At 39.4% G+C, this 261,570-nt stretch overlaps 11 protein-coding genes across 12 annotated transcripts; 3 read left to right on the top strand and 8 right to left on the bottom strand.

Annotated features, from left to right (window-relative positions):
- Positions 1–1,939: 1,939 nt before the first annotated feature.
- On the bottom strand, positions 1,940–10,844 carry LOC308691802 (gamma-crystallin M2-like; the record flags this gene model as incomplete). Its single annotated transcript, XM_081367363.1, has 5 exons — positions 1,940–2,212; positions 2,321–2,563; positions 9,567–9,755; positions 9,866–9,927; positions 10,622–10,844. 5 exons carry the CDS (start codon positions 10,842–10,844, stop codon positions 1,940–1,942), a joined length of 990 nt encoding a protein of 329 aa, XP_081223489.1.
- Positions 10,845–29,307: 18,463 nt separating this feature from the next.
- On the bottom strand, positions 29,308–30,059 carry LOC308692583 (gamma-crystallin M2-like; the record flags this gene model as incomplete). The annotated part of the gene is made up of 2 exons (XM_081368720.1): positions 29,817–30,059; positions 29,308–29,580 (listed from the first exon to the last, which is right to left on the bottom strand). Exons 1-2 carry the CDS (start codon positions 30,009–30,011, stop codon positions 29,308–29,310), a joined length of 468 nt encoding a protein of 155 aa, XP_081224846.1. The 5' UTR covers positions 30,012–30,059.
- Positions 30,060–49,615: 19,556 nt separating this feature from the next.
- Positions 49,616–50,367, bottom strand: LOC308692585 (gamma-crystallin M2-like; the record flags this gene model as incomplete). Its single annotated transcript, XM_081368722.1, has 2 exons — positions 50,125–50,367; positions 49,616–49,888 (listed from the first exon to the last, which is right to left on the bottom strand). Exons 1-2 carry the CDS (start codon positions 50,317–50,319, stop codon positions 49,616–49,618), a joined length of 468 nt encoding a protein of 155 aa, XP_081224848.1. The 5' UTR covers positions 50,320–50,367.
- A 9,198-nt stretch (positions 50,368–59,565) lies between these two features.
- LOC308692582 (gamma-crystallin M2-like) lies at positions 59,566–60,214 on the bottom strand (the record flags this gene model as incomplete). Its single annotated transcript, XM_081368719.1, has 2 exons — positions 59,972–60,214; positions 59,566–59,838 (listed from the first exon to the last, which is right to left on the bottom strand). Exons 1-2 carry the CDS (start codon positions 60,164–60,166, stop codon positions 59,566–59,568), a joined length of 468 nt encoding a protein of 155 aa, XP_081224845.1. The 5' UTR covers positions 60,167–60,214.
- A 3,378-nt stretch (positions 60,215–63,592) lies between these two features.
- Positions 63,593–64,455, bottom strand: LOC308692578 (gamma-crystallin M2-like; the record flags this gene model as incomplete). Its single annotated transcript, XM_081368715.1, has 3 exons — positions 63,593–63,865; positions 64,085–64,327; positions 64,444–64,455. 3 exons carry the CDS (start codon positions 64,453–64,455, stop codon positions 63,593–63,595), a joined length of 528 nt encoding a protein of 175 aa, XP_081224841.1.
- Positions 64,456–67,880: 3,425 nt separating this feature from the next.
- LOC308692581 (gamma-crystallin M2-like) lies at positions 67,881–68,472 on the bottom strand (the record flags this gene model as incomplete). The annotated part of the gene is made up of 2 exons (XM_081368718.1): positions 68,230–68,472; positions 67,881–68,153 (listed from the first exon to the last, which is right to left on the bottom strand). The coding sequence occupies exons 1-2, from the start codon at positions 68,422–68,424 to the stop codon at positions 67,881–67,883; spliced, it is 468 nt and encodes a 155-aa protein (XP_081224844.1). The 5' UTR covers positions 68,425–68,472.
- A 3,380-nt stretch (positions 68,473–71,852) lies between these two features.
- Positions 71,853–80,198, bottom strand: LOC308691801 (gamma-crystallin M2-like; the record flags this gene model as incomplete). Its single annotated transcript, XM_081367362.1, has 5 exons — positions 71,853–72,125; positions 72,285–72,527; positions 77,585–77,639; positions 80,020–80,114; positions 80,166–80,198. 5 exons carry the CDS (start codon positions 80,196–80,198, stop codon positions 71,853–71,855), a joined length of 699 nt encoding a protein of 232 aa, XP_081223488.1.
- Positions 80,199–89,682: 9,484 nt separating this feature from the next.
- On the bottom strand, positions 89,683–93,565 carry crygm5 (crystallin, gamma M5; the record flags this gene model as incomplete). The annotated part of the gene is made up of 4 exons (XM_081367360.1): positions 89,683–89,958; positions 90,050–90,298; positions 93,031–93,270; positions 93,557–93,565. 4 exons carry the CDS (start codon positions 93,563–93,565, stop codon positions 89,683–89,685), a joined length of 774 nt encoding a protein of 257 aa, XP_081223486.1.
- Positions 93,566–107,762: 14,197 nt separating this feature from the next.
- On the top strand, positions 107,763–108,481 carry LOC308692577 (gamma-crystallin S-1-like; the record flags this gene model as incomplete). Its single annotated transcript, XM_081368714.1, has 3 exons — positions 107,763–107,777; positions 107,868–108,110; positions 108,206–108,481. The coding sequence occupies 3 exons, from the start codon at positions 107,763–107,765 to the stop codon at positions 108,479–108,481; spliced, it is 534 nt and encodes a 177-aa protein (XP_081224840.1).
- A 1,417-nt stretch (positions 108,482–109,898) lies between these two features.
- On the top strand, positions 109,899–110,859 carry LOC308691798 (gamma-crystallin S-1-like; the record flags this gene model as incomplete). Its single annotated transcript, XM_081367359.1, has 3 exons — positions 109,899–109,916; positions 109,999–110,155; positions 110,579–110,859. The coding sequence occupies 3 exons, from the start codon at positions 109,899–109,901 to the stop codon at positions 110,857–110,859; spliced, it is 456 nt and encodes a 151-aa protein (XP_081223485.1).
- A 34,098-nt stretch (positions 110,860–144,957) lies between these two features.
- Positions 144,958–259,790, top strand: dgkg (diacylglycerol kinase, gamma). 2 transcript variants are annotated; one of them, XM_081369167.1, is made up of 25 exons: positions 144,958–145,277; positions 166,996–167,341; positions 175,266–175,342; positions 178,039–178,192; positions 187,855–188,115; positions 188,333–188,479; positions 190,604–190,653; positions 191,033–191,107; positions 191,202–191,321; positions 191,412–191,529; positions 191,910–191,998; positions 192,692–192,808; positions 193,442–193,540; positions 196,156–196,263; positions 196,364–196,437; positions 198,267–198,341; positions 202,226–202,311; positions 205,073–205,162; positions 208,626–208,786; positions 221,340–221,404; positions 235,703–235,793; positions 237,453–237,654; positions 251,961–252,081; positions 252,886–252,946; positions 254,797–259,790. In XM_081369167.1, the coding sequence occupies exons 2-25, from the start codon at positions 167,281–167,283 to the stop codon at positions 254,893–254,895; spliced, it is 2,601 nt and encodes an 866-aa protein (XP_081225293.1). In that variant the 5' UTR covers positions 144,958–145,277; positions 166,996–167,280; the 3' UTR covers positions 254,896–259,790. The 2 variants fall into 2 exon arrangements, with proteins under 2 accessions (XP_081225293.1, XP_081225294.1); XM_081369168.1 differs by having other exon boundaries at positions 144,980–145,270.
- Positions 259,791–261,570: the final 1,780 nt, after the last annotated feature.

The raw sequence follows: 261,570 nt of genomic DNA, 5'->3' as shown, positions 1-261,570 counted from the left end.
CAGGCATGTCCGAAAGTGAGTAACTTAACTTGTGGATCAGCGCTGACGCAAGACGCGAACTGTTTCGAACGATTCAGTCCGATTTAGTGTACTGGTTCGACCAGTTCACTAAAAAGAACCGGTTCAAAAGAACGATTCGTTCACGAACCGGCCATCACTAGTTGACATGTAGTTGAAAAATTACTTATAGTTAGTAGAATGTCTAAAGTGGACTATCGAAATAAAGTGTAAACCATTACTTTTTACAATTCCTAACCCTTTGACAAAAAGGATTTGAAAATCTGAAAATCTTATAAATTTAGTTTATATGTATAAAACAACTTCAGTCTTTTCAGCCATACAATATTTATAATATTTAGGCTATGTTACAAATGTTCAAATAATCACAGAAGTACTATAGGATAAAAAAATGTAGTTTGTATGAGAGAAAACACTGATGTGTAAAAATAATCTAAATCACCTATTTGAAAATAATTTGACGTTTCTAACCAAGGCTGCATTACTTCCACTCCTCCTAGAGACCTTCTACAAGTTTTTCAGAAATAAGGGTGGGAGAAAAAAAAATATTCTGAAAACTTCAGAATTGATTCTTTCTGAACAGTTTTTTTTTTCTGCATGCGTGATAGAACTTGTGTGTACTAGAGACAACCATATTCTTCTTGCTGCCAATAACATGCATACACACACAACCATCAGAACCATAGGCTACATAAATTTGCATAAGATTTCATGGTTGAAGTGAAAAGAAGGGCAACTGCTTCTTTGCACAGGGCATGCATGAGAATTGTGCACTTTGCTTGACAATGTGTAGTTTTGCTGGTATTTCAGTGTTTTCTCTTTCAAACAGTCTACAAAGGCATAATTTATACAGTTTGAAGAATAAATTTGATACCCAAAACTCACTTACTGACAGGCGTCTGCATTTAAATTTTCACATGCTCTTTGTACATTCGTTTTAATGTCTATGACTTGGTGTAAGTTGTTGTAAAATGTTAAATGCACTTGCATTTCCAAATGCTTTTATGATGCAAAACAGTATGTAAACAGTTATGTCTTATAGACAGGACATATTATATGTTCAAATAGATCTGTGCATTAGTGTGAATGCAGCGTATTGCTGTCTGTGATGTAATCATTAAAAATCAAAGTGCAATAATGCAGAAGAAAAGATAATTTAATCAATAAAAATAATAAGTAATTTAATAAAATTCAACACATATTTTTGATATTATTTGTCAGTTGTTTTAAAATTCGATTGTGATTCCCAGAATCAGATTCAGATCGTGAGGGTGCCTAAAGATAAGCAACTCATTTTCTTTCCCTCCAGGACAAAAAGTGGGTGAGCTAGTTGGCTAGAAATATATTTGCTCTGAAAGGCTTTCAAACACTGCATTTCAAAGTAAACAAACAGCTATGATAATATGATCATTATGAAAGTATTAACATCATACCTTTATTAAAATATATTTAAGGACCTGGATATAAGTTATTTCTTAATCTAGTGAAAATTGTAATAAATACAATAAAATTTTATAAAATTTATAATTTTATAAACAATTTAATTTTCTTGTTTATATATATTTTTCCACCACCAGTGGTCCCTAATTTGCAAATAGATTTGGGAAGATGTGAAGAAAATAATAAACATAAACGTAGGCCTACTAAACTGCAAACTTACATGCTGTCCCCCAACTCCTCTACTGTGAAGTGTTATGATATTCTTTAATATTGTGCAATATACGCACTGAAAACTCGGGTTGAGAGAATCAGTCAGAGTATTTTAAAGTTACAGTACATGTGAAATTCTTAATTTGTTTTATATTTTTATTGACAAACTTGTGAAGGGTTTTTGTTGAGTATTTAAGCAAATATCAGTGGCATTAATGATTTTCAAGACAATGTTTATTGTTGTAGAGAAATTATTTTATTTATAGAAACACTAGTACCAGGAATCCATGATACGCCTCATGCTCATGAATCTCATGCCACCCATATTGCTGAAGCTCCTGTACTCTCCAGGCCTGAAGTAGGACATCCTGCCTCTGTAGTGGGGCTGCTCATACATGAGCCAGTGGCCGTCCATCACATGACAGGACTGGCAGTGAGACATGCGGTAACGGTCCATAATGTTGTCACAGTCATCCATCATCTCGTACATTTGACCCATGAAGTTATCCCTCTCATAGATCCTCATTCTGTAGGATCCCCTGTACTGTAGTGGAAGAGAAATCCATTTAATTTAAGTTTATCAGCCAGATTAAAATGTTAACATGTAAACACAGATGTATCTTTATATTATATAAGCTTAAATTGAACTCACCATGGGGATCATACGGCAGGACCTGATGCAGTTGCTCATCCCGAACATAGACATGTAATCAGCGTACTCGCCCCTTCTAAAGAAATACTGATTTCCCATGTAGTTGGGATGATCATACATCATCCAGCATCCGCTCTCCACTCTGCAAGAGTGACAGCGATTCATGTAGGAGGAGAAGTCACCACTGTCACCCATACACTCATAAGAGCGACCCTGGAAGTTCCTGTCCTCGTAGAAGATGACCTGAAAGTTAATGTTTGCAGTTTTATTTTTATTTTCTACTTTTATTTTCATTTTAATTAATGTTTGAAATTGTAGCTGTAATGAAGTTTACCTTGCCCATCATGGTTGTGCTGTCTGATCCTCAGTAGTTCCACAAAGGAGAAGCTGAAGCTGATTCTGGTTGTTGACTGACTGCTGTCACCTGTACTTTTATACAAGACCAAGACTAAAGACTACACAGCACCTATTGTTAGTCAATTCCTGACTGTGCAAGTTGGCACAGAGGCTGCTAGTAAGCGTAGTATCTAGATCTTAGTCCTTAGTAATTTGTAATGATTTTCTTCTGAAGTTAAGATTTGTCCAAATTAAAGACTACTAGAGCCTCACGATTGTGGATAAATGTGGAAAAATTTTATGTCTTTTATTTATTTTTCTGGACAGCACTTTGGTCCACTTGGGTTGTTTTAAAGTGCTTTATAAATAAAGTTTGATTGATTGATTGATTGATTGATTGATTGATTGATTGATTGATTGATAAATTGAGAATATATTTTTTAATTAAAAACTATGAAACGAGTACAAAAGGAGTTTTTATCTTTCAACGTTTTAGTTTTCCATATTCCCACCTTTGACACATATATTTGGTTTGTTTTTATACATTTTGCAATGGTATACTTTCTAATTTCCCAAATGAAGCACTGCTACAAAAGACTATGGTAACACTTTAAAATACGGATCCTTCGTTAATGAATAATTACACAGGAACAAATGAGTAACACAATATTAACAATCTAGTAACTACAATTAACTAACAAGTAACTCTGATTAACGAATTAGTAAGTAATAGCACACAGATTTAAGTGGTAGTTCACTATTAACTAATCAATAACTACTATTTTTTAATACTTCACAGAGAACTACTGAATTTTTTTACAGATTTAAGTGGTAGTTCACTAATAACTAATCAATAACTACTATTTTCAATACTTCACAGAGAAATAATGAAAAAAATTCACAATTCATGCAAAACTAATTAATAACTAATGCAGGACAAATTACTAGCACTAGATTAACATTACTGCTAGATACTGTACACTAATTATAAATATGTAATACTAATAGCGTAGCAGACTTATGATTTGGGAAAGCTGTCAATAATTAGCCTATGCACTGCTGTCTTTTAGAGAACTATTCATAAACTAAATAATTTTTAAGAATTGCTTTTATAAATGCACTTGTCTGGAACACTTACCCTGTGGCCGATTTTCCGGCATTCCTCTGGACTGGCTTTGAATAACTAGACTCATCATGGTGAGTACTGGAACATACTGAGTCATCAGCCATCAAAATACCAGTTATTTTATTATAGCTTGAGTCATTTGAGACACTTGAGTCATTACTAGTTAGTTAACATGATCTTCACTTTAGAATACGGATCCAAATAATTAGTAGTTCCTATAGGGGTATGTAGTAACACTTGAGTCATTACTAGTTAGTTAACATGATCTTCACTTTAGAATACGGATCCAAATAATTAGTAGTTCCTATAGAGGTATGTAGTAACACTTGAGTCATTACTAGTTAGTTAACATGATCTTCACTTTAGAATACGGATCCAAATAATTTGTAAGTCCTATAAAAGTATGCATTAACACTTGAGTCATTACTAGTTATCATGATTCCATGCTGTAGTTACTAATGAAGAGCCAACCCGAAAGGGTAGAATCATCTAATCATTCACAGGATATATATACACACACATATTTATATATATATATATACATATGAACAAAGAGACATACATAAAATCAATTTTGAGAGGTAGGTTAAATAATAAATTAACTGGTATTTGGATGGCTGATGACTCAGTATGTTCCAGTACTCACCATGATGAGTCTAGTTATTCAAAGCCAGTCCAGAGGAATGCCGGAAAATCGGCCACAGGGTAAGTGTTCCAGACAAGTGCATTTATAAAAACAATTCTTAAAAATTATTTAGTTTATGAATAGTTCTCTAAATGACAGCAGTGCATAGGCTAATTATTGACAGCTTTCCCAAATCATAAGTCTGCTACGCTACTACATATTGATAATTAGTGTACATTATCTAGCAGTAATGTTAATCTAGTGCTAGTAATTTTTCCTGCATTAGTTATTAAGTTTTGCATGAATTGTGAATTTTTTTTATTATTTCTCTGGGAAGTATTAAAAAATTTTAGTTATTGATTAGTTATTAGTGAACTACCACTTAAATCTGTAAAATATTCAGTAGTTCTCTGGGAAGTATTAAAAAAATAGTAGTTATTGATTAGTTAATAGTGAACTACCACTTAAATCTGTGTGCTATTACTTACTAATTCGTTAATCAGAGTTACTTGTTAGTTAACTGTAGTTACTAGATTGTTAACATTGTGTTACTCATTTGTTCCTGTGTAGTTATTCATTAACGAAGGATCCGTATTTTAAAGTGTTACCAAGACTATTTCTTGTGAAGCTAAGGCTGTTTTTATGATTGGAAAATGTCTAGGTTACAACTGTAACCATGGTTCCCAGAGGGAACAACATGCTGCGTCAGCTGACGCTATGGGCACGCGTCCCGCAGAACCCTGTGTCTGAGGCACGTGTACCAACATGCCATTCATGGCCGACGCAGTGCAGTGCTCATGCAGTGAGTGCTCAGCGTGTAAGAAGGGCACCTGAAAACACGTCATCAGCTTAATATTTTCTGAGGGAATACACGCTGACCTGCCCAACTCAGGGAACCATGGTTACAGTCGTAACCTAAATGTTCCCTTTTGAGGGAACTCAATGCTGTATCAATACCAACTACGCCATGCTGACCATTGCCTGCTTGAGCTTAAAAGTAGTCTAAAACCCCAGGCACCAACAATCCACGGCTTCAGCCCAGAGCCAATTGTGTGTAGGTCAGCGAGCAGCACACACCATGTACAGTGTGTGCAGAATTATTAGGCACGTTGATTTTCTGATCATATTTTATTTCCAGGAACATTTTGCCAATTCCAAACCATATTAATCTTAATAACTACTATTAATTTTGTATTTAATCATGTATAAGTGATATATAATTGTTCATGAAGGCTGGAAATGAAAAATGTCTTATTTTCAGGTGTGCAGAATTATTAGGCAAGTTTTCTTTTACAGATAAAATAAGCCAAAAAATAGATTTAACAAAGACTGAAAAGTCAAAAATTATTAAATCCCTATGAGAAGAATGCAATACTAATGCAATACTAGAGATTGCAGTTAAGGCATGACCATTGGACAGTGAAATGCTCATTGGGTCAGCAGGGTCAGACAAAAACAGGTGGAGAAGAAAAAACACGTTAACTGCAAAAGAATGAAGAATTAAGGTGAAGAATTAAGTGTGAAACCATCAGGAACCCTTTAGTCTTCAGCGCCACCATTTTCCAGAACTGCAACCTACCTGGAGTCTATAGAAGAGCAAGGTGTCAGGGTCTCAGAGACTTGGGTTAGGCAAAGAATCCTAAAAAATGACCCCCTCTTAATAAGAATCACAAACTGAAGAGTAGTAAAATACATGAAGATTGTTTTTTTATAGGCTTTATAGACAGACAGATTGAGAGTGACTCTTGAAGGACCAGCACCACATCCTCTTCTACCACTGTTTGAAGAATTCATCTTCCAGAATACATTTTAATACGTTTTGGGAGTTCATTTTTAGTCCATCTCTGCAAAACGGACTTCAGGGTAGGAGATGGACTAAAAATAAACTCACAAAACGTATTAAAACGTATTCTGGAAGATGAATTCTTCAAACAGTGGTAGAAGAGGATGTGGCGCTGGTCCTTCAAGAGTCTTTCTCAATCTGTCTGTCTATAAAGCCTATTAAAAAACAGTCTTCATGTATTTAACAACACTTCAGCTTGTGACTCTTATTAAGAGGGAGTCATTTTTTAGGATTCTTTGCCTAACCCAAGTCTCTGAGACCCTGACACCTTGCTCTTCTGGAGACTCCAGGTAGGTTGCAGTTCTGGAAAATGGTGGCGCTGAAGACTAAAGGGTTCCTGATGGTTTCACACTTAATTCTTCACCTTAATTCTTCATTCTTTTGCAGTTAACGTGTTTTTTCTTCTCCACCTGTTTTTGTCTGACCCTGCTGACCCAATGAGCATTTCACTGTCCAATGGTCATGCTTTAACTGCAATCTCTAGTATTGCATTAGTATTGCATTCTTCTCATGGGGATTTAATATTTTTTGACTTTTCAGTCTTTGTTAAATCTCTTTTTTGGCTTATTTTATCTATAATAGAAAACTTGCCTAATAATTCTGCACACCTGAAAATAAGACATTTTTCATTTCCAGCCTTCATGAACAATTATATATCACTTATAAATGATTAAATACTAAATTAATAGTAGTTATTAAGATTAATATGGTTTGGAATTGGCAAAAAGTTCCTGGGAATAAAATATGATCAGAAAATCAACGTGCCTAATAATTCTGCACGGCCTGTACATAATTTCTCCCAGTAATCTAAATGATGTTATGAAAGGCCCTGAAGCTTCTATGCCCAATTTGGAGCCACACTCCAAGAGAGTCAAGACCCCTTAAAGCAGAGCTACCAGAAATTCAACACAGCTCACATCTAACCATTCTGCCATAATTGGGGCAATGGGAAGGAGCATAACCTTACTTAATACCCAGTTACCTGGAGAAGATGACAGAGAAGAGAGCATAACTATCGTAGATTAGTAATCTCAAACATCTGTCCAGCTCTACTTCTGAATATTATCAGAGCCAAACAACACTGTGTCTGCTTGACCTGACTGCCAGCCATCCCCTAGTTATTCTTCTTTAACAACAACCTTCTGTACCACAGCACCCTCTTTGGAGGGGGAGGGAGGAGATTTTATTATCTATACAATATAGTACTGCAATCTATCTAGTCACAATCCTCAGTCACCAGAGCAGTCACCTCAACACACTACATTTCCCATCATCTTCTCTGGCTAAAACCTGTTCACACTCAACAATCACCACAACTGTCTGCCATCAGCCTCATTAAAGTATTAAAATGGTTCGAGTCTTTCTTTTTTTTTTTTTTTTTTACAAACAGAAAATTCTCAGTTAAAATAGGAAACGTCACTTCTAATGTAGAAAATCTGGCTAGTGGAGTGTCACAGGATTCTGTCTTATCACCAGCTCTTTTTTCACTATATATGCTTCCCCTGGGTTCTATCTTTAGGAAACATGGGGTTTCTTTTCATTGCTACGCTGATGATATGCAAATTTACCTGCTCGTGGCTTGGAACAATCAAACTGCTTTAAAGTGTCATGAAACCCCCCTGTTTTAGCCTGGTCGTTCACACCTCAAAGTTAAAAAAAGTCTCAAGAAATGGGCGTGCAAAGCTGTTGAAAAGTGGAAGTGTAGAGGGTGTGAAGAGGGGAGACAACAACCAATAAAACACAGACCTGCAACACTCATTATACAGACACATGATGTTTTATTGACAAAGTTCTGGAGGAGCACATTCAGATAATTAACACAAGTGGAGAGCACTCAGCAATCAACGATAAGAGGTGTATATACTGTATATATATATATCCAGCATATACTTCCTCTGTCGGGCCAGGCTCTGTGAAGAAACGTTTAAATGGCCTTCCAAACCTGTGAGATGAACTGAGTACCTCTGTCTGATACAATGTTTTCGGGGATTCAATAGCACTGGAAAACATGGTTAAACAGGAGTTCAGCTGTGACCATGGCCATGGGCAAGCCCTTTAGTTTAGAGGAATCAGATGAAAAGACTTTGAGAAACGATTAACAATGACTAGGATACATGTGTTACCATCAGAGGGAAGCAGGTCAGTGGCGAAATCCACTCCTAGATGTGACCAGGGGCCGGTTTCACAAAGCTATTTTAGACCGGTCTATAGTGTTAGTCTAAAATTTGCTCATAGACTAGTCTAATGCAACTTAGACCGTTTCACAAAAATAAAGACTGACTTAATTTAGACCAAAAAAATTAGACACCTTACCCCCAGGCTAACTTAGGTCTAAGACTCTATGTTACCTTGGCAACCAACAGTAACAATCAGTTACATTACAAACTGCCAAAAGAAAAGGGGAAATGGCTCATAATTTAAACATTTCTTCTTGTTACTACATTCCCAAGTAAAATGTCCTTGTAACTGTTAGGGCCGTTACATAGTCAACGCGAGCAACGATCGACGTGCTCCCTTTCATACGCAAGCGTCACGGGCGATGCGTGAAATGCAATACACCGTGACTGCTCAAACAGGGGGTAGTAGAGTCATAGTGGAGTCATAGCTCTGAATGCCCGCCTATTTCGCTTCAAACGCTCGCTTTATACACGCGTCCTATTCGCCTTGAATTCACGAATGGATTCAAAATGTTCAAGAGTCGAACTAGACGCGATAGACGCGAACTTGACGCTCTATTCGCGTTTGGTGTGAACGCTGCATAATAACAGGCTGCGATGTCAAGATTGCAATGCTGGAATGTGTGTGTGAGTGTGTGTGTGTGTGTGTGTGTGTGTGTGTGTGTGTGTGTGTGTGTGTGTGTGTGTGTGTGTGTGTGTGTGTGTGTGTCAGAGAGAGAGAGAGAGAGAGAGGCACGGGCGCGATCGAACAGTGGAATCATAAAAACATACTCCTTCATTTATACTCCTCCAACAAACACATATTTTCCGCTGGGGTAAACTGCACTGAGCGGTTTAATGCGCTTACTCGATCCGCCATGTTTTTTGTTTTGAAAAGTGTCTTATTTTACCCAGAATGCATTGCAGTGTAGTCCTACTTAAGATAGTCAGAGTCTTAAGTGCTTTGTGCAACGGTCTGATTTAGATGTCTATCTTAAGTCTGACTATCTACTATACCTAAGCTATAGTCAAAGTCTATCTTTGTGAAACCGGCCCCAGGAGTGTTGTGGAAAAGGCAATGGGTGGAGTTTGCCAGATGGAAGATGGTGTGGACTTTTGGAGATGGCACAGTCCAAACATCCCTGAATAAACCTTCTCACATCCCTTGCCATGCTGGGCCACCAGAAGCGTTCTTGCAGCAGTGAGAGGTGGTCAGTGCCCACTGAAGAGTGTACAGAGTGGATTATGTTAGTGCGTTGTGTCCTGGGAACATAGGTGTGGCCTGGAGGACATTCCAGCAGAGTGGACTCAGAGGCATTGGAGGAAGTCAGTTGCTGGTCCAGATTCCACTAGATAGGACACATGAGTTGAAGAGGCAAGACGGATTCTGGTTCATCAGACTTCTCCTCAGGAGTATGGGTCAGAACACGTCACTGACGTCGGAGTAGCAGGCTCAAACATCCACTGATTGTAGTTCCACAGGGCTCTCAATAGACGTGAAGTTAACCAGAAATTGATGTACTGGTCGAGAAAGATGAGGGAAACATCCTGAGAAACAACTATCGCCCCACTTCAAGACATCTCCAGTGGTCCAGGATAAGTCGGGGTTGTCTTGCGCTAACCACGGGCATCAAATATAATACCAGTGGTGGAATTCTCCAGACACAGGAAAGGGGATTGACTCCAACTTGCAACTGTTGCAACTGTGGTTAAGACATGTCTTCCAGCACCACAGTACAAACAGAGACCCTGGGTCGGCCTCCTCTGCCGCACAGTAAATGTGAGAGAAAAGATCTGGCTGGCGATGGAAATTTGAAGATTGCTGGCCCTCGAGGTCATCTAAACAGGGCTGCATAAGACGGGCGACACTAATGGACAACTGGATGAATCTCTCGAGGCAGATGGTGTCATATGCAGCGAGATGAAGTCGCAGCCTGGAATTCAATTCCTGCCGATAAGTGATAAGTGGTGAAAGTGAAAGTGCCATGTGAAGGCCATGTATGTTAACCCCTACTCGGAATTTCTGAGTGGTGAAATTGTCCAGTGTTTGTGTGATGGGACCAACTTGGTTTTATATGGTTTGGGCCCATTGGAGCACTCACCCCGTCAGCAGGGATATAACAAAAGCAATCTTGGCTCGCTCAATGGAAAAGTGGTGCAACTGCATCTCCAGGGCCAGTGAACATTGTAGAAGAAATCCGTTGCAATCCTCTACCTAGCCTCCTGGGTTGGCCACGGAACTGGAGACTACTGGTGGTGAAGGAGTTGTGGTGATCGATAATGCGGAAGTGGTGCTTGTGAGTGCTCGCTTGAGTGCATCCAGGATATCCTGTAAAGGATCCGGGTTGCTCATCCTGAGCTTCTGCTTTTGGCTTAAGGACAATGGAGCTAGTGGGATAAGTGAGGGGAACTCCCCCACACTCCTTAAAGAGCTCCATCTGAGATCTCCTCGGCTGCAGCCTGCGTGCTGCCTCGGCAAGCACTGGACTTGAGCTGCAAGTCTAAGCGACTTGACTCTCTTCAGTCATGCACTGCGTCAGCCATGAATGGCATGTTGGTACATGTGCCTCAGACAAAGGGTTCCGATACCGTCAGCTGAAGTGGCATTGCGTTCCCTTCTCAGGGAACTGTGGGTCACTTTTGGGTTTGTATTTGTAACGAGGATAGATGTTGAGGGAAGAAGGAGGCGGGAACCGGCGAACGTAAGTTCTCATCCTGCTCGCCACAGTATTCTTACATTGTGTCTTAACCAGACATGGCAAGACGCCTCAACACACAGTAAAAGGTATCTTTTCTGTTAAGAACAGTTTGTGTAACAACAACCTGTAAACTATGACAATAATAATCTCAGGTACTGATTAGGTGCTTTATTTAATGTTATTTAATGTATTTTGGGACAAAGATTGATTCAGTCACTCAGTATGTATTTTAAATACTTGGCTCGGCTCATAAGGTACATTCAACAACAATCCAGCACATGACTGCAAACACAGGGAGAATAAATAGGGAGAGCAAACAAAGCAGGTAACGAGGGTGGACAGGTGGGGCAAATGAATCAATAATCAGATAACAAGGTGGGCGGGGTTTGACAGTCAACAAGAGAGCACATGGAAACACATGCCAAGCCATGTGCTCACACCAAACATGACAAAAAACACAAGCACATGGCCAGTAAAACAAATCACAAGCCAGGTGTTCACACAAAACGTGACAACAAGAAAGCACACAGCTAGTGAAAACACGAATCGCGTACTACACAGAACACAACAACACATGCAGACAGAAGAGCGTACGGTCCGACCGAACTTGAAACCGCACGCTCACGTGACAAGACAGAGCACACGAGAACGAGCGAAAGCTCATCCTGTGCACTCACAACAGAAAACAAACTCGCTGAGCATGGATGTCTGAATCCCGACACAGAACCGAAACCAAACTAGACCGACGTGTCGGGATCCAAACACAATGCCCCGCACATGTAACAAGGCCCATAGACAAGTGAGTGCACGGCTCGAGCACGCCCGAAACCGCACACTCAGACAAAGAATAGACAAAACCAGGAGTGTCAGAGATCTGTCACAAAACCAAGAAATTAACTGGACAGAAGTGACAGAACCCTGACACTGAGAGTCAGCTGATGCGAGCTTGACTAACGTGACCTGCCAGAACTGACGCTACTCTTAATTGATTGTACTACAGACTGATCATATTTCAAGCTGTTACTGTATACCAGCTACCCAATACCCAAATCTACCCAAATGTTTTGTAGACTACATTTATTGATTTGATAAAGTAATCACATCCGATCACTATATTCATTCACTAGTCAAGTACTTGATGCAGTGATCGACCATGTGTACAACTTTTTTCACTACACTGTAGATTATTGCACATCTACAAAAGAAAGAGTTAGAGTGGAATGACTTGCATCTTGGTATAACAGCCAAACTCAGTAGAGCCTGGTTGCACATATGCACTTGTAGTTTACTTGTACTCTTTGCTTTCTGTGATGTATTTTGCTCTCTGCACAATAACTGGAAATAAAAAATTTTTAAATAGATTTAATACTGGATAGTGGGGTGCACTATAGGAAGTTAAGGCAAGCCTCAAAAACTGCAATATCAGCATAGTGCATTCAATATATATATATATATATTTTAAATCAGTATGTAAAAGATATCCATCATCAGAACTGTACAATCTATTTTTTTCTGAGTTGTGCCTGTGAAATAATCTATATGGTATTGTATTAGCAACTATTCTAATCACAGAATATATGCACTTTGGTGTTTTATGTACAACCATTCTCAAAGACTGTGCAAACCACAAACTAAAACTGTATATGTGTGGAATAATGATAGTATTGAAACATTAAAAGGATGCTTCTCCTGCACCAACTGGAACCTCTTTCAAAGTTTGGACTTGGAGGACACTGTAGAGACTATTACAGATTACATACATTTCCGTAAAGATAATGTGTTAAGCCAAAAATTAATAAATTAATAACTATATACCCAAATAATTAATCTGATATCTCTAAGGAAATTAAAGAGTGCATAGTACAGACAAAAATGGCATTTAGGAGAGGGGACCTTGTAGCTATGAAAGATGCACATCTTTTTCAAGGAATTTAACTATAAACTAAGGGCAGCTCGGAGGAAGGAGAGGGAGACATTTGAAACTCATTGTTTGACTAACACTAAAAAATTATGGGATTCTATGAAATATATGACAAATATGGCTCCAGCCAAAAGATCTATCAATGTGATAGATGAGGGGCCAAAGGCAAATGAGTTGAACAATTTTTATTGTAAACTGCACTGGATGCTTTATCTGTATTGGATTACTCTAAAATAACTATTGACCAGCATATGGTGGAGAGACTGTTTTCACATGTCTGTCCCAGCAAGGCTTCTGGGCCAGATGACATCTCTGGGCGATTATTGAAATCATGCAGTAAGAGCATCAGAAGCCTGGTGCCCCATTTATTAGAAGTCTTTAGACATGCATACAGTTCCCTCAGTTTGGAAGAGTTCTATTATTATCCCTGTCCCAAAAAAGGTTAGCTGTAAGGAGAATGAGTATCATCCAGTGGCACCTACTTCAATAGTAATGAAGTGTTTTGAGAAAATTATGATTAATTTAGTAAAAACAGAGGTCAGCGGTCTATCAGACCCATTTCAATTTGCATATAGGAGCAATAGAAGTACAGATGATGCGGTTATAGTCATAGCACATTTCATAAAAAGGCATCTAGAGGATTCTAGCTCGTATGCACGTCTTTTATTTGTAGATTTTAGCTCAGCTTTTAATATGCTGCAGTCACATCTCTTAATTGCGAGGCTGAATGATTTTAAAGTTCATCCTTTTATTATAAAATGGTATTATTCTTTCTTAACCAATCACAGGCAGCAGGTCAGAGTTAATGGAACACTATCTGAATTTAGAACTTTAAGCACAGGAGCCCTTCAGGGCTGTATTATTTAGTTCACCAGTTTTGTTCACCTTGTACACGGATGATTGCAGAAGGTGTTATTCTAATAATTACATCATTATATTTTCAGATGATACTGCAATTTTAGGTTTATTGAAAAAGAAAGGGGACTTGTCTGAATATTTTTCAGAGTTTGGAAGGTTTATGAATTGGTGTGAAGACAACCACCTAGCTCTGAATGTCAATAAGACAAATGAGATGGTGTTTGACCCTAAAGGAGTTATTGATCACAGGCCTGTGATCATCCACAATCAAACCATCACACAGGTCCCTTCATATAAATATCTTGGTGTCTTTTTTGATAATTCACTGACATGGAATATCCATGTAAATAATCTGTATAGTAGGTTACAACAACGTGGGCAGGGGCAGGGATGGGGCAGAGCGTACGTGGAGGGGTAGACTGTTCCAGAGTGTGGGAGCATTGGCAGAGAAAGCCCTGTCCCCAAAAGTCCGCAACCATGTGTGGGGGGTGTCCAGCAGGTCCTTGTCAGGGGACCGCAGGGAATGTGACTGAGTGTAGGGGTGGAGGAGATCTGTGAGGTATTTTGGTGAGAGTCCATGGAGAGATTTGTAAGTGAGCAGGAAGATCTTGTAGGTGATGCGTGACTTGACTGGCAACCAGTGGAGCTGTTGGAGGATGGGTGTGATATGCTGCCAGGGATTTGTGTGGACATTCTGGAGTCTACTAAGGGCCTTGGTAGGCAGTCCAGACTAGAGTTCTCAACGGGTCGGGTCGGCCCGACAAACCCGACGGGACCCGCGGGTTCGGGCCGGGTTCGGGTCGAAAATATAATCAAATGACTCAGGTCGGGTCGGACCTCGGGCTTAATCTTTTCCGCTCAGTAAAAAAAAAAAAAAAAAAACATTTATTAATCATCGCTGCTGGTCATCGTAAAGAAAGTCTGGCTGCTGCGTGTAACGTGCATCATGGAGAGGGGCGGGGGCAGACCTGACGCCGCTGCGTGCACGCCTTTAGCCTGGAGAAGAAGATGGAGTTGGTGAGAAGTAAACTTGCCGCAGGTGAATTCACCGTCGCTACTACAGCCTATTTATATATTTAAAGTGTATTGTTTCAGTTGTTTGTATTGTTAAAAGGCGTGAACATTAAAGGTTGATTTGAATTCCCGTCTGCTGGTCATGATAATACGTGTTTGAGAGAAAAAAAAAAACTGACGCGGCGTCGGGCCGCGGGTCGGGTTCGGGCAGATAATTCATGTTTATGTGTCGGGTTACATCGGGTCTGGGCTTTAAAAGCCACGGGCCGGGTCGGGTCGGGTTGTAATTTTCAGGCCCGTTGAGAACTCTAGTCCAGACAGGACACCATTGCAGTAATCCAGATGGGAGGTGATGAAGGCATGAATGAGTGTCTCAGTTACTGAATGTGTGAGTGAAGACTGGAGTCGTGAGATGTTTCTGAGGTGGTAGAAGGCAGACTTGCTGATGTTGTTGATGTGGGACCGGAAGGAGAGAGTGGAGTCCGGGATGACTCCCAGGTTGCGCACCTCAGGAGATGGGGAAATGGAGCAGCCATCCACAACCAGGGCAAGGTCTCCAACTTTCCTGAGCAGTGGTGCAGGGGCCACCACCATGAGTTCTGTCTTATTACTGTTGAGTTTGAGTAGGTTTGTTGTCATCCATGATTTGAGTTCCTGCAGGCAGTTGACAAGTTGTGTGGGTGGGAGCTGGGAGGAGGGGTTTGTGCTGATATAAAGTTGAATGTCATCAGCGTAGCAGTGGAAGTTGAGTCCATGTTTACGGATAATATGACCTCGGGGTCGTATGTAAATGGTGAAAAGCAGAGGACCAAGCACAGAGCCCTCGGGCACACAATGGTTGGCGGGTGCTGGATCAGATTTGGAGCCATTTAGGGTGATGAATTGTTTCCGGTCTGTGAGGTAAGACCGGAACCAGGACAGTGCCACTGAAGCTGATGAGTTCAGAGAGGTGGTGGAGAAGGATGGTATGGGAAACTGTATCAAAAGCTGCAGAAAGGTCAAGGAGGATGAGGATGGTGATGAGGCCATTGTCAGCAGCAAGCAGGAGGTCATTAGTGATTTTGATAAGGGTGGTCTCAGTGCTATGGTGGGATCTGAAACCAGATTGGAGGGGTTCGAAGAACTCATGGTGGGACATGTGATGTTGAAGCTGGGCAGCCACTGCTCTTTCCAGGATTTTGCTGAGGAAAGGGAGGTTGGAGATTGGAAGGATATTAGTTGTTGGGGTCATCTGGGTCTGAGCCTGGCTTTTTGAGAGTGGGGATGACTGCCGCCATTTTAAAGCTGGATGGTACCACACCAGAGGCAAGAGATGCATTTATGATGTTTTCCATTGGGTGGATGAGAAGACAGGCCTTGTCCAGGGTGGTGGGCATTGGGTCAAGACTGCTGGTTGAAGTCTTGGCTGATGACCATTTTTGGTAGTTGGTCTGCACCACGTGGAGAGAAGGCAGATAGGCAGCACTGAGGTGAGCGGACAGCTGAGTGGTGAGAATCCTGTTGGGGCAGTGTGGGGAAGGGGGGGAGCCGGTGAATGGTGTCCACTTTCTGCTGTAAAAAATCCAGGAACCTGGAGCAGAGGTCAGCTGCATCTGAGGGTTTAGTGGCATCAGGGTGAAGAAGATGGTTAATGGTGGAGAAGAGCAATTTGGGGTGTTTTTGTTGGTTACTGATGAGTGTGGAGTGATACCTTGTTTTGCCTGAGAAAGAGCTTCTTTGTAGTTCGTGACGTGTTCTTTAAATGCTTCACGATGGACAGTGCTGCATCTTCTGTATTGTCTCTCGAGCCTACGTTCTATGGTCTTCGTCTTGCAGAGCTCAGGGGTAAACCAGGGGACAGGACGAGAGAAAGACACGTAACGCGTGGTGAGAGGAGCTACAAAGTCCAGGCTGATAGAGAGGGCACGTTTATAGTGTTCCATCATGCCATCAACTGTTTGGTAGGGGTGGTGGGTGGCGAGGTAGGTCGCTAGGGAGTCAGATAGCGTGGAAGTATTTGGTGCACAGCTTTGGAAGAGGTACAGGGACTAAGAATAGGATGGCATAGTGGTCAGAGACAGCCAGGTCAGTGCACTGCAGCTTGGAGGGGGTTATGCCAGCACAGCACACCAGGTCCAGGGTATGCTCTTTGTCATGTGTGGGGCCATGTATGTTTTGTGTAAAATTGATGCAGTCCAGCAGTGATAGAAAATCAGTAGAGCAAGAGAACAACTACTGGAATCCACATGAATGTTAAAATCACCCAGCAGGATGGTAGACGGGGATTTCGGGCAAACAGTGGCAAGCAGTTCAGTGAGCTCACTCAAAGGAGGTAGTATTCATTGGGATATCTTTGACCAGGATATCAGCACAATGGATAACAGCAAGTCCGCCACCACGGCCAAGGCTGCAAGGCTTCTGGATATAGCCATAACCTGGGGGAGTGGCATGGTTGAGAGTTATGAACTCTTGCTGGTTCTGCTATGTCTCAGCAAGACATAAAAAATCCAGTGATTTTTTCCAAAATGAGGTCATGGATAAGGAGGGCTTTGTTATTTAATGAACCAATGTTAAGCAGCATGAATCATGTCCTGGTTTACTGCATTGTCAGTGGTGACAGTGTTGTCCACACAGACCAAGGATCGCAGATTTGTGATGGGCGTGGTTTGCATCGATGACGTCGCCACTGTGAGGCATGGCACCAAACAGCTGGGACAGACAAAGTTTCGTGAGAGTAAACAAACTTATGACGGGCAGCCCTATGGACATAGGGGGAACGACGCAGGAGATGGAGAGATTTATCACCTCAAGGCAACTCGGAGATGTATTAGAGCTAAGACTCATGAGTTCCACTGTGGTATATTTGATGAAAGTCGTAGCCGAGGGTCAGCAAGCAGTTGCTAGCATCCTAGCTCGGTTTGCTCGGTGGCAGGAGGCCAGGAAGACCACAGCACAGCGAAGGAAAAACGTCTTTTGGATAGCAGTTTCAGGAACCAGCAGAAATGGACCTGTCGGGGGATCCACAGTAGGTCGCTGTAATTTAGTAGCAGGTGTTGTCTGATGGGTTGATGGTGTAGAAAAGTTTGCAGCGGTAAGCAGCGTTAGACAGCCTTGACAAATACAGCAGAACCGAGCAAAACAGCAATTATGATCTCGACACTGATGTCTGGGGTGACCAATGTGTTTAGGCTGGTTGTAGAGCATAAAATCCATAAAAATGTTGGTTAGATTGGAGATTAGAAGTGGCGACAAACACGCCAGCATCCTCTCAGCCCCCGGAAATGTCTTATGATAATCTTTTATCAGGCTATGAGAGCTTAAGTAGATACAGCATTACTGTCTGGTTTGGTAATCTGTCTGTGCAGCTGAGAAATGGAAGCGTCAGCGTAAGTTCTACCAGAAAGACTCTATTGCCACGTCACTAATATGTAATTTCGCACCACCAATAACAGTTCAACATCAGATATAAAAGACTGACCTTACCTTCCCCTTTCGTTGCTGTAGGTGTCGTAGAAAAGTTATCGCTTGTACACGCATCTTTCACGCAGCTCAATATGTCCCAAATTGCAATCGTGGATTTCGATTCCTCCGATTCAGACGACAATCTAATACCACCTTCTCCTCAGTCAGTGCGTAGGAGCAGCCGTATCCAAACCCGGGATTCCCCGTGGGCTCAACTGACCTCCAAGAGAATCGTTGCTCTCCTGGAAGAAAGCGGGTTGCCGGTCAGTAACGATCTTTCACGTAACGACCTAATACTCTTGGCTTCAAACACTCTGGGCACCACCGCTGCCCCACCCGACGAGGATACTCCAGCCATCGCGGCTCCAGCCCCTCAACCCAAACCAACAGGCAGAAAGCGCACTGCTAAGTCTTCTCCACCAGTCCAAGCCAAAAAGGCTAAGTCATTGTCACGGGACTGGACAATGAACCCAATAGCAGACGGTATGCAATCACAAAGTTTATTTACAACAGAAAACAGGGAAAACAAAGCCCACGAGGGGGTAAAACAGAGGTAAGGAATACTGACTAACAAGCAAGACAATAACTAAACTAAGAACTGGGATATACTACATATAACTCTTACTTGAGAAGAAACTCTTAACAATGGTACAAACGCAGGCAAGTCACACATAGAATGACAATGAACCGACACAGGACAGAAAACATGAGGGGATTAAATAGAAAGCCAATGAAGAGGGTAACAGGTGATAACAGTGAAACAATAATGATTAAATAAGGATAACAAGGGGGCGGGGTTAAGTAACGAGACACCACAAGCACATGGCCCAAACAAATGCCCATGTGCTTGTACACAAAACATTGGTCTGTCATAATCCTGCCTCAAGACTAAAGAAAGACAAAAACTAGATGGCAGGATCATGACAGAACCCCCTCCTTAAGGAGCGGCTTCTAGACGCTCCCAAAGGGGACACTAAGCACGGGACATAACTGACTGTGACAAAGACAGACACCAACAAAACATGACAAATAACAGCAACGGTAAACACAAATAGACAATCATAGGGTTGGGGTGAAACAATAGAAACAACAAACAAGGAAGAGGGGGTGGGGAAACCACAAAGTCCATCGGGGGTAGGGCATGGTGAATGGGAGGACTTGGGGTCTTGGTTCTTTGGGACGAAGGCTGAGGACGGGGAATCTGACGAAACTTGGATGGAGATACATGAGGAACCTTCTTGGGGAAAACAGTCCGGGTTGAAGTGGTGACAGGGGCGTCCGGGGAAACAAACAGGGGTACAGAGGGCGACGAAATGGGATCCCTGACCAGGGGATCAGCAGGTAATGGGACATGGCGCATGACAGGGGGAGTTGCAGGCGACTGTGGAACAGGCAGAGATGATGCTGCGGCTAGTTGCGGGGCTGGAACGGGATCAGAGTCGATGCTCCCCATCTCAGACTCAGAAACCACGTAGCCTGCAACCGACTCTGGAACAGCGTTGTCTGAGACCGACCTGGACCCAGCCTTCTCTGCAGCTGATACAGGAACAGCACTCTCAGCAGATGACTCGGGGACAGCGCTCTCAGCCGCTGACTCGGGGACAACACTCTTGGACGCGATGGGTACAGGACTTGAGGGTACAACGGGTTTGACAGGAACTTCTAGTAACTTGACAAGACTAGAAAGGTAATCGGACAGAGTCTTGGCCGCAATGACAACAGGCATTTCTTGGCGGGCCGATACAGATTGCAGGACAGCTTCAGCCGCCAAATCGACCGCAGCTCTCACATCAGCTGATTCACCAGCAGAGATCACTGCGGAATCCTCTGGAACAGCCTCTTCTGCAGCTGCCTCCGGAGCAGCTTTCTCCGCCACAAACTCAGAGACGCCTTTAACTGCAGTGGATTCAGGGGAAGACTGACACGAAGAACAGATGTTTCCCTTCCTCTTCTTTCCCCTGGGTCGCGGGGCAGAGGCCATAAGCGGTGTTGGAGAAACCACCGCAGACAAGGACAACTCAGTCGAGGAGGACTCTGATGCCAAATCACACGAAAAACGTCCTCCCCGTTTGCCGCGGAGACTTAGTGTGGACGATGCCTCGGGAGTAGAGGGGGAAGGAGCCTGGTCCCCCAGCGTAACCCTGGCTAAAATGTGACCCTCCGGGATCACAGACAGCTTGGCAGGAGGTGACGACATGGTGGGACCCTGTGGCTCCATTTGACACAAACAGTCCACCATGTCCCGGAACGGGCGGCGGACCAGCCTCTCCCGTTCAGACAGAGGAGGGACAACATTGAGACCTGCGATGAGGTAACGGTTGACGAGGATCTCAGGTAAGAAAATCCTCCTTGCTTCCACGGCCTGGGCATATCTTCTCAGGGACTGCTCTCCCTGGGAAGGGAAAGGAAGCTTGCCCAACCTGCTGTCGGCAATAGCCGACTGCCACCATAATTCCTGGTCTGTTGACTGTCGAATAGCAGGAATTGACATACAGTCTGCTGGGTTCTGGAATGGTCGGTTCATTCTGTCACGGGACTGGACAATGAACCCAATAGCAGACGGTATGCAATCACAAAGTTTATTTACAACAGAAAACAGGGAAAACAAAGCCCACGAGGGGGTAAAACAGAGGTAAGGAATACTGACTAACAAGCAAGACAATAACTAAACTAAGAACTGGGATATACTACATATAACTCTTACTTGAGAAGAAACTCTTAACAATGGTACAAACGCAGGCAAGTCACACATAGAATGACAATGAACCGACACAGGACAGAAAACATGAGGGGATTAAATAGAAAGCCAATGAAGAGGGTAACAGGTGATAACAGTGAAACAATAATGATTAAATAAGGATAACAAGGGGGCGGGGTTAAGTAACGAGACACCACAAGCACATGGCCCAAACAAATGCCCATGTGCTTGTACACAAAACATTGGTCTGTCATAATCCTGCCTCAAGACTAAAGAAAGACAAAAACTAGATGGCAGGATCATGACAGTCATCTGCACCAACGCCATTATCTTCACCTAAATCAGGATCAGAAGGTTTCAACACTCAGCTCTTAAAATCTATCCAAGGTCTTACGGAGACAGTCAAAGGATTTGAATCAAGGCTAGGAGTATTCGAAACTGCTTTTGCCTCGAAAAATACTGGTTCAACTATGCCATCAACATCTTCAGGATTATTTTCTGCTTACCCCACTTTTCCGGGTGTGGTAGATCAGCCTACGGGCCTCGCCACGTCAGCAGCTCTGGCCTCTTCCTCATCAAATCAACCGCCATTCCTGAACGCGGCCACGTCAGCATCTACACCGAGCTTCAGTCTTTCCACGGCTACTCCAGCTCAAAATTTCGGTAGGCGCTTCGTCCCTCCCGCTGCAGTCACCGTGTCTCCAAAAATGAGATCCGATATCATCTTAGGTAAGGATATTAATTTAGCTGCCTTACTGCTACCATCGCCTGCAGCTGATCGTCAAATGGTTGACTGCGGTGACGTGGCAGTCTTCCTGAAATCTTCTGATCCCAGACTGCAATGCAACCTATCATTTGGCGAATTCGTCATTGCGTTCGGCATTTTCAGAGATATCTTATGCCAAGCTTTCCCCGAACGCAGGGAAGAATTAGATCTTTACCTTGCCATGTTGGCCGATTTTAATCAAAGATACGGAGGCACGCTCTTTTACGAGTATCACAAATCCTTTTCCGCGAAATCAGCCTCTTTCACCACCCTGTTCAACACTAGACTGGACTGGTCTGTTGCCGACTCCGAACTTCTGGTTCGTCATTTCGCTGGTCAACGAGCTCTGGCTTGCGTTTTGTGCAGCTCGCACGGTCACTCGGCCGCCTTTTGCCCCAAAGGATTAGCAACAAAGGAGTCTGCCGCTGTCCATGGTGCTGATCCTGCACACGCGACTTTTGATTTTCTGCAGAGACCCACATCCAAAATCGGTCTGCCCACGACGCTTCAGACCAGCGGCCAGAGGAAGAGCGGCGGCTCAGAAAAAATTCTAAATGGTCACCCTTCTACACCTATCAACATCGCTTCACTCTCCAGCTACCTTTCTTCCCATCCCGATTACTCTTTCGTTGACTACTTAATTACTGGACTTTCTCAAGGATTTCGGGTCGGTGTTTGTTCTTCCCTCTCCACCTCCTACGTCGCAAAAAACCTTCAGTCTGCTTTAGCAGAACCTGAAACAGTTTCAAGCCTGCTAGACAAGGAGCTAAATAAAGGCTACTTAATCGGCCCTTTCAGTGCATCTCCTTTTTCCCTGTATCGTGTAAACTCTATAGGCATTGCGACACGCAAATACTCGGGGAAAAAGCGCCTGATATTCGACATGTCTTCTCCCCATTCTGATAGCCTCGCGAGCGTTAACGAATGCATTCCTTCAGAGCCTTTTTCTCTGTACTACGCTTCGATCGACGACGCTATCCATCTAATCAAAATAGCAGGGTATGGTGCTTGGCTAGCCAAAGCAGACATTACCGATGCTTTCAAGATCATGCCTATCCACCCGTCCGACTGGCATCTTTTCGGCGTCAAATGGGAATCTCTGTTCTATTTTGCTGTAAGACTCACGTTCGGCTGTAAAAGTAGTCCTAATATTTTTAATTTTTTTTTCCGAGGCTTTGTGTTGGATCCTGTTGAACGTTTGCAAACTTCCATTTGTATTACATTTACTCGACGATTTTTTACTAATAGATTTTCCCTCACCACACAGCTCAGCACTCGACTCGCTCAAATCATTATTCAGCGACGTAGGCGTGCCCCTTTCTATCGAGAAAACCATAGGTCCTGCTACTTCCCTCGAATTTCTGGGTATCGTTCTCGACTCAGTTCTGATGCAAGCCTCTCTTCCTAACGATAAACTTTCCAGAATAAGAGCGTTTCTGGAATCTTTTCTCGCAGCCAGCACGGTCTCTAAACGCGACATGCTCTCCCTACTCGGGCATCTCAATTTCGCCATGAGAATTATTCCCCAAGGTCGTTCCTTTATTTCTCGCCTCCTTACGCTCGCCCATTCCGTCGACCGCCTGCACGATGTAATCCTCCTAGATGACGGGTGCCGATCAGACCTTAGGTTTTGGTCTCACCTGCTTAACAATTGGAACGGCATCTCTTTTTTTTATAACGATCTTCCCGTATCATCCGTCGCACTCGAGCTATATACTGACGCAGCCCCTTCTAAAGGTTTTGGGGGATTTTTTCAAGGGCATTGGTTCTCAGAAAAATGGTCGGATGCTTTTCATTCATTTAGCGCGAATTCGTCCTCAATTGCTCTTCACGAATTATACCCCATCGTCGTAGCGTGCGTCCTCTGGGGCTCCGCTTGGTCCCGCAAACGTATAGAAATGAATTGCGACAACCAAGCCACAGTTGATATAATAAATAAAGGGCGTTCGAAATGCCCATCAATTATGTCTCTACTTCGACGCCTAACTTGGCAAGCCGTCACACACAACTTCATCCTTAAAGCCGTACATATACCAGGACAATCTAACATCATTGCTGATGCTCTCTCTCGCTCTCGTTTGCAGGCTTTCCGACGTCTCTGCCCAGCAGCAAACCAGAATCCTACACCATGTCCGGACCTAGCCGAGCTGATCCTAGACTAAACTCTCATTACGATAACCTATTAAATTCTGCCAGGTTCTATATCACCAAAGGAGTCTCATCATTAACACTTAAATCATATAATTCTACTTGGTCCCGGTTTATCATCTTTTGTTTTTCGTTCGGCATCCCTGTTCTGCCTATCTTAATTTCGACTATATGCGCGTTTCTAGTTCATTGCTCCGATTCTCGGCATCTAAAGATTGCCACAATTCGTAAATTGCTCGCCGGCATTCAGTTCCACGCACGATTTCATAATCCCAATTTCCCCAGTCTTTTTTCTACACCCACTATCCGGCTTTTACTGAAAGGCATAGAAAGATCTAATCAAAAGACTCCAGACAAACGCCTCCCCATTACTCTACCTCTTCTGCACAAGCTCGTCTCTTCATTACGCTATGGCCTATTTTGCGAATACATTAACATCCTTTTAGAAGCTGTGTTCTTAACCGCTTTTTACGGGTTTCTACGATCAGGGGAATTTGCGTCCGACTCAAATAATTTTAATTCTGCTCGTGGCTTGGCTATTTCCGATTTACGCTTTTATCCTACGTTTTTTAATCTATTTCTTAAGTTTTCGAAAACAGACTCTTCCGGATCGGGCGTTAGCATTTCTGTTTCTAAAATAAATAATTCATATTGTCCTTTTTCTTCTATGGTTAGATATATCAAAGCACGACCGCGCCTTCCACTAAATTCCCCTTTATTCATCTTACCTAACGGGCTTCCCATGTCAAAGCCCTGGTTCAGATCTCATCTAGCTTCTGTCCTAAAGCATTGCGGACTTCCTCCACGGCTATACACTGGGCACTCCTTTCGCATCGGAGCCGCAACAACGGCAGCTGAATGCGGAGTTCCCGACTCCACAATCCAAATGCTCGGCAGATGGTCTTCCACGGCTTACAAGACATATATCAGATCCGATGTAGACGTCCTTCTTAATGCTCAACAAGCCCTCTCAACCTACATTCAAGGTAATATTATTCGCTAGCTACTGGTGGTGGTTACTGCATTCGAACGTCTAGACCGAGTCCATTATAATGAACTGGACCTTTTATTAATAGCTCCTAAAAACAGTTAATCCTTGACGGAGACTCAAAGTTTATTCGTATCCACGACTGCTTGCGTTCATCGTGTCTCTCATAGCAACGCAATATTCTCTAGCCTCCGCGGCTTCTATTTCAATATCAATTAATTTAAGATATCGAAGCACTGATATTGCCCTCGATGAGCAAAATTGCCTATTGTGACCCTATCGAACGAATTAATCGAACTGCAAATTCGTCCCGGCAGCAGTAAACGCAAGGTTATCACGAACCTGTTTCATCACATTCACATTGGTTCACGGCTTATCGAAGCCTTTACAGTAATGCTATCGAGATTCTGTATTTCGTTCATACACGATTATTCGGCCTATCGAGGCATTAATATTAGCGAGCGTACACGTAGTTCTATTAAGTTATACTTCACGCCGATCACGGGCACCTGTCACAAAGCAATTCTAGCTTTAAGAAATATCAATATTTCATTCTCACATCTCTGCTTATCGAAGCGCCCGGGAACGTCACATTGATAGCAGATTAGTAACACTTAAACAGAAGGTTATCTCGGACCTACTTTTAACTTTCCCTTCTATGGTTTATATTTTTAATAGCCATACTAAGATATTAATACTCATGCTCGTTCACGGCCTATCGAGGCATCGCACACGCTTGTACTCGGCCTATCGAGGCATCGCACATGCTTGTTCTCAGCCTATCGATGCTTCGCCTATGCTCGTTCTCGGCCAATCGAGGCATCGCACATGCTTGTCCTCGGCCTATCGAGGCATCGCAATCTATCGAGATTTACGATTAAGCTTAAAGTTCTGAGGCCAACCGTGGCCGCCGACGTTAAAGCATAGGCCTATCAAAGATTCATTTCTGCCTTTATTTTATTTTATTTATTTATTTATTTATTTTTTATATTTTCTTTTAATGCGCAGCTCCTCTATTTAAGCCTATCGAGGCTCAGATTAGAATCTTCACTTTCTTTTGCCAAAGTTGCTCCGTTTAGGAGTTGTAACATACCGAAGCACAGTGTGCTATTAACTGCATCTTTCACTCTCCCTATTTATTTTAAGGCTACATCATCGTTATAATCAAACGTTAGTTTCATATTAAGCCTTATCTAGATGACGTTTATCAGCTTTTCTCATGTTGTCTAATGACCCTGCATACTTTCCAGAGTCATCTTAGGTACGTAAGGAATCCATCATATATTCCTTATTTTGGGGGTTTAGGCTCCGCCCCTGTCCAGACCATCAGGCAGGACCTACCGGCTAACTCACCGACCCAGACGGAGGACAGAGCCCCCGCCAAAGAACCGAGACGGAGCTTGTCGAGCATCAATTTTATTCCGTCTGTAATCTTACACAAATAAATATATTGCATTCAATAATTCTCTCCTGAGTCTTTTTGGTAGAAATGGAAGCGTCAGCGTAAGTTCTACCAGAAAGACTCTATTGCCACGTCACTAATATGTAATTTCGCACCACCAATCACAGTTCAACATCAGATATAAAAGACTGACCTTACCTTCCCCTTTCGTTGCTGTAGGTGTCGTAGAAAAGTTATCCCCCATCCTCCCCACCACCACCAGGTATAGGCTCCTGTCCAACCGTCAGGGGGGTTTAGGCTCCGCCCCTGTCCAGACCATCAGGCAGGACCTACCGGCTAACTCACCGACCCAGACGGAGGACAGAGCCCCCGCCAAAGAACCGAGACGGAGCTTGTCGAGCATCAATTTTATTCCGTCTGTAATCTTACACAAATAAATATATTGCATTCAATAATTCTCTCCTGAGTCTTTTTGGTAGAACTAAACTGTTCCGGATGATTCACACTGCTTGGAAAAGTATTGGTATTAAAGAACAGACATCATTGCAGACTATTTATGAACAGACTACGTTAAGACAAGCTAATAAGATTGTCTGTGATCCATCCCATGTTTTGTATACAGAGTATGAGTTGCTGCCTTCTGGGAGGAGATTTAGAGATCCTTGTTACAGATGGAATAGATTTAAAAACTAATTTATTCCTGTGTCTATAAAACTGCTTTTTTTCATATTGCTGTGTTATTTTTGTTGTTATGGTTCGTTTTATTATTGTTTGAGTTTCTTGATTATTATGTGTTAATTGTGAGCTGACTGCAGCATGGGTGATGACCCAAGACAAATTTCCCAATGTGGGATAATAAAGTTTTACCTTACTTTACCTCACCTTACCTTACCTTACCTTACCTTACCTGTTGCATCATTGTTTACTTGATCTTTTGTTCACTCACATCTATAATTGTGGGAACAGATTTCAGATATAATCTGACACAAAGTTGTATAACTCAACTAGTTTTACTAGAACTTAGTGCTGAATTTGACACTGTAGATCAGGGGTCGGCAAGTAACTTTGGCCGCGGGCCAATATTTTTTTTAGCCAGTAGATGGCGGGCCAGCTACACAGAGTAGGCCTATGGATACAAATTAAATACTCTTATATAGGCCTATAATCGCGGAATATGATGGGTCCGTCACCGTTCGTGGATCATTCGTTCAATCGTTTTTTCAAATTAAAACCAAAGATAAAAAGATGAAAAGCGACTTGTTTTTCCATTATTTCCTGAACTAAAAAAAAAAAAAAAAAAAAAAAACGATTAATAATGGGTTTTCTGATTTTCTGATTGTGCTCAGATCAAAAATAGAAAAAATTAATTACTGGATTAGACAAATTTTGATTTTGATTTTTAATTTTTAATTTAACACCTTGTACTGTATCAAGGAAATCATTTTAAACAGATCAAGTAGCCTACTATTGTGGTAACAGATTACAGCCATTTTAATAAAGGTATGAATAGCTATCATACCTCATTCGCTTACAGTCCGACTTTTGAACTTTATTATTCCTTTTTTTATTATTATTATTTATTCGGGACACACACATACACACCTAAGGTTTAAGGAGGTCTGCGCGGGATTGTTTTGTTTTCGTCCCGCTCCCACAAGGTTCTATTCAGCAACCGCTTAAAATACACTCGGTGTTCACCCGCTTTATTTCCCAAACTGACGGGTCCGCAAAATTTAGATCTCATTTCATAATCTCACATTCAAATGTCTCTTAACGGAAAGAATGAGATTAAGTAGCCTATAATAAATGCTATACAAAAAATGTGTTGTGTCAATATAAATATTAGGCTATTGTAACATTGTACTGTCAGCAGAGAAAAAAAATGCCACAGAAAAAAATTATGAAATATAAATAGCCTAACATAAATTAAATAGGACAAAGCCTATCACTCAAATTTCTAAGCAACATAAACAAAAATCATATTGCCCTACTGACAAATGAAGTAGGCTATTTTCTGCCGAACTATTTCAAACATCCTTGCAAAAAAAGAATGTTGTTGACTGACAATGGTTTCAGTAGCCTACCAAACAGCTCCTCAGAGGTGGTCAGGTGGTCAGAATTAAGTGCAGATACGCTGTCAAAAGATGTCGGGAGTGGGCTATTGTCAGTCAGACCGCCCGCTCCGTCCAAAGTACACCAGAGTTCTGACCGCTACCATCTTTTGATGCGCGAATGGACACAAAGTGGTCAAGCGTATAACTAGACGCGGCAGGCGCAAATTTGACGCGCTATTCGCGTCCGGTGTGAACGCACAGTTATACTTTAAAATGCAATCCCGCGCCGCATGATTCCACCTATAGGCGTTTCACACAGTATGCGGCGGTGAAATCGCCGCGCGACTACGGCTTTTCTCAAGTAGTGGAAAAGTTTTGTGCAGCATTTAGAACTTCCAAAATAATCCGGCGGGCCAGAAAATATTGCTGGCGGGCCAGTTTTGGCCCGCGGGCCGCCAGTTGTCGTTCCCTGCTGTAGATCATGCAATTTCTTTGGACAAGCTTGACAATCTTGTGGACATTTGTGAATCATATCTGTCAGATCACCACCACATTGTATTTAAATGAGCTATTTGACTTAACACATGAAAAATGTATGGTGTGCCTCATACAGTAGATCAATCTTTGGCCTTTGGGTGTTCCTTGAACACATTCTTTTTTAGGTGATTTTTAGAAAACAAGGTGTTACCTTTTTTTGTTGGTGAGGATCTGCTCTGTATTCCAAAACCAAATGAAACCATTGATTATTCTTTTTTCTTTTCTTAATTTGTTTTGCATCATGAGAACTTTGTTTGTTTGTCCTTTACTCATGCAGATATTTATTTTATGCATAATGCATAAAGCATAATGATTTTCAAGACACAATGTTTAGTGTTCTCGTGAAATAGTTTTATTATTAGACACACTGGAATGCTAGTACCAAGAGTCCATGATACGCCTCATGCTCATGAATCTCATGCCACCCATATTGCTGAAGCTCCTGTACTCTCCAGGCCTGAAGTAGGACATCCTGCCTCTGTAGTGGGGCTGCTCATACATGAGCCAGTGGCCGTCCATCACATGACAGGACTGGCAGTGAGACATGCGGTAACGGTCCATGATGTTGTCACAGTCATCCATCATCTCGTACATCTGACCCATGAAGTTCTCCCTCTCGTAGATCCTCATTCTGTAGGATCCCCTGTGCTGCAGTGGAAGAGAAGTGCATTATTTTCAAGTTTGTCAGGCAGAATTAACATAAAATGTAAATATCTATCAAGAATTAGGTCTGTCTCAAATCACCATTCTTATAGGATCCTCGGTTCTTTTCAAACATTTTTCTCTAACCCCCAAAAACTACAATTAGTTCTCTGAGTTATGCTTCTAAATAAATATGAATTAAAATATTTCATTTATTACAAATACTTCAATGTGGAGCTCACCATGGGGATCATACGGCAGGACCTGATGCAGTTGCTCATTCCAAACATAGACATGTAGTCAGCATACTCGCCCCTTTTAAAGAAATACTGATTTCCCATGTAGTTGGGATGATCATACATCATCCAGCATCCGCTCTCCACTCTGCAAGAGTGACAGCGACTCATGTAGGAGTGCATGTCAGCACAGTCGCCCATACAGTCGTAAGAGCGACCCTGGAAGTTCCTGTCCTCAAAAAAGGTGACCTGAAAAATAAAAGTTTTAGTGATTTAAAGTGAAATATACCAAATAAAACGCATACGAAGTTAAAATATGTGTAAATGGCAGCTGGAACAAGGTTTACCTTCATGGTTGTGCTGTCTGATCCTCAATAGGAAAGGAGAAGCTGATTCTGGTTGTTGACTGACTGCTGTCACCTGTGCTTTTATAGTAGACCAAGACTAAAGACTACACAGCACCTATTGTTAGTCAATTCCTGACTGTGCAAGTTGGAATAGAGGCCATTCTAGCTAAATCTTGGTATGTAGATCATAATGTTCACATTTTGTTAGGACAAATGATCATAATTTTCTAACATTTACATTAGTCAAAAAGAATGTGAATCTGTAAAACACTTAAGTTAATCTAGGTTAATGTTAATCTCTGCATATATTAATATTTTATTTAAATTGAATAAATTAAGTTATATAAATTTATGTTAAGGGATTATTAACAAACATTAACAATAGTTTATTTAATGAACAATAGTATGGTGTATTCATAAATTAGCAGTAATATAGTGAATGCTAAAAATATATTTTGTGATAACACATATTTCTCTTAACAAATCGAATATAATTGTAATGTTACTATCATTCTTAAAATAAACGTAAAGTTTAACTGATATATTTAGTAGACAGAATGTGACACAATCATTGGATCTGAGATATGTATAAATGTATGTTAGCGACCAAATATTTTAACTTTTGATTTAAATTCTAGCAAAAAAATAAATAAAAAATTGTATTGAAGAAATTAAATATTCTCTAAGTTATCTCCAAAGCTCTCTCTGTTGTAGTTTATTAGACTATTATGCTGCCTCAGAAGCCTGTATGAAATCAGTTTTAGCTGTTTGTGCAAACGCAGCATGTGAAGTTATTGCCTGATTGGGAAACTAGGCAGTAAAGATGAACATCACCAGAGGCTCTATAGTATCACAGTTCTTAAGCCACAATAAGATATTATTGCGATTTTTAAATGTTTTGCGATATGCTGAGTATTGCAATATAATATATTGTGGTATATTGCAACTCCACATATGTATTTAAGATACAGTTCTCAGTCTGTTAATTTAACATCTTATCCATCTCCTTTATCCTTTACTTGTCCACTGAGTTCCTTCCTGGTATTTTACATATTTTTTAATATAATTAAATTTTCAGCCCCACTTCATATCAAGTTTCTTTGACTATGGACTAACATTTAAATTAATCATTTGATACAGTGCACTTCTTGTGTACTTGCAATTTTATATATTTATATATTTATATATTTAATTATATATATATATATTTATAAACATGTATGTAACTACACTTGTAATTAATTTATGTAATTAGATCTAATTAACTGTTGACTCTTCCCTTGTCAAAAGGTTCCACGTAACTGGGTTACATTGCATTTACGTAACATTATTTATTTCAATAAACTTAAGTTAATTACATAAGGTTAATCTAATGCCATTTAGTTGAATAAGTTTAACAGTCTTAATTATGTCCAAAACAATAAAGTTGAACATGTACATGAACATGCACAAAATATTTAATCTGTAAAGATTGCCTTCACTTTTCAAGAAAAAAATGTTGTTAATTAAATAATAAATAAAAATAGCAAAAAATTAAAAGCATGTTGCCTTTAAGTGAAAGGTATCTATCAAATACTTATAAATGTGTTCTGCAAAAAAGGCAGAAAACAATTTATCAGTTGTTAAAAACAAGACTATTATTTAAAGGAATGTAACATGGTTGATATTGAAACAAATACTGTAACAGCCAACAGTGCAGCGTTATGGAAAAAGCAGAAATGGTCCTGACCTCAGATTACAGGAGTTTATTTTTCAGGCATAAATATAAGACCAAGCATCAAAGAACACACATTTGCACATTGTTCAGATTTTCCTGTATTTAGATGCCTTAAATCATGATGATGATCTTTGTAAGGATCTGTAGCCTATGCCCCTTCATGTCTGACCACATAGATTACTTGAGTGGTCTTGCATATCAAGGTTAGGGCTTCATCATGTTCAACATCCTAAAAAAAAGTCAAATACAAAAAGAAACAATTAACAACAGATCAGGGGTGAAAGGGGGAGTTGGTTTTAGAGAAACATACAGTAATTTTTATTGTAAATAATAATGTAAATAATTTTCCATGCACTCCTTCACAAGGTTTGAGGGGCCCTTGTCCAGGTACGGCAAGTGCTTTCAGGATGCATTCACGTCCTTTTTCCAGTGGTGTCGTTCTGAACAATGAGACAATTGTCACAGGTCGGGGTGGACTTCCCTCCCCTTCACAACGTACCACCTCGAGGAGTTACCCAGAGACACAACAGACCAGACAAGATATTGATCAAAAACGTATATTTTATTTAGTTAAAAACAAGTCCAATCTCCACTTAAATCCAGCAGGTCGCGTGGGTAGTTCACCCAACAGTTCCTCTCGACCAGAGGTAAACAATGGAGCAAGCACTGATGGGGTTTCGCACAGTGGTTCCTCTTCAGCCGGACGTAAGTAATGGAGCGGGTACTGGTAGGGGTTTCGCACAGCAACTCCTCTTCGGCTGGAGGTAAGTAATGGCTCAGGCGCTGGCAGGGGTTTGTACAGCAACTCCTCTTCAGCTGGAGGTAAGTAATGGCTCAGGCACTGGCAAGGGTTTACACAGCAACTCCTCTTCGGCTGGAGGCAAGTAATGGCTCAGACACTGGCAGGGATTTGCACAGCAACTCCTCTTCGGCTGGAGGTAAGTAATGGCTCAGGCACTGGCAGGGGTTTGCACAGCAACTCCTCTCCGGCTGGAGGTAAGTAATGGCTCAGGCACTGGCAGGGATTTGTACAGCAACTCCTCTTCGGCTGGGGGTAAGTAATGGCTCAGGCACTGGCAGGGATTTGCACAGCAACTCCTCTTCGGCTGGAGGTAAGTAATGGCTCAGGCACTGGCAGGGGTTTGCACAGCAACTCCTCTCCGGCTGGAGGTAAGTAATGGCTCAGGCACTGGCAGGGATTTGCACAGCAACTCCTCTTCGGCTGGGGGTAAGTAATGGCTCAGGCACTGGCAGGGATTTGCACAGCAACTCCTCTTCGGCTGGAGGTAAGTAATGGCTCAGGCACTGGCAGGGATTTGCACAGCAACCCCTCTTCGGCTGGAGGTAAGTAATGGCTCAGGCACTAGCAGGGATTTGCACAGCAACTCCTCTTCGGCTGGAGGTAAGTAATGGCTCAGGCACTGGCAGGGATTTGCACAGCAACTCCTCTTCGGCTGGAGGTAAGTAATGGCTCAGGCACTGGCAGGGATTTGCACAGCAGCTCCTCTTCGGCTGGAGGTAAGTAATGGCTCAGGCACTGGCAGGGGTTTGCACAGCAACTCCTCTTCGGCTGGAGGTAAGTAATGGCTCAGGCACTGGCAGGGATTTGCACAGCAACCCCTCTTCGGCTGGAGGTAAGTAATGGCTCAGGCACTAGCAGGGATTTGCACAGCAACTCCTCTTCGGCTGGAGGTAAGTAATGGCTCAGGCACTGGCAGGGATTTGCCCAGCAACTCCTCTTCGGCTGGAGGTAAGTAATGGCTCAGGCACTGGCAGGGATTTGCACAGCAGCTCCTCTTCGGCTGGAGGTAAGTAATGGCTCAGGCACTGGCAGGGGTTTGCATAGCAACTCCTCTTCGGCTGGAGGTAAGTAATGGCTCAGGCACTGGCAGGGATTTGCACAGCAACTCCTCTTCGGCTGGAGGTAAGTAATGGCTCAGGCACTGGCAGGGGTTTACACCGCGACTCCTCTTGGGCTGGAGGTAAGTACTGGAGCACGTGCTAGTGGGAAATTGACAGCAAAGGAAGGGGATTACTCATCTCACAGGACACCATCAATTATTTGAGTGTCGCCTCTCTTTGGGATAGAGGGGAGGATCGGGCAGGGGAAGCGTCAGCCGCGCTCCAGCACTTCGTCGCAGATGACCACCGAGGAACTCTCTCGTTCCCTCCACGGGACACACTCACTAGCTGGGGGCAGCTCCCCCTCCACAACCGTCGAGTCGCAACAACAGTCGCTCTCTTCCCCACAGAACGGTGTTGGCCACTTCCACTAACAGGGCAATCCTCAGAGCAGCGATGGCAGTATTCGATAGCAGGGGGGCGGTTTCTCTGTGTTCACAGAACAATCATGGCAAATAGAAAGCTTGGCATTCAACAACAGAATCTTCTTACCCCAGAGCAGCGATGGCAGTATTCAATAGCAGAGGGCAGTTTCTTTATGTTCACAGAACCACAGAGGTGAATACAGGTTTCAATCGTCAACAGCATTCATAGATCTCTCATAAATCCTCTTCCACTCAGATGAGTTCGAGCTGCATTCCTGCACAGCATATGCTCAACACACAGCAGTTAGTTAATTTCAGTTTGGCCTTCAGAACCCACGAGTAGACGACTGGAGAACAGGCAGACATAAACTTCAGTTTCCACACCAGTGCACAATTCAGTCACTTCAAACGATCACACGTGTTCACTTCACATTAGGCACTGCAACTCACATCAACTCACAGTGAATAGGGTCTCTTGTCGTGGTCCCAACCGACTCTCTCCGCTCCACTGGCAAACTGTACATCCAAGCTGTGTAGACGGTTGACTATGGAAACACAACTGGCATTGAAAAGTTTCAGAATACAACTCACCAGACGCCGGGGCAGTTTCACCACATACTAGCAGGTGGCGAGCGCTACAGGCATAACTTCCTATTAGGACTGGCAGATAACACTTGTCTGTTCGTTGAATTCGCACAGTTCAATCATATCGCTGCGTTCCAGCTCTTCCTTCTTTACTCACAGTCCTCTCCGTTCTTTATCGTTCTGCCCTCTCGTGTACTGCCCGATGTGATCAGTGAATCGACAACAACAGATTTCCTCCAGTCTGTGTCCGCCCAAAAGACTTCTTACCCCAAAACTCCAGCACAAAACTTAGACTTCGCTGCCAAACTGCACAAAAGAACTTTTCAAAAGGACTACCCTTCCTGCCCATCAACCGGATCCTTTTATAATCCCCCTCGTGGCTCAATCTCTGCTCATCGCCCAGCTGTCACTCGTTTTCCTAATCAGCGAGCTCCGTCAGACTGTTTACACAGGAAGACCCGGAACCGTTCCGGTGTAACATAGAACTTGCTCCCCCTGGAAACGAGTATAGAGCGGGGCAGTTCCACTTAATCGTCACCCCGTGACATCCTCCCCCACCAATCCGTTCTAGTCCCTAGAACGAGGGTCAGAGACCCAGTCTCCATACCTTGCAGGGGGTCGTCCTCTGTTGTCCCGTTGGGAACGTCTTGGCGGCGAGGCGGGGTCCTCCCCTCTTGGCTCGACATTTAGGCCCCTTGGAACCACTGCCCAACCTACTAAGGGCGGCCTAGGTGCCACTGGGACAGTGGAAGCTTCTACCACAGGTTTTGGATAATTCGGACAGGGGCGGATTAAATTCCGATGTATCACCCGTTCTGGGCCTGACTTTCCCTCAGGGCGGATGGTATAAACCGGCTGGTAGGGACGTTGCTGGCTTTGTACTACATAAGGCAGGGCCTCCCACCGATCACTCAGTTTGCCCTTACCTTGGCGTCGATTGTCCCGTACCAAAACTCTCTCCCCGGGCAGTAACGGAGCCTCTCTGGCCGTCCGATCGTACAGCCGCTTGTTCTTGGTCGAGGCTATGTTAATTCGATCAGTGACCCGTTCGTACGCCGAGTGGAGTCGCTGATGATGCCTGCCCACCCAATCCGTCAGACTCACATCCTCTCCAACTCCAGCCGTTCCAAGTAGTAGATCTGTGGGAAGACGCACATGCCTCCCAAACATCAAGTACGTTGGAGCATACCCAGTGGTGCTGTGCACACTATTGTTGTAGGCCTGTACCAGCGCGGGGAGACTATCCACCCTATTACTCTGATGCTCCGTGTCCAGCGTCCCAAATAGCCCCAGCAACGTCTGATTGAACCGCTCACACCCTCCGTTTCCCTGGGGGTGATATGGCGTGGTATGCGTCTTCTTACACCCATAGAGCTGACATAGCTCCTGTACCACCTTAGATTCGAAGTTTGGCCCTTGATCTGAGTGAAGAGTCTCTGGGCACCCAAACGGCTGGAATACAAACTTCCACAAAGCATTTGCAGTAGTGGTGGCAGTCTGGTCTAAGGTAGGAATGGCCCAAGCATATTTTGTGAATAGGTCAGTTACCACTAGAATGTTCTGGAAGCGATCCGTCGGTCGACCCAACGTCAAGTAGTCCATGGCCACAATGTGCAAAGGGGCCCTAGCTCGTATAGGGACCAACGGGGCTCTCACCTCTTTCCTTGACTTGAAGAGTGTGCAACGTGGGCATTTCTGGATGAACAAGTTCACTGAAGCCTCCATCCCTGGCCAATGGAAATTTCTCCGCAACAGAGACACCGTCCTCTCTTTCCCTTGGTGTCCTAACTGAGTATGGTAGGCCTGCAAAAGGGCTTGGATCTGACCTTCAGGTACCACCACCTGGCACACAGCTTCGCCCAGCACTGGATCTCGGATGGATCGGCAAACTACCCCCTCTCGTAGATAGAGTCTCTCCCACTGTCCAAGAAGTTTCTTCACTACCCATGTCTGGGCCCGACGCTCCGCCGCCTCCGGCCACGACCCCTGCATCAACCAAGCCCGTATCTTCATCTATTCAACATCTCCCTCCTGCCTTTCCTTCCACCGCTGTGGATCCCAGCCCCAACTAGCGGGAACTGCCTCTTGCTGGCACCCAGGTGCTTCCACACGTCCCACCATAAGCCCTTCTTCACTCTCTTCCAAAGGCCCCAACGGACAACCTTCAGCCTCGGGGAGTCTGGACAACACATCGGCATTAATGTGCTCCCGGCCTGGACGATACTGGAGTTGGTAATCATAATTAGCCAGTTGCGCTACCCACCGTTGTTCAACTGCTCCCAGCTTGGCTGTTCGTAAGTGGACCAGAGGATTGTTATCAGTTATTACAAGTACCTTGGCTCCCCATAGGTAGTCCTTAAATTTCTCACTCATGGCCCACTTCATGGCCAGCAATTCAAGTTTGAATGAGCTGTAGTTAGAATCATTTCGTTCAGCGGGGTGAAGGCTTCGGCTTGCATAGGCGATGACCCGCTCCACTCCCTGTTGCCGCTGGGCCAATACTGCTCCCAGGCCAAGGTTACTAGCATCAGTATACAGAACAAAGGGCTGGGTAAAGTCTGCATAGGCCAGAATCGGGGCTTGTATTAGCTCTTGTTTGAGCCTCTGAAAGGCCACGTCACATGTGAAATCCCAAGCAACCGAAGGGGACCCATGACCGCGGGAACGGCCCGCACCCGCCAGAAGCTGATTTAATGGTTTGGCGATCTTCGAGAAGTCTTTAATAAACCGCCGATAATACCCTACAAAGCCCAGGAAAGATCTCACTTGCCGCACGGTCTTGGGCGCCCTCTATCCTTGGACAGCTGACACTTTTTCAGAGTCCACAGAGACTCCGGTGGCACTCACGCAGTGGCCCAGGAATTTCACTTCCTTGCGGAACAGTTGGCACTTATCTGGCTGCAGTTTCAATCCATACTTCTCCATCGCCCGAAACACCTGCTCCAAATATTGGAGATGGGATTCAAAGTCTGGTGAGTAGACAATAACATCGTCTAGGTATACTAACGTAGTATCCACCAACTGGCCACCCAGGCACCGCAGCATCAGTCGTTGGAAAGTGGCTGGGGCGTTGCAAAGGCCAAAGGGCATCCGGTCCCATTCAAAGAGCCCAAAAGGGGTCGTGAACGCGGCCTTTTCCCTATCCTCCTCTTCCACCTGCACCTGCCAATACCCGCTGGCCAGATCTAGAGTGGAGTACCAAGCGGCTTGAGTCAGGCTGGTGAGGGAATCCTCGATCCGCGGCAGCGGGAAGGCATCCTTCTTGGTCACTTGATTCAGCCTACGATAGTCTACACAGAACCTCCAAGCTCCGGTCTTCTTTCGTACCAGGACGATAGGGGCCACCCAGGGGCTGCTACTCTCACGAATGATCCCCTTCTCCAGCATCCCCTGTAACAGGGTACGAACCTCGGAGTAAAGGGTTGGTGGCACCGGACGATATCTTTCTCTGCTTGGTGCAGCATCACCGGTAGGAATACGATGTTTCACAGCATCAGTACAGCCATAGTCTTCATCATGTACGGAGAATAGGTGCTGCCACTTCGCCAAGAATGCCTGGAGCTGTTGTGTCTGACTCTCCTCTAGCTCCTCCCCCCGCAGGGATTCCCCCAAAAGATGGGCCAGCATACCCTCCCTCGAGGAACCCATGGGCTGCTCCACCCGCGTCAGGGCCACCTCAACCACTGTAGAGCTCACTTGACAGAAATTAACTCCTTTACCATCCCTCACTTGTTGGAGGCCCACCGAGGTAACTCGGGCCAATCGTTGATGGCGGTACAAGTTGACTGGATAAGGATGTACGTTCCGTACTCTTACGACGACTCGGCCACGCCGAACAGCGGCCAAACCTCGAGCCACCTCCACCCCTTGACAATCCAAATGGGGCTCCACGAGCACCCAATCTTCTGGTCCAAACATCCGAACGGGCAACTGAGCCCAAATCACAGCCTCGCTCCGGGCCGGTACAGAAAGAGCATATCGACAAGTGACCCGGCCTGTGCCTTCACGATCTTCTTGGGAGCTGGCCGTATGAACCCGGCGACAATCCGCAATAATGCGTTCCCACTCACGTTTCTCGGCTGGCGGGGCAGTTCGAATAGGCCCAGTTTGGAACAGTTCCTCCCAACACTCTGAAATGACATTCATGCCCAAAAGAGCTCGATGCGTCCCCAGACAAGGGTCCCGGACAACCACAATTCCTTTCTGTGGTACTGTAACTCCATGAATCTCCAAGTCCGTGACCAAGTATCCAACATAAGGAATGTCTAGACCGTTTGCTCTTCGCAAGGTGAGCCAAGGGGCCTCCGCCTCCTGTAAGCATTGGGCATTGAACAGTTCTTTGGACAAACTCTCGGAGAATAAGGTAACTTGGGACCCGGTATCCACTAGACATCGGACCTTGGCACCGTTCACCTGAATTTCCACGGTGGGGCAGCGTCCAACTAAGTGGTCTCTGGGGGCAGCAGGAAAAGAAGGGTCCATCAAAGGGGTCCCGACCACTTGACCCACAGTGGCCGGTAACTCTAAAAAAACCCCTGTGAACCCCGGCGTGAGCCGCACTGGCGACTATGGTGTCCCGGCTCTCCACAGCCATTACAAATCGGACGTCCCATTGGAATCTGGGGCCAGCCGCCCGTATTGGACGCCTCCCCGGGTCTCGACTCCCATCCGAGTAAGAACGCTCTCGAAGCAAGGGCAGCGGATGTGGCCGCTCCCGGCGAACCTCCTCCAGAAAGGTCTTAGACAGCTCGGTCATTTGTTCTCGCACCTCCTTCATGAGTTCTGCGCGTAGGGTCTGCTTCCAATCGGACGGCCCAGGGAGAGTGGAATCGATCGTTCGGCTGGTGGCCATACAAACGGAGGGGTCCGCTGTTTCCACATGATCCGTCTCCAGAGCTAAAGCCTCCCTTCGCAAATCCTCGAACGTCAACTCAGGATCTCGGCGGAGTTGTACACGCAAGCTCTGACGGACAGGACCTTCCCGGAGTCCCAGGAGAAACTGATCTCGTAACAAGGTCTCCTCGCCGCCCAGGCCATGGTCACGCCTCCCCTTCAGCCTCATAAACTGCTCCCGTAGTCGTAGAGCAAAGGCCCGTAAGGTTTGCTTGGGTCCTTGTTTGCAATTGAAGAACTGCGTCCGTAGGACCGCCACTGGGGTGGCATCACCATACTGCCCGATCAAGAAGTCAAACACAGCTTGTGTCGTAGCTCGAGTTGCTTCTGGTGCGGCCTGCACCTCTCTCCTGGCTTCTCCTTCAAGCGAATTCAAGACAAACTGTAACCTCTGTGGGGCACTCAATCCCTGGAGTCCTGCCAGGTACTCAACCTGAGCCCTCCACTCCGTTAGGCTCAATTCCGACCCGGGTCCTCCATATCGTTGGGCCCAAGGGGCTCCCATAAAAATGGGCATAACTTGGGGCCGGGCCACAGGCAATTCTTCGTCTGCCATAAGGGGTCTCTGGTCGCTCAACTCGAGGTGGAATCCTGCCGACTACGCCAAATCTGTCACAGGTCGGGGTGGACTTCCCTCCCCTTCACAACGTACCACCTCGAGGAGTTACCCAGAGACACGACAGACCAGACAAGATATTGATCAAAAACGTATATTTTATTTAGTTAAAAACAAGTCCTATCTCCACTTAAATCCAGCAGGTCGCGTGGGTAGTTCACCCAACAGTTCCTCTCGACCAGAGGTAAACGATGGAGCAAGCACTGATGGGGTTTCGCACAGTGGTTCCTCTTCAGCCGGACGTAAGTAATGGAGCGGGTACTGGTAGGGGTTTCGCACAGCAACTCTTCTTTGGCTGGAGGTAAGTAATGGCTCAGGCGCTGGCAGGGGTTTGTACAGCAACTCCTCTTCGGCTGGAGGTAAGTAATGGCTCAGGCACTGGCAGGGGTTTGCACAGCAACTCCTCTCCGGCTGGAGGTAAGTAATGGCTCAGGCACTGGCAGGGATTTGCACAGCAACTCCTCTTCGGCTGGAGGTAAGTAATGGCTCAGGCACTGGCAGGGATTTGCACAGCAACTCCTCTTCGGCTGGGGGTAAGTAATGGCTCAGGCACTGGCAAGGATTTGCACAGCAACTCCTCTTCGGCTGGAGGTAAGTAATGGCTCAGGCACTGGCAGGGGTTTGCACAGCAACTCCTCTCCGGCTGGAGGTAAGTAATGGCTCAGGCACTGGCAGGGATTTGCACAGCAACTCCTCTTCGGCTGGGGGTAAGTAATGGCTCAGGCACTGGCAGGGATTTGCACAGCAACCCCTCTTCGGCTGGAGCTAAGTAATGGCTCAGGCCCTGGCAGGGATTTGCACAGCAACTCCTCTTCGGCTGGAGGTAAGTAATGGCTCAGGCACTGGAAGGGATTTGCCCAGCAACTCCTCTTCGGCTGGAGGTAAGTAATGGCTCAGGCACTGGCAGGGATTTGCACAGCAACTCCTCTTCGGCTGGAGGTAAGTAATGGCTCAGGCACTGGCAGGGGTTTGCACAGCAACTCCTCTTCGGCTGGAGGTAAGTAATGGCTCAGGCACTGGCAGGGATTTGCACAGCAACTCCTCTTCGGCTGGAGGTAAGTAATGGCTCAGGCACTGGCAGGGGTTTACATCGCGACTCCTCTTGGGCTGGAGGTAAGTACTGGAGCACGTGCTAGTGGGAAATTGACAGCAAAGGAAGGGGATTACTCGTCTCACAGGACAGCATCAATTATTTGAGTGTCGCCTCTCTTTGGGATAGAGGGGAGGATCGGGCAGGGGAAGCGTCAGCCGCGCTCCAGCACTTCGTCGCAGATGACCACCGAGGAACTCTCTCGTTCCCTCCACGGGACACACGCACTAGCCGGGGGCAGCTCCCCCTCCACAACCGTCGAGTCGCAACAACAGTCGCTCTCTTCCCCCCAGAACGGTGTTGGCCACTTCCACTAACAGGGCAATCCTCAGAGCAGCGATGGCAGTATTCGATAGCAGGGGGGCGGTTTCTCTGTGTTCACAGAACAATCATGGCAAATAGAAAGCTTGGCATTCAACAACAGAATCTTCTTACCCCAGAGCAGCGATGGCAGTATTCAATAGCAGAGGGCAGTTTCTTTATGTTCACAGAACCACAGAGGTGAATACAGGTTTCAATCGTCAACAGCATTCATAGATCTCTCATAAATCCTCTTCCACTCAGATGAGTTCGAGCTGCATTCCTGCACAGCATATGCTCAACACACAGCAGTTAGTTAATTTCAGTTTGGCCTTCAGAACCCACGAGTAGACGACTGGAGAACAGGCAGACATAAACTTCAGTTTCCACACCAGTGCACAATTCAGTCACTTCAAACGATCACACGTGTTCACTTCACATTAGGCACTGCAACTCACATCAACTCACAGTGAATAGGGTCTCTTGTCGTGGTCCCAGCCGACTCTCTCCGCTCCACTGGCAAACTGTACATACAAGCTGTGTAGACGGTTGACTATGGAAACACAACTGGCATTGAAAAGTTTCAGAATAGAACTCACCAGACGCCGGGGCAGTTTCACCACATACTAGCAGGTGGCGAGCGCTACAGGCATAACTTCCTATTAGGACTGGCAGATAACACTTGTCTGTTCGTTGAATTCGCACAGTTCAATCATATCGCTGCGTTCCAGCTCTTCCTTCTTTACTCACAGTCCTCTCCGTTCTTTATCATTCTGCCCTCTCGTGTACTGCCCGATGTGATCAGTGAATCGACAACAACAGATTTCCTCCAGTCTGTGTCCGCCCAAAAGACTTCTTACCCCAAAACTCCAGCACAAAACTTAGACTTCGCTGCCAAACTGCACAAAAGAAGTTTTAAAAGGACTACCCTTCCTGCCTGATCCTTTTATAATCCCCCTCGTGGCTCAATCTCTGCTCATCGCCCAGCTGTCACTCGTTTTCCTAATCAGCGAGCTCCGTCAGACTGTTTACACAGGAAGACCCGGAACCGTTCCGGTGTTACATCGAACTTGCTCCCCCTGGAAACAAGTATAGAGCGGGGCAGTTCCACTTAATCGTCACCCCGTGACACAATTAAGCAGTGTTCAGAAGAATTAACACAAATTATCCCAGTGTTATTTCAACAAGAGCCAAAAAAAGAATTATCTGCATCTGTGAAGGCCTCAAAATTCAGAGAACCATTACAAGTAAAGTTTGGTTTGGTTCTAAACCAAAAGCTTTGCTACATAATTTTTTTTTTTAAATAATCTTGGATGTCAGAGCTGCTCCAATTGTAGGTGCATAAATCACAAATCTCAAAGTCAAAGTCAGCTTTATTGTCGATTCTTCACATGTTCCAGACATACAAAGCAATCGAAATTATGTTTCCCTCCATCCCACGGTGAAGACAAAAACATGTAGTTAAAACTAGACTAGAGTTAAAAAACTAGACATAGCTAAAAACTATATAACTATCACTATATATAGGCATCAATAAAATAGACATTTAAATTAAGTCTGCAAGTGACATGATAGTGCAAAGACAGTTTCGGTCATAGCAAACATCAGAAGTGTGCAAATGGCATGGTAGTGCAAAGACAGTTTGTCAAAAACAGCATCTGAAGTGTGCAAATGGCATTGTAGTGCAAAGACAGTTCAGTCATAGCAGCATCAAAAGTGATGGCAAATGGCATGATGGCATGATAGTGCAAGGACATCATTGGGGGGAGGGGGGGTCATCTTCTTGACGGCCTGGTGACTGAGGGGAGAGAGTTCAGCATCCTAACAGCCTGATGGATGAAGCTGTTGTTGAGTCTGGTAGTGCGGGAGTAGGGGCTCCTGTACCTCTTCCCAGATGGCAGGAGGCTGAACAGATTGTGAGCTGGATGACTTTCATCGCTCACAATTGTGGTCGCTTTGCGGATGAGGCGGGTGGAGTATATGTCTTTCAGGGAGGGGAGTGGCGCACCAATGATCTTTTCGGCTGTGTTAACTATGCGCTGAAGAGCTTTCCTGTTGTATTCAGTGCAGCTCCCGCCCCACACAGTGATGCAGCTGGAAAGGATGCTCTCAATGGTGCCTCTGTAGAAAGTGCTCATGATGGGTGGTGGAGCACTTGCCCGTCTGAGTCTGCGCAGGAAGTAGAGACGCTGCCGAGCCTTCTTCACCAGAGATGCAGTGATGGTAGTCCAGGAGAGATATTTACTAATGTGCACCCCTAAGAATTTGGTGCTGCTCACTCTCTCCACATCGGCACCATCGATGGACAGTGGCAGGTGTTTGGTGTGACCTCTTCTGACGTTCAGCAGGAGGTTGTTGTTTCTGCACCACGTGGTCAGAAGGTCTACCTCCTTCCTGTAGTGAGTCTCGTCTCCCTTGGTGATGAGACCCACCAGAGTTGTGTCGTCCGCAAACTTAATAATGTGATTAGTGTTATGAGTTGTTGTGCAGTCGTGTGTCAGCAGCGTGAAGAGCAGTGGACTGAGCACGCAGCCTTGAGGGGCCCCTGTGCTCAGTGTGATGCTGCTTGAGGTGTTGTTGCCAACACGCACTACTTGAGTCCTCTGACTGAGGAAGTCCAATAGGCAGTTGCAGAGTGAAGTACTTAGTCCTAGTTTTTCAAGTTTGCAGATGAGTTGTTGCGGAATTAATGTGTTAAATGCTGAACTGAAGTCTATGAATAACATTCTCACATATGTGTCTTTTTTGTCCAGATGGGTAAGGGCTGGATGAAGGGCAGAGCAGATTGCATCCTCTGTAGATCGTTTTGCTCGGTATGCAAACTGGTGAGGGTCCAAGGTGGGGGGGAGGATGGATTTGAGGATGGATTCCCGACTCTGCTGTACAATGTTGTTGTACCATGTTGTTAGCATGCACTAACAACAGCAGCGATAGGAATGAGGCCCTAAATGAACTGTACCAGGCTATCAGCGAACAACAGACATTGAAATTGCCAAAACTGCATAACGCCACTTTAAGAGCTAAAAAACAAGGTCAGAACCACTTGAGGAATACAGCAACTTCAATAAAATACCAATAAAAACATAAGATTATCCGCGATTGACAATTCTAATCTACTGACAGCCTTAAAGAAGTAAAATAACTCACCTGTTTGTCCAGATTAAAACAAAATGTTGATTGCATCCTCCGTTTGAGCATGATTTGGATTCTCACAAAATGGAGAAAGAGTGCTAAAGGATGAGCGTTGAACCGATGTACTTTCAAATATTTGCGCATGTGCACCAAAGTGCGGTGCTGCAGAAGTAACAACTGCATTTCATTCATTTAACTTAAAGGGATACTTCAGGATTTAGCATTAAGCTTTGTATTCGTAGAAAACCTGTAGTATTTTCGAATTACCGTGCTTTCCACCCTCATATCCCCCTGAGAGGAGAGATTTATGTATTTTTTGTCTGGAAAAAATCCTCCGATGATGCAAAAATCGTCATTTTGCGTCATCGGAGGATTTTCTGGCCAGAGGCTAAAGACTACAGCCAGTAGTAGGGGCTGTTCCGCATGTGTTCAGCCCGCCCATAGAGGGTGGGATCTCACTCACATAATGTACACACAGTCAGTCTTTCTTTGGAAGCTAAGCTTGCAGGCTCTTGTTCTGTGAAGAAAGCTGAGAAGTAGGAGAAAGCTGAGTAGTAGGGGTTACCATCCTCCTTTTCCCGGACTTGTCCGGCGGGCGAGATCGTTGCACACCTATTGTTTCAATCTACGTTAACTGAATTCATTCCGATTGGTGAATCTGAATGTAGTGTTTACATGAACGCTAAACAAGTGATCGGTTGATGTGCGTTTTAACATTGCTAAGAAAATTCCCGCACCTCCGTGAGAGATACGAGACCGGCGCGTCTCAGTAATGACGCCACCGGCCTCGCGCCGTTCTCCCGCGGCCCTCAGCCTCGTCCTGCTCGCCACAGTAAACATGATGAATGGCGACTGTAGAACGCAGAAGCCGAATCCCGGACATTTTGGGCTGTCTCGAAATCCCAGGCAGACTCGTCACGGAGACTCACTGGTAGCCTAACCTTGTTGTTTTCAACTGCGCTCTCTTACCGGTCGGCGTGGCCTCCTAGGGCAGCGAAGCAAGTGCATTCTGGGAGTTGTTGTCTTTCATCCACATAAGCCAAAAATACATTTTCTGGCTTTTCTGAGTCTATAAAGTTCCAAATTAAAAAATTTCTTCACATTTCTTCTACATAAATGACCTATTTTAAATACACATTCATCTTTCCAGAGGTGAAGTATCCCTTTAAGTGAGTTGTGTAAATTTGAGAAATTACTTTTTCTAATTCTGTCAACACAGCTGTTTTAGTTTTAATGGACAAACATAAGAGCATTATTTAATTTGAACATAGTTATATTATTTGGACCAACAACAGCCATATTTCATTTTTTTGAGTGCACCCTTAAACCTAACCATACCACAAAACCTGTCCCTAACCTTTCATCCCACCGCAATAGGAGCAAAATTGTTTTGCAATACAACATGAACACAGTAAGTACATTGTAACTAACAATTTAAAAAAAAAAAAAAAATTGATGAAAGTACATAGTACAGTAGTTAAAGATACCTAATATAAAGTGTGACCCAGTTGTCAAATAAAAATGTTTGCACATTTCAATGTTTAACTCTCAATTCAGTGTATTTCTTTTTACATTACGTATTGTTTTAAGCAGTTTTGCAAAGAACAACAAACTTACTAGTACCCTAATGAACAAGTTAAAGGTTACACTATACTTTATACTTTTCAGTTATGAAATATAATGATGTGTTGAATCCTATTTTAATTGTTGTTTTAGGAAGATACATGGTTGCCATTAACCATGTATCCATGTGGGGTGTTTTTGTTTGTTACTGATGAGTGTGGAGTAATACCTTGTTTTTGCCTGAGAAAGAACTTCTTTGTAGTTCGTGACATGTTCTTTAAATGCTTCACGATGCACATTGAGACCAGATCTTCTGTATTGTCTCTTGAGCCTACGTTCTATGGTTTTCGTCCTGCGGAGCTCAGGGGTGAACCAGGGGCAGGGATGGGCAGTATTTCAGATACATGTATTTAAAATACGTATTTGAAATACAAAATACTATTGTGTATTTTGTATTTTAAAGCCTTTGGAAAAAATCAAATGTAATTTGTATTTAAATACATTTAAGATGAGCATTTTTGTATTTTCAAAAAACATAAAATACTTTTTGCCAGTCAACCTCTTTATCAGGGTATTGATTTTGTGCATCAACTAGTTCAGACATTCACTAGCTCAGCAATGGATCAGCGACTTTTTCTTTTCTTTTCTTTTCTTTTCTTTTCTTTTCTTTTCTTTTCTTTTCTTTTCTTTTCTTTTCTTTTCTTTTCTTTTATTTATAAGGCGAGAATGTCATGATCAATTCTACTTGTTGATTAAAGTTAAAATAGAGCATTATTCACTTCAGTTAACATGAAAGAATAAAAGAGCACAGAAAAGTGGGAAAATAGCGTAAGCCAATCAGTCTTGACCGGTTGTTGATTTTTATCAAATAGCTTGTCAAATGTGTTTAAAGCATTACTGCATGTTAGGACTGGAATATATGACACTACATATCATAGCGATGATATAAAGTTTGAATTGATGGAACTTTTTCTAAATCGTTTACATAGATGGGCCTATTTGTAGGGTAAGCAAATAGTGGGCAGGAATTATTGGAACGTTGGAGTGGAAAAAGAAGCACTGATGAATGATACACCACAAAAATCTTCAGCTTTTAGTTTTATTGTACATAAAAAATAATAATCAAAAAGGGGTAAATAGTGTCAAATGAATCTAAATTAATTCTAATTTTATATTTTAGATACACTTTCTAATTTTAATAAATTTAGAGAAAAAAATTAACTTTACATAAAATAAACATAAAATTACTTCAAAAGCATTGGACTACCTGCAGAAAAAAAAACCACCTCAAAAGAGTTTGAATTGAATCGTTAGATTAGGACAACCTGTAGCTGCGTGGACCCAGTCAACATGAAGTGAACACACTCAAAGGAGGTAGTATTCACTGGGATCGCTTTGACCAGGATGTCAGCATGATGGATAACAGCAAGTCCGCCACCACGGCCAAGGCTGCAAGGCTTCTGGATATAGCCATAACCTGGCGGAGTGGCATGGTTGAGAGTTATGAACTCTTGCTGGTTCTGCCATGTCTCAGCAAGACATCAAAAATCCAGTGATTTTTCCAAGATGAGGTCATGGATAAGGAGGGCTATGTTATTTGAACGAATGTTAAGCAGCATGAATGATGTCCTGGTTAGTGCATTGTCAGGGATGACAGTGTTGTCCACACAGACCAAGGATCGCAGATTTGCATGTGATGGTCGGTAGGTCGCTGTACTTCAGTAGCAGGTGTCGTCTGATGGGTTGATGGTGTAGAAAAGTTTGCAGCGGTAAGCAGCGTTAGACAGCCTTGACAAATACAGCAAAACCGAGCAAAACAGCAATTATGATCTCGACACTGATGTCTGGGGTGACCAATGTGTTTAGGCTGGTTGTAGAGCATAAAATCCATAAAAATGTCGGTTAGATCGGAGATGAGAAGCGGCGACAAACACGCCAGCGTCCTCTCAGCCCCCGGAAATGTCTTATGATAATCTTTTATCAGGCTATGAGAGCTTAAGTAGATACACCATTACTGTCTGGTTTGGTAATCTGTCTGTGCAGCTGAGAACTAAACTGTTCCGGATGATTCACACTGCTTGGAAAAGTATTGGTGTTAAAGAACAGACATCATTGCAGACTATTTATGAACTACTTTAAGAGAAGCTTATAAGATTGTCTGATCCATCCCATGTTTTGTATACAGAGTATGAGTTGCTGCCTTCTGGGAGGAGATTTAGAGATCCTTGTTACAGATGGAATAGATTTAAAAACTAATTTATTCCTGTGTCTATAAAACTGCTTTTTTTCATATTGCTGTGTTATTTCTGTTGTTATGGTTCGTTTTATTATTGTTTGAGTTTCTTGATTATTATGTGTTAATTGTGAGCTGACTGCAGCATGGGTGATGACCCAAGACAAATTTCCCCATGTGGGATAATAAAGTTTTACCTTACCTTACCTTACCTCACCTTACCTCACCTTACCTTACCTTACCTTACCTTACCTTACCTTACCTTACCTTACCTTACCTTACCTTACCTTACCTTACCTTACCTGTTGCATCGTTGTTTACTTGATCTTTTGTTCTCTCAGATCTATAATTGTGGGAACAGATTTCAGATATAATCTGACACAAAGTTGTATAACTCAACTAGTTTTACTAGAACTTAGTGCTGAATTTGACACTGTAGATCATACAATTTCTTTGGACAAGGTTGACAATCTTGTCGACGTTTATGAATCATATATGTCAGATCACCACCACATTAAATGAGCTATTTGACTTAACACATGAAAAATGTATGGTGTGCCTCTTACAGTAGGGCACACCATCAATCTTTGGCCTTTGGGTGTCCTTGAACACGTTCTTTTTTAGATGATTTTTAGGAAACAAGGTATAAGCTTTTTTGTTGGTGAGGATCTGCTCTGTATTCAAAACCACATGAAATTTCAGTTTTTTATGTCGGTGGACTACATTCACTTCTAACAAAGGGTACTACTAGTCATTTGACCAGGAGCTTTGATAAGTGTGCTATCCAAGTAAAGTATCTGTATCTATATGGTTCCACTGTTAAGACATGTTATTCTGCGAAAGAGCTGAGTAGCTTTTCATTTGAAATCCTAATATTAGCACAGGATGTATAAAAAAAAATACAGTAATTGATTATTCTTTTTCTTCTCTTAATTTGTTTTGCATCATGAGAACTTTGTTTGTTTGTCCATTACTCATGCAGATATTTATGGTATAATGATTTTCAAGACACAATGTTTAGTGTTCTCGTGAAATAGTTTTATTATTAGACACACTGGAATGCTAGTACCAAGAGTCCATGATACGCCTCATGCTCATGAATCTCATGCCACCCATATTGCTGAAGCTCCTGTACTCTCCAGGCCTGAAGTAGGACATCCTGCCTCTGTAGTGGGGCTGCTCATACATGAGCCAGTGGCCGTCCATCACATGACAGGACTGGCAGTGAGACATGCGGTAACGGTCCATGATGTTGTCACAGTCATCCATCATCTCGTACATCTGACCCATGAAGTTCTCCCTCTCGTAGATCCTCATTCTGTAGGATCCCCTGTGCTGTAGTGGAAGAGAAGTCCATTATTTTCAAGTTTGTCAGGCAGAATTAACATAAAATGTAAATATCTATCAAGAATTAGGTCTGTCTCAAATCACCATTCTTATAGGATCCTCGGTTCCTTTCAAACATTTTTCTCTAACCCCCAAAAACTACAATTAGTTCTCTGATTTATGCTTCTAAATAAATATGAATTAAAATATTTCATTTATTACAAATATTTCAATGTGGAGCTCACCATGGGGATCATACGGCAGGACCTGATGCAGTTGCTCATTCCAAACATAGACATGTAGTCAGCATACTCGCCCCTTTTAAAGAAATACTGATTTCCCATGTAGTTGGGATGATCATACATCATCCAGCATCCGCTCTCCACTCTGCAAGAGTGACAGCGACTCATGTAGGAGTGCATGTCAGCACAGTCGCCCATACAGTCGTAAGAGCGACCCTGGAAGTTCCTGTCCTCAAAAAAGGTGACCTGAAAAATAAAAGTTTTAGTGATTTAAAGTGAAATATACCAAATAAAACGCATACGAAGTTAAAATATGTGTAAATGGCAGCTGGAACAAGGTTTACCTTCATGGTTGTGCTGTCTGATCCTCAGTAGGAAAGGAGAAGCTGAAGCTGATTCTGGTTGTTGACTGACTGCTGTCACCTGTGCTTTTATAGTAGACCAAGACTAAAGACTACACAGCACCTATTGTTAGTCAATTCCTGACTGTGCAAGTTGGAATAGCGGCCATTCTAGCTAAATCTTGGTATGTAGATCATAGTGTTCACATTCTGTTAGGACAAAAGATCATAATTTTCTAACATTTACATTAGTCAAAAAGAATGTGAATCTGTAAAACACTTAAGTTAATCTAGGTTTATGTTAATCTTTGCATATATTAATATTTTAATTAAATTGAATAAATTAAGTTATATAAATTTATGTTAAGGGGTTATCAACAAACATTAACAATAGTTTATTTAATGAACAATTGTATGGTGTATTCATAAATTAGCAGTAATGTAGTAATGCTGAAAAAAAAGAAAAAAGCAGTAATGTAGTAATGCTGTTTCCCGAATAACAACATAACTCGCTGCTTAACTATCATAGTATGATGCATCGTTAATGAAATCAACTAGTCACGACTGTTTCCCGAAACCGTATTGTCGCAAAGTGGTTGTTCAAACACATTGGTTTATGACGTCACGCACGTGGTGGAGTAGCCTAATAACTTCTTTTAATGAATCTGTTTGAGATCGAATTAATGCTAGATGGTTTGCTATAAATTACAGACATGGCATCTGAGGACTATTTCTCATTTTTCTCAGTTATTTTGCTTTATTTCCAGATTCAGTCATAGGCTCGTTCTTACCTAGTAGAGCACGTTCGTACATGCGCACTCTTCAAAACGGTGCTTTAAATCTCTTGACAAACTAAAAGACGTAAATTACATTTGTATATATTCTAAATAAAAGACACAGATTGTACTGAATGTTAGCTTGCTTATTTTGTTTAAGATAAGGATTTATTAAGTCCACGTCATGCAAACTAGAAACTATGCTTCTAACCACAGGTCGAGAGCTGTCGTTCCAACTACACAACTTTGCGATGTTGTTTGCGAATGTTCGTTAGAACAATGGTTTCGGGAAACCACTGACTCGTTGAACTATGCTGATAACGACGGAACTTGCGAACATAGTTGGCTAGCGATGCTTTTGGGAAACGCACCCTAGATTCGGCAACTAGGCAGGCCCCACAATAAGATACTGTCACAGTTCTTAAGCCACAATAAGATATTATTGCGATTTTTAAATGTTTTGCGATATGCTGAGTATGTAAGGGATAATGTAGAGCGAGGCGGTTGTTATAGCGAATACAACCTGACAGGCTGATCAGGATTGTCAGGGTTGTATTCGCTATAACAACCGCCTCGCTCTACATTATCCAGCTTATTACATGGCTACCTACCAAATAAATCAATAATTTGACACAAAATATTGATTTAAAAAGGAGTTTATTGGTTTAAAAACGATTGTATTGCTTCCGCTAAAGAAAATAGTCCGTTCCATCTCTACGGTTAGAATCCTGCGTCCAGAGCAACGCTCTGTTTTTCATGGCAACGATGTGTTATACTTAGCAGCGGTCTGTTACCAAGAAATAACAGACCGCATTCTACATTAGAATTCAACCAAGCCATATAATAATGCAATATAATATATTGTGGTATATTGCGACTCCACATATGTATTTAAGACACGGTTCTCAGTCTGTTCATTTAACATCTTAGTATCCATCTCCTTTATCCTTTACTTGTCCACTGAGTTCCTTCCTGGTATTTTACATATTTTTTAATAGAATTTAGTTTTCAGCCCCACTTCATATCAAGTTTCTTTGACTATTATGGACTAATATTTAAATTAATCATTTGATACAGTGCACTTCTTGTGTACTTTTTTAGATCGGTAAGATTTTTTATGTTTTTAAAAGAAGTCTCTTCTGCTCATCAAGGCTGCATTTATTTGATAAAAAACAATAAAACAAAACAGTATTGTTGTGAAATATTATGACAATTTAAAATGACTGTTTTCTATTTTAAAGGGGGGGTGAAATGCTCATTTTCACTCAATCTCCTGTTAATCTTGAGTACCTATAGAGTAGTATTGCATCCTTCATATCTCCAAAAAGTCTTTAGTTTTATTATATTTATAAAAGAAAGATAGGCTGTACCGAGTCTTTCCGGAAAAAAACGAGCGGCTGGAGGCGGGCCGTGTGGGCGAAGCTAAAGCTGTGCTAACGCGCCGAGCCAGTAACAACACAGAGACAATAGAAGCAGTTTTACTCACCGAACCTTTATCATTGTGACTGCTCGATCCTTAAGCATTAGACGATCTGCAAATCCGTCGATCTGGGCTTTGTTTATAAAACAATCATCGTCGAAATGCAGGGAACAAAGAGTCTACACCTCCTTTTATGCTCAGGAAAAACAAACTCCATCCACTGGTGCCTTAACGCCGGGTTCTTTGGGAATCTGTGCAGGGTTGTCTTGCCCTGGCAACCAAAAACACACTTCTTTGGTGACATTGGCTTCCCAAAAGCCGGGCAGGGCGCTTTGATGGCGAACTGCTTTCGCTCTCTTGCTCTGGTCTACGAGTGCGCGCGCGCCCGCGATCTTACCGGAGAAGTGCCCTTAGGACCCATATAAGGAAATTCCATTACATCTGACGTCACACATACCCATACTCGAAAAAAACTTTCCGAAACTTGTGACAAACCGGAAGGACAATTTTTGGCACAGAAATACTATGGTGTCGTTCACACCAGACGCGGAGCGCCGCGGCCGGCCCACGCCCGACCCGCGCCGTGAAGCGCCAGTTTCGGCGTCTGGTCTATTTTTTGCGCGAGCCGCGAATGATCCGCGTCAATTCCGGCAGGAAGTCACACCAAGAAACACGAGACAATCCGGTCAATTGTCAAAATATAAGCAATTTTCAAAAATTAAAATAGCGCGAGTGACAAATGCGATCATATTTGTGTATCTAAACAGACTAGAAAGATGAAAACAAACAAAGAAAAAACACAACAAAATAGATTTAATAAATTTGAAGAGAGGATGTATATTTCAACAGTATATCTACACTACTACTGTCTACCATATTCTCTCTCTGGCTGCGTGTGTGTCTCGACAACGGATTAATAAAAGAAGTGTACAAACTTTTTGGTTACAGAAAAATGGTGTATTCATTTTATTAGGTTATTTACTTACCTATGATGTAAAAAATAGCTCTGAATAAACAACAACTGAGCAGAAGCGCTTGTCGACCGCCGCGGAGAATACGCGTCTGGTGTGAACAGGCAGGCGCCGGACCGCGCGTGATTTTCCGTTCCGCGTCGCTTCGGCGTCCGGTGTGAACCAAGTGTAACACACCCTTAAACCCATACCACAAAACCTGTCCCTAATCTTTCATCCCACCGCAATAGGAGCAAAATTGTTTTGCAATACAAAATGAACACAGTAAGTAGATTGTAACTAACTTTTTTGTTTTTTTATTTTTTGATGAAAGTACATAGTACAGTAGTTAAAGATGCCTAATATATAGTGCTGAATCATATTTTATTTGTTGTTTTAGGAAGATACATGGTTGTCATTAACCATGTAAAAGCATACAACTTGGATGCTACTGTATATGGTTCCGTGGTGTTATTCTTGTTGTAACAGCCTACACAGTTACGCAAGACAGTTTGATTTTCTGATATAACCCACTGTATGTAACAATAATGAATCAAGTAATGATGATACAGGCTTTTTTTTTTAGTATCCTTCCTCACCCTCTCTTAGCATGAGACACATTTTACTGCTGCTGCCACCTTTCTTGTCAATAGTGTTGTATTATGAACGAGCACACTGGCAGTGTAGATATGGCATTATAGACAGTTTTTTTTTTTTATTCTAATCATGAACAAAAGATTTGTTTTATCGCTTCCTTTACACACAGCTCACTACGCATGTCCAAGAGAAAAAAAAAAGAGAGAGAGATTCAACAGTACTGATTTGCTCATGATGTTAGTTTATTTATTTTCACAAACAGCTTTGTGAAACAACTTTGTTTTCACAAACAGATTGTATAATATTTGTATCATAAGTTTGGAGTTTATGGTAATATTATGCACAACACTTGCAATAATGAGCATGAATTTAGGCCTTAAAAAGTGTGGTGCCCGATACGATGTCCCTATGCAAAATATTGCAATACTCGTTGTATCAAATTCCCTCTCCCAGCTGCCTAAGCTTTTAAACGAGGCCTAAGTTTCTATTTTTTTCATGTGTTTGTTGTTTAATATTCAAAACTCTTGACTAAATGGATTTTTATTTTTATTATTATTATTATTCTTATTATTCTTATTCTTATTATTATTTTTTTGGGCATGCATTTTGGGATCTTGCTTACACTGTAGATTTTTAACTTATGTCCTTAGCTCTTCTCTATCCACAGAAGGGGCCTTGATTTGTGATAAGAGTAAAAGGGCAAAACCAAGTGCACAGTCAATCTAGAACACTAGGACTGTGGTTCATAACCAATTCCTGATTCTTCCTACCCCATGTTTTCCTCAACAAGCTTGTCCTGTACATCATAAATTTGAAAGACAGTTATTGATGATAGAGATAGTCTGTCAATATGTTCTAAAAAGTAAGAAGAAAATAATGGCATTAATCCTATATTTTGATTTGCATTTGCTCAAGACATCTGTTGGTCTATGTCCTCAATGTGTGATGTGTTGATGTGTTAATGTGAAAGCTTGGAAGTTTTAGATTCTAAATAACTTAAATATAGAAAATTGACTGTAGCACGTTCAAACACATTTCATGAGTAACTGATGACTTTGTTCATTATAAAGAATTCACACAGCTTGAACAAGACAAGATATAAGAGATTTTAGTCTGTCTCCAAAAAATTAGATGTTCAAAGGCATGTGTAGTAGGGCTGTCGCGATAGGTCAAGTCAAGTGAAGTCAAGTTTATTTATATAGCGCTTTTCACAACACAGGTTGTATCAAAGCAGCTTCACAGTAATAAATTAGAACAATACATCAATGTTTGTTTCAAGTGGAACGTCTACGTTCGGTAATGCTGATCAATAGTATCGTTGATTGATTAATTAAATTAAATATCCCCAAATATCCCCAACTGAGCAAGCCAAAGGCAACAGTGGCAAGGAACCGAAAAACTCCATCAGGTGACCTAATGGAGAAAAAAAAAAAACCTTGGGAGAACCCGGGCTCAGTCGGGGGCTAGTTCTCCTCTGGCGTTTATGAACTAGACGTCGGATTTAACTGTAGGATTAAAAGTATTATATGAATGCCTGGCTGAAGAGATGCGTCTTTAATCTAGTTTTAAACTGGGAGAGCGAGTCTGAGCAACGAACAGTATCCGGAAGACTATTCCAGAGTTTTGGTGCTAAATGTGAAAATGCTCTCCCTCCTTTGGTGGACCTAGATATCCTAGGTATGACCAAAAGCCTCGAATTTAGTGACCTTAAAGAGCGCGATGGATTATAGGGCGATAGAAGATCCGTTAAATAGACTAGAGCTAAGCCGTTTAGGGCTTTATAAGTCAGTAGCAATACCTTGTAATTAATACGGGACTTTATAGGTAACCAATGTAGGGATGATAAAATCGGTGTTATATGATCATATTTTCTTGATCTAGTTAGAACTCTAGCGGCGGCATTTTGGACTAACTGTAGCTTGTTTATTGAGGATGCAGGACAACCGGCTAATAACGCATTACAGTAATCTAGTCTCGAGGTCATGAATGCATGAACTAACTTTTCTGCGTCAGAAACTGATTGCATATTACGTAGCTTAGCAATGTTTCTAAGGTGGAAAAAGGCTGTTCTTGTAACATATGAAATATGATTTTCAAAAGACAGGTTGCAGTCTAATATAACACCCAGGTCTTTTACTGTAGAGGATGAAGTAACAGGACATCCTACTATGTTAAAGTTGTATTGTGAGAGGTTTTGTGGGTGGTTTTTTGAACCGATAAGTAGTACCTCTGTCTTGTCTGGATTTAATAAAAGAAAATTATGCGACATCCAATCTTTTATATCTTTAACACACTCTGTCAATTTGGATAATTTAGCGTTTTCATCTGGCCGTGATGAAATATAGATTTGAGTGTCATCAGCATAACAATGGAAACTAATTCCATGTTTCCTTATAATATTTCCAAGTGGTAGCATATATATTGAGAATAATAGAGGGACTAACACAGATCCCTGCGGCACTCCATAGTTTACTGGAGTTATGATAGATTTTTCTCCATTTAAATAAACAAAATGGTAGCGGTCAGATAAATACGATCTAAACCAGCTTAATGCTTGTCCTTGAACACCAGTATAATTTTGTAGTCGATCTAAGAGTATTGTACGATCTATAGTATCGAACGCAGCACTAAGATCAAGTAAAACTAATATTGAGATACAGCCTTGGTCAGAAGCTAAAAGTAAATCATTTGTGATTTTAACGAGCGCAGTTTCAGTGCTATGATGCGGCCTGAATCCAGACTGAAACTTTTCATAGACGTCATTTTCTTGTAAGAAAGAGCCCAGTTGAGCGGACACAACTTTTTCTAGTATTTTAGACATAAAAGGTAGATTTGAAATGGGTCTATAATTTACTAGATTATTCGGATCTAATTGTGGTTTCTTAATGAGAGGTTTTATAACTGCCAGTTTAAATGTTTTTGGAACATAACCTAAAGATAAAGACGAGTTAATAATATTGAGGAGAGGCTCTTCCACTACAGGTAACACTTCTTTCAATAGTTTAGTTGGTATGGGATCTAATAAACATGTTGTTGTTTTAGATGAAGTAAAAAGTTTATTTAACTCTTTTTGTTCTATAGTTGTGAAGCACTGTAATTGTTCTTGCGGCGTGATAATTGAGGCTGAATTATAAGGCGCGATTGAGGATTGAACGTTTACAATTGTGGTTCTGATGTTTTCTATTTTCTCAGTGAAGAACTTCATGAAATCATTACTACTAAACTGTAATGGAATATTTTGTTCAGGAGACATCTGTTTATTTGTTAGTCTCGCCACGGTGTTAAATAAGAACTTAGGATTGTTATGGTTGTTTTCTATTAGTTTGCGTAGATGCTCAGCCCTGGCCGCTTTTAGGGCCTTTTTATAACGTGACATACTGTCTTTCCATGCGATTCTAAAGACCTCTAAGTTGGTTTGTTTCCATTTACGCTCTAAATTACGGGTTTCTCTCTTTAGAACACGCGTAGTATTGTTGTACCATGGTGCTTTACTTTTCTCTCTGACCTTTTTTAATCTAATGGGCGCAACAATATCCAATGATCCAGAGAGAATGGTGCTCATAGTGCTAGTTAATTCCTCAAGTTCATCTGTTTGTTTGGGTTCACTGAGCAGCTGAGACAGATCCGATAAGCTGTTTGAAAAATTATCTATGGTGGATGGAAGGATTGTTCTGCCTAATCGATAACGTGGCGCAGCATGATATATTACAGGAGTACGTAATATGCAAGTTACCATGTAATGGTCAGTGACATCGTCACTTTGTGGAATGATATCTATATCGGTTGGATCGGTTCCATGTGATATAATTAAATCGAGTGTATGATTAAATCGATGAGTCGGTCCGGTAATGTTTTGCTTGACCCCAAAGGAGTTTAATAAATCTGTAAACGCAGCCCCTAACGCATCATTTTGATTATCTACATGGATATTAAAGTCTCCAACAATTAATGCTTTATCGAAGTTAACTAATAGGTCTGAGAGAAAATCTGCAAACTCTTTTAGGAAATCAGCGTAAGGCCCAGGCGGTCTATATACGGTAGCCAAGGCTAGAGATAATAGGGATGTTTTTCGAACATCTAAGAGCGTAACATTTAGTACAAGTACTTCAAATGAAATAAACTTATAACCCGTTTTCTGAGTAACATTGAGATAACCGCAATATCGCAGTACCGCGCTACTGACAAGCCAACCGCAGAGGAATTCAAGTAACCGCAGCAACCGCGGTATTCACGTGTTTTCTTTTTTCATAAGGCTATACCCTTTTTGTTTTGAATTTCGTGCATGTGTATTGAATGTTAAATAAGTTAATAATGATAATAAGACGTGGTGATCATGGTTTTATCATAGTGATTTGTACAGAGGCTTCGTGAATGTGCACTTAAGCCTAACAGACAGTGAATGAGATAGATCGACTGAGCGCGTGCGATTACCTGCGTCTGTCTTTGAGGTCAAGTCATATTCGTGAAAAGGTTGCCGTGTCCAAGGAAAGTTGAATATTTGTCCTGTCATCCTTTTAACATTTAAAATAAAGGGTATTTACCATGAATGGCATCAGTGACAGCGCTGGTCAGCATCCACAGCGCAAGGAACTCGCGGTCGCGGGAAACAAAACTCAGTGAGTCACGCATTGAATCAATGCCGTTTATCTCTATTAAGTGAAGCTTCAGCGTACCCATGCGACGCATTGCTGGTCAGCTGAGCCTTGAAAAGTGGAGCTCAAAGTTAAAAATAATTAACCTTATTTCACTAACGCTACTATCTTTTAATGAATCAATCAGCGTTTTTGAACGTGTTGAATGAATGGTTTAATGACTCACTCAAAGACCGTCCGTTGCCGTAACAACTGCGCACTGAGTGACAGGCTTTCAATGCGCAGACAACCTGTTTAGTTTCGATTTATTGGTTACTGAAAATGTAGCCCATTCGTTTTTGTGCATGCTGACCACATCGTGACACTTATTTATATAGCAACAAATAAATCAAAATAAATTAATAAATGCGGTAAAACCGCATATCGTGCTATTGAGCCACTCAAAATTACCGCAAGGGAAAATCCTTCACCGCGACAGCCCTAATGTGTAGTCTTTAAACTGGTTGGACCTTACTGTATGCTTCAGCATGCAGAATGAACTTTCATTTAAAAGAGAGAAAGGGTTCACTTTTCTAGTCCCCAGTATGTCTTTATAGCAAGGGGCTTTTTTTAAGGGGGCAAGTGTGGCAGACTTGACAAAATGAAAAATTATTCACTTTTCTCTTAAGCTTGTTTTTTGTGGACTGCTCATGTAATAGTGGCATTCATTATTTTCAGAACACAATGTTTAGTGTTGTATAGAAACTATTTTATTGAAACATTTGAACACTAGTACCAAGAGTCCATGATACGCCTCATGCTCATGAATCTCATGCCACCCATATTGCTGAAGCTCCTGTACTCTCCAGGCCTGAAGTAGGACATCCTGCCTCTGTAGTGGGGCTGCTCATACATGAGCCAGTGGCCGTCCATCACATGACAGGACTGGCAGTGAGACATGCGGTAACGGTCCATGATGTTGTCACAGTCATCCATCATCTCGTACATCTGACCCATGAAGTTCTCCCTCTCATAGATCCTCATTCTGTAGGATCCCCTGTGCTGTTGTGGAAGATAAGTCAGTGTAATTTAAGTTTATCAGCCAGAAAATTAATTTTCTCACAAGATTTTTTTAGTCACAGCCAAAAAAATAAAAACATATATATATATATATGAACTTTAATTTTGAGCTCACCATGGGGATCATACGGCAGGACCTGATGCAGTTGCTCATTCCAAACATAGACATGTAATCAGCATACTCGCCCCTTTTAAAGAAATATCCATTTCCCATGTAGTTGGGATGATCATACATCATCCAGCATCCACTCTCCACTCTGCAAGAGTGACAGCGACTCAGGTAGGAGGAGAAGTCACCACTGTCGCCCATACAGTCGTAAGAGCGACCCTGGAAGTTCCTGTCCTCAAAAAAGGTGACCTGAAAAATAAAAGTTTTAGTGATTTAAAATGAAATATACCAAGTTAAAATATGTGTAAATGGCAGCTGGAACAAGGTTTACCTTCATGGTTGCGCTGTCTGATCCTCAGTAGTTCCACAAAGGAGAAGCTGAAGCTGATTCTGGTTGTTGACTGACTGCTGTCACCCGTACCTTTATACTAGACCAAGACTAAAGACTACACAGCACCTATTGTTAGCCAATTCCTGACTGTGCAAGTTGGAATAGAGGCCATTCTAGCTAAAGCTTGGTATGTAGATCTTAGTACTTTTAAAGTTTGTTTAAACATTTTTAGTACTCTGTACTGGTAACATAATTACAGCCAAGCACAACGTATAACCAAATATAGTGACCTATGGTGTAGTTTTATAAAATACAATACTTGTAAACAATAAAAATTATTGCCTTATAGTGTGTATTTATTGTCTTGTTGAATATTATAGACTTTAAACTTTAAATATTATGGCTATTCTTACTTTTTCACTTCCAAAAAGCATGCCTTTTACAGTGTTTTACAGTAATTATACGTTTCCTGGCAAATCCATTATTATTATTATTATTATTATTATTACTGTATTTTGAAAAGTCATATACAGTGAGTCTTTCCTAATTTCTGCCTTAAAGATGTTACTGAACAATCCTACCTTAACAACTTTGTCTGCCTATACCATTTCTTTGGCTATTCTAACGCAAGTCTAAAGAGGATATGTGTGTTTGTATAATTTTCATGAAATTGTGTACATAAAATTATCCTAAAACTAAAATAAAATGTTGTTGCCGAGTCATTCATATCAATTACACAAGGTACCCAAACAGAATATTTTTTTTTTTAAGTACATTCTAAGAAGTTCATGCTTTGTATTAAACTTTGTGTTAAACCTTATTGTCAATGCCAACTAAACATATTTCACATCAATATGAACACTTAAATTAGCTCTAATATAAATTACTGTTACTAACCTAACATTTCATTTATGTACTGATTCATTGTTTGTATTATGTACTGATTCACTGGCCATTATAGTGTCAGAAGTAGTAACTAAAGAGTTCTCAGTGCCGTAGTGAATATGTTGTAGAAACGTTAGGACAAGTTCTGTTTTACTTACACTATATTTCAGTTGTAATTGTTATGAAACAAGGCCTTTCTCTTTTAAGCTGACTGTGAGAAGCATTTATTTAATGTTTATTTGCAGTCTCTGTAGATTTAATCACATTACTGCAGCTAAACATGCTGTAATTGTAATTGTAATGGGGTAGAAGGTGTAGGACTACAAATTAGATGAACTACAGTACAAACCCCATGAGTCAAGACACTATAAAAAGAAATCAAACTTTGTGGGCGTCCTCTTTGTGATACCATGTGCTAAGCAGGAAAAGCTGTGTGGTGTTTTTCAAGGCAATAGCAGATGAAACGACCAGTTGATTAATCAGCAGCATATAACTGAATTGTGAAGTGTCCTTATGGGAATTGTGTTGATTGGAGCCTCAGAGAATTAAGCAAATATATTTAAAAATACAGATGATGTGTGATTGCCATTTACTTTTATTAAAAGCATTTGTGGCTTAATGGGTGTCTGAAGAGAGGACTTTAATGTTGAATTGGGTCTCTTGTGTTGAAGTGGCAAAGTGATTTAATTTGTGAGAATGTGTTTTGTTTTGTCTTGGACCTACACATGACAGTGAGGTTCCCATTTTCTTATGGTTTACTCTGTTATGGTGGGGGAACAATTTGTAGTGGTTTGATTTGAGCTTGGAGTGAAATTGTGTTTGTTTTATTTGTGATTGAGTGTGCTCTTATTTGCAGAGCAGATGCCATTGATACGATCGGGAACCCTGTTGTCTCTAACGGTTAAAATTTTGGTTTTGTTTTTTGTTTTGTTTCTTTACCATTTTTGATTACCCATTGTGCTACATTTGAATGTTGTAGAATAAACCGTTTTGCAAAGAAACACACTGTGGATGTTGCCCTCTTTTGAGATGATGGGGTTACATAATGTTAATAATTCCAGCCCTCATAAGAATATTTGAAGACCTACACGGAATCATGAAGCTCACATTTTTATTAGTCTTTGCTGTCTATCAGTATTATGCTTTGTTTATTTTGATAGCCTACAGGGATATGTCTTTGAACTACATATAGTGCAGGAGCAGTTCTAATAACAAAAGTGTGTGTGTGTACTGGTTTTACCACATTTACATTGAGGACTAAATGTCTTCTTTAGCTTAGTATAAAAATCATTGTGCATGTGGAAAGCCTTCATCTTCTATGAAAGTCTTCACCTACCAATGTGTGTGTTCTTGTATACATGGTTTGAGAACACAGATGTGTATCATGATATGGGTTCCTGTGTGACATGAACAAAGAATAAACAGCTGGAATTTTATTAGCTAACATTAATAAAGATTAACACATACTGCAACAAATGCATTGCTCATTGTTAACATGATTTATTTGACATTTAACATTCTCATTTGTTAACATGATTTAATGTATTCACTAACATGGACTATGTTAGTGAATACATTAAATCATGTTAACAATTGAGACTTTATTGTAAAGTGTTACCGTTTTCTGTGATGGGTAGGTTTAGGATTAGGATATTGAATATACAGTATGTACAGTATAAAATCATTAGGTCTATGGAATGTCCCCATAAAATATGAAAACCTTTTTTCAAACCTTTTTGCACAGGATTTTGTCACAAGTACATGTACCTGTATGTACACAAATACACTGTATATACAGTATGAAGGCATAATTGTTGTACAATTGATGAACTAGTTATTGAATTGAACTGACTTGAGCTCAATACTGGATTGAGCTGCTTTACAGTTGATATGGGTGACAGCTTATATGTATATTTAGTATATTGTTTAAAATAAGTAGAAATGCAAGGGTGAAAATTGTATTTGTTTCTCATTGAGTTTTGATTAATTTATGTATAAGTGTTTTCACACATGATTGTTGGGTGTAGGTAATGATTGTAGCATTGAAATGGCAGTGTTTTTTAAATGAAACTAGCTGCTAGTTTTGAGTGATTTGTCTAATGTCGAAAACTGTGTTTAAAAAAAAAAACTTAAATTTTTTTTTATAAAACAATCATATTTTAAAGGTAAAGATCCGTGATAGACTCATTCTCATAGATCTCATATCAGTCATTCTCATATACCTGAAACTCTTGTACTGCCTTGTATACTGCCCTTGTGATGCCTAATAATTATAAAATAAAGTATCCATGAAAAGTGTATTAGCATTCAACAAGTAAATAGATAATTTTTTTTTTTTTTTGTGATATACTCATTTTCATGACACAATGTTTACTTTTGTATAGAAAGTATTTTATTGAAACATTAAATCTCTAGTAATAGGAGTCCATGATGCGCCTCATGCTCATGAATCTCATGCCACCCATATTGCTGAAGCTCCTGTACTCTCCAGGCCTGAAGTAGGACATCCTGCCTCTGTAGTGGGGCTGCTCATACATGAGCCAGTGGCCGTCCATCACATGACAGGACTGGCAGTGAGACATGCGGTAACGGTCCATGATGTTGTCACAGTCATCCATCATCTCATACATCTGACCCATGAAGTTCTCCCTCTCGTAGATCCTCATTCTGTAGGAGCCTTTGTACTGTAGTGGAAGAGAAGTTATTTTTCTTTAATTTTTTGTTGGTCCCAATTTGAGATCAAATGTAACCAAATCTATGACAAGATTAGAAATAAATCAAAACCAACACCATGTTTCTGAATAAATCAATCATTAACTCTAAATTGAACATTCCTTTAAGACAATTGTCCAAAGTGAATTTTTCAAATTCCAAACACGTAAAACAATTTTCATGGAACTCACCATGGGGATCATACGGCAGGACCTGATGCAGTTGCTCATTCCAAACATAGGCATGTAATCAGCATACTCGCCCTTCTTGAAGAAATACTGATTTCCCATGTAGTTGGGATGATCATACATCATCCAGCATCCGCTCTCCACTCTGCAAGAGTGACAGCGGTTCATGTGGGAGGAGAAGTCACCACAGTCACCCATACACTCATAAGAGCGACCCTGGAAGTTCCTGTCCTCGTAGAAGATGACCTGAAAATTTCAAGTTATTCTTTTAGTGGTTTATAGCTGTATCTGTGAAATTAAAGTATTACTATTAATGTGAATTACATTAAATTTAAATTGTTGCTGGAATTAACTTCAATTACCTTGCCCATCATGGTTGCGCTGTCTGATCCTCAGTAGTTCCACAAAGGAGAAGCTGAAGCTGATTCTGGTTGTTGACTGACTGCTATCACCCGTGCTTTTATACTAGACCAAGGCTAAAGAGTACACCCTGTCTATTGTCTGTCAATTCCTGACTGTGCAAGTTCAAATAGACTCTATTATAACTAAAGCTTATTATGTAGATCTTAAAACTCTCATTTGTCAGGATTCTAGCATTTCTTTTTTTATATAAAAAGAAAGAATTTGAAACTTGTATTAGGCTAATGTCTTCATGTTCTACAGCGGAATCAAAAGTAGTATAATAATTAGTCAAATATCTAGTGACATTTTTGTTTGACAAAATGTTTATTCTTCTACATGGTTTTGCATTCAGTGAAGTCAAGCTCTTCCTTTTTGTTTAAATTTTACTGTGAGATATAAAAAAATATAAAATATTTTGTAGCCTACTACATTTAAAATAATTTCTAACTACTGCAACTCCCCTCAGGTCACAAGATAAACAATTTTGGTATTTCATTTGCTTTATACCGCAGAGAATTTGCTGTTAGTGTCTTGTATAGCCTTTTTAAAAATGTTTTTTTTTTTTTTTTTTTTTTTAATTTGAAATTATTTTGGTTGACAGTTGATAGCTTTGACTCAATGGGAGAAACTACAAATTTGGTTTTCACATAGTGGTGTGCCAGATTTTAATGAAGAAACTTATGAAATACTTTTTTTTTAATAGTATTTTATTTCTTGTTTTTCAGGTTCCCATTCATTTTCATGGTATGGAAAACAGCAACCAGGAGTTTTGGCACAAAACCTCCTTCTGTGTGCCACACAAGAAAGAAAAATGCATTATTTTGGAATAACATGAGCTTGAGTAAATAATGACAAAATTATATATTCTTTTATCTGTATAGGTTGCACAATTTACTCAAACAAGTTTCATATTTGGACTGTGATTTGATAGCAATGAGAGAGTAAAGAGAGCGTAAGCGGGAAATGTTGGACCTACAGTTTATTGACAGTCAATAAATGTAAATTAAATGAAGGATGTTTCTGTGTGCCAAATGAGAAAATTAAATATCTGGTGTTGCATAAAAATGAGCACATAACCATAAATCATGTAAGCCAACTGACTACATTATTTAAAAATCTATTTGTGACATGATTTACAAATAAAATTGGCACTACAATCTCTCTGCTCTCTGCTGTAATGTGAGATAATAAATGTCATGTTCAAGGTTGCAGTGCCCTGTTGGTTTTAAAATATATTTTTAAAAAGACATTCCTGATCACAGGGCTGTGGATTTAATGTTGCACAGCCAATATAGTGATTTTAAAACTGGATGATATTTAACATTTGAGAGTCTTTGAAGAACTTACCTATAAAATGTTGCTGGCTATCTAGTGGTCGACCAATACATCGCCAAGGCATATCAGCCAATATTTGGAGATTTTTAATTATCGCATTGGTCGATACTTTTTTCTGTTAGGTCAATTTGTCTGAAGCAGGGTTTTATATTGAAAGCGGTGAAAACGCCAGCGCTTTGGTGAATCCAGCTATAGCCTGCATATTTGATGCACACATGGTCAGTCGGTGCAAATTGGATGCAGGTGGGAGTTACTGGAGATGCACAATTGACAAACATTAAAAGTTTGATTTCAAACTTTGCTGCAATATATTCAGTTGGCCACTATGTCGTAGGCTATGTATGTCATATTCACTGTGTGCCGTATGTAAAATTAGTACCACCTTGTCTTTTGGAGAAAAAAAAAAAAATTATTCCCAGTGTGCACAGACTAACCATGACTGCACTAATTAATCGAATTTTTTTTCTGTCATCAATCGCGATTAATCACACCTAACATTAACGTTTTTTAAATATATTTTATTGTAATACTTTCACATTGAATCTCCAAAATAATGTAGAAACAACATAAAGACAGTATTTTTAAAATATTTGTTTAATGGCATCTTTTTAGTAAGCACTATGAATAAAGGCCTGTATCACTGATACCAATACTGACACTGATGTCTCTATTAAATAGATTTTTTTTTTTCACCATTTTAGCCATTAATTATAGCCATTCAACATTACAGTATAATTGAACGTTCTCATTTTTAACATTTAAAAGGCTTTAAAAAATATAACAACTTTTAATTCAAGGGATCTTAAAACAATCTGCACATAAACCCATTGTAATAAATGCCACATTTAGCTGTGCTTTTAATATATCAGGGCTTAACATTAAAGTTTTTTCTACTGGCCCAGTTAATAAAAACAATAAAGAAAAAATAACTCTATAAAGGTATTGTTTTCATTGTTTTTGACCCATATAACCTTATAAACAGTGGTATCCTGAGGGCTTGTTTCAGGTGTTTGTCCACAGAGAGCTGCTTCACAGGCCAGTACAGATTTTTTTTTTTTTTTTTTTTTTTTTGTGCTTATTGTGCTTGAATGGTTTAATAGTGCATAAATGAATGATAGCGTGATCCATACTGTAGCACAGTCGAAGGATGACAGAAAAAAAATGGATGCTGTGTTAATTGTTTTAAATTATTTTAGTTAAAGGAGAACTCGGCAACTCTAGCGAACTCTAGTCACTTCTTCGCTGATTTTCCCTTTTGTTGTGCATGTTTTCCCCACGAGCTCCCCCTACAGCTGTGGGGGGGGGGGCGTATATTTCACAAAACAGTCGTAAAAAAACTCACTTGCGGCGGCCTCCTCCCCCTCTCTACCGCTGCTCATGTGCGTTTGTTATGATCGGAGCAAGCCAACTGTATTGTGTGGAGCTATGTCTACCGAGGTGGGTAATCTGGTAATACATCATGCGTGTGTGTTTATATTGAATTGCCATAAAGCAATTCGTGTTTCGCGCTCGCTCTCGTTCTCGTTCTCGCCTCTCACGAGACTTCCAATTTCTATCTTACCGGGACGGTAGTACAGAAGTTGCAAGGTTGGTTTTCCGCCTGGGAACGCTGGGGGGAGCTGGAAAAGTCACCAATATCACCAGAACAGGTTGTTTAACCATCCAAATGATTTCTAGACAGTTTTATTAAGTTAAAAAAGTTGCCAAGTTCTCCTTTAAAATTATTCATTTTAAAATGTTTCATTATCAAATTATTTAATATTTATTAAATATTAGGTAAAATAAATATACTTTTAATTTCAGCAGTAGTTATCTTTAAATAATGTTATATCATATACTGTATATCAACTTTACGTCGGCCATCGGCCACCCTGAAGATATCCACATTGACCATCAAAAAAATGTATATGGCTATCATCTTAAACAGTCTTTATTTTTAATAATCAGTGATAATCAATAATTTCATTCTTTTGCTGTGTATTTATTTGTGTAGAATGGAAGTGGAATTAATTTTCAAAGCACAATGTTAAGTGACAAATTATTTTATTAAAACATTGGAACACTAATACATGGAATCCATGATACGCCTCATGCTCATGAATCTCATGCCACCCATATTGCTGAAGCTCCTGTACTCTCCAGGCCTGAAGTAGGACATCCTGCCTCTGTAGTGGGGCTGCTCATACATGAGCCAGTGGCCGTCCATCACATGACAGGACTGGCAGTGAGACATGCGGTAACGGTCCATGACGTTGTCACAGTCATCCATCATCTCGTACATCTGACCCATGAAGTTCTCCCTCTCGTAGATCCTCATTCTGTAGGATCCCCTGTACTGTTATGGAAGAGAAGTCAGTTTAATTTAAGTGTATTAATAAAAACATAGATACATAAGCTTTAATTGAGCTCACCATGGGAATCATACGGCAGGATCTGATGCAGTTGCTCATTCCAAACATAGACATGTAATCAGCGTACTCGCCCTTCCTGAAGAAATACTGATTTCCCATGTAGTTGGGATGATCATACATCATCCAGCATCCGCTCTCCACTCTGCAAGAGTGACAGCGACTCAGGTAGGAGGAGAAGTCACCACAGTCGCTCATGCACTCATAAGAGCGACCCTGGAAGTTCCTGTCCTCGTAGAAAGTGACCTGAAAAATCAGCGTTATTGTTTTAGTGGTTTAAAGTGAAATATACCAAATCAAATAATTTTACTTAAATTGTAATTTGACAATCTTTGCAGGAATGAAGTTTACCTTGCCCATCATGTTTGCGCTGGCTGATCCTCAGTAGTTCCACAAAGGAGAAGCTGAAGCTGATTCTGGTTGATGACTGACTGTAGCTGTCACCATACCTTTATACTAGACCAAGACTAAAGACTATACAGCACCTATTGTTAGTCAGTTCCTGACTGTGCAAGTTGGCATAGAGGCCATCATAGGACCAACATACATGCTTTTGTAATTTTCCTGTCAATTGTTCTTCAGAATACCTCTGACTGTGCCTCTGTGTGAATAATTTACTAGAATTTTTCTGTGTATGTCAAAAGTTTATTAAGCTTTTAACATCTTTTTAGAAGTAAGAATTTAATCTGATTAGCACATATATGTGTGTATGCAGGGTTCACTTGTGAAATAAAACCCACTTTTTTCCACTCGGCACTCCTCTTGTACTCTGATTTGGAGCAAAGAACAGACAAGCGGAGACAAGCGGAACTTAAAAATAAGTTTAAGTGCTGCAAGTTTGAGTTAAATATATGTGGTGTTATTACAAAAGAGTTTGTATAAACTAATTTGTCCCAACTCTCTATCCCTTTTACTATTCTGTACTAATAGCCAAATATATAGTGAGACAAAGCCAAATATAGTCTGTACCTATTTCTTATTTCATCATCATCATCAGGTCTTGTGCTGGGCGCATTTGGCAACAAGTGTCCTCCAATGTATTTGATCCATTGAACACTGATTTTCTTCAGATCTTCTTGGAAAGTCTTCCTCTATGTCTTCCTTGGTATTCCCTGCCTTCTGCGATCCACAGTGTGATCTTTTATAGCAATTCCTTATGAATGGAGTCAACGGTTTTATTGAAATCGATAAAGTATTGCTAATACTATTGGCTTCTGGAATTCAACACTCAGTTCCATTCCTGGTTCAAAATTGCGATTGTTAACTCATGATTTCTGTTCTGTCTGTGCGCACCAATCTTGCACTTCTATCTACTCCTCAACCAGACCACCTAGAGACTTCGGGTTTTCGGCATTATGTTAAGGAAGGTCTAATCTCGGGAACGCACAAAAAAAATCCAGGAAAAGATTTACTATCTCTTAGTGTTGTGATCCCATGACGTGAGAAAATTGCGCTAAAATACTCACTGAGTTTTTATTACTTGTTTTTCAGTGAGCGAATGGCCTTCTCAACTTCAGCTGTTGTATTTGGGCCTAGATCAGGAATGGGCAACTTCAGTCCTGAAGGGCCACTGTCCTGCTGAATTTTGCTCCAACCTTAATTAAACCCACCTGAACAAGCTTATCAATGTCTCCATGATTAATACAAAGCTACAGACAGCTGAGTTTTTATCAGGGTTGGAGCTTAACTCTGCAGGACAGAGCTCTCCAGGACCGAAGTTGCCCATCCCTGGCCTAGATTTACAGCCATGTCTGCAGGTGGTGGGGTGTTGAAGTCATGTAAAGATTTTGGAGTGAGCTGATTTAATGTTTCTTTTAAGTGCTCAGTCCACCGGGTGTCCTGTTCTTCCCTGGTCTGCAGCATTCTCCCATTCTTGTCTTTGACTGGGCCATTGGAGCTGCACCTTACCCACGTAATATATCTGATAATACAATAGAGCATCCTGGTCATCCTCACATTCCAGGTTTGATTCTCGTGGTCGACAGGCTCTCAAGGGTGATCGTTGCTTCAGGGGCCTAGCGATTTTGCCCTGTCACTGCCATGAATGATGACCCTCCATCACACCGTTTATACTTTTGTAGATTTTTTCTTGCTGTTTCTTTAGCAATAAGACATTTTTACATGATTGAGTTGCTAGCCCTATTCCCAACCCTCCTCCTTTATCCTTGCATGCAACATGCAATGCACAAAAGTATGTTGGAGTCCTTTTCTTATTTATTTATTTATATATATAAAATAATGTATGTACGTTCTACGGTGTTCTGTTCATAGAAAATATAAAATTTTATTTCACATTCCAGATGCTGCAATAGTGGCTCAAGTCCCCTCTGTAAAAGATGAGACATTGCCATTTTGGTGTCCGCATCAAAATAAATATACTAAAGTGATTTTGTATACATAAAAAATAAACATATTATATGCAAGTTAAGTGTCTACTTTCATTTTCACTTTCGTGGAAATAAAAGTGAAACCTTTTCATGGTGGGGTTGTCAGAGTTATGTTTAGTTTTATTGTGTTTTTGTTAATGTGTTTTTGTTTCCTGTATATCCTTTCAGAGTAGCATTCTCAGCACTAATTTGCTGGTTAGTATCCTTGGTTTCTCATGAGTTAATTATTACATTCACTTGTATGTGTGGAAAGTGTTTATGTTTCTCCTGAGATTTTCCAACGTATTTCTGTTGTTGGATTAAAAGATGATTTAGAATGAAATCATCGCCCGCCACGGGCGTGAAACTCCTCCAACCACGGAGTCAGTGCCAGTCAAAGAGTCCATCCCGGAGCCAGAGCCAATCGCCACATCTTTCTCGAGGCTGAAGCATATCGCCTGATCCAGCGAGGATGCAGTTTTGGTGCAAGAGTCCACCATTGAGCCAGCAGAGAAACAGCTTTGTTCACAGGGACCTGTTTCGGTGCATGTCTCTTTAAATGATAATGAGAAACTGCTCACCCCATTCCTCTCTTCCATGGGGGGGCAGAAATATGCTAATACGGGACAGTCCGTCAGTAGTCGTGGGCGGAGCATGAGCATTATGACATCATAGTGCTCAGAAAATCCAAACGGCCTGATTATTGAGAGTGTTAGTCTTTTTGAGGATAAAATTGATTTTTTTTCATTGTATGGTGATTGTGTCTACACACTGCAAATACACATTTATATGCAAACACCATATAAAAGTGAATTTTGTATCCGATGACCCCTTTAAACAATAAAGGACAAAGAACTGATAGAAACTGAGGGTTTAAGGGGCAAACAAATGAGCTAACGAGTTAATTAACGAGGGACAGGTGAATAGGATGAACCAATGAAACACATGGGAAAACTGGGTCAAAGGAAAACAGCCACGCATAAACTGAACACAATGAAAACAAAGACAAAACAGAACATAACCCTGACAAAAATGTTTGTGTAAACCATTTTAACTGTGTAATATTTTTATTATTTATTTATTCAGAATTCAAAGTTAAATAGACCCTAAACCTTTGAACTTTAGTGCACACTAATGTTCTAAAGTTTGGGGTCAGTAAGATTTTTTTTGGTAAATAAAAGAAAAAGAAAAATGTGTTGATTAAGATATGCAGTCAAGTCAAGAATTAATTTAGAATTTTTTTATTGAAACATTGGAACACTAGTTACAGGAGTCCATGATACGCCTCATGCTCATGAATCTCATGCCACCCATATTGCTGAAGCTCCTGTACTCTCCAGGCCTGAAGTAGGACATCCTGCCTCTGTAGTGGGGCTGCTCATACATGAGCCAGTGGCCGTCCATCACATGACAGGACTGGCAGTGAGACATGTGGTAGCGATCCATAATGCTGTCACAGTCATCCATCATCTCGTACATCTGACCCATGAAGTTCTCTCTCTCGTAGATCCTCATTCTGTAGGATCCCCTGTGCTGTTGTGGAAGAGAAGTCAGTGCTATTTAAGTTTTACATCATTTGAACACTTTTGAGATCAAATGTTATTAAATAGGCTCAAACATGTTCTCTCTCTCATAGACTACTAAAGTTATGAAAACATCTGTCAAATATATCCAGATATTCATGGAGCTCACCATGGGGATCATACGGCAGGACCTGATGCATTCATTCATTCCAAACATAGACATGTAATCAGCGTACTCGCCCCTCCTAAAGAAATACTGATTTCCCATGTAGTTGGGACGATCATACATCATGAAGCACCCACTCTCCACTCTGCAAGAGTGACAGCGACTCATGTAGGAGTGCATGTCAGCACAGTCTCCAGAACACTCATAAGAGCGACCCTGGAAGTTCTTGTCCTCGTAGAAGATGACCTGAAATCATAAAGTTGGTCTTTTATTCATTTAAACTGTTTTAAATATATAAAATAGTTGCATTTATGCCTCCTATATAATTTAATTAGATATGCATTACATATGACATTTATGCATTACATAATGTATCTCATATTATCTACACAGTTTGTGTATCGGGTTTTTTTTTTTTTTTAGTTTGTGAGTTGTTTAGACTAACTTTAGACTGCATAACTTACTCTGCCCATGGTTACAGTTTTCCAAGTTGTTCCTCAGGACTGAGTGGTTGTGCCAGCTACACTGTCTGTTTGAAGTGCTCACTTTTATACCAAAGAATATGTGCCCTGCATTGTGGGTAAGCTCCTGACCCAGCAAAAATACATAGAGGCCTACCATGCAAAATGAGATCCACAGGGATATTTGTCAGCATGAGTGGTACAGCAATGACTGTGCCACACAGTCTCTTTTTTTACATTGTGCAATGAATAGAAAAAAAGAAATTACTGTACATGCGAATTACAAATAGCATTTTTACTAAATATTGTTCAATGGTAAAGCAAGATATATGTTATGAATATCAGCTTGATGCTTTTATTCTCTTTTTTTCTATTCATTGCACAATGTAAAAAAAGAGACTGTGTGGCACAGTCATTGTTGTACCACTCATGCTGACAAATATCCCTGTGTGTATATATATATATACAGTATATGTATATGTATATATATATGAAGAGTTCAGATGCAAAAGCCTCTAAGTGCCATCTGAAATTTTCTTATAGAATGATAATTTTTATCAAGCTCGTATATTTAAGTTCAGTAATTTCACTTAAATGACAATTAATAGGTAATTTTCATTGCCATTTAAGTGAAATTACTGAACTTAAATATTCAAGCTTGATAAAAATGATCATTCTATAAGAAAATTTCAGATGGCACTTAGAGGCTTTTGCATCTGAACTCTTCATATATATATATATATATATATATATATATATATATATATATATATATATATATATATATATATATATATATACATATATATATATATATATACATATACATATATATATATACATATACATATATATACATATATATACATATATATACATATATATATATATATATACACATTTTATTTTCCGGTATAAAATTCTCCCAAACAAGTAATTATATTAGTTTTATATATAACTTTTTGTTATATTTCTAATAACGACCAATTGTCAAATTATGATATAGTACATTATATATATTAATAACTATAGTAAACTTAACATTTTAGTATAATATAGTCATCTTTCGGATCTTTCCTGTAGCTCAAACAGTAGAGTGTTGGCGCTTGCAACGCTAAGGTCATGGGTTTAATTCCCAGGGAAAGCAAGAATTGATAAAAATATAAATGTGTACCTTGCAATGTAAGTCGCTTTGGATAAAAGCATCTGCCAAATGCATAATGTAAAACATGCCAGAAGTTCCAGAAGCTTTAAATACAATTAGCAATAAGGTTAATCGTATCAGTATTGCTTTGTCCTGTTGTGGAACACTTCTTGAAGATTTTGTGCTTAATTTTCTCACAATGCAGAAGCAGTCGTATATATATAGTCCTTTAAGCTAGATTCTTGTGGGGTTCATCAGGCTTTGGACAGAAGATTTTTTATGTGAGTACATTTTTTCCCAGAGGGCCATTAACAGAACAAAACGTTTGAATGGAAGTGTGACAGGTGGCAGGTGCTTTTGGGTCTTCTGCTCAGAAATTCAGTTAAAGGAAAAAGCTCCAGGCTGTTGAAATGGATTGCTGGCTCTGAAGTCCAGTGTAGGGTGCATTGTGTTACAAGTAACACATTATATAATTAGATGCAGAATGCATCGCAGAAGTATCAAATGCATTACTAATCAGTTGAAGTTATCTGTTGCATTTGAACCCTCAGGCACTAGTGTGGATTTAATATCAGCTGAAAGAAGATGTAATGAGCAGTTGTAGTTTGTCAGCCTGTACATTAACATACCCATGTAAACTAATAGTTCACTGTTAGTTTGTCATAAGCAAAAGTTAGACACATGACAGCATTATCTACGATAAAACACACAGTATCATGATGTACCAGTCATGCTCATTGGTTTGAATTAACTGTTCAAAAAATCCAATGATAGACCAAGTTGTGCATTTTCACACATCTGCTTACACGGGTCTGTAAGGACTTTCCAAAGGGGTGTGGCCTCAGGTTAGTGAGTTGCATGATATAAAACACCAGTTTAAGGAGATACCCAGTACCTTAATGATCAGGTGCTCCAGGGACCATTACAGGTTGTGAATGTAGCATCTGGACCAATCAGACACACACAAATTATTCATTATATTTAATGAATAATCCAGCAAACTCACTCTCACAACAAAGGTCTATGAAACTTCCCCAAAAACTAACATCCCAAATGAAGCTAACACACTGGCAGAACCCGCTGTCCTGTTACAGGACACATTAAGACTGATACGATTTTTTACGACCCAAAAGGAATTTGCAGAGAGTTGTGACTCACTTAATTCTTGCTGAGAAGGAGAAATAAACCCTACACTGTTAGAAAAATCTGTAGAAATTACAGTATTACTGGCAGCTACTTGCCAGTAACTTACTGTAGATTTAAATTGATGTTATTTACTGGCAACAATTTGTTCAAAATTAAATGAACATTAAACATTAACAAGTCTTTATCTTTACAGAATAAAACTAAAATAACATCCTCATGCAAAGCATTCTGGGAACCAAAATCTGAAGGAAAAAAAACAGAAAAAGGTTGATGAAGATTTCTGGTTCCCAGAATGCTTTGCATTAGATTGTTATTTTATAATTTTATTCTTTAAAGACAAAGACTTGTTAATGTTTAATGTTCATTTAACTTTGAACAAACTGTTGCCAGTAAATAACATAAATTTAAATCTACAGTAAGTTACTGGCAAACAGCTGCAAAACTACAGCAAATTTTTTACAGTGTATATAAATATTCTATATATAACCACTTGAGAAATGTATAAACATGTATCTAATTTTCCCATGTCATGATTTTCCTCTTATGTGGTTTGGCCTATATATTCATTCAACTCTTTTGGATTAATGTTTCAGACTTGCATACTATGGTTAACCAAAATCGTGTGTAGCATGTTTAGTCTTTATAAACTCCAATCTTCATCCCCCATTTGTTAATTTTGCTAACTTTGTGACGCATTAGTATTATAAGAATCTTGAAGATTATTTTGTTAAACACCCAATCAAATTACATGTTCAAAGGCCTGCTTGAACAAAAGTTTGTAAAGAAATTCCATCCAAAGGGAACAGCTTGTTATTGGCTCACAACCCTCCAGAGGATGTGACATCTTCACGCTTTAAAAAATCACTGATCACAAGATCATGTCTCTTAGTCTCTTAGTTCCTTTCTGAAATCCTGATTTGAAGATGATGCTGAGCTAAAGGTTTTCTAAGGACCCCCAAGATTGTGCCAGGCTGCGGCCTTGTCTTTCCATTCACCAAAGATCCTCTGACTCCCACTGGTTCCCTCTCATCAAGACAACATCAGCAAATATCAACTGGAGCCTCAACAAACTGCATCAGGACAGTTTAATTCAAATGGGCAAGACATGCAAGTATCAAACTTAGTCTCATTATTTGATACATTAAGTATCCTTACCCCTTTTAAAGAAGGGCGTGTTAGAACTAAACTGATTGTTTGCTCAAGGCTGTTGATCTGCTGAATTTCAAACAATGCTATAACTTCTTGCTTTCCTGTATTCTGCTTCAGCTCTCTTTCCCTTGGTAAACTGTATGCATGTATGTACAGTTTGTGTATATTAGAGTAGTTTAAATGTTTAGTCTAGTTAATAAAATCGGTAACACTTTACTTGAAGGGGTGTGCATAAGACTGACATGACACCTTCATAATCATGACATGGCAGATGTCATAAATATGAAGGAGGTCTTATGCATGCTTATGACAACTGTCATTAAGTGTCATTCGCTCAGTTATGACATTTTTAATGCAAATATGACATTGTTTGAGATGTCTGTTATGACAACTTGACATAAACCAATACATCATAACCTGTCAGTGTCTTTGTCATGACAACTTGACATTACCAAGACAACCTAAATTGTCATAAACATGACATAGCAGATTACCTATCAAACTTAAGAAACCACTTAGCTTTATGGGTTAACATTTCATTAAACTGTCAGGTGATTGGTTTTGACATTGGCTGTCATGAGGCCATTATAACTGTGTCATGAATGTTTTTCTTGACCTCAACTACAGTGGTACAAATTTAATTTGTCATTAAAATGTTATAATGGCTTCATGATAGCCAATGTCAAAACCAACCACATGACAGTTTAATGAAATGTTAACCCATAAAGCTAAGTGGTTTCTTAAGTTTGATAATTAATCTGCTATGTCATGTTTATGACATATTTATGACAGGTTTTGTTGTCTTAGTAAAGTCAAGTTGCCATAACAAAGACATCTCACACAATGTCATATTTGCATTAAAAATGTCATAATTGAGCGAATGACACTTAATGACATTTGTCATAAACATGCATAAGACCTCCTTCATATTCATGACATGTGTCATGTCATGATTATGACGGTGTCATGTCAGTCTTATGCACACCCCTTCAAGTAAAGTTTTATGTTACCATAAAATCTTGTTCATGTCACACGTAAAGTTGTCCATGTTTCAAGCTCATTATATACTGGAGTCCCTAATCATGCAGATTTTGACTACTTGCTCTTAGTAGTACTGTAAAGTAAGAAAGACATTTCCCATACCCCGGAAATGTACATTTCTTAGAATTAATAAACAATTAACACTGAGTGTTCACGGGACAAACAGGTTAATTGATTGTAATATTAATTTACAACATTAAGTTAATTCTATTAACTGATCCAAATATTCATAATCAATTATAACAAGTTATGATTGATTATTAATATTTCTTTAGAGCTAATTTGCTACATTAATGTTGGGAAGTGTTTTCCTTCTCGCTGAGAATGGAACACTATGTGGAAAATACATCCTATGGACTCACCAGAGGGGAGTAGTGTGGTAGTGTGGTGGGCTCCACCTGACAAGGGGAAATGGATCTGTCCAGGGGAAGACACTGGGTGCACAGAGAAGGAAACTGAACAGTGGAATGGGGTCGCTGTTAAGGGAACCAATCCATACAGAGTGCTAGCCAGATTATAAGGGTTAACTTGAAAAGGGGCATACCATGAGTAATGGGCCTGGTAGTGAGTTACTCCGCCACACTCATTTACCACAATAGTGCTTAAGTGATGGAGAAGGGTGGCCCAAGGTTCACCAGTCAAGGGAAACTCTAACTGGACCTAAAAAGTACACGTTATCACCTCAAAAAAGGGAAAGCTGGTGCAAGCACTACAACCAACCAGTTTGTCCGAGTTTTACTTGTTATTACCTATTAGATCGCTCTGCTCCCGGGAGTTCTGGAGAGAGTCCATCAGTACGGGTTTGCTAGTAGCCCCGTCCTGGCCAGCCCGAATTTGGTTCTCGGATCTCATGTCAATCCTCGACGTCTCCACCTGTGAGATTCCTATCTCTGAAGAGAGTAGAAAAACTCTAGGCCCTTTCGGTTGCCCCATCGTGTTTTGAATTAGCAGGATGGTCCTCTCCACTCACATTTGTAAGGTTTTATGATGTGGACTTGGGCTCTGCACCAGGTCCTCAGGTGTTCATGTCTTAGTTGTGCTTGTGATTCACTCTAGACAGGTACTTTTTAGTACGGCAAAGTGGGTATTATCGATCCGAAAGCATTGCAACTATGACACAGCACAAGTTCCCTCGAAAAGAAACATATCAGGTTACGACTGTAACCATTGTTCCCAAAGAAGAGAACGAGACACTGCGTCGCCCTGCCATACTTCCCTGCATGTCTGTGATCGACTTGCTTTGGCCTACCAGAAGCCGACATTGTTTGAACTGAGTGCTCTTTATAGCTTCTTGGTCATGACGTCACCCCATCTGTGACATCCCGCCATTCCATTTGACTGATTTTACAAATGCTTCATGACATAAAAAGGCAGGAGCGTTCCCAAAGCATTACTACTATGACGCAGGATCTCGTTCCCTTCTCAGGGAACAATGGTTATAGTCGTAATCTGTGATGTTTTGCTCCTTTTCTGCTGATTATTAAGCCTGTTGTGTCTGTTACAGAGTGGACAAGTAAACTAAGGGAGAGACCGGTGCTGCACATTTATACTCAGAATTATTCCTCTGCATTTAACCCATCCAATTAGTGCACACACATTAGGAGTAGAGAGTAGTAAACACATTCACTGCAAACCATGTACGCACAGACCCCGAAGCAGTGGCCAAACATTTTGCTGTGGCGACCGGGGAAATAATAGTTATCCTTAAATAGTCGTCATCTATGGTATTGGTGTGTTAGCAAGCAAGAAATATAAAAAAATATTAGTGTTTATTTCAGTTAAATTCAACCAGAGGAGGATAGAGTAAACAAAAACTGTACTCAAGTAAAAATATTTACTCAAAGTAAAAGTAATAATCTGGTAACACTTTAGAATAACGGTCCATCATTAATAACTATATGCAGGAAATAATGCAGGACTAATGAGTAGTACTACTATTAACTAATATAGAAACAAGCTTAACTAATCAGTTAGTTTATATCAATAATTACTTAATGAGATTAGCCTCATTAATAACTATTAACTAACTGACAAATTAGGTATTGTGTATCTTCAGTATCTGAGATTTAATCAGTCATAATTTTTACTCTGAATATAGTCATAAAATGCATCACTAATTACTCAAGTGTTACTTAGTCACTATGCAAGAACTACTAGTGATCTGGACCATTATTTTAGATTTGCTTTTAATTGACTGTAGGTCAGTAGTGGTATTGTGGCAAACTAATCTGTTTAGTTGTAAAATGTATTACGTGAATGAATTGAAATCGAATATACATGGCCACTTCATCCAATGCTCACTTCATCTGACTGGTGAGAAACAGCTTTAGACGATTCAGTGCGTGCATGGAACTAAACAAATAATTAAAACTGATTTGCGAACCAGTTCAGACAGGTTTGGCAACTTGTTTGATCAACCCTGCGTCTCAATGTTCATACTATCCAACCGGTGGATTTTTGAAGTGTGGATCCGTGCACACTCTAAAGGCTAATATTGTCCACAACCCATTGCATTTTGGAGGAGGAACTACAAATACGAGTAAAAACTACAAAACATGGCATTGCATTATACTATATATATATTGCATTAAACTAAAGTAACAAGAGGAACGTCGCCCAGTGTAACTGTCACGGTTTTCAGATGCATTGTTTCCTTCTTGTCTCGTGCCTTTGTTATTTGTGTGTGTGTCTGTGTCGCGTGGGTTGGGCGTGGCCCAAACAATCCTGTTCATTCATTCAATCTCTAATCAGCTCGGCGCCAGCTGCAACTCATCTCCATAGCCTATTTTATACTCACCGGTTTCTTTTCTCCACTGTCAGATCGTTGTCGATGTCTAGATGTCTGGTGTTCCTCGTCTGTGATCGTGTGGTGTTGTTCGAGTTTCCTGTTACCTGTTCCAGTTCGTGTTCACGTCGGATTCATCATCATCATCATCACATCACCCTGCACCAGCTCTTCTCTCTGTGTTTGGCCATCGAGGTCCCTGCGCTGCCCACCCACCTGTGTTGTTTGTTGCCTCTGTTCAGCTTGTCTCTAATAAAGAGTTGACTGCACCTGCTTTTGCTTCCTCGTTTATCCAGTATGACAGAACGATCTGACCAGAGCATGGAAGCAGCGGGCGGAGCTCAGATCGCCATGGAGGCATTCATCAATCGCAGTATTCAACGCATGGATGCCCAGGAGGACGGGCTCAACAACACTGGTCGTGCGGTTCAAGCTCTGGTGGCGCAGGTGTCCGAGCTCACCCAGCAGGTCCAACAGCTGCGTGTTCCCACTGCGCCGCCCACACCGGCCGCTCCTCCTATACCATCTGATCCTCTCTCCCAGTCGGAACCTCGTCTGCCTGCACCCGAGAGGTATGCCGGAGAACCCAGTTTCTGTCGAGCGTTCCTGAATGCATGTTCTTTGCACTTTGCTTTACAGCCTAGAACCTTCAACAATGAGTGAGCCAAAGTCGCCTTTGTGCTGTCGCTACTGACTGGGAGAGCGGCACTTTGGGGGACGGCGGTGTGGGAGAACCAAGACCCTTGCTGCGCGTCGTTCCAGGCACTCTCCGCCGCCATGAAGCAAGTGTTCGACCGGGCGGTCACGGGAAGAGAGGCGGCAAGAGTACTCGCCGAGCTTCGTCAGGGTGATCGCTCGGTATCGGATTATTCGATCGAATTCCGGACCCTCGCGGCAGAGTGCCGATGGAACGACGAGGCGCAGTGGGACATGTTCCTGCATGGGCTGGCTGACCGCGTCCAGAAGGAAATCTACGCCCTGGACCTGCCCACTACGTTGAACGGACTTATTGACTTAGCACTACGAGTGGATGCTAGACTGTCGAGAGTCGAGCGACATGCCCTTTCCGGTCGTTCATTTGGAGCTACAGAGAGTCTGCGGTCCAGCGGCATGGACGCGGTCAGCCCTACCCACGATCCCGAGCCCATGCAGGTAGGGCGAGCTCGGCTTTCCCGGGAGGAGAAGGAAAGGCGGAGGTCCCGTGGCCTTTGCCTTTACTGCGGCGGAGCGGGACATTTTTCCATCACGTGTCCGGTAAAAGGCCACGCCCGATAGTAACAGTGAGGCTACTATCGGGTGGGATCTCCGCCGAGAAGACCTCATCGACATCTACTCTCCTCCCGGTAAGACTAAGATGGTCAACACTTCAACACGACTGTCATGCACTATTGGACTCCGGGGCGGAAGGTAATTTTATGGACTACACTCTTGCACATAACCTCCAGATCCCCCTTCAGTCACTTCCTCAAGACATTTCTGTTCACGCTCTAAATGGTCAAGAACTTCCTATGATTTCACTCTCCACTGGTCCCATCACCCTCATCACGTCTGGTAACCACTCAGAGACTCTGTCATTTTACATTATGGATTCACCTCTTGCACCCATAGTACTCGGACATCCCTGGTTAACAAGACATAATCCCAAGGTGGACTGGCTCCGTAAATCCATCACGGAGTGGAGCACTGAGTGTCATGAGTCCTGTCTTTTGTCTGCCTGTTCGTCTGTTCCTATGTCTGTGTTACAGGAGGAAGCAGTGGATTTGTCTAACGTGCCCGCGGAGTACCACGACCTGAGGGAAGTGTTCAGTAAGTCTCGAGCTGCTTCTCTACCTCCGCATCGTCCCTACGACTGTGCCATAGATTTATTACCAGGTAAATCTCCGCCTAAGGGCAAGTTATATTCACTTTCTGCTCCAGAAAGGGAGGCCATGGAGAAATATATTTCTGATTCTCTAGCAACGAAGTTCATTCGCCCTTCCTCTTCTCCGGCGGGGGCGGGATTCTTTTTCGTGGGGAAGAAGGATGGATCTCTGCGACCTTGTATTGACTACCGGGGGCTGAACAACATCACGGTAAAGAATACTTATCCTTTGCCGTTGATGTCTTCAGCTTTCGAGAGGTTGCAGGGAGCGTCACTTTTCACGAAATTGGATTTACTTAATGCTTATCATTTGGTCCGCATCAGGGAGGGGGATGAATGGAAGACTGCTTTTAACACCCCCAGGGGTCACTTTGAATACTTGGTCATGCCCTTCGGGTTGTCCAACTCCCCAGCAGTCTTCCAGGCTCTCGTCAATGACGTGCTGCAGATATGGTCGATCAGTTCATATATGTTTACCTGGATGACATATTGATTTTTTCTTCTTCTCTCCAGGAACATGTGCAGCACGTCCGACGAGTGCTTCAGAGGTTGCTAGAGAATGGGCTTTTTGTCAAGGCGGAGAAATGCGAGTTCCATGCACAGTCGGTTCCATTTCTTGGGTACATCATTTCGTCTGAGGGAGTACGTATGGACCCTGATAAGGTTAAGGCTGTGGTGGAGTGGCCAATCCCAGATTCCCGCAAGGCCCTGCAGAGGTTTCTGGGATTCGCCAACTTTTACCGACGTTTCATTCGTAATTTCAGCCAACTAGCCGCACCTCTGACTGCCTTGACCTCCCCCAGAACTACGTTCAGGTGGTCAGACGCGGCTGAGGCCGCGTTTGCCAAACTGAAGAGCCGCTTCGTTTCGGCTCCCATTCTGATAGCCCCTGATTCTTCACGTCAGTTCGTGGTGGAGGTCGATGCGTCAGAGGTGGGGGTAGGTGCGGTGTTGTCCCAACGTTCTTCCACAGACGAAAAGATGCATCCCTGCGCGTTTTTATCTCATCGTTTGTCCTCTGCCGAACGTAACTATGACATTGGTAATAGGGAGTTGTTGGCAGTCAAGTTGGCGTTGGAGGAATGGCGTCACTGGTTAGAAGGGTCGGGGGTACCTTTTATCGTCTGGACCGATCACAAGAATTTGGAATACATTTGATCTGCTAAAAGATTGAACTCCAGGCAGGCTCGGTGGGCACTTTTTTTCGGTCGTTTTGATTTTACTCTATCGTACCGCCCGGGTTCTAAAAACATCAAACCCGATTCCTTATCTTGCATTTTTGATCGCTCCGAACGCCTGGTTACTCCCGAGTGCATTTTACCCGAGACCCTATTTGTCTCCACACTCACATGGGAGGTCGAGTCGAAGGTCAAGAAGGCCTTAGAAGGGGTAACGCCCCCGGTCGGTTGCCCACCGAACCGTTTATTTGTGCCGGAGGGACTACGGTCAGACGTTATTCAGTGGGGACATTGTTCCAACGTAGCCTGTCATCCAGGAGTGACTCGTACTAGTTTTCTGGTTAAACAACGATTCTGGTGGCCTCTCATGGCCCGGGACATTCACAGTTTTGTTTTGGCTTGCTCGGTTTGTGCCATTGGTAAGTCTTCCAATCGACCCCCAGATGGGTTACTTCAACCGCTGCCTGTCCCTTCGAGACCCTGGTCCCACATCGCGCTAGATTTTGTTACCGCCCTCCCACCCTCCCAGGGCAACACGGTAGTTTTGACCGTGGTGGACCGGTTCTCGAAGGCGACTCACTTTATTCCCTTGCCCAAATTACCCTCAGCCAAGGAGACAGCGGTGGCTGTCGTGGATCACGTCTTTCGTTTACATGGCCTTCCGATTGACGTGGTTTCCTACAGGGGACCCCAATTTGTGTCCAAATTTTGGAGAGAGTTTTGTAAACTGCTGGGCGCGACTGTTAGTCTGTCCTCAGGGTTTCATCCCCAGAGCAATGGTCAAACCGAGAGAGCCAACCAGGATCTGGAGAGAATGTTGCGGTGTTTGGTATCCAAGAATCCTTCTTCCTGGAGTCAACAACTGTCTATGGTGGAGTACGCCCACAATACATTACCAGTGTCATCCACGGGTCTTTCTCCGTTTGAGTGTAGTGTAGGTTACCAGCCACCTATTTTCCCCAGTCTGGAGTCCGAAGTCGCGGTTCCCTCCGCACACGCCTTTGTCCAGAGGTGTCACCGCACCTGGACTAGAGCCCGTGAGACTCAACTCCAGGTGAGGTCGCGCACCAAGGCTAAAGCCGATCGCCACCGGTCGAAGCCTCCCGTATACGTCGTTGGTCAAAAAGTGTGGCTTTCTACTAAGAATATTCCTCTCCGTTCCGTATCGAATAAGCTCGCACCCAAATTTATTGGCCCGTTTTCGGTCACCAAGATCATTAGTCCGGTGGCAGTCCGCCTCAACCTTCCTCCCGCGTACAGGAGAATTCACCCCGCCTTCCATGTATCCAAGATTAAGCCTGTGTTTCGATCAGCGATTAACCCGCCAGTTCCGGTTCCTCCCCCGCCGCGTCTCGTAGATGGGGAACCTACTTATTCGGTAAATCGTATTCTGGACTCTAGGCGGAGGGGACGCCAGTCCAGTACTTGGTGGACTGGGAAGGTTACGGTGCGGAGGAGAGAAGTTGGGTTCCTACTAGAGACATTCTGGATCACTCCCTTATCGATGATTACAATCGACAGGTAAGGGAGTCTGGGGACGCCAGGAGGTGTTCCTAGGAGGGAGGGTACTGTCACGGTTTTCAGATGCATTGTTTCCTTCTTGTCTCGTGCCTTTGTTATTTGTGTGTGTGTCTGTGTCGCGTGGGTTGGGCGTGGCCCAAACAATCCTGTTCATTCATTCAATCTCTAATCAGCTCGGCGCCAGCTGCAACTCATCTCCATAGCCTATTTATACTCACCAGTTTCTTTTCTCCACTGTCAGATCGTTGTCGATGTCTAGATGTCTGGTGTTCCTCGTCTGTGATCGTGTGGTGTTGTTCGAGTTTCCTGTTACCTGTTCCAGTTCGTCTTCACGTCGGATTCATCATCATCATCATCATCACATCACCCTGCACCAGCTCTTCTCTCTGTGTTTGGCCATCGAGGTCCCTGCGCTGCCCACCCACCTGTGTTGTTTGTTGCCTCTGTTCAGCTTGTCTCTAATAAAGAGTTGACTGCACCTGCTTTTGCTTCCTCGTTTATCCAGTATGACAGTAACAAAGTGAAAGTGCAGTTTTTTCATTAGAAATGTAGGCCTACTCGAGTAAAAGTAAAAGTACCCGCATTTAAATCTACTGTTAAAAGTACAAATTTCCCCCCAACAAAATACTCAAGTTGATGTAACGAAGTAAATATACTTTGTTACTGCCCACTTCTAAATTCAACTCATATTTATTTGTATAGTGTTTTTCATATTACATATCATTTCAAAGCAGCTTTACAGAAAATGCATGTTTCTACGTTACAATTTAGAGTAATCTGTTATCAGAGGTGTCTGTGTAATGTGTCAGAAATGTACAGTTCTAAGATAATACAAATCATGCAGTTAGCTAACAACATGTATTCATTTTAGGCAGAAACAATGAGCTCATTGAGGCAATTATTACAAGTTGTCACCATAATTATTACAATACATGGACAATTTCAGAGTTGTGTAAGTTGATTCAGAGTTGGCATCATCTGAAGTCCTCGCAGTGGTTGGCGTCATCTCTTCACTGGTGTTGGGTCACCTGAAATCTTCATGTGGCAGTATGGATGTGTAGTTTCAGGCTACTTTTGGTTGGTTGGGGTCTATTTAGTAAGCCTATCACGACTAGAGGCAGGTGAATTACGTCACGGAGCTACTTCCTTTTCTGGTTCCGGTTTGTGCTACTTATGTCTACTTACTTGTTGTGGTGCCCATTGAGTCTCCCCCCTGCTGGCCACCCTCAGTCCTGTTGTCTGATTTATTTTTGTTATTTTTGAGTGCTACCCTTGTGATTATTTAAGCATATTTCTTTTGCATTAATATGTGAAGTTTGTGCTAGTCAGCGCTGTACTATTCTTTTAGTACATTGAACATATTTTTCTTGTAGTGTCTTTGTTTTGAATTATTTATTATATTTTGGTAATTTAATAAAAAGCAATATATTTATTCACCCACGTCTCTTGTCCTATTAAGGGAAAAATCTGTGCAGCCTATTTATTGGGTAGGTTCCTGGGTTGAGTTCCCAGGTGGCGTTGTCATTACACAGATTTTTTAGTAATTCCTCTTGTTGCCACATTCGTAAGAGGCTGGAACCAAACTGGAGCTTCCCGAGGTAGAAACAGAAAAAAAAAGGAAAATAATGAGCGTAGCTGCTGTTCATAACATTTCAAGCAATAGATAGTAGAGGTTGACTGATATTGCATTTTATCAATACCAATAACTAAGCTGGGCAGTACCTGCCAATAACCAATTGCTTGATTAATTTATTCTCATTTTGATCTGTGTCTAAGAGTGATGGACCAACACAAGCTCTTTAAGTGGTGATTTTTGTAGAGCAGCTCATGCTGAACTCAGCAGAAAACACGTTCAGACACAAACATGCACTAAACCCATTTCTCAACATGACCTTTTGCAATACAGACATTTATGAAGCACATTTACAATAACACATTACAGTGTACATGGTACTTACACTTCAATAATATTAACATAGTCCTCCCATTAAATGTTACAGTAAATACAATTGATAACTAAGGCGCTAGATCGTACCAATTGAGTTTGAATGAAACGAGAGAGTGTGTAATATGAGAGACATGGAAGAAGTTCCGGCCTCACATACCCGGGTGATTGGCCATTATGTGTTGGTATTGACAATGTCATTATCATAAAATAACTGACCTCGGAAAGTTGCGACTGACCAATTGGAATTAAGCATTTTTAGAGAGCTGTGTAATAAATCTATATACTAAGTATAATAAAATAATATATATATAATTTATAACTATATTCAGCACACAAAAAAAAAAACGAAACATACTTTCATTTTCAACTGATTTTATTTCCAGCAAAAAAAAAAAAAAAAAAAAATCACAGACATTTGACGATCAGAAATGGAATAATGAGTCCCTATACAAAGGAGGGTTGTCAGTATTAAAATTAACTGCTTTAAGTAATGCATCTCATCCTAATGGACTGCACCAGATTCCCAGTTCTTGTTGTGAGATATATCTTTTTTTGCTGAGTTTATTAGTTAGGATAAGTTAGTAGTCTTTCAATTACTTTGACTCCCTCAAGCAGCAAACTTTTTTAGAGAACAGTGTCACGTGTGTGCGTGCGTTTGTGCGTGGGTGTCTGTAGCTATGTCATGATGTATTGTGATTTGTTCAAGTTAGGTACCATATATTTGGAATTGGTTAGGGTGGTGGGGCCCCTCAAAATGTCAGTGCTCAGCCAGCTGTACCTTATTCATTTATAATTATTTCATTAGGCTACTATAATACAATTTAAAAGATATTTATAATTAATATTATTTCAAAATTTTTATTTCTAAATCTTTTATTTTTCAAACTAAGAACTTCTCTATCAGACTACACATAGTCTTACCGGCATAAATTTTCAGGAATTACAACCGAATTTAAATCTGGAAGAGAATAAAAAAAAAGTCTTGTTCTGTGTATGTATTGATTTACTAATTATAAAATAATTATTTCTGCCATAATTTTTAATAAGCGCCATTTTACATAAATGGTGTTGTTTACAGAATAATGTTAAAGTAATAAAATATAGGTAATTCTAGCATGGTAATTCAAATAGACCTATTCCAATGCATCCGATCCAACTCAAATCGGATCCGAAATTTCTGCATACGCATATAATCGGAACTCCATGCAGCTCCCGTACTACTCTCAATTGACCTATTGGTTAGCCCCGCCCCCCTTTGTTACTGTTGCTATCTTGGACAAACAAACGGAGTTGCTAACTGTCTTACAATGACAGCTGTCAGTGTGAAAACCTTGTCCCAAGATGTTTTTGATGAATTTTGGACACAGAAGGGCTACCTCTTGTTGAGGAGCATTCAAGTGGGAATTAAATATGCCATGGAGGGATATAAAAACATTTTTAAATAAATATGGTGGTTAGCAAGATTAATTTGGAAGCAAGAGTTTACAGATTACAATGCAAGTGGGAGAAGCCTCATGTTACGGTCGTCACAATCGCTGATGACAACATCCAGGATCAACAATGTTCATTTACCGCTGGTTGTGATTAAATTAATTTACGTTTAACCTGTTCTCATGACATGAGAACAGTTAACTAGGTTTGTACGTTAGCATGGGCTAAACGCTAATTGTACTTGTACGTTAATTGTAACTTATTGAGAGTAGGTCTGCTATGACAACCAGAAAATTAATGTTTTCATCTTCATTGGGGTTGGGGTTGAATCCATAGGGAATCAGGTTACTGCCCCCACATCATTGAAATTATAAATAAACCGGACTTCAGTATATTGCGCAGATAATTGGTCAGTTCACGCAAAACTTATCACACTTTTGAAACACGCTGGTGAATGCGCGCACAGTATGGTGATTCAAAACACCCATGCCCCTCCTTTCAGGATACCTGGATCAGTGTTAGGAGTACCCCAGGCACATTGTTTTGTCGTGTGCAGTGGAAAGGCGGCTTCACTCCCGAAACTGTGATGATTGACACAGTGGTAACCATAGCAACGTTTTACTGTAAGGCCGTGTGTCCACTAAAGTGTTTTTAGTTTAAAGTGTGTCACTAAAATGCTAGGCGCTTGAGAGCATTTTGGCAGCGCATTTTTTTTTCAGTTGAGACACTTTGCTTGTTATGATACGGAATTTCCGCGAAAGTGTTACTAGTATCTCATTTCACACATATTTTGTTTCTGTGTTGATTATATATTAAATGTCTATACAATGTAACATATTTTCTCTGGCTCTTGTTTTTAATGATTTTGCTCCAATATTATGCTTGTCATCTGTTGAAGCAGAATGTGGCGGTTGGTCGGTGTGGTATTAGTACCACCCCTCCTCCACTGTGATAGGAGGGTTGGGTAAAAAGTGACAGTGATGAGCGCTGCGTTTTACCCAAAGTTGAACATTCTGCAACTCTCGGCGACTTGTAAAAAACTCAGAGTGCTCAGCGCTTCAGCATGAAAAAAAACGCTAAAAGCCTCGTTACACTCATGGCATTTTAAGAACGCGGTGCTTCTTTAAAAAAAAATGTACTTCAAATTTTGTAATTGTGATTGTCACTACATGCTTTTTTCAGCAGTTAATTTGGTTGTGGAATGCAGTTGTCACTCCTGTAAATTACTGAACTGTGTGTATACAGAACAGGATTAGGCACTAAAAGGTGAATTGACAACCGAATTTAGCTGCAGTGTGTAGCCTAGCCATATGCTGTTAGTCAGTTTCAGTAGATAATGTGTTTTTATTTCAGCTTATTTTAAGACTTTTTACATTAGACAGATTTAAAGTCTCTATATTTTTAACCATTTATTTATATTTATTTTATTTTACTCTCTCCTGGCAGAGAGATCTGTGCCCAGGTATTGTTCAATAAGTAGCCAATAGTCATTGCTCTTTGTTCAGTTTTGGTACAGTGTGTAAATGTAGGTAGATGTACATTCCGCAAAAGCAATAAACCTCATCATCACATATTAGATAATTAACAAAATGTAATGTAATGATTTATATGCATGTAAATCAACATTTGACAGTACAGCTTTCACTTTTGAGTTTCAGTGTCACCGCATTTCTTGTTGGGAAACTATATGGAAATCATTTGTTGTCTTTCATCACCTGAAGCAAGTGTAATTTCCTTTAACAGGACTCCATGATGCGCCTGATGGAACCAATTTTCATTGTGCCTAGACCCATATTATTAAAGCTGTTGTACTCCCCTGGCCTGATGTATATCATTCTGCCTTCAAAATTGGGCTGTTCATACAGCAGCCAGTGGCCATGTGTGACATTGCAGGACTGGCAGTCAGACATGTGAAAGCGTTCCTGGATTGACTCACAGTCATCCATCAGCTCATACTTTTGTCCGACAAAGTTCTCCCTTTCAAAGATTCTCATTCTAAACGTTCCTTTATGCTGCAATGACAAAATTATTATTATGTCTTATTTAGTAATTCAAATAATAACATAAATAAAAAAAAAATAAAAAAATACTGTCTAGAATTACCATAGGGATCATTCTGCAAGATCTGATGCAGTCGCTCGTGCTCATACCCATGATCCTCTGGTTATCAGGATATTCTCCTCTTCTCACCAGCATTTGGTGGCTCATGAAGTTGGAGCGTTCATAGACCATGAAGCAGCCACTTTCCACCCTACAGGAGCAGCAGTGGCTCAGGTATGAAGTCACATCAGGGCAGTCACCACTGATCTCATGGTTACGACCATGGAAGTTTATGTCCTCATAGAATATTATCTGGAAAGCATAGCAACAAAAAAGCATGCTTACAATAGAATGTTACTCTTTGTTCTTTACTTTGTTTGTAAATCCATTTGAAAATACTATGTTCTTGTGTTCATCTATTAACAGCTGACTTTGTCAAATCAATGTAGATCTGATTTGGATCTTGGATCTGATCTGGTCTTTGTATTAAACCCATTCAAAACAATCAATAACATTTGTTTTCAACATAGAAAGCCCCTACCTTCCCCATGATTTTGCATTTGTTTCAATGGTGTCGCTCAAATGTGTTGCTTTTATACTCAACTTGATTGCTAAAAATCTATAGACCATTGTCTGAACTTCTTACTCAGCAATCCTATTTTTTTAAACAGTCTACAATTAGTTACCAGAACTGTTTGCTCCTGTACCAGCTGTGGCTTTTCTGGTTGTAGGTGGACAGCTGACCCTACTTGTGTCTCAGTCAAAGAGAAACTGCCAAAGAGTGGTTCATTGTTGCCTTTCCCTATACAGACCTTTAAAGCCAGGGAAGGGTAACACCCCTAACACCCTATTGACTACAAAGTTTTTTTGTTTGTTTTTTGTCAATCTGACATTGTCAAGCCATGAGTCTTGCCTTTAGGGAACACTGGAAACTCAAGAATTACTAGTGTCATAATGAATTAGTGTTTGAGAGTAAAACTAATTATTTTTTAATTTAAAAAAAAAAAAGATTGCAAAAAAAAGTCTTCTTAAGGCTCAAAAATAAAGAAGTTGATACAAGTATTTGCAGTACTTTGAAGAACATTACATGAAGAAACAGAAAAAACTGAGACAGACTAAATCCAGAAGAACTGTGGCAACGTCTCCAAGACACTTGAAGAAACCTGCCTGCAAAGCTACCAGAAAAACTATGTGCAAGTGTACCAAGGAAAAAAGGCTGCTTTAAACGCAAAGCGTGGTCACACCAAATATTGATTTGATTTAGTTAATAGTAGTTAAAGGAGAACTCCGGTCAATTTTAACATTGAGCTCATTTTTTTTTGTAAATTTGGAGTGCTGTCAGTACAGAGAACAACGACAAAAATCGGTGTTGCCTACACCGTGTTATCTTGTTTTTAAAATTTGCACCCTGTTGACTTCAATGGGGCAAGTTTTAAACCTGCTTTTAGCCTCTTAACATCCTTGATGTGTCATTTCAAGTGCCCAGGCATGTGAGTGATTCCTTCAGAGTGAACATGGGTGAATCTGACTGCAGTAGATGTGAAAGATATGAATAAAAATTATGTTATTTCAGCCAGCGCTCATACCTGTATTTACATCCTGTTTTCGGTCGAAGTCCAAAGTAATCGATTGTCGAGTTCACGCGCGTGATAAACCTATGCACGTTACTCGATAAATCGATTACTGAGTCATTATATATATATATATATATATATATATATATATATATATATATATATATATATATATATATATAAGCTTTTCAGCTTTATTGGACTGGGCAGTAGGACGAGAGGAGAGAGGGGAACAGAATCAGGAAAGGACCTCAATCCAAAACTCGATCTCAAGTCGCCTGAGGCACAACTGTGCCATATGTCGGAGTGCTGTCCACAAGGCTATTGCTCTGACACCCATGAGTATTTTAGCAATAGGAAACAATCAGAATGGCTGTAATGTTATGCAAGAACATCCAGCTGTCAGCATGACATCTAACTAGAATTATCAATGTATACATTTTTATAATGTATAATGATTGATTGATTCACAACAGACAACAATCTGCTAAAAAAATAAGTTTAAATGAAATGTAACCTTGTTTAGGACATACAGGCATGTTTTTGATATTGGTGGTATTTCTTCATTTGACATTGATATTATAAACTTAACTGATGCTATAAAATTAATTTGATATGTTGTATTTGCCACATTTTTTTATACTGGTGGTATATACTGGTAAAAAGGATAAGCTGTGTATATAGCCCAAAACAACAGACAACAACATAAATGCATTGTGAGAATTTTATTGTTTATACTTATATTATCATTTATGTTTTTAAACTGTGAATTTAACACAAGTCCATGATTCTTCTAACAGAGCTGAATCTGACGTTGCTGTATCCCATATCCCTGAAGCTCCTGTACTCTCCGGGCCTAAAGTAGATCATCCTTCCTCTGTAGTGGGGCTGCTCATACATGAGCCAGTGGCCGTCCATCACATGACAGGACTGGCAGTCAGACATGCGGAAACGGTCCAGGAAGGAATCGCAGTCATCAGTCAGCTCGTACATCTGACCTCCAAAGTTCTCCCTCTCATAGACCTTCATTCTATAGGATCCCCTGTACTGTAAATTGAAAATAAATGTTTTAATTCAGTCTGATTTAGTGCATGTATGATTCAGCACACTCTGATTCAAATGCACTGAGTCATATAACTTAATCCATGTGAAAAATTCAGCATTGCTGGTCACCAGCATAAGGTATGTTTGCATTTTGGTACTGGCATTGAATGCTGGTTAAGGCAAGCTCACAACTAAACGACTTTTGACTAGTCATTGACTGATCATTAAGTATGAGCAGTCAGCGATGTGATCTGACCCTGTCTCGAGCAATCACAGACGCTGCGATATTTCCAAACCTGTTTGATATTATCGCCACGTGATCTTGTAATACGTGCAATGCAACAAGGTGGAACTAATCCAGCCAATCACAGTGCAGAAAGTAAAAATGGAAAAATCTTGTAATCACTTTTTTTTAAAATGCGTTACCTGAGGAACCATGCGACAGGACCTGATGCCATCACTCATTCCCATGCGCATGTAATCAGCATACTCGCCCCTCCTCATAAAGAACTGGTTTCCCATGAAGTTAGGACGATCAAAAACCACAAAGCAACCGCTCTCCACTCTGCAGGAGTTGCAGCGGCTGAGGTAGGTAGACATGTCAGCGCAGTCACTGCTGCACTCATAGGAGCGGCCCTGGAAGTTCCTGTCCTCGTAGAAGATAATCTACCAAGAAAAGTTTGTATATTTAAATTTAAGTTGATGGACTCACTGTAACCTTTAATAATTTAAGTAACTGGATTTTTTTTTTTTTTTTTTTTTTTTTTGCTTGCATTACAGACTGGGTATGTTTATTTAGAGCTTGTGTAGCAAATGTTCAATAAAATTACCTACAACATATTTATGAATTTGACATTTTCCCACATAAAAAATAAATAAATAAATAAAATCTTTGAATTTAACCATATCATAGAAGTTTTTGCTGTTTTTGACAGCTATACCCAATACATACCTTGCCCATGTTTGCTATTCTTTGTGTGATTCTGTCCTGTTGCTGTCTGTCTAACTGGCTTTTATACTTTATAGGCTGATAATGGTTTTTGTCATTCAAATACCCTGGAACCTGATGATCAAGCAGGTCTGTGATTTCTGTTAATTTAAATTGTGCAATCACAGCCTACATGAAACAAACAGAATGAAAGACAGACAGAAAGAGAGAGCGAGAGAGAGACAGCAAATGAGCATGAAAGAGCAACAGAAATCGGGTCAGGCAAGAGTTACCAAGTTTGATGAATTTCTTAAAGTACCAAACATTTTTCAAGTACTTAAAAAATACTTATGTTTGTTAATGATTTTCAGATTTGCATTTCGTTACATTAGCGTGTGATATACTGAAACATCATTTATTTTGTTACCATGTATGGTTAAAACACAGGACTCTAGATGCTCACCCATTCATACACTGATCTTAAAATTCAGTCTTTGACCAAATGACCAAGGTTTAATCTAGAAATGTGTCTGCTATAAAACCTTATTATAGAATTGTTTAAAGGTGTTGGCAGTCATAATGAAAATGACTTGTCTGTTGTCAATAGTTTTTCTTTGAGAATTGTTTTTTAAGAGTTTTACATCATTCTGATCTTTGAAATTGTGGACAATATTTAAATTGTCACTAGAACCGATGTTAAATGTTTTTAATAAATAAATTACCTCTAACTCTGTCAAATGGACAGATTTATACATTATGTCATTTTGTATGAAGAGAGATGCAGCAGTAACCCTACTGTTCCGTCATTAATGAGTAGAGTTCCACTTTATTTCAATAGTCCACTTTAGACATTCTACTAACTATAAGAAACTACATGTCAACTAACTCTCATTAGAGTATTAGTAGAATGTCACTAGACTGTAGGCTATGGTTAGGTGTCAGGGTTCGGGTTAGTAGAATAAATTGGCTTGTAGTTGCCAAGTTACTTATAGTCAGTAGAATGTCTGTTGGGGGACCATCAAAATAAAGTGTTAGCAGATATTAAGTGGACAGTTTACTAATACTCTAATGACAGTTAGTTGAAATGTAGTTGCAAAGTTACTTATAGTTAGTTGAATGTCTAAAGTGGACTATCGAAATAAAGTGTTACCATGAGTACTACACAGGAACAAATGAGTAACTAGTAACTACTATGTTTTTTGTAAGGTTTTGTATAGTAACGACTCAAGTTTTCATACATCCTTTTTAAAAGAATAACTAATTATTCAGATAACTCAAAATCTTACAATGACTTCAGTCAATATTAGGGAGTTATCAGGCATTGAATAAAAAATATTTCATGTCAATATGCCAAAACATTGTAAATGTGATAAACGTCATGAAGTTAACCCTTTCACACGTAAGTTTAAAATATTCTGGCTGACCCCCCAGCGTGAGTTTTTCAAGGCGACCGTTATTTAGAATGTGTCACTTTATGGTTTCCATGGTGATGCGCGTCATTGCTTGTCACGTGACACACCGCAGCAACAACAGAGCTGAATGAATGATGATCTGCTTTTATGCCATTTTTCCTTTTTTATTCAAAATATTCACAAATTTGTTAGATATGGCATGAAATATCTGATATTCCGATTGTCAAATATATGCAAGTGGAAGTGTTTTGTAGTTTAAACACCTTTATAACGATCGCGTTAGTTGAGCTGTATGCGCGATGGGCGCCGCCATGTTAGTTTGTGCCGCAGATGCAGTTCAGAGAATCGGATCTGTTGGATTTTACAACACTTGAATTCATCCACTTCTCCCGAAATACATAAAAGTAAGTGGCTGGTGAACTGGGAGACGAATAGAGTAAACTTTAAAGTTACTTACACAATATGTATCTGATATGAATAAAACGTGTCTAATTATAATCGAAAGGATTATTATTGCCTCTTCCTTTGACATTAGTGTGTATTTTACAAACTCTAAATGTATTGTTTTTTTAGTGCTTATATGTCTGAAACCTAAAATAAACATTATGTGGTTGAAAACACTGAAAAGTTGTGATATATGACAGCTCTGAGCGCGCCTGTCTCTGGCTCAGCGCCAGCCAACGCGCGAAAGCATATTGACACATACTAAAACAGACAGGGTTATATACACAGGGAAATGACAATGCTAATGGGGAATTGGCTGAGTGCAATGATTAATGACAAGGGACAGCTGAGTGCAATGAAGAAACAAGGATCGTGGGGAATGTAGTTCAGAAAGTGACAGACACCGTGGGGAAGGAGGACATCTAGTGGTTACCCAGGGAACACAAACCAGACACTGTGACAGTAGAAGTCTGCTGCATTGTTCACTTCAGTGAGGGCTCAGAAAAAGTGCATAGTGATGCAGCATGTCAGACGCAAAGGGGTGCTCGCAAGCACACTTCTGAAACCTAAAATTACAAATGGGACATCCTACGATCTTGAGGACTTAACGGACACAAGCACGTGACGGTCATTGAAAGTATACAAGTGCACATGAAGTGTGCCATTTAGGACATGGCCTCTAAGTTTTATCTTTATACTCCAAAGAGTTCAAAATGGCTGACAAAATTTGGCCAAATTTATCAGTAGGTGGACGTAACCAGGATATAGCCTCACGACCTCCCGAGATGGAATTGGGTCTTAGTAGGCCAGAGGTTGAGCTGGGGTGACAAAGGGCGGGGATGGGGCCTGAGGGAAGGCGGAGCTAGACGAAGCTGAAGGGTTGAAGTGTTGGAAAGCAGCGACCAGCCAGAAAGTCTGTGGCGAAGGTGGTGAGATGTCCGACCCAGGTAAAGCCAACATGCTGAGGGAGTCCGGTGAGGCCAAATCGCCGATGGTCCACACTGAGGTCGAGGGTGGAAGGAGCAGAGGAGGTGGTACAGAGGGACTGAATGGAGACAGTGATGATTGGATGTCATGGATGGCTGAGGACTTGGGAAGAGACTGGAGACCCACACAGAAACCAATAAAAAAACAAAGCGTTCAAAATCTCTGTCTGGAGAGATAGTGGGAGAGGGGGGCTGGGTGGGGTCAGCGAGACAGGCATAAGACAGGCTGGTTCAGGCAAAAGTAATGAGGGCAGAATAACATCCTCTCCAAACTCAAAATTTAACAGTGCCTCAGCCAACAACTCACTCTCAGTAGCGAGAGGGTGGGTGGGGCTCACTTACAAAGTCCACTAACACTCCCTCAGCGATGGATGACTTGGCCGGTTCACACACCTGGTCAGGCATGTGCTGCTCGGGCTCCGCGGCGATTTAGTCCTTGGTCGTTTTCCGGGATGTGGGCTCAAACGTCGCAGAGGATTCCCTCGAGCTGCCTATGGTGGGCTCAGGCTGTCGATCCTCATAGGCTGGGTGGCTCTGGCTCAGCACTGGATTGGGAGTGGGGCTGGCGGCATCCTCGACAGCGAACGCTGATCCATGGAAACCAGCACTCACTCCACAAATTTGGCGAAGCTTCCTCGAGGAGCCTCCCCGGACAACTGCTCAAGTGTGGCGGTGTTTAGGCCGTCTGACCAGAATCTCCAGGGGGGAGCCGCAGAGGAGGGACACTAGGTCTGAGAACCATAATCAGCCAGTATGGTTCTTCTAGCAGTAAACTTATTCAGTCCTGGCAGACCTTCTCCAGAACTCCTGGGAGCAGAGCAATCGGGGAAAAAGAGTACAGACATAGCCTCGGCCATGTCTGTACCATAGCATCTAGCCCCAGTGGATGTGCTTCTGCTTGACCGTAAACCGTAAAACCCATATATGCTCCACCACCTCGGGGGTGAAGTCTCCATTCCCCGGGCTTCAGCCCCTGTCTCTACAGGATGTCTGCTTCTACATTCTGATACATTCAGAATCTGGTGCACCAGTTTGCATAGTGGACACGAACACAGAAACCCCCTGGTGATTTATGTAAGATACCACTGATTTGATGTCCGTACGGACAGACACATGATGGCCTCTTAGGTCTGGGAGGAAGTGCTTCAATGCCATGAAGACCTCCATCATCTCCATGCAATTTATGTGCCACGAAATATGATGACTCCTCCACAGACCCTGAGCTGAGTGGCCTTCTATTACCGCTCCCTAGCCGGTAAGAGAAGCATCTGTCGAGAGAGTGACTCGATGACAAATGAGTTCCTAACACTGTACCCTGGGACAAGAACCAAGGTTTCCTCCATATAACCAAGGTGCAGAGGCACCCCAGCGTGATCTTGATCATACGAAGTAGGTCCCCCCATCGGGGAAAACCCCTTGGTCTTGAGCCACTACTGCAGGGGCCACATGTACAGCAAGCCAAAGGGTATCACGTTGGACGCAGCTTCCATCAGACCCAACAGTCTCTGAAACTGTTTCACAGTGAGCAACTGGCCTAGGTTTATCTCTTTTACAACTGCTAGGATAGCACCAATGCGATCAGGTGATAGCACGGCCCGCATCATCACTGCTATATCTTGATGCTGAACCGCCATTTACTGTCCGACTGTGCTAGAATAAGCCAGTCGTCTATTTAATTCAAAATGTGAATCCCTTGCAGTCTGAGCGGTGCCAGAGCTGCATCCACGGGGTGATAGAGCTAGGCCGAATGGAAGAACCCGATACTGGTATGTTTTGCCCCCGAAAGCAAACCTCAGGAACTTCCTGTTTTGTGGAAGGATGGAGACATGAAAGTATGGGTCCAGGGGGTGCTCACCCTGTGGTCTGTGTGGGTCCTAATGCCTCAGTGTAGTGACGGGACACTATACTGTAACAAGACCATCGGTAACCTGAGGTCCTGACTCTCTGTGGTCAATAAAAATCCCATGGCACTTCTCGTAAAAGAGTAGGGGTGAAACCCTGGTGTCCTGGCCAAATTCCCTCCATTGGCCTTTATCAATCATGGCCTCCAAATAATCCCCAATCCATTGAATTGGCTCAATCACTCTCTCTCCTCTCCACCTATAGCCGGTGTGTGGTGAGTGTACTGGCGCCATTGTTCTGTGGCTGCCGTTGCATCATCCATGTGGATGCTGCACACTGGTGGTTAAGGAGAGACCCCTGAAATAATTGTAAAGCACTTTGGGTGTAGTAGTACATAGTAAAGCGCTATATAGATTCCTCGTTCAATTCAGTTCAATTCAATTTAATATCATGGTTGCCAATCGTTGCCAAATAGTTATTTTGCTGAAACTGTAAGTGTGAGGATGCTGTTGGCAAATATAAACGTCATGACGTCATCAACACGAGAAGCATGTTGCTAAAACACTGCTTGGATCATCCAGCAAAATCTAACAAATAGTAAGATTTTTCTGGTACATTTGATCAGCGGTTTGCCTCTACTGTGTACCTAAAGGCGTTTGCAACCCTACTGTCACGGTTCATGAATTCACTGTCTCTCTCTCGTCTAACGTGCTGTTGTGTGTGTGTGTGTGTGTGTGTGTGTGTGTGTGTGTGTGTGTGTGTCTGTGGGCGTGGTCACTGATCATCAGTGATCAGTAGCGCCAGCTGGTTTCAATTGTATGTCCCTTTATAAGCTCAGTAACTGGTGTCTCATGTTGTCAGATCGTTGTGGTTTCCCGGTGTGTTTCCCGTGCCTGTTCCTGTGTTTCCCTGTGCCGTTTTGGATCTTCCTGTCTTCGTTGAGTCTTCCTGGATTACCTGCACTCTTCACTAGATCATCAACCACTTCACGAGGGATCACCACAGGATTACTGCACCAGCACCAGTTGCCCACCGAGGTCCCTGCGTCACCACTCCACCAGCGTTTGTGTCCGCCCACCTGTCCCGCTGTTTGGCGTTCATCTGTGTGCTGAGTTTCTGACCATCTGTGTGTTTTCAATAAAGAGCGTTGTTGCATATACATCCTGTCTGTCATCCGTTACAGAACGATCTGACCATCTATGGATGTAGCAGGCGCCACGAGTTGGGACGAGTTTGCGACTCGAAGCATTGCGAGAATGGACACCCAGGAGGAGAGCATCGCCAACACAGGTCGGGCGGTGCAAGCGCTTGTGACGCAGGTGTCCGAGCTCACCCAACAACTCCAACAGCTAAGAGTTCCCACTGCGCCGCCCACACTGCCCGTTCAGCCCAATCCACCAGAGCCGCCCCAGCAGCGCGAACTGAGACTTCCGATACCGGAGGGATATTCAGGTGAACCGGAGTTTTGCAGAGCATTTTTGACCCGATGTTCTATGCACTTTTCATTACAGCCGCTGACGTTCAGTCAAGAACAGTTGAAGGTGGCATTCATGCTGACGCTGTTATCTGGCAAGGCGGCTCTCTGGGGAACGGCAGTGTGGGAGAATCAAGATCCATGCTGCGCCTCATTCCAGGCACTCTCCGAGGAGATGAGAAGGGTCTTCGATCGTGCGGTGGCGGGTAGGGAGGCGGCCAGACTACTCGCCGATCTCCACCAAGGTAACGGCTCGGTGTCGGAATATTCCATCCGGTTCCGCACCCTGGCTGCAGAGTGGCGATGGAACGAGGAGGCGCAGTGGGATCGTTTCCTGCATGGGTTGGCTGACCGTGTCCAGAGGGAGATTTATATGCTGGACCTTCCACGCAGTCTGAATGGACTTATTGAGTTTGCGCTGCGAGTGGATGCTCGGTTGAGCAGAATGGGTCGCTTCCAACAGAACCTTCCGTTTCGCGGGATGGAGAACCCGCGCTCTGAGAACCTGGACACGGTCAGTCCCGTTTGTGATCCCGAGCCCATGCAGGTGGGTAGAGCTCGGCTTTCCCGGGAGGAGAGAGAACGGCGGAGGTCCCAAGGACTGTGTCTATACTGCGGGAGGGCGGGTCACTTCATCCACTCGTGCCCGTTAAAAGGATCAAGCCCGGTAGTAACAATGAGGCTACTATCGGGTGGGATCTCCGCCGAGAAGACCTCATCATCACCATCATCAGCTACTCTCCTTCCGGTAAGACACCAAGGGTTTACTGGATTCGGGGGCAGAAGGAAATTTTATGGACTCTGAACTGGCTCATCATCTTCACATCCCGGTTTCCCCTCTTCCGTACAAAATCTCTGTCAAGGCTCTCAATGGACAACAACTTCCTGACATTTCACACTCCACTGAACCTATCACTCTCATCACTTCTGGCAACCACACAGAGACAATATCATTCCTCCTTATGAACTCACCTCTCGCACCCATCGTACTCGGACATCCCTGGCTCACTTTACATAATCCCAGAGTCGATTGGGGTCACAATTCTGTTTCTATGTGGAGTAATACGTGTCATGAGTCATGTCTTGTGTCTGCGTGTACGTCTGTACCTGTGTCTGTATTCCAGGAGGAGGCGGTGAATTTGTCTAACGTGCCCGGGGAGTACCAGGACCTGAGAGAAGTGTTCAGTAAGTCTCGTGCCGCTTCTCTCCCTCCACATCGTCCCTATGACTGTGCCATAGACTTAGTGCCAGGTGAGTCTCCGCCTAAAGGCAAGTTATATTCACTTTCTGTTCCAGAAAGGGAGGCTATGGAGAAATATATTTCTGATTCTCTAGCATCCAAATTCATTAGACCTTCCTCATCTCCTGCGGGGGCGGGGTTCTTTTTTGTGGGGAAGAAGGATGGATCTCTGTGACCGTGCATTGATTACCAAGGGTTGAACAACATCACGGTAAAGAATACTTATCCTTTGCCGCTGATGTCTTCAGCCTTCGAGCGGTTACAGGGAGCATCCATCTTCACAAAATTGGATTTACGTAACGCTTATCATTTGGTTCGCATAAGGAAGGGCGATGAATGGAAGACCGCGTTCAATACCCCCAGGGGGCACTTTGAATACTTGGTCATGCCCTTCGGGCTGTCCAACTCCCCAGCGGTCTTCCAGGCACTCGTCAATGACGTGCTGAGAGATATGGTTGACCAGTTCATATATGTCTACCTGGATGACATATTGATTTTTTCATCTTCTCTCCAGGAACACATTCAGCACGTCAGACGAGTGCTTCAGAGGTTGCTAGAGAATGGGCTTTTTGTCAAGGCGGAGAAATGCGTTTTTCATGCACAGTCTGTTCCTTTTCTAGGGTACATCGTCTCGTCTGACGGAATGCGTATGGATCCTGACAAGGTTAAGGCTGTGATAGATTGGCCAAGTCCAGATTCCCGTAAGGCCCTACAGAGGTTTCTGGGGTTTGCCAATTTTTATCGGCGTTTTATTCGCAACTTCAGCCAACTAGCCGCACCTCTGACTGCCTTGACCTCCCCCAGAACGACGTTCAGGTGGTCCGATACAGCGGAAGCTGTATTCGCCAAACTTAAGAGCCGCTTCGTTTCGGCTCCCATCCTCGTTGCCCCTGATCCATCACGTCAGTTCGTGGTGGAGGTCGACGCGTCAGAGGTGGGGGTAGGAGCAGTTCTTTCCCAACGTTCTTCCACAGACGACAAGATGCATCCTTGCGCGTTTTTGTCTCATCGTTTATCACCTGCAGAACGTAACTATGACATTGGTAACAGAGAATTGTTGGCAGTCAAGTTAGCGCTGGAGGAGTGGCGTCACTGGTTAGAAGGGTCAGGGGTACCTTTTATCGTTTGGACCGATCATAAGAACCTAGAATATATCAGAACAGCCAAAAGACTCAACTCTAGGCAGGCTCGGTGGGCATTTTTTTTTCGGACGTTTTGACTTTACTCTCTCGTACCGCCCGGGTTCCAAGAACATCAAACCCGATTCATTATCTCGTATTTTTGACCAATCCGAACGCCCGTCTACTCCCGAGTGTATTTTACCCGAGACATTAGTGGTCTCCACTCTCAGATTGGAGGTCGAATCGAAGGTCATGAAGGCCTTAGAAGGGGTAACGCTTCCGCCCGATTGCCCACCGAATCGTTTGTTTGTGCCAGAGGGGTGTCGGTCCGACGTCATTCAGTGGGGTCATTGTTCCAGTATAGCATGTCATCCAGGAGTAAATCGCACCAGTTTTTTGGTGAAGCAACGATTCTGGTGGCCATTAATGGCTCGTGACATCCGCAGTTTTGTTTTGGCTTGCTCGGTTTGTGCCACTGGCAAGACCTCCAATCGACCCCCGGATGGGTTACTCCAACCGCTGTCTGTCCCTTCGAGACCCTGGTCCCACATTGCGCTAGATTTTATTACCGCCCTTCCGCCCTCCCAGGGCAAGACGGTCGTTTTGACTGTCGTGGACCGGTTCTCGAAGGCGGCTCATTTTATTCCCTTGCCCAAATTACCCTCAGCCAAGGAGACAGCGGTAACTGTCGTAGATCACGTCTTTCGTTTACATGGCCTCCCGATGGACGTGGTTTCCGACAGGGGACCCCAATTTGTGTCCAAATTTTGGCAAGAATTTTGTAAGTTACTGGGGGCGACTGTCAGTCTCTCTTCGGGGTTTCATCCCCAAAGCAATGGTCAAACGGAGAGAGCCAACCAAGATCTGGAGAGAGTGTTGCGATGTTTGGTTTCCAAGAATCCTTCCTCCTGGAGCCAACAACTCTCTATGGTGGAGTACGCCCACAATTCATTACCAGTGTCATCCACGGGCCTTACTCCGTTTGAATGTAGTTTAGGTTACCAGCCACCAGTTTTTGCTAGTACGGAATCCGAAGTCGCGGTCCCCTCCGCTCACGCCTTCGTCCAGAGGTGTCGCCACACTTGGACTAGAGCCCGTGAGACTCTTCTCCAAGTGGGGGCGCGCACCAAGGCTAAGGCCGATCGCCACCGGTCAAAGCCTCCCGTATACGTCGTTGGTCAAAAAGTGTGGCTTTCAACCAAAAACATTCCTCTCCGCTCCGTTTCTAATAAACTTGCTCCCAAATTCATCGGCCCGTTTCCTGTCACCAAGATCATTAGTCCGGTGGCAGTCCGACTCAAACTTCCTCCTGCCTACAGGAGAATTCATCCCGCCTTTCATGTGTCAAAGATTAAACCTGTGTTTTGGGCATGCATTAATCCGCCAGTCCCGGTTCCCCCCCCGCCGCATCTCGTAGATGGGGAACCAACTTATTCAGTTAACCGTATTCTGGACTCGAGAAGGAGGGGACGCGGATTTCAGTACCTGGTGGACTGGGAAGGTTACGGTCCGGAGGAGAGAAGTTGGGTTCCTGCTAGAGACATTCTGGATCACTCCCTTATCGATGATTACAATCGACAGGTAAGTCCGTCGGGGAACGCCAGGAGGCGTTCCTAGGGGAGGGGGTACTGTCACGGTTCATGAATTCACTGTCTCTCTCTCGTCTAACGTGCTGTTGTGTGTGTGTGTGTGTGTGTCTGTGGGCGTGGTCACTGATCATCAGTGATCAGTAGCGCCAGCTGGTTTCAATTGTATGTCCCTTTATAAGCTCAGTAACTGGTGTCTCATGTTGTCAGATCGTTGTGGTTTCCCGGTGTGTTTCCCGTGCCTGTTCCTGTGTTTCCCTGTGCCGTTTTGGATCTTCCTGTCTTCGTTGAGTCTTCCTGGATTACCTGCACTCTTCACTAGATCATCAACCACTTCACGAGGGATCACCACAGGATTACTGCACCAGCACCAGTTGCCCACCGAGGTCCCTGCGTCACCACTCCACCAGCGTTTGTGTCCGCCCACCTGTCCCGCTGTTTGGCGTTCATCTGTGTGCTGAGTTTCTGACCATCTGTGTGTTTTCAATAAAGAGCGTTGTTGCATATACATCCTGTCTGTCATCCGTTACACCTACGACATTTTATTAGACGGAGACTCTTGTAACAAGTTCGTATATTCGGCTTGGTAAGGCTTGGTTTCCTACGCTCGGCTTGACTCGGAGAGACGCCAAACAAACATCTCAGGATGCCTCAGGGTAAAAGTAGAGCTCCTTCTGCGGGGGAAATGCAACAACTTGTGCAAAATGCTGCCATTAAGGACACAGTAAGCAAACAGATTGATGCACTTTTCCAGGATTATGGCTTTATTCTTAAAATCAGTCAATTATTGGTTGATTCCTTGACTGAACCTATCAAACAAGCTATTACTGCCCCTATCGCCAAATCTGTAAAAGACTCACTGAAATATGAATTGCAAAACGCGGTTGACAAAGTAATCGATCTACAAAACAAATACAATGAAATTAAGGACTGTAACGGGGTTTAGATGTTACGGGAAGAAGGAGGCGGGAACCGGCGAACATTCAACAATATTTAATAACAAAATACACAAATACAATAATAAAAGTAAAAGCCAGCAGCCCCTCACGGACGACTGCTGGCGACACAAACAGAAACAAAACATGAACTAAAAATCAGGCCTGTCCTCTCTCGCTCTTCACTGTCGTCGCTCCTCCTTTATGCCTCCGCTCCTCCGTGAGAGATGCGAGACCGGTGCGTCTCACAGGTGTAGCTCATCATAATTACGCCACCGGCCTCGCGCCGTCCTCCCACGGCCCTCGGCCTCGTCCTGCTCGCCACATACCCCCATCGCCCCTCGCAGGCCGGGGGGTACCACCGAGGCTGCGCCTACTCCCCCCCCCCCCTCCCCGGGGGGACCGATCACGGCGGCTGCGGTACCTGGGGGTATGGACAGACGAGGCGAGAGTACAGGAGACGGAAGCATGAGGAGCGACAGAGACGAGAGAGGGGAGAGAGAAAAAAAAAAAAAAAAAAACCTTGATCCGGTTCCCACAACGCGCTGCCATCCGGCCCGCCACCCGCTGGGCGATCTTCTCCGCGGTGCCTGGCGGTGACGCTGGATAGACCTCGGTGGACGGCACGACACTCCTCCGCCGCCTGGTGGACAGCGACGGCTCCTCCAGGTTCGGGCAGTCGGCAGGAGTCCCCCGTTCCCTGCTCCTCCCCGTCATGGCGGATGGCAGCAGGCTCCGGCCCACGGCGAACGGCGACGACTCCTCCGCTCCCTACCGGACGGCAGCCGCCCCTCCAGCACCCAGGCGGCCAGCAGCGAGCTCGTCCGTCCCCCCGGCAACTCACTCCAGCGCACCGCCTCGAGCGTCCATGGCGACGGAAACTGCCCGCCATGCTCGATGGCACCGCGGATTCCCAACAGCGGCAAGGGCTCTTTGACAGCGCGTTCCTCCTCCTCCCCGGGTTTCGGCACCAATGTAACGGGGTTTAGATGTTACGGGAAGAAGGAGGCGGGAACCGGCGAACATTCAACAATATTTAATAACAAAATACACAAATACAATAATAAAAGTAAAAGCCAGCAGCCCCTCACGGACGACTGCTGGCGACACAAACAGAAACAAAACATGAACTAAAAATCAGGCCTGTCCTCTCTCGCTCTTCACTGTCGTCGCTCCTCCTTTATGCCTCCGCTCCTCCGTGAGAGATGCGAGACCGGTGCGTCTCACAGGTGTAGCTCATCATAATTACGCCACCGGCCTCGCGCCGTCCTCCCACGGCCCTCGGCCTCGTCCTGCTCGCCACAAGGACATTTTAGATGAGCAAGAACAGTACTCCAGTACACTAACAGAAGTTAGTGGGTTTGGGTTAACTGATCATAGACTAATCATTGTAGATTGATAAATCAATTTTATTCAGTAATAAAAGAGTAAACTTGTTATTTACCATCGAGAGATGGATTTCATAGGTTCTAAGTGGGGTTTAAAATGTCTTAAAATTTACACTATGGGATCTCAACCATTTTTTTATATAGATATTTCATGGGGTTTGATGAATTAACTACCTTTAGGAATCATGAAGTACTTGACCAACATTGCTTTGAAAAACTCAGATGTAAATGGGTCTTGCCTGAAAATTTTGTTGAGTTTGATAAACTTCCTTTTTCTTTATTACATCTTAACACGAGAAGCCTAATAAAGCATCATAATGACTTACTATCTCTCTTAACTAGTATAGATCATAAGTTTAATATTATCGGATGTAGTGAAACCTGGATAAATGAGCGGTCATATCTGAACACACTCAACATGGACGGCTATGTGCTGTATAATAAAAATAGAACAAGCAGACCGGGTGGGGGCGTGTGCTTATATGCCAACATACAGCAGAGTGTAACTGTTCGGGATGACCTATTTTTGGATGATGGGCTATCAGATTCCTTATTAATTGAAATACATAATGAAAATATGAAAAGTATAATTGTTGGAATAGTCTATCGACCTCCTGACTCTGACTTAAATTGTTTCTTGACCAAACTGGATGAAATACTAAGTAGCATCAATTACATGAATAAACATTTTATTCTTTATATTCTAAATTATTGTAATATTATATGGTGTAACACGTATCCATGCCATCTTGAAAAATTGCAGATTCTACAGAAGAAAATTATACGTGTTATATCATGGGCAAATAATGATGCTCCCTCTGGTCCGCTTTTTTATAGGTATAAGCTTCTGAAGCTCGCTGAGTGCAACAGTTTTCAAAATGCTTGTATTATGTGTAACGTAGTTTATAAATTGCATCCAAAACTTTGCCATCTCATTCCAGTCACCTTGTCTACTCATGACCATAACACTAGAAGGAGAACTCAATTACGAGGGAAAAAGCGTAAGCTGAAGTGTACTAGCTTTAGTATAGCATGTAAGGGTCCTGGGATCTGGAATGAGATTGACAACTCTATAGAAGGAATTACCTTCTCTTGATATATTTAAAAAGCATTTTAAACACAAATTGTTACAACATTGTGCATGATAGACCCCATAAGGCTGAAGGTTTCATATTTTATTGATTTATCTGACTTTCTTTTTGTGATGTTTGAATACCCTATTTTTGGATTTTGTTTGAGGGATGGATGAGATGTGTGATGTATGCTGGCTGGTGGGAGGATATTTTGTGATGAATGGTGTTGTTGTTGGTGTGGGTGGGTATTGGGTGGGTGGTCTATTTTTTGTTTGTTATTAGTGCTGATTATGTGTCTTGAAGGGCCCTATTTAAGCCGGTATGGCTTCTGGGGAGTCCTTTTTACAGAATGGTATCTTCTTTAAATCTGTAAATATGAACTTGTTGTGTTCTGTGAATAAACAAAAAAAATAATATTTGAATGCAGAAGATATTTCTGTAGTAACAAATAATCAGCATGAGCTGACTAAGTATAAACCAACAATGTGCATGTTATAAAGCCTGAATATGGGATTCATTGGTTGTGGTTGGGATGCTTGGTACTCACAATTTTATTGTTGAACAAATCTATGATTCAGTGCTTTAGAACAATACATTGAGCTTGGATTTTTTTTTTTTTTTTTTTTTTTTTTTGAATTGCTGATTAAATTTTTTACAACCTGTGCCTTTGTTCAGGACTTATATAAAGAGACTACAGGCAGTTTGCTATCCAACATTTCAGATCTGACAATGACGACTGAGAGTGTAAGTGCCTCTTTCTCCCTGATTGTCCATATCCCACAGTCTGTCATGATGCTTTAGCACAATGTAAACTGTCATTGCTGTGTTTGACAGATTGTGTTCTATGAAGACAGGAACTTCCAGGGAAGATCCTATGAGTGTAAGGGGGACACAAGTGACCTTCATTCTTTTTTTAGCCGCTGTAATTCTGCAAGGGTGAAGGGGGGCTTTTGGGTTCTGTATGACAGGCCAAACTACATGGGCTATCAGTATATACTGGCCCCAGGGGAATTTCCAGATTATCACCATTGGATTGGCTTCAATGACTGTGTCCGATCTTGTCGTTTAATCAGGCATGTGAGTCCAGTGACACCACACATGATCACTTTGAATTACTAAGTTAACAGTGTGATTGGGTGTATCCATATAAACATGATTTGTATTTCCTGCAGGTAACTGGACATCTCAAGCTGAAACTCTTTGAGAAGCCCAATTTTGATGGCCAAACATGGGAAGTTACAGACAGCACCCCGTCCATTCAGGAACGTTTTCTCTGCAAAGAGGTCCATTCCTGCAAGGTCCATGAAGGTCCCTGTGTGTTCTTCGAGCATGCAAACTACTGTGGCCGTCAGTACCTCCTTGAGAAGGGAGAGTACAGACGCCACACTGAATGGGGGGCCATGCATCCCACTGTGGGCTCCATTCGCCAGATCAGCACAGACTGTTAAAACATGTTATCACAACTACTGAAAAGTATTGAAAAATAAAAATTTTGAAGAGGCATCAATTTATTGGAGTTTTTTTTTTTTTTTTTTTTTTTTTTTTGACTGGTTGCCAGTTAGCAGACAATATAATATTGAACCGAAATGCTCTAAATATATGTAATCTGAAAAACATTCTCATAAGCCAGTCTTTAATTTATAGTTCCATTAATGACTGCTTTGTGAGTTCATACTTGCAACTCTTGAGCAGAAATGGTTACTAAAAGATGTTTTCCATAAGTTATATTTTAATAAAAATGTGTATTGTAATTTATTTTCCACCAAATATTCTGAATAAGAAACAAAAATAAATGATTTTATATTTTCTTTTAAGATAACATAAGTGTAAATTTACTTTTGAGTGCAAAATGCTATTTTCAATAATACCAGATATTTTACCTTATAGTTTAGATTACTGATGATGTAATTTACATTATACACATAATAGTGATTACACTGCTGTATTTAAGAGTAAAATATTGTATTTTGCTATTTGTACTCAGTGCAATGGTATCCTTCTGCAAACTCCTTTTTTACTTAGTGTACAATAAATAGCTGCTACCTTGTTTTAATATTCTGTTTACACATGCATGTTTGGTACTTAAAAAAAAGGGAGATCCAATTATGTTTCATGAAAACACAAGTTTGAAGCCCTGTTCATCAGTCTATGTAGGCTGTCATGACATTCCTCTTCTGAAAGCAGCAAAACACCTTTGTTTAATCTGTTGCCATTTTGATGGTAACATCAAGGCAGCTTGATTGCCTCTGGTGTTTTGTTGTGCTGAATAAAAGACTCACAACAGCTTCAAGTGACACAGTTTCATGCATATATATATATATATATATATATATATATATATATATATATATATATATATATATATATATATATATATATATATATAGCTGTGTATAGCCTACCCTTAGTTTCTGTGTTTCACAGTTTCTGTGTTATTGTGCAACTAAATGAACCTGCTGTCCAACAGTAGAACATTTAGGGGTGGGCCACAAATGCTAATGCATCAGTTCATTCTAAAGGAAGTTTTACGCCTCATACAGTATTGGCATGTGACTAAATGCTAATGCTGCTTGAACTCTGCCAGTACCAGCAGCTGGAAAACAATTTAATTGGCCCAATAAATATTTTCTGGACTCAGCCATTGCAGAATCAAAAGGTCAGGGTTTCATACAATAGCCACTGCATTAATTTACATGAACAATCTAGAAACAATCGTAGTATCAGCTGTTGATGATGCAGTTGCTGGAGCCATTTATTTAACAATGATTTTCCTGGCAGAGCAATAGTGTGAAACATATAAATCTCGCTCATTGCCCTTTTTATACACAGCATACAGCAAAAGGAGGAATCAAATTATCCCCAAACATGGACAGAAAGGGAAAAGTAAGAAATATTTTGCATGCATAAACTGGCTCTTCAGTCTTGTTTATGGCTTATCTGTGTTTCTACATCTTCTCCCATACAGATTGTCTTTTATGAGGACAAAAACTTTCAGGGACGTTCCTTTGAGTGCAGCATGGACTGCCCAGAGCTGTCATCCCACTTAAGCCGCTGTAACTGTTTCTACAAATACGATTCACAATTAGAATACAGCTATGATTGGCGGTTTGGTTCTGTTCTGGGCAAGAACTCCCTGCGCATCCATTCAGCCTAGCATGGATAAGAGCAGGGAGAGCAGCAATAACCCCCCTTAGGGTAAACAGAACAGAACCATGAATGTATTGCAGATATCATTAATTCAAGATTTTAAAGTACAACATATTTTGAGAATTTATTCTGATTCAAAGGGCAATCAGAATGCCAAATATCGACTGCACGAGAGGAGGAGCTGGGGATGGAGGAGGGTAATTAGCTCTTGAGAAACGCGATAGCTGCTGATAATACTGAAGGAGCTTATATATGTATACAGTGATAGGCGTCGTATTTCTATAGGTAGATGTGGATCAGCTGAGAGTCAGCTGATGCGAGCTTGTCTAACGTGACCTGCCAGAACTGATGCTACGCTTAATATTGTTTCCCACTGAATTTTTGTTTTGTTCTTGAAGGAGATTTAAACAAAAATCCCAGTATGCATCTGAATTTATTTTGTGTGATTCTGATGGGGGGGATTATGGAGTGCAGTGAGGACTGGCCCTCTCTCTATGACCGCGTCCATCTCCATGAGGTCCAGTCCTGTAACGTTTTGGATGGAGCCTGGGTCTTCTTTGAGCATCCTAACTACAGGGGACGTCAGTACCTGTTGGAGAGAGGCGAGTACCGCCGCTTCAGTTACTGGAATGCCATGCATCCTACTGTCGGCTCCATCCGCCGTGTTCAGGAGTTGTAGGTTTTTCAGTGTGTAGTTGATTGTTCTTTAACTATTTAATAAAAATGACACTGAGCCCATTAGCTCCTGTCTCCTGTTTTATTTTGTTATTTTGAAAAAGTCTCTTATGCTTACCAAGGCTGCATTTGAATAACTGTTTTTTTGTTGTTGTTGTTTTTGTTGTTTATTTATTATTTTACAAAATAACAGTTTTTTTTTATTTTCATAAACTTTAAAATATAATTTATTCCTGTGATGAATTTTCAGCATCGTTACTCCAGTCTTCAGTGTCACATGATCCTTCAGAAATCATTCTAAAGGCCTGTTCACACCGGGACGAATTTCGCGCGCGATATTCGCCGACGTTTAACGCCTCGTAACTAAACAAAGGGCGCCAATGTGAGTGTGCACACCGACGCGAAAAACGCCACGCGTAAAAGCGTCATTTTTTAAAAAACGCTTCGGTTCGTTTTTTGGTTTGACGCGCCGCGTCAAAAACTATCCGACCAATGAGATTGGCGCTTTTGCTCACGTGTCTGGAGCTTCTGAAGTTACAGTAAAACACAACTTGGGGGCGCTCAAACACAAAACGGTCTTGCCGAGCACACATACGTAACGGCGAAGAAGATATATGCCGAGTAGCGTCTAAACACTGCCGGGAAGAAATAAGACGAGGAAGATGCAAGGCAAGATGAATGTAGAACTATGACAAACGCGACAGCGACTACAAAAATCTTGATAAAAGAGAACTGTTATGGAGTGGTATTAAGCGCCATCTTATGTCAGGGAATGAATTTGCATGTTCACTCGGCTCATCGTCAGCGAAAATCTCTTGGGTGTGAACACAAAAAAAGCGTTGAAAAACGCTGGCGAATAACGCGCGCCGATATTCGTCCCGGTGTGTACGGGCTTTTACATGCTGATTTGCTGCTCAAGAAAAAAATTCTTATCAAATCTGAAAACAGTTGTACTGCGTAACATTTTGGTGATGATACATTTAACCCTCTGATTATCTTCGTTTGTGCCGACACTAGTTATCTTTGGGGTCTCCAGGGACCCCAGACAATAACATTTAATTTTGTAACAGAATAATAGTTTGTTTTTGTTTTTTTTGTTTTTTTACAAATGTAATTTTACTCTGTTTATTAATGTTTTTACTCAACATTTGTGCAGTTTTTTTAGGATTTATGATTATTTATTTAAATAGGCTTTTTACAAAAAACAGCATTTTATGTAAAATTCACTTTATAAAAGACCCATATTTCTAAATTTCATTCATGGGGACAACATGGATAATTTTACATGGTTTAGTGTAAAAGTTTTGCCCATATTTTGTAAAATGTAGTTTTAAAAGTAAAAAATTATCATTTTAGCCACTAGATGGCTATAGAGCTCCACTATGTGCTATTTGCTATTTGACTAACTGAAAGATATCTTTTCACAAGTTTTTCCAGTTGGATTCATATCTAAATATTATGAAATCAATTGTAACAATAAAAATGACTTTTTTGTCAAAGTTTAGCATTTTTTGTACTGAATTTTGTTTTCCAATAATGTTACATTATGATTAGAATCAAACCTGAAAAACGATAAAAGTAGAATTTTTTGAGTTTATAATTTATTTCAATCTTCTTTTTTTTCATATAATTGTACAAATGTAATAGTTACTAACTGTAACAGAACAGATATGTACAGTTATATTATATTATATTATATTATATTATATATTATTATATATTAATTATATTATTGGTACAAATACATGACATGAACATCAAAATGCAATTAACTGAACATCATAACAAATGAGCAAATAAAGCAGTTACTTTTGTCTCTTTCTCTCTCCTTCACTCTCTCTGTGTATGTGTGTGTTGTTCACATTGTCGATGTGTCAGTGTCACCAAATTTATTTTTGTGGTGGTTCCGCATTTTGGACTATTTTATGTGACAAATTATTAGAGAGCAGTTTTTATAGTCTCACAAATGTATTTCTCTGTGTGTGTGCGTGTGTGTGTGCGCGCGTGTGTGAGCACGATAATTTTGCATTTTGCATTGTTGGAAGTGTGCCACTTTATTTCTGTCTATGTGTTCTGCTTTGTTTATGATTCTGATGATGAATTTTGTATATTTACATTACGGGGTCTCCAGGGATCCCGAAGACAACTAGTATCACTATTTTTTTCACGCTAACATAATAACAGATATCATTCCATTTTTTTTTTTTTTTTTGTAGATCTAGAAAGTGTTGAGAGCCGTAGAAAGTTTCATACCATTTAGACAAAGAGTACTTTTTTTTTTTTTATTTGAGCAAAAGTCATTTGCGGGTTAAAAAGACCCAGAGGATAACCAGAGGGGTTTTTTTTCAGGATTATTTTTGAGGAATAGAAAGTTCAAAATAACAGAATTTATTTGAAATTATTTTTTAAGTCATTTTTTTTAATTTTAAAATAACATTAAATGTCTCTTTGCTGAATAAAAGCATTAATTTAAAAAATAAAATCTTACAGACAGATGTGTCAAATATTAGCCAGGTTTTTTTTTTTTTTTTTTTTTTTTTTTTTTGTGTATTTATTCGTTCTCAACACATAGCTTTCAACAGTTTCTGCAGTTGATATAACTCAATACTCCCCTCTGTTGGTTTATGTTTTCTGAATGGTGTCTAACAAACTTACATTTTAAAATATAAGAACATTTCATAGAAAACAAAATTGAATTTACATGTTTGTTTTTTAGTACTGTCATGACAAACTGTGCATTTTACAATAACAATTAACAATTAATTAACTGGTCATTTAAGTTTCACCTAAACATTTTATTCAAACTTTATTTATAATCTGCATGACAGATGAAGAATTAGGATGAAATAAATGGCTTAAAAACGGCCTCTTCAGGCCTTTTACTATACAGACGCTGAGGTCAGGAATTTTGTTTTTGTTAGTAGTACCTGTTTGCATGAATATAAATACCACACATGTTTTTTAACCATTTGAATGTTAAAAAGAATGAATGCTTGTGTGATTGCATAGGCAGGGAGCATGAACTGTTAGTTGTGTGGGCAGCTGCTGGTCAATGGCCCCTGGTAAATCTCCCCATACAATAGTTCAGGCCATGTTGATGACTCAGGAGCTTTGCCAGTGCGATTCCAGAATGTACCCAAAGTCCACAATGCTGATGCAGACCAGAGAAGATGGACAAAAGTATGTTGAAACAAAAGGTCCACCAGCAAGCACTTTTTCACTGATGGGTTCACAGGGCACCATGTCTCTGTTGGTCCAGATTCCTCCATAGGCATCCAGCACTGAATGGAAGGATAGTTCACAAAGTTCAGTTGCTAGAAGTTGAGCAAATGCTTTTTGTGCAAGCCTGAGAGCACCCTCTTGTGGCAGTCATGTTTAAAGTACTCTTATTATCTGTGATTATAAATCAGCATCTCCAACTATTGACTGCAAGTGTTTCTGTACGCTTCTGTATCTGCTATCTGTATTTCAGATAATTGTGAAGTAACTAAAAAATACAGTATGTAATGTTTATTTATTATTTGATTTTTTGTAATGTAATGTAATGTAATGTAATGTAATGTAATGTAATTTATTTATTACTTATTTACTTACTTGGTTCTAACTCTGAGTCAGACATCCACTATAAAACAGAACTGAAACAGAATAGTATTCACAATTTCAATCTCCCGGCATGTCACAAGCATGGTCAAAAAAACATGGCTGAATCCATTGCTGTATGCTACAGTATAGCAATCGTCTATGACCTTTAATATTTGTTTCACAATTCCTAATGCGTTTAGTGACTAAAAGAAATACCAATATTGAATGTTTAGATTAAAGAAACGCAACAGTGGATTTCAGAGGGCAGTAATTTTTAATATTGTTTACATAGCAGAACCCATTTAAAAAATAATTGATCAACTACTCCAAATGATTTTTGACTGTAGATGAACATAATACAGCTTCAACCTAGTTTACTGAGAGGACATTTATAGAGTTCAGTGCAACTACAGTGTAGGCCTCTAAATATGCATTTTTAAATACTTTACAAGGGCTTGGTTAGTGTGGGGATAGTTCAGGATTATTAAACTTTAGAGCAGTGATGGGGGTAATGCATTACAACTTACATAATCAGATTGCTTTTTTATCAAGTAACTAGTAAAGTTACTTGAAAAAAGCATTACTTTTAAATTTACTAAAAATATCTGTTACTTTTTCAAATAAGTAACGTCTAGGTTACTAATATAGTCCATTATGTAATGTTCCCTGAAGGAGAGAACAGAGACGTTACATCAGACTGACGAATTGGGATCTCGCCTGTCGTGGCTGTCACGAGGAGCATGAGTTCTGGGAACCAGGTCCGGGTGGGCCAATAAGGTGCAACCATTAAGGCAAGGCAAGGCAAGTTTATTTATATAGCACATTTCATACACTATGGCAATTCAAAGTGCTTTACAGAAAGGAATTAAAATAATCACAAAATAAAAGCAAGGGAAATTAAAACAGTATTATTTAAAGATATATATGATATTAATATATATATGATACAGTTATAAAATTAATTAAAAGAGAAAAAAGATGACTTCTCATCTGGCAAAACACTGGTGTATCAAGTGTATCATTGGTGTATCATCAAGACCTGCTCCTCGTCCTCCCTGACCGTGCACAGTGTCTGTGCAAGCAGGCTCACTGGGGGAAATGCATACTTGCGTAGGAAGCACAGACCACCTTAATTCCTAAATTCACATCAGCTGGAAGGATCAGCTCTATCATGTCATTCACCAATAGGACTGTGATCTCCGAATGCAGGTCAGGAGCATCCTTGTCTACCACTGAGGTAAACTGGACTCTGCTGAACCTGGGGGGGACACCGGGTGAACTGAATCGCATTGCCGAGACTGATCATCTGAATGACCCAACGAGACGGGCTGGTAAGCGCTAGCCAGGCTTCCAGACACAGTGCAAGGGGGACCAGAGGGACAACAGACATGCTCGCAGTCAGTGAGGCAGCGCTGTGGAGCACAGGGGCCCACCTTGGAAGGCACGGCTTACTAGTGTTGGGACCGTGAGTGTAGTGGCACATTTACCTGGCTCCACGGTTCCTGTGAGGGAGAGGCTGGAGACGCGTGAGAAGGGGTTGTGTCCTCGAACTGCAGAATCCTGCCTGAGGGGGATGAGAGGGGCAAGGTGTAACTGCACGCTCCACCAGGGGGATCTCCACATACCCTTTGGTAGTGAGAGCAGAGGAGGTAGCTGAGCAGTTTCTGGCAGAAAAAGGTGCCTTCCATGACTTTGTGACCTCGTGCACTTCCGGGAAGAAGGGACTGGAGGGGGACGCTGCTGTTCAGCATGCCCCGCCCTGAGAAACCAATTATCCAGCTGCAAGCATTCGGGACACAGTGGAGGATTCCACTCGAGCCCATTGCTCGTGGCGGCCTGGGAAAGCATGGCAGTCAGCTTGAACAACACTACTCTCTCCAAAGGGATCAGCACAGCTGAATCTTCATCCACAGAGGACTCAAGCCTGCCCTCCGATGCAGCAATCAACATCCGGTCCTCCGCAGGAGCCCCGGATGAAATGCTGTGTCCCCAATGGGAAGGACCAGCAACCGGAAGCTCCACAGCTTGCAATGGAAAAGTGGGATTCAGCCGGCAGGAGGGCTCCTCCTGTAATCCTCAGATCACCTTGTGTATTAACCGAAGTGGCTCTCTGCTGTGCAGAAAGACCAGATTGGGGATTTTTTTTTTTGATCTCAACATCTCGATGGTCATCTTCCTGCAGTGGGTGCATGACTCATCAACAAACGTCACCTCAGCATGCTTACAGCCCAGACACGTGAGATAGAGATCGTGGCTGTCAGATGGGGCCAGGAAACAACCGCATCCAGAAACACACGGGTGGAATGACATCTTTAAAAAGATGCAACGTCACACCCGTGTTTAATCTTTTAGGAAAATTGCTCTTTAGATGTTGAAGTGCCCAGGGGAACAGCCGCTGTACTTAACCATGAATGCACTCAGCAACCGTGACCTCCGCTGGAACGCGTCACATCAACACAGGAACAGGATCCCTCTTGTTCTGATACTCTCTGAACGATGATTGAAGAGTAGAGTGAAACGTCTGCTCGGCTCCAAAGCAAAAGCTTAATGTGTGAGTTTGCACGCTGCCTTACATTCCCAGAAGCGGGTAGTGGCTTGCAATGCAAATCTCACTCGCCAATGTGCATTTCCTTGTTCTGTTTCCACTCAAAGGTGATTGGACTCTCAGGCGGGATCCCATTTTGTCAGTCAGATGTTATGTCGAACGTCACTGACTGATAGGGAATACAAGTTAGTTACTTTGGTTCACATTTATTGACTGACACCTCCTGTTCCCATTTTGAGAGAAATCGGGAGTGAGGTGCAGAGGCATTGTGTGCTCTGTGTAAACTTGTTGGTTATTGTAGTTCTAGGCTAAATGTGAACATGCATTTACTCATCTCACTTACACAAAAATAGATTCAGTATTCTGTTAAAAACAATAAAAACAATGAAATGCAAGCTCAGAATATTACACAAACCTGCATTAATTAAATATGTTAAATAACACAAATATTCTTTATGTATTTATTCTCACTTTATTAACCAATGTCTACTGTTATCCTTCATCAAATTCAACCATATGAAAAAGCAAAGATTACTTTGGTTAAACATCACATTTGTTTATTTTTTTCCTTTCTTTTTTTGTACATTTTTATTGCTGAAGTAAAAGTGGTGAAATTACTTCTCCTGCGTCCTAGGCTGTGTTTAAAATAACTTTGTATGCCTTCCCTCGCTAACTTCCCTCTGTCTCGTTCACTCGGATGTACATCATTACTTACACTGCACGAGTGCCCACTACTGGCGGAACTCAAACATGATCTGAGGGCAGAAAGAAAAATGATTGGTTTACAGCTTCAACCAATGAAACTGAAGCAAGGGCGGGGTCAAGATGTTTGAATGTGCAGTACAGAGGGATTGAGGAATAGTCGAAATACAAGACAGATGTTCGTGGGAGAACACATTTATTGCAAGGTAACTGAATTCACTATTACATTTTGTTAAAATTCAACATCCTCTAACGTTTACTAAGATAATTAGCGAACATTAAAATGCACAGAACTAATAATCATCGTCTAAATATATCGTATTGTATGCATTTTGATTCGACTGTTTCATCATTTGAACACAACAAATCTGATTATGGGGTAACTGGTGTAATACAAGCTTGTCCAATGCTACCTCGCTGTCTGTTAAATTTATATATGCGTGAACAGAACTTGTTCAAATCTCTGCGATTTTTCAACAGTCAAAACGATTCATCTCCCGCCCTAGCGCTGCTCTCCGGGCAGGAATAGGCTACTCAATAGATTCAAATCACTGTTATTTTAGTGTATAGCGCGCTGCTCATAGGGCAGGAGTCCTCAATAGATTCAAATTGCTGTTATTTTAGTGTATAACGCGCTGCTCTCAGGGCAGGAGTACTCAATAGATTCAAATCGCTGTTACTTTAGTGTATTACGGGCTGCTCTCGGGGCAAGAGTACTCAATAGGTTAAAATCGCTGTTATTTTAGTGTATTATGCGCTGTTCTCGGGGCAGGAGTACTCAATAGATTCAAATCTCTTGTTGCTTTTCGGCTTTGGGCGACCCGAATTCAAGTCCAGGCTGGTGGACTTTTCTGGATCCCATACTGTCCTTTCATAATAAAAAGCAAAGACGCCAAAAATTAATTCTTGAAAATGATGCCAGTTAAGCTCAATCCACACAAAATATAATCAGCTGGATTGTTTGCCGTCGGATTCTGTTCCCCCCATGTTTCTTACACAATGAGGTTCTAATATTTATCAAATTGATGCTGATTAATTGCTGCTTATAGCCTAGTGGTCAGTACACTGACATTTAGTGCTTTTGGCAACCCGAGTTCAAATCCAGACTAGTGGTCTTATCTTGATCCCATATTGTCCTATCATAATAAAAAGTAGAGATGCCAAAAAAAATAAAAAAAATAACTGATGCCGGTTAAGCTCCATCCACACAAAATAGAATCAGCATTTCTTAAAGGGTTAGTTCACCCAAAAATGAAAATTCTGTCAGTAATTACTCACCCTCATGTTGTTCCAACCGCGTAAGACCTTCGTTCATCTTCGGAACATAAATTAAGATATTTTTGATGAAATCTGAGAGCTGTCTCACTCCTCCATAGGCTGCTGGGTGACCAGTAGTTATGTTTGAGGCCTATAATAAAATTTTACCTAGTAGTGTGTGCGCATCAGAGAGCGCGTCAGAGAGAGCTTAAAGTGATATTGATGTTCTCGGGTCGGGTTCGGGCTGAAAAATTGCAGACGTTTTTGGGCTGGGGCCGGATTAGGGCTTGAACACCACGGGCCAGGTCTCAGTTAGGGCGGGATTTTTTGCCCCGTGCAGGGCTCTAAGCAGTATGCTAGCTGGAGCCGTTTACCTCCAGTCTTTGTGCTAAGCTAGGCTAGCGGTTGGTGTGTCAGACAGAGTTACAGCACGCACGGAGATGAAAAAGGTATGTATGGACTTATCTAACTCTGGGGGATACGGTGAATAAGCTAAAGTCCCAAAAAGTCAGAATGTTCCTTTAAGCGTGAGCACAATGAGTGAGACACCCCTCGCTGCAGCCTGTAGCACGATGACGTAGTTGGATCATGATCCAATACGTACTGGACGCGCATGCGCGGTGGTGCGTTTTGGTCTGTAGCCTACAAATAATAATAATAAAATAAAAATGAATTTAAGTTAAATATAAATGATCACTTGAGTGACAACTGCGTGATCTGACTGATGTGATCAGTTTGTATATTAAACTTAAATTCAGGTTTTTTTATTTTTATTTTTTATGTAGGCATGGCATGATGTATGTATAAAACTCCGTTGCTATAGAAACAAAGACGCTAAAATGCAATCATGCAATGAGCCCTATTGTGAAATTGATATTTTTATATTTGCTATTAGTATTATTATCCATACTGTAAAATCCTTATGATTTTATTCAACTATGTGTGGGCCTAATGAAAAATACGGGACAAATCCTGTCCATTATTGATTTGATACGGGACACATCATCTTACTTGTACGCGACGATTTCGTATTTTAAGGGACCTTACAGAGCACTGTGGAAAAATATAGCCATTAAAGAAGGAACTCTTACCAGGCAAAATATCATTAAGCACTTTTTTTCTGACAAGATTTAGTTTCTTGATGCTATTATGTTTTGCGTTTGCGAATGTGTAGCCTACTGGTATTTTAAGTTGTTTACAGACCGTAGGCTATTGTAGGCCTACCTCTTAAAATTACAAAGACAATTACTTGACTTATTTTTGCTTTCACTCAACAGAAAATATGACCTGAATAAAATAAAATGGCTTTTTTTAAAAATGTTCTGTATACACGCATTAAATTTAAAATGTTGTAAAATTAACTATTTTGCATGTATGTAGAGAGAAACTAGGAAAGCATCACATTTATCTAAATAATTACTTATTCATCAATAATTTGGCTACTTATTACTATTTATCAGTAGGCTACTAAACAGGTTAGAACATCATCTCACTTAAGACCAGCGCATGCGAATTATGTTCATGAACGTGACAAATGAACAAAAGACTCTTAGTAATTATTTATGTTCCCTGTAAATTATTTTTGACTGCATTATAATGATTTCTTAATTCAGAATATTATCAAGATTGCGTAGGTGGGTATGTGTGCGTATGTGTTCGGGGAATTTGCCAGTTAAAAGTAGGCTATAACATTTAAAGCCCCTTAAATGAACGAAATGACTCAAAAAAGATTCATTCATTTTGATGAACGAGATCGAACAAGAGAGTCAGCAAAATGATCCGAACCTCCCCATTCAGTACGTATTGGATCATGATCCAACTACGTCATCGTGCTTCAGGCTGCAGCGAGGACTTCTTGCAATGAGTTGCTGTTGTGCTGATCTGCCTGAAGTGTACATATAAGTAGACTTGCTCCCTCAGTCAAAATCAAGGGGTCGAGGGTCTGTCCAAAAAAACTTTCCTCGTCCACTTGTAGAAGTTGAACCCACTTCAAAATGATGGTGGGGATTCCCTCGAGGGGAAGTACTTAGGGAAGTTTGCAAATGTATGTCAGCATGAGGCTTATTTATTTCACTTTTGGTGTGAAAGGGCCATTACATTTGACAAAACAGAACTTTTTTTATTAAAAAAATAACAAGCAAGCCCAGCCCAGGTGAAAGTAACACAACACATTACTTTCCTAAAAAAGTAACTTAGTAACGCAATTGTAACGTTTTTTAAGGAGTAAATCAATATTGTAATGCATTCCTTTTAAAAGTAACTTTGCCCAACACTAATTGGTCGGTCCCCCTCTGTAGAAATCGCGTTCCGTGGGGCACGGCAAAATGGCCGAAAAGGGCACTTTCATGATTAAAGGTGCACGCCACTGATCAGGATGCCTCTTCTGTGAAATTTATTAGCTGGTACCATGTGGTACAGCTATGAATTAACAAGTTGGCAAAGTATGTGCAGGTGTTAATTACCTGACAGTTGTGATTGGGAACTGCAAGGTCATTGTGGAGACACCCCTGCTGCAATGTTATAGCACTTTTAAAAGATGGAGACATCTTAAAAAATGGCAGGAATTAATTGTAAAATAGACTTCTAACGCAGTAATGTCATTTAAACCCTTTATAAAATGTCTGAAATCTCTATCATTTTCTCTGAAAAAGTATAGTAATGATGTATTGTACAGTAGTAAAAAATGTCACATTATGTTGTCACAGGCCTAATCTAAAAAAAAAAAAAATTAAAGTTTAATTTGTCTGGTCTGTGGTTGTTGTTTTTCCCATGTGAATGACATTTCACGTTTTCTTATTGCTTTTAGAATCACATTCCTCCAGGACTATTTTTAAACCTCTGAGTCACTGATACAGGTCCACAGCTGAAAGGAATTACTTTAATCCTATGAAAAGAATGTAAAAATAAACTTTCCAGACAAGACAATTGCCTTGTAAGGAAATAGCAAGAGTTCAAGTGGAATGAGCGGGCAGGGGTTAAAAAAACCCCCACCATATTCATCCATACAAAAGCCATCTCGTTTCTACAGTAATAATATTTGAAGAGTTGCCTTGGGCACTGTAAAATCCAACAATGCTGTTCAATGATAAAAAGAAAGATGTTTACAGTATATTCTGAAAAGAGGCTTGAATAGTAATTGTACATCTGTCATTTGTTTTCTATTAAACTATAAAACAGGCAGTAGTGTAATCTTGAAGAACAGTGTTCTTTAACCTTTTGTGCAGTAAAGCTCCTGGAATAGGAGAGTTACTGTCTGTATCTTAAAGTCTCTGTAAAGACTAATTGTCTGTATCTTAACACCTACCTCTCTCTCTCTCTCTCTCTCTCTCTCTCTCTCTCTCTCTCTCTCTCTCTCTCTCTCTCTCTCTCTCTCTCTCTCTCTCTCTCTCTCTCTCTTACTCTTAATAATTCAGTCCAACAAGGCTTATTAAGATACAGGAGAAAAATAGGATTCATTATTACATGGGTAGGCTGAAGGGGTGACCTACAGGCAATCTCACACCTTTCTAGTGATGACAGACAGACTGGTGGTACACCTGGCACAGAACGGCATGCTGGGTCCTTAATTATGGGCCTCAGCCTGAGGTTCCTTAGATGACCCACCTAGTGCTGCCATAAATCTGTTACAAATAACTTTAATATTTACTTGAAATTTTCATCAACAAATATGTTAATTAGTTTATAGACTAAAGATGAGAGACTTCCGTGAAATGTAGGTGTAGGGATTTGGATTCACTTGAGCCTTTTACTTTCACCATAGGAGGGCAGCATAGTATTTAGAACAAAACATTTCCAATGGTACATTATTTTTCCTTTTATTGTATTATTATAATTGTTGTTATTATTGGGATATAGACATTGCATTTTTACTTAGAGATCCACACCAAGTATTTCAGTCCGGTATACCTTGCAGCATGAGGAAGACAGAAGAGTCAGTGTAATATAAAACAGGCCACTACAGACCTATTTTAAGGCTTTGACTGACATTTGTTTTACAAATCCTATTTCTCAAAGATGTAAAAGATGTAAATGCATAGATGTCGCCTTGTTTTCTATAACAGTTTACAACTGTTTCCTCTTTATTTTTTGTGCAGCTGTGGTGCTTTTGAGTGATGATTCCTCATTTGTCCTTAATTTGTCCATGTTTGGGCCTAAGGTATGATTCAAGTCGAGGTTTTAGTGTTAAAAATATTTTAATCACATAATATAATAATTACTTCTACAATAGACTAATGCTTTGTTTAGTTCATTTTAATTTCACATTTTTCTTGCTGTGGTGGCACACCACTACTAAAATGAATACTGAGGAAACACGTACTGCTACCAGAAAATTTCGTATTAAAAAAATAAAAATCTGAACATGTTTTACACATGAAACATTAGTGCCAGAACATTAATTAAAAGATTTTGTTATGCGTGTGCTTGTTGTTCATTTGTCTCAAAAGTATCATAGATTTGTTAGTCAGCCGTGCATTTAGCTGTTCATTAGTGCTGTTGATATCAGACAGTCAAAAATGTTAATCATCAGCAAATCAGGCATACAATAAGACATCAAAAGATGTTTACAATTATTTATTTAAAAAAATATATATAACGGCTGGGATGAGAATCAGCACCTCCAAATCCGAGGCCATGGTTCTCAGTCAGAAAAGGGTGGCTTGCCCACTTCAGGTTGGTGGAGAGTTCCTGCCTCAAGTGGAGGAGTTCAAGTATCTTGGGGTCTTGTTCATGAGTGAGGGAAGGATGGAATGGGAGATTGACAGACGGATCGGTGCAGCTTCTGCAGTAATGCAGTCGATGTACCGGTCTTTCATGGTAAAGAATGAACTGAGCTGCAAGGCGAAGCTCTCGATTTACTGGTCAATCTACGTTCCTACTCTCATCTATGGTCATGAGCTGTGGGTCATGACTGAAAGGACAAGATCCCGGATACAGGCGGCCAAAATGAGCTTTCTCCGCAGGGTGGCTGGGCGATCCCTTAGAGATAGGGTAAGGAGCTCGGTCACTCGAGAGGAGCTCAGATGCCGGCAGTTCCGGATGCCTCCTGGACGCCTTCCCGGGAAGGTATTCCGGGCACGTCCCACCGGGAGGAGACCACAGGAAAGACATAGGACATAGGCCCCAGAAGAGCTGGAGGAAGTGTCTGGAGAGAGGGAAGTCTGGGCATCTCTGCTGCACCCGCGATCCATTCCTGGATAAGCGGAAGAAGATGTGTGATGTGAAATAAATATACAAATAAAGCCCAATTCCAAAAGGATATATTAGTGCTTGCTCCACACAGTTGAGGTGGTACGAATAATTGATAAAACAATACATTGCAATATGGTTTCTTGCAATACATTATCAGTACCCTGGCACTAATGCAGATTGCATCTTGCTTTACTGTATACCAAAACAAGGTATACCAAAACAACACGGTTCTTGAACAGCTAAGAGTCAGTTTAATCAACTCTAGTAAGTTCAGTTTATGTTAAACTCGTGCGAGAGCAATTCAAAAGCATACGGAACTGTCTGTTCTCTAATCGCTCTCGTGGAACTTTGATGTCATACACCGACCGGTCTGTGCAGCGCTGCTTTAAGTCGAAAAAAAAAAACTGTGAACAATTTGAAGTGGGCATAACTTGAAGTCTTGCAGGCTGCGGACAGATTCTATTGACCCTGGCAGCAAAATGCCTGTCGCAAGATCTCACCCCAAACCTCCACGACCACCTAATACAGTGAAGGAAAAAAAAAAGGTTTTCATTATATATGAGTTAAAATAAATGAATCCCCACAGAGCAAATTATGGGTGGAAAATTTCAGATTCTAACCGTGGTGAGTCATAACAATACATTACACAAAGTTGTTCCTTTGTAAAGAAAACAGTACTAATGAAACAGTTTTCTCTCCATCTCACACGCAAATCGCGGGGATTTAGATTCATCTCGATCGTTTGAATTTTTTAGTCCAAAAATTCGCTCATAGACCCTTTATGCAGGTTATTACGCAAGTGAGCAAGTGAATGGTCTTTTAGTGTTATGAGTGAATCATTTAACCATACACTTAAACGATTCACTAAAACAGGTATGATTCTGTTTATAGCACTTCTCATTCCTATGGTATCCGCAAACAGTGATTGAATGTCGAACAACTCCGAATGAAATTCAATGACGTCAATGCTGTAATGTGATTTTTTATCAAGGCACATGTGATTCAAGTTAGCAGTTGCGCTTTCTCCAGTGGTAGAGCCATTGACCCTTATATCTCCCAATAATAAGACCATGGGTGTGTCTGAAATTGCCCCCTATACCCTCATTCACTATTCCCTACATTACTTCAGCAATTTAGTCCACTTGAAGGAGTGAATTAAAAAGAGTATTCCCTAAAAAGAGTTTTAAAGAGTTTCCCCATTAAAAAGAGTGAGCAAATTCTGACACTGAGTGCACCGGAGGAGCAGTCACTTTTGCATAAGTTTGTGCTTGTTGTTTAAAAATCATTTGAAACTTAGCAAACTGGTAGCTCCAGTAGTAATGAAAGGATTTATCTGTCATGGAAACTAGCATGTATAAACCTTAATTAAACAATTTAATAAATTAAAAGGAATTTATACCTGTATGATATTACGCTGTATCCACATTGAACTAGCGGTTTGGAAAATGGATGGACGATTCAGCTCTGGGCGCCATCATCTGGTGAAACGCGTGAATTAATTTGACCCTCACAGTGCATTATAGCCTCTGAGCGTACATTAGTTGCACTATCGTTATTGGGGTGCATTATGGTATTGAATGAGTGCACTCGATAACGTCCACTATAGTTTTGCACACCACTACAAATGGTTGTCCCCTCAAATAGTGCTCTATTTAAGGGTAGAGGAGAGATTTCGGACACAGCCCATAGGTGTGTTCGACAGACTGATCGGTGTGTGACATCTAAGTACTGCGAGAGCAATTAGAGAGCTGACAGCTCCGTATGCTTTCAAATCGCTCTCTCAGTACTTTGATGTCACACACCGATCGGCCTGCGCTGCACCACTTCAAGTCGAATACACCTAATGGTTTCCAACAAATTACCTTAGCTAAACTACACCTAAATAAAGAGTTTCAGTGAAGGTCTCTACTTGCTGTGAACCAGATTGAATCACACTTTTCTCTTTCAATCAGCAGATTTGCATTGATCACTCCAAGTTCAAACTCAGAACATGATTCATTCTGTGAAGAAGGCGTGGTCCGAATCTTCCCTCGCTCACTTAACAAAGTAGAACATGGGCCTATACCATGAAGCTGGTTTCGGTGGCTAGCAATGTATGTTTCAGTTTAGTTTGCGCCATCCTTTTAGTTTTAGGCACCATGAAAGTGGCTCAGCTTTTAGCAGTGTTCATCGCCATACTAACTTATGCTCCATGGCAGGTTATGTTCTGTATAAGAGATTGCGAACTGAAACTGGACCAATCAGCAGTGAGCAAATGACACGTCTGACACAATTAAGTCACCTCCCCAGTTTCTCTTGCTCCAAATTAAAGGTCACAACATAGTAATAGATTTTTAAAGACAAAATTGTCAATATTGCCATAATTATAAATATACATAGATTGCTCATTTGCTGCCATTTCAATGGGCTACTAAGCAGTCGGCCATATTGGAGTGGTCCGTGAACATTTGAGAGCAAACTGACTGAGCGTCTGCAGCCGTAGTTAGACACATGTATGAATATCTATATATGAAATAATCTTCATCAGATGATTTTGCTTAACTAACAAAATACAAGACGAAGGCATCAGCTTACACAACATTAAAAAGTTACCACAGTAAAAGTAAAAATATTTAAAACATACCATAGCAAAAACATATAATATTTAGTTAATACATATAAAAACACAAATCAACACATTCTCACCTGTGATAGGTTATCCCATTTCTTCAGGAATTTAAATCTCGGTGGTTTCACAACCAGAAGTTGCACAATGTTGTGGCATCATTGATTCTTATGGTGAGTGACGACATGCTGACCGTCAAAACAAATATCTTGCAGGTATTTTTTTTTATGCTTGAACCAGCTATTATGGCACACCCTAACTGCGCAAAGGACTGTCTGTCTGTAGTCGATATTAAAAGTTACCTAGCCAGTCAAAACTACACAGTCGACGAAAAACTACGGGTTTACAGAACAACTATGATTATCAGAAGTGGCTTGCCGAAAATCAAACACATTATATTTAAAAAATGGCGTTGCCTGCTCTTGCATGAAAGATAAGGTGGATATTCTTTGTCTTCAAAGTCTTTGTTGTCTCTTGTAGGCCTATGTCACGGACTTCCGAAGCTTTGTTTGGTCACATGCTTTTTCTGCAGTGCGGTGATTTGTTAGATATGGTGGAGAAAACAAGTCTGACCACAAGATGTTGCTAATGCGCATTGTGTTAAAAGTTTCAAGTAATGAACCATTTTTCGCCACAATTTGATGAAAGCCTCAAATGCTTCAGAAAGCCTCGGTTTCCCATCACTAATTTATGCACTTCATAATCTCTTAATCTTTGGCAGAAGAGAGAAAAGAATATTGCCAAAGACTTTATATTTAGAAATAAGTCCTCCCTTCTAAATAAAAGTGCCAATCGCTGTTTGATAAAAAGTCATTGTGTCACTACAGCCATTAGAAGCTCCAGACGGTTGCTAGAGAAACAGTCATGAGACGTGCGTTTAGGATAGCATATGGGCATTGGCTGATCCAGCCTAAAAAATAACAAGTTCTCAGGGTCAAAGCCTGAGTTGACAGAAAAAGTTGATGATCAGCCTCATTGTACTAACAAAGCCTGAATTGACTGGTTTGTTTTTTTTTATAACTCAAAACTAATCCTGTAACCCTGAGTTTGTTCAACTACAATCATGGTATGAGCCACAGGCTTCCAAAATGACAGCGTGGATTTTCGTGTTAAGGGAAGTGTTAAGAAAAGACTATAGCGATACTTAAAGTAAAGTGAAACGCATCCCAGTATTATGTGCAGGTCTTTTGAATATGTTACAACTATGCATTATTTTTTATATAGGCCTACTGTGTAATAAACAGAGAATCTAAGCCGACTAGCTGTTGTTCAGAAAATATAAACATGAAACAATTTAAGTCCCACAAGATAGCTTAAAATCAATGCAATGTTGAGCAAAATAAGCCTTTAAACTGCTTTTTAATGTTTTTGGTTATGTTATCCAGAAATGGCTGGAAACTGCGTTTTAAGTGACAATTTGCCATATTTGAAGCGCTCACTGCATTATTGGGCTTGGTAGCGTTTTGAGTCAGCTTTTGGTGCATTCAAGTCATCCCGGAAAGATCGTATTTACTAGTTGAACGCACATGGACGCCACCACAATGTCGTAAATACGAATGGGCAGCTCGGGATTTTCTTTAAACCACGATCTTTACGAGTTGGGGGGCGTGTCAGTGAGAAACATGGCGGAATAGCTACCACAATACTTAAAGTATTTAGCTGTGAGATATTGTCAGGCTTTTCTATTTACAGCGCAGTAAAGCTAATTGCCTGCACAGAATATGATGGCATTATAATAATGCAATAATATTATAGCAATATGTAAAGATAAAGTTTGCAGTGGCTTCATAAATTAATTAAAAACATAAAAAAGCAAAGCACACCTTATGCACATTTCTTTGTTCTTCATTTTCTAGAACTAGAGTTTAAGAACTGTATTTTTTTTTTATTATTATTATTAATTAAGAGAAAGTACACCGCCTGACCCACCGAAAGTGACTTGAACGCATCTGCCGTCGTAAACACGACTTCACCTCGTAGGCTACGTGTGAACTTCCCAGGAGGACGGACTTGAACGCACAATTAGCTCATGCACACACGATGCCTATGATGCTGCACGTGAACATGATGCCCAATAATGCTGTCAAGGTAGGCAGGTCGCTAGGTTTTGAGAAACAGCCAGAGTCACGACTCCAGACTGGCGGGGAAATGAGGACACAATGAATTCATCTGTGGGTAGGTTCTTATCTTTTAGTAGTTTTCCGGGATTGTTGCTAATAGATTAAGACGGCAAATAACGATTTAATCCATGACATTGAATGATAAAATGTTACGGACATTGCCTCATTATTCATATGATTTCACCTTGTTATTGATTTTTACGTATTGTGTGGCATTGATTATTGATAATATAGCGGGCCATTTAAAAAAACACAATAGAATAGAATTTAAGATACTATGTGGAAATGCATATGTGTATTTGAGTTGTATTTGTAAATAACAATAAGCTTTAAATATCAGTGGACAGCACAACCTAATCAGTATAGCCTTTTTCTTTATGCTGTCTACTCAAGACAGTTAGCCTACCATTTAAAATAATAATAATAATTATTGTACCTTGTTATATATATTAATAATTGCCTGCAGTGTGTATGGATATATACTTACAAAAACAAGCACATTTGTTTTTTCACGGGGTTTGCATATGTGGTGCTTTTCCCAGGACTGTCTCAGAAATGAGGTGTTTACAGTGCTGGACAAAGGGGGATCCTGGGAGGTTGCTATTTTTAGCTCTTATTTCATCATTCCTCTGCACAGTGCAGTAAGATGCTCCCTGCATCTCAATGATTGAGGATTGGAACATCAGCTCCCTTCTCTTTAATAGGTCCACATCTCTTAAATCAAAAACAATCCAAAAGGACAAACGGATGTGGTGCCATTCCCTTTTTCCATCTTGCTCTTATGTTGTTGCTTTGCTCTGCAGATTCTAAGGCAGTTATGTAGTGCAGTATTGTGTTCCTTACACATGGAGCATTAGGACATTCTTCATGGGCATTCAGTAGTGTTTGACAGAATGATGTCTCTTGATACTAAACACAATATATACAGGCACAGATCCATTCACAGTGTTTCTTCCAAGGTTGTCATAACAGCATGAGCCAGATTAGTATCTAACGCCATACGCCTGACTTTAAACATGACCTATGCCTTTAAAGTTTCCATCCCATGTATAATCCGTCAGACTTTTTAAATCACAACGGAAGAGCCTTCCTCTGTGTTGAATGAATGCACGTAGTGGATGTGATGTAGATTTAAGGATCTTAATTCAAAAGGAATATATACTGTTGCACAGAAAGTGTCTTCATTCTCCATTTAGATTATTTTAAGGTTTAGTTCCCCCCAAAATTTAAATTCTGTCATTATATGCTCACCCTCATGTCATTCCACCCACTTTCGTTCACCTTTGGAACACAAATCAGGATCTTTCGCGAGAACAAACCTCTTGCAGAAGCTCAAACGTGCTGCATAACACGCAAGAATGAACCTCATTGCTTCTTGCATGTCAAGCGAACACTCTTGAGCTCCCGTTTATCATAACTGATGTGTGCGTTGATGAATGTTTACATGTGAATAAAAGCCTAAATTCAATCTGTTCATCATATAAAGCAACCGTGTCTCTTCGGAAAATTAGGACTAAACTGATCAATTCATATGGATTAGTCACTTTATGACCTTTTTGAAGCATCTAAGTTTCAGTTGTGTTGCTGGCTATGGAGGGATAGAAAGCTTCCTCACTCAGAAAAAATTTAGGTGTTCAATTTTTGTTTGAACGTACCCTGTAAATAATTTTGTAATTGTTTTGCATTTGTAGTGGAACATTTTCAGATATTTTTAAAGATATCTTTGGCAGTTCTGGTCATTGCATATTAAGCATAACGTTTTTCTGTGATAAGATTCAGTGAGCAGTTTACACACTATATATGTTGGAAAATGAAAGTGAAACAACTTTATTATGTTTGACACTAATTTCAACAATTTCAATTCCTTCTGCTTGGACCCCTAAGTACAGTGAATGATGATTACTTAAATTGCTGAACTGTTTTATTATTACGGATCATTAAAATTTTACAAAGCACCTTTTTTGAAGCCTTTACATTTCAAACTATTTGCATACAATTTATAGCATAGGGGCCTATACATTATACTTTAGACATTGTGTGAAGGAGAGCAAGGTAAAATTCCCTATACTCTTTAAGAAAAGAAAATCTTGAGTGCTAGTTTATTTTCATAAGCTCTTTAAAATGCTGCAGTGTATGCAATCCATTATTACAGCGATGTGCTACTTTCATATAGGCAGAATGGTGTGGTTTGTCTCACTTTAGGTGTACTTTTGGTATACAGTAAATGAAATGTGTCAAAAGGAGCAGTCAAGTCATTTTTTGTGTAACACAGTGAGCTATACTAACTACATATTTGATGATTTGATGATTTGTCAGACAGGGGTCTAATTGTGTGGGCTGTCAACAGGCACCAAAGCCATATGTGTTTGTGTTGTAGTAGGTCGCACAACGCTGTTGTAGAAGTGTCTTTGTGCAAGGAAAAACAACATAGAAGCAGTGACCTTTTCTGTCTAGAGATAATGAGAGAGGAAACCTGCCAATGCAAAATATAGAACATCGTCAGCATTGGGCCATGACAGTTGAGAGAAAGCAATTGAGAGAAATACAGAAATGTCAAGGGGAGGTGCCAAATGTGTTAAATGCAGTTTGGTGGTGTAAAATAACCTCAAGAAAATGATTCACTGAAGGAGAAATGAATTGCCATTATGTGAAATGTTTTTATTTTATTATTATTTTTTACATAATTTTAAGCATATCCAAATAGCAAATCAAGAATTATTTGGCACTTGAACAACAGCAATAGAAAATTCACCTTTATATCACCATATATATATATATTACATTAAATGCTGCTTTATATGCATTCAAAACAAGTGCAAGCGCAAGGGAATATGTTTTGCACAGCAATATGAGCATAATCATAAAAAAATTTTTACAATGTACATGCATTTTTATATAGAACATGCCTAAATCAACTGTAAAATGTAGCAATATAATGTTAAAAATGATAAAAATGAATTATTTATTTGATGGAGCTAGCTGTTCATCAGTTAAATTGCAGCTGCATGGACACTGCAATCACATCACTGCAAGTTGATTGTGATACTTTAATGTATTTCCTCTTTCCCATTGATGTTAAATAAAAGGCTGCAAAATGCAAAGCCCTGGCCATCTGTCTGGAGATGAGGGCAGCAATTTATTCTTATTTAGTTTCTCAGCCAACCAGGATAGGTGGCACAAATGGAGCATTTTAATTAAAAAACTGCTGAGACATTGGGGGAGGATGCCAGCATGGCAAGGTTTCCCCACACAAACACACTGCTTATGCTTCATCACTGCAAAACAAATAAGGCCATCAGTATTACTCAGACAATGAGGGGAATAGTATGTTTTACATAAACCAATTACACAAACAAGGTAGGGTAAGTGTATCCATTAAGCCCATGTACCCTTTAAGCCCACGTTCAACTCTGAAGTCAAATTAAAAAAAGAGAAAATAATATTTTATGCTGCTCATTATTTTAACCAATCCAGTGATTTGTTACTTCCCTGGCATTTTTTATTTTATACCAATCACATTTGGCAATGTTGAGTTAGCCCCACCCATGTGCATGCTGTCACAGGGGACCTCACACAAAGTCACCTCAAAACTTTGGTGTTTCGAGACCCTTCAGACATCAACACATTTCTGCAATTTTCAGCCATTTCTTTGGTAACTACATTGACATTATGTCAAATAAGAGATAAATGTATTGTTTTTTGTGAACAAATAGTACTTTATCATTTCACATCATTTTCCTTTAAATGGAAAGATGAGTTGTATTAGCTTGCGTTCAAAGCTAATCTCCAGGTCAAACCATTAGCCTTACAGAAAGGCTAGACTGCCAAAGAATTAAGCAGTGACCTGCAAACAATGAATGTTTTGTGATTCATTTTAAATGAATTTACAAAAAATACATCATAAATTGTTTTGAAGAGAAGATTATTTTCATAAATTAACTTTTTTTTTTTTTTTTTTAAGATGGGCTTAAATGGTACAGTGCCACAAAATGCATGCAAACTAGAGCCAACACAAGCTAACCTTGAATGAAAAAAAACGTAACATTTCTCAATGTGGGCACAATGAAAATTACTATTATACTTAGTCCACTGTATATTTAAGCTCCATGCATGTATTTGTAAATAAACATATCTTACATTTTTAAAGGAAAACATTGTCTTTTTTCACCATTACTCACTGTGGAACCATTTAAACCCACCTTATGTGTTTCAGTGAGGAATCCCTCTAATTGCAAACTTTGAAACATTTTCTGAGTGAAAGTGTTTAATTATAACATTTCTTTGTGTGCTTTTACTTTACTGACCTTTTAACCTTACCTTACTTACTACCTTAATTTACAACTATACTTAGATAGGCCTACAAATTACATACATTCATTCAAATGAGATAGAGCCCGTTTTGTCCTAAAGTCCTTTATGTATAACCGGGCATAATTCTGGAGCCAAGACTGGACTGGAACAATCCTTCCTAAAACGCATTTAACTTTCATTTACAAAGTGGTCAGGGGTGTTCACTGATTTGCTCACACAAAAATCGCTGCAAAAGATGCGTTTTAGGAAGGATTGTTCCAGTGCACATATGCAGCCATTCTGGAGGTGGGGGGGAAAGCAAAAGAAACCTAAAATTCTCGGGACAGCAGCATGTGTCCAAATTTTAATCTTAACCGTTCTATTTCATCAGAAACGATCTGTTAACAGGGCTTTAAGTGTAAAATACCGAACTTGTCCTTTAAGGCCCCATAACTGGAGCCCAAACTCGGCTTACTTCCCGAGATACACCCTGTCAAACTTCCACCTTTGACCAGGCATAACAGATTTTCTTATAAACCATGTCAATATCTATGTAAAAAACCTAGACTTAGATTTTGGTGGGCTTAATAGGTACACTTACCTATATAGGAATTCATATTAATTTCCCGGACGCTTTCTGCCAACAAGTGCCAGAGAAATGCAAAGTTTATTTTTTATCCAAATAGCATAGTTTATTCTTTACCCAAAAATGTGAGGGTTAAAGTTTATTACAGCACTGAGGAAATTCCCCCACAATACTAGACTAAGCAATAAATCTACATTTATATTATTATTTATCATGATTTTATTGATTCACTCACTGTAATGGAAAAAGAACTACAAATGGTGAGTTGTAACTTGAGTCAGCATGTTCTCTATTTAACGACTGTACATTTTGAACATATCTGCGATGATATACCCACCAACATTACATCATAATGGTGAAAACCAAAGTGCGCATTAAAGTTGTGGTCATAAAGTGATTTGGCTTGAAAAACAAATACTAATGATACTAAGCTTTTTGAAGAATAATGCTGTAGACCTAAATACATGTCAGCTGGCCGAGGGGACAAGGTTATGCTTTTGTCCATTGAGATGTTTACTAGCATTCCAGGTCTCTGTATTCCCTAGGAGGTTTCCATTACTATGGTGACAGCAAGCTGCTGATGTCACTGCCAGGACATGTCATTGGGGTTGGTGGCCTTCGTTCTGTCCCTTTTCCCTCTCCTTTTCATTTACATCAAAACCTGAGCATTAGATCGGCAACAATATGATTAGAATAATCTCTTCAAGCCACCTCTGTTGTTTTTAAATGAATTTGCTGCTTGGTAAAACATGTAAATTTGAAACATGGAAAACATGTTGGATCTTTTGGATGGAGGTTGCCTTTTATTCTTCCTCTGACTGCTAATTATGTTCTCTGTAATGAGCCCTAGAGGCATGCTAATCACATTAGCACCGTATTTACAGGGAGGAGAGGTGTCCAAGGTGTAGTTTTACACAGGGACAGCTGGAATATATCTATACAGAGAGGGGAAAGTGAAGGAAATGTTTTTAGGAAATGTTCTGATGATATATGCAGTTCATGCTCATTAGCTTACATGAACATTCAGTTCTTTATTATTACACATTTCTTTGGTCTTTTCCAGCCTAGCCTTGGCTTCATATTAAGCCAGATGGTGTAGTAATAAATATCACTCAGCGCAAGAGAAAATGTGGCTTGAGCTACATTAACCAATATGCTTGCTGAGCACACTCAGCTATGATCTTTTACTGGACAGATTGTTCTGTGATCCTAATGTTGCTTGTTAGGAATCAAGTTAAATAATTACTTTGTTTTTAAGGGTTTTCAAGTTATTATTATATTATCATTACTTCTGTACTGGTCATCTTATTGTATACAAGTTTCTCAAGCATGTGAGTGATGATGCCATCATGGGAAATACATTATATCCAAATTACCAACCTATTTAAGCTAGCACAACTAAGAAAACATTGCAAGAAATTCTTAATTTAGCTTGGGCTGGTTGGTTTTCTGGTCTTAGCTGGTCAGTTACTAGAGGGGTTTTGGCAACCAGCAAAATTTCAAACCAGCTAAGTGTATTTAAGATGATTATATGTTTATTTTATTGTATTTTTTTTTTTTTTTCAGGAGGGATACTAATAGGAACATGTAAGAACATTTAAGTTTAAAATGTAAATTTTGTTTTGGACACTGGACATGGCTCCATGTACTCTAAAAAAATATTGCCTGATGATCACAGCCAACTGAACTTAATAATTAATTTATCTGCTTTAAGACAATTGAAAGAAAAAATATTATATTTCCATGGAAAGAGAAAGAGAAGCTTATTAAACAATGATGCAGTTCATTAAAAATGCATGATGTAACAAGGACATAAAATGCAGGTACACTCAGCACAGCCTGTTTTTGTGAGAGAACAATTCAAAAGTTTCTCAATGGCAAAACATCAAAAAACAGTATGGTTTTCCTCTCTCTTGTCCAACTTTAGAATGTGACACAGTAATGTATCGCTGTACACCACAGGGGAAGTACCACCTCCGCTGCCCCACCACAGGCACAAGGCAACCTGCTCTTTGAAAAGCTATTCCCAAATTGCATTCCTTGACTTGCTGACTTCACTTAATTATTTCCACCCTCAGTAATAACATATCTGTCATTGGTGGGTGTAATGATTAGGTGTCAGTGGTTTTTGTCCCGCTGAAAACCCTGTTCTTTACACCCACCCTCACATGCAGGCTGAGTCAGATCGCTCTTTGCCGCCTGCTGTCTCGAACCCCTTCATCTCTCCTTCTTCCCATCCATTGCTCATTTATCCCAGATTATTCTCATGGCTGATGCTTAACATTGATGATTTTCCCACTGCTTCAGCTGTATGATCTGTTTCAATTAACACAAGTTCCATCAGACCTCTCATAAGGGTTAAAAAAAAAAAAAACACACACACATGGCACTCTTCTCAAAGTAAAACCAATTACTTGACGGGTCCATGTGATTGTGAGCAAACAGAGAAGCTGTGGCTGGAGGCAAGCAGTAAAATGATGCAACTGTGGAAAAGTAATAATGTGCTGGAGCTCATCGAGCCCAGTTTGTTTTATTGTGAAAGCAAACAGTGCTTATTACTGAAGGATGAACTCTCCAGTCGTGTATTTATAGCAACCTAATAGATCCCAAGTGTGCAATCTTTTTAGAGCAAAATATTGATTTTTGAATTGTAATCAGGACCTTCCTTGCGGTGTTTGACTGCATAAAGTGGGATTGAAACAATAAGCAGTTTATAATGTACTATTCTGTTTTATTTAAATCCAAAGTCTCACAGTTTTTAGGTAATTAAAAGTTTGATTGTGTATGTGTCAAATGTTGCATTTAGCAACATTAAGCATAAATTCAGAGCCCCAGCTGCATTCATTTCTCATGTCTTTAAATTTTCAAATGCAATATCTGCTTTTTAAATCAAAATTGAATTATTTAAACCCAATGCTGAATTATTAAAAGATGACACGTAAGCAAGACAGCTTGCCACAGGTAAATTATGGTCAAAATTAAAATTTAAAGGTAGAATACATTTTTTGGTCATTTCTTCCCCATTATTTATTTATTTAGTATTATTTTTTTTTTATGTGAATCATCTTCATCTATCAACTCGATAGTTATTTTTTTAACACATTTTGTCCAGTCCTAAGCATAATTTCAACATTTCCCTCTATAAATATTTGTGAGATTTACTGTAATGTCAATGGCATTCAGTCCCAAGGTTAAAAGGAAACTCCTACATGGAGATGCATATGGGTGAGAGTTATTCCCTTGCTTCTTGAAGGTAGGATACTCCATGTGCATTTGCATGCTAATAGAGGTAGTAGCAATTGTACTGTGTGCATAGTAACGCTAATGTTAACCATTCATCAAGAGGCTTCCAAAGACATTGATTCTCAAGTCAGGGCATAGATGTGCATGATAGATTCCCTGTCAGTGCTGTGCTGGTGTTATTCCAGGCACCTGTTTATAATGAAGTACATGGAATCCATATAATGTCACAACTGAAAACTGAATGGCCATGTTTTTACTCACTTGCGTAAAGCTACTGTAGTGCTGTTGCTTACATCAAAGGAAATGCTGAAGTGAGAGCAGGAGGTCCCTGCAGAGGAAACCAGAGCTCTATCTCTTTGCAAATGTGAGCATGACTGTGGTAAAAAAGATGAGCTGAGGATTTCAACCTGTCTTTGTCAGTGTTACAAGCGCAGGAAGTTTCTGTCCTCATACTGTGGTTTGTGCAAAGAGTTATTGTTTTAAGCATTTAGTGAATTGTTTTTAAAACAGAACTAAATTCTGATTGGTTAAGCCACATAATATGTGGTTGACTATTAGTGACTAACACACCTGCCTGCACAGTCTATATTCTTTGTTGCTTTGCAACCACATTAACTGTTACTTATAATAATAATAATATTATAATATACTGTATACTTAAAGCCTAATAATATTATCATTAAAATGTAGGTTTTTTTTGTATTGAATACCATTTACCCTTTAGGCTACACAATAAAATCACTATAATGCATTCCAATGTCATATTGCTTTTTAATTTTCTTTGAATTTAGATTGTCACTGTATTTTGTATAGTGAACCAATGTTTTAGGTATAACAGGAAAGCATATTGAGTGCCTGTAAGTTTTAGAGCTTATTATATACTGTTAATACCAATCTACACGAATGTCCAAAATCTGCTTTTTAACTTAATGTACTGATACCACATCCAACAACTATAATAATAAAGGTGGTACAATAGAAAGCCAGTCAGTTTTTTTAGCGTTGTCCTGTGTGAGAAAAGGATAAGACGCAGTACATTTTTCACCTTGTGTGCGTATGTGTGACCTTTATGCACGTGTGGGTGGGTGTCAGTAACATGCAGTATCAGGCTGTGGATGTGTGAAAATGTATTGCACTTCTCTGTTTTTCCCAGAAATGAGCGAATCTCTCTAAGTACCCATGGAGTCCTCTTACCAGTGAATGTAATCATACGTGCCTTAGACTGCTTTATCACTAGCGTATTTTTTTCTTGTACAAGCTATTATTGTTTTATCTGCACGTAAGCGCCTGTTGCTAATTCAAAAAGTATTTCAAATCATGATAATCTGTTTTTTGCAACTTTTTTCGAAAACATATTTTTTTTATCTTGGTTTATGTGAGCCAAGAATTACAATTATAATGTTATTGGATAAGTCTGATGTTTTTATTAAATTTAAGCTTGTCAGGTTTGTTGAAGTTGTTTTGTGCTGTGCTTCTTCATCACGTCGTCTCCATCTCCTCTTCCTGTCTTGGTGTCCCTGGGGATAAGCCTGCCAGCCCAGTGATGTAGCTTTGGATCTCATTATGGGGTAGAGATTTAATGGAGCCACATGGTTGTCTGTCACAGACTAGGATGTGCATTAATGCAGAACTGTTTGTCCACTGCACCCGTTGGTGGTCATATAACTGGTGCTTTCCCCCCCTCCCTTTATTTCCAACTCAGAGAGAGAAAAAAATAACAAGGCAACATAGCCTTTAGGACATTCCTAATCTGTCTTTTTATTTCCACATCTGTAGCTACTTATTAGTGCGGAAATTTGGAATTACTATATGCTGGATTGTAGGCATGTGCCGGTATTCGGTAATGCGATAAATCGCGGTAATGAATATGCACGATATTGTTATCGTGGGCACTTCAAAATACCGTGAAAAATAATAGATCAGAATTTATATTTATAGAACGCGTATTAGCTTATTTTCCATCAACCGCTTATACAAACACTGCGTATGCTGCGCGAAACACGTGCGCACTCTGATGTAAACAATCCCCACATGTATAAGCGCTGTGTGCATGCGGCGCAGTGCGCACTCTAGTCTAATGTAAACAATCCCCACATGGAGAAGAAGCATGGCGGAAGGAGGCACGCTGCCGACGATTTATCCCCCTTCTAAAAGCAGAGCTGTCAATACGCATTCAGCGTGAGACTCACGCAATCGACACTTTTCAAACGCTCTCGCGCCACATGCAGTTTCTCACGCAGAGAAAAATCGCGGAGCAAAGAGGACACGGAGACCGACAGACTAGACAGAGCAGGTTATTATGGTATGAAAACAATTCTCAGCTCTCATGTTCTGTCCATTTTATTACGGAATTCATACAACAAATACTGTTTTGGTGCTTGTAAATGTGACTTGACAGATCACTGTAGCGCCTCAGTTCAAGTAAACCGATCATCTGTTACTTTTTATTTAAAGATACAGTAGGCTACAACTTACCGAAAGGTATATATGCCTCATACATAATTTCGATCATTCAGTGTTTTTCAACCACGGAAAGAGGTCAATAAAACTGCAGGTGAACAATTATGTCACAGAACGTTACATTTACCTCAGGAAAGCCATTTAATGACCAACACGTTAGTTGACTAGAAAAAAATAGCTATAGAGAGGAGTATTTTGCTAAATATGTGCAATTTGTATTATATTTTTACTTGTGTCATAATTGTTATTATAATGAAAACCAAATTATATTTAATTTAATTAGTTAATTTTTAACCTTTAATAATACCAGCTGACAGGGCTCTCTGTATGTTTACAGCATTATGTGAGATATATTTTTTCTTGAGAAAAATTAACGTCTATCTACTGTAGCCTACCTAATATTTATCCAAAAAGTCAATACTGAATCAAGATTGAAATCAAATCCCAAGAATTGAAAGCGTGAAAATTGTGTAAAATTCTATTTAGTTACCAAATGTTTTGACAATCACTATTGTAATGCAAGTAGTTTTTTTTTCTACATCCCCCCCACCAATCCATCCATTTCTCTTGAGCAATTAAAATATCGTGATAATACCGTATACCGTGGTAAAAGCTCAATCAATTAATCGCAGCATGAAAAGTTGATACCGGCACATGCCTACTGGATTGTTTACACTTTAATTGGATCACAGTTGGATACAGACGCTGTATTGGGAAATCTTACTTCCTGTTGTTGCAATATGCAATACTCAATGAACTGAACCTCGAATCCTGTAAAATAGTTTTCTAATTACAATTTGGTGTAATCAGTCTTCCAAGTGGACAGTTGGTTACACTTTATTTTACAGTGTCCTTGTTACACGTTACATGTGGTTACCGTAGTAATAACTATAAATTATACATAATTACATGTGACTAACCCTAATCCTAACCCTATAGTACATGTAGTTAATTATTATTACTCAGTACTCTGTAGTTACACTAACATGGACCCCTTAAAATAAAGTGTAACTGGACATTTTACTGAGCCTGCCGCGAGTGACACCGAGGAAAAAAAATGTACTGAGGTAAAATTAAATGATTTTTTTCCCCCGCTCCAGATATACACATTTCAAAATAATGTATTTTTTTAATGCAACATTTTCTGAAAATATAAAGCAAAACTTCAGTGTGCAAACAAATAAATGTACATGCACTAGTATTTCCAATGTCGACTAGCAGCAGCAGTATCGTTTAGTTGACTCGTCTCTTGTCTTTACTGTCAATTTTAATGTATGCTTTCTTGCTAAATAAAATAATAAGTTTCTTAAAAAAAAAAATCTTACTGACTCCAAAAAATGTTAACAGTGTTGTAGCTCTTTCTAGATTTAGGGAGGCTTCAGCCATTTTCCTTAAAAATCATTTAAAGTGTCATAAAAGTGGCCCAGTCTTCTGAATATAGTGTTTAAGGTGGAAATCCTCATACTTCTTTCATTGTAATTGCATGGAAGAGAGCGACTAGAACATTCTGTAGAATTTCTTCTAGTGAGTTTCACAGAAGAAAAAGTCAAGCAGGTTAGAAACAACAACAACATGAGTAAATAAAGACTTCATGCTGGAAAAGGCAGAAATGTGAAGAGGACCCACTTAGAAGAAAAGCAAACCGACACATAGATTGTCTCAGGATGCTTCACTGATGGCGCGACACAGGACTCATAGCGTTCACCTTTTCTTACGGACAATCGATTTTCCAGATGTCCCGAACAGTTGGAAGGGAGCTTCATCAGATAAAATAAGTCTTTTGCTGTTCAATCTTGTACTTCCTGCAGAATTTGTCCTTGATGTTTTTTGTTTTTTGTTTTTTTTAAAGAAGTGGCTTCTCTGTTGCCCCTCTTGACACAAGGCCATTGTCCAAAAGTCTTGGCCTCACTCTGCGTGCAGATGCACTCACACCCCCACCTGCTGCCGATATTGAGCAAGCTGGTGACATGATTCCGCAGGAGACAGTCCTGGCACTTGCTGGACACATGCAGGGACACCCTGAAGCAGTTGAACCTCTCTACTTCTAGTTCTTCATGATCCTCTAAATGGTTCTTCCAGGTGAAATATATTTTGCACCAATTCCCTTGCATGTGAGGCCATTTTGATGCAAATCAATGATGACTGACACAAGAAAACAATTCCCTCATTTTATAGTAATCAGTCTAGTCTTATAATCCAATCAGAATGATAGAGTGATTTCACCTGAATAGTACTTGTTCTCACTTTCCTATGTGCTGATGACATGAGTGGTGAAATAATGTTAGTTGGACATTTTATGCCAGGGCCAAAAAAAAAAAAAAAAAAAAAAGTGAAATTCGGGTTTTGTGATAAAGTTCATTTAAAAAAAAAGCTTTTTGTAATTATTTAAAATGCATCTAATCCCTCTGAACAATAATCTAGAAGCAATTTGAATCATCACCACAACTGAAGCAGCAAACTTTGCAAAACACAAGATTTATGCCACTGCCAATACTTTTGGCTCTACTGCAGGATGTCTGGTTCATGCGTCGTTGGAAAGTAAATGAGGAAAAAATGAAGGTCCCTGGTGCTCTCTCTCATGATGATAATGAGGTGACCGGCCCCAGTGGGCTCTGAGGTTAGGCGCGAAGGACAGTGTTTCCGCTCACTGGGGAGATGGGACAGCCAGAGGGTTAAAAATAGCACGTGAATCCCACCCTCCAGGCTCTCTCTTGTCCTTTTGGACACTGTGTGAGGGTCTCTGTTCCTTTACCCTGCTGACTTCCATATATAGACTCTCTACAGCAGGGTCACGCTGTCAGTTTCATCTCAGTGCTGGATAATAAAGTAAATGCCGTTTCCTGTCACAGCAGATATATATTAATATAGCAGATAGAACCTAATATAGATATTAGGTTGAGAATATTTAGAGCAAATGAGGTTTTTTTTTCATTTATAATCAAATGCATGTTGGTTCATAAAAGTATTGGCTCATATCTTCAAACAAAAAGGACAATACGATAGGGACAGGAAGTGAAAGCATACGCTCTGCTGGCACAAGGCAACGCCTCCATCTCTAACAGAAAAAGGGAAAGTCCCGTCAGAAAGAGAGACAGCACAAGAGAAAGACAGAGAGAAAGAGCAGACATGTTGCGCAGCCCTCTAGAACTATGTTCCTCTCGCTGTTTCATTTCTCTTGCCTATTCAAACATAATTGTGTGTAGTCTGTTTCACCATGTAAATTCACCACTTTGTGGGTTTTTATATGGTACTTCTGTGCTGTTGCGCAATAGTAAGAAGCATGTAGATGGTGTGGTTCTTCTCTGTTACCTTCAACACACTGAAAACAGACGTCTCCTCACGTTGACACTCCTTCATATTTCCTGAACACTTATTTCTATATGCACAAAAAGGCCAGTTTACCATTCTGAATTTATCACGTTAAGGACAGCCGTATCTTTTAGACTCCTTTTTTTTGTCTATGGCAAGAGTGTGATCTTTTCTCTGTGTCCTTCAACTGCAGAATCTCAACAGGCCGGAGGCTTCAGGGTCAGCTCATGCCCTCTGATTGAAACCACTTACCTAAAAAGGTTTTTTAGAGCAAATATGTGATTGCTCTCTTTTTCAAATTTTTTTTTTTTAAATGGGATATGGCATACCTAGGTGAAAGTCAAGCCAGACAAAAACAGTCTGCTTTTGATCATAGGAGCAGGGGAGGAGCACTCCCTGGCTATTTCTGTCCCTTTGTCTGCTTCTCAAATTAAGTGATGGAGCGATGGTGCTACAGCTTAATTCCCTATTCAGTTGATAAGCACTGGTCTCATCCCATCATCCTTTGAGGGACCATTATATCATCCTAATGTGACATTAAAAGAAGATCCATTGAGTTTCTCACTACTCTTACATCTATGAACGTGCATCAATATTTTTAGATACATGTACATACAAAACATATTTTCTCTCTGCTCAGATTTAGGTGTGCTAAAAGCTTTGTGACTCTCTTTTCCAACTAATGTTGTTATATTAGTTATATTATAAAATATATTTGATTTTTTTTTTTATTAACATAACATAGCCCCCTTATAATTGTTCAACAAGCACTGTTGTCTTTTTCTGTAAGTTTGTCAGTTTGTCGAAGGGCTTTTTCTGTAATTAGTGGGCTTTGGTTATTTTATCACCATAAACCATGATTTGCTCTTTGCTAGTCGATTTGCAGATTGCATTAGTGGATGGGACATTGTACATGACCTCAAAGCCAACAGACATGGACTGAAAGCCACAAAAATTTAATTGGGTCTTTAATGGTTTCTTTTTCAAATAGTCTGCAGTCATCCTCTGATTTTCGTTAAGCATCATGAGTTGTTTAGTGCTGATCTCATTCATACATTATTCTGTATGAATAATGGGTCTGAATTGTAGTGGAACGGTATTGTGACCACCAGCCACATGACACTTCCCCAACTAGAAGTCACAGTGGTACATTTGTGTGATCTTCTCAAATTACTATAAACTTTTAGCTTGTAGCAGATAATATCAGCATGATATTTTGTGGTTGTATTTGGCTCTACAGAGTTATATAGCATGTTATTTATTAGAAAATAGAAAAGAGCAAAACTGGAGTCTGCCCAGTCATGTTTTGAAATAGAACTGTTCTTATTACCACTTGATTGTTGTATCAGAATATTACATAGGATACAAGCAAATGGGGTTCCATTACAGTACTGCGGTTTATCAATTATAGTAAGTTTGATCTCAAAACTATTTTCTGTGAAAAATAAATAAATAAATGTGCAATATACACTGTCATTAAAATGTTTGTTAGATTAGGGGTCAGTAAGATTTTTCTACATGTCTCTTAATCTCCCCAAAACATAAACAGTAGTATTGTGAAATATTTTTACAGTTTTAAATTTAATATATTTTAAAATGAAATGTATTCCTGTGATGGAAAAGATATTTAATCAGCATCATTAATCCAGTCTTCAGTGTCACATGATCCTTCAGAAATCATTCTAATATGCTGATTTGGTGCTCCAGTGACATTTCTTATTATAAATGTTGCAAACAGTTGATCCGCCTATGGTATTTTTGTGGAAAATGCACTATGAGGATTCTCTGATGAATATAAATTTCAAAAGAACAGCATTTATTTTAAATTAAAAAAATATATAATATTGGAAGATGTGTTCGCTGTCATTATTGATCTATTTAGTGCATCCTTGCTGAATAAAATTTGTAATTTCTATCACAACAAACTTGAACTGTAGAGTATAAAAAAATTAAGTAGAATAAACATTTATTTTAAAAAGTGAATGACTTAAATGTCCTTAAAAGCTATTTTACAGCCACATTTTAAAGATCATGATTTAGAATTCTTTATGCATTATTCAGTTTTCTTTATGTCCAAAAAGGCTTTATAGCAGAAATTATTTTAGATTCTGTGCTGACACTTTACAGTAAGGGGCACTAACTGCGGTGGTTAGGGTTGTTCGCAAGGGGGAGGGCTGGTCCTATGAGAAGCACTTTGATATTGCACTGTTGATGAGAGAGAGAGAGAGTGTGTGCAGAGTGAGAGTGAGAGAGCGAGAGAGAGACAGAACGACAGCAGAGCGCTCTGTAAACAGGCTGTCAGAGAAGAAAGTGCAGGGACATTTTCAATCCGCTACAGCCAAAGGAGTGCGTTGCATGCAACACTGAATGATAATCACAAGAGGCAGAGAGAGAGAGAGAGAGGGCGAGAGAAGGTTTAATTAATTAATGCAGGAGGGGAGGGATGTTTCTGCTGCTGACTGAGCTCAAAAAAGCATTTTGTTTGTGAGCAGTCTGCTCTGAGCACCATCACCTGAACAAGAAGAGGTATAGGGTAAGATTTGTCTTTTTTTCTCTCACACACATCTGTTCTCTGCCCTCTCATGTGTTTTCTCTGTGCATGTACCGATAAATGTTGCCTGCCGAGCCAGTGACCCTTTTTTTCCTCTCACGGTGTCTGTTCTCTATGGCTTTGTCAGTCAGCAATGAAAGCCTGCAGATCAGAAACTGTCACGCTAAAACGTGCACATTTATCAAGGCTTTTTAACTTGTGAGTCTGAATTAATTGCTGCGCTTTGTGTTGATTTTGGTTTTTGTCTCAGTTGCACCATCTTCATCGTCTCGCAGGAGAGGTTTTTAGGTGTTTCCTGTGCTTTGTTGAGTTCACGTGTAGGATGTTGCCTGCTTAGTGCTTTTGTTATGGTCTATATTGTCATAGTTTGTCTGCCATGTCAGAGCTGAGTGCAGATAGTGTTTATATTTCACACTCAGTGAGAGATCAATGCCGTTGGATGATGGATGGATTCTTTTGATATGGGGGGAAATTCAGCTCGACTATTTGACCGGGTTTGTTTGGCATCTTTCGTGATGCCCTGGGGTGGCCCACAATCTCTGTTGTGAGGGAATGCAATCAATTTTGATGTGTGCGATGATTCATTCTCTTCGCAAACCTGTGCTATCATGTGGTCGGGAGATGCTGGTAAATCTCCAATCTGCTTGCTTAATTAAGGCTCATCATGTAATCACCAAAGGCACTGGGTCTTCATGTCTCAACAGGATCTCTGAAGCAGGAACAGCTTGAGCACTGCGTTTGTGTGTGTTTTCATGGGTAGAAGCTTTGAGCTTTTTCTCTATAGCTGCTTGAGGACGCGATTCATGTTTTCAGTCCTCAGAGAGGGCATGCCGAATGCTTGTGTGCATGTTTGCAATGTTTTACTCAGTAATTAGACATGCTCTCAGTCATTCTAAAAAGACACACTGAGTAGAAATGGAAAGAAAGAGAAAAGATTGCTTGTGACACTTTACCCAAGGTCAAAAACAGCAGTCAGCCACAGAGTATCTTAATGGAGTCCACGATAAAGAAGAGCCTGAATAAACACTTACTGATCATCAAACTGTTTTCTTTGGCTTGTCTCTCATCTTTACTATGCCGCTCTTGTGTAGATGAATATGTTTCTGTCTGGTAGAGAAGCGCAGTGTTTTGTCCTGGTGTCCTCACTTGAAGCATGTAGTATGTACACATTATGGGAGACACTGTGTTAGTGGGAAACTTTTTCAAATAAATAGAAAGGGAGCTATGCATGTTGTTTTATTTAGAATAGCCTAAGTGTTGGCACATATTACATATAGTGCTGTGGCTTTCAGTACATTAGTGTCTTTCTTCTTCCTATTTGCAAGTAGGTACTTCATGCTATTGTCATTTACTTTATCGTTCTTGCAACAACAACAACAACAACAACAACAACAACAACAATAGTAGTAGTAATAATAATAATAATAATAATAATAAATATAACAACAATTTAGCAGGAATATAATTGTTTTTATATATTTTTTTTATTTATTTTATTATTTTATGTTCTTCCCACTATTTTTATTTAAATCTTAATAATAATAATATGAAGAATTCTAGAATATTAATTTTATTAAATATTAGCTGCATAATATAATAACATTTATTTAATATACCGGTAATAATTCTTATATATTAATGCATTAAATAATAAGTACTTTATAAAAAAAAATTCTGAATTCAGAGATATATAAATATTATTGGAAATGTGTTATATTTTAAATATAATATTATATAATAATTTTTAAAAAATTGCTCTTTCCACTTTGATCATTTGGTTAGTGCTCTGTTGTTGATACTCAGTTACATTAATAGACACTCTGTCTGGATTTAAGGGCAGTAGGTTTCCCATAGCTGGGAATCAGAGCAGGTCTTGCCTGGCTTTTCCATGTCATTGCAATGCAATTTCAAACCAAACCCTCCTGTTGCCATGACATCCAACCCCTCTGTAAATACTCCCAGGATTCTTTGAGCATGTAGGCCCCAGGAGGAGAGAGAGAGAGAGAGAGAGAGAGAGAGAGAGAGAGAGAGAGAGAGAGAGAGAGAGAGAGAGAGAGAGAGAGAGAGAGAGAGAGAGAGAGAGAGAGTATTTTTCCCAGTATTATGTATGAGGGTGTTCAGCCTCCAACATTAAATTACATTTATTTCTACATCATTTAAACTTTTTATAAAGAAAAAAGTTTTGTAAAGAAACTGTTTACATAGATTTTCTGACGTGGTGTAACCGAAAAGAACCTTGCATGCCTAAATAATGGTAAATTTGTGTTTTGAGATTGATCGTTAAATGCATGGCCATTTAGCATTGCTTAATTTCAACAGTGCATGTCAAATTCTCTTTCCTTGTACTGTTTCATCAGCCATTACATTATTTTGGACCATTAAGGATACCATGCTAAATCTCAATTCAGTCACACACTTTACTAAATGCATAAGTGGCAAATGCAGCTGTAAGTAATTATATTTGCTTTTTGGTAGCTCGCACTTAAAGCGTCGTCAAGTTGTTTTTGATGTGAGAAAAGAGAACTCTAAAAGGCATGTCATGTAAATGCATCAGATAGAGCCACAACAATGAAGTAAGCAATATTCAGTTTTGTGTTGGGAGTTACTGTAAATGCTCCTGTCTGCTCTTTAGGCCTGGACATGCTACGCCGATTCTGCTTCTGTGAAATCAATAGAAAAAAAAATGTCTTTACCCAGACAGCAATGCCCAAACAGACCCAGAAGAAGATCCATACCTAAATGCCCTCAGTGCATCTATCAATCAGACAACATTTCTACTTAAAGCTCCAATATGTAGGAATTTTGTAATAAAATTTCCAAAAATAACTTGCACAGTGTGATATATTTCCTCCAGTTGTGTACTCACAATATCTCAAAAGTCTCCAAAGATTTTTTATTTCAGAGAAATTCCGATTTTAAATAACTGGCCGTCCCGGAAAAGAAATGTCGCGCCTCAGTGACGCAATATCCCTTTTTTCCGGTGTGGACCATGTGATAGGATATTCCACCACACCGGATTTTTTTTTTTTTTTTTTTTTTTTTTTTTTACAACAACTTTATTGAGTTTTTTTTTTCTTATCACAATAAACAATAAAGACGTCTGACAAAGAATAAAAAAAGAATAAAATAAAAAATATGACCCACCACACCGGAATATCGCATGGTCAAATGCGGAAGTGGTGGTTAAAGCGTTATAGCCATAGACTGTATGGTTATAGCTGTTATGGATCACGAACTCTTTGGCGAGTATGGAAGTGCCAACAAAACGAAAGCGTCCATATTCGGATACACTCAGACTGTGTGACAAACGGAGGAATAAAACCCAGATAAATATCGGCCAGGCGTTTTCGAGATGGAGAGAGCTGCGCGTCAATCTTGGACTTGACCGAGACTCTGGTCTCGCGAGTGTATTGATAGACAGGTAAGACATGCAACTGTCAATAAAAGCACTTATAAACAAAGTTATATTGCTCTTTGTACTTTGGTAAGGCTTTTTATCACGTGTGGTGACCGAGCTTATGGCAGTACAATTAAATACAATCGGATATGATGTTAAAAAAATATATTTAGTCATTACTTGCAAATGTTCGTTCAAATTTACTTTTAGATATTGGTTTGAACACGTTACACAACACGGCATTAACCATAAAAACGTAAAACTGGACAACATTAACCAAACAAATCATTTGACAAATAGCTGTATGTTGTAACGGGATAATATAGCATAACATTTCACGTTCCTTGCAGTTCATTAATTATGATGAAATAAAATAATACGATCAGACATACAGGTAATACAAAAACGAATAAATTACCTCATCCGTGATCATGATTCATTAATTCCATTTAGATACATCGCTAGATGGTGAAAACGCATTAAAAAAAAACGACATCTCCCATCGTCACCTCCTTCATAGCGTCATCAAGCTTCGCCTTTGTTATTGTTGAAACTGCGCCCTCTTGTGGTCAAATACCAAAGTCGCATACTGGAGCTTTAAGTAGTGTGTGAGATGCTTTTTTTCTTTCTGATTTGTTCCACGGTTCCTTCTGCAGCTCTTCTGTGGCCTTAAGTTATAAAAGGGGCCGGGCCGCGGGTTTGTGGGCAGAGCATGTATAAGATTAAATAAAATAAAATAAAATAAAAGGTCCCACTTTATATTAAGTGGCTTTAAGTACTATGTACTTGCATCGAAAAGTAGGTATATGTACTTATTGTGTTCATGCTGTATTGTAAAACACTTTTGCTGCTATTGAGGTGGGATACGGGTAAGGTTAGGAACAGGTGTGGTGGTATGGGAAGGTTTAAGAGTGGGTTAAAGGGTCAACAGTGTAATTACAAATGTAATTACATAAATTAATTACAGCTGTAATTACATGCAGGTATTTTGAAAATATAAGTACAATGTAAAAACATGTATGTACACAATAAGTCCATTGTATCAAATTATTATGACCGCCGCTAGCGTAGCTAGCGAAAGCGGTCATATAGGGATTGTCAAAGTTTTTTTTTTTTTTTTTTTTCGTCACCCTACTGAATTTTTCGTCAACGATACCAGGGACACCGAAGCACCGGGGAACATGAAATTTGGTGGGCATGTAGCCCCACTAGACTTCTAAGGAAAAATTTCGTTTGGTCCCCGGGGGCCACTCCCCCCCCGCGCTGGGCCCCCCCAAACCCCAAAAAATGCAGTTTTTCCTAAATAACTACCTGAACCGTGGCACCGAGGATGAAGAAATTTTTATGGTATGTTGGTCTACTAGACTTTTACGGAAAAATTTCGTTTGGTCCCCGGGGGCCACTTCCCCCCCCGCGCTGGGGCCCCCGTAAATTTTCCGTCAACGATACCAGGGACACCGAAGCACCGGGGAACATGAAATTTGGTGGGCATGCAGCCCCACTAGACTTCTAAGGAAAAATTTCGTTTGGTCCCCGGGGGCCACTCCCCCCCCCCGTGCTGGGCCCCCCCAAACCCAAAAAAATGCAGTTTTTCCTAAATAACTACCTGAACCGTGGCACCGAGGATGAAGAAATTTTTATGGTATGTTGGTCTACTAGACTTTTACGGAAAAATTTCGTTTGGTCCCCGGGGGCCACTTCCCCCCCCCCCCCCCGCGCTGGGGCCCCCGTAAATTTTTCGTCAACGATACCAGGGACACCGAAGCACCGGGGAACATGAAATTTGGTGGGCATGCAGCCCCACTAGACTTCTAAGGAAAAATTTCGTTTGGTCCCCGGGGGCCACTCCCCCCCCGCGCTGGGCCCCCCCAAACCCAAAAAAATGCAGTTTTTCCTAAATAACTACCTGAACCGTGGCACCGAGGATGAAGAAATTTTTATGGTATGTTGGTCTACTAGACTTTTACGGAAAAATTTCGTTTGGTCCCCGGGGGCCACTTCCCCCCCCCCCGCGCTGGGGCCCCCGTAAATTTTTCGTCAACGATACCAGGGACACCGAAGCACCGGGGAACATGAAATTTGGTGGGCATGTAGCCCCACTAGACTTCTAAGGAAAAATTTCGTTTGGTCCCCGGGGGCCACTCCCCCCCTGCGCTGGGCCCCCCCAAACCCCAAAAAATGCAGTTTTTCCTAAATAACTACCTGAACTGTGGCACCGAGGATGAAGAAATTTTTATGGTATGTTGGTCTACTAGACTTTTACGGAAAAATTTCGTTTGGTCCCCGGGGGCCACCCCCCCCCCCCCCCGCGCTGGGGCCCCCGTAAATTTTTCGTCAACGATACCAGGGACACCGAAGCACCGGGGAACATGAAATTTGGTGGGCATGTAGCCCCACTAGACTTCTAAGGAAAAATTTCGTTTGGTCCCCGGGGCCACTCCCCCCCCCGCGCTGGGCCCCCCCAAACCCAAAAAAATGCAGTTTTTCCTAAATAACTACCTGAACCGTGGCAACGAGGATGAAGAAATTTTTATGGTATGTTGGTCTACTAGACTTTTACGGAAAAATTTCGTTTGGTCCCCGGGGGCCACTTCCCCCCCCCCCACGCTGGGGCCCCCGTAAATTTTTCGTCAACGATACCAGGGACACCGAAGCACCGGGGAACATGAAATTTGGTGGGCATGTAGCCCCACTACACTTCTACGTAAAAATTTCGTTTGGTCCCCGGGGGCCACTCCCCCCCCCCGCGCTGGGCCCCCCCAAACCCAAAAAAATGCAGTTTTTCCTAAATAACTACCTGAACCGTGGCACCGAGGATGAAGAAATTTTTATGGTATGTAGGGCCCACTCTTAAGGGCCCACATCAACCTAGCCCATAATCAGTCATTTGTGATTTGCGCCCCTCCCATAAAAAATGAAAATGCAATATTATTCTGCTTTTATCGCCCCTATCTTCAGTGGAGATGTTCAGAACTGCACCATATTTCATGTGTATGATTAACTTGACATCCTCTGGGGGTATCCTCTGCTAAGTTTTGTAGAATTTCATCCATGGGGGGGGGGGGGTATAAAATAAATTCATTTATGTGCACATTTAGTGACTGTACACTCATCGGCCTGTAGATGGTGCTGTTGAGCGAAGGGTTGCTGGTTTAGGATGATACTGTCACACACACACATGCAGGAATACAAACAAATGCAAGCATGCACACACACTGACATCCACACGCACAGACACACACCCATACACACACATACAAATCCACATGCACAGACACACAAACACACACGCGCACACAGACACACACATACACAAACACAAACACACACACACACACACACACACCTACACACACACACACACACACACACACACACACACAGACAGACATGCACATACTATTACTTTTTATAGGTATATACATAAACACGCAATACAGCCAAATTACTCCACGTCATTTATTTTTGTGGAAAGCCAGTGCAGGCCTGAGCGGCGGTCATATTTTGTACCGCGATGCGGTACATCTAGTTAATTTCAATGTTAGTACATAGTAGTATTAAAGCCACTTAATATAATGTGGGACCAAATAAAATAATGCTGAAATCTAAATAAAGCTGAAATAAAATAAACTATTAGATGAGAACTTTTACTTAAAAACTGCGATAAAGTAAGTGTACTAAAATGACTAAAACTAAAGTCAAATCAATTGTGCCAAATAGAAATATTTTATTAAATGACTTGAATACTTAAATACTATATAAATAATGCTAAATAATACTGAACTGATCACCAAGTTTTTCCACCACTTTCTTTAGCAGTTCTCTTAATTTGGTGTGACAAATGAATTATTAAAAGTACAAATGCTGTATTTTCTCAATTAATATGAGGTATTAGAAACTAAATGTATAAGAATTAACATGAAATAGAACATTGCTGTTAAAATATTATAACATGGCATATATGAGGACAATTTAAATATTGTAAATAAAACTTTATGCATTACAAAATAAAAAATTAAATATATTGAGAGTATGAGAAGCATTCCTGTGACAGAAGTTGTTATTCCCTGATGGATCTATAGGTTATAGCTGATTATAAAATGGCTGTCAAAAGTGTGTCATTGACAACTATAATTGCTAACAAGCAAAGGTTGAGTACTGTAGTTTGTTTCATAAAAACATATATTGTAAAAAAGATCATGTTGATAAATAGATTTCATGGCTTTTTTCTACTGAATTCAGTGTTACACACAACAACAAAAAGACTCAGTGTCGAAACTCTAGTTACACCTATGTTTCTCATGCACACATTGTGAATATTGTAAACTGTTAATGTGGCGAAATAAAAAAAAAACTGCTTGAAACTTCTTGAACACACAGTGTATTTTTGTAAGCACAAGTAATATCAGTTAGACAATCTACAACCACATACTGTATAAATACACTCAAGTTGCAACTTGCTAATTTTTTGGCACATCTGGGAGTTTCATGTGAAAGGCCAGCAGTTCCTGTCATTGAAATGGCATTATCAGGTCTCTTCCAGCCTCATCCCTAGGGTTTGATAATGTGACATCTTTAGCTGCCACTCTCATGCGCTGTCAGAGCTCTTTCTTCCGGCTGCACGCCATGACCACAGAGATCTGTTGAGTTCTTCTGTGGAGAATATTACAAAAATATTACACCATACCTTATCATACTTAAGACTGTGACAAGCAGCTGGGTGTGGGTTAGTGAAACTGGCTGCACATAGTAGCACTGCTGTTGTCTCTGAATGGACTGCGACTCCTGCGGCCCAGCCATGCTGTTTAATTCTAGAGTGGACTGTGTTTATGGAAGCTGGGATTTTGATGATTCTGTGCCCCTCACTAACCTCTCAATCCCAGCTGTTCAGCCTGCCACTCTCTGCAGATTTTTCATTCATCACAGCCGCTGTCTCATTCTCCTGTGTATAAACTCTCTGTGTGAGCCTGTCCTCTGTCCTGGAGGCGAGTGATTTTACTGCTATGGCTGGACGGCAGTGCACTTGGAAACACAAAGACTTTTAATACTAAAATATATGCATATGTTATGTACAATACTGTTTAAAAGTTTAGGGTTAGTAATACATATTTTTAAGAAAATAATACTTTTATGCAAGGATAGGCTACATTAAATTCTGCAAAAGATAGTTATATAGATTTCTATTTCTAATAAATGCGGTTCTGAAAAGAAAAATCACTGTTTCCACAAAAAAAGATTAAGTAGCAGAACTGTTTTCAACATTGATAACTAATATAATAATAATATGCACCAATCAGCATATTAGAATGATTTCTGAAGGATCATGTGACAACATGTGGTGCCATCCCAAAGAGGCACAAAATCACTTTAACGGACCTTTACCTCGACTGTTCCCAGTTGGTGGAATGGCAAGCCTAACTCAACCCGAGCTGCCATTTAGAGTCTTAAGCCATTTTCATGAAACGTCTGAAGACGCATCTTTTTCATCAACACATGACCCATTAACACTTACTGTTCAATGTATCTATTTAAAAAAACAACCTTGCTACGTGTAATGTGCTATACTAACTGGAACTGGTCACAGCACTTGCATACTTGTTGCCCTATTGTTGGTTTGATTGCTTTTATTTGTCTCCTCATTTGTTAGTCACTTTGGATAAAAGTGTCTGCTAAATGATTAAATGTAAATGTAAACTTATACGATGGTGTCCGCTTTGTAGAATGAACCATAAAGGGAATAACTATTTTCATGTAAAATGGCAAGAACAGTGTTAGGGTTTGTTTGGGTTAGTACGTAGTAGCAGCTTAATTTGAGTACAATGGAATCAATCTGGGAGTTTCATGTGAAAGGCCAGCAGTTCCTGTCATTGAAATGGCATTATCAGGTCTCTTCCAGCCTCATCCCTAGGGTTTGATAATGTGACATCTTTAGCTGCCACTCTCATGCGCTGTCAGAGCTCTTTCTTCCGGCTGCACGCCATGACCACAGAGATCTGTTGAGTTCTTCTGTGGAGAATATTACAAAAATATTACACCATACCTTATCATACTTAAGACTGTGACAAGCAGCTGGGTGTGGGTTAGTGAAACTGGCTGCACATAGTAGCACTGCTGTTGTCTCTGAATGGACTGCGACTCCTGCGGCCCAGCCATGCTGTTTAATTCTAGAGTGGACTGTGTTTATGGAAGCTGGGATTTTGATGATTCTGTGCCCCTCACTAACCTCTCAATCCCAGCTGTTCAGCCTGCCACTCTCTGCAGATTTTTCATTCATCACAGCCGCTGTCTCATTCTCCTGTGTATAAACTCTCTGTGTGAGCCTGTCCTCTGTCCTGGAGGCGAGTGATTTTACTGCTATGGCTGGACGGCAGTGCACTTGGAAACACAAAGACTTTTAATACTAAAATATATGCATATGTTATGTACAATACTGTTTAAAAGTTTAGGGTTAGTAATACATATTTTTAAGAAAATAATACTTTTATGCAAGGATAGGCTACATTAAATTCTGCAAAAGATAGTTATATAGATTTCTATTTCTAATAAATGCGGTTCTGAAAAGAAAAATCACTGTTTCCACAAAAAAAGATTAAGTAGCAGAACTGTTTTCAACATTGATAACTAATATAATAATAATATGCACCAATCAGCATATTAGAATGATTTCTGAAGGATCATGTGACAACATGTGGTGCCATCCCAAAGAGGCACAAAATCACTTTAACGGACCTTTACCTCGACTGTTCCCAGTTGGTGGAATGGCAAGCCTAACTCAACCCGAGCTGCCATTTAGAGTCTTAAGCCATTTTCATGAAACGTCTGAAGACGCATCTTTTTCATCAACACATGACCCATTAACACTTACTGTTCAATGTATCTATTTAAAAAAACAACCTTGCTACGTGTAATGTGCTATACTAACTGGAACTGGTCACAGCACTTGCATACTTGTTGCCCTATTGTTGGTTTGATTGCTTTTATTTGTCTCCTCATTTGTTAGTCACTTTGGATAAAAGTGTCTGCTAAATGATTAAATGTAAATGTAAACTTATACGATGGTGTCCGCTTTGTAGAATGAACCATAAAGGGAATAACTATTTTCATGTAAAATGGCAAGAACAGTGTTAGGGTTTGTTTGGGTTAGTACGTAGTAGCAGCTTAATTTGAGTACAATGGAATTCAAAGGGAGGTCTTCACCATGATAGAAAACATGTGTGTGTGCGTGTGTGTGAAACAAACACAGCTGCAGACAGTTAGTCTCTGGCGCATTGATTCTGAGTGTCTCTTTACTACACAGCAAAACCAATTTGGCTGACTAGCCAGCTAGCAGCGTGGAACTAGCTAGCTATCACCAGATTTCATTCGTTTGTTGTTGTTTTCGTAACTAATAGATGTTCTTTAGGCACAGTACCATGGATAAGAACATCTCTTACTGTAAAGCTGTTTCGAAATGGCCTAGTGAAAAAGCATGACGCAGTTAACATGTCAAGTGTGGACTGAGAGGCTTGTAGATCTGGATAATTTCACATAATAATGCAGTTCTGCTCCTCTTAGAGTTCCTTACTGTTGCATGCATTTCTACATAAGCATCTCACTAAAATTCCACTAATGTGAGATGTAAATTTGTCAGTGGAATATGACTTTGTTTATAGACATTGTATTATCCTATATTTTACGTATGGTTTATTACTGTATATTTATGGCTTAGAGTTGTTTTAGAGACATGTCTGCATAAAAGACACTTAAAGTTGTGGTAAATTTGAATGTATAACCAATTATACATTATACAGAGATGTTTACAGCAACGATTCAGATAGCTTAGGCTGCTGATGAGAAAGACTTTCCTGAAATATCTATTAGCTCACTGTTTAATTTTTGTTAAAACATTTCATGTTCAGTGGGAGGAAGGTCGTGACAGGACTTGAAGAGGGCGGCTGCAAGTGGATTTTTATTGCTAATTACGTTAATGATAATTTCCTTTGGTACTTTACTGAATGGTGCATATATGATTAATAAGGTTATTGGAAACTCTGTGTCTGGGGCAGAGTGGGAAGTGATGTTATAAACAGGGCAGAAAATAAGAGAAAGTTGCTCATACTGTAGCCCTGTCAAAGCTCAACCGACGATCGCTGAGATTCCAGTTTATCAGTTCGCTGCTTTTTGAACCGTGAAGTTCTTTTCCATCGTGGGCTGTGCCTGTGCAGGAGTCCATCACATCTCTGTCATGCTGAAACTGTCATGTCAGTTGCACCCACATTACAAAGGCACAGTGTAATCATTCGGACCTTCCCCAGTACTACATAGAGAAACTATATGTGCTGGCTACGTAGAAAGAGTTTAATAATGCATCTGAGAAAGGGTCAAATAAAGAGGTACATGTAAAAGAATGGTCACATAAATTCTACATGAAAAGGAGATGAATCATGGGCCGAGCAAGTAGTTTGGAGAAAAGTGGGGGAGGAAGAGAGAGAAATGGAGAGAAAGATCTAATATAGATGTGAGGGAATGGTATAAATACTCCAGGGCTGGAGGATAATGGAGTGTCATTTGGAGACAGAGAGGCAAATGGAATAGGGTACATGCATTTCTTCACTGCTAGAGAGAGAGCGGATGGAGAGAGAGGATAATGAGGCTCATACTGTTTAATGGCACTAAGAGGTAAAATATCTCTGGATAAGATCTGTGTTCACTGTACAAGCCTTTTGCTGGACAACACGCTCTGTCCCAGTCTAGACCCTGTTCCTGCTGCAGTCTGAACTAGAGGAATTTGCTTGAGCTTGTAAGTCAGGGGAAAAAAACACCTCCAGGGTTCAACAGTAAGGGTTCGGTGTGAGAGAGATTTCAAACATATTGGTGGAACGGTGCATTTTACTACATCTTGTGTTCATTGGTCATGTTTAAGCCCTGAAAACATAAATATTTTACATTCTGTGATTTATTGTACGTTGTAGTTGGGGTCAGAATTTCTTTTTTTTTTTAAGATTAATACTATAATTCAGCAAGGGTGCATTAAATTGATCAAAAGTGACAGTAAAGACATTTATGTTACAAAAGATTTGTATTTCAAATAAATGCTGTTCCTTTGAACTTTCTGTTCATCAAAAAACCCTGAAGAAAAATAATGTAGCACGGTTTCCACAAAAATATTAACACAATGTTTTCAACATGTAAAATAAGCCATGTTTCTTGAGCATCGAATCAGTAAATTAGAATGATTTCTGAAGGATCATGTGACACTGAAGACTGGCATAACAGCTGCTAAAAAATCATGATGTCATAGCTTTCTGAAATACTGTTGTGGCGAGGAGGACGTGGTTCATCGAGGGGAGAGAGAGAGACAGTAGATGAGCGGTGTGTAAGTAGGTCAAGTGCAAAATGACAAAACACCACGTAAAGCCTAGGCCTGGTCCTCTCTCATCCTTCACTTTCGCCGAGCCTTCTTTTATGCGTCCGAAGCTCCTCCGTGAGAGATACGAGACCAGTGCAGGGTGCAGGAGGCGCTCATCAGTGATCACGCCATAGGCTTCGTGCCGTCCTCCTATGGCCCACGGCCTCGTCCTGCTTGCCACAACTGTAATTTGATTGTGAAAATGATGTGGATAGACTTGGAAGCATTGTATGAATTACAGTTATGATTGCAAAGTAAAAACATTTTTTGTTGTCTAATCAATATTATAAATTATGAATCAAAACCTTTTCCCTGATGCATCAATTATGCTGCTAAAATTAAAATGTATCATTTTTGTAGTAACACAAGACTGATTGGACAAGCAGAAAAATTGTTGAGTTCAGATCAAATTGTTAAGTGGAAATATGTTGAATATGCCACAATATACATAGAAATCATGAAGAGCAGAGTTTAAACTGTAACTAGTGCAATATAAATATGGAACAGGCTTAATTTTGGGGGCGGTTTTCACATTTATTTATACTGGGATAGTTGTTTAGTGTTGACAGGAATATTGGGCTGAGAAAGGGTGAATGGGATCAGGACATGAAACTGGTTTCCCATGAACCACCAGCTCCTGTATGTGTCCCGAGCTCTAAGCACCACATCTCTGACAAGCTCAGTAATTTAGGACGTCTAAAGACAGGAGTCAATCTAGAGACCATTTCATATATAGATAGTGGAATCTTTTATTTTTCAAACTATTGATTTACACTTGTCTGATGTATGAACCATCATGTCATTAATGATTTGTTTTTAACATCTTCTTACATCTACAGTAAGTTGTCCACCTTTATCATATATGCATGAAGTGTACTGGACCTGGTCCAGTAAGATGGTTTATTGACATACATGGAATTTTTTTTTTAAATCAGTTTACTTTTTGAAATGTGGGTGTAGTGCACTTCTCATTCTTTTACATGTTATATGTTTACATGCATCCGATTTAACGGTATATGAGAATGACGTTGCATTATGTTTTGCTTTCTTGTGGACTGGTACAAACACAGATCCCATAATGCACTGATGTACACACACACTCCCTCTGATACACACACACAAACCCATAACCGCTTTCATTTCATCTCCTTGCTGCAAACTTATGACGTCAGGTTGCCAGGCAACTGTCTGAGCAAACAGAATCCCTCTCTGCGCAGAGGGGAGGCCCCATCCTGTTGATCAGCACGTGGCTCGAGCAGCCCATTAACACACACACACACTTTTGCACAATACAGCCATTAACTTTGTCTCTCGATCCTTCCTTTAATGTACACATTTCCTTGCCCGGCCAATTAGTGAATTCTGCCCTTGACAGTAATAACTTATGGATGTATAGCTTACATTGTTAGGAGGAGAAAAATACTATGAGTGATGAGGGAAACCCACACAGGAAGAAACGTTTTTCTAACCGTAATGAGGAATGGAGCAAAGTGAAAGGCAGTTTGCATGGTGGGAGGATCAAAAATATTTTCCTTCTTCTGGTGATACTAGAATGAAATCCTTTACCACAAACCTTTTTTCTTAATAGATGACGGTTATGTGTTTATAGTCTCTGTCTTCTCTCGTTTCTTTTTTTATTTTTTCACCTTTTCACCTTGACTCTACCTCACATTTTCCACCTTTTAGCACTCGGCACGGCACGTCTCTTTTCATAAGGATGGAGCAGGTGGATTTGATTCTTACAGCGTTCTAGCAGCAGGAAATTATGGCACCTCGATAAGACAAAATTTTCAGCCTGTCTGTTTGAGACACCACAGTAAAATGATCTCATTCTTTAAACAAGACCCTATGGTGCTTTAGTCTTCTTTAGATAAATAGCAATTTTTTTAACCGTGAAATCAACATCTGAAGTATGATTTCAGTGGTCATGAAAATTGGCCCATACTTACTTTTAGGACTGATAATTGCCATAGACCTCGCAATTCTATATTACAACAATATTTAGCTCATTTTGCTCATACCATATTGCAATTTTGGAAATTTATATAATTTGGCTTTTGATTTCCAGACTGTTGATGTCTGTTTAAGTCTTAAAATATTTAATTATTATTTTTATTTTTTTTATAACAGTATTCTTTCAAATAATTGTAAAAACTAATAATAATTCAACTAAATAGCTTCAAAAATACAAATAACAAAGAAACACATTATCAACAATAAGACAAAGACAAACAAAGAGTTTTCAAAGTTGAACTTCTTTTAACCTGACACAGCATCACTGGTTAAGAACATTAAGTCACATTAAACATTCTTCCCAGTAAAATGTCTGGGAATTCCCATTTTAAAATGTCTTTAAATGTAATCACTACTGAATGAACATAACAGTGTAGAAAGACGGTTACTATTTTATTGTACTGTATCAATCATTTTATAAACATTTTAAGAGCATTTAAAAATAATTTTTTCATGGTAACAATTAAAAATCTCAAGAATCCCGGTTAGTTGCAGAATTGATTTTTCCCCACCTCTCTCAGTGTAGCAGAAATCGGAGCCTCTTCCCCTGAGCAGGATGTTTTAAATTCACTATGAACTCTCTCGAGCTTTGTGAAATATAATATAAGTTTGGTTATTTTGATCCTGACTTGCAGATTGTGAATAACCTTTGCTAAACTGTGAATTAAAATGTGAAAAAGGACTTATTTTAAGGGTAGGCAGAAATACAAGCCTGTCACTAGAGCACTTGGACTCAAACCAACCCTTTTTGTTGGCTGCGATGTTCTATGTTGTGCTAATGTTGGCACATATTTATAAAGTGGCTCAGTACAGTTATGACAAGTTTTTATATTATTTATCCTAGACTGTGTTATTGATATCATGTTTGGCAAGCTGAAAGGAGAGTTTAATTTTGGGAATCAGATATATTGTGTGTAATCCAGAGTTAATACTTTTGGGCCTTGTCCCATAGGAATAGTTCAGTTCTATTTTTGGTCTCTACATGTTCCACAAGGGAAAAGCAAATTCACTTTGAAGTCACAGATGGTAACAGAAATTACGTCCTTGATTATGGACCAGTAAATCATTTTGAAGTAAAATGAATTATGGGGGAAAATTTATTGTCTCATATGAATTCTCGTATTAATGGATAAGTTGTTTATGCTTAAGGTACACAGTCATGTCAGGGTTTTGATGAGTTATTACTGACTTATTTGTCTTTCTATTATTTCCATAATACCAGACAGGCTTGCATGATTGGATTGATCATTTAATTATAGAGATAATCATCGATAATCAAACTTAATTTGAAGCAATGTTTCAATTAGTATCCTGTTTCCTTAGTTCTTAGGATGCATTTTTATGCACGAGTGGCATGTAACTTTATGCATTATTATTTTTAAATTCAAGAAACCGAACACATAAATGTAGTATTCTTTGTCCGAGACCGGACAGAAGTTAAAAAAGCTCAGTAATGCATTTTAGTCTAGGTCTAGGCTAAGCCTGGTCTGTGAAACCGGGGGTCAGGGCTTAAATACATGGGGAGTAATTAGTATGAAACAGAACGGGTGTGATAGAACTAATTAACAGCCAGGGAAACTAACTAACTTAGACACCAAAACTGAACATACACGTTACAATCGTCTGTCTATGCACTGTTCTCAAGAATGTTTAATAATAGATGTCAATGTGGAGAGTTTAGTTGGGTTGGATGATTCATTTTGAGACTTCAGAATAACAGGCAAGATTTCACACAGTGATAGTCTCTGCTTTTCTGTGTGTTTCAATACAGTTATATCAGCACCTACGGCAAAATCTTTATCTTTATTTATCTACAACCGATTGCCATATATTCGTTCTCAATCATCCACTTATTGTTTATCAGTTTTTGCTTCCTTTGTTTGTGCTTTTACAATGTTTTCCACATAACTGAATTTACCTGAATTAATCTCAAATTAAAGAATCCCATTCCAGTCATTTGAAATCAAGAAAGTTTAGTTTTTTATTAATTTTAATGGTAAATAATACAATTATTTCATTTATTAATTTATAATCACACAGCAAATCAGCCTTGATTGTCTCTTTTGACAGTGTCATAAGTGTTTCCCTTTTTTGAATGACAATGCTGTTAAAATCATCCAGTTAAGATTGCAAAATAAACTAAAAGAAATGTAAAAACACTTCCAATATATTTTGCTGTTGATATCAAAGACTGTGCATACTATTCACCGATTATGATTTTTCAAGGCAGATTCCGATTTATTACAAGCAAATTGTCCCATTTTTTTCTTCTTTGTTTAAGCAAATGTATTTGTTTATTTCCTCTATCTCAGGCAAACTAGCCATTTGAAATGAGAGGGAACCACTGCATTTTATTCTCGATCCAAACAAAGATGCTACACACACATGTAGCATGAGCAGTTGTTTTTGATTTGAATTAAATCGTTTAATTTCAAGATTTAAAGCAAAAACAGAATGGTCTGACTTTATTTGTGAAATTATGCTACATAACACTTGCACAAAACAAAAACAGCAGATGGACTAAATGGAAATGCAAATTCACTCTGTGACAGTAGGTGGCGCTTATGGAACAGCAGAGGTTTCTTTTGGAACCGCTGTACACAAAGCAGCACTGCGCTTATAAACACTACTTTATCCGGAGGTAAGAGGAAAAGAAAATGTCATTGAAACTTTTCTGAAGACAGTCAGTTTCCAACCCCCACCCCCAATTCAATATTTAAATATTTCTTCCTATATTTCGAGATTCGCGAACAGTGAGCTTGCTGTGCCTGGTACAGTATTTGCTCAGCAGGTGCATCTGTGTTCACTTCTTTCCGTCCGTCTTCTGTGTGTCCTGTCTATGGCCTGTGTTAACGTCCTGTTAATATTTCCACACAAATTACATTTTGGGAAATGGTTGCAATGCAGTTTGCATGCAAGTCCGCAATAGAGATCGCCAAAATAAAACTTAAAAATCGGTCGACTGACCATAAATCAGAACCAGAAGATTTTTTTCTACAAACACATGATCCGCAAGCGGCCGGTTCCCATTTATGGTCGGTCAACCGGTGCTTCTCTATTACAAACTCTATAACGGTACACTGTAAAAAAAATATTTTTTCTTTTGTCAAATCAACTTTGTGGATTAAACAACTTTTAATTTATGTGGTTCAGATAACATAATATTTTGAGTTTCTGATGATTAAATCAATCTCCTTCGTTGTATTAACTCAATTTTTCAATTTCAATGAACTTAAAATTTTAAGGCAACCAGGTTACTTAATTTTTTAAGTTAAACCAACAATTTTTTTTACAGTGTATTGTGGTACAGATTCTTCAGGGTGCATGACATCTTGAAACACCTAATATTAATTCATTTTATTGTTTGACCATTGATATATATTTTTTTACCTTGGCTTTATATTACTTTTTTTTTACACTTTGTGTAGGCTATTTTATACTTCTTGTCTTCGTCCTCCCTCGTGCTTAAACTCTTTTCTCTGTACAACAAACATCACACATCGCTCTGTGCTTTTTAAACCAGTGGGAATGAACTCACTCCCTGGCATGCTGTAACTCATGGCAGCCCTATCAACTCCATTGATTTTTGTCTTTTTACTCTGTCTCTTCCTCTTCTCATCATGGCAGTTTCTCATGCGTCGGCTCCTCTCACAGATTTTATGTCCGTTTCTTCCCTCCCTGTGAATGTGCTGGTAAAGTGCTGTTGATTTCTCGTTCTGCTTAAACTCTTCAGGAGTGTCAGAACAGGGAGAGAGACAAAGCTAGAGAGAAATAGAGACAGAACGAGATTATTCAGCAGACAGAGAGCGAGGGACATTGATTGGTGTGGCATGCTGAGCACGGAAGCAGGCCAAGCCCATGTGAGTCATTTGCTGAGTGGCCCTTTGAACTCAGAGCTATATGGAGGAGCAATGCAATGTTGTTTTAACTGGGTGTACTGGAGCGAAGACAATGTCCAACTGAAGGCAAAGACAGCATACTGCATGAGTTCTACACCTTGTCAAAAACAAAAGGAGATACATCATTATTTTCAAGTTAAATTGTATTGCTCAGAGGTTGCTTTTTCTTATCCCAGGAGGCTTACTGTTGTTCTCCATTGTGTTTCAAGTCTAAATCTTGTCTTATATGTTTGTTGTAAAATCTCTTGAATGGAAAAAAGTGAGAGAATTATTGCAGATGCTATCTTTCAGATTTTGTCTGAAACTGAAAGCAGGGGTCTTCAAGATTTGACTAGCTCAAATTTAGCTAAAAGTTTCAAATCTATTGAGTAACCACTTTAGAGGTTTTTGCATCTGAACTCTTCAGATGCAAACTCATATAAACACATATATATATATAAATATGAAGAGTTCAGAAGTGCCATCTGAAATTTTCTTCTAGAATGATCATTTTTATGAAGCTGGTATATTTAAGTTCAGTAATTTCACTTAAATGGCAATGAAAATTACCTATTAATTGCCATTTAAGTGAAATTACTGAACTTAAACGAGCTTGATAAAAATGATCATTCTAGAGGAAAATTTCAGAGGTTTTTGCATCTGAACTCTTCATATATATATATATTAGAAGAGGCAACGAATTAGTGCTGGGCAACGATTAATCGTGTTTAATAAACTTTGTTTACAAAATATATGTGTGTGTGCTGTGTATAATTATTTTGTATATATATATATATATATATATATATATATATATATATATATATATATATATATATATATATATATATATATATATATATATATATATATATATACACACACTACCGTTCAAAAGTTTGGGGTCAGTAAGATTTTTTAATGTTTTTAAAAGAAGTATCTTCTGCTCACCAAGGCTGCATTTATTTGATAAAAAACAATACAAAAAAAACAGTAACATTGTGAAATATTATGACAATTTAAAATGACTGTTTTCTATTTTAATATATTTTAAACTGTAATTTATTCCTGTGATCAAAGCTGAATTTTCAGCATCATTACTCCAGTCTTCAGTGTCACATGATCCTTTAGAAATCATTCTAATATGATGATTTGATGCTCAAGAAACATTCCTGCTTGGGTTGTTTGCTAGAATCAGAGACCTTGTAATAAATGTATAATAAATAATGCCTGACATGAGTCGATAACCTCAAGTCAGCTTAGAGACGTTACTAAATCTGTTTTTCTCTCTGTCTTACTCTATAGATAACTCCAGTTGACAGGTCATCAGTTGCTCTTTATTGTAACTTTTGATCAGTTTAACTCATCCTTGATGAATAAAAGTATTGATTTATTTTATTTATTTCCCCCAAAAATAAAAATAAAATTCTTACTGACCCCAAACTTTTGAACGGTAGTGTTTAATGTTACAAAAGCTTTAGATTTCAGATAAATGCTGTTATTTTGAACTTTCTATTCATCATAGCATCATGAAATAAAAATGTAAATAACTGTTTTCAACATTGATAATAATCATAAATGTTTCTTGAGCATCAAATCATCATATTATAATGATTTCTGAAGGATCATGTGACACTGAAGACTGGAGTAATGATGCTGAAAATTCAGCTTTGATCACAGGAATAAATTACACTTTACTGTATATTCACATAGAAAACAGCTGATTTACACTGTAATAATATTTCACAATATTACTGTTTTTGTTTGTATTTTTAATCAAATAAATGCAGCCTTGGTGAGCAGAAGATACTTATTTTAAAAACATTGAAAATCTTACTGACCCCAAACTTTTGAACGGTAGTGTATATATATAGGGCTGGCGATTTAACATGTTCATTTAAAAATTATGCGTTAAAATAATTGAGCACATTTAACACACCCGCCTTGCACCTGAACTAAGTAGGTCATTGTATATATATATATAAACTAATATAGCTTCAAAACATAAAAATAGTAGCCTAAAAAGCATTTTGAGATGCAGGTAGGCCTACATTTAACCACTTACACAAAGACACACCCAGCCGCATGTGCGAGTGCTCTTTACAAAGCGCACATCAGCATTTGAAATTGAAAGCAACCTTATGTCATTGAGTTTCTTATTTTTAAAATATAAGCCCACAGCATTCCAAACGACATAAATGATGCCTTCGTTGAACATTTGTAAGGAAAATACCGGTTAGAGTGGAGAAAAAAATAGTCAGTTGCACTGTTAGTATCTAGTGATGAGAGCTGAGGAAGTGTGGATGAGACCAAAGAGGATAGGCAGGAGAGTGAGGGTGAGCGTAAGGAAAAACGCCAAAAGGTGACCCGTGGAGGAGTGCGTGTTGTGTCCTGAGCCAGGTTGAGGTTAAGAGTGAGGATGAAGTGATCTGAGGTGTGCATTTATTTGACATGCTTTTATTTTACATTTACACACCCTTGTGTCCATTCAAACCTGTATGACTTTCTTTAGTGGAACATGAAAGAATATATTTTGAACTGAAGAGTGTTGGTAACCAAACTGTTTTGGTCTATAAATATATCTAAATACCAATTCAGATGCAGCTTCTGAAATAGCCTAAAAGTTTGTGTAATAAATTCTATGTTGAATTAAATAAAATATTGAAAAAAATATCTGCATTGTGAAAACCATATAGGCTATTTATTAATATATTTACATGTGATATGATATTAAATATATTGTATTATTGGCCAGAATGAAAATGATGAAGTGGATGAAGACCGCTCTAGAGGAGACACATGTGAGATTTCTGGAGAAGCAGGACTTAAGCAAAAGTCAATTTACTCTCTTGGAGAAACAATTGAGATATTACAGGCACACAGGCTCTGTTGTCATTGGGTTGTTTGCTAGAATCAGAGACCTTGTAATAAATGTATAATAAATAATGCTTGACATGAGTCGATAACCTCAAGTCAGCTTAGAGACGTTACTAAATCTGTTTTTCTCTCTGTCTTACTCTATAGATAACTCCAGTTGACAGGTCATCAGTTGCTCATCCGTGTGCACCAGTCATCTCACCACAGCAGAGCTGCTCCGACCGGTGGCACGGCACGCGCCTCACCTTCACACTGCCCTCGTCCTTGCGCCCTCCCTTGTTTCGCCAATCCTCATCAGGGACGCCAATTCACCATCTGCTCGTAAAGGAAAGCAATATGAACTTGCCAGATCATACCATCTCTTTCTCAAACCTCACCTGAGGACAATCAACTTGGTTCCTCAAGCTCGCCGCGAGCGCTCTGATCAGCGAGATGGGAGACTGGGTGTGTCTTAGCCCAGCCGAATTCTCCCAGCTGCAGCAGTACAGTGAGTGTGAGTATCTGAGCACAAGAAGCCTCTCCTCTGACCTCTGGCGGGTTGATTGGAATTGATTTTGGGGCTACCAGGTGGATAAGAATGGATGGGATATTTTATCGTTCCATTTAGTTGGTTCTTGGCCATGCTTTTCGATAACTGTACCACTTAGCTCCATTGTTTAAGCTGATGCTTTGCTCAATATATTATTTTGGAAGATGCTTACACATTCTGAGGCTGACCCACTTGACTTTTAGGAAGCAATGCTGGGAATGTAGGCTGTATTGACGTAACACATCAATGTGCTGCCAGTGCTCTCTGCGTCGGTATTGATTAACAACGTTTAATGCAGTTATTGATGCAGACCACTTTATAAGCTAAACAAGCCTATGAAATTTTAAAGTGATGGTCTTGCTTATCAGTTCACAATTTTTTTATTTTGCAAGGGATCTGTGATATGACGGTATTAAGGGAGTATTGAGTGGTTATATTGATTTGATGTAGGAAAAAAGTGAAATTGGATGCTAAAGCAGGATCAGATATTAATTCAGCATGTTTCTATTATTATAAGGGCTTTCGGTAAGTCTGACTCATCTTTTATCATTGGACTGGCTGTGCCAGCACATAAGCATGTGTAATGTGGAGGACTATGCTTCATCTGGTCAATAAGGACCGCATTAGCGTTGATGATATTTTGAATGTTTTCTTTACAAAGTTTATTTTGCATATTGTGTAATTTGCAGATATCAAAACAGGTGGTTGACTTCAGGCTATATCTCAAGTGCCAAGAACAACATTAGAGTGCGAATGCAAGAATGCAAACATATTTTATTATAAAAGTATATATAAATTTTGCTGGCAAGTTGGCTAATTGTGATTAGCAGTTCACCATTCAAGATTGAGGATGGATCAGCCACGCTGGTGTATATAGTAGGACAATGGATTATGGGTAGCAGGAGTCAACATCATTAGCTGCACTGCTGCCAGAAACAGTGTTGTTGGTTTGATGCTGGCAGCATAGAGATCAGTGCGAAAGTGTATTTCAGAAAGTCTTCTCTTTAAAAGGCGGTCTGATAATAAATATAAATGTAATAATAATAAAAATGTACAGGAAGAATGGCAAAATAACATTAATCTTTTTCTGCGTGGTCTATGGGCACTTTATTAAGTTATAATACAGGAGATTTTAAGAGTTTATCGTAGGTCCATCAGACGCTCCCATATCTCCAAGAAGGTCTGAACATCACAAGTTTATTTCTTGACAATTAGAGCCTTCCTCAGTTACATTTTTAAAAAGAATTATGTACACCATAGTCGACTATTACCTCAGCTGAAATGTTTTTTTGTTTTCTAGTAAATAAAACACAAACTTTTCAATTCTATTTTTTGATTCAGTTTTAATGTAGATTAAAGTATGTGTAAATTAGTGCTGCACGATTAATCGCATTGCAATCGCAATCGCGATGTCAAGCCTACGCGATTATATGACGCAAAATGCTGCGATTTTATATTAAATAAACAAATTAGCGCTGTTAACGCAATTAAAGGGATAGTTCACTTTGAAATTAATTTTTGATATGTTTTAGCTTACCTCAAGGGCATCCAAGATGTAGGTGTCTTTGTTTCCGCAGTAGTTTCAATTTTGATATTTTTAGGTCAAACCGTTCTTGTCTGTCAGTCATATAATGCAGGTCGATGGTCACTGTCTCAAAACACAAGCACAGAGTCCAAATTAAAACAATTCCCCATCGTCCAAATGAAACAATTCCCCATCATAAGTACACATTGATGGCCTAAGACACGAAACGAGCGGTTTGTGTGAGAAAACGAATCGTATTTATATCGCCTTGGCTACTGCAGTTCATTGGAACGAAACCGTAGCCAAGGCGACATCTATGTATATATCTATACCCGCCCGCGCCGTCAGATCATTTTGACGTGTGCTGTTTTCAAGAGATAACAACGATATAAATACTGTTCGTTTTCTCACACAAACCGCTCGTTTCGTGTCTTAGGCCATCAATGTGTACTTATGATGGGGAATTGTTTCATTTGGACGATGGGGAATTGTTTTAATTTGGACTCTGTGCTTGTGTTTTGAGACAGTGACCATCGACCTGCATTATATGACTGACAGACAAGAACGGTTTGACCTAAAAATATCAAAATTGAAACTACTGCGGAAACAAAGACACCTACATCTTGGATGCCCTTGAGGTATGCTAAAACATATCAAAAATTAATTTCAAAGTGAACTATCCCTTTAACGCAGCATCAAATGCTTTTAAACCATTCATGCAAAAAAGAAGACAAAAAAGAACGCGCTGTCAGTGAATGTCCTCCTGACACACACACACACGACCCACAGATAGACGCGCGCCAGTATCAAGTTCTCTTTCGCTGTAGAACGAACAACACACATGTATGCCAAAATGAATGCGCTGCCTGTGAATGTCCTGACTGTGACACACAGAAAGACTCGCACTAATATGCGTGCGCACAAAACAGCATGCCAGAATACAGTTCTCTTTCGAGCTTGAACGAACAATAACACACAATTATGCCAAAATGTCTTTTTGTCGAGTATCTTCATAACATAAGAGTAGTCTTATGATGAACGTGAAGAGTTGTGATGACTCGTGAGAGAATGAGGCACATGTGAGATCCGCGTCTCTGACAGCAGCGGCTGGTCTTAAAGGGACAGTAACCACTAATTATATCTGTCGCTAAAGTTAATCAAAGAACAAAGGGAACAGGGAAAAACACTCACTGCTCTTGACTAAAGAACTTTTTTCTTTAGGCAGATTATCACTAATTTGTCTGTGCATTTATTTTCCTTGAGAACCAAGCAAGTTGACTCATGAAACCATTTGTTTATTATATCGCATATCGCAATCGCAATATTGACCTCAATTATCGCAATATGACATTTTCCCCAAATTGTGCAGCCCTAGTGTAAATATGCATTTTGAAAAAATAATTTAGACAATGTTTATGAAATAATATTCATAAGACAGCAAACTTTACATACTAAACCTCTAAAGCCACTGTTGTTGTGTGATTATCTGCACGGCCTGGGTAATATGAATTTCAAAGAGACCTTTGTGCCATTTTAAGAGCTTACCTGTAGAATTACCATGACATTTCCAAAAGGAGCATCGATCTATGCTTTGTGAGGTTAATTGGCTTGTTGGAAGCTGGTAATAAATCTAAAATACTCATAAAGTCAGGAAATTCACATTTCTTTTGTTTGGGGCCTGGTAACAGATTTGATTAAAACCCCTTGAGGAACAGTGGAGACTGAATAATCAGTCAGAAGTGCTCACAGCCTGGACTCTGCCATTATACCACTTTTTAAGGTATAATGTCTTTAAAAATAGCACATGCATTATGTGGTGTATATTTTGGGATACTGGACACATTTCCATTAAGAATTCAGCTGGTGTGAGATGAAGCATTAATCTTTACACTTTACATCTTACAGATGAATTGCCAGGCCTGTCTGGCTGTAGCACTGATTTTAGCATTACTGTAAGGTAACGATGTAATGGTATGAAAATTTCATATCACGATTGCAGTGACCTAAAATATCACGGTTATCAGTATTATCACTTTATTGTTAAAATATGATGGAAATGTTCAAAAAGTACTTAAACACACACTGAAATCAGTTATATATCGAAAACCAACAAACAGATAAAATGAACAGTCCTATACAATTTTTGTTTGCATGAACACAATAATAACACTAAGAACGACAGCCAGATTTTGAATAGCTAAACAAAATATTTTGCTTGGGTGACTTAAAAAAATGCACAAAATGTTTAAATTTAAGTTTTGACAAAAAAAAAGTTATAAAATGATAAACCTCACATTTTAGCCTTTAAACCGTTTTCAAGATAAGAGATGAAAAACGATTATAGGTATTTTATCTGCTCCGTGAATAATCCTAGATACCTTATTATCTGAATTTCTGAGATTTTTAGAATGTATTTTACCTTATTTTCCATCAACTGGTTAAAGTTTACTGGCCCAAATGAAAATAAATTCGGTAACGCTTTACAGTGTCCTTGTTACGTTACATGTACTTACCATAGTAATAACAGTAAATTATGCATAATTACATGCAACTAACCCTCAACCAAACCTTAATCCTACCCTAAACCTAGAATAAGTACATGTTGTTGATTAATATTGCCTGGTACTTAAATATATAATTACACTGTAACAATAACACCTAAAAATAAAGTGTAACTGTAAATTCATTCTCTGCCAGTTGTTGGTGCTTACTGAACAGCAGAAATAGAGCCATTTCGCTGATAACCGCTGTACAAAAAGCAGTGCTGCACTTATAAACACTAATTTATTAGGCATTAACACCTATTTACACCAAGACCGATAACTATAACAATAACTATATTAGTGATATCACTGTTTATTATAAATGTGCGCTGCAGTTATCTCATCTGCTGCTCAGGGATTTCATGGTTTATCGTCAAACCAGTTACTGTTTCATTCCTAATTATGAGTGAATTAATTATGAAACTCTGTTTACTGGTTCTGTCATACAATGCAGGCTGTCCTCAAGAGGAGACAGTGTGTATGTTCTTGCCACTGAGCAATGTGTTGGCTCAGCTAGGTGCTAAGTCTTTTATTGTTTTGATTCAGTGGTGTTAATAATCAGTGGAGTACATTTGTCATCTCTGCAAAATGAGCTGCTAATTGAAACTCCAGTCACAGCAATAAGATCCCCCACTATTAAAACACCCAGACACACAGATCTGTTAGTAAGAGGATGTGTTCGCTGCCCACAGAAGCCCCAAGCTATTTGTAGTTTGGTGTCAGTCTTTAAGTCAGTGATGAGTCTTGTACGTTTAACAGTGTCAGAGTCCATTTGTCTCAGTCCAAAGATCAGAGATTTAAGATCCCTGTGTGTTTGACCTCTGACATCACACTTCATGTTCTGAATTATGATCTGAAACTATAACAGCTCGTAAACCTCTGATTGATAATAAAAGTGTGATGTCAATCTTTCCGACCACAGAAATCACCAGACTGCTTTGTTCTGAGTTGCACATCCTGAGGGAAGACTCATTTTGCTCAGATTAAGTAGTGGGTGCAGTTTTGTTTTCAGTCATGAGGGTCTGTCACATTCCCTGCTGCCCCCAACTGTTTTCCCCATAACCACTGAGTCTCTATATAATGACTCACCTCAAACTACTGCTTATGATTTGAATGTTGGAATTTATTTTTATCCATTTAAACAGATAGTTCACCCAAAATGATAGTAATGTCATTATGTACTCACCATCATGTTGCTCCAAACCGGTATGTTATTTATTCCATGGAACATGGAAGTAGAAATCTTTAAACTCTTTTCTGTACAGTAACGATTTATATAGTCAACCTCCAAAAAAAATATTAGTACTCTGTATTTCAAGTTGTCCTATGTTTGAGAAACAAAATCTTTTTTAGGTGAACTGTCGCTGTAAGCCACATCAAATTGTGGCTTTTCCTTTCCCTAATGGTGGTTTATTGTTTTTCCATACTATTATAATATGTTTTAATATTTTGAATTATTGTTAATTTTTTATATTTTCAGTTAGTATTAATAATTTTATGTTTTTTTGTGTGTGTTTTTTTCATTTTTATTAGGTTTTTTTTCATATTCTATATAGTTTTCATTTATTTTTATTTCAGTTTTAGTCATTTTTTTTACTTTACTGTTATTACAGGCTCATTTCCCCTGTCCTAATGCTAATACGCTTTGGTAATACGTTTTCTGCTCAGCTATTTTCTCTGCTTAAGCCTATTTTGTCAGATTGTAGCATACTGTACATCTAATGTTCCCAATATTAGATACCAGATGCAAGAATGTAAGGCCCTTCTTCAAAATGTTATGGATGTAGTTTAAGTTTCAAGTACATTTCTGTTGGGTTTGGATATATCTTTGAGTTGTGACTAATGAAATCTGAATTTGGATGTTTTGATGAAACACAAGGTTGCATGATTTACAAATGTTTTTCTGCTTGTAATGCTGCTAAATTGCAAGAGAATTTGCTAATGAAAGGATCTCATGTAAAGGATGTTCTATAGGACAACAGCCTATGTTGGGAGCTAAATCATTTAGCACACAGTAACAGAGTTACAGCTTGCCAGGAAAGCATGCTTTGTTGATTTGTTTCACTGATGATGCTAATGATATAGTTCTAATCAAGTTCATCAAAGTGAATATTCAGATAAATGGATTAATGAATCTTTTTTGAGTGGAAGACAGCACACAAAGTGTCAGCTTTTAAAGCTGCAGTCCGTAGCTTTTTTGGGTTAAAAATTATCCAAAATAATTTATAATAAGTACATAACCAGCCAGTGTTCAAAACTATCTGCTTGCCTTAGCTCGATTCAAAACGGTAAGCTTGTAATAATGTTTTTAATTCCAGTGGTACTGGTGGATTTCTGCGGGAAATTCGAGCATGTCTTTGCGTCATTACGTCACATCTGTACACATAAAGAAGGAGTCTCGGCTAGTAGGCTATATTGAGTGTGAGGATGTTGGAGGTGGAGATTTATTGCCTTTTCTCACAGCACTTGATATAATTAAACTTATCAATTTGATGGCGGATCCAGAAAGGTTCAAACGACAATCACCAGTGACAACTGGAGATTCACCCGTTGTAAAACGCAAAAGACTTCGGACTTCGGAGTGGCTACAGAAGTAAAGAGACTGCAACCGGGCCCATGCGAAAACAAGGACACATATCGGAAGGGCATTAAATGTAGTCACGCAATGCTGATGTTGTTAACATTAACAATTTGAGAACAAAGTATAATTTGCACGGTTTGACGTGATATGATAAGCGATCGTTAGATTTAATCGGTGCGATTTACTGCAATGCTTTTTTTCCCTTAGTTGGTCAGAACAAAAGTGGATGTTACTTACTTGATCAGACGACATTTTCCGGTGAAAATTCTTATGTTGTTCATATTTCCAAAAAGTAGGATCTGTGATTGTGAATGACAGTATCCACACCGGTGCGGTGACTGACAGCTGCACATTCTCCTCAAAACATTGGATTCATCCACGCTGTGCCATGCCGAGGCACAACCCACGTAAAGTTGATAATTCCGCGAATATCTGCAATTGTAGATTTCGAACAGAGATGGCGACAAAGAGGAAAAACTGCGGACTGCAGCTTTAAGTGACATTTAATTTGTTAGCTTCTAATGTCTAGCATAGTTACCAAGTTGCATTTGGTTAGTTCAAAGACTTGTCCTCTTCTTTACATACCCATTTTTATATATATATATATAATATAGAATCACTACCATTCAAAAGTTTGGGATTTGTTAGGTTTATTAATTTTTTGATATCTCTTATACACACCAAGGCTGCTTCTTAGATCAAAAACACAGTATAACAGTAGTAATGTAAAATATTATTCTAATTTAAAATAAAAGTTTTCTATTTGAATATATTTTTTAAAATAATTTATAACTGTGGTGCAAAGCGGAATTTTCAGCATCATTACTCCAGTCTTCAGTTTCACATGATCCTTCAGAAATCATTCTAATATGCTGATTTGCTGCTTAAGAAACATTTATTATTATTATCAATGTTGAATTTTTTTGTGCTGCTTAATATTTAGGTGGAAACAGTGAAACATTTCGGGATTCATCGATGAATAGAAAGTTCAAATGAACAGCATGTATTAGAAATAAAAATAATTTTTAAACCATTATAAATGTATTTACTTTTACTTTTAATAATTTTAATGAATCCTTGCCGAATAAAAGCTAAAAAAAATAATAATAATTGTCCCAAAACTTTTAAACAGTAGTGCATCTAAATATTTCCATACCAGTATGGGGTATCTACACAGTACGTACAGATGTACTCTATATGCAACTAATATTTTTTCCTTTTAATTTTTCTCTTGCACAGATTCCTCCAAGAAGCTTAAAGATGTCCTTGAAGAGTTTCATGGAAATGGTGTCCTCTCCAAGTACAACCCTGAACAGGTATGTTTGGGGCCATGGGTCTCTCCTGATTAAATGATCTGTTTAGAGGCAGCGGAGCCTCTGGCTGTGACTTGACAGAACACCAATACAACCTGACTCAGGGCTCAAGTCATTAAAGGAAATGCTTAGTCATCCGCTCCCCGAAACCAAGTGGCCAGATATCACCTCCTATTAGAGAAGGTCCTCGCTGACATCATAAAGCCCATGCATCACGTTGCCGTGACAACAAAGCCAGCGGGCAGCCGCATCTATAATTTGCTTTATGGAGTGTCACCATTATATTTCTCTCCTCTCCTCCGCACTGACGTAAATAAGAGGCTGCTCGGGGTTTGGCGCCACAGGTTGTGACCCAGAGTCTTGGCGGAATCAATCGAGAATCAGCACCGGTGGCAGTTAATGGGTCTGAAGCTGACGCCAGGTTGGCTGTGATGTGAAATTGCATGCGTCGCATTGTTCATTAATTCAGTTGTGACCACCTATGGATCATAAAGCCTGAAAGTATCACAAAATGGAGGTGACATGCCATCAGTGCTGCCTGCTTACGATGACAGAGCGCTGTATTTCACTCATGATACAGCCGTGATTGACTGTCTGACTACGGCTGGGCTGTAAATATCCTTCATCGTAGCCTCAACGAATCACAGCTCTTTTGAGTGCCTTTCTATAATGAAGTTTAATTAGGGTGACTCTGTAACCTTTGTCAAATGATGAGTGTCTGTAAAAATGGGCGCCGATGAAAGGTTAAATAAACGGTTCATTGTTTCCTGCATTATTTGTTAGCGGAGTCAGCCTCTCTGTTTTGCACGTTTGAAAGTCAGACAGGAAGTTCCTCTTACAGCCACGGCTGGTTACGCTGCTTTTCGCCTCCAAAACAGACAAACACATTTGCTTTTACTGAGACAAAGACACATTTGTGTTCTGGTAATTTCACCTTCCTGTTTTTGGCGTGCATCTGCCCAACGTTTGCAGCCCCTCAAGCGTAGCCCCCCTTTGCATGCAAGTTCCTCTCTTCCACCTCTAGTTCATTCTCTCCTGTTCTATCTGTTTTTGCTTTACTGGCTTTTTGCCTTTTACAAAGTTTCATTTCAGCAACAGGCAGAATCTAATGAATTTAGTTTTGTTCATTCCTTCATTGGTATGATTAACGGTGAATGCACTCGCAGTCCCATGAAAATGATCTTCAGCACAGATTTGGTGGTGCATTTGTGCCAGTACCCAATTTGCATATTTACCTTAGTGAATTATGTGCTAAATCACACAAACATGTAAATAAATTCCAGTATCATATCAAATCTCTTACAGGGCTTTTAGTTTTAGTTTTTTATGTATTTGTTTAGTTATTTATATTTTAGTTTAATTCAACTTTTGTTTTGTTTCAATGTTAGTTTTTGCTCTATCATTGTTAGTTTTTGTTTTTCAGAGTTTTCTAGTTTCGGTTTATTCATTTTTTTTTTATTTAATTCTGTTTTATTTTCCAAGCACAACCTGGTGTTATTGCTATCTGTTGTCCATTTAATGTTTAACGTCAGTGAGATTTAAAGAGTTTTATAATATACCATATAGCTAAAATTGATAATAATGTTCTCCTTTCAGAATCCTGAAATATATATTAAGCTGCACAACTGTTTTTAACATTGATGATAATAAGAAATGGAGTAATGATGCTGAAAATTCAACTTTGCCATGACAGGAATAAATTACATTTTAAAATATATTCACATAGAAAACAGCTATTTTAAATTGTAATAATGTTTCACACTATTACTTTTACTCTATTCTTGATCAAATAAATGTAGCTTTGGTGAGCATTGAAACTCTTTAAAACATTTAAAAAATTCTTATCAACCCCAAACATTTTAAGGTTAGTGTATTTTATTTTTTCCCTGCTATGCTAGCTTTTATTTCAGTTAACACAAATGTTTGGATTTAGTTTTCATTAAGAGTGATAAAGATTTCCCCTTTTTAGTTTTTTATTGCACACTTTCCCCCCCATTTTGTTACTGTGATCAAATTACCACCTTAAAGAAGTAAGTCAGGATTATGCAAATAAACCTGTATGATGCGGGTGGACTAATGCCATACAGCATTAAAGATGGAATAATGTGAATTCATTCAGCATCAGAGCACCAGAGGATATGACGGATAACACCATTCTCTGATCGCTTCCCTCTGCACGATCAACCTCTGCAGTGTATATAACCCCTCTCTCCCTCTACCCTCTCCATATATCTCTTACTGCCACACAGAAGCAAGATGTTCTCAACCAAGTAAGATGTTACTTTCTGGGTTTGCATGTTCTGTGGTTCGATGTGTCTACAGACTGCATGTCCCAGCCCATCCCTGTCTAACAAGAACGTCAAGCTTGGGTCATAATGTCTACTGAAGGTCAAAGGTCGTGCCCAGTGCTTTTCAGTGTTAGCCATGTGTCTTCATGGTGTTTTTGTAACCTCAGATGATTTTGTTTCTATGAGCTGCAAAAAATTAACTGTACTTCAATGTGTGTCAGTGAGCTCCCTCTGTATTTTTGTTGCCGTGTCTCATAAAGAAATGCTTGAGCGTGTCATTCATGCCCAGAGACAGGAACATTCTGTCTGCTGAAAAAAAAGGAGCAGGAAGCTGAATATTCATGGCTTTATTTCATCTCACAGGTTTCCCATCTTCTTATTTCTCATCACCTCTCCACTTGTCTCCCGTAGCCCATCGACTACGAGGGTTTCCAGCTATTCATGACGACCTACCTGGAGAATGACATCCCTGAGGAACTGTGCAAACACCTCTTCACTTCCTTCAAGAGCAAGAATGGCGGAGGCAGCTCCCCTGACACCTCTCGATCTGGAGCAGGCATGCTGGGTAAATAGTCTATTATAATGTCTTTATTCTATCAATTACACGCTGTAGAAGTCTGGATTTCATATTCATATTAATTTTAATAGGTTCTGAAAAATAAAGTGTATGTTTCCCTGAGGTTATTTTAGGAACTGTGAATGAGCAACTGTATCACTATTACCCACTGATACAGTACATGCACAATTGGGTCCACATTGGAAACCTGGAAATAAGCAAATCATTTTTCTACATTTTGAAAAATGTAGAACCTTATGACAAAATAAGGAATGTTTACGATTTTGCACTATTTCTAGGCCACTAATTAAACTTTTGGAGTTTATGTCTGCTCAAGCAATGCTGTCATTAAAGCAAAAGCGGACAAAGAAGAAATTCAAACCAAATACTAAGAACATATTTCTTCTGGTCGCTGAAATTGTTATACTGATCATTTAATTTCTAATGAAAAGATATACACTACTGTATAAAAGTTTGGGGTTGGTATGATTTTTTATATATATTTTTGACAAATTTTCTTATGCTTACTAAGGCTGTAATTATTTGGTCAAAAATACTGTAAAAACAGTTATATTTTGAAATAAAAAATCATTCTAATATGCTGATATTGCTGCTCAAGTAACGTTTCTTATTTTTATCAATGTTGAAAACAGTTGTGCTGCTTAATATATTTGTGGAAACTGTGTGTAGCAAGGTTAGATGTTGTGGGAAGAGGGAGGTGGGAACTGGCGAACATTCAAAGACTTTAATAAACGTAAAATAAACAAATATAAAATTAAAGTAAAGACAGCAGCCCCTCACGGACGACTGCTGTCACATATAACAAAACACAACATAAATCCAGGCCTGGCCTCTCTCGATCTTCACTGTCGTCGCTCCTCCTTTTATGCTTCCGCTCCTCCGTGAGAGATACGAGACCGGTGCGTTGCACAGGTGTCTCTCATTATCAATCACACCACCGGCCTCGCGCCGCTCTCTCACGGCCCTCTGCCTCGTCCTGCTGGCCACACTGTGATACCTTTTTTTAGGATGTTCAAAAGAACAGCATTTATTTAAAATAGAAGTGGTTTGAATTAACATTATAACTGTCACTTTTGATCAAATGAATGCATCTTTGTTGAATAAAACTTAATTTCTTTAAAAAAAGAAGAAATAAATCGTACTGAACCCAAACTTTTGTACTGCAGTGTATATGACATAAAAAAAGTACTTATGGATCCCATTTGACCTTTTTATTTGAATTAGATTGGACTGTACATAACCAGTTTGTGTGTAATCCTGCATATAACAAACATCCAACCAGCATGACTAAAAATGAACTGGTAGACGCCTGAAGATTCCACACACATCTGGTGAGCAATTGCTTCCGTGTTATGTCGGAATCCTGCTCTTGGCGGGAGACCTGCTCTCTGTGAAGACTAGACAAATGAACAGATTTGACTTCTGATGTAAAAGTCCACTATAATGGAAAAATGCTGGTGTCCTTGCGTCTGAATACCTCTACTATCACTATTGACTGGAGGTGATTAAGGCAAATATCAGTTGACTGTATGAATAGTTTGACAGCCAAGAGTGCCATCTAGTGCCATGATTTTTCTGGACTGGCAAAGACAGTACAATCAGTGATTTCTGTTGGTCCCTTTGCCCTTCATGCAACTCGGTCAACAAATGTTAAAGGTAGGGTCGTTTTTCTTTTTTTTTTATAAACACAATTTGTTATACTGGTTGAAACTCTCTTCACATCCTGATAGCAATCAATTATAGAAGTGGTAAAAAATATTTAAACAAATATTTCTGAAATATAAACAATATTTCGTTCGAATGCAATGATACAATGTCCTACCTGCCTGTCAACATATGTATTTCCATACCTCTGCACACCCTGCTCACACAGACATCACACGTCATCAGTGCGTTCCTTAAGGCGTTATGTAGAGTTGTAGACAGACAGTCACCGAGCACCACAAACAGCAGCCGCCCTTTACAGTTCCTCCTGAATCAAAACAACAAGCTTATGCTGTGTGCACGCCATGTCGTAACCGTAATTTAGAGAGGGCAACCCGTGACGTTTAACTGGAGCTGTTCCTCACAACCTTTTTGCGTTTTTTTTGTCAACACTATCAATGCTGAAATGAATCTGCAGCAGTCAGGTAGTACAAGTAAGAGCTCTGTACGTTGTTTACATTCATGATTGTTTTAATGTTATGTACTTTGAGACATGAGGTAATTTAACGGCATCTCTTGTAACGCTTTGCAGACTCTGCTCTGTATGTGAATGTGAATGTGTGTTTTGAAGATACATGACTTTGGAGACTCTCTGAAGGGAGAGTGGGATCTTATACTTTAAAAGCTAGCTTGCTATTGCTAGCCTCTCTGAGATTTCTTACCCTACCTTTAATGCTTAATGAGAAACAGTCATGACATTATGGTATAACTCTACAATATTAATCTGTCCTGACTAGTTGCGCTTATAAACTCTCCCAACTATCTATTCCTCTGTCTGTCTTGCTTTACTCCTGTTCCACTTTACTTTGACCCCTGTGTCTTCAGAGCCCAAGTTTATTGATGCAGGCATCTCTATAGAGACCGAAGTGGCCTGTGCACCAATAACAGGTACCACAGCAAGTACGGTGTGATTTGATTGGACTGAGACTTGCATCGTGGCTGTAACTCCCTCCAAAAGCATGACTTCACCTGGTGTTGTTATGTATTGTCTTGGTGTGTCTTGGCAGCTGTTTTTATTTATTTGTGTTGACATCAAACAAAGCAACCAGTGATGGATAGGATTTTCATCAGAGGTATAATAGGTCTACCACTGTGCGACTGTGGTGACAATCGTGATGTATGTCAGTACTTGCTAAACGCCATCAGCTTCCTCCCCAGTACCTTGTGATACTAAGCATTTCTGCCATGTGTCATTCTACCTGTTGTGGTTTCCACAAACTGTACAGTTCAAAGCGCTGTGCTTGGGTAAACTGACCAGTAACAACAAGCAGTATCAGACTTAGTGGGTCTTATTCTCTAATATGCGTGTACAAGTGTTCTTATTTATTTGCGCAGAATAGCTTCTCATGCACAATGTCTGCTGGGTTCATAACAGGCGTGTACACATTTTATTCTAAATGAGGGAGTTAGTAATCAACATAATACACCATCTCCATATAAGGGCTGTCCACACAAATTCTCCTGTACTGCCATTTGTCACTCTCTGCAAATGTATCCTTACTAAAGAGTATAAGGGAGTTTTCACACTGCTTGTTTTGTTCCAAAACAAAGGCTTAATTTGTTACAATGTTGCATTTTCTTTTTGGTTTGGTTCGCTTTCACAAGGAAACCAAGTACAACTGTCCTCTTATTGGTCAAAGTTTTCTGTGTCATCCATCAGGATGATTGACAAGTTCGCTCCATGAGCTTATTGTAGCTTTATTTGTAACTGTCAAGACACACTCAAACAATATACTGTACTACATTCGTATTAATACTGCAGCAAATTCAAATACGCTCTCTCTAGATCAAACGACACACACACACACTGTACGAATGTTATAATGCAGCTAGAGCAGGAATCAAAACTTCATCGGGACAGCATTCTCGCACGGAGAAGCGCAATTACACAACATTTTAAGATGAAGAAGTGCACCTTTGGTTTAATGTGCTCACTCAGAGAATCACGACTGCTTTTTATATATAGCATTTCCCGTTATGAATTATAATACCATTTGGTTCGTTGGTCCATTGGGTCGAATTGCTTTCACACCTCAAGCAAACCACCTCATTCAGGCGATCTCGGAGCGATTGTTTTGGTGTGGATCCGAGTGCGATTTCCGTGTTCATATATGCCTAAACTAACCGAAACCAAGGGAGAAAATGCACCAGGTTCTGAAACAAACACTCTGGTGGGCCGCAATTGTCTCTGTGGGTAAACTAAAAAAGTTAAAAGATTTTACAAAATATATTTCTATACAGTTGCAATCAAAATTATTCAGCCCCCTTGATCTGCAAGAACATTCTACGACTGATCCCTGAACCAAGCTTCAGTAGATTTGGATGTATACTTTGTGACGGCTGTCCTGCTGGAAAGTCCAGATCACCGAAGGCATCACCATCTTTGCCAAACTGGCTTGATACTTCAAAGGATTCATGGTGTCCTTCATACAGTCAAAATTTCCACTTCCTGCAACAGCATGCAACATAAAATATTTAAATAAATAAATGCTTTAAATTCATAAAAGAATCCTGGAAAAAAATATCATAGTTTCCACAAAAATATTAAGCAGCACATCTGTTTTCAACATTGATGATAAGGTTAATAATAAGAAATGTTTCTTATTAATAATACTGCAGAATATTACAGTTTTTACTGTATTTTACATCAAATAAATGAAGTTTTTAAATTAAATAAAAAAATGCTAACTTTCACTGCAAAATACGATCTCAATAAGGGCAAAAACAGGCTCAGATAAAACTAGGATGTTATGGGAAAAGGACTTTGGGGAAGAAATTCAGACAACTGATTGGGAAGCTGTATGTGAGATGCCCTCCTATCTTGCCAACAAGCCTGGGAAATGCAATTTAAAATTGTTCATCATTTGCATGTGACTCCAGCCCGAAGACATGAAGTAAACCCCAAACTCTCCAACCTCTGTAATAAATGTAAAAGACTAGAAGGAACCCTCATCCACTGTTTCTGAAGCTGCTCAAAAATACAACAATTCTGGACGGGCGTCCTAAGGGAACTTGAGAACATATTTCGCTGCTCATTACAATTATATTTTAATATTATAATTACAATTATAATTTTTATGTTTACCATTATGATCCCACCTAGTTGTCTATTTCAATTTAGACCCTCAGTTGAATTTAGACAAGAGTTTTTACTCCATAATGGACGGCAATCTTCAACTTCACAATTCTAATTTACATAAATACTAATCCAGAGAGTAATTCAGATCAACATTATAAATGACAAAATTAATCATAATTACCAGTAGCAGACAGAGCTGTAAAACCAATCCAGTTAAAGCTCGTCCCATGTTCTGTATTGTCTTTTCATCAGATTGACTTACAATTATCAGCTTCTTTAAAGTTTTGTCGTTTCACTTAACCCATCTAAAATGATAAAACACTCATTCCAGAGGTTAATGACACAATATTCACAAAATCATGAAATAATAGTACCACGAAGTAACACATACAAAACATAAAGTGCTGTCACCATCACACACACTAAAACTAGACAAACATCAATATAACCCGCTCATAGTCAAGGTTTTCTTTATAGCAGTTAACTCTAAAAATATTTACTTCACATTTTTCTTCAGGTTTTACCTATTTTTACATAGTCTCTTAACCAGTTTCAAAGCATGTCTGTTCATTATTCATTTGATTTTTTGAAAAGTCAGCTGGGTTGTTTTGGTTCATTATCAATATTTTGTTTAAGCTTGCTTTAGCAGGTCGATAACAAGACTGACAGAGTATCCCTTCCTCCACTCAAACAGTCTCTCTCACTAAAAACAAAAAATCTTTTTAACAGCCTCCTAAGACTGTAACTTAGACAGAATGTAATATTAAATTCATTACAATAACCTTTGACCATTCACCTTTGTTATCCAGACTTTTTCTTGAATCTACAAAAGCGGTCTTCATCTTTAGCCACCACCATGTCTAACAACCTTCAGGAGTTAAAACTATCTTATAGACATATTAGTTCAAAATCAACACTTCTACACATTTTTTTTTTCTTGCCCATAAGGCAACCAACATCATGGTCCTGATATAAATGTATATAAGTTTTGTTACTGTCTCCACAACAAATAATGACAATCACCTCATGGTCTCAGCTGGCTCTTGAAAGCCCATTCCCATTAGCTCTTTATCTCTAATCTCCTTTTCTTCAGGGTGTTGTCCCCTGGCATAGTTGCAGACACTTGTCACAATGAAAAACAAGCCATCCAATGAATGCGGTTTCTGGTGAGTGTGGTATGGAGGAACTCACATTTCTGGGTCAGACTGCTGTATCTTCTCACAGCTCATCCTCCCCTTAATGATATAATGATGCTGCTGGCCTCACCACTCTCATACCCATCTCACATAAAACACCTCCCATCAGGAGATGCCCAGTGGCGGCGGTGACACCCTGCCTTAGATTGCCCTCAGTCTGACCAAAGAGGATCTTACCCGTCATTGAGAAATCACCTCGTGCAGACTGGTAACCGCTCTTTCCCATAACAGAATCTTTGACAGTTTTCTTCAACAGAATCAGTTGTTTTCTGGAGCTTAGGGAAGGCGCATTCAAGAGTCACCAGAGCCATCAGGTTGCCTAATAGTGTTAACACAGGGAGACAGGTTAATAACAGCAGTATTTAATCACTAAAATACATTAAACATCTCCAAATCAGCAAAATCTCAGTGCGAGATTATACTCAGTGAATTTAGTTATCAAAACCGTCCATTCAATGTACATCTGTAACTGGAGCCATCAGCCCTGTATCATGGTGGAGACTAAGACTAGACAAATAAGTTACTGGTCCCAAAATAAACCAGTATTTATTTTACAGTAGATGATACAAATTGCCCTCTAAATGTGTAAAATCTGAATTGCCTGTAGCATGATTTCTTTTAACATCTCCATGTCTATGATTTTCAACTGAAACACTGTGCCTTACTATAAATAGCTTATTATCACTTATGACACAGGCTCAGATAACAGCTTTTAGCTAACTTTGAATGAGAAAGACTCTGAGGCATTCAGGATTGGTACACTGCACTCTCATAAACTTCTAACATCAGACTTTATTTGCCATCTTTTAACTCTAGCCCAGCTTAAGGCATTTTTGCCAGAAATGACATGCATTTTCAAATAAACAGAATTTTTATATATTTTTGCAACTCACATTTGTTGGAGTCATTCATTTTATGTCAACCTGTAATTATCAATTCACAAATTATTATAGATCTTTCCTTCAAAAGGATTCCCTTAAGACTTCAATCTTTTGGCCTGGTTTTTATCTCTTGTTCTTTCTCAGACGGAAACGTTAATATCATCATATTAAACACTGATCTACTTTCAAACCCACATTAACACCAGAAATTTCTGTCACTTTCACATTTTCTCACCTTCTGAGTGCCATTTACAGTAAAACACTCTCTGTCATCTAGTGGCTGTGTGTCAGCCTCAACTACAGCAGCACACACCTTGCCTACATTTTGGTCATTGTGAGCTTGCAAACGGCTCCAACTTAATGCACACCCTTGAAGCAGTGTGTCCCAATCTGGAATGTAAACAGAGCCACTGATAAGCAGTTCTCTGTATTCTTTTACAGTCCACCAGTGGTGGATTCAATCACAGTAGCCGAATCATAATCTTCATGATTATCATTGGCAGAACATTAATTTTCATAAGCTGCACGAAATGTTCAAAATATTCTAAGGGGTCTTCACAAAGTTTCTGTTTATCTTTAGTCACACTTGTCCAAGGAAATGGTCCCGACCCATAATTTCCTTTACTTGCTTTCAAGTTGTTATTTATCTTGCCAATCGTAATCAAAACCCTGACTAAACATTTTCTTAATTTCTGCAAATCTCTTTGAATTGAGAGCTTCAGAGCACAACTGCTTACAGTGTTTGCTCTCTTCTGTCTCACTATTTGTTTCAGGACTGTTCAGGTTACTGATCAAGTTACTTCATTTGTCTGCCATATCTTAATCACGGTTCAAACTCACCTGAAGTTATTGCAGAAATGGAGGCAGCGATCTTTGAACAACACAGCTTGGCTTCTGCATTTTTGCCAATTTGGGTCACAACTTTTTTTATTTTTCTCTCTGGATCGTTCCTGATGCATCCCAGGCAAACAACCCTATTTTTGTTAGTATTTTTGTTTTCCTAACTAATAGCTTAATCCCTAACTGCCAGATTCACTAAATTCGGGGTTCCCCTATCTGATGGAAGAGATAGAGCAGGTTTGTGGTGCCAATGGACGTACAATCCAGGGGCGTACTCTACTGGGGTGGTGCAATGCCCAGTGGGGCCCCCACAGAGCACGCTTCGTTTGCGCTGTCTGCTGCCGTTAATCGTAACGACACTATCAGCGACTTCTTATACTCTCAGTATAATTATTTAGCACTTACTCGTGCGTAGCACTGCCTGCTGCCTCTAACGACGCCATCAGCGACTTCATATACTTTAGTATAATTAATCCTCACTCTCCTCTTCGGAGTGAATCTCTCCCACTCTCCTTTCCCAATCTCTTCCATTCAGACAGCCCTAACCAAATAATAAAATCTTTCTACCTTGTTTGCTGATTTGCCAGGGGTGTCACCGAGAATAATTGCCCGCGCATCCTCCACCATTACTGTTATGGGGTAACAGTTTAAGACCCAAGGACCAGATGTTTGAAAGAAGACCCGGAGTCAGAATTATAATAAATTGAAGAAAAGTTTCATCAGCAGAAGTCAGCTTCAAGACTCACTCAGGAGTTCGTAGGCCACCCCGTTTACAGTTACAAAGATCACAGCAGTTATACCCTACACCAAGGTCTAAGCTACGTCCTTGCTTCAGGTTGCAGTTTCTGATAGGCTAAGAAATAGACAAACATAGTAATTTTCCACACATATACAGATAGACTGAAGCATATCTCCATCGATTATGCAGCTGACACTCGGACCCTGAAGTTAGGCACGTCGTGACCTTCCAGTTCTCAGATTTGGGTTGCTGGGTGCCAACATGTCCAGAACAACAACTCAGTCAATCTCCAATAATGCCAGTGGTTCCTTAACCTGCAACCAAAAAGACTAACACACACACACTGACACACAGCTTTTCCAAGGTTGGATTTGGCCAGGCTCTAACTATAAACAGGAGAGTCGTCTCAAAACATCAAGATAATGCGTTCTTTCTCTCAAGGAGAGCTGCACTTTAGTCTAACTGGAAAGTAAGCTTTTAACAAAGAGATGGTCCCTTAAACTATAGACTTCATTGACCCCTGTGACCATAGCTGTACCCTAGAAAAACAGATGTATGTATTGACACATGTTGAAGACCTTTCTCAAACAAAACATCTTTCCATATTTCATTTCTGGAAGCCGGGCTAAATGAGCAAGCACTGTTACTGCATTCATATCAAATACAGACATTAGAGAATACATGAAACGATCATTGCAGTGATCACACTGGTAACTTCTATAACAAAGTAAAATCTCAGAAACTTAGAGAAGTCATTCAACTCATGTAATATTTAGAAGGAAAAATATTGATTAATACCTTGATTATAATCACTCATTACATATACACTGAAACAGCAGTGGATTCCAATCCACCCCCTTCAGTGTGTATGTGTAATAATGGATAATGTATTTGGTTATGCTGTATGTTGATGTGTATTTTGTAGAGAATTCAAATGAATAGCCACCTGGGCAATTTGTATTAGCTCAGATGCGCCAACTATGCTTAAACCCTGTCGATGTCAAAAGTTTTAATAAATAAAAAAATGCTAACTTCTTGATGAGGCATGATTTCTGTTGTGTTCATGCACAGGTTTTACACATAAATATCTGTGTACGCACATTCATTGAATGAGACGCTATGTCATTATCCTTTTCTTTTGTATTACGCTCTGTTGCTTCCTTTCTTATTTCAGATTATAACCTTCATTGTCCTCTCTTTTTTTCTTGTAGGTATGAATGGAAAGAGTATTTTGAGTGCTTTGAGCCGACATACACCAGAGAACTCTGTAGGGATGACTCCAGGCTCAGGGGCCACCACATCGCTCTGCTCGTCCCGCTCCTCCTCACAGCGATCAGGCACAGGGGGCCACACACCCAGAGGCCCCCACCGGTCACCCAGCATGCAGCCCAGACCCCCAGCGGGCAGCAGCAGTAGCAGCAGCAATGCTTTGGCTCTCTCCAAGACCACAAATTCCCCGCGCCTTTCCCCAGGTCAGAGTCGTGTACAAGTGAACAACCTTGATCTTTGCCACACTTTTTTACACATAGGGAATTGCTTATGAAGCAATATTGCCTGATCAGAATCATGTTTTGTTGACAGAAGTTCGTCAAAACTTGCACTACTTGTAAAACAAGATGCTCGCGCACACATATTTTGGTGTGATAACAGGTGTCATTACTAATAGACATATAATTGGCATCCTTCCAGAGCGTAATCAATCTGAGAATCGTACATCTCTCCGGAGGAGTCCTTCTCCACAAAATGGCTCTCCATCGCCCCAAGTGGTCTTCCTTAAAGACATTGTGTGCTACTTGTCTCTGCTGGAGAGGGGGACGCCAGAGGACAAGCTTGAGTGTAAGTTGGAGTGGAAATTATAAACATATCATTTTTTTTTTTTTTATCTTAGCTGTGTTTGGGAAATTTTTAGGATTAATTTTTTAAGACATTAAAATACATTTTCAAATGCTTATCTCTTCAACTCGTTTATTCCTTTAATCTCATTATTTACATTGACAAAATATCCAAAGAATAATTTAAGTAATTTAGTAAATTACTTTCCCTAACCAATCGTGCCAAACCACAGAAATCATACTATTAGTCACAAACGTGAAAAAGTAACCTTATTTTTGGCAGCTGTCACGAATTTCATTTCTTTTCTCACAATACATATTTAAATGCAGCATATGCAAGGTAAATGAATCTTTGAAATGTTAAAGCGAAGTTAATTTCATTTCAGTGTCTGTAGCCTTTGTGTCAGCATAATTTATCATGCTTACCACACATCAGTCAAGTAAAACCATCAAATAAGTTTGAACTATTTTGTTAAAATCATAGCAAGATGTTTTTATAATCTGTGATAGCAAATTACTCCAGTCTTCAGTTTCACATGATCCTTCAGAAATTATTCTAATATGCTGATTTGCTGCTCAATAAATGTTTCTTATTATTATCAATGCTGAAAACAGTATTTTTTGTGGAAAAGAATTCAAGATTCTTTAATAAATAGAAATTTCAAAAGATAAGCATTTATTTGATATAGAAATATTTGTAACATTATGGGCCCTATTTTAACGATCTGAAACGCAAGTGTCAAGCGCAAAGCGCAAGTAACTTTGTGGGCGGGTCTTGGGCGCTGTTGCTATTTTCCCGGAGGGATAAATGACTCTTGCGCCAGGCGCAAATCTAAAAGGGGTTAGTCTGAAGTAGCTTCATTATTCATAGGTGTGGTTTGGGCGTAACGTGAAATAAACCAATCAGAGCGTCATCTCACATTCCTTTTAAGAGCAGACGTGCTTTTTCCATAGCGGATTGCTATTGTAACGGCGGATATGCCAGGCGGGCGCCAGGAGCGCTTCACAGCCAAGGAGAGCAAAGCTCTCGTCACGGCCGTAAAAGAGAGAAGTTACATTGAAATGGAGAAACCCACCCAAATTAACTTCGGTTAAACAGGCGTATGATAATTTGGGTTAATGTGTAAGCTAGATGTATGCTTTTATAATAAATTGTCTATCTATCTATCTATCTATCTATCTATCTATCTATCTATCTATCTATCTATCTATCTATCTATCTATCTATCTATCTATCTATCTATCTATCTATCTATCTATCTATCTATCTATCTATCTATCTATCGTAATAAGGTATGATTTGCAAAAATGAAAACTACTGCTTCTGTGTAGATGAGAGAATCAAAGTGTATGCGCGTTGTGCACACGCTACATTGATTATGCCAAGCATGCGCCGTTAAAATAGCATATGAATAACATGCGCAACGCGCCACTGACTTTAAACATTTTTTTCCTGGTTAGTGGCGCAATTGTTTTCTAAACCTGCAAAATAGCAGAAGGAACGTTTGCACCGGAACACGCCTCCTCTTTGCGCTGAACCGCCCTGGGGAGCGCAAGTGTATTTCCTAACTTACCGACGTGCATCTGTGGAGGGAAAAGTCTGCTTTGCGCGCGTGCAAAATAGGAATGATACATGCATCTGTGTACAAAGTCAATTGCGCTGGGTGCAAGATAGGGCCCTATAAATGCCTTTACTGTCAGTTTTGATCAAGTTAAAGTATCCTTGGTGAATAAAATAGATAATTTCTTAAAAAAAAATCTTTCTATAGTAGCTATAAGTTACTTTTACGTGTAGATACATCCAACCACGCCTTTGTCAGTTCTGCATTTTAATGCAGACTTCTGACCTTAACAAAGTGAGAGTGACAGGAGGAGACTTCTAGAATTCCTCGCTCTCGCTTTCATTCCGTAAAGGCTTATCTCCGCTCCTGTCCTTGTTTGCCATGTGTAGACAAGCTTTCTTTAGCATAGGAAGTTATTTCTGCCCAAAGCTAATCCTCACTAGCTGCCTCAGTCTGTCCATAGATAACCTGGGCTTCAGGTGCTAGCATGGGGTCTGTACTTGACAAATGTTTTTCGCACTACAAAAAGATTCAGTCTATTATCTTTCTCATTTCTCACCCTAAAGTCATGTTCAGGCTGTACGACACAGATGGCAATGGCCTACTGGACAGTTCGGTAAGTCCTAAATCTCGGTTAAAATGTGTAATGGTTAGATGTTGTTGACAAAGAGTTAATAATGCAGTACACATTATATTGTGGGATTAATACAATTCGTAGTTTCTGTGTGTGATGTCATTGTGTTGGGTTGATAGTCATTTATTTTGGATTGTGTAATATTATTATTATCCTCTCATTGATTCTGTTTCATTCATCTTTGCACCTTTGCATTCATCAGGCCTTGGTGATTCAGAGAGTGGCTTGTATATTATTGATCTTTTTGTTTGAAACTTTTAACTGATATTTAGAGGAAGCTGTAAATAACAGGATGCGTGAAAAGTGAATTTGAAACTTTATGCTTTATTGTCTATTTTAGCAATTTTATCTATCAATTTAGGAGCTTGACCGTATAATAAATCAGATGGTCCATGTAGCCGAGTACCTGGAATGGGACTCTACAGAACTACGGCCGGTATGAATCAATTTAAACTTTACCACCAGGCCGTCCCATCATGCACAGTGAAATCCATATCTCATTGTCCCTTTTTTAATGTCTAAAATTGTAGATTCTAAAGGAGATGATGGAGGAGATTGACTATGACCGGGATGGAACGGTCACACTAGAGGAGTGGATCAGAGGAGGAATGACCACCATACCACTTCTGGTACTGCTGGGAATGGAGACGGTGAGGAAAAAAGTAATTGTGAGTTGTAAAAAGTAAACAACACATAAAAATGTATTCCTCAATTCCTGTTTTTCTTTTGCATACGTTCAGAATGTACAGGAAGATGGGCAGCACGTATGGAGACTAAAGCATTTCAACAAGCCAGCATACTGTAATTACTGCCACACAATGTTGTTAGGAGTACGAAAACAGGGCCTTTGCTGCTCAAGTGAGTATGTCTGTCCATCATTCTGTCTGCCTGTCTGTCTATCTATCTATCTATCTATCTATCTATCTATCTATCTATCTATCTATCTATCTATCTATCTATCTATCTATCTATCTATCTATCTATCTATCTATCTATCTATCTATCTATCTATCTATCTATCTATCTATCTATCTATCTATCTATCTATCTAGCTAGCTATCTATCTAGCTATCTATCTAGCTGTCTGTCTGTCTCTCTATTTCTATCTTTTTGTTCTGTCTATCTGTATTCATTGAAATTTGATGTGTCTAACCTGAAGGTGAGCAGTTTTTCATTTGAAATGTTTCCCTTCAGTCTCTCACTCTCCATCCCTCACAGTCCTGTGTTTTGTTTGGCAGTATGCAAGTACACAGTCCATGAGCGCTGTGTGTCCAAAGACATTGCTCCTTGCATTAGCACCTACGCCAAGTCCCGCAGACACACCAATGTGAGTGCATAAACAGCAACATACGCTTACAAATGAACACTTCACCACTCTTTTTAAACTGAAGATTGAAGATTTAAACTGATTCTTTTGAAGAATAGGGCCAGAAATAATAAATTCATAAGTAAAATAAAATATATATACTTTTATTTTTTAACTCTGAGTCCAAGATTGATATATTAAGTACAGAGCTCATAGTTTAACAAACACAGTGTTCTTTTATAGAAGATTTGTGTTATGATTATTTTATCCACTGACCACAGTCCAGTTCAGTTTCACCCAAGGCAACTTCCCAGACCCTTAACTCTTGGTTAAATCTCAAAGTAATGTTCTGTAGACATGTCAGGAAGGTTATGAGAACATCCTGTGTGTAACGGCTTTTTTTAGTACTGAGAATTAGAGGGGGAAAAGTGAGATCATGCAACGCTGTTTTAATAGTCTCTGACACCTCTTTAGAACTTAAGCTCCCCATTCAGTAACTACCACAGAGATGGAAGATATACGCTCAAAATGTTGTCATTATATTATGATTTCACAGAATGTGTTAAGTGATGTGGAGTTTAATTTTAGTGTAAAAGGCTATACAATTGCATTGAACAGTTCAAGATAATACTTTCAGTGATGTTTAGATGTGCTGTTTGAATATTTCACAGATAATGACTTTCTCTTTTATGTCTCTTTTCAATGTATCTCTAGGCTATGCAGCATGTTTGGATTGAGGGCAACTCCCCAACAAAATGTGACAAATGTCACCGCAGTATCAAGTGCTATCAAGGTCTAACAGGCCTTCACTGTGTTTGGTGTCAAATCACTGTGAGTATAAACAGACATACTGTGACCAACAAGAGAAACTCTTATGTGTTAGTAACATTTCTTGCAACCATACTTCATTCATTCATTCAAGACTGTCACATAATTAGAATCCATCAATATAATTATTTATAGTTTTTCATATATGATTCTACAATTTATTTTTCTGCTGCAAGAGACCTTGATCAAACACAGAAAAAAGACTGAATATAATTCAGAATAATTTGTGGTTTTGTCCATATAAAAGCCATTTTTATGTAATACTTATTCACACCACTTGGTGGTGTTCTTCACTAAGTTTTCACAGCATTTGGTGGACGTGGCTGATTTGTTTTAAAAATAGCCTGTGTAATAAAGATAAGTGTCAGCACTTAACACTGATCTAAAGGCTTTTTCTCTCCATAATGATTTTTATTATCACATTATATACTCCTGCACCATCTCTATCGAGTAGCTTTCCTGTCAGTTTCGACTCTAAAACTGTAACTAATTTAATATCAAGTACATATCCTGCTGTCCCCTTTGCTCCTAACATTTAATGTCTTCTTACTTGTTTAAATTAGTGCCATTCCAGTCTGTTGATGTGTCTTTCTCCACCACTCCTCATCTATATTTGTATTTTGTATTGTTTTCCAGCTCCATAACAAGTGTGCGTCCAATGTGAAGCCTGAGTGTGATGGTGGACCGTTAAAAGATCACACACTCCTGCCCTCGTACATCTGCCCTGTTGTTCTGGTGAGTTATTTTTTTTTCCACTGCACATTTATGGTATGTTAAAATTCAACAATTTTTTTTATGGGTAGGTCCTCGACAAAATCCTCATGGGCCTCTTTCCCACTGGAAACAACGAGTAGTCTATAGTATAGAGAATACAAATACAGTTCCTGCAAGCTACTGTAGTTTGCAAATATTTTTACAAAAAGCAATGATTTGATCTAACACAGAGATGGTATGTCACACTTATATCACAAAAGAATTGAATTACGACTTACACTCATTGGCTGTTTACTTTATTCAGTAATTACATAATATTAATAATATTTTTTATCAAAAGGACGTCTCTTGTGCACAACGACAAGACAAATGATCCTACTGACTGAGAATTTACAGTTAGAAAAATGTGCATAAAGGATGTGTTTTTTGTTGTGTGCTGTCCCAGCTTTCTCAGCTTACAGTTTTTTACGATTGCTATGACAGATTTTTCAATACATTTAACAATTTTCCAAAACTCTTAACACAGTTAGCACTACATCCGTCTGTGTAAGCTATACTATTAACACATTTCTTGTTGCTTTAACACAAAATGCATACAGTTAGCACAAATTTAAAATGCTTGAACTTCTTTTACACACAAGCTCAAACAAGACCAAAACAATGGATTTTTACTGCCAAATTTACCAGTGCTTTAACACTGTATGTCAGAACAGATAACACCATGTTCTAAACCTAACCTTACAGTAAAGTCAAGGTAAACAGCTGCTTATATTGTGAACTGAAACACAAATATATCCCCTGTATTTTATTCTATTCTTACTGAGAAACAGCTGATTGAATTATGCAAATAATTAGAAGATGACTTTTTTTTTGTGCTTTTTCTGTTCGTATATTTTGTATTTTCGCATTATTCCATTGCTAGTGAGAAACAGCTGATTGAAGTTATGCAAATATGGGACAATGTGGCATTCCACCATTCCCGTCTAGTCACAGCCAGGTTTGACGCCCATCAGAGGATGATGTCCATTTTCCTTGCCCCTTACTTCCCTTTCCTCAACCCCATTGAGGAGTTTCCTCAGCCTGGAGATGGAAAGTTTTTGACCATAGTCCACAGGACCTAATGTCCCTCCTGTATGCAAAAGATGCTGCATACCAAGACATCACAGCTGAACACTACCAGGATAAGGCAAGCCAAAAGATTCTTCCCAAGATGCCTTGCCAGGGAAGATATCAGGTGTGATGTGGATGAGAACGTGGACAAATGCAGAAGACCGGGCAGATTAGAAGATGGCCTTTTCTGTTTGTATATTTTGTATTTTCACATACAGTAATACTGTAAATGGCAGCTATATTGCATTATTTTTGTTATATTGCAGAAATGTCCTGTTGCAAATAAACTTGTTACTGCAGCAATTCTGTCTCTGTCTTCTTTTTTCATAAACCATACATTCTATAAAGCTACTCTAAGAAGGGTCATTTATTTTGTTGTATTGAATTTCTGCTGCAAAAAACAACAACAACAACAACAACAACAAAGTGCATGCATTTACATTACAAACAAAACAAAAATGTAGAGAGACTTAAAAAAAGAAAGAAAAAAAAACCTGCAGTGCAAAACACAATCTATGATCAATACAATATACTGTCTATTGTATAAGGGCAGACCTGACACATATAAAATAATGCAGTTTCTGTAATTTCAGCTGATGATAGTGTTTTTTTGTCATTGTGTTATGATTGACTAAATGTTCCTGTTGGAAGAGAACATGTGTTAGTGTTTTGAATAATTATTTGATTTTGAAACATGTTTGCAGTGTTTTGTTAGACATAGTGTATTGTGTTAGTGTATTATTGTATTTTGAAAATTAGTTTTGGGGTTTAGTTTACAATGTGTGATTTTGAGCATGAAATTAACCGTTTTGCCAATTGTGTGTTTTAGGTGTGTTGGTGCGTTAAGAGTTTAGGAAACTTGTTAAATGTATTGAAAAAACTGTCATAGCGATTGTAAAAAACTGTAATGAATAAACGATTTATTTTAAAAGTAAATGGTAATCAAGATAAAATGATTCGTTAGTTATATCATATAATGTCTCGTCAGCAAGCATGACACAATAATCAAGGAAATCTTTTTTTATTTTTTTTATGTACACTACCATTCAAACGTGTGGGGTCAGTAAGATTGTTTTAATGTTTTGGAAAGAAGTCTATTATGCTCACCACGGCTGCATTTATTTGATCAAAAATACAGTAAAAACAGTAATATTATGGAATATTACAGTTTTTCTCAGTCGCTTTGGTGCACTTCTCATGAATTGAATGCATCCTTGATGAATAAAGTATGAATTTCTTAAAAAATAAAATAAATATTATGTATGTAATATATTTTATATGTAAAACATATAGAAAAAGCCCTGCAGCACATAGAAAGATCTTGAGACTTGACATGGACAACATTAGAGACTTGTGAACATGTCTGGTCTAACGACCTTGTAGAACGACCTGTAGAAATGATAAAAAATCAGTTCTTTCTAAAATTAAAGAGAGATAAAATAAAGGGAGACAGATTCTTAAATTGCATTTGTCTTTCTCTCCATCTCTCTTTGTTGACGTTGACTGTAATGTCTCTGTATCTGTAGGACCGTCAGTGTGCTGTCAAAAGAGGTGAAGGAGAATCATCCCCCAGTACCAGCCCTGAGGACACTGCCCAGTGTTTCAAGTTCACCGGGGACGGCCAGGCACTGCAGGTGAGCCGGCATCAGACACTCTCTGAGACTTCAAATCTGTGCTGTGCGAGTGTGCGTGTGTGTGTGTTTGTGACCTTCTTTCCTCCTTTCTGCCTTTAAGATCACCCCTCTGCCTGGGACACACCCCCTTCTTGTGCTGGTTAATCCTAAGAGTGGTGGTCGGCAGGGTGAGAGGTAAACATCTTTGAAACTCAAACTGTTGCATCATCATTTTTCATATTCTGTACAGCAGTACAAGGTTGGAGAATGGTTTGCCTAACCATTTAAAGTCAGTCGAATCTGCATAGACATGTTTAACAAAAGTCCCACTCTTTTTCTTGCTTGCTGGCAGTGTCCTAAATACCATCAAAGCTTGCAGGAGACAGTAATGCTGTTTAAGGAGGAAGAATGTGGGTGTTGTTTCAGCTCTCACCACCCACTCAACGTCCTCCGGGAGACCAGTTTTGGGATTTTGTGCTGGCATCACCATAGCAACACAGTTTTAAATACCATTAATTGGCCGATTATCCTCCATTATTAGACATGTGCTCAAACAAAGACGTGATAACTGCCCTGGCCCCAAAAAAGAAAGACCATTTTGGTGGTTCTTTGATGCTAACAAAGGAACAGAGTGGTCACCGTTGAATCATACTGTACTGAGTGTATTTTTCCACCATTTTCACCCCGAGCTGCGTATTGAAAGCTCATAGGTTGGGTGTGACATTTGTCTGCACTCCTTTGTTCTTTGCATAGGGAACAAATGAAGTCTTCAGTGTTGATAAGTGCTCAAATTATCACCCCACATAAAAGCATAGCTTGTGACGCAGCTTGCCTTATTTTTCTCTCTCTCGCGCTCTCTCTCTCTCTCTCTCTCTCTCTCTCTTCCTCTGTGTCTTTGCATACTAAAAGGAAAGAGTAGCTAACACAGTTAGAAGTGAAGGACATTGCAGAGTCCTCAATAATCATTTTATTACTTCAAGGTTATTGAGGAGCACTGCTGCAACAGTGTGCAATCTGTGTTTATGTGCTTCTGTCTTTCTTGACTCCAATGATTCCCAGGATTGTGTTGATTTTTTTCATAATGGAATGGAACGTTTTAAGAATATCATTCCTCCATATGCGTGTCTATCTGGGACTTTTCAAGGAATAGTTGAAAAGACCAAAATATAACATTCTGTCATCATTTACTCACCCTCATGTTGTTCCAATAAATCCACAGGTAATTCCTGGAGAACAGCAAACCATACAATAGACGAGACCCAACAGCAATGAACAGAAACAAGGGAACTTAAGTACACTGGCAAACGAGGATAATTATGCCCATTCCTGTGCCCAAAACAAAGTGTCTATGGATGAGCGTATAGGTCTGGTAGGACGTTGTCCTGCTCCATTCACAGACGATGAGTGGAAGGAGAATTTGACACAAAGGTCATTTATGTCCAATTACAATCGGATTATTATTAGGGTCCATGTAATAATTAATGTTCTATTTACTAAAACAAAGTATAAATGTCAGGTTAGTGTTTTAGAGTACATTTATTCCAAAATAATAATTCATGATTATTTAGATTATTCACATCAATGATTCTTTGAAAAAAACTATTTTTTTTTTTTTTTAGAGTAGAACATTGTCATTCTCTCATGAACTCCCATGAAGGTGCCAAAGAGAGCTAGGCTGGATGTCAAGATTTTCTATACATAATAACTTTTATGATATTTTATAGTATTTTTTTTTGTGCTGTTGGAGCTTGTCACCGCCAGTCCTTACTCAATGATTTTGTACAGAGTGGCCAGGATATTCTTCAAAAATTCAACTTTAGTGTTTGATGAAAGAAAGAAAGTCATTTGAGTTTGGAAAGACATTGGAATGGTTGGTAAATGATGACAGAATTTTTTTTTTTTTTGTGTGAATTACCCCTTTAAGCCTTTTATCATAATGGAAAATTCACAGTGATTATATGTTTAAAAATGTCATTCCTCTATGTGTCTTTTAATGCTTTTGTGTCCTCGTTTGTCTTTATCAGGGTGCTGCGGAAATTCCAGTATCTGCTTAACCCCAGACAGGTGTACAGTCTGGAACGAGGAGGACCCATGGCAGGGTAAGACAACTAAAAGCCACCATCAAATTTCAATGGAGACGTGTGCGAATAAAAACCTTTTTTTAGTCATTACGGAATTGCTCAAAAACTGTTTGACATTCTCACTGTTGTTTTGTTCTGGCGTGGCTCCCTCTCGCTCTTATCCTTTTGCTTCTACTAACCTGCAATCAACTAGTCTGAGAGAGGAACCACTCACATAGCGAAGCTGACTTTGAGAGACCTACAAGACATTTACTTTGACTCAAGCAGCCCCCTGCTGTGTAAATATATTCATTTAAGTGATAAACGCACTTCTGAGCCTGTCAGTCACATCAAGGCTTCCTCTTTAAGCAACAATATATTGTACTAAATCCTCTTAGCCCATACACTCCGCCTGATTTGGACCAGCTCAGGGTCGTCCAAATCAGTTTTTAATTGTAGCATAGTGGTGGAATCTAACTTCTAACATTTTGGCACATACTCTTAGCTAATGATCTTAGCTAACTGATGAGATTGCTTACGAAGAAACATACTCAGAGGTTAAGTATATTTGGTTGTCCTTAAATTTCCTAGGAAAAATAAACGCTAATGAGACCATTGTAAGAATACAGAGCAGTATTATTTTAGTATTGTTTATGTGTGATCATAGTATTTATATAGTATTTTAGTAAAAGCTATTTTGAAATAGCTTTTATTTTTAATATTTTATTAGTTTTCTTTTTGTATATTTCTATATAGTTTTAATTTATTTTTATTTCAGATTTAATGATTTTAGTACTTGAATTTCAATTGCAAATCTGAGCATATTTGAGACATTCAGATCTCTTGTTGAGTGAGTCTTTTTCTCAAGAGAAAAATTTGAGAATCAGAAGACTATTTGTTTTCTGTTTAATCCATTTGCTGCCTAGAAGAAACAATTTAGATATTGAGGAGATTTTTTTTTTTTTTGGACTTCCACTGTATTGTGCTCTTACACAGTTACACATACTTTAAACCCACTCAAAGCACACTAGTACATTCTGTTCAGCACCCTGCGGTTGTGCAACAGTGATTCTCCTTCAGGAAAAAGGAGAGAGAGAAAGTACAGAACAAAAGCAATGGTCGTTCCACGGGAAAGCAGGCTAACCTTCCGTCCTAGATCCCCCTCCCACCACGAAATGTTCTGTAGTCACGACTGTAGCGCTACTCATCATGAGACCATTCAGAGAGAAAAAGAGAGAAGGGGATTGAAGATTGTATGACATTGATGATTTCACTCATGGAGAACCATATGATCATCATATATTAAATTCTCTTTCTTAAGCACTTCAGTTCAAGGGTTGGCAGTTGGCTTTTTTGATGTGATATTTTTTTAATCTTGTTAATGACTGCCATTGTTCGTAATAACAGCTCCTCTCTAATACAAAAAAAAGAGAGAGAGAACATAGCAACCAAAATGCAGTCCAAACATATTATATTTGAATAAACATATCCCTTATTTGTTTTTTCATTTAGATTAAGGCCCTTTATTTTAAAATAAATCTATACATTTTTCTATACTGCTCTTACATTTCTACTTTACCTTTCTAATATTCTAATGTACTTGTGAGATTTGGTATTGTGCTGCTAAAGAGATCTCTTACTCAAATAAATATTTACTCACCTTCATGTCATTCCAAACCTCTATGACTTTTTTTCTTCTGTGGAACACAAAATAAGTTATTTTGAAATATGTGTCCATACAATGGAACTCCATGGTCAACAAAATGGTTTGGTTACCAACATTCTTCAAAATATCTTCTTTTGTGTTCCACAGAAGAAAGTAAGTCATACACAACGAGTGTGTGAGCAAATAATGACATCTTTTATTTTTGAGTGAACTATCGATTTAATGTTGTATCCTTTATGATCAATTGATTGTGTTGCTCTGGATATACGTATGTGTCTGCAAAATTAAATGGAAATATAATGTGTATCATCAGTACAGCTTCACTATAACACTCTTGATTGATTATTTTGTTTCAGATATTTCAGAACAAACGCCTTTGAATTGGCTATATTCTTCACTGAACTTTCTTTTCAATCTTTTGCTCGTTTCATTATATCCAAACTTATGATTGACACTCAGGGGTCTGAGTGGATATCAAAATATGGAGAGATGAAAAAGGACAAGTGTGCACTTTTGCTAATTGTCTGCGCTGAAGAGTCTTATAGCATATAGAAAACACAGCTTGCTCAAGTGTCTTTTCTCTTGCCATGTCATTGGATAAGAAATTGTTTATGCAACCCCCATCTCTACAACAGCAACATTGCCATTTTAAACAGACTGGCACTGGTACATTACAAATTTATCTGGAGCAGAGCTCATTTAGTCAGGCTGAAACATGATTCCAGATCAAGCCTGTCCAGAACCACGGTCATGTTCCACTTGTGTTACTCGCCCATTGAACTTCAGTGAACACCCATGTTGTGGAAATTGTTGTTGACATAGTTTGAGCATTTCTATGGCACTACAGCAACAAACCTGAGAAGGTACAAAAAAAAAAACAGAACCTCATGAATCCAATTGACTGCATTGTCATTGTAAATGTAGTGGCACATTTACTCGTCTGTTTCGCTCTCATCCTGCATACATAAAACATGCTGCATTGTCAGAGCCCATCAAAAGAGGTTACACAATATTAATATTTCAGACAGTTGTGTGACTGCTCTGCTGGTGTATTACGCTCAGGTCTATAGCAGATCCCACATGTGCCTGTTTGCAGGATATGTCCTGGGCTCACCCTTGTGCTGCAGTACATGCTTCTGACCAGCAGAGGGTGGTGTCTTCTTCAGCCTCTGTCCTGCTCTATTAAATTTGCCTCTGAATGTTCAGTGAAGAGATGGAGGTCAAGTGTTTACAGATAAAATAAGTGATATGATTTTGACGACATTTACAAAAGAGGGAAAAAATATCTATAGATTGATTATAGCAGTCAGAAGAGAGAATGATGTCAAATTTGCAGTTGAGTTAGAAACACCCTCGCAGCAGCGTTAATTACTTTTTTTCCCCATTACTGCCAAGGTAATATAACACAAAGTATGGCATTATAAATGTGCTTTACATTTAAAAAAAAAAAAGTCATAGACTTGTCATAGTCTGTGAAAAGGGTCCATAATGATTTCTGAAGGATCTTGTGACACTGAAGACTGGAATTTACTGATGAAAATTCAGCTTTTCCATTACAGAAATAAATTGTATTTAAAAATGTATTAAAGTAGTACATACATTAAAAATGTTAGTTTAGGGTCCAATTCTTACTATTAACTAGTTGTTTATTAGCATGAAATTGGCTTTTTTTAGTACTTACTGTATAAAGCACATATTAATGCCTTATTCTGCATGACCATATTCTACATCTCTTAATCCTACCCAATAACTAAACTTAACAACCACCTTACTAACTAGTAATTAGGAGTTTTTTTGAGGCAAAGTCATAGTTAATAGTCAATTAATAGTGAGAATTGGACCCTAATCTAATGTGTGACCAAAACGTGTAATGTTTAATATATTTGATTTGGCCGTTTGTCTTCTGTTTCTGATCTGTGACATAAATTGAATTTCATTTATTTTTTGTCTCTAGTGAGAAATTGAGAAGCTTTATTCATTCAGTGCTTTGCTCTCAGCTTAAGGTCACTTCACAAACAAATAAAGAGCGAGCAAATTTAGGATCAAATGTAAGACTGGCTTCACAGTCAAAAAAGGCTTTAGTTGAGATTAAAAGGAAGAGATGTTTTTGTTTTTTGAGATTTGCTCCCATGACACTGAATGGGAAAAACATAAATCTTCTATAACATCCTTCAGATCAAACATATTGCATTGAACAGTAAACTGTGAATAGCCACTGGGGAATGATGATCATTCTCATTGTTTTTATGTCTCCCAGGCTCAACTTTTTTCGAGACGTGCCTGATTTCCGAGTGCTGGCCTGTGGAGGCGATGGATCGGTGGGGTGGATTTTGGACTGCATTGGTGAGTACGCATCATCATCAGTGCTTTCCAGAGCTGTAATAATTAACATGGTTACATGAACTTAATAGACCATCTGACTAAATTAGCAGTAACACTGTACATGTATTCAAAGTACAAATTGCAACAGTAATTTCCAAAACTAAACCATTTCTGGTTTACTAAATATCATTTTTATCTTTCAAGATTAGTGTTTGATGATATGACCAAAGAAAAGCTTTAATTTTAGGTACAGAATATGAATTTTCTTGCAGTTTGGAATTAAAAGAAAAAACGGCTTTAAATAATCCTTGGCTGCGTACAGTAGAAATGTGAATTTAAAATAAAAATAAAAATTAAATCGGTGCTACCTGACTAGAGAAAGCAGAGGAAAAAGGCTGTTGTCTTTCCTTTTGCCAAATAGGTTCAACACCCATAATGCACTAGGCATGTTGCCGACCGAGGCCAGTCCCATCAGTCTGCTATGTTTACGCTTGACCAGAGTCAAATACCGCTGTGTTTAGTAGGAAATACTTCTTAGCAAACTTTTGGTCATAATGGTGTCGACTTGTATAGTTCCCATGTGCAAGAAGTCAAAGTGAAGTGAAATTTCCAGTGAAGTATTCATCGCAGTGGCTAAATGGCGCATATAATCGTAAATACGGAGAGAACACCGCAACAGAAAACCTGAAAAAAGTCTTTGTTTGTAGTCAACATTTCAAACCGGATTACCATGAACATGCACGAAAACCTTTTGCTAACAAATAAAAGTGAATTTCTCTGTCAATACAAAGAAGGTTGTTACACTTTAATTGATGAACTTTACACTGCATTTAAACTGGATTGAACTGACCCAAATATCACCACTGTCTTTTTGGAGCTGCTTTACAGCAGAATTTGAATTATATTTGAGGAAGTTTGCATAATTGATTCTGTTATTTCCTTGTTTATTGCTGTTTTGAAACAATCTGTATTGTATAAAGCACTTTATAAATAAAGGTGACTTGATTGCACTTTAAATTTGCTGCTATATTGCATCTGCATTTCCCCTAGGATATCAATAAAGCATGTCGACCAATTCAGCTACAAACATTTGAACATTAGGACGTCCTTCCATGCGGTACTTGACACAAGACTGGCTCTTATTTAAGGCACATAATCATGATGTTTAACCATCAGAAAGATCAGAAAGACAAATCATTGTTTCTAGGAAGAGCATTGACTCATCTGTGACCTCTTTCATATGAGTGAATGCAGGATAACAGTGGAGATATAATGGCCTGTCTTTCCCCCTCCTAACAGCCGTATTGATGTTAATGGATGAGTGCTGGAGAGGAACCTTGTGTGGGCGGTGGTAGATATCGCCGCTAAGTGCTGATTTAGAATCAGCTTGGTCTCCAAACCTTTGGCTTGAAATTGCAATTGGCTGATGGTACTGAAACCTGAACTCAGATCAGAAGCGATGCGCTCTTCATCGCCTTAGAGAATCTTTAGGCTGGCAAATCGAGGCTGACAGGGACACACGTGGGAGATTGTCCTTCTAACTGCCCTAAAGTGATGATTTAGGAGCAGCTTTTGAATGAGAGCCGCTCTGCGATCAGTCCTTGCTTGTTGTTCACCCACACGAGTTTGACTGGTATTATAAAATGTCTGCTGCTGACGATTACTCAGAGAGCCCCTGCGGTTAGGCAGTACATCGCGCCATACGGACCAGCATCAAAAACAACGTCCCCGCGGTCCCTTTGCACAAAGCAATGAGCCACACAGGGACCATCAGCGTGAGGACAGAAAGATACAGTTCATCATTGACTCTCTTCTGCGGATAGCACACACTGTTCTGTGTGTCTCATAACAAGAGAAACAAACAAATCTAATGTGTGAATTATTGTAAGGATATTACATGGGAATGATAGACATTTATGAATGAAGAAGACATTATCCAGTGCTGTATACCTAACTTCAATGTTAGTGCATGTCTTTATCTAGGCCCTGTTGCTAGAGCTGTGGAATATACCGGTAATTGTTTTTACGATGCATTGCAATGCTGATGTGAACGATTCTGCATCGATGCATAAAAATAAAAGAATAAACCTTTTTAAAATAGGCCTATAATACATATAAATGCGCTGTTTTATTGTAAAGTAGGCTACTCTTATTATAATATTTCAATTTCGATTTCAATTAACGATTTTCAATGCGTTACTCCCGCTGACTGACACACACCCGAGGAGAGCGCACAGAAAGCCGCCTGCAATCCCGAATTTAGTTCTCTTTAGTGGCGCATAATATAGTAATTATTATTAAAGAAAGAATTTAAGGAAAAGATGCATCGTGATGCCTCTGGAATCATTTTATAATCAAATTGTTACCCTCTGAATCATAATTGAATCAAATTGTGAGGCAAGTGAAGATTCACACCTCTACTTGTTACATATTGTTTAAAAAAAGAGTGTAATTTTTAAAGCCTGGACAATAATAACATATAGTTCCATATTAATGTAATTTAGCCTACTAGTCAAAATTAGTTTTATTACTTATTTTAATACTTTTATTCAGCAAGGATGCATTAAATTGATCAAAAGTGACAGTAAAGGCATTTATAATGTTACAAAAGATTTCTATTTTAAATAAATGCAGATCTTTTGAACTTTCTATTCACCTTAGAATCCAAAAACATCAATTTTGAGTGGTAGTGTACATACGTGCAAATTCATGAAATATAATCATATTTTATGTACTAGTTAAAAATGCAGAAGCTTTAATAGCTCTCTTTGTTTCTCAACAGATAAGGCCAATTTTGCTCGGCATCCTCCTGTTGCGATCCTGCCGCTGGGGACTGGGAATGACCTCGCTCGCTGCCTGCGCTGGGGTGGAGGTGAGGAAAAAACTAGAGACTCCACCAGCAGTTGGAGGGAATTACTTAAGGCCTTTGAAATAAAACTTAAAGGGCTTTCCTTCACAGAACCACTCGAGTTGAGATTAGGCTTTGAATTCTTTGAATCTAAATGCAATCCTGTATAAACCCTTCAAAAGGATTTTAAAACTTTTAAACATTTCCACACTCAACCCTGAACAGAAGGTCAGACTGTAATAATCAAACTTCATCATAGTTCGTTGAATGCTCCAGTCACATGAATGAGAAAGCAGGATTTGTTGAGACCACACTTGCTTTCAGGATTTTCATTCTGTGATCTTCATCACACAGATGACCGCGACAAGCACTTGACAGTTAGTTTAGCCAGTTGAGTGTACACTTAAAGGGATAGTTCAACCAAAGATCAAAATTCTGTCATCATTTTTCAGCACAAAAGAAGAACTTTTGAATAATGTGCTGACGCCACAAAAATAGCCTGTGTGCTGTTACCCAAGTCTTTTGAATCTGTACTACTAACAGACCAGTGTGTTAGTGAGATTTAAAAACAACTCATTCAGGCCAGTTTTGTCAACCTAATAAATTGATTCATTAAAAAGATCCAACCCGAAAGAACCATTTGTTTACAAATCGGACATCATTACTTCATGAGCTCTCTAGAACATGGTGGATGTCAACATTATCAGTGAGTACTGACTCATATTGCTCTGTTCATCCCATAAAGCTGTCATATGGATTCTGAAGATTAAGAATATAGCGTATAGAATATAAGAATATAGACTAAGAATATAGACTTGGTTTTATGCAGCTTTTTTTTGTTTTTGTTTTTATGAAGCTTGAAAACTTTTGAACATTCCTCATTCATTGTAGTTCTCATTATAGTATCCAAATACATTGTTTTTCCCATAGAATCCACAAGAAGGTTTGGAACATGAGGTTGAATAAATAATAAATAGCAGGATTTTTATTTTTGCACAAACTAGCCCTTAAAGAGGCTGTGCTATTGTACTATTATATTGTTTATTAATATTTTGAATTAGCTTTTTTTCCGTTTTCATTTTAATTTCAGTTTTAGTTTTATGTATTTTGTCATTTTTATTATATTTTTTTATAATATTTCTGTTTAGCTTTATTTTTGTTTCAGATTTAGTTTTAAGAATTTTACTACTTAAACTTGTTTTTTTTTTTTTTTTTATTATTATTTTTTCCGCCAAGGCAACATTTCTAATTTTCGTTTAAGGTTTTTAAGTTTCTCTTTTAATATTTATGTTTCATTTTATTTCAGTTTCAGTTACCGAAAAACATTTATAATTTTAATTTTAGTTAAAGATTACAAAACTGTTAAGAATTGTTTAAAAATGAATTTAGTTAGTCATTTCTAACAAGAGATAAATAAACTGTGCTTTGAGTATACACTATATAGACTTTCCAGTCACTTGCCTGCACTAATACATTCCCGTGTGATTGCATACTGTATGTGTGTTCTTGTTTCGATATTTGGGTTTATTCAGAAGGTTATGATGGAATGATATGCATCAGTGAGCCTGCGTCTGCTTGTAAGACAGGTGTGGATGGCCTTGTAGAGGCTGCTGAATTAATTGGCCTCGTATCAGTGTTTCCTGTGTGTGCATGTGTGCGGTTTGTTCCAGCGGGTAAGGTTTTGCATGAATGTATTCTTAAATTCATTTGGCTGGTATGCTGTTTTTTCTCTCCATGCGAGTTGATTGACTTTGAAAGGTGTATCACCTGTAGCAAGTGAAGAGGTGCCATGTGAGCCTATGTTCATGTAACGTACGACTGGAAGTGTCTGCATGTCTGGTCCAGAAAGGCAGAGTGAGCACCTGGTGTCTTCACACATGTTATATTTTGCTCCTTGGGTTGCCAGTTGGGAGTCAATATCCCCACATGACTCACAGCATGATGGCCTCATTAAGAGATGGCACCTCTATGATTATGATGTAACAAGAAGCCTCTGTATCCTTCCCATTACAACTGGGAAGTAATTGCATTTCATTCACCTCAGATATCCTCTCGAAGGATCCCTTTATGTCAGTTTGAAGGGTTGCCATGCACTGAAAAAATCTTCTCAGGTCATGGTGTTCAACCCCTTTGTGATATAATAGATACTTAAAAAATTTACTCATCCTCATGTTGTTCTAATTTCTCAACAAAATTAGAATGTATTAGTTGCTCTTTTTGCATGCAATTACAATGAATATACCTTCAATATTGACCTAAAGCACCATAAATGAATAAGAAAAGTGGTCGATACGACATAAGTCATACGATCAGTTTGTTTGTGAAATGGAGTCAATTTAAAGGGATGGTTCACCCAAAAAGAAAATTCGGTTTTCTAGTTTTTCCAAACCTGCATAAATGTCTTTCTTCTGCTAAACACAAAAGAAGATGTTTTAAATAATATGGGTTATCAAACATTTGATGGGCTCCATTGTCTTCCATAGTATGGAAAAAAAATACTATGGAAGTCAAATGGGCCCATTAACTGTTTGGAGAATGACTGGTCTGTCTGAGACAGAGAGATAGAGATAGCTTTATACTTTCACAACATTGTGTTACTTTGGCAAGTTTAATCATCTGATCTTGCTGTGTTGAGTTTTTTAATTAAGCTTTGTTAACCTTGGAATTGTCTTTCATTGTCATGAGTTGAACAAAAGTTGAATCGTGCTTGTTTTATTCTTCTTTTCTATGCATGGACTCTTGCACACTCTTGTTCATACAGAAAAAGGAGCTTTTGTACATGATTCTCCCACGATTCTGAATAGACAAGTAAACAAAATTACGTAATTTACTAGAGGTTCTGACAAAATGATAATTGCTGCAGTCAATTTAAAAATGTTTAATTAATTTTAATGATTTTTTTTTAAATCGGGGTTGAATGAATGATTCAATGACTCACTCAAAAAGACTTCACTTGTTTCATAACTGGATGAATCGTGTTTTTAAACAAATCTCTCGAATGAATGATTCAATGACAAAAACATTTTCTGTAACAATCACTTGTCGCCACTGCTGGCGTAACGACATAAAACGATTTGGCGTTACTTTTAAAAGGTGATTTAGTCTATTTTGATCACTTCCATAGACATCAGTGTTCATAACCGAACTATAAACTTTTATCCCAGTTCTTCTGTGATAATATGAATATTTGTAACACGGAAATAATGATACTGTGTGGTTGAAAAGACTGTTTGCAAAGTGGTTTAATACCTGTACACGACAACTGCTCTCTCTCTGGATCAGTGGCAGTGCGAACACAGATTCCAAAGTTCCGGTGTGATTTTGTCAAAGGTTTAATAGACATAGGAGAATCATTGTCATTTAGCTATAATCGAGATCACGATCTTTTAACGATTAATCGTCCAGCTCTAGTGTGGCTAATTCAAGTCTTTATAATTAACCCTTTGTGTTATGTAGGTTCACGCAGTGTCTGTGTTGTGATTGACAGGCTATGAAGGAGGCAGTCTGGTTAAGTTCCTCAGGGATATTGAGCACAGCACCGAGTTGATGCTTGACCGCTGGAACATCGACATTGTCCCTGATGATAAGGAGGAGAAGGGAGATCCTGTACCCTACAGCATAGTGAACAACTACTTTTCCATCGGAGTGGTGAGAATTTACTACAGTTTTTTTCACAAATGCTTGCAGCTCAAAGAGACTCAACATTATAGTATCAGAACTCCTGAAAGTGCTGTTATATCAGATGTTTTACAGAAACCTCCTCCTGTCTTTCTAACCACACTCATTCATCAGTCAAAATCTCTTACTCCCTATTATGAGTGTGTATTTTTTACCAAAGCCTGAGGCTAAAAGTAATTTGTGATTAATTAAACGTTGTTTTCTCATGTAGCTTTAGAATTAATTATCGTTGTCAGAGGAACGACAACATGCTCAAACTTTGCTGATGTGATTTACTGCGTCTGAAGCAGTTTCATGCCTGTGACTCGTGTATCAGTGGACAGAATTCTCCTTCTCACACACAGTTGCTTAGCAACCCTCTTCTGTTCAAATGTTATATCCCATGTTGTTGCTATCATCAAGCATTTATTAACAGAGCAGTTAAATGTCAAACTACTTATGCAATCTTTTCTACTTCTTTTTATAAACCAGATTATATAACAAATGAACAAGTTATTTTTTTTATTATTATTATTTTATTTTTTTCAAGTGGTTTTGCCAGGTGGATAGATGGTCACTTTTTGTTACAGTAAGAAGTTATTGACTGAAGTTACTGAAAATATTCAGAACCTTCCACAATTATACAGTGAGAGGAATAACTAACTGAGATGAAAACAAAATTCGATGCAGGATTGAATGCCAAGGAGGTTTTATATGAAGTTCTTTCGCTAGCACAGTCTGGCCACACTGGGAACAGGTGTGTCTCCGTGAGCCTGTTTAGCTAATGATTTATTTCTGGCCTGTTTTTAGAACCTGTCGCTATAAATAGTAAGTCTGCTTTCATTTCTGAAAAATGTCCAATATTCTATTATAATCAGCCGAATCCCAGGTGTGTTGGATGATTGCTGTTTTATCTCGCTGAAATGTGCCAAGTAGTCAGGCCACATTTAGAATGGCCAGAAATAGTGACACGACCTGAAACGGGCCACCTGACCTGCTTGAAATGGGTGTGAAGAGTGGCAGGAGGTACATGCTAGCTTTACGCAAGGTGGCATGAAAACAAGTCAAAGGAATGCGCCACTTCAGGGCTGTTATGTAACTCAGCTTAGTGTCCCACTGTCTCCCGTACAGACTGTGCGCTCATCAGCCAACGACACGAACCACATAGGAGTTATTGTTGTAGAAGCCTTGAGAAATTGTTGAAGTGTGCAAATGATAAATGTTGCACTCTAGTTCTATGAGAAATAAAAAATCATTAATGACATATTATATAATACTTAACAAACCAGTACTTCATGTAACTTAAAATATATATATACAGTACTGTGCAAAAGTATTAGGCACGTTAGTATTTTCACAGTTATTTTTGCTTGTGTCAGGAGGAAATATCAGCTTACATTTCTAGAAAACAGAAAAAAACAGACTAAATGTAGAAGAACGTCTCCAAGACGCTTGAAGAAACCGACCTGCAAAGCTACGGTACTGTGAAAAGTTTTAGACACTTGTGTAATAATGCTGTGAAGTGAGGATGCTTTCAAAACTATGTCATAAATGGATTGTATTTATCAGTTAACTTCTATTAACTAAATCAAATCAATATTTGGTGTTTAAGACAGCTTTTGTCCAGGTAGACTTGCACATTTTCAGGTAGCTTTACAGGAAGGTTTGTTCTAGCGTCTTGGAAATGTTGCCACCATTGTTCTGGTCTCACTTTTTTCTGTTTCTTCATGTAATCACAGACAGACTCGATTATGGTGAAATCAGATCTCCATGTGGAGCAGACCGGCTGTTGTCAGACTCCTTGTGCATATATGAATGTTTGGAAATGTAAACTGATATTTCCTACTGACATTCTACAGCAAACGATATAAATAACTGTCTTAAAACCATTTTTTGCACAGTACTGTATATAGTGCTGCACAGTGCTGCATTTTTTAAATATAAAGTACAGTACAAACTGTATATTGAAAAAAAATTATGAAATTATTTTCTAATTTGATATATTTTAAAATATAATGTATTTCTGTGATGGGGAAAAATAATTGTCAGTGTCACCCTTTTTCAGGATTCTTTGATGTATAGAAAATTTTCAATGATTGGTATTAAATAATATACAATTAAAATGTAATTAATTAATTAAGACAGATGCACCGTAAAGAGGCAGTAGTTCATTTTGGTCAGGTTTGTGTCAGATTGGGCTGCTCAGTTATGGCAAATATCATAATCACGACTATTGGTGGGTGATATGATAAAAGTATTATTTCATGATGTGAATCATTTTAAATGTCAGTGAAATTTCACAAATATCAATACTTCAGCAAAAACTAATTCTAGGTTGATTCATGTAAGTAAAATTCCTGAAAACAGTTACATAAAACAAGTAAACAGTCAGCAATACAATAAGAAAAAAGAAACTAAATTATAAACAAAACTGGAAAAAAATACAACAGAACAAAAATACACATTAAATAATTAGTGCTTTAGGTTTTTCAGGAAGATGTACTAACAGTTGTATTTCGGATAAGTAATACACTACAACATAAATTGAATCAAATTGAAGTAATCACATGTAAAATAACACTGATACATAAAATACATAAAATATAGACCAATCCTTATTAAAACCAAAAACAGTTGTTGTTTGATTAACAGTAATGACTGTTGCAGATTTTTTAGGCTGCTGTCATTTTAAGAGCTAATGCACGGATCTAATATACTGTTGCACTCTTTTTCTTTTTCTCTTTCACTTGAGACACAACCGACTGTGTTTATGAGGATACTTACCAAAACGGCATTTCGACATATTTGTGTGTAGGCTATTTTACCATTTAGGGATCTGAAGCCCACAGTATTCTTTCCTTATGCGTGTTCCGCCCCGTCTCGGAGCTCACGCGCACAGGAGGACGCCTTGGAAACAGTATCTCTTTTGCGGCTTAAAGGGGGGGTGAAATGCTATTTCATGCATACTGAGTTTTTTACACTGGTAAAGAGTTGGATTCCCATGCTAAACATGGACAAAGTTTCAAAAACTAAGTTGTACGTTTGAAGTAGTATTTTTGTTCCAAAAATACTCCTTCCTGTTTGTCACAAGTTTCGGAAAGTTTTTTTCGAGTATGGCTCTGTCTTACGTAAGATAGAGCGGAATTTCCTTATATGGGTCCTAAGAGCACTTCTCCGGTAAGATCGCGGGCGCGCGAAGCCCAGAGCGTCGGATTTGCAGATCGTCTAATGCTTAAGGATCGAGCAGTCACAATGATAAAGGTTCGCGGTCGTGCGTTGGAACTGTGAGTAAAACTGTTGAACAAATGTCTCTGTGTGTTGTTAGCTCGGCGCGTTAGCACAGCTTTAGCTTCGCCCACACGGCCCGCCCCCAGCCGCTCGTTTTTTTCCGGAAAGACTCGGTACACCCTATCTTTCAATTAAAAATATAATAAAACAAAAGACTTTTTGGAGATATGAAGGATGCAATATTACTCTATAGGTACTCAAGATTAACAGGAGATTGAGTGAAAATGAGCATTTCACCCCCCCTTTAATATGCTTTTAATAACACTGTTTAATACCAAACACGTCCCAAAGTTTAGCAACATTAGACTGAATTTTACAACACTTTGATTTGGCTGATTTGGATGTCAAGTTTGGGCTTTTAGGGAGGAACGAAAGCGCACCGCTATGAAGGGAAGGAGTGCGGCAGCGACACAATAATCGTTTTACGCCGATTATCTTGTTTCCATAATCATTGGAAGCCAAAATCGAAAAAATCAATTACGATTAATTGCACAGCCCTAGTGTCAGACCATCGGATGATACAGTGTGGTGGTTAGAAGAGGCTGGTAACATGAAGGAGTGCTGACTATGAATGGACAATGGCCTATACTGTGAACCCTGAGTCTTGTGATGGGGGTGGACTGACTGTGCCATGTGGGTCCTTGTGTGGCTTGGCACTGAAGTTAGTTCTCACAAGACATCAATAAAATATAAAAAACAGACTCGTGAGTTAGACTTTTTCTTTTAAACTCTAGTGTGTCATATTTGGATTTTGAAATACTGAGACAACTTTAAGTAAGACAGTTGTAAGTTGAAGAAGTAGTTCACTAATGAACATTTATCATAATTTACTCACCCTAATGTTGTTACAAACCTGCATGACTGTCTTCTATGGAACATTAAAAATATATTTTGAGAAATGTCTCATAAATTTGTGTTCTGCAGATGAAAGAAAGACATTCAGGTTTGAAATAATATGAGTGTGATTAAATGATAACAGATTGTTCATTTTTTTTTATTGAAAAATCCCTTTAATATTTCTAAAAACTGTAAAAATCCAAACATTGCTCTTCTGCTTTAAACTCTTTCTGATATGAAAGTAAAGTCTGTCATATGATAACTGACTGTTCATGAAAGAATGAAGAATGACCCAATAATGTGAACTTTGATGGTTCCAGTTAATTACATTTAAGTTTGATGCACAGTTCCGAGGACGCAGGCAGTATTGTAGGGGGCCGTTTGTGTCTGAAAGTGAAATCACGATACTGTGGTGTTTGGTGCAGTGTGGCATGGCACTGGAGCAGAGGGACAGGGTGCTGGGAGTCCAGGAGGACAGGACAGATGGCTCCGCATTGGGCGCCACTGACACCTGAGTAAAGCAGTGCAGTGACTCATGCCCTGATGTAATCATTAGTAATGCTGCTTCAGCCTTCAACATTTTCCAGTCACTATCCATGAAGGTTGTGTCGACTATAGACGATTGGGTGTGGATCCATGGCGTTTGTGGTTTTCAGGCCAGTATCACCAGGATTATGTATTTCATCATTTGTGACAGAGCTCATTTTCTCTTTAGCTAAACTAATAGCCATGTGGAAAGTAAACAAATGTTAAAAGTATAGTTCACCCAAAAATGAAAAGTTTATCATCATTGACTCACCTTCATGCCGTCCCAGAAGAATGACTTCCTTTCTTCTGTGGAACACAAATTGAGATATTTAGAAAAATAAGCTATTTCTCTGAGTCCATATAATGCAAATTGATTCTTCAAAGTTCGCTTGAGACTTACTGATATAAATATTATAATTAAAGTTTATTTGTAGTATTATTTGCAGTTTATTGCACAATGCACATTTCTTAATATTAAGCCTAAAATGTGTTTTAATATCACTATAGGTAGGATAGTATGATATCTGTATAATATCAGTCTTTAAATGCAAGATATTTAAAGTGTACCTAAAGTATACTTGCAATAGTTCCTCTTTAGCTCAGTCAAATATACTGTAGTATATCTATAGTTGAACTTCAGCACTATTTCTGAATAACTAAAGTACAAAACTAAGGTACGCATTAAGTACAAAATTGTATATCAATTTAGTATATCAAAAGTACTAAAGTACTAAAAGTCAGGGTATTCATATTAAGTACATACATATTTAAATGCATTTGTAGTACACTAAGCATAAAGTAAATGTATTTCAAATATTGTTGCATTTATTTTTCACTAGAGAGCATTTTTCTCACACAAACGTATCGTTTTGTTTCAGAAGACATTGATTCATCATGTGGTTTTTTAAGGGTCTACTTTGAGGGACCTATCTACTTGAAACTTTGTGTGGCACAGGACTGGATTTGAATTGCTGAGTGCGGATGTGGGAGGGAAGATACTGATATTTGTGCGGAAAGTGAAATCACATGTGGGACTTGTGCAAAGTCCAATTATCAAACAATAAAAGTTACTCAGATTTATTTTGTTTTTAAGAATGTTATTCATGTTATTAGTCAATTGTACAAAAGTGCTTAGGATAGTCATCAGTGAAAGGTTTGTGGTTATGTGTGTTCTTGTGTCGTTAGCCAATCAACTTCTTCATGATCTTCCTCCAGTTCCATTGAATGGTCACATGCAGTTGCAGTTCAGGTCATTGGCCCAAAACTTTCTTTGAACAAAGATACTTCAGGAGGACCCTGCACTAGTCTAGTAACTACTATTGAGATGAATAGAAATGCTTTCAGGTATGATAGATTTCTTTGAGTGAACCTTCGCCCCTACTAGCACCAACTGATAGAGGAGGGCAGTGCTTTACATCCATATGAATCTGATTTCTGAGACATCTTAGAATGGCATTGCAATCCTGCTGTGTGATCCAATTCACCCTGGAAAGAATCCTCAGGAGGAATTAAGGACAGCAAACACACCATGTCAGCAGCCTTTAAGGACGTCTCTCCATGTATCTCCAGGCCTGGGAGTTGAAATCGAATCGCCTCTCTTGAGATCAACAACTTATCTGTATGAGCCTCTCCCCCTCCCCGTGGTTGGGGTGTTTGGAAAACTGTCCCTCTGCCATCATGTTTTCACTGCTGTGGTATCATGCACACCTTCGTCTCCAGTGACTTCAGTCAGTTCTGCCCTGGGACAGCGGTACTGGTTATACTGCTTAGTTTATGAAACATACAAAATGCTTCAAATGATTATTCATATATGTAAATATGCACCAGTTTAGTAGCAATCGTTCTCCCCTCCACAATGTTTAAAGTTAATGGCCAGCCCAACTTAGGAACTCAGGTATAAAAATTATCTAGAGCTTCTCAGTAGAAAATACAACTAGGTTATTTGTTTCCAATTTTTAATAGGAAACTCATATTTTCGATCATTTCGATAGCATGTGAAGGCAGCATAATACGACGGCTGAGGGAGTGATGGCAAATTTAACGTTTTTTTTTTTTTCCTCTTCTGCCCAATGTAAATCAATCTCAGTGTCTTTTGCCTTTTTTTTTTTTTTTTTTTTTTTTGCGATTAGGGATAATGGAAGCACAAAAATTATATTTGTTGTAGTTTCCGTTCACCACTATAGAAGTTTACCTAAATATGGCGACTATTCTCAGACTGCTTCTGAGAACCCCAGAAATGTGAAAAGGGTTCAGTCTATCCTTGTGTAATATGGCTGTGATTTGGCTGTGAAGAGCTTAGGCTACGCTGGTTTAATAGGTAGCTAAACAAACAACCGTTTAAGAGGTATATTCAATCGTTCAACCTTATCTATGTGATAAGAGTGTTTATTTTAGAGCCTGTCAGTCTGTGTGTGTATGCATGTGCATGTGTGTGTATTTGTGTCTATAGCACTGGCACGGACTGAAGGTCAGGGGAAGTATCAGTGACAGGAAGTGTTTGGGTGCCAGAATCGGACCAGGTTACCATCATGATGAATGGCCGTGCTGAGTGACACCTGGCCGGTCTTAAAGTTAGAAGGAAAACAGGGCCCACCTCTCCATTCACCTTACACATGCACACATTCAGAGCATTCAGACAGTATTCACATAATTCACTCACGCACTTATGTGGACTTTCACACGAACGCACCTCCAGTCTCACGATAAGTCCCATATGCACCTGCTCCCAACGTGCTGACAGGAGCACAGATGGGCACTGACTCAGTACAGTGCTACAATAACCCAGTGTGGACACACCAATCACTGTGACCTGAATATCACCTCTCTTAATACCCTTCACCTCTTCACCCCATCGAAAGATGCTCTCCCAGGAGGACGATATCTGTTTTTGGACTGAATTAATTCTTGAACTTTGTCCACAAATAAGTAGAAGCCGTCCAACTGTATATGATACAAACCCCGAGGTGATATACAACCTTTACCTTGTTCAGATAGTGGAGGGGGAATGCCAAGAACAGTTAAGCCCGCAGTTTCATTCCATAGGGACAGGATATGTCTTAGTGGAGGACATGATGTCCTCCCATAGTTCACAGTTTGGGATAAATCATAGCATAACACCCCAGAGGGGTGGGCAGCTAAAAGTTTCGAAAATATACAATACAGATGGGATACTGTGAAGCTGAACAAAAGCTTCCATTTATATCTGTGCATTCCCAAACTACATGTAATGTCATTCTGCCTTATATTAAATGCATGTAGGTCTGAACTATTGGAGCAATTGAAAAAAAAAACACATTTTTGGAGTAAGGAGGAGACTCTGACATCAAAACAAAACATGACCTACATTTTTAAGAGCCTCATGACTCTTGTGTGCTATCGTAAGCATGAACAGGAATTAATGAGTTGGTTAAAATGCATTGCTAGAACAAACGTCTCTAGTATTTACAGAAGAGAACTGCAGGAAAAGTAAAGCAGGAAAAGCATGTCTGAGCTTATGTTTTCAGGAATATTCCAGCAGTGGATCATATAAACAATTTTTTTATCCAGTATCTGGATGAACCAGTATAATTAATGAAAATGATTTCTAATAGATTTAGTTGTTTTGGAACCCCTTGCTTTTGATTGTATTATCTTTTGTGTAAAGGAAATAAAAACGTCATTGGACGAGAGCAGTGCTTTTTGAGGACAGCTTCCTGTTTTTCTTTAGTTATGTTGCTCTTTAAAGGTGTCGTGCAGTGCCCGTTCTGTGTCTTGGCATTCAATGCAGTGATTGAGGTACGGTGCGTTCTGTACCCTTTTAATTCCACACATGCCAGTTTCTGGAAGACCTGCATGGACTTTCTGAGCATTGGAAAATGTCGCATAGACATTGTCTATTCTTTGATATTTTGACTGACTTCAGTGATACCATACGTGCATGGAGCACAGCAGGAGTCCCTTCTGTAGAACGCAATGCATCATAGCAGTGGTTTGGATATGTGCGGGATGCCAGTCCACCACCCCTCCACGCAGCCTCCCCAAACCCCCCATACTTCCTGTACCCTCTCCCATGTGAGCGCCGCAGCACCTGCAAGCACGGGCAGGAAGCCAGCACAGGTGCTAACGTAGCATCGTCTGCTCGCGGCTTGATCGGCGTGCCAGCAGCTATCAAACCCTAAGAATCTCACACTCGCACACTTCCTCCCTGTCTGAGTCTGTGACACGGTGAGCACTGCAGTGTGCCGAGATCCATCGTTATATTACACAGCGAAACTCCGAGACAGGTGTTACGTGTGTGTGAATGTGTTCAGGCTCGGGCCTAGTGAAGGATGTGGTGGCTTTGAGCTCTTCTGTTTTTTTACATGTGCGTGTGTAAATATAGAAATAATCAGTTACGGTTGCAGACCTGATTCATCAATTAGCTCTTCTGTTTGCGCACTGTTGCTTTGATTTTAATCAAGGCTGCTTCACTGACAGTGGACTCCGCTGTGGTTTGGTGCTGCAAGAGCAAACAACCTTTTAACTCGCTGTTTGATCCCTTATGCTCTAAGCTGCCATTAGGTCCTCACAGGCAGAGCTCAATATCGTTCAAGTTGACAGGATAATGGTATATAAGTAGCTGATGTGGTCATTTTTTGTCAAAAAAATTATTTAGAACTGCTTTTCTTTTCTATTGTGGCAGTGTTTTTAATAATTAGTGTTTGCTAAGGCAGTGGTTTATATATATATATATATATATAATATTTATATATTTATTTGATGATGACACTTCTGTATTATTATAGTATTTATTTTCTTGGGAGATTAGTTTTGAACCACAGCAGTTTCGTGAAAGTGTACATAATGTGTGGTCACAATGCCTGAAAACAATAATTAAATTATCCTCAGAAAATAACTATTAGAGTTTATTTACCCTGATGTTGAAAATATTTACTATTGTAATTAATCAAATAAATAAGATTGTTGATTTAAAATGACACTGTGGCTTTAAGCTATTTTCAAGATAAGATAGTTTATTAATTACTACTCTTGTACAGGCAGCTGATAATCATTGTAGGATACTTCTTTCTTTTTTCGTGTACTTATTTGAGGCAGTTAAATAACCCTCAACCTTTGTTTTCAGCTGAAGTATTTGCTTCCAGGAATATGTCAAGGAAATGTTTTTTTTTTTTTTTTGGAAAACAACTGTGTTTAAGTATGATGAAGTACACACTACCGGTGTAAAAGCTTGGTTGTTACTTGTCTTCGCACAACTGTTCATTTTCTGGACTTCAGTGTCCTATTCTTTGACTCCTCCCCCTCCCCCTCCCCCTCGCCCATCGTCTTCTGGCATTCCTGGAAAGCCTCTTTCCTGCTGATACCATCTCTTAATATATATATATATATATATATATATATATATATATATATATATATATATATATATATATATATATATATATATATATATATATATATATATATATATATTCAGGCACTCTAGAGCTGTGGCCCCATTTCCAGAATTGTGTACTTTGTCCAACAGGCCTTTCTGCACAATCATCTTCCCCTCAGGCCACAGCAACAGATCTGAAAAGCAGATCCCTCCCCCATAGCACATGAGCTCATGATGTGAAACAGGGGCCTGTTAATACCCGAGAAGCTCTCGTTTTCTAGGCATGGCTATTTTTATTGCACCAGAGAGAAAATCACCTCTCTAGCACCAATTTGAAATCATCAGTCTATAAACTCAATGAGCCACTAGGTTTCACTTTAACACTCAATCAGAGCCGATCCTGACCTCCCTGAGGCCCTAAGCAAAATTCTGTTTAGGGGCCCTCATACCTGACCCGTGAGCCATGAACCATTTGCCATTGCCACGCAGTCACACCTGACACCCCAGTGTTCCCACTACAATCCCTCCTTTAACTAGTTCTAGTGAAAATGTAATTCCTGATTTCAGAAGACATTGTTACTAATAAAAATTTCATTCTTAATTTCAAGAATTCACATTTTAAATAGTACAAATTGAATTATTGATATCAAAAATGCATATTCTGTGAATGAATAAAAGCTAAAATGGTGCCATAGCAGTGTTTTAAATGATAAAAGCAATTCTTGATACTTGATGGTTATTATTTACTGAGGGATGTGCATCCATATTGACCAGAATCTCCAGCCAATCAACATTTTAAATTCAATGGAGCCTATCAATAGTCAATGTCAATACATTGCTTTCCATATTGCATTAGTGCAGAGTTGTAACTAAACCTTGACTGAGAGACTAGATAATCATCGTCTTGTTTTAAAACTATAATGAGGAATGCCATCACTCCCATATTGTACTGGTCCCGACAACAGATGTTTCTGCTGGAAAGTGCGCGTTTCATTTCGTGCACGCGCATATGAATGCATGTTAACCCGCGACGCGGTTATCTTTTCCGAGCTACAGTTTATAAACAAACACTGTTGTCCTTTGTCGTTTATTAAACATAATAAATCAACTCACATCAACTTAACTTTAGCCTACTGTTCTTTGCTGACATCAAACTTTGAGAGGAGAGCACACAAGTCTACCTGATAACTTTTGCCGCAATTCACTCTCATGGTGTTTTTTCTCTCTCTTTTCGTGACCAGAAGGATAGTTCCGCTTCATTTTCTCATTGATATTGTAAACATTGATTGACGCGCTTTGACACGAGGTGGAGGAGGGGCCTTGAGTAATTTGCGGGGCCCTTCGCACCTTGCGTAGTGTGCGTATAGGGCTGATCGGCTCTGCACTCAATAATATTCCCCCAGTTTCACAGACAAGGCTTAAGCTAGTCCCAGACTGAAATGCATGTTTGAGCTGTTTTAACTGAAAGCAACTTGCACTGACATCAAATGCTTACAAATGCTACTAAAACTGGCTTAATCTAAGTCATGTATGTGAAACCGGTCCATTATGTTCTAGTGATGGCTATTTTGACAAAAAGAATATCCAAATAGACATAAAAGACAAAAAGAATCAAAATAATAAGAAACAAATCAGCATATAAGAATGATTTCTGAAGGATCATTTGACACTGAAGACTGAAGTAATGATGATGCTGATAAAAATTCAGCTTTGCCATCAGGAATACATAAAACAATCTTACAGATCCCAATCAATGGTGTATATTCACTTGACTCATTAGCCTTTACAATTATTCTTAATATGAGCATTTTAATCAACAGTTCAAAATAAAGCACTGCGGTAATATAATTGATGCCATTTGATTCAAGTGCAATTCCACTGGAGTGCAAGGTAATGAATTATATATATATATATATATATATATATATATATATATATATATATATATATATATATATATATATATATATATATATTCCTCTATTACTATACTATACAATGTTGATTTGTGAACTGAAAAACAACAACATATATTTAACTTATCAAATAAGCAGAAAAATTTAGATATCTACATAAATTTAAGGAGCATCTCAGCATGTGTGTTCCCTGTAAGGGTGATCCTACAAACAATGTCTTCATCAAATCAAATCTGTATATTATTGTTATTTATTGCTTATGGTGTTGTTTGTTTTTAGAGGCTGTCCTTTTCATTCTAGCAATTAGTTGTTGTTGTTTTTTTTATGAAAATAATTTGTTGCCATTCCATAGAGGGTTAAACATTGATCAGTGTTAGCAGGGATGGCTGTGCCACATCGTCTGGGTCATGTCTGAACAGCTTTATGGCTATGCTGTATGGCCTAGGGCTGCTGTTTCCTCTCAGTCCTGATTTTGAACACTACTTGATTTAGGATGGGCGCTAACATCAGCCATCCGACAGCACTGTCTGTAGCTCATTAGCCTGAGACTTAAAACAATTTTATGTGTTTTGCAAAAAGAGGCAGTTAACCTGTGTTTCCTGTTTTCTGTGTCCCCTTTCAGGACGCATCCATAGCGCATCGCTTCCACTTAATGAGAGAAAAACATCCAGAGAAGTTTAACAGCAGGTAAGAGAACATGCATGTTTGTATATGAGCATATGGTGAAAATGCTAATGGGAATTTCAATAAAAACTGCAGATGAATGACGCAAGTGAAAAGAAAGGAGAAAAAAATATGAAGAAAGTTTGAGGTAACATCTGAGCGGGAACTAAAACCTTTACTGAGTTTTTGTCCAAATCAGCCATGACAGACAATAAACTACACGACATTGGTTTCTTTTCCTGCTGAGTCATACAGCATAGCCCCGCCCACACTGAAAACTCATTGGACCAAAATTTAAGCCTTTTTATTCTCTATATAAGTTAGGTTTCACTTTACTGCATCATGCGCAGACTTACACTCTTTTTGTATTTTAACATCTTTGACTTTGGTCTAAACACACTATTTACCCTTTTCTCTATCAATTGGGTGTCCTCAGATCAAAATCATTTCAAATGGAAGTTTTATTATTTGACCTTCAAATAGAGACTTATTTTTTAGCGTGAAAAATACCTGATGAATCACCATTCGTGTTATTCGCCTCTTCAATCTGCTTGTGTAGGTGTCAGATCTAGCACAATGTCGGCTGCCTGACTGTTTGCTAAGTTCAAGTTCAAGTTCACTTTATTTGTATAGCACATTTACAACAGACACTAGGCTGACCAAAGTGCTTTACAGAAAAATTAGATTAAAATATAGTAAGACCTGCATAACAACACATAAAACACAAATAAGAGCAGCAAAGCTAAGCGAAACCTTAAAACCGGAGTGACAACACAGTATCAGACTCAAATAGTAAAACAGGAGTAGCAAAGCAGTGTCAAACTCAAATATAGAATGAAAACAAACAAAAAACAGCAGTAGCAAAGCAGTATCAGACTCAAATATAGAATGTAAAAACAGGAGTGGCAAAACAGTATCAAACTCAAATATAAAATAGTAGAACCAACCATTAGAGAAGAGATCAATATACTAAAGAAAACAGGTAGGTTTTTAACAGAGACTTGAAAACAGACAGAGTAGGAGCCGTTCTAATCTCAAGGGGTAGGGTGTTCCAGAGTCGTGGCCCTGCCACCGCAAATGCACGCTCCCCTCTACGCTTAAGTCTAATGCAAGGGACAACCAGCAGAGCCTGGTCGTTGGATCTTAGAAAATAGAGAAGGAGCCATAATAGAGCCCTGTAGAAGACCACAGGTCAGAGGTGCCATAGAGCTGGAGAAATTACCCATCTTTACTCTAAACTTTCTGTCAGACAGGTATGACTGAAACCATTTCAGGACAGAAGCTTTTAGACCTACCCAAGAATCAAGTCTAGATAAAAGAGTAGGGTGGTCAATGGTATCAAAAGCTGATGAAAGATCTAAAAGAACAAGAACCACAGTTTCTCTGGAATCTTTAGCACTCTCAGGAGGGCGGACTCAGTGCTGTGAGAACACCTAAAACCAGATTGAAAAACCTCATATATACAATTATTTGACAAAAAGTGTGGGAGCTGATCCAACACAATGTTCTCCAATAGCTTTGAAATGAAAGGTAAGACAGAGATAGGCAGAATTTTCTTTTAGTGAATATAGTGAAGGCTTCTTGAGTAGAGGAGTGACCGTAGCCACTTTAAAGGTCCCATATTGTACACCTTTCTGAAGTTTTATTTTAGGTTTTGATGTCCTTAAGAATATATATTTGCGGTTTAAGTACAAAAAACCATCTCAATATATTTTTACAGCTCCTTTCTCAGGAGCTCTGCCAAGAACAGGTCGATTTTGGCCTGTTTACTTAATATTCATGAGCCTCTCTTCTGATTGGCCCGTTGTTTTCTGAGTGACGCACGGCCAGGCCAACCACAAGTGACTAGGGTCATGTATGCTGTAGCCTGCTGTGGCTTGGTGATGCTCACAAGTAAGGTACATCAAACACCTGTAATGATGGTGATAAATTATTTGTTATTAAAGCATAAACATTCACAAAACACTGTTAATGTAACATAAAAGCAAGCATAGGCTATTATGTGCATGGTTCGGCATGACAGAAATAGCGCAAAGTGCGCTCCCTTAATAATTCCTAAAAAGTTGATATCTCAGTTCATCGCGATCTCACAAAGCTCCACAATAAATCTTTCATAATGTCAACACCTCGTTTGTTATAATCAGAGGATTTGCCAGCTGAAGAATTCAGCACTGAACAAAAACTCAGTTTTGAGCGGTGAGTGGATTCTATCTTAAATGCATCTCATTGGCCATTGCGTTCAAGAAATCAACACATATGTCTGTGATTGGCTACATTGCTCAACGCTGCAAACATGTTATAAATAGAAACTCGTTCTGGCCTGTAAATAATTTTTATTTAGTTTTAGTTACTCTTGTTGGTTTTGTGCAACATATGAATAACAATTTATTTGTGTTTAGATGTAAAATCCCGCAAATTGTTTTATTCTTCCGCAACCCGCACACACACGAGTAACGTTACCTTACCACCCGCGCCCTCACTCGGCCATCAAATCTAATCCCGTGCCGCACTCTGTTGTGTTGGGTCCTATTTTTTTTACAGTCTATGGTTGGGTCCCGTGGGAGTGCAGGTCACTACATCCATCGATTGAACAGCATTTTCTCGACTTGCTTCCGTGTTGTTGCTCGATCAGCAACGATGTTGTCTGGGGTTGGACAAAAGGCAGTGCTCGGGGTGACTGAGTAGTTCTGACATCACATTTTTATGGAAGTCACAACGGCTCGTGAAAAGGCAGAGCTACTTTATCCAGGCTGTGTACATTTGTCTGTGGATTGACTGTTTTGAAACTTATATGGTAGTTACATAGCCCCCAGGCTATGGGACCTTTAACATTAGCAGGAACAGAGCCCATTTTGAGACACTTGTTGATAAGAGATACCATACCTGGCCCAACCGAATCAATGATTCATTTCAAAAATCTCGGGTGAATGATATCATTAGGACAAAATGAAGGTTTGAGCTTGCTAACTCAAGTAGAGTCCGCTTGAATGGAGTTTCTTAATTAAATGTTATGCAACGCATCTCTGCCTCAGCAGTGGAAGGTAAACCGGTAATGTATTCTTTAGAGTATCCATTTAGAGTGGTAGGGTAGAAAAGATATGGTCTAATTTGAACCCTCTACTATTATCTCCACTAAATTGTGTCAATTTAAGTAAGGAGGAGAGATAAATGGTTGAGATGAGCAGGTAGAATGGGTCATGACGACTTTAGCGAGGCAATTCAGCATGAGGAAGGACAGTAGTGAAATCATCATTGCTCTGAGATATTTGTAGTTTACAATAAGCCTTCGTCAGTCTTCCAGCAATAAAAGGATAACTGCTAAAACTGACCCTAGTACAGCACTTTGGGTCGGCTCTAACAGCTCCATAAAACATGTTTTATCTTAAGAAAAAGTCCCTCAGAGCCTCTGGTGCACTTTACAGTAGCCATTCCCAGCTCCCTTTGATGTGGATCTCTTTCAAGTCAGTTGTACTGTTCTCTATTCTGTTACTTGATGCCTCTATTGAGAAATGTTGTAAAAAGCTTGCGTAGCCCTTGGCCGGGAAGCGCTCTGAAAGAATGAGGCTTTTTTGATTTTCAGTGGTCTAGCTTGGTAAGATTCCAGGCATTTTAGATTGCCATTCATTTTCTCACCAAAGCAACTCAATAAGGCAGCACAAATATTGAGATTTATGGAACTGTTATTGGTTGCATAATCTGATGTGATTGGGCAAACAATGTTCCAAGAGGGCTGATATTTAATATTAAGAAATAGTGAAGAAATTAAGTCATTTATAATGTTACAAAAGATTTCTTTTTACACTTAAAAATAAATATATGTAAATTTTTCCACAAAAATATTAAACAGCACAACTGTTTTCAACATTAAGAAAAGTTTCTTGAGCACCAAACCAGCATATTAGAATGATTTATGATGGATCGTGTGACACTGAAAACTGGAGGAATTGAAAAAATGAACACACATCTCATTGTTACCTTAATTTTTTAATTTGTGTATACGTCGATATTGGATATTTAATTGTTCATTGGATATTCTTTGTCATATTAACATTTTAGATGACCTTTGTCATCATCTAACACTCCTAAAGTTCATCTTTAAAAATGCTAATAATTTGATAACACTTTTCAATGGAATCCATAGCAAATCTCAAAATGAATATCCATTTGCCATACTGTACATTATAATGTTGTGATTCCTATAATAACTTTTGACATTTGAAATGCTTGATTTAGCTTTAGTCTTATATCAGCCATTTATTGGTTATCAACCATACCATAAAAATAATTATTGGCTTATAAATATCGGTCATCATTTTAAAATCAGTGCTTCCCTGCTGTTTTTTATATCGCACCACTTTCAGTCAATATACCTTATTCACAGCAGCACCATCTTTGATTTTTAATGGGAATAAAAACAAGGCTGCGAGATATATACATACATCTATTTAGTGAGTTGTACTGTTTTGAGATTGTTCTGCTGACGCAAAAATATCTTTCCAAGAAATTTCAGTAGACAAAAAACTCCAGACAGCATGAGCTGTGGAAAATTATAAGTGATCTAGGAGCTTTATACACACCATATGCCATTGAAAACACAGTAAGTCTATCCTTCACAGCCTCGCTTTCATGCCTGTCATGGAGCTGCTCTAAATAAGGTCTATTCAAACAATGAAAAGTCCCTGTGCTGACTCTTCGAACACCAATCAGATTAAAGGACCAGAACTAACTGCTATATTAGCTATTTAAATGAATGTTTGGTATTTTCTGTTGCCTTTCTGCTAACAGAATCTGTAAAACTGTGCCACAGGAAGTGTGTTTGAGTGGCAGTGACAGGTACTGTAGATCATATTCATGATGTGACAGAAAATGGGTCCTGTATACAGAGCTCTGTTGTAAAATTCTGGATGATGGGGTTTACATAAAGATGGATGACACCCACCACCACTTAGTTTACTGTATTTGAGTGAGAACCTGTCACGGCAGCACAGCTTTTTAATGACTTTTTTTTAAATAAGTCCCTAATGACTCATACACGATCTGAATTATGGGACCTGCCTGGCTGAATTAACTAGTTAATGTTTCAGTTGTTCATAATGCATACACCTAGATTTCCACAGCACATTAAATATGGTGCAATGTGATGCCAAACGTCCCGTGGTTTCTCCACAATGCCGGGTTTCTAGTCTCCTTCATTGCAAGCTTCATTCAAATGTGGCTCATTTGCAGTTAAGTGATTGACGGACAGAGAGCCCAAAATAAGAACAATGGAATTATGTCCTCAGCCTATTTAAATCATCCAGTGTTTAATCCTAGAGTGAGTCACCCAGAAACATAATATAAAACACTGCCAAACCAAATGCTTCATCTGCTTTTCTTTGTTATGCAGATTTAGAATAGCTAGCCAGTGCATCTGCCAATCTATGGCTTTCTAATGAGGGCTGTGCTCAGTGTTTTTAGGTTTTGCGCTCTCAGAGGCAACGTGTCACCAGATGGCACATAACTGATGGTTGCCATGGAGTTGCATGATTTATCCTCAATGAACCTGTTCATGTGACATGTTTCTGTCCACCTGTTATACTTCACTCCTATGGAAACAGAGAACAGAACAGCATAATCTTGGTTAAAAGTCCAGTTTAAAATAAAAATGTTCTGTATAAATATTCTGTTTATATATAAGTGCATGTGTTAACATCCACATGCATTCCCACAGTGACGTGGGATACGCAGGGGGGAATACGTGTGACTTCTCTCGCCTCGGTGCGCAGTGATCTGTGTCAGTAGTCGGCCTACAGGGAACCCGCAGCCCAGGTGTTAATGACCGCGAATGCACAATGGACCCGAGCCTCTGTGTCCGCTCCTCCCAACGGGGCAGCCAGAGGAAGTTTTGGATTAAGAGGTGTCAAATTGCCCCATAGAAAAGAAAAAAGCCTTCTAAGATGCCTTTGTCTTTTTGATTAAAATAACAATGATGGCTCTGTGGACAGTCAGTTTCTCAAGCAAACAATGGTAAGAAGATGAGAGGTAGGGTTGAACACAGAGTGGGGGGTGGGGGTGGGATCTTGTTTCTCCTAATATCATGGTGGATTACATTCCCACACTTTATTTCTTTAGTTTCATAATGTTTTCTTTTGAAAACCAGTATTTAACAAGTATTTTATTGGCATAACTGTTTCATATGCAATGTAGTACTGCTACAAAACTACAGCTACAGAAAAAAAGGTTCCTGTGATGGTGATAAAAATAGAAAATATATAATAAATGAAAAACATTCAACATTAATAACATTAAAGAACATTAAGAATATAGTAGATTGGTATTAGCCACGACTGACAATAGATAATGTACTGCACAAGATAAAAAATAAATAATCTGAAATCCATTTGATCTCATATTATTGTATTGTGTTTAAAGTAGTAGCAATAATTGTCTTACCCATTTTTTTCCACAAATAATATCCCTAAATAATATTATTATAATCCAAAGCCTTGTCATCTCCAGCCATTAAAGCTCTACTGTAGTTATAATGGTAAAACTTGCCAGAGAAACAGCTCAGTTGAATTATTATGTTGATGAAGATTTTTGAATGAATACTTCACAATTACTTTGCATGTGGCGGTCAGTGAGGGGTGGGGGTTGCATTAAAATGCATTTATTTGTGCCTCAAAGAGCCATTTATTGATTATCAGCATGCAACTCAGCATGCAAGTGGCCGACAGGGAAGTCAGTTAGGCTACTGTATTTTCACATTGATCTGTGAAAAGCACTGGGCTTTCACCATGTGCTGTTTAGGGTCAAGTAGATGTCCCTTTTTACTCTGAACCATAAAAATCAAATATGGCACATGCCATAAACATGATTGTTTTTTGCAGACACGTTACACGTTCATACAAAATAGTAAATCTGTTGTGTGTGACAGTTTTTGCAGGTAGCTAAAAGACAATTTTTAGGTGAAAAAACCCCTGTAAGAATGTAAGTTTTGTAATTTTCTGTCAGCTTTCAAATATCAGGGTCTTTATAACAGAGGTTTTGATCGTTTGTCATTAGTTGAAAGTTGCACATAAATCTTGCATTATGTTATACAGTAGAAAGAGAGAAATTAAGATATTATTGAATGAATAAAAAGAAGACTTTTTTCTCTTCCCGGTTAAATTGGTTGATTAAGGTAATAAATGTCATGAGATGAAACTGTACTGTTACAACACCTCCTCCGATCATGTGACCGATAGAGGAAAAGGCCAAATATGGTCCTGACCCAAGCTGCCGTCTGTCTGCTCAGCATGTGAGCATGTGTTTCATAACCCCTAAGAGGGTGTCTAGGTTATGTCTATGTGAGTAAGGATGTTTGTGTACTGTGTGTGTATGCGGTGGCCAATTCATTGTGTATTTTAGTGCAAGGGCCGTATGCGTGCGTGGGTGTGCATGTGCGCAAATCCCTCCGCGTGCACATATGTGTGTGTGCCGGGGCTCAGCAGAAACCCAGCGTGGCTGTGTTCTGGAACCTGTTGTTCCCTGCTGCTCCATGCCCGTGGTGGGGAGGGATAAATATATGCTTCCCTTCCTCACTGCCTCTGGCTGCTGCCAATAGAGCAGCCCAAAAGAACGTACCCCCTGCCCTGACCCTCCTTCCCACACACACACACACACTTGCTGTGGAGCAGGTCACAGACTGTGGAGGAGCGTGAGCTACCTGGAATCAGACTATAGTCATAAAGCTAGCTGAAGATGTGCATTTGACCCCACCTATAAAGATGCCACAACACAAAATAAATGGTATAATAATAATAGCAACAACAACAATAATAATTATCATTATCATTATTATTATTATATCATTTATTTAGTTTTTTAGTCATTAGTATGATATTTATTCATAGTAATATAATTTTTTTTATCATTTGTATTATTATTCATTTTATTTTAGAAAACTTTTTACAACATTGTTTACAAAGTGATTTTCAGAAGCAATTAGTCAGATCAACAAATTAACTATACATAGTATGACTGGAATTCAAAAATAAATATTAAAAAATGAGTTGTTGTTATTATTTATTATTATTATATTTTGCGCTATAGTATCTTTATTGGATAGTTATTAATATAATATTTAAAAATATTATTATTATCCACTTTATTTGTATAAAACATGTTACAACATTGTTCACAAAGTGCTTTTCAGAAAAGATCTGTTAGATCAAGAAATAGAATAAGAGATTAATAATAAATCATAATTAAAAATGAACGTTTAAATAATAATACAATTATTATATTAGTTATATTATTAACAGTTTGATATATTGAAATATTATTAATGTTGTTGCAAGTGTTTTTTGAAGTGCTTTTCAGAGACAACAGAACTAATGAAAGACACCACTGAGTTCAGTGTTCTGATGGAAAGCAGTCACATTGATCCATCTGACATGATGCTCAGCCTTGCCAGATTACAGTGGGGATGTTCACACTGCAGCCTTTCTTCTCTTGTTCCCATCACAAGAGGTTCATCACATCTTATCTTTAACCCCCAACTGCCCTCCTCCCGTCCTTAAAATCACTCCCATTTGAGCTGTCAGTCAAAGGCTGTATCAGAGTCACGATCAGCAGGATAAGAGCTGAGCTGCGTTGTGACTGATTGCCACAGTGATACAGGGGCTGCGAGCTCACGGGTCAAAAAGTCATCAGTCTCTGAAGGGATTATGGGAGATGGTTATCTTAGTTCGATGACCAGCAGGGTGTGTGATTGCGTTTGAGGAATGCGTTGGTTAAATTCAAAGGTTCGCTGACCCTTAACATCTACATCTCTATGTGCTGATCCAGATTTCAAGCACAATTCTAGTCAAGAGCATTTTAGCGTCATATTTTAGTCGGCCTCTTGATGCAATTTGAACGCTTACTTTTGTTCGACGGCCTAGCCAGCACAGAAAACACTCAACTCAAAATGATTATGCATGAAGCCTTTAGTCCCTACAGCTTCCTCCAGGCCTTTGCAAAGCTCAGAAGATGATTTGCTTCTTCTAACGGGCTGCCAACAAAACTTTTTTTCGCATCAAACTTCAACTGGAGGTGGTGTGGAAAGAGAAACCCATGGCTGATTGTTTTATTATTATTTTTTTCTAGAGCTTCTCAGATGGAAGTTAGCTAATTGGGTTAGGCAGCTTGACCCTGTTGAGAACACAGTGCGGGTTTAATTGTGAGCTTCAAATCTGCTCGTAATCTCTTAATTTGACAGAATGGAGGTAGCAAGTTGCTGGAGTAACAGAATGAAGTTTTAAAAGAACAGTAGCAACATACCGACTTAACAGTATACTTTACTTTTCAGTAGCGTGACAGTGGCTCATCTGTTTTCAAAACAGAGGAGCTTTGCCAGTAACAAGCTACATTTTTTCAAACAAGTAGCAGAATATCACAACAAAACTCTACATTGCTATCTTTGTCACATTGTATTGCATTACATATTGTATTACAGCGGAGCAAACTGAGGTAATTGTCAAACACTCACACGCCCCCAAAATGTCTGTTATTGGCATAACACCTGGGAGGTCTGATTCAATTAAAAGAAAGAAAGAAAATGTACTGCTGCTGTCCATCATCAGTTTTTTACTCGGTGATATATATGTGACCTTGGATCACAAAACCAGTCATAAGTCGCACGGGTATATTTGTGGCAATAGCCAACAATACATTGTATGGGTCAAAATTATCAATTTTTCTTTTATGCCAAAAATCATAGGATATTAAGGAAAGATCATGTTCCATGAAGATATTTTGTAGATTTCCTACCGTAAATATATAAAACATTTATTTGTGTGAGTGAGTGCAGCAAGATCACGGACATAAATGAACAACTTTAAAGGAGATTTTCTCAATGTTTTGATTTTTTTGCACCCTCACAATCCAGATTTTCAATAGTTGTATCTCGGCCAAATATTGTCCTATCCTAACAAACCATACATCAATGGAAAGCTTATTTATTCAGCTTACAGATTATGTATACATCTCAATTTCAAAAAATTGACCCATGTGACTGGTTTTGTAGTCCAGGGTCACATATTATTATTATATATTTTTATTTGCATTTAGGGAATGAACACACTTTTCTAAACAAACTTACTTCATTAATGCATTGAAGATACAGTATACATTTGAGCAATTCTTGAATTCCCTGGGAATCGAACAGATTAAATATTACATGTAATAAGTTATATAAATGATAAATAAATATCATATTTTGTTTAAATAATTATTCAAATTTGCAATTTAGTGCTGTCAAACATGTTTTTGTGCTATTAAAACTGCTCTGATTGAAGGAGGAAAAATCAACATTGCTTCCCCAACACTGTTTTTATGTATTAAAAACCTGAGAAAAATTACATTATACCATGCTTTTTACCAGGTCATTGATGACAGACTTGTTCTGTCTGAATTTCTTTTCACAATACATTTGCATAATTTGATATCAAACATGAAGCATCAAAGCATTTTCCTCAAGCTTAATTTGTTAAACATTAAAAAAGACTCATAAGCATGTGTAGCAATCATTAGCTTATGTCAGCCATCAAGTCTTGTACTTCTGGGTCTTGTTCCTGTACCTCAGCGGATTACGTGCTTTATATAGTTGACTCTGATGTCTGCTCTGTGTCCATCCCTTGTGGGCCTGGAGAAGCCCCCATTGCATGTTGTCTATTATGCAAACAATAGTGTTGTCATTATCAGCAGAACACCCCTTTGCAGGGCCTTGTCACTGGTTGTCACCATCTGATGAGTGTAAATTGCCCTGTTTCATAATAACCAAAGTGAAAATGCAACATGCACAACAAGAGAGAGAATTGATAGGGACCCAGTGTTGCAAATCTGTTTTTTTTTAATCTCATATATTTATACACTGAGCTGAAGCATAAGGTCTTCCTTTTAGATTTGTCATATCCTTCTGTGATATATTGGCACCGTCTGTTGTCCTCAGCTGGCTCCTCTCAGTGTCCCAGGAAGCGTTAATGTCAGATTGTGCTCAGGTTGCCGATGGTGGCTCTGGTTTCTTTATGGAAGCTGAGGCCAAGTTCACTGTCTCTCATGTCCTCTCACACCTGTCTGCCTCAGCTTTCCTTGTAGCATATCAATATTTCAGAAGGCCAGGGGAAGGGCAGAGGGTGACAAAATGAACTGGCCCAAAGGCCACCTGGTCCTAACCATGACCTCAGCTATGTCCTCAAGAATGAGCAAAGATTGTAATTGGTAAGATTAGACAGACTGAGTAGTGTTAAAGCACATTTCGTTTCATTTTGTTTTTTGTGACAGAGTTAGGCCTGTTCACTACCGTTCAATAGTTTGGGGTTAAACGTTTTTTAAAGAAGTCTTTTATTTGTAAAAACAGTAATATTTTGAAATATTAGTACAATTTAGAATAAATGTTTTCTATTTAGAAATCTTTTACAATGTAATTTATTCCTGTGATGGCAAAGCTGAATTTTCAGCATCATCACTCCAGTCTTCAGTGTCACATGATCCTTCAGAAATCAGAATTCTCAAGAAACATTTTTCTTATTATTGTCAATGTTGAAAACAGTTGTGCTGCTTAATATTCTTGTGTAAACCTTTTTGCACGATTCTTTGATGATTAGAAAGTTCAAAAGAAAGCATTTATGTGAAATAGAAACCTTTTGTAACATTATAAATGTCTTTACTGACACTTTTGATCAATTGAATGTGTCCTTGCTGAATTTTTTTTCAATTATTAAAAAAATACACTTTACTGACCTCAAACTTTTGAACACCATAGTGTAGATTTAAATTAATTGTAAATTGACCAAAGAGTCACAGAGTTCTGTATTAATTAAATAGTAAAAATGTGATGCTTTAAATATTAATTCCTCTACTAAACTAAACAAGATTTTTGTAAATTCATGTTATGTGTGGTTGCAAATGAAGTACATTTTAGATCAGAGAGCGGTTGTCTTTTATCCGTTGACAGCCCAAGGCTCTGTTCATCTCATAATATTTATTTTCACGCCAGCATTAACATTGGGGTGTGTAAACGCAAACTTGTTTGTTGTTCCAATGATAGAACAGCTGCACATTGAGTCATCATTTCTGTCTTGTGTTCAATATGACTGAGCTTGTGATGTTGAGTTCTAAATCATGTTGTGCACTATTACTAATTTGTAAATTACTCTTTTGAGGTCATCTAAGAACATTTAGACGCACAGGTGTCCGCTTTTTGCCATGTTGACATTTCAGTTTTGACTTAAAATGAGCAAATACAGTACAAATGTTATCCAAGTTAATACATTACATACAGTTGCAATCAAAATGATTCAACCTCCTTGACCATTTTGCTGCCGAGAACAATTTTCTTTTTATGAAAACAGTTTAACAAAGGCATCAGTAAACTATTATAGAACGTTTATTAAAGGGATAGGTCTCCCAAAAATGTTGTCATCATTTACTCACCCTCATGTTGTTCCAAACCTGTATGAGTTTCTTTCTTCTGCTAAACACAAAAGAAGATTTTAAAGACTGTTAGTAATCAAACAGTTGACAGAAGCGATTGACTTCCATAGTATTTTTTTTTTCTCCATAAAATGAAAATTAGCCCATGATTTACTCACCCTCCAGTCATCCTAGGTGTATGTGACTTTCTTCTGCTCTTTCAGACGAATACAAACAGAGTTATATTAAAAAAATGTCCTGGCTCTTCCAAGCTTTATAATGGCAGTGAATGGCTGTTTCTGTTTTGAAGTCCATAAAAGTGCATCTATCCATCATAAAAGTGCTCCACACGGCCATTATAAAGCTTGGAAGAGCCAGGAGATTTATTGGAACTATACCTTTAATACACATTTGAGTGATTCTGAGAATCTAAAGTTGATGAAAATCGAAGAAAAATCATCTAATTGGCTCTAAACATTCATGTACAAAATTATTCAACCCCCAAAAGTCAAATATTGTGCAGAATCTTTTATTCTTTATAACCTCCAATAAACGCTGCCTGTAAGTGCTTAGAAGCTTCTGTCACCTCTCTACTGCAATCTTGCCCCATTCCTCTCTTGAAAGACCACTGATAATCTTTAGTTTTCAAGTTACCAACTTCTTTCTTCAAATTCCACAAAATATTTTCAATGAGTCTTAAATCTGAAGACTGTACAGGCCACTCAATAATATTCTACGACTGATCCCTGAACCAAGCTTCAGTAGATTTGGATGTATACTTTGTGACGACTGTCCTGCAGGAAAGTCCAGAGATCATCTTTGCCAAAATGGCTTGATACTTCAAAGAATTCATGATGTTGCCTGGCAAGCCAGACCTACATCAAGATGTTAGGTCTGGCAACTCACCATAGACACGGCTCAATCCGAGGGGCGGGATAAACGTCTGTCTTTCAAATTCCCTCTGCTCGCAATAGGACAGCGCTTAACCCAACCAGAGCGTTTTCCCAACAGTGGTGCTAACGTTAGTTGATAGATTCAACTATATATAGTCGCTATATATAGTACTATATATATGATAGTCGCAACTCTGTCGTCATTATGTTAAGCCCGCCCCGCCTACTCTATACACAATGTGATTGGCCTGACCCAATTTAGGTTTTTACAGCTCCAAAAGTCAACGGAGAGTTGCTAGACTACCCTGGCTGCAAAATAAATTTTGCTGCCGCTAGGGTGCGTCTAAATTTCTAGGCTATTCATGATGTCCTTCATACAGTCAATATTTCCACTTCCTGCAACAGCAAAACATCCCATAACAAGACTCGACCACCTCCGTGTTTGACCATGTAGATGATGTTCTTCTGCTCTTAAGCTTTGCCTATTTTGCACCAGACATGTCGCCGATCATTCTTTCAGAACTCCATAGGTCTATCCAAATGAATTTTAGCAATGTGTGTTTTTCTTGTTCAAGAGTGGCATTCAGCAAGATGTCCCAACATGAAGGTCATGCTTGTCTAGTGTTCTTCTTATACTCTGCATTGAAATGTTTTTTTCCTTCTTTCATCAGGTCATCTTGCAAGTCTTTGACTGTAAATTGAGGGTTTTTCTCAGTTGGTCTGATCAAACATTGTATTCCCCTTAATGATACTGTCCTTTTTATTACAGTCTCTAGGGGTGTTGAATAATTTGGATTGCAACTGTATATTATTGATTTACCAGAACCATAAAAGATGGTTACTGATTTATGCATAATCTAATTATCATTCATGAATATTCATTATTTTTTATATTCAATGTCCCTACCAGTTTAATACAGTGTAATTCAATGTGCACAGAATATTCCACAGAGTATAAAACTGTTGTTTAAATTCTTTGTTTAACTTTTAACTATTTTTGTTCTCTCTTCAGGATGAAAAACAAGTTGTGGTACTTTGAATTTGGCACCACAGAGACCATCTCAGCCACTTGTAAAAAGCTGAACGAAACCATTGAGGTGGAGGTGAGTCCAGGACATTTAGCCCATCAATAGTGCCCTGTTTTACTTGTTTTACTTAAATGTTGTAATTATATACAGCCACATTCACAGTCTTTTAACTGTGTATCGGGTCAGTAGAACCACTGAACACTTCCTTCAACAAACTGAGATTCATTAATGCAGCTGGCTACAGTATCTACAGTAAACCTCAGCCAGCTCTTACGCAGTCAATGTTGAGGGAACACGTCAGAACGTCTGTCTGAAAGCAAACAGTGGCAGATGACCTCTGTTGACAGCATTCCCATCATGTGAAAGTTGCACACTGGCCAGTTTTTGCATGTGGTTAGATGTACATAATGAATAATGCATGATGTGATTGAAAATGAGGAGTATTTCTTTTTTTTAATTGATATAATATTATAATATTATTATTACTAAATTGTTTGCTTGATATGTCATCAAGACACATATATTATAAAGAGGCAAAATGAACCACTCTTGTATAATGAATAGGAGAAATCAGAAATTGCCTTTCAGTTGAAAGAAGCAAACTTTTTGATAGTTTGATTTGAGCCAAATATATGATTATTGTGCAATTTGTTACTGATTTTAACAAGATTTCATGTTTTTTTTTTTTCATTCTGGTACATAAGAGCCGTACTTGAATGTTTACTACCTACATAAAAAAAACCTGCCAAGGGGCATTGTCAACATGGCCGCCAAGTGAACTGACTTGCCTTAAAGGGACTTTGATTCCGACCGAAGAGGGTGATGTTTCACAACTGTTATGAAATTAGAAGAGCTATGAAAACATCGGCAGTAAAGGAATTTGCATTTGAAAAAAATACTGTTTCTTTCTCCCACTCTTGTGTGGGATCTCAAGCAGATCAAGGCATCTCATTATGTCGTAAATGTGTCAGCATTCGTCTTTTGAAGTTTGTGTACTTTTCCACTGTGCCTTTTCAAGCCCTTGGTTTGATTCAGGGTGGTCTCTTACATTATAAAATACTGTACAACATTTCTATTTTTGGATCGCTGGCAGGCATTTTCACATCTCTCGTGTCTGGAATGCGATTGTTGTTGATGCACCCATCCCAATAGTTAAAAACATGGATACAGTTTATCATGCCTCGACTGCTTTTATTATTCTTTCTTATACAGTATTTAGCAGCAAGGGTGCATTAAATTGATCAAAAGTAACAGTAAAGACATTTATAATGTTACAAAAGATTTCTATTTCAAATGAATGCTGTTCCTTCCTTTGAACTTTCTATTCATCTAAGAATCCTGCATTTGCATTGTTTGCACAAAAATATTAAGCAGCACAGCTGATTCCAGCATTGATAATAAGAAATGTTTCTTAAGCAGCAAATCAGCATTTTAGAATGATTTCTGAAGGATCATGTGACACTGAAGACTGAAGCAATGGTTGTTGAAAACTCAGCTTTGCCATCACAGGAATTGTTTACATATTAATAAATATATATTCAAATTCAATACTATTTTAAATTGTAGTAATATTTAACAATATTAATGTTTTTACTGTATTTTTGATTAAATAAATGCAGCCTTGGTGAGCATATGGGACTTGAGCATAAGAGGCTTATTGTATCTATTTTTTTGCAGATTTTCTTCAGTCAAGAAATTTTTCAACATCTTCTGTTTTCTCTGTTTCTGTCCCAGTGTGATGGCATCATCTTGGATCTCAGCAACACGGCTCTGGAGGGTATCGCTGTGCTCAATATTCCCAGCATGCACGGGGGCTCCAACCTGTGGGGCGAGTCCAAGAAAAGACGGAATTACAATCGCATGAGTAAGAAAGTGCCAGAGAGAATGACTGGCAGCACTGTCACCGATGCCAAGGAGCTCAAGTTTTGTGTGCAAGGTGAGTGAGACTTTAGGACGTAAACCACTGAATAAGACCTGGCTTGCTCCTGAAATGTTTGTACAACCAAATCTCTATATATAGCAGGGAAATGATCACAGCATCCTTTTTAAATTCAGCTGTTGCTTCTGGTGTTGTTGTACAGCTGTTTGTTTCATTGTAGTACGTTTAAGTGCTGATGACGAAAATTGACCGTAACCTCTGATTTCCTGCCACTTGTAATAAAATTAAAATTACTGGCCGTCTTCGGTAGATCAGCACACCATGTGGACCTGTTTCATATGCAGCTCTGACTCACAGCTGCCGTGGAGCTTTTAACCAATCGCTAATGAGCGGGAGCCTCTCCGGCTGCTCGTAACGCTGATGTTCAGTCTCACTGTGTTTTGGGACTTCCTGCGCTCATTTCCCAGAGTGTGAAGCACTATTAGCAGTGTTAATCATCATTTAGGGATAGCGATATCTGTGTCAGCGCCTCACTGAGAATGCAGTCACAGATTTTCCAGATCCCACAGAGGCTGGTGTCACCATCCTACTGACTGTCCTTCAGGGAGGGTAAGTCACCACAAAAGCCCTTGTGACGCCAGCCTCCGGGCCTCTGACGTCACCATCAGCTGTCTCAGTCAAGAGATCGGAGCTTGGATGTGACTGTGACTCCCAAGGACAGAGCAACAGCAGCTGTTTCAGGTGGCAGTGAATCAGCCTTCAGTACCAGGCATGTGTTTTGTCAAAGGGAAATTAAAATGCTTTCAGTTTGAAATGAAAATTTATATCCCAGGTGAAGGTACTTGTCATATACAAGGGGTATCTAGACTGGCTGTACGTCTCTGGCTCTGAAGTGCACTCCAGTTTTAGTCCAGCATACAAAAATCTGTGTTTTTTTTACTAAAATGGTGTAATAAGAAAATCTAGCTCTTTTAGACTGGTTGTCCTTGTATTGGTTGAGAGGCTTTGTGGAGAGACTCTGTTTCTTTAAAGGTTGAAAACCCCTGAGCTAAATGAGGCAGTTTCACATTGTAGGTATGAAAGTCCATTTGGTTTGACAAGATTTTTTTGAAAGACATCTCTTATGCTCACCAAGACTACATTTATTGGATCAAAAATACAGTAAAAACAGTAATATAATTACAATTTAAAAATAACTGTCCTCTATTTTTATGTTTTAAAATGCTGATTTGCTGCTCAAGAAACATTTCTCATTATTAGTATTATTAATGTTTAGAACAGCTGTGCTGCTTAAGTTGTGATGTATTTCTTTTTTCAGGATACTTTGATGAATAGACAGTTCAAAAAAACAGAATTTATTTGCAATAGAAATCTTTTGTAACATTATAAATGTCTTTACTGTCACTTTTGATCAATTTAATGTCCTTGATGAGTCTTAAAAAAAATTATTGATCCCAAACTTTTGAACGGTAGTGTAAATGAGACTATGCCAGATAATTGCAACCTGTGACTTTATAATTCACAGTGTGACATCTTTTCTTTTTAAACTTTTAATGAACTATGAGGTGGTAACAGGCTTAAATATTTAGGTGAAAACATTGTGATTGTGACATTATTTTCAGCACTATTTAATATACATACATCCCTCAGCTTCATCCAGCGGGATTGTTTGTGCAAAAGTGTGTATGCTTACAAAAAAATCGTATATGCATGACAGCGCATAATAGAGCCCATAAATGGGTTTCTAGTCATCATGACCCTTGAGATGTTTTTGTTTTGTTTCCTTTTCTTTCCATTTTTGGCTGACGTCAGTAATTGATGGCTGTGACCTTCGAGAGCAGCATCTTGATTTTGAAATTCCTTCTGATGTATTTAGGCACCTCTGTCATTTTCGATGACCTGTGTGTGCATCACCTGTTCCTTCTCTCTCTCTCTCTCTGGTCGGTTTCAGTTCTCTTCACATTTACAACTCTCTCTCTCTCTCTCTCTCTCTCTCTCTCTCTCTCTCTCTCTCTCTCTCTCTCTCTCTCTCTCTCTCTCTCTCTCTCTCTCTCTCTCTCTCTCTCTCTCTCTCTCTCTCTCTCTCTCTCTCTCTCTCTCTCTCTCTCTCTCTCTCTCTCTCTGTGCTTTTCTGTACTCCACTGACTGACTCACATGAATCCATGTTACCATGGAGACCTCCAGGCCCTCCTGAACTGAGGAACAGCGTATAGGGGCTGAGAGAGAGAGAGAGAGAGAGAGAGAGAGAGAGAGAGAGAGTGAGGAGAGAGAGAGAGAGAGAGAGAGAGAGAGAGAGAGAGTGGGCTGCTGTGAGCAGTGTGACTAATATCAGTAATCTTTAACTGGCCTTCAGGCGCAAATACTCAAGCACTGCATACAGCACATACAGTAGAGCTCTGTAGCCACATCCCATCTAAAGTAACTGTGATCACTCTGTTGGTTAGTTAGTTAGTTAGTCCAATCATCTGCATGAAGCCATAAGTGCTACGGGGTTTCAGAGAACTCAACAGTCAGTTAGGTGATGCCGACTCGCTCCACATGTTTAGATGGCACGGGTTACATGACTTGCTGTTTACAGCTGTAAGATCATGACCTCATCTCCACCTCTCTATGGAGTGTATTTTGAGGTTTATATGAATAGAGAATTCCTCTCACTCGCTCTACACAACAATTTGCACATGACTCAGGTCCTAATTGATGTCTGCATGTGACTGTTGTAATAGCAGGAGTGTTATCAGACCTGTAGCACTGAATCTTTTCTGGAGAGCTCTGAAAATTGTAGAGGGGTGGATAAAAAATAACTTTGACCATAATAAACAAGCATTCCCTAAATGTAGGTGGGGGTTATATTTAGGTACTATAAATATATAGTTTTTTATATATTTATTTAATAATATATATAATATATTTGTTTAATATTTTGTTATTACATTTTTGTTTTTTATATAAATTATAAATATTTATTATACTTATAGTGTAATATTTTATTTTTGTTGGTATCATCTTTTCTATCAAACTTTGATGGAAGCATTGTTAGGCAATTGAAAAAACCTTTTTCTAAAAGTGTATGATTGGCAGCTTTAGTGTAACAGTAATAGTGTAAAGGCATAAAGTCCCCTATGATCAGCAACTGGGGATTTATTCAAGCGAAATACAATATAAGTGGTAATATTGTAAGATAGTATTACATTTTAAAATAACTGTTTTCTATTTTTAAAATTTGTAAATGCTAAGCTGAATTTTCAGCATCATTCCTCCAGTCTTCAGTGTCACATGATCCTTCAGAAATCATTCTAACATGATGATTTAGTGCTCAAGAATCATTTCTTATTATTATCATTGTCGAAAATGGTTGTGCAGCTTAATATTTTTGTGGAAACCGTGGTGCATTTATTTATTTATTTTGTGTGAATCGAATTTTCAACAGAACAGTATTTGCTTGAAATGGTCTTTACTGTCACTTTTGATCATTTAATGCATCCTTGCTGAATGAAAATATATTAAAAAATCTAACTGAACTTTCAATAGTAGTGTAGCCTATGTTCTAGTAAGCATGCCTCATTGAAGAGTTGTAGAATTAACATACTGTACGAGATTGATCATTATGATGATAATGAGTTAAACGTAAATATAACATGAAATGAGCATGCAAAAGTTGCTTAATCACAATGCCTTTCTGCCAAAAATGTACAGGACTTTTTCTTTTATTTATTTTTTATGTTTGTATATTTCAGGAATATCTGAAATAACGAAGCAGTATTTGTGTAGTAGGCAGCATTTCCACATCTCTTATCTCAAATCGGCTCTTCCTTTTTCCTCTCTTTATTTCAGGGTCACAGAGGGACATTTTGTCCTTTCACCTGCTTCCCACACCCTTTAACTCTCCTCTTTCTTTCTCTTTATGGCTCGTACACAAGTCGCTCCACCCTTCCCACTGCGATCTTGCCGCACACTGCCTCATGTTGCTGGCTATTTCAGGGCACTGGTGCCATTCATTGTTACATCCCACAAACAAAAACACACACGTACACACACTCTGATCCTCGTAAACACAGAGCGAATGATTTGTGTTGTATTTCCTCACTCCCGTCGCACATGACAGAAATAGAAATAAAACTCTCCACCCATAGAGCATTGTGGGAACACGGTGACTCAGTGGACGAAAGGGATGCTTTCCACTGTGGCTCAGCGTCCTCGATCGGTGGCCAAAAAAGCCAATCGACGGCTTCGCTCTCGCTTTAGCAAGAGTGATGGACGTCTGAAGAGTGGCTCTCACCCCTCAGGGGTTCAAAATCATTGAAGATGTTTCTGGCCCAAGAGGCCCTTTCCCATGATCTGCGTCATGAGAGCTGTGATTGTTGGCCTGCTTTGTGAGAGGAGCTTTGTTTGTGAATGGCATGGGAACAGAGGTTGGGAGACTGGCGAGCTCTTTTGCATGCAGAACGCCAGTGAACGGAGCGCATCCGTACAGTGAGTGTGTGATGATGAGAAGAGCCTGAGCAGTGTGGCAGACTATCAGTAGGGCTCTCATTGAACAACACCCACCCCGGTATGTGAGTCATGACAAGTCATGAAATGCTAAACAATGTACAAATTAACACCTATCGTTCATTTGAGCTCTTTATAAATGTCTGCCGTGGTGTGAGACTGTTTTAAGACATGTCACAATACTGACATAATGAGAACGGCTCTATTGAATAGAAGCATGGGAAGGAAGTGTGTCATGAGGAGTATGTTGTATAAATAGAGCAGGGCTAGAGCTAAAGAGAACATACTCAATAAAGAGTGCAGAAAGGGTCGCGTTCACAAAAATCTTAAGAAAAAAGTCCAAAAAAGAGAAATTCTAAGATATTTATGAGAATGTTGAGAAGAAGTGCAATTAAGGGCATTTTTCACATATTCGTTTAAGAACAATGTAATTATTTTTATCGTAGGGATAAAATGACAGATCTTGACAAACAAATCTTACTCATGAGTTTGCCTTTTTTAATATCGTAAATTCAAACTTTACACTGGTAAATCTAAAAGTAGGTTAATTTAATTAAAAAGGTTAGTTCACCCAAGTATTTAATTATACAATAATTTACTCACCCTCCAGCCATCCTAGGTGTACAGTGGGGAGAACAAGTATTTGATACACTGCCGGTTTTGCAGGTTTTCCTACTTACAAAGCATGCAGAGGTCTGTAATTTTTATCATAGGTACACTTCAACTGTGAGAGACGGAATCTAAAACAAAAATCCAGAAAATGACATTTTATGATTTTTAAATAATTAATTTGCATTTTATTGCATGACATACGTATTTGATATTTCTTACCAACCAGTAAGAATTCCGGCTCTCACAGACCTGTTAGTTTTTCTTTAAGAAGCCCTCCTGTTCTCCACTCATTACCTGTATTAACTGCACCTGTTTGAACTCGTTACCTGTATAAAAGACACCTGTCCACACTCTCAATAAAACAGACTCCATCCTCTCCACAATTGCCAAGATCAGAGAGCTGTGTAAGGACATCAGGGATAAAATTGTAGACCTGCACAAGGCTGGGATGGGCTACAGGACAATAGGCAAGCAGCTTGGTGAGAAGGCAACAACTGTTGTCGCAATTATTAAAAAATGGAAGAAGTTCAAGATGACGGTCAATCTCCCTCGGCCTGGGTCAAATAGAGAAATATCGGAGGAGCTTGAGTTTGTTGCCTAGCCCTATTTGTTTGAACCGAGAGAGGCGTCTACTCTCACCTATAAGCTTACGCTACTCCAACATCCTACATCATATGCCGGAACTCGACTCTCTCATGAACTTGCGGACAAACGTTAGCGGAAGCTAGTGATTAAAGTTATAAATATGGACATTTTTCTTACACAAGCGCATTGCTTCTCTTCAAAAGGCCTTTATTAACCCCCTGGAGTTGTATGGATTACTTTTATGATGGATGAATGCACTTTTTTGGACTTCAAAATCTCAGGTACTATTCACTCCCATTATAAAGCTTGGAAGAGCCAGGATATTATTTAATATAACTCGATTGTGTTTGGCTGAAAGAAGAAAGTCATATACACCTAGGATGGCTTGAGGGTGAGTAAATTGTGGATGCACTGACCCTTTAACAATATATATGTTTGCCCATCTATTAACCCTTTTTAAGTAGCAAGCCCCTCATGATATTTTTTTCAACTTAAGGTTTTCTGAGATGTGCTAATGACTTTGATTGTTACAAAAAAAAATGACTAGCTATATTGTGTACGTAAAATCTTGTATTAGTATTATATGTAGCTAATGCTGAGTTCTTAATATTTGAAACCACCCAATAAATTGAATTAAACATCCGACCTTTGTTTATTTTAGACAATTTTATTTTTGTTTTGTCTTAAGAACAATCTTAAGAAAAAGGGTAAAACATTCTTAAAGTGATAGTTAATCCAAAAATGAAAATTCTGTCATCATTTACTCAACCTTTTTTCCATACAATGGAATTCAATGGTCACCCAAACTGTTTGGTTACGAGAATTCTTCAAAATTTCTTCTTTTGTGTTCTGCACAGAAGAAAAAAAAATCATACCGTTTGGAACAACACAAGGGTGAGTAAATGAACTTTTCATTAACTTTGGGTGAATTATTGCTTTTAAAGAGTATTTTGGGAGTACAAAATATTCTTTACTTTTTTTAACTTAGCAAATAAGATGAAAATAGCGGTTTTACTCTTAAGTCCTAATTTTATTCATAAGAATGTTTTGCGAATACAGCCCCAAAGAAGCCTTAGTAAAAAGTGTATGCTAGAATGCTAGGAAAGTGTACATAAAGAGATCTGGAATATAGAGCATACTCAGCATAGAGTATAAGAGCTTGATCAAAAAGAATGCTAGTAAAGAGTGAATAATATCTCGGAGATGATGTTTACCAGAGAAGAGTTCTGAGAATGACATGCTAGAAAAGAGTATATAAGAATAGCTTTGCGATTGAAGATCTCAGAGATGCTAGAGAAGGGTACACAAGGAAATCTCAGGGGAAAAGTATGCAGTGAAGAGTACATGAGATGATCTTGGGAATAAAGTATGTTAGAAAGAAGTAAATAGAAAAGCTTTGGAATATAGTATGATAGCAAAGAGTGCAAAAGAAGCTCTTTCCAATGAAGTATGCAAGAGAACGGTAAAGTCGTAGTACAGGAATGCTCATTCTGAGTGAGCGTGAGTTGTAACACGGGCTGAAACTGTGGACAGTGGATTGCTCTCTGTAAACACTGAGATGTGGATCTCATGCTTTGTCCATGTGCCAAGAGACCGGCCACCCCCGCACCTCTACCACAGCTCCTGCACCCTCTCCAGCTCCTTCTGACCATCTGCCTTCTCTTCGACTTGCCCAAGACACCAAACGGACAGCACAGGCCAGAGGGAACCAGAACGCAATAAATAATTGCTCTCCTCACCCATGTGGCATCCCACAGGCACAGACCCCTCAGTTTTCTGTCTTTTCATGGGTCCTGATGCTCCTTTATAAACCGGTTTCATGGCTCTTTCTGCTGTAGGTTTAATTCCATTCATCATTTATATAGAGTTTTATTAATGGTAAGTGTCACAAAGCAGCTTTACAGGGTGTCGGGTCTCTAGTTCGGTCAGCAAGTGCAAGGTGACCGTGAACAGGAACAACTCAGAGTTAGATGAATAGTTGTCATTATACAAGATGAACAGTTTGAGCTTCACATGCATGTTGCTTTCTAAAATGCGAGCGAGTTTCAAAATGCCCGTGTTGAAGAGTATGCTGACCTCAGTAGTGTTCAGTGAATGATTTCAGCTGAAATCACAGGTAACTGAGAAGGGGCTTCCACGTAAGTAAATGGCAGTGATCAACTAAACTTAGTCCTTTTCTACAGTGTGGATCATGCAATTTGTTTTTAGATCACTTTCGTTTGTTCTATACTTCCAACACGACCCTGCTTAGCCAGGACTTAATATCCTCCACACAATGCATTCTGACACGGTTACATAAGAAGGCGTTTGTGAGCTATTCTTAGCGCTGCCTCACTGTGATGCGCTGCCTGGAATAAGAAAGCCCAGACCTGACAGAGCGGGAAACATTCGTGTCGTGAGGAAAATAAGGCTCCCATCAATTTTTCCCCTCCCTCTCTTTATTATTATTTTATTGCTGCTTTTGGGGCAACGAACAAGAGGCTGTGTGTTTGATAATAATACGTTTGCTCCACAAAACAAAAGGCTGACAGTAAATACACAGTTGGATATAGCATACAGCATATGTGAATATATTATTACTCGTCTTTTTACAGTGATTTACAGAATTTTTCATAATAACTGGTTGACTATATTATTCTGCCAAAAAATGGAAAAAAAATATATTTATTTGGATATTTAATTGTTTATGCTCATTATCCTTATTATATTTAGATTAATCTAACGCTTAAAGTTCATCTTTAAAAAACACTAAAGCCGCGTGTGCACCAAAGCGTTTTTCCAGAGACTAGCATTTTTCCAACTGTTTTCAGTGGGAGTGCCACATTTTCAAAACGGTAGCAGCGTAACGAGACGCTGAGTGTCTACTTCACGTTTTATCGGTCGCCGAGAGTTGAAGAATGTTCGATTTTGGGTAAAACTCATCACTGTCATTTTTTACCCAGCTGTCCAATCACAATGGAGGAGGGGCGGGACAAATACCACATTGACCAACCGCCACATTCTGCTTGTACAACGTCAAAAGATGACAACAACAAGCATAATAACGGAACAAAATAATTTAAAACAAGAGCCAGAGCAAACATTGTGTCAACATTTTTATATAGAAACAGCACAGAAACAAAATATGTGCGAAATGAGAAACACTTCAGTGTATATTCCGTATCATAGCAAGCAAAGCGTCTCAACTGAGAAGAAAAAAAAATGCACTCAAGCGCCCACAGCTAGGCATTTTCACCGGAGTGCCTAGCGTCTTCAGCTGGCTAAATACGCTTTGGTGACACACGGCCTAATAATTTAAAAACAAAATATGTCAAAATGAACATCCATTGTTCATACTGTAAATTACAACGTTGTAATGCATAAATTAATTTGTTGCATTTATCAAATTTTACTTTCTACTGTTTTATTTGTTTATTTTTTAGACAATTTATTTAGACAAAATAGAACAGCTAATAATAGATATTTATATCGGCTTATCCATATCGGGCAGAATTTTAATATCACTGCATCCCTAGATAGCATATTATCCAAAAATGTTTAATAAATACACGTGAGACCAGGAATACATAGAATTTAGTCAATGTCGACTATTTGAATTTTGCAGAAAATTGCAAAAGTTCTGCAGACACGTGTGTGAGGGTGAATATTGTTGCAGTTTTAGGTCTTAGGGAGCCGTTTGTCACTCACGTCATTTCATATCGTGAGTGCTGAAGTCCTAATCTGCCCTCTTTACCTCCTTCTTTTCTTCTTATAGCTCTCAATGATGAGATGTATAGAGCTCACAAAGCATCGAGATCTTTGACAAGCTTGTCGAATAGTAGCATTGTGGAGGTGGATAAAGGATAGCAGGCACGGATTTCTCTGTTGAGGCACTTCATAGCCCTCCATGCGAAGCCTACGGTTTGTTCACCTCTCAGCAGACCTCTCCTGTCTGACCTTTCAGAGGAGGAGAGTCACAACATCCCCCAGCAATGCTGCACAGTCAGGCAGGTTCAGACCTCTCCACTTCTCATCAATCAATAAACACTTTATAAACACTGGCAGGCAGCTTTTTCTCTTCAGCCAGGTCATGACTCAACAAAAGAGATACACAGGTCATACCACATGCTGAAAACTATTGCACGGTAGTATTCAGAGCCTTGGAACACAAAAGCCATTTAAAAACATTAAAGGGTTAGTTCACCCAAAAATGAAAATTCTGTCAGTAATTACTCACCCTCATGTTGTTCCAACCATGTAAGTCTTTCGTTCATCTTCGGAACACAAATTAAGATATTTTTGATGAAATCTGACAGAATTTTGACTCCTCCATAGGCTTCCAGTGTGACCGAAACTCACCGGCCCAGAATAGTTATTAAAACATCGTTAAAATAGTCCAAGTAACTACAGTGGCACTACATTAAGTTTATCATGCGACGAGAATACTTTTTGTGCGCAAAAACAAACAAAAATAACGACTTTATTCCACTTTTCATTTCCTTCTCTCTGGGCCTCGTAGTGTTTTTGCGCTGCGCGTCTGTGTTGCACGCCATCACGCAACACACACATGACCGGCGTCGGCCAATAGTGAGCCTACGTGGTGACGTGTAACACAGACGCGCTGCGCAAAAACACTACGCAAACCAACTAGACATCCAGAGAGAAGGAAATGAATAGTGGAATAAAGTCGTTATTTTTGTTTGTTTTTGCGCACAAAAAGTATTCTCGTCGCTTGATATACTTAAGATTGAGCCACTGGAGTCACTTGGACTATATTAACGATCTCTTTAATAACTTTTCTGGGCCAGCAAGTTTCGGTCACACTGGAAGCCTATGGAGGAGTGAAACATGGCTCAGATTTCATCAAAAATATCTTAATTTGTGTTCCGAAGATGAACGAAGGTCTTACGCGGTTGGAACAACATGAGGGTGAGTAATTACTGACAGAATTTTAATTTTTGGGTGAACTAACCCTTTAAGGCTAAACGCTAAAAATGTAACATTATTGATAAAAATTTGGAGAATTTGCTATGAGTCAAAATCTGCTAAGGGGTAATAATGGGATGGCCGTCTTATTTTTCACTATTATTTACAACAGGATCTGAATTTTTATTGGTTTAAAAAATATTTTGTTATAAGAGACAATAAAACAACTTTGTGCATCCAAACCACTCATTGGAGAAAATGGCGGCCTGTGCAGCTTCAAAATGCTGTCTGTCAGAGAAGATAGCGTGCATAATACATAACGCATGTGAATATAAATTTGTTCTTCACTCGCTGAAATTGAATCAGAGCAATCAAGGAACTGAGTGCAATACTTCACACTGCATGCTAAAGAGAATAAACGCCAATCCAACTGAAAAAATCGTTCAACATGTTGGTTTTTGACGGACATTTTGTGCTCAAACTACGCATTCTGTTTCTGATATTCCTGATTTGAATATTTTCAATAATTTTCTTTTCTTGGATCTTTTTTTTATAATTTTGGCAATAGATGAACTATTAAATAAGTGATTAAAGAAGTAGTCCAATTTTACTCTCATATGCTGATGTAATATACAGTATTATAAACTTGACTGGTGATTTTTATAGAATGATGTTTGATCACTATCTTTTTAAAAGATTAAGGCAGTTATCAAAGTTTGGTAAAATGTTGTTTAATAAAAAAAAAAGATAACACATTTTACACGATTTATTAAATTGAATTATCTCTTAGCAGATTTCGACTCATATGTTGTCCTCTGCTCAATGAAATGTAGTGAAGTTTCTCACAGAAGTCCTTGTTGAGCGAGTAGGCGTTCCTGGAGTGTACTAAGCACAGTTTAGAAGTTGGCCATGTTCACCGAGGACAATTTTTGTGATATGTGCCGTGAAATTTGCTCTGTGAAATATTTAAACTTGACAATGACTCACTAACTTGCTCCCTGCGTAAATGCAATATTCACAGCTGCTGAATTTATTATCTTAACCTACAGTATCAGTAACACCGAAATCAGGGACGGATTTTTCCCATTTCAACGTGTAGTTTGTACTGGTTTTAAGAGACCTGACCTTTATATTAAAATGTTTCAAATGTCTGGGTTAATTCTGGATTTTACTGTTAACAGACAGCAGATTTTTTTTCTGAAACAGAATTTGTACTTCCTGCATGACTATAAATTGCAGTTTACAATAGATTAAATTTGTTAACATTAGTTAATGCATAAAATTTCATGAAATAACAGCGATAATACCATATTCATACATTAACATTAACCTATAGAAATGCTGTAAAAGTTTTTGTTTATTCTTTGTTCATATATATACGTACTGTATATATTTAGTTTTGCCGAAATAAAATTTGTATTCTTAATATTTTGACCTTTCATTGTAACCAAAAGTCAAACACTATCCATTTTGGATGGTATTTCTGTCTGGTCAGCATCGGGTGTGATGTTCTCATGGAGCTCAAACTTGCATCATTGTTCTTGCGCAAGTCTCTATCTAGGACAAGAATAAGCCAGGCGACAGTTTCCTGCCGGGTTGCAAAAGTGTGACATTGTGAAATTATTAACAATGTTTACAGTGTGTTAAACTGCATATAGCCTCATCTAAACACACCATCACTGCCTGTCTGGACTCTGCAGTTGTGCTTTTAAGTACATGTCACACATTAGAGACCTTTTTGTTAATAATAGTCTGGATGAGCTTTTTTATAGGCCGACCCAACATGAGTAAAATTGGAAAATCTCTTTGACTGATCGCTCCGTATGGTGAATATTTGGCTTGAACTTATGATGAATTCTGGGTTGTGTGGATGTTATGCACTGATACATTGAACAGATAGCTAGAGCTTTCACTGATTAGCCGGGAATGTGGGTCAAATTTTGGAATGGATGGAGTGTGAAAGAGAAGAGGGATTTGTACTACATGGTCTTTTGGACTGCTGGGTAGTAGCATAGAGTGCCTCATTTTCTTGACTGATTTCTCAGTCTTATAGCGTTAGTAAACTCTCATTTTAATCACTTCTAATTTGCAAATGAACACAGGACATGGTTCTCAGAACATGTCAGAATTAAAGTTTTGTGGCTTTTCGTCCATATCTTTAGCACAATTTGGGGTTCCCCAGATTGTCACACTTGTTACAATGGAACCCATATGTTCCAGCAAGAACTCTAATCACTGGCAAAAGTTTAGGGAAAGACTATTTGAAATAAAGGTGAAATTAAATTTAAATAAAAATTAAATGTCAAATTTTAGATTAGACTAGAAAATCTAATTAAAGAAAATTAGAAATGTTGCCTTGGCAACTTAATAAATTGAAGTTGAAGCACTAAAATAACTAAATGGAAAGCTTAAACTGGATTAAAATTAAACTTGAAATGAAAATAAATTACAACTAAATAGTAGTAATTCGATTAAAAAGTACAAAAGAAAATGACTAAAAAATCAACTATGAAATATAAATATAAAATAAAAGCTAATTAAACATTTTAATATAAACTATAATAGTTATAAATATATAATTAAATGACCCAGGAGGCTTTCTTTGAAATAAAGAGGCTTTTATAAATCACTCATTTAGTGTCCTTCTCTGCAACAGACATAAAGTCATTCACCCGTGTGTGTGTGTGCGTGCGTGCGTGCGTGCGTGCGTGCGTGCGTGCGTGCGTGTGTGTGTGTGCGTGTGTGTGTGTGTGGATATGGGACACTTGCTGCCATGACCCTAGAGTGAGAGAGAGAAAGTTAATGAGTGAGTAAAGGGATAACAATGTTCCACAAGCATTTACTAAATCCTAGGCTACTATAGATGCTATTTAGATATTTCTATATGATTCTCCTGTTGTTCCTTTCCTATAAGGAAGTAAATTATATTTCTAGTATCTTTAATATCAAAGTTGTTTTCCTAGACAGAAATGAGAGATCAGAATGTGTCTCCTTTGGAGTTGCAGAGGAGATCTTAGATATCGTGACATTTTGGTCATATTCTCACCTTCATGTCGTTCCAAACCCATAAGACTTTTGTTCATCCTCAAATCACAAATGAAGATATTTTTAATAAATCCTGAGAAATTTATATTCCTCTATTAAAAGTTCATGAAACCTAAACTTTTGTTCAAAAAGTTCATTAAGGGAACGAATATGAAATCCACATGAATTGAGTCCTCTGAAGAGAAAAAAATGCTTTATATGATGAACAGATTTCATTTAAGCTTTTTTTCACATATAAACATTGATCAACACACATACATCACATCAAATATAGTAAACAGAAGCTCAAACGTGCTTGACGTACAAGAAGCAAAGTGGTTTGTTCAAGTGCGTCAATGAAATATGCTTGAGGGTTTTATGTTTGTTGGTTTTGTTTGTTTTGACCTTATTTGCTGTGCTCTATGTTCAGTGATCAATGTTTATATGTGAACATAACAGGTTTGGAATGACATAAGGATGAGTAAATGATGACAGAATTAAAATGTTTGGGTGAACTAACCCTTTAATGATGTCACAAACTGTGCTGCAATCAAAAGATTTCATTATGAACTCAGTTATTTCACATCAAATTCTTCGAAGACCAAATTATCTGAGTTATGCCGTCCATATTAACTAATAATAAATCACTATATCCCTAGATATCGAGAAAGATCTGACCACTAGATCTGAGAAAACGTTAATACTTAAATGACACAGCTAAGAATCTATCTTTCTGTTCCTCTAAACAGATCTGAGTGATCAGCTTCTGGAGGTGGTGGGTTTGGAGGGAGCCATCGAGATGGGTCAGATATACACGGGTCTCAAGAGCGCTGGGCGGCGCCTTGCACAGTGTTCCAGTGTCACCATCAGGTCAGTAGTTCATGCCCGTCCACATACACATTGACTAAGAGTTCAGTATTTGTCCAACTCATAGACAAACACTCTGACTTCTCGTGTCCATGACTCTGAAACGTCTCTCTATTCCCCCTCCCCCTCGGCAGGACGTCCTATCTTGGCCAGTGCGGCTAGTAAATCAGACCTTTGACCCGCTGTCACTCGCTTTGCCAACAGCTTTAACATTCTGGACTGCTCGTACTGATGAATAATGATGTTTGTAGCATGTCTAAACACACACTGCTCAGTCCTGACGTATGCTAATGAACCAGTGGAGACTCATCACGTCTGAGGTGCTAGTTCACAAGTTTGTGTTGCCCAGCTTGCTACGCTCCATTAAACACTCATAATGACCTCAACAGTTAGTGCTGAATTGAAGCGAGGTGGTTATTCACAATTTTCACTGCTGTTTCCTCACCTGTACACAGGATAGTCTGCCTATGGCCTAATACTTTCCGTAATCTGCATTAATAGGGCATTCATCATTGTCATTCTCCCATGCTGTGTTGCTTTAACTCGTAGTGGCCCTGCTGAAAAGACTAAACTAACTTTTTGTAACTGTGTGTATATGCAGATGGAGGTGCTGAACTGTGTGAGTGTGTTAGTTTAGAGAGTAAGGGGCCTGGCTGGGAATGGGGCTGTGGGAACAAAGAGCACAGTGTTCAGAGCCGTCCAGGAAAAGTGTTGTATAGGAGCCTCGTGCCCGCGGTCTGCCTGGTCAATGACCTGACCCGTAACAGCTCTGTCTTTCTTTCTCTGTTCTTGTCTCTATGTCCGCAGGACGTCCCGGCTGCTGCCCATGCAGATCGATGGAGAACCGTGGATGCAGCCTCCATGCACGGTCAGCTCAATTGATTTTGCTTTCATTAACATTTTTTTTTTTAATGTCTGAAACACACTCTTTCGTGACCCATACCAGACAATTTTTCTGACACATTATTTATGACACTACATTATTCATTTCTGTGGGCAAAATCCAGTCATTTCGATAGGAATCCAAACAATCGGGGCAAAAGATTTCCCCACACAAATTTTTCAGCGAGTTTTAAAACGAGCCATGCAGATTCGCCACACTGACCAACAGAAATCTACTTGGTTTGAACATGACTTCTCTGTTACTTGTCTAGTTAACACTGGGAAGGACAAGATACCAGTTTTGTTCTCTATTTTAAATATGCAAAATATACATCGCACAATTTGAACCTGAATGTACATGAATGTTAAACTGAAAGTACTCCAGACCAACTTTTCAAGAGGAATTGGGTGTAGATGTTAGGTTTTAGATCAACTAAATGACCTGAAATATGACATCAAATGGTAAAGGCCCCGATACACTTCAAGCGAAATCGAAAAACTAACTGCTATGACGTAATTTCGAACAAAATCAGGCCGAAACGAAGTTCGTTTTGGGAGTTCGAAACAGCTTACCAAAGCGAACTTCCAGGAAAAGTTCGCTCTGGCTGCTAAAGGAAGCCGTAGGAAGGTGTGCACAGAGGCTCCGCCTTCTTTCATGTGAAAATCTTTTCTGGTATATTCGGCCTGTGCAGGCGGTCGAGGTCAGACGTTCGTGAGTGAAAACATGAACACACTGGAGAGCTGCTTTATAGTAGAAAAATACAGTTGTACTTCTGATAAAATGAGACACTGGCACTGTTTTTTGTATTTAATATGATAAAGCTGCTTGATTTTAAGCTATCTAGTGTATAAAGTGATATATAAATAAATGTGACGTGAATTCAGTGGAGTGCTGTAGAGCTCATGCAAACACAACCACATTGCTATAATCAGAAGCTTTTCTAATGCTTTATTAAAAGGCTTGCAGTTTTCTCAATTTTGTTGTGTGTGCATTTTATTGCGAGGAAAGCGTGCAGCACATATTTACATATTCATCGAACCATCGCTCTCAGCAGTGTGGGCGGCGTCAGATGTTCAATAACAGTATATCGTTGCTCACGTATTTCGAACTTTGTTTCGAACGAAAAAGAACTTTGCCGTGAGTATATCGGGGCCTTAAGAGTTTACTACTTGTTTTTTTTTGTTGGTTCTTTGAAGTTGCACCAGAATAACTCTACAATAAACACAAAACATATTCTAAAAGAGACCACAGTATCTGTCTACTCTTAAGTTCAAAAGAGCCTCTGATGCAATGTGAAGTCAGATCCACCCAAAGCTCAATGATAGGTGTCAATTCAGAGTAGAACCTTTTCTCCATCTCAGAAAATTGCCTCCTCCGATCTGTTGCAGCTTTGTACATTCAGCCGTCGCAGCGAGCAGACTGTTAATTAAAACACTGTCATGTCACACCCTGCCATTGACTGATTATGTCATTAAAAGAGGGGAATAAACATGTAGCTTTCCATCTGCACATAGCGCCAACACAATGTCCTCCGCTATATATACATCTCTGTCAGCGCAAGTGCTATAAAAAAGTGTGCCGCTGTGCTTTTAGTCCTCTCTAATTTGCCCAACTGTGCAGAGGGGAATATGGGATGTTATTTCAGTTTCAAGGTCAGCTCTCACGTTCTCAAATTTGTGCCTGTTAATTTGGACATGTGTGATTTATGTCAGCTCATTTGCTGAATGTGAATGAGACAACTGCTTAAAACTTTGAGTGATGAACAACCAGAAGGATTTAGCCAACTGTTCAGATTTGGTTGTTTTCGGAGAGTAATCTTTCCTTCTTTCCTGCAGATACGGATCACGCATAAGAACCAGGTGCCTATGCTGCTGGGACCGCCACAGAAAACTCCCTTCTTCTTCTTCAAGAAGCGCAACAGAAGTCGGGACTAAATGTGGGTCTGCAAAAATCAGCCACTCTTCTACAATCATACAAACACACTCAAGCATCTCCACCTTCCTCAGCCTCTTCTTTGTCTTTGGCTAGTGGGACCCAAAGAGAAGAAACTTTTCAAACACTTTTGTGGAACAAATCAATATAAATACAGCACTGTAATGGGCCTCTAATGGACTCCATCTCTCAACACAGCCTGGCTGAACCAGTTAAACAGACCTTCTCTGAGTGTCATGACCACTGTGTCTTATCATCCAGAACGTCTTATCACAGGCTCGTGACCTGTAAGCTATGACTCAATTCCAACCAAATTCCCCCTACCAGTAGGCCACTGCCTTGGGATCACACTGTGTGCCCTCTCCCTCCTCTTGAGACGGCTCATCAGAAGATACTGCCAATTTCCAAGAGAAAAAGAGAGAGAGGCAGGACCAGAAGAGCAAGAGACTCACCCAGTAAATGGACAAGAAGTGTGTTCAAGTGAAAAGAGAAGGAGAGCGAGACACCCTGGCACAATAATGTTCTTCACATGACAGTTGGTGGTGCACATATGGACGTCACTGGGCCCTGGCTTAGCCTAACAGGACCAGGGAACAAACTTTCCTCCTAAAGGAGCTTACTGAATTATACATCAGTGCATGCAAAGCACTCATTCCAGTGCCTCTCTAAGGCCCTACAACATGCCACCACTAAAGAGATGAAACGGCAAACTCATCCATTATGAAGATGTTTATGGGGGTCTGCTGATAGGGATAGGTTAGACTGGCCTGAAAGAGATGTAACATTTCAGCTTCTGTAGTTTGCCCCGGGCATTTTTGGTGTTCGCCCTCAGGCCGCAAAACTGACCAGTGCAAGTTGTTACAGTTAGCTGGATGTTTATTTAATCCTATACTCCCCTCTAAAACGACAGTGCTGGTGCTCAGTGTTGAGAATGGACCTGTAGTCTTTAAAAAAAGAAAACCCTCAGAAAAGAGAATGTGTACTAAAACAGTTTTACCAATTATCGTTTATTAGCAAAGTGGCAATTTGTGCAATAATTTTATTATATTTTTAAGCCAAATCAAAAATATTGTGCCATTAAGTTTAGGGGAAGATTCCATTTGATTTTCATTGAAATACCCTGCTGATAAAAAAACAACTTACACCAGCCTATGCTGGTTTGCCTGACTGTTGGCTGGTTTTAGAGGGGTTTTGGGCATTTTTCAAATGGTCAGGCTGGGAGACTAGCAGGTTACTCAGCTAGACCAAATGAAGACCAACTTAACAACCTATTCACACCAACACAAACATTTGGCATTTGTTTAAACAAGAAAAATGGCAGACCAGGAGATTGAAAATGCAACTTCACTCTCTAACAGTAGATGGCGCTTACAGTAGGTGGCGCTTACAGCAAAGAAGAAAGTCTGTAGTTTTATGTAACAGTAGTGGCTCTGCATAGGTGACCTAAAGCACAAATCTTATTGTTTGGTTTCTTCATACTGCTATGGATTAGAACACCACTTTGTAGAAAAAATCTGTTGCATTAATGACATGCAATTGTTTGTATCAGTCTGAATAGCTGCAATAACAGTCGTTCATTCAATTGAAATGTTTATCGCACTGAATTTTCGCACCAAACATTCGTCTTGGCGTGAGCTAAGACCAGCAAACCAGTTTACGCTCTTTTATGCCGGTTTTATCAGCAAGGTATGATTTGAATTCAGTTATTTACAAATGGTAGCCTAGAAATCTAGACGCACCCTAGCGGAAGCAAATTTTATTTGCAGCAAGAGTGGTCTAGCAACTCTCCTTTGGCTTTTGAGCTGGAAAAACCAAACTCTAGTCAGGCCAATCACATCGTGTATAGAGTCGGCGGGTAGGCTTAACATAATGACGACAGAGTTGCGACGGTTCCCTGCTACTTGAAAACAGTGGTCTTTCGAATCGGCTTTGGCCGCGACTCTGGAGGACTTGGAGTTAAGCTTTTCTTTGAGAAAAGAACAAAGAACGGCACTTAAGTCATTCTTAAAAAAGGAAGATGTGTTCGTAGTTTTGCCGACCAGATACTGCGAAAGTTTAATCTATCAACAAGCTCCACTGGTGGGAAAACGCTGTGAGGTGTTTATTATGAGGTGTTACAAAATAAGAATTTAAAGAAAATTTCTATGTATTTCTGAGAAAGTCTCTGCTGTAGCTTACAGCATCTCCCTTTAGAGACGGGCTGAAATCGATTGAGCGCTGGTATTAACACTGAATCCTCTGGTCCTCGTCTGTCACAACAAGCTACTGCAGTGGGGTTTGATTTACTGCTGCATGGACAGAGCCTAAATTTAACTTCCTATTTCAGGGAGTGAAACACTATTCCTAAATGCAGCATGAAAACATCAGGTCACAATTTCAGGTCGACAGTAAAACGGGTGTGATAGCGATCCAGATGAATGAAAAGATCGTAAGTTACTTACCATTACAGTCAACAACAGTGACTTCAAGATCCAAAAAATTAGCTTTTTCATCTTTTAGCCCTTCTGAGAAGGCCTGTGAAGAGTATTTAACCTAAAGATGCCCACTATGTATCAGTATTTGTATAATCCAAGAGCCTTGTGTGCATATATATGAATGTGTTTAAAGGTATAACTTAATATAGTATCAGAGATTAGCAGTGACACCTAATGGGTCACATGATTGACTGTAGCCATCAGGCAGATGTGCCTGATATAGATCAACATGCAGTGATCATCAGATGCTTTAGCGGTGTGCCGTAGGGTCTAAAGGTCTGTGTTGGAACTGTATATATGTTTCACCAATACAGAACTGGGGTCAGATTGACTTAAAGTTCAGGTGTGGGCTTTGGAAACTGAGCTCTTACCAGGGTTAGCAGGTTAATGTTCCCTTTAAAGAACACTGAACCGCAGAAGCTATGCCAGTGTCCTAAAAAAAGCGAATCTCTCTCCATATGACCACAGAACTGACGTCCACCTCCAGTCGATGGCTTTATCATAGAAGTGAATGTTGGATTCGGCTAATAGAGCCCCATTGTTTCTGTGGTCATTGGACAGATGGTTTATCCAGTGTGACAGCCTGGTGTTTAAAGAACGGCGGTTTGGTTACGAGTGCATGTTTACAACTACTTTTCATTTTACAGTTTAGAATGATTTTAAACAGTCATGTATATATAGATATTGTTTATATTTTCTCTAAAGTTTAACCACCGCATGCCTGCTGAAACAAAGAAGACAAAGACGTCTGCTTGAAGAGAGACCACGCTGATTGTTGCTACCTTATTAGTTTCACATTATTATATTTTGGACCCTATCCAAGCCCCTTGTATCTATCCACTGTACTTTTCCTTGATCTGTTAGTAGCATGTTCACTGTACAAGTACCTCTGTGGCGGTTCTTTGTTCTGTTTTGTATTTTGTAGACTGAGGTTTGGCGCCAATATATGCTGATCAATGGGCAACTGATGAATGTCACCTGAAATGCCATTTCTAAATCGTACCAATGTCCTCTTCTGTCTCATTTCTGTGAATAACTGATAGCCTTAACTTACCGATACAAAATAGCATTTTGCCTGGAGCAAAGAATTTTGCAATACAAGTCACTGAAAAATCAACCAAATGAAGAAAAAAAAGAGAGGTCAACAACTGTTTTGCTGTGTTGCAATAACTCATTTTTGTTAGTGTCATCACACTGGCCTACTCGCTCTCAGCTCTCAGAGGTTATAGAGCGATGTCCTGCACATCACAAAGGAGCTTCATGACCTCTGGCACCACATACGTCTTCATTTGTGGACTGACTAACTTTTATCTATTATTTTTAGCCGTCCTAAAACTGTGATTGCTCAATCTGCCCATCACTGTCTCTTTTCTCAAAACAATAATCCAATTTTATCTGTCAAAACCGTGCTGCCTCTTGCAGGCTTGTGCTCTATTCAGAATTGAATAGAGAATGCCTTTTAAATTCTAATTAAATGCAGGATGCAGAATTGCATATCGAATGTGAATGTAAGAAAGCAGAATTATGAATTTAAAATGAATTGAAATTCAAAGAAGTTCATATAATTGTCATTTTTAAACAAAAAAAATCCTTATTTTAAAGTTTTGCAAAGATATCTTTGAGGGGTTGGACAGAGAGAACGATTGATTGATTGATTGATTGATTGATTGATTGACTGACTGACTGACTGACTGATTGATTGATTGATTGATTGATTGATTGATTGATTGATTGATTGGTTGGTTGATTGATTGATTGATTGATTGATTGATTGATTGATTGATTTTCCAGCGTGCTTTACCTGTGTTGAATTTCTTTGAATTACAATGCATTAAATTACTCTTACTGTTATTCAATTTAAAATTCATGAAGGACATGGGGAATTCTATTCAAATTCCACCCCATGAGTTGAAAAGGAGCTGATTCTTCAGCTCTTAGTTTTGCCCAACCCTGGACCCTTGAGATTTTTAAGGACGGTGAACCAGAATCCGGGACTCAAATATGATCTTCTAAGCATCATGTTGCCCTCTAACAGTGAGAACCAAACAGATGCTCTCTCTTTCTCTGCTCATCTTACCAGTCTCTTAGAGACAGTATGGCTTATCTCAGTGTAGCTCTATTCTTAGCTGGGACAGTTGAACAGTATTGAGCAGCACTGATGCAGTAGAGCCCATATCAACTCTGAATGTGTTGTTCTACATGTGTGTTAACTCACTGTCTTATTCCAGCCTTAGGGTTAATGTGGTTTGTAGCAAGTCCTGTGTGGTTGGCAACAAAGTTCAAGGACAGGAGTCCTGCAGGGTGAGATGGGGTTAAAGGGTGAATCTTGCCCTTGACAGGCCCACAGAGTTACTCTGTTTCTTGTAAGCTGTTGGCATCCATGTTAATGGACAAAAGAGTTTTATTGAATAAACAGAGAGACTGAAGATCTGTGTCTGGTGTTGGTCTTTGGGTGGCTCGATTGGAATGCTTTCTCACATTCAGCAATGGCGCCGACACAATCCTCTACTTAACGTGATTGAATTTCAGTTCACACAATAAATCACAGATTTCTGTGCTCCTGCACTGATGATGTGAGGTTCTCGGGAGAAATACTGTGAGCCTTAAGTGCTGTACTTAAGATCCACTGACTTCAGTCCTCATGTCAGCATAGTTTCACACTTGTGTTCACACCATCTCTCAAACAACACCTTCAGTCATGATTGCAGAAGAGTTTAAATCTTACCATGTTACAATTGCAAGAAATTGACAGCTTTTTTTATTCAGTCTTTCCCAAGCAATGGCTGTGTTATTCTCCCATTATATGCACAGCACTGCTGACCCTGCACACTGAAGTGCGAATCTGAAATTTAGACTCTCAGACAATTGTACCTTTATGAGTACAACAGCTTGTCATTGGGGCAGTACCCTCAAAAGGTACTAATATGCATGCTTTAGGTGTTGATAAGGTACAAAGATGTGTCTTTGGAAGGTATCGCCCCTGTGAAAATGTTATTGTATGTTGATAACCAAACAATAAATCCTCCACTTGTCAGGTTTCATGAAATGCGGTAATGTTCCAGCTTCACTACTAATTGAGCTCAACATTATGCTACACTCTTAAAAATAAAGGGTTCCGGAAAGGGGTTTTCTCAGCAATGCCATAAAGAATATGGGGTTCCCCAAAGAACCTTTCAGTAAAGGTTCTTAAAATAATTCTTACAATCTTAAAAATAAAGGTTCTTTATTGGCATTGATGGTTCCATGAAGAATCTTTAACAACCATGAAACCTTTCACAAAAGGTTCTTTGGTGGAAAAGGGTATTTAGATTATTTAAAATGTTCTTCACTAATAAAAAAAGTGGTTCTTTTAATAACTCTTTTAAAGAAAAAAAAGGGCAAATTAATTTGATAGATTATTAATGGAAAAATATACAGTGCAGTGCACATACAGTAAAAAAATGGTTTTAAGCCAGCTGTAAAAAAATTCATTTCAAAACATTTCTTTTGCCATTAATTGTAATAATCGAGTGAAATTCTTGTATGCACAAGGAGTCTGACACCAGCCGGTCTGCTCCACACAGAGATCTGATCTCACCATCATCGAGAAACAGAAAAAAACATGAAGAGACAGAAAAAACGGAGACAGAGTAAATCCAGAACAACTGCGGCAACATTTCCAAGACACTTGAAGAAACTAATCATCACAACTCTTGCAGTGCCATTTACAGTATCCGATGGATGCCCTGTGAGGCTGTATATGACTGTTTGTTTTTGTCAGGCAGCCCTGTGGCCTCTGTGATTGTAAATACAGCCCTGTTAGAAGAAAAATGCAGATGACAAAACAAGAAGCTGTGAGCTGGGACGAAGCCTACGCTTCTTGGATGTGCGGAGATAATGAGGCAGGAATTATCTCTCCATGAACTATTAATAGTCATCAAGTCCCATCATGTCTCTCTTTGGGAGAGCACCAGTGGCCTAAGGCTGCGTTATCCTTCATTCCACTTTATTAACTGCCTGTGTCAGGCAGATTTTACAGAGTGCATTCCTTTATTCAGGACTCGCCAATCATATTACATGGGTCAAACATACAAGATTAAGGTTTAAACCTTTCGATTTTTCTTTGTTACATATGATGCAGGTGTAGGGATCAGATTTGCTGCTCTCTCTGTCACTATTTTCATGTGCAGTACATCTCCTTCCATGGATTAGCCCACATTTCCA

This window comes from Scardinius erythrophthalmus (genome assembly GCF_964197995.2).
Source record: "Scardinius erythrophthalmus genome assembly, chromosome: 6".
Lineage (NCBI taxonomy): Eukaryota > Metazoa > Chordata > Actinopteri > Cypriniformes > Leuciscidae > Scardinius > Scardinius erythrophthalmus.
Note: the sequence above shows the minus strand (reverse complement) of the source record. Positions and strands in the feature narration are given on the sequence as shown.

Bases quoted from the DNA above. Each gene is read 5' to 3' on its own strand.
- dgkg (XM_081369167.1), top strand. From the start codon at position 167,281: ATGGGAGACTGGGTGTGTCTTAGCCCAGCCGAATTCTCCCAGCTGCAG. The intron at 196,264-196,363 runs GTGAGCCGGCAT...TCTGCCTTTAAG, and splicing joins GGGACGGCCAGGCACTGCAG to ATCACCCCTCTGCCTGGGAC. The intron at 235,794-237,452 runs GTGAGTCCAGGA...TTTCTGTCCCAG, and splicing joins ACGAAACCATTGAGGTGGAG to TGTGATGGCATCATCTTGGA.